Source organism: Petromyzon marinus, chromosome 18 (assembly GCF_048934315.1).
Source record: "Petromyzon marinus isolate PM22_M1 ecotype Great Lakes invasive population chromosome 18, UKy_Petmar_22M1.pri1.0, whole genome shotgun sequence".
Classification (NCBI taxonomy): domain Eukaryota; kingdom Metazoa; phylum Chordata; class Hyperoartia; order Petromyzontiformes; family Petromyzontidae; genus Petromyzon; species Petromyzon marinus.
The window spans coordinates 12,209,619-12,497,976 of NC_133684.1; the positions used below are offsets into that span (position 1 = coordinate 12,209,619).

The window sequence follows — 288,358 nt, forward strand, 5'->3', positions numbered from 1 at the left end:
TCACCCAAGATTTGATGGTACATGGCCACGTCCATCGTCCCTTTGATGCGGTGAAGTTGTCCTGTCCCCTTAGCAGAAAAACACCCCCAAAGCATAATGTTTACACCTCTATGTTTGACGGTGGAGATGGTGTTCTTGGGGTCATAGGCAGCATTCCAACTCCTCCAAACACGGCGAGTTGAGTTGATGCCAAAGAGCTCCATTTTGGTCTCATCTGACCACAACACTTTCACCCAGTTGTCCTCTGAATCATTCAGATGTTCATTGGCAAACTTCAGACGGGCATGTATATGTGCTTTCTTGAGCAGGGGGACCTTGCGGGCGTTGCAGGATTTCAGTCCTTCACGGCGTAGTGTGTTAACAATTGTTTTCTTGGTGACTATGGTCCCAGCTGCCTTGAGATCACTGACAAGATCCTCTCGTGTTGTTCTGGGCTAATTCCTCACAGTTCTCATGATCATTGCAACTCCACGAGGTGAGATCTTGCATGGAGCCCCAGGCCGAGGGAGATTGACAGTTCTTTTGTGTTTCTTCCATTTGCGAATAATCGCACCAACTGTTGTCACCTTCTCACCAAGCTGCTTGGCAATGGTCTTGTAGCTTATTCCAGCCTTGTGTAGGTCTACAATCTTGTCCCTGACATCCTTGGAGAGCTCTTTGGTCTTGGCCATGGTGGAGAGTTTGGAATCTGATTGATTGATTGCTTCTGTGGACAGATTTCTTTTATACAGGTAACAAGCTGAGATTAGGACCACTCCCTTTAAGAGTGTGCTCCTAATATCAGCTCGTTACCTGTATAAAAGACACCTGGGAGCCAGAAATATTTCTGATTGAGAGGGGGTCAAATACCCACTGTATTTACCTCATTAAAATGCAAATCAATTTATAACATTTTTGACATACGTTTTTCTCGATTTTCTTGTTGTTATTCTGTCTCTCACTTTTCAAATAACCCTACCATTAAAATAATACATTGATCATTTCTTTGTCAGTGGGCAAACGTACAAAATCAGCAGGGGATAAAATACTTTTTTCCCTCACTGTATTGCCTACCAGTTTCGATTTGTCATATTGATTTGGCTCTCAGACAACATATTTCAGAAAACATATATGTCACGCAACATTTGTCAGACAATATATATGCAAGTATGTGACAAAATAAATAATTGTTAAAAAGCAAATACTCAATCACGTGGATTGTTTTAATTGTTTGACGCATTTTGGTTGATATCTTTTGCTTGAGATTATATAATTATCAGCTGCCCACCTGTCCCCGTGCAGTTCTTCACAAGCTAAGATTGTTTCAGTCGAAACATTACCTCGTATAGCCCACAGTGTTGTTCTAGGTCATTGTCTTTCTACTGTGAATACAGAAATTGAAGTAAACGTTCGTACACCATTAGGTATTGTCTCACTGGTAATATTGCACTGGTTCCACATTGGTGGTTTGGTTGACATATATATGGAAGTGTAATGTATCGTTGTTACGTGTCGCAGTAACCAGGCGGTCAAATATACAGATCAATACTATCTCCCCAGGCAAAAGGTTTAGTGTGTCTACAATACACACTGTAGTGTGAAATATTCTTGTAAACGAAATCAAATATTGACAGTGTTTTATTTAATCGTGGCTTAAAATTGATCAATAGCCTTTTGCTTGATTTTTTCATCAGCAAATCCTTTTACAAATAATGAGTTGAGGGCTTCTTGGTTCGTAGATTACAGGTGTCAATATATACTGAGGATGTGGAGGTAATGGAGGACTTTGCGTCTTGCAGTGGGGTTGTAAAAACGAACAAGAGTCCATATTTAAATAGGAGGGTGGATATTATTATATAAAAAATCATCTTGAGGTGTTAAAAGACAGGAATTTGAGGTAGATGCTCATGGCTTTTAATATAGCTGTAAAAACAGTCATGGCAGGATAGAGTAAGCAATGGTGAGGCACCAACATATGGTCGAACCAAATATTTGGGTGCATATTGATTTATTTTAAGTATTTAATTCGGTTGGAGTGTATGTCCAAGTACTGAATACTGTAATTAATATAGATATACACAATCTGAAAAGTGAAATAGTCTAAAAACCAGGACTGGAAGACATGAGTGTCTAGGTCAACATTGGCATGTGATTGGAAACGTTGGCCCAACTTTCAATGTTTACTGGGAATGCACGTTCTGTAGTACAGTATATATGTGTGTGGTTATACTGGTAGGAACGAAGTTGTAAACTGAGTGTACCAGCCTGCAATAGATTAATGTGTCCGTCCGTCCGTCCCCTTTCAATACTTTAACGAAGTGAAATATCGTGCTGTTGGGGTGTAAAAATAAAATTGCGCAAAATTCCAATGTTCCTACCAGCCCACCCTGCAGGGACCTGTTGTTCAGTGGAGAGTGCTAATACCCCAGTTCCTCCGCCCTGCCGACACACCCGTGTATATGCTCACCGGCGTGTGTATTGCTCATCCAGCGCAGTTGCAATTGCTGGACAACAGTCGACTCTATTACACCCCACTATTATTAATGGCTGTTTCACAGCTAAGAGTGGTGGAAAATGCTCCTCTTATCTGATGTTTTTTTCCGTAGCGATTTCTAATGAGAGAATGGTGATTTTGTTTTATTTATGGTGATTATTTTCATTTAACTTGGACACATCTTCATCCCTGAGAATTGTATTGCCACCACACAGTAAATCATGTGTACAACTCGTATGACCCTTTGGGTGAGGCCAAAATATCGTTTGTTGTTATCGGATGATGAATGTTATTTACTAAAATGTTACTAGTGTAATTGCCCATAATATGACGGGTTCACAAAACATACATTTAATTGAAAAGACTAAAATGTAAAGATTGTATTGAATTTATTTCATTATATAAATATCTATATATCATATTTGGTGTAAATTGACGATCATTTCCTTGAGATGAATTTTGTGGAATCAGCACTTTGATGTTAGTTGGATTTTTGCATCTTGACAAAGCAATATATAAAAGTTGTCCATGGGAAAAACAGGTTCGTTGAGATGAAGTCCAAAATACTCGTAAGTTTGTCCTTGTGGCTTATTGACAGTGATAGCAAATGCAGGAATGATTGGAAACTGTCTTCACTTCAAAATAAATGGTAAATTCACATCAGGCGGCGTCATTTAAATTCTAGGAATCAAGACATGATTGGATTCTGAAATTAGTTCAGCCACAACAAAATGACGATGCATTTTACGAATCACCAGACGTGTGTCATTGCATAATCCTTTTTTGGGGTTGAGATTTCGAATCAGCATTACAATGGTTCCTTGATTTCAAAAACTATTTATGAGGTGGCATTCCAGATGGTGTTAGTGTGTGTATAAGTTTTACTTGACAATTTGTGACGCCACTCGGATCCACGTATGCTACCCAGCGTTACACACGGCATACAGTTTCAGGCGTTAGGTCGAGATCACCTGAACTATGTTTATAATTAACTATAAACGTGCAAATATGGTTAAGAGTGCAGGTACAGTTACAGAATACAAATATTATATTGAGTGAACTTTGTAACGCCTGTGAAATAAAAAAAATGTAAGAAGAAGAACATGCCCAGGGCATGTTGCTGAGTCATGAAACCAAATACTTGAACTGTTTGTTTTGTCGGCGTCTTGTTTTCAGGCATAAAAACGAGGATGTGAAAACATTTGTTTGAGAAAACATAGTTCCCAAATATTATTTGTTCACAAAACGCCATTAAGTATACATGTTCAGGAGATTGGGTAGCCTTGCAGCCAGCATGCTCACACTTGAGCTCGTTTCTACGAGTGTTAAGGTTTAATTTCTGCAGCCACCAGGAAATATTTGTTTCAATAGTTTCAATGAATCTCTGTAAGGTGCATTTTCTCTAAGGTAATGTTAACAACAGTGTGATAAGTTATTCTGCCAGTCATAACTATATTAAATAATTGTCATTGACAAAATGCTATATTACTATACATCCTACAGATCTCTCCTAAATAATCGCTACTCTACAAAAGAGATCATGAATATCTATCAGCTCTTGCTTGGATATATAAGGAGTAGAATTTACATATAGTATAGATTTCTCACAAGTCGGACTGAAAGGAATAGCTACAGTTTATGTGCTTTAATCATAATATGGTGGCTGGAGTCATTTCACTAAATACATTGTAATTATATCCAGATAATGGTGCATATTTTTCTTGAAATATTGATGAGCCAGTTAAAGTAAATTATATGCCTGTAATATTTTTTGTTGTTTCTACAGGCTTTTTGTTTGCCTACAGAGCTGAAACACTTTTTTGTTTAAACCTCAAAAATGACGACCATAGGCGTATTTGTTATTTTGGCACTTGCCAGTTTAATTCACAATTTTCAGCCGGCCGGTAAGTGTGCTTTTGTACTTGTATACACAACGATTGGTGAAAATTAAATACAGAACTACAACTCAATGTGTACATGATTATGATCAACTGCTTTGGAAGCAGGGTTCGTTAATCGCGAAGATGTAAGGGGTGCATGACATTCGTGACCTGTGGCGACATTGCAGCAGTTAACAAAAGATCTGTTCCTGTCGTATTTGTACGGATTTCGCAAAATGGAATGATAAAATAGTTCAAAAACTCCAGTGCAAAAAATGTGTTACAAAGTATTACAACTCAAAGCTGTTTTTGAACATTAAGGCTATTTGGGGTATATTGTGTATAAACTGATGACTTTATTTAGTATCAAAATGCATATATCTTTCACAAGTATTTGAATCACCCTCACCATTGCTTATTACGAATAACGATTACGCAGGAAACTGTAATCGCAACATCCATGAGCTTGGTGCTGAAAGCAATACTGTAGAGCAGTCAGTTCAAATGACAAAAGTCTAGTTAATTTCCACATGTACCTATTGACCCTGGCTCAGTAATTTGTGATTATGCAAATTATGTTTTCATTGCAGAGGGCGCTATTTTTACGCTGACAACGATGCAAGGAACAATTTTCAACCCAAACTATCCTAATGTCGCCCCAAGTCCCGATATTAACATATGGACCATTCAGGCACCACTTGGAAATATAATAACACTGACCGTGGATGTTACGAGGTAAGAGGCATGCTGGAAATGTTACTCTTATTTGCATATACATGTAGAGTAATTACTCGGTATGAGTTTTACATTTAATAACTTTGGATTTATGACTTTCAAGGACAACGTCCTGTCTTTTTTTGGATGTATTAAATAATCGTATGTACTTGTGAGGAATGTATCTTTGCTAACAATCACGACGTCCCCCAATGCCACGTGGAACATTTGCCGAGAAAGTACAGAAGTCATGAAACCAGCATGGCTGTTTACCTGAAGTGCTTGCACCGCATGACCAGAACAAACGCTTGTTGCTGCTCTCAGATTAATAATTTTATAAAGTGGCGTCATTCATGCTAACAGCATCCCACAACGCTGTTCATTGATCATATATAAGGACAAAATCCCACATATACGGCTGGCTACGCGTATATATGGGATTACACCGACAATTGTGAAGTTTTGATTTAAAGCTTTCGTGACTGCAGTAATTCATATTCTTAGTTTTTTCGGTAAAGTCACGTTGAAGAGAAACAACAAAATAACAAAATATATATAAAACAATAAAAAATTCTCACGACGTTTCGACCATAACTCAAACGGTCATCATCAGGTGTGTCGGTTTGCATAAATTTATTTTGAAAACGGCATATTTATTTATATATATAAAAATAACGTTTGCGTCACGCGCAACGATGGCAGTTTGCCAGGACTAGTCCATCTATTTTTTGAAAAGAGGAGGGGGGAGACGAAATTTGTTTTTATGTATGCTGTCTGAAAGGCACTGTAAGCGTGAACAATCAATCAAGAACTGAAATGATTTATCAAATCTTTCCAATGATTGCTAAGATAGAATCCATCTTCTCGGTTGAAATTGTCTCTGTGTTTGTATATGTGGATAGCCTCATGAACGAATCTCTCATGGAAGCCAGATGGCTTACAAAGAACCTCCGTCTTGGAAAAGTCAATGGCATGTGAGCCTACTGAATTAGAACAATGATCTGCTACGGCCGAGGTGTTGGTCCTACCGTGTTTAAGGTCTGCTTTATGTTCACGAATGCGGTCCGAGATATGGCGTTTGGTTTCTCCAATGTAACTACTACCACAGAGGCAACTTAGTTTGTAGACACCAGGGTATTGTATGTCCGGAATCACATCTTTTACAGACGGAACCAGATCACGGATTTTATGTAATGTGTTGAAACGGACCTGGATCTTGTGTTTATTCAAGATTTTGGAGATCTTTTTTGTGATCCCAGCAATGTAGGGTAAAGTGATGGTTTTGAAAGGCTCCTCAAGAGGGTTCTTCTTCATGGTTTGAGTGATAGCTTTGCGGATTGTATAGTCGGAGTAACCATTAGCCCTAAGAGCTTGGTGTACGTGCTTGAGTTCACTGCTTATGTGTTCCTGGTCGGATATGCATTGGGCTCTATGATACAGAGTCTTGATGAGAGAATTCTTCTGTGATGGATGGTGGTGGGAATCCGGTTTCAGATAAGCATCCGTATGGGTAGCTTTCCTGTAGACAGAGTGGCTCATTGAACCATCAGGTCTCTTTTTAATTAGGACATCCAAAAAAGGTATCATGCCATCTATTTCGACTTCCATGGTAAATCTGATGGCTGGGTGTATGGAATTGATGTGGTCGAAGAATTTGTCTAGAGCAGGCCGGCCATGTGGCCAGATGACAAAAGTGTCATCCACGTACCTCTTCCATAAGGTTGGGCGCAGAGTGGCAGTCTGGATGGCGTCAGTCTCAAATTTCTCCATGAAAATGTTAGCTATAACTGGAGAAAGGGGGGAGCCCATTGGGGTGCCCTCAGTTTGTTTGTAGAAAGTTCCATTCCAAGTGAAGTATGTATTGGTTAAACAGTGTCTCACCAGGGGGGGTACCTCAGTGTTTAGTCCTTGATGAACCAAGTCTTCAATGATTGCAATGGTGTCAGGTACAGGAACCTTGGTGAATAAGGAAACTACATCAAAACTGACAAGCAGGTCGTCTGGGGACAGGGAAATACCCTTGATTGTTGATACCAGGTGAGTAGAATTTTGTACCGCAGAGGTGGTCTTTCCAGTGAAAGGACGCAGGATTTCAGACAAAAAACGAGCTAGTTTGTAGGTGGGGGAGCTGATAGTAGAGACTATGGGACGAAGAGGTGTATCAACTTTATGTATTTTTGGTAAGCCGTATAATCTTGGTGGCCTGGCAGCAGAAGGTTTCAACGAAAACTGTTTAGATTGATCAATTAATGCGGTTGAATCAGAAATTATTTTGTTGGTTTGTGTGACGAGGCTGTTGGTGGGATCTCTTTTTATTTTTGTATAACTACCATCGTCGAGTAATTCTTTAATTTTGTTGTTGTATTCTATTTTATCCATGATAACAGTAGCATTGCCTTTGTCAGCTGAGAGAACTTCCATGAGAGATTCGTTCATGAGGCTATCCACATATACAAACACAGAGACAATTTCAACCGAGAAGATGGATTCTATCTTAGCAATCATTGGAAAGATTTGATAAATCATTTCAGTTCTTGATTGATTGTTCACGCTTACAGTGCCTTTCAGACAGCATACATAAAAACAAATTTCGTCTCCCCCCTCCTCTTTTCAAAAAATAGATGGACTAGTCCTGGCAAACTGCCATCGTTGCGCGTGACGCAAACGTTATTTTTATATATATAAATAAATATGCCGTTTTCAAAATAAATTTATGCAAACCGACACACCTGATGATGACCGTTTGAGTTATGGTCGAAACGTCGTGAGAATTTTTTATTGTTTTATATATATTTTGTTATTTTGTTGTTTCTCTTCAACGTGACTTTACCGAAAAAACTAAGAATAATAATTGTGAAGTTATGCATCTCCCACAAAGATTGGAAATGTATTTAGTGAAACAAAATATTGGTGACTGTCTTAACTACAATTGATCACCGACTTTGATTTAAGTGCAGTTTTATTATTGCAAGGTTACTTTCAAAATTTGTCATGTAACTTGTGCAGAATGGCCCAAATCTCCAACGGACTCTTATATGCTCTTTCGATCCCTCCTTCTGGAATCTTCCCTCAGCTAAACTCCCGCCTATTCGCGTTTGAATTTCCAAGCCAATCCAAAGCTCGCTGTTTCTAACAAACCATATATCATCAGTGGCTGTTCTGTCTGACCAATGGGTAACTTAAGCCCCCAATTCGAATGTCTATTTCCGCAATGTTTTGCCAGTGGTGCTAATGACAGAATTTAATATTCAGTAACGTATCGCCTTCGATGTCCATTATACCTGGATGGATCAGTCATTATGCTCTTGTATCGATAATGCTGTGATTGTTTGTGGGCAGTTCGTGCAATATGCCTACTCAGGGGATAGAGTGAGTCTTTTTTTTGCAGAAGTGGTTAAGTAGAATTCAAGTCATATTTGCAAGCTTCGATAAAGATTAACATAATGCAACACACAGTGGATGACTGCAATACAATGTTATAACGCATGCTACGTTGCTAAGTTGATAGAGTGCTCATGATCCTTTCCCTTGAATTTGGACAAGACAAAGTAAGAATTTTGTCACGAATACAGAAAGTGCCTCATATTTAAAGGATGCCTTTGCCTCTGTGGGGTGCAATACAGGAGAAACTCCTATCATCCGTTATCCTATAACCCTCAACTATATTATCCGCAAGAGCTGTGGGGTACATGCAAACTCATATTATCTGCGGCCCTATTCCTTCCCTATTTCTGCCGTCATTCACGATTTTACCGCGAAACAGCATACAATTACCCACGGTGTTTTTCACGTATAAGTGGTGCACATGAAATTCATCCAATTATCCATAATTGTATTCCCTGTGGATAAGTGTAGTACATTTTAATTAACCCCACGGATAATATGATTCACGATACGGTCCCCCATATCAAAATGTATAGAAGTTATTTAATAGTTACCAGGCCGCATTTGTAAACATGTTATAAAAAGTGTTGATTTTCCAATTCCCATATGGTTGTTATCCCATCTTGTGTTTCTAATTATCTAAAGCGAAATTCCTTCATGATTACGCTTACAGGTCCTGGTTACTGACTTCAGATACACAGTCTAAGTATGTGTGCATATAGTGTGCTGGGTATTGATTTCTTCCTTTAAACTTTAAGTTAAAAGTTACTGAATACACTTTGTACTTTGTAGGTTTAATGGATATTAAACCTACAAAAGATATTGAACTTTGTAGGTTTAATGGATATCATAAACTTAGATTATAAGATTGTGTAAAACCTCAACATAGCAAAACGGTATGTTTGATCACAATATGCTATTTACTTTTTATTCATAATCCACTAAACCACTGTTATATCGGATTGATTTTTTTTTATCTATTTGTGAATCATGTTTTTTTCCATACAGCTTGGCAACGGTTGATGCAATTTTTATTTATGAAGATGTTTCCTACAGTACAAGTATTAATACGCGTTATTTTACATTCATGTCTATGAGTAATGTATTGAATATGCAACTGCTGACTCCTGTTCCAATGATGAGTAATGCAATATTCATGGCAAACTATTCCATTACAATGTATCCTGATGGTGAGTATGCTGTTTAAAATCACAAGTATATAGACAGCATAAACAATTTGTACACATGTAAAGAAAATATGAAATTGAATAATACATATTATGTCACAATAATACTGAATTGGTCCTATTATAATGTAAATTGGTATAAATCTCTTTGGCGAACCAGCGAGAAATGGCGTACCCATTCTTGAAAGGAAATAAACGAGTGTTGATCGAATGTGTTTCTAGAGCTATTCGCAAGATTGTAAACTTTATTCAAATTCATGATTTCCATGATCACAGTGACATCTGTACCAAAATCATGGCCTTATTAATAAATATATATAATATCAAATACACTTAATATTACAAGAGTTATAAAATATTACAAGAAATGCAACTTTTGTAATGTTAATACGAATAATATTTAGAACGTGAGTTAATTCCATAAACCAAGATGCAGGCACCCTTAGGATTCCTATGGGTCTGAGTTTCAGAAACAAATTATGTCACACTTAAGTGTTCTTAGGGTACATTTCTGTTGCTTAAGGCTCAACGGGTGATACTAAAGAACAATCAGCATAAAATGCATTATTAAATATCTTAGACAACAAATAGGCTACATTTATGGACTGGCATGCGTATTTTTTTTCTCTCCAAATGACAGTAACATGAGCACAGTACAGAAGAAGGTCTCTTATCTGGCATCCACGGGGAATGGAGAGTTCCGGTTAAGGGCCCATCCATAAATTACGTCACGCACCTGGGGGGGGGGGGGGGGTCAGACATTTGTGTCGTCACATCAAATGCGCAACTTTTAATAAATATAGACAGCACGTTCTACTTAATTAAATATACTGTTTCATAAATGTTTTCTCCTACAACATCAGAGTGCAGCGCCACATTAAATACGCGCTACAATGACAATAGTTTAAAGCGATTTGAAGCATGTTTTATATATTTTTAGGGGGGGGGTGGGTAGCGCTTTGTGACGTCATATTTGAGGGGGGTTCTGACTTTTTGTGACGCCGTGTGACGAAGGGGGGGGGGGGGTCAAAATCGTCCAAAATCGTGTGACGTCATTTATGGACGGCCCCTAATCAAATATGCCGGTTATCTGAGAGTTATACTTATGGTGCACCACATTTTCCAAGTACATTCAACTTTTAAATAAATAAACTAAGCTTACATTTAATTTTGACTTAAAAGTTTCGTGACTGCTGGCATTAATATTCTATGGCTCTTTCGGTAAAGTCACGTAAATAGAAAAATAATAAAATATACAAATAAAGTTATAAAAAATATCACGACGTTTCGATTGCAAAACAAGCGGTCGTCATCAGGAACAGGGAGGTTAGCCTCTGAGTACCTCTGTAAAAGAGTACAGTATATTATTTCAAATACAGTATCATAGTTAAAATGTAAGCTGTTTTATTAAGGTTTAGAGATGGGCGGGGCAGCTAATGTTGATGTTGGAGAAAGCTTCGACACCGGCAGTGTTGCGATTGAAACGTGATATTTTCAATCACTTTATGTTTATTTTTTTATTATTGTTTTTTTCTATCTACGTGACTTTACCGAAAGAACCATAGGATAAGCTTAAATTTTAACTATGATATTTGAAATAATATACTATTTTACAGAGGTACTAACTGGTGAGTTGTGGAGCATTCCAAGTTGATTGTAGAGAAGAAGTACGGTACACAGTAGTATACAGTACTGTGTGTACTGACTCGCGTTAGCACCACCACTCGCCAGCGTCCTTGAAGCTCCCATAAACAACAGCGGATATATGAACGGTGCATGGAAAGATGTCAGAGAGCTGTCAGAATTTGTCCGCATACTTGAAGGAAGATTTGTGTTTCCCTCTATGACAAGTTGCTGGTTAATAGAGAGCTACTGCTGAGTAAATCAACACCTTACAAATCCCAAACGGCTTTAAACCCAGTTTGGTATGGGTATTTGTTATATTCCCTATACTAACTGGAACAGTGTTATTGAATTTCGCATTCTGAAAAAAAATATTCTGTTATCGCGTTATATTATAAGTTTTGTTGTGACATAATTCTAAGTGTTCTTTCATTCCTCACTCTGAGGCTTGAATTTAAATTGCTTTTATGATTTCCATATTCTATTCCCCATCTTTAAAGTGGACTTTAAATGCTTCATATTCTTGTTTCTTTCGGTAAAGTCACGTAGAAAGGAAACAATAAAATAATAAAAAAATATAAAACATTACGTTAAGAAAAAACCGCCACTTTTTCAAAATTTCTTGCTGTGGTTTTCATACCTGATTGCTTGTGTTGCAGTCGAAACGTCGTGAGGATTTTATTGTTTTATATATATTTTTATTTTATTGTTTCCCTTCTACGTGACTTTACTGAAAGAACCAAGAATATTAATCCCTGCAGTCACGAAAGCTTTAAATAAAAATTTAAATGCCTCCTTTATTAATGTGCACGTCAACCATTTGTATATATAATCGACCTTCCTTAAATACAAAGTGTGTTCAAATGTAATTGTAAATAAAACACTATGGTTACAAAAAACTCGCCTTATAATGAGAAATTATATATCAGTCAGTTGCAAATGAGTATGGTGAGGTAACGTCTGGTTTTGTTGCAATGGAATGTTGTAAAAGTTAACCAATGCATTTTTGAATCCTTAGAATACAAGCGTCCTATTGGATTGGAATCAGGCATCATACCAGACAACGCTTTATCAGCATCTTCTGCATATGGCACCCATAAAGCTTGGCATGCCAGATTGCACAACCCGGTGGATTACTGGTCTCCATTGTATTACACGAATTCTGAGTACATAATCATTGATTTCCAGACCATAATTAATGTCACAGGATTGATTTTTCAAGGATCTGTGCCAGCTCAGGACACGCTGAATGGAGCAATCCCTAGCTGGGTGAACGTGTGCAACATGTATATCAAGGACCCAGCCACATTGAATTGGAGTTTCAATTTCCTCTCAGTAAGTTTTTGCCCCTACTTGACCATTGTTTCTTTTTTTTATAAAACAAAATACAATACAGTCCAATATTATTTCTCACAGTATGCTTTTTTAAGTAGAGTATAATGTTTAATATTGTTTGGTTACTGTTTTTGTATTTACGTTTTGTGTAGGTTGTGCACATTTTGTTTGCGAATCTGTTATTTTCACTTAAAAAATGCGAAAAAAAGATAAATTACCACAGTAAACAGTATTCTCCACCACTCCCAAATTATTACGTCTGTGTGTACGTAGTTAAGCAAGCAAGTGTTTCTACGCTCCTAATTTTACATTCCTTATTATATTTGTGTAAGTGGATGAACAAAGGTTTAGTAGTATGCAAGTCAGTATCCAATGTCTGTGCTCATTTGGGGAATGTATGTGTGTGAAAGTGGATTTAAAGCTTTCGTGAATGCAAGGATTCATCTTCTTTGGTTCTTTCGGTAAAGTCACGTAGAATGAGAATAAAATAATAAAATAAAATAAGACAATAAAATTCTCACGACGTTTCGGCCACAACACAAGCGGCCTTCCTCAGGTGAAGAAACAGGTATATCCAGGAAACAAAGCCCGAGTGGACCCCGTCACGTCAGGACTGAGTCTTATTAAGGCCGTGTGGGCGGAGTTGGATTAGCATGTTACCAGCCCCCACCCGGGGCGGAGGAGGGGGGGGGGCTGGTGGAAACAAACACTAATTAATCCGAAACAAGTGCGCAGCCAAGGTGCGCCGCCGTGTACCGAGCTCCACCATGACATGCCATAAGGACCACTATGCAATACAATACCATACCTTCAAATCCAAACTGCATGTTATAACATAGACAAATTCACCTTTGAATTATACAATGCGTTACTTTATACTACCCTATACTTGAGACTATAAAAAATATTAGACATTGTAACATTATACTATGTCTTATTCTATAGTGAATATACTAATGTATATACTAATGTATATTCACTATGCAATCACGATGCTATATCTTGCCTTATGAGTAAAGTTACACATTACAATGTTATACTATTAATTGTTATGCTCCATGTTACAAACCATAGCATTAACCATGGTGTGAAAGGTTTTAAGAGGCACTTTAGTTTGTAAACAGACATACAGTACCCGGGTGTTTACAAACTAAAGTGCCTCTGTGGTAGCAACTACATTGGGGAAACCAAACGACATATCTCGGACCGCATCCGTGAACATAAAGCAGACTTGAAACACGGTAGGACGAACACCTCTGCCGTGGCAGATCACTGTTATAATTCAGTGGGCTCACATAACATTGACTTCTCCAAGACGGAGGTTCTTTGCAAGCCAAGCAGCTACCATGAGAGATTTGTTCATGAGGCCATCCACATATACAAGCACAGAGACAATTTCAATCGAGAAGATGGATTCTGGCTTAGTAACCATTGGAAAGATGTTTTAAACCATTTCGGTTCTTAATTAATTGTATTTCACGGTGACCTTCAGACCGCAGCCCCCCTTTTCCGCTGGCATTGCCTCTTAATACCTCTCACACCATGGTTAATGTTATGGTTTGTAACATGGAGCATGACAATTAATCGTATAACATTGTAATGTGTAACTTTACTCATAAGGCAAGCTATAGCATCGTAATTGCATAGTGAATATACGTTAGTGTGGTATATAGTTGGATTCATAGAATAAGACGTAGTATAATGTTACAATGTCTAATATTTTTATAGTCTAAAGTATAGGGTAGTATAAAGTAACGCATTGTATAATTCAAAGGTGAATTTGTCTATGTTATAACATGCAGTTTGGATTTGAAGGTATGGTATTGTATTGCATAGTGGTCCTTATGGCATGGCATGGTGCAGCTCGGTACACGGCGGCGCACCTTGGCTGCGGCACTTGATTTGTAATAATTAGTGTTTGTTTCCACCAGCCCCCCTCCCTCCTCCGCCCCGGGTGGGGGCTGGTAACATGCTAATCCAACTCCGCCCACACAGCCTTAATAAGACTCAGTCCTGACGTGACGGGGTCCACTCGGGCTTTGTTTCCTGGATAGACCTGTTTCTTCACCTGAGGAAGGCCGATTGTGTTGTGGCCGAAACGTCGTGAGAATTTTATTGTCTCATTTTATTATTTTATTCTCATTCTACGTGACTTTACCGAAAGAACCAAAGAAGATGTGTGAAAGTGCTTGTGTGTGCATGTGGGAAATGGGCATGCACCTAGCACGGCACAAGCGCCGTGGAGACGTCACCGCTACTTCGTGGTGAATGTCGGTTGTTGGAGCGGTAGTAGGGGGGGTTAGCGCACCGCGGATACGAAACAGAGACCCGGGATTGATTCCCGCTCAGGATCAACACCAGCTTTATTAGTATTTTTTTCATAATTCATATTTTAACTCATGAATGTCAGACAGTTGCATATATAAGCATACTGGTAGTTACTGTTATTTTACACAATTTGATCGCACTTTGGTGGGAGTTTTAACAAGCAAATTAACAACAGCTGATAAACAATTGTATGCCTGGTTCCTTGGCGCATTTGAAGATTGTATTGAGGTGATTTAGTTTCACGAGTTTATCCACCTGCTTCAATGCTGTATATAACATATGAACATTAGCTATCATATCCTACAGCGTTATATCAGGTCTTTCTCTCTCAGTTATGAAAACAAATACATAAGTAAACATTCCTTTGTGTACAAAAACCGTAAATAGGTATTGGTTTCACTGGTAACATTTCACTCTGTATACATTGGCAGGTGTTGTCTCACAATCATTCACAGTTGAATGTATTGTCTCATATGTGTATGCAGCCAGGTGGCAATTCAAATATTTGCACTTTTTTTTCTCCGAATACATTTTTCATAATTTCCACACTGCATAATTACAGTTTCACTGATATTTTTGCAAACGTATTCATCAATCGATTTAGTTCTCTCTTAGTGGCTTCTCTTGTTTGCACAATCACCTAAAAAAATAATTTAATGGCAGTGGTTCGTGTTTGGCGACTTTCAGTTCAATCATATGTCAATAAGGAATGACGGTTTAGGTTTTGAATATAGAAATTATTCGGGCAAGATGTAACGAAAATAACTAGAGCTTGGCATTGTGATGTCGATGGTCAAATTTGTAAAAATCTCGTGGGATAATTGTATTAATGTCGTTTTAGAGCATCCTTGTAAATAAACACACCTTGTGCTATATTTTGATTGCTTGCAGGTCATTACTGGCAACACAGACTCCGATACAGCAACTTCTACATTTTTCTCCCATTATTTTTTCAGTGCTGGTTTAAAGATCGTGCCCCAAAAATGGCATATGTACCCATCTCTCCGAATAGAAATCCTTTCAAGTTGTACAAAAGCGAACCGCAATGAATTATCTGTCAAGCAAGTGGGTGTCACTAGAAATGTAGAATTCACCTTGAAGAATGTATTTTTTTGCGTTGCTTGTTATCTCTGGGATGTAGGAGACGGTAATATATATATAATTGGCCCAAGTTATTGTACGAATTTGCTGAAAATGAATGTTCCAACATATGAATATTACACAGATCCTATAGTGTACACTTACACCTATCCTGCATATGGCACATACCCAGTTGTAGTTCATGAAATAAGTGAATATGGCAATAACACAAGCGCACAAGTTCTTACTATAAACCAATATGGATGTACTCCCTATAGTGTCACTTTCACAGATGATCTACTTAGCACCAATAAGCAACGGTTATTGTTAATATCTGAAGCAATAAACTTTCTAGCTACTGTGAATATGACTTGCTTGGTCCAATATGATTACATTAACTATATCTGGTCCATCAAAGACCTACAAACTGGAAACTTTCAAACCGTGCCTTGGTATGGTCCCAAAAGACAACACTTTGAACCTTTATATTTTACTGAAGGTACCTTCTTGATAGAGGTCACAGCAAATATTGCCCCATTAAATTTGATGAACATGACAGACAACTTCACTCTCATTGTTCAACCGACACCTTTAGAAGTGTACATCACAGGTGGAGACACCAGGACCATTAGCAATGGGGCCGATGTGGAAGTCGACGCATCTGAACTGTCGTATGATCCCGATGATGTAAGCCAGTCTAACACGGGCATGGTGTTTCAGTGGAAATGCACCAAAACATCTCAAAATAATGTAAAGGCAAACTGTAAGTTCAGTGAACTGGATAATGGAATAATATCAATCCCACAGTCTGAGCTGGAAATAAATGCCGTTATTTTGGCTGAGGTGACAGCAACTAAAGGCAAACGCATAGCAAACAGAACGCAAGCGCTCCAAATCAAGGGAGGAAGTTTTCTGGATATTGCCATAAGGTATGTCTAATAAACTTTAACATGAACAATTCACAGCGCAAGTCTCAATGCAGAACCATGAGAAACATGGAGGAGTAAAGGTAAGAGGTACAGTTGTGCAACTGCATACTAGTTTGTGGGTTCCTAATCCGGGTTCGTGGGTTCAAAGCCAAGGTTTGTGGGTTTGTAGTCCGAGTTTAAGGATTCATAGTACGGATTTTCTGGATCACATGTTTCTGCTTGTAGGACGTTCATGGTGTAGCGAACATGGCCATGATGTGTTGATGTGGAGTGCACCATTAACACCAGCTGATGTTGCGGTTTTTAAAATCAGGCTGAATAGGTATTTTATAACCTCTTTTCAATATATAGTGAACTAATGTGTACTTTTTTCTTCTTCTACGGTGGTGTGAGGTTAACCACCTCGCCTAATATAAAGGAGGTCGTCAGTTCAATATCGACCACGACACCTGTATATTTGGAGGTTGCACGTTCTCCCCGTGGTTGCGTGGATTTTTCTCCGGGTCCTTCGGTTTTTCCCCCCACATTTAGAAACATGCGTTTCGAGTATTTGGCCGCTATAAATTTCCATATGACAAGCCACTTTGCTGAGCAATGATTTGTGGTCAGGTCGCTTCTGAAAAAGAGCTATATAGCCCAAGCTTTGAATATAAAACCACTGAGAGTATATCATGTAAAACGAATTTACAGCAAAGGGTATAAACATTGTTATTCTGTACAGCATTCAAAAATAAAATAGAGAAGACCTCTTAAAAACAATACGATTGAGTTAACGACAGAATCGTTCGTAGCTAGTATGCTTTTTTATAGAAATGCATGTTACCAGCTTGGCTTTGCATGACAGCCGAATAATTTAGCGTTCATCATTTACAATATAAATGCATGACATAAGCAAAGCATGGGACTACAAATGTAGATGTATTCTGCAGATCCTACTTATAGGTGACACTACATAAAGATGCATTTAAAGAGCTCTGTCTTATAAAATTTCCACTTCCATATTGCATATCAACATTCTCTCAACACCTAATATGCATCAAGTATGTTTGTATGTGTGTATGCATAGTGACTGACTTAGAGACACTAAGAGCAGTTCACAGAAAGTACAGTTCACAGAAAGTACCTATAGCTCCCAGTTAGGACAGCTGGCAGACTGTCTGACTGACGACGCCGAAATGGTGATGGCGACGAAGACTCCAGCAGCACGACAGGATTCCACTCCAAACGACAGCCCCGAGCTTCTGCTCTGGGCACCCTTTTATCCTCCCAGCGTGGCCTCGCTCCGCCCTGGCCACGCCTCCTTTCTAGAACCTACTAGCGGGTTCCCGGGCTTCCTTCACGCGCCCCTTCTGTAACCTTTCCCCTACATCCCTCTCTCTGGTCTGTCACGTGACCTGCTGTCAGTCAGGGCTGCTGTAACTGCAGATCCCCTTCCCTACCAGCAACAAGCGCTATGCTGCTAAGTGACCGATTCTATGTCACTACAACACCCACTCCCCCCCCCACCCCCCCCGTAAAAAAAAAAATCAGCTGTCCCAGCTGACCTCCATCCTCCACATTGCGGAAACAACAAGAACAATAAAAACCCAACAGGGATAACTAACAATTACCGAAGAGAACCCATAGTAATAAACCCGGAGCCCAGGGATTGTACAATGTCCGACGACCGTCAGCGTGCTGCAGCCCACGAGCATCGGAAAGGACCCCAGATCAACCATCAGTCACAGCCCGGTTCATGTCTGCAGCCACCCACCAGACGGCATAGGAACTAATTTGGTCAAAACAAGAAGGGGCGGGCTATCGAAATCTAACAGTTTTGGAATGGGTCCTTATCACCGGGCCCCCAGGCGGGACAAGAATGAGCTTCCTGGGGACCCCCGGGAAGATATGTAAATGTACTAACGGGACCGGCCCCTCCCGAGAAGAAGACGAAGGAGAGGAAGCAGATTATGGCTGTTCCGTTGTCCTCGGTCAATCTGTGGACGGTACCATCGGTGGGCCCGCGGGTGTCAGGTGCTGGGATCCTGCAGGCGAAACAACTGAATCCTGCTGAGGCGCACCCTCCGCGACCATTCGCCCCGGCTTGCCGGACACATGAGACACCCAGCACTCAGGTTGTGTGGATGAAGCGACATCACAAGGTGGAAGATAGGGTTTCAGCCATGACGGATGTACAAACCAGCACCTGCGACCGACGTGGATACATACGCACTGCGGCCTCCTGACCTTGATTACCTCAACCGGGCGCTGCCATGGCCGGTGCAATTTAGGGGACGTGCCCAGGGGCACCTGGGGGCAATGCAACCATGCCTTGTCCCCAGGGGTCCATGGGTTTCAGGATTTATGGAGTCCCACAAGCTTCTCATTGGCGGCTTGCCGTTTGGCTGAATTTCCCCGAGATGCCTCCCACGCTTCCATCAGCCGCCTGATCGTAAGCTGCATAGGCATGGGCACAGCGACCTTTTTTGCCCAGGTCCATGCTTAACTCAGCCTCCATGGGGGGATCACATTCTCTCCCATACATGAGGAAAAAGGGGGAGAACCCCATTGAGGCGTGAGGGGCCATCCTATACGTGGCCAGAACACCCGGAACATGCAAATCCCAGTCAGACTGTGCCTCGTTAACCTGCTGGTACAGCATGGACGTAAGAGTCCTATGCAAGCACTCTACCATCCCATCAGTCTGGGGATGGTAGGGCGATGTCCGGATCTTTTTAGTACCCAGGAAGTCGTACACCATCCTTTAATAAATTCGAAGAAAAATTATGACCTTGGTCTGTAAGGAGACGTTCCAGGGCCCCTTTATCCCAAACGTACCCGTGTAGGAATGCGTCCTTGATGGACGCGGCTGACCGATCTGGCAAAGGCCATGCCACCGGCCACCGGGACAGGTACTCCACCCTGACAAAAAGAAATGTATTTCCCCTCTGAGTGGCGGGAAATGGGCCAAGGATGTCGAGAGCAATGAGCTCGTTAATACGGGACACTTCGATGGATTGCAACGGTGGCCGGGCCTGCCTCGGCTTTTGGCGAGCGCACTCAACACAACCTTTGACCATGTGGTACACATCCTCTGACATTCCGGGCCAAAAAAAGCCGCGCTTCAGGATTAACAAGGTTGTTCACACCCCAAGGTGCATTAACTTCATGTGGATAGCCCGTGTAACTCTACTCCGCAGAGCAGTTGGTACAACGATGCAGTAATGCTGCACTTGCTCATCCCACCTCATCAACAGCCCATCATGAAGGACTATGAGGGACATTCCGCTGGCACCTTTTTACCACCCCTCGTTCCGATTCAACGCCATAATTTCAACAAAGAGGCATCCACCTGGAGATGGCCCTATTCCTGTGTGTGAGACCAATCGTGTTGTCACAGGGAGCAGTTGCCGTGGGTTGTGAAACATCAACCGATGCTACAACAGGGCATGGCAATCCTGCAGCCACAGGTTTACTTCGGCCAGCACCCATCAAACATGCACAGTGGTGCCTCGACGGTAACCACGACAATGCATTACAGTGACGTGCACCTTTCCTGTAGGTGACCGTGAAGGAATAATCCTGCAAAATTTCTAACCAGTGGGAGAGCTGGCCGGACAGCTGATCAACTCGGAATGCATATTGAAGAGCTGCGTGGTCCGTGCACACAACAAATTGCCTACCGTAAAGGTATAGTCTGTACTGCTGTACAAAATGCACAATAGCCAACAATTCGTGGCGTGCCACACAATAACGCTGCTCTGCGGGAGACGGTACATGGCTCCCGTAAGCTATAATCCTTTCTACTTCATTCACTACCTCTGACAGTACAGCGCCAATTCCGGTGTCGCTGGCATCTGTATCCAAAACAAATGGCAGAGAGAAATCGGGGTACCCAAGGGGAGGTCGTTGGCGAGGCTGTCGTGCAGCACGACAAACGCAGCCTCCTACTCTTCACCCCATCAAAATCTCTGGCCCTTTGCGGTGAGGGCTTGGAGCGGTTTGGCGATCGTTGCAAACTTGGGTACAAAGCGGCGATAGTATGACATGAACCTGACAAAACTGTGGACTTCACCCACCGACGTGGGGGTCGGCGATCTGCGCACGCATGCAGTTTTGTCGGAATCCGTGGCTATCCCGGACTCGTTGACAATGTGACCCAAATAGCAAACTGATGTCTGCAAGAGAAGACACTTTTCTGGCTTGAATTTAAGATTGGCCGCCCGCACCTTGACAAACACTGACCGCAACCGCTGCAGGTGCTCCTAGAACGCGCGTCTGAACACGATTACGTCATCCAAATAAATTAGGCACGAGTCACATTGATGACCTGCCAAAACCAGCTCCATAAGTCGCTGGAACATGGCCGGCCAAGTCCCATCGGGAGAAAGTTAAATTGGAACAACCCCTGGGGTGTCCGAAATGCGGTTTTAGGTTTGGAACTCTCATCCAGAGGCAATTGCCAAAACCCATACAGCAAGTCGAGGGTGGAGAAAAACCGCGCACCCGACAGGGCATCCAAGGAGTCGTCCATCCGTGTGAGTGGGTATGCATCCACCACGGAGACATAATTCAATTTGCGGAAATCCACACAAAAACGCAAACTTCCATCCTGCTTTTTAATCAGGACAATGGGGAAATGTCAGCGGGCAACATCTCGTCGACCACCTGGTGAACATGGTCCTTTTCCTTGGGATTGAGCCTGTACGGTTTCTGGCATATAGGAGCAGCATTACCCGTATCGATGCGGTGCTGCAATAGTGACATGCAGCCAATATCATATTTCCCCTAACTAAAAACGTCAGAAAATTCCCAGAGCAATTCCTCGCAACATGCCCTGCTGCTCGCTGGACAATTAAAAATTGTATTTACCGAGCACATCCATCCAAGCCTCATCTGACTTGCCTCCCCGCTCCACTGTGACATCGACCTCTGTGGCCATATCGCTGTCCCCCTCACAACACGCGGCCATTGCGTGGGCCAAAACCGTACTTGCCTGGACAACCGCGGCACCCAGTCCAACATTTAACACTTGTAGAAAGGGGTCCTGCTTCCCCCTAACTATTGTCTGGGTACCCACGAACGTGAGACCTCGAACTGCTCTGTTTGAAGGGGTTAAAAGAACCCCTCGAGCGGTGTCTTTGTGATCAAGCTGCTTCCGCAGCCACAAGGGCACCAACATCTGAGCACCAGGAGGAACCGTGACAGTCTCCTTCACTAGGGCCTGAACTGTGGTGTTGGCCCTTCTCAATTGAGTCGGGGACCTAAAAAATGCCAACCTCCACTCTTAATCCACCAAGATCTTAAGGGGCATCCTTCCGAGAAAATCGGTGCCCACCAAACAGGGCACAGCGAACGTCTTAGAGACTAACACTGAGCCTGCGAATTCAATGTCCCTGATTCATACTTTCGCCGATATCTGGCCCATAATACCTAAACTCCCGCCATTAGCGGCGACACACGCATTATTCACAGGATTAAGACAACATGACCTCGATGGCAAAGACTTAATAATACTAGCAGATGCTCCCGTATCAATGAGCACCCTTAGCTCAACACCCTGCACGAACCCAATAACTGCGGATGATCCCGCTGCCGCCGCCACGACATGATGCACTAACGTGGTCCACTGCCCCGCGACACCCGCTGAAGTCCGGCGTTCGCATGCCGTGACATGATGATAGATGATGGTGTGAGAACCCGACATGCTCAGAGAGGGAGATGCATGAAGTGACTGTGGCGTCCGAGTGTCCGATGCATCACGACTTGCCTGTGGGCCTGGGAAGCGGAGGTCAACAGGGTGGGAGATGGCGAAGGCAACGAGAACGATCCAGGGTTGGCGCGGCATCCCTTGGAGATGTGGCCCCGCAGGCTGCACTTAAAGCAAGTGACCAGGGAACTTCACGTTGGAGGAGGGGTCCCGCTTCGTCGTTCTCGCTCCCGTCATCGTCCCACACCATATTTCCCGTGCGAGCTCCTGACGAATAAAGCGCAGGCTTGCACTGGCTCCTGACACTCCGGCTCGTCCTCGTCCTCCGAGGACCCCGTGCAGGCGGCAACCCCGGGCCACCGCTGTAAGTTGAAATGGGCTTGGATGCATCGGGCTACCTTCAACGATGTCAAGTCGTCTTCCTCCATGACAGGTAGAGAGACACCCATCTCCTGGGCCAGCGACAGCAAACTCTCCAGCACCAGAGATTCCAGCGCCGTCTGCTCCATCCGCAGATATGCAGCATGGCCCAGTCACAGCAGCGCACTGCGAAAGGTGAGGGGTCGTCTCGGTCTCCCCCCATCTTCACAGCACAAATTTACGACGCGCATTGGATGGTGGGTCAAAAATGGCAGCAGTCTAGGCACAAGCTTGAGGCAGCGTCGCACTGCCTGCTGTGGGCATGGCATAGAATGTCACCAGGGAGTCATCGTCCAAGGTGGTGGGGAGAGCCCGCAGCGCCTCCTCGTCGGACCATCCCGTGGGGGCGCAAGCAGCGGCGAAATGGCGCTGAAAAGCAGTCCAGTCTCCCCTAGCACCCACAAATTCCCTGACTTACGGCAGCCGCTTTTGAAGAGAAGGCACCTCCGGACAAGACGCCAATGGCAAGTCAAATATAGCGGGAAGCATCTTCCGCCCATTTGACAAAATGGTGGCCGAATTTGGCGCCCCGCTTACGGCGGGCAAAATGGCGGTCGCTTGCGCGGGCTGGAGCTCCGCCGATTCTCGCACTTGGCTGATGGCAACGGTCGAGCTGCCCGGGCGATGCCCCCATGCTGCAGCATCCTCGGCAGGCGCAGCAGCCCTGAGCTGGGCAACCAGCTCTGCTGCATCAGAGAGCAAGTTCACGAGTCGTACGTTGCGCTCGCGCCATCCTTCTCCAGTCGGCGGCAGCGAGGAGTCAACATCCATTTCACGTTGCTTCGCAGGGATCGCCGCGTCAGAACCAATCTCCGGGGTTCTCGATTCCGGAGCTGTCAGGATCACATCCCCATCGTCCTCTTAACCCGAGGACACAATAGTTGGAATCTTCATCTTGGCCAACTTGGACACAGTGAATAATTATTTAATACTTTTGACTCCAAATATAGTGGCTGACTCAGAGACACTAAGAGTAGGAGGCACTCTATTTATTGACAGCCTTAACAGCTTACATGAAGTAACTATAGCTGCCAGTCAGGACAGTTGGCAGACTGCCTGACTGATGACGCCAAGATGGTGAAGACGTAAACGGCGACGAAGACTCCAGCAGCACGACAGGATCCCACTCCAAATGACAGCCCTGAACGGGAGCTCGGGGCCCCCTTTTATCCTCCCAGCGTGGCTTCGCTCCGCCCTGGCCACGCCTCCTTTCTAGAACCTACTAGCGGATTCCTGGGCTTCCTTTACGCGCCCCTTCTGTTACCTTTCCCCTACATCCCTCTCTCTGGTCTGTCACGTGACCTGCTGTCAGTCAGGGCTGCTGTAACTGCAGATCCCCTTCCCTGCCAGCAACAAGCGCTATGCTGCTAAGTGACCGATTCTATGTCACTACAGATGTGTAGTGACTGTGATTGTCACTGTGTGGTGCCGGGATAATGTGTTGGCATTATGTGTAGCCCGCTTTCTGGGTGTAGTACCAGCCCTAGCGGGGCTTGGGTGAGTGCTGGTCAGCGCGGAGGCACCACATGCAGTGTGCGGTGCGTGCTCCCAGGGAGGGAGCGAGAGGGAGTGCCAGCCAGTGTTACATTGGGGCCTGCTACGCTGGTTGACCTGCTGACATGTGACCGGATGATATTGGAGGGGGGGCACCGGTGGACGGGGGCCACTGGGGGTTCACGTGGTATAAAATAGCTCTCGGGAATCTTCGGGAGATCTAGAAGGTGGGCGGGGCGAGGGGCGGAGCCAGCCCCAGCCCAGGCCGATATAACGGGGGCCCCGTGAGGGGCTTGAGGTTCTTCGGGTTGCTGGTGAAGAAGATCCACGTCGGGTTAAAGAAGCATCTAGCCATGCGGTCCGGGACCCAGCTTGTGGTCCGGACCGGGATTGCGAACCGTGTCTAATTCTGCCGTAGCGTGGCTAGATGGGCAGTCAACATCCAAGTGTAGGTTGTGTTATGTTATGTTGAGTTGGTGAAATAGTGTTGCTCCCAAGACAACTTCTGCGACTCAGTTGGACTCACTACATATGTATGTATGAACTAAAGTATCCCAACAATGCTAACATGGTTGTGGCGTAGAATGGGCTGGTTATTAAAAATGTAATATAATTTACATGTGCATTGTTCTTTTTAAAGATTTCCAGTGTTTTTTTTGCAGGTGTATTGATAATTGTGATCGTAAATTTACCTCTCCAATGCCACTGGTACTTTTAGTCAACTGCGTGAACTGTTTTGATGATGTGATTACCTACCACTGGAAAATGGTGAATTTATCAGATGTTTATTTTATAAAGATGACTTCTACAGGTAATTATCTCTGACATTTGTCATATATAAGTGTTCAAAAATATATACAATTTGATTACAAAACATAAATTATGGGAATTTTTTCCCGTAAATATATGCTTAATATCAGCAAATCGTTTTGATTACAGAATGGAAATTAGGTCATAATAAAATACATGAACACATAATACCCTAATTTAATACATTACAGAACAGTAATTTAAAATATGTTTGTTGACTACAAATTATATTATAAATTTAGCCAACCTATAATTACTATCAATATCCCGTGCATTAAAATCCATCCATAATTCTCTAAGCCATTAATTATATTTTACATGATCCCTTCCATGTTATCATTGCAACTAAGAGCAGCTTTAAGATATATTTTGTATATATAGTAAATGCTTATATACGTAACGATTTTGTGAAAGTAACACACACATAAAGCGATCAGTATTCATACTCTATTAGATGTGTGTAAAATTATTTTATTTTCCCTCTCAAGGTATATATAATGAAGGCATAGTGGTTAATGAACACGCTTTGAAAGAAGGAAACACATTCGAAATCAATGTTACGGGTACAGTCCCAAACAGAAATATGGCAGAAGTCATGTACAGGTTTACAACGAGCCTTTATCCCAGCAATGGCTCCTGTACAAGTGACCCACCAACAGGTATTTTTTTGTTTTATCAATGTGAATGTAAATCATTTTTCAGTATGGATTACACTTAAACAGTCCATGACCAGGAACAACACGAGTCTCCCACGACTGATTACAGTACCACTACAACATACAACAACATGCAACAGCCACATGTAGACTTCCATGCATTGAGCATGCTTATTGTAATGGAATTAATACATTTAAATCAAATAATTGGTGACTAACACATGATATTATTGTTTTCCAGAACAGTAATAAACTGTGCAATTGCTGAGGCATAATTACAACCAAAACTAAAACAGAGTTCATGGAACGTCATGTGAGTTTGTTTTCTGCAGGTTTGGCAGGAGTCACATTCTTCAAACTCACATGTGGAAACTGGTCTCAGAAAGGCATCGGAAGGAATAACTTGTCGTACTCATATACAGCGAAGTCGGGCAACGTTGATTACTACCTGCTCAACACCAAGTCGGATATGTCGCCCAAACTCCTGTTGCCCGCGGGAGACCTGGACTCTCAAGGGCTGCTGGACCTTCAAGTGATCGTGTGCAACCCTTACGGATCCTGTTCGTCGTTCCCAATACCTGTACATGTGAGTCATTCTCGACGTTTACTCGGCGCACAAAAGACAACGCTCGTCTCAAGAAGTTGCCTTCACATTGCAAGGATATGTGTAGTTTGTTTTGCAAGTATTCTTTGAAACGTCATGAAGAACGAAAAAAACAAGTTGTTGTATTGTATTTAGTTTTTGGCCATTAGCTATTGTTAAATAATGAATGTATCTTGATTTGAAGCTTTCGTGACTGCAGGAATCCATCCTCTTTGGTTCTTTCGGTAAAATCTCGTAGGTGTAAAATAAAATAAATCACGACGATTCGGGCGCAACACAAGCGTCCGTCATCAGGTGGGAAATAATTTCGTCATCAGGTGGGAAAGCATTTCCACAGCATTTCCTCCTGATGACGGACGCTTGTGTTGTACACGAAATGTCGTGATTTATTTTATTTTATACCTGCGTAATTAATGTATTTTGAACTTCTTTCGCAAGCTGGTAAATAAAACACGTTTGACTGCGGAACATCCCAGTCGTGCCCCTCAGTGCACTCACCACCTACACAAACATCCCCCCTCCCTAACCATCCCTTCCACGCACGACCACCGCTTCAAGTGCTGACTTCCAAAGCTTCCACATTATACCATGCCACCTGACAGCCCTCTGCATGGCCTATCACGTATCCATCGTCAATGCAGGCAGAATGGCACATCGCCCCCAGACACATGTAACGTAACACGTCCACACCACCTCACCGTCCTTCCTCCACCCCAAAACCCCCATCTGCGCTCACAATTATTCCACCAACAATGAATACACAGCATACATAGCATACATCACGCAACAATGATACAGCTTAAGAAACAGTGGTTGCCAACGTGACCCTAGGTTTTATCTTGAATGAAAACATGGGAAAATACTTCTTCAAAACACTTATAATTATATCTAATTAACATGTTAGAAGTCTAGTTGACACCTATTAACTTAATGGCTATAAATTTAATAATTACGATTTAAGAATGTATACTTCAATAACACTTTTATAAAGGTACTGCTGTGAAGTTGAGGCCTAATCACAAAATGAATAGCAGAAAGGCTCTCCGGATGTGGGACAATTCTGACATTCAATGTTTTATTTTGTTTACTTGCTCGAGAAAATTGTGATTTTTTTTATATGGTTGCTCGAAGTGGGATTTTGGTCTTCACAGCCACCCGACCCTCACAAATATCCAAACTAGTCCGATTCTTTGTCCAAGGGGGGAAGGGGGGGCTAAACAGAACGAGGCGTGGCCTAAAAGGGGCGGGGCTTATAAATGATAGCCGCGAAGCCAAAAGAGGAAAGACTAATGGGGGCCTAACCAGGAAGGAGCGGGGCCTAAGGAAAAATGGGCAGGGCTGATGGAGGTTAAACTTGTCTGTTGAGTGAAGGTAATAAAGCATAGGATCAAATACGTGCACAGGCAGCAGCATAGCTTGAGTACAGCAGATGAGGGTGTGAGCCAACTAGTCATCTACTTGTGTGTAAATGTCACGGACACTTTGTGCCCAAATAATAGAGAATAATAGAGTCCATGTGTTTCAAATGAAAGTCTTTTGTTTAAAACTGAATTCTCAGAATTTGGGGATATATTGAGATGGTGATGAATGCCAATTTTATTATTTCCAGGTGACATCTCCTCCACCGGACCAACTGAAAGACAACATCCACAAGATGCTAGCGCCAGGAGGTGCAATCCAGGAGATGGCAAATACGAGCAGTGGCACTTTGCTTGGGGTCATATTGACTGCAACAGAGACTCTAAAGAATGTAGTTAATGAAACAGAAAGAAAAGAGGTACATTTTTACATAACTTAAGCTGACCGTATATTGTGTTTTGATGCTGAAATTTTTTTCAAGAAATGTAACCTGTTGCATTCCACAATGTGTATTAAACTCGTGTTTGCGGCTTGTATTCCTTAGCTTATAGCAGAGCTTGCCAAGGCAATATTATCATCCAACTTCAGCATGCAGAATGAAAGTTCAGTTTTGCAATACGCTTTATCTTTGACTTCCATGGCTCAGAATTCTCAACCTGAAGACCAGGTCTGTACAAGTAGAACAGGTGCAGAAACAAGACATACAATTATTTTATCTGAAATGTCATGATTTTTGCTGATAATTACTTGTTCCCGTTTAGGCTGTCTTCTTAAATGCCGAAATATATTTTTTGAAAAAGATCAATTCCATGAAAAATATTGGGAAAATTGCTCTTCGGCAGACCATTGAAGGTGCTTTTCATGCATTCAACATGTTTAATGCCATTCCATTCAAATTGTTGACATAAACAATACGTAAAACCTGTAAGTTTTATATATTTATTCAAAGATGATTTTAATTGCAATCATATTAGATTGTGAAAATAATGTTTTTTTTACCTGACTTTTGTCATTTATATTTCACAGCGATGGTTAGAATCAGTGCAAATGCATTTCAGGCACATTTTAATTCCCAAGATGACGTTAATAGCACATTGTCATCTTTGGCTAAAAATGATTCATATTTGGTAAGTCTTTTCATAAGTCAAGTTCAATAGCACAATATCACCAGAAGCCCCAAACTACTGCTTGTATTTATTAAACTCTTTGTACCCTGTTACTGTAGAAATACAATGTGTTATCGCCATTATATTTTATTTTACAGTACTGCATTCTCATCCACACCGATTATACATTTGTGTTGATTATCACACTTTCATTTCATATGAAATGTCCGCAGCATATATTCATATCTCTGTCAGTCTTGTTTAATGTCCAAGTCTCGTCGGCATACAAAGCTGTACTGAATATGCAAGTTCTTAAGATGTTCATTTTAGTCTTGCAGCTGATATGTTATTGAATCCTGCCATTACTCCTTTTGCCTTTGCGATCCTCGCTCTCATGTCTTTTGTGCAGTCGTTGTCCTATCTTAGTAGACTTTCCAAGTATACAAATTCCTTTACATTCACAATCTTGCTACTTTCTATTACTCCTTTCTCAATGTCCTCCCTTCCGAACACCATCGTATTTGTCTTTTCCACGTTAATCCTCAGTCCTGCTTCCTTTCCTGACTTATTCAGCATATGACCAATTTTATGCAATACTACTCAGCTTTCTTTAATCGGATCTATGTCATCCGCGAATTTCAGGTTATTTGGCTATCTTAGGGTGCATCAATTGACACTTCTTTATTCTCCACAGATTTGTTCACAAAATTGTGCTATAAATTCGTCAACTTACTATAAAATAACAGTTCCCCACATTTCTAGGAATTACATGTAAAATCTATAATAATAACAATAACCAGCCTAGTGTAACGTTGACTTTCATTAAAATTAAAAATCGTTTGCCACACCGTTGACCATGAGGCAGTTCTCACCTCCTGCTTATCACCTTCCCATGGTGTGGGTGAATCTATGTTCAGGTTAACCACTGCTCACTTAGTTGAAAGAATGACTAATTTTATCCACCCCAGAGGGACAGAGGGCTCAGCTGAACCATTAATTAAATTTGCAACTTCCAATTGTGAAAGGTGACACCTGTTGTCTAAACATGCAGTGGGTATCATGTTTGACTGATATAATTGGGCATGGTTGGTAGTGTTGAGAATGCTGTAACTCAGCAGATTATCTTCTGGACAGCTGAAGTTGTGTAACATTACCAAACTAAAATCAGACAAAAATACAATGTCCGCCGAAATATGTTGCATGTGTTTCCTTACTATTACGACAGTATTATTATTGTTTCGTTTTAAAAAGATCTAAAATATGGTATGTATTTTTCAAACAGATTTGTATGCACTATTTAAATGTCCAAACACAGGTTTTTTTTGTTAGATCGTGTAAATATGTGTCGTTAAACCCACCACCACCCAACACAGCCAATTTAGTAAAGTTTGCCACGTAAACAGAGCATGCCAATTCTATACTGGAGAGCAAAGCCACAACATTTACAATCTGAGTATGATGTTTCGCCAGTAATTACAAATAACTTCATCAGGCGACAGCCAGATTCGTGGAGAAATCCTCCTGATTCGTTCCTTAAATAGAGGGGTAGATGTGATGGCATAACTTGTGAGTCCGTCTTGAGCGAGCGAAGTGGGGGGGTCAGATTAATGAATGAATATAAATGACAATAGGTATCCATTGCAGTATAGGTTATTTATATGGTAATCACCGTACATTATGCATGCGCATTATGCAAGCCCATTGTTCTTGTACCTCCTGTCGATTGTGTGCACTAAAAAATCCTGCCTGTTATTGTTCAACGGTGACCTGTATATACATGCATTTAAAATGTATTATTTGATTATTCGCTGCTAAGCAGCACTAAGTCCGTAGCTATCCGAACGGTTAAAATTATTTTTTATTTCTCTCAATTTTGATACATTATCTAATCATTCTTGGCCAGTATTTAAATGTCTATGCAATAATGTTGGATTGTTCATAATTCATTTATTTTCTTTTAGAAAAAGTCTTTTGATGATATCTACCAATCGCTATTGCTGATAGCACAAATACAAAGTAAGAAATCAGTGCCAATTGAAGAGCCTGTCGCACTGAGCTTCAAAAACGTGTCCATCGTAATGCAAACTGTTTCTGGCACCACGCTTCTCAACGCAAGCTGGCAAACAACGGATGGGAGCAGCGCTTCACTCATTGTGCATGATCCGTTAACTTTCATCAGGCAAAGGGGCAGAGTGAATGTCATGGTAAGAATTTATGGAAAAACAAAGTTATCATCACCACAATACTTACATGAAGCCTTAATGGATAGAAAATATTTGTATGTGTGTTGGTGTCAATGGAGCGAGAACCCAAGTGTGTGATGCACAATTTAGAGCGCGGTGTAAATTCCCTCAGAGCACATGTTTGGTACGACCTGCCATTTCACTTTCAGATTTTTTTATACAGATTTCTTCTCTTTTTAAGGTAACAGCCTTCGGTGAAAACCCATTTGTGTGGAATAAAGATTCTCCTGTAAACAGTTCAGTCGTCAGCTTCAAAATTAGCATGGCTAAACAAGTAATTAATACCACCTCTGCATTAATAAAGTTGAAAAATAAAATAACTGTAGGGCACAAGATTTCATTACCAATAAATACAAAAAATGGCACAATGGAAAGTAAAGCGTTTGCCACTGAAAGTAGTAGCATGCCCATTATGTTGGATATCACGTCAACCAGTGAAATTATGAATGAAGCAGAGATCGTTGTACGGTTTGGAAAACAGCCGGAGTCTGATCCACAGCTTTATGACTACCGCTTCACTGCCAGCTCACAATCATCAAACAGTGGCAAACTGAGAAAATTAAAGAAAAGGGCAATTGATGCCAAACAGAAAAATAATACGGAAACGACACTTCTCACTTGGCCTTCATTTTTTATCGCTCGTAATTCAACACAGCAAGGAGCGCTGTACATTGCTGTTTTGTATACAGGTAAGCTTTTCATTTAAACTCAATACAGCGCCAATTATTTACGGAACAAGTACAGAATTGCAATTGTCACACCGATCATATGCATGTTATTTTGTAGGTCGTAACTACACACTCATTAATCAAACTGTGGAAGTGACTATACGGCAAATTTCTTGCAAATGGAGGTACAGCACCAGTGACAATTGGAACTCCTCCTTTACAGAGGTATGTTAATAAACCTGTTTTCACATTTCTGCCTTATTTAATTGCTCACAAATACCACGAAGAGGTAGTAGACACTGCCTACCAACGTGCTTTTCCCAGTGGACCATGAAGAAACACGACAACCATCCACCAACAGCAATTAAAATACGTTTATTTTTATTTACATAGCACCACGTCTGCAATGTACACATGGTTATTTGTGGGAAACACATCAGGAGCATCAGCTGCCCCCCGTTTGCATATTCGCTCGGATTATTAAAATAAAAAAATGGGTTAATTGGGGGATGCCTATATTGGAATATATGTATGTGCAGTGATCTTGAAATATTTTTTCTGAACAGGTTGAGTCCAACTCCAGACGGGAGGTGACGAGCTGTGTAGTTGGCAGGAACCAGACAGATGGACATTTGGACTTCATCCAAGAAAACGTCTTCGTCGCAGCAGAGTTTCTGACGCCAAACATGATCGATTTTACAACGGTGTTCACAAAGTTCAACCTGGAGACAAACGGCGCCGTTTTTGCGACCGTCACCATCATGGTCTTGCTTTACATCATCGTGCTGCTGTGGGCGAGAAACCAAGACGCAAGAGATGCACGGAAGGTAAAGTTGTAATCCTGCTTTACACTCTGTTGCACACTTCCCATTGGGTATTAGCTACCCAGTGGCGGCTTATGCAGATACCTCTCGTCGTCCCCTAGATGGCGCTCTCTCATTACACATGTATTGTGGGTATAATTATTGGTGTGGTGTAAGTAATCGATTCACATGACCCATGCAAGTCATTAGCTTTTTTTCTACTCGCCACATTATTAGCAAATTTGCAATTCTTTAAACAAATCACAAACCCAAATGACAATTCGTTACATTACTTTTTAGGGACAGGGGACAATATTTAAGCCGCTAGTTTCCATCGACATGCATACTTATTAATATTATTAAACATAATTATGCCCTTTAACAAAGGCGTGTGAACTTAATGCCATGCAGAGTTAAAAGTAAATCAATACCGCAAACTATTTTGGATAACCACAAAAAATAGGCCATACGCATATTCTCAGCCAGTACATTATATAATGCGGATTATTTCAGCAACTCTGAGATGTGAGTCAATAATTTAATCTCTGTTACTGGTATGGTACTTGATTTCGATGGATATAAATGTCTGTTGAAGTTAATAAATTAATAATGTCATTCTCTATATTTGCACGATGCTGTGGTGCCACCCCCTCAGAGCAAAGTTATCTACATCGAAGACGTGAATGAAGACTACACGAGCCTGTTATTGTTACGAATGGCAACAGCAACGACAAATGATGCAAAAGTAGTATCGAGTGTCTACTTCAACCTCTACTTTGATGACATTGAATTAGGAGAAAGACAGCTCACTCATCCACAATTAGAGGTAATTTTCAATGCATAGTTTTAGTCTTTTTTGCAGAAGAAAACTCTCACTGCTACCAAGCAGCTCCCGCTCCACACGGGGTAATACTTGGCTTGAACTAGGGTTGTTAAAATATGATTTTTGCATTCCCGGTAACCACGTGAAAACACACATATAGCAATGCCTCGAGGGTTTATTAAACAACCGCAGATGTCAACGACTTCACCTGTTATCAAAGGAGGTCGTGGATTCGACCCCAACCCTGACTCCTGTATATTTGGAGTTTGCATGTACTTCCCGTAGTCCCGTGGATTTTTTTCCTCCTGGTTTACCCTCCAAATTTGGAAACAACATGCGTTTAGAGTATTTGGCTGGTATAAATTTCCACGTGATAAGCCACTTCGTTGAACTATCATTTGTGGCCAGGTCGCTTCTGAAAAAGAGCAATATTGCTCAGTGGGCCTTACCTTGTCAAATAAAATAAGTTAGTGAATTAGTTCAAACATAAAGTACTCGACTTGAGCAGTATAATTACGGACCGAGCCTTCCTCAGCCACCACACCAAGCTTCTCCCGCTCCGCAACTGTACAGATGATGCTACCCTCTCCCTAACCCTTGCCACCCGTGCACCCACGCCACTCCGAAGATGATCACCCCCAAAATCAAGCGCGCATTCACAATCCACGCACACACAGTCAAAACAATACAAACCTCTACAACACTATTATTACCTAACTAAGGAGGGATGGGAGCTGCCACCGTGGTGTAAATGTTAACATGCTGGGTTTGCAATTCAGAGGTAGCCTGCCCATGTCCAGGTCCCTGTGCGGCAGTTGAACGTTTCCTAAATAGTAACCGAGAGATGAGTGAAACCGGTGGTGCTTTCATTACGGCAGTTCCACCTGGAATCGTGTATCGGCTCCAGTAATCTATTGTGAAAGCGATTACCGGATTATTGCTTATCATTTAACAATCCTAGTTCAAACCTAAGTGCTCTACTTGCTCCATTGCGCTACAGGTGCATGTCAAACAAATTATGTCAATTCAACGAGAAAATGTTTCTAACCTACCCTTTTTAGGCATATGAAAGTGGAATCATATATAACTTCATATTCTCCAAACCTGAATGCTGTGGAAAGCCAACCCACATTAAACTTTGGCTGAACGGTGACAATGTCGGCGATTCCTGGAACATCAGAAAAATGTCATTGTTTGATCAAGAAAATCAAGAAGTGTGAGTACAATGCAATGAGCGTGTGCTCGCAACTGCAATAGAACAAATAATACTGCAGTGTCAGGTTCTCGGCCGTATTATTTCAGTGGTGTAGTTTGTATTAAAACTAAGGTCATTCAAATGTATACTCTTTGGTTATTTCGGTAAAGTCGCGTAGGTATATATATTTTTATATACTCTTTGGTTCTTTAGGTAAAGTCACGTAGGTATATATATATATTTTATATAACCAAAGAGTATGGATACCTGCAGTCACGAAAACTTCAAATCTAGATCATTCAAATGTAAATTCAGATTCCATTGTCAATTCATTTGTACTTGAACAAAGTGCAATGTCAGTGTACGATGATGTTGCATAAGAGAAGTAGCCCCTTCCAGTGATAGGAACCAGTAGGTTGAAGAAATACTGAAAATGTATAACATTTACACTCTAAGTAATCCTTTTTTTACAGATATTTTTTTGGTGACAATTCAATGCCTCTTTTACCTTTTGACATTAACTGTTCTTGCAAGACGTTCAATGTCCAGGAAGATATTGCTTTGTTTAGCAATACGTGGATGGCAAACAGAGCAATAAAGAGCAACTTTTCTGAAGATCACCTTTGGTAAGTCACGAATAATTTTAAAAAATAAAATTACGTAGAATATAAATAGCAAAAAAAATCCACATAAGTGTATACATGCTGTATATAATGACCAGTTTCTCAAGAAATGTTGTAATATTTGGGCCACCCATACAGCATAACATCAATTTTGCATAATAATGATATAATTTTGTCAAGATATATTCTCATTTATTCATGGGAGGAATGTGGAGATTTAAAGGTAATAAGATACTTTGAATGTGTTTCCAGACTAAATGTAGTGTTATCATTGAAAATGATTTCGTGCAATCACATTTGCAAATGCGATTTGTAAATGTGTGCCTTTCCACCAATGTATCAATTGTTACATTTTAATGTGCAATTTTATTGAGGGATTGTGTGTTGTCTTGGTGTGGTCTGAGACTGTTTTTTTCTTCTGCCTTGCCCAAGCTTGCGTTTAGTGTTGAAAAATCGGTAGGAATGTATGTCCTTATGAAATTTGTGCTTATATACCTTCTTATTGTATTTATTTATTTTGTATGACTTCTATCGTTCGTGTTTTTGTCTTTCTGTATTTTTGTTCTTGTATCTTGTCTACTGGACATCTGTGAAAAAGAGCTTCATAGCTCAACAGATTTCTCCAATCTAAACAGATTCTGGTTCTGTTTGTTTGCGAGTATCTCATAATTTTAAGATGATGTTTTGGGCTATTATAAATGGCGCAATGCATAATCATCACAGGGCTAATAACCACATTTTCGTTGTTATTATGTTAAAGGGTTTGTTTGTAATTTCAATGTCGTCCGCAAAAACTGAAAATAATCAGCTTGCTATTGACACTGCACTCAGTAAAACTGGTGGAGCCGTCTAGGTGTTCTCCAGACAAACATGCACATATTTTTTGCTCCACTGTTTTATAGTACACGTGAGTGTGAAATGTGTACCCTGTGTTGGTGCGATTGCTGCCGAGATTCAAATGATATTTGTACGAAATGATATAGTCGGGTTCATGTGCAGCAAGCCACAATTGATAGTTCACAAGCACAAGGTTAATATGTTTAGATACATAATACTCTCTCATCACTCGACTTCCCTCCGTAGGATGTCCGTTTTCATCCGCCCATTCAAGACCAACTTCTCCCGCGTGCATCGCATCTCCTGCTGCGTCACGCTCCTCTTCCTCATGATGATGGCCAATGCCATGTGGTTCGGCAAGAAGCAGGCGGCCAGCAAGGCGGGAGGTGGGGTTGCGGTGGGGCCGCTGTCTCTCACCGACGTCCTCATCAGCCTCCTCAGCAGCCTGGTGGAGGTGCCCGTCAGCCTCGTGGTCGTGCTCATATTCCGCAACAGCCGCTCGGAGAGTGAGCGGCCCCCGGGCCAGAAGAGCTCCTGGAGGGGCCCTTGGCCCGGTGGCTGCAGATGCATAGCCTGGTGTCTCGTGGTTCTCGCTGTCCTGAGCTCTGGCTTCTTCACGATTCTCTACAGCATGGAGTGGGGCCCAGAGAAGGCCAACCGGTGGCTCATTCGATTCCTCTTATCGTTCATTATGTCTATTGCCTTGATCCAACCCATAAAGGTAAAACTTAAAAACAAAAACACCTCCCTAGTCTCTTCTTTTAATCCTGTGGTAACATTTTGATGCTTTCTGCATCCAAATTGTATTGTATTGCCATTGAATAAATCAAGGCTAATGTTTACGACAAAAGCTGTTCTTCTAAGTAACTAGAGCAACCAAATAATTGTAACACTTTTTGGACAATGAATGTCAAATTGGACGTGATATATTAACTGTTTTTATTAATACTGTGGATACCATTGTAATCAAAGTTGTAACTGTTGTTTTCATCATAATTGTCATCATTATACATTATGATCATCTCCTTGTTCTCATCAGCGTTGTTATTGTTGATTGTTTTGTATACTAATGTATATCATAAAGACATTGGTTTGTGAGAGCTTCAATGCATGTTTTCACTACATTAAACGCCTTTTCAGATGTTTTTATGATTGTATTATGCTAAAAAATATATATTCTAAAATGCAAATTGCTTATATGGTTGGTTGGCCCCTAAAATAGAGATGATAGATGTATCCATGTTTTTTTGGTAGAATTGATATATACCGCTAACCAGTTTTTGGCTCCCAAGTTTTAATATAAAATATGATTGAGACATTGTGAGTCTTACTTGCAAGAACTTGGGTTTGTGGACTTCATTATTTGTACTTTATAATGAGATATCACTTTTGAAATCATAAAAGCAAGTCATGTCGTGTCACCTTAAATTGAGATACAAGTGTTTATAGGGACTTAATGTGGTATTGCATATCATGCTCTAAATGGTGCCTTAAATTGTGCTCTCAGAATGTCCTCAGTGCAGTTGTAAAGTACATACTGTGGAAGAAGGTAACACGATTTTTGAACACGGAGGTATTAAAATCATATGTAGAAGTTCTAGGTGCAGGGCAAACAAATACAACGAAAGGTACGTTGAGCACGATCTGTTACAAATCTGCGGTGTTTTTTTGTAAATAATGCGCATTGTTTAATCATAAAAATGCAATAACACATTTTAACACAACAACAGATACTGAAATCTGTTGTATATTTTAATTGGAATGTGCACCACCGAGTCCTACAACCATATTAATATTGCGTGTAAAGAATAATATTACCTTAAGAGTGCTGAATTTATATTAGACTAGCGGGAAGTACCCGGCGTTGCCCAGGTCTTAATTTTTTTTCAAAACTACTCTTAAAAATCTAACAGCAGTGTGTACTGACTCTGGTTGCACCAGCTATGATTACAACAATGAATACCGACTGTGGTGGTACCTGCTATCACTACAGTAGTATATGCTGACTCCATAGCAGTATTTATCGACTCTATAGCACAAAGTACTCACCTGACAGAGTGGCGTGGTGAGGCCTAGTCTCGTGCAGAGCCGAGATTGACGTAGGATGTACCGACTGTATAGTAGTAATAACTGCACGCATCGGGGTGGGGGGAACATGAGACAGTGAAGAATTTACCTGAGCATTTAGTATATTTTATGGGATTTTTTACGTGAAAAAAAATGTCCCCCTCACTCCTACCGAAGGCGTGTGACTTGGCATGGGCCGTCCTCCCCACCAAAGGCACGTGAGTTGGTATGGTCATGCACGCGTCATAAATAAATACATAATAAGTAAGTGCACAGAAATCGCACTAAATCGCTAATTAAACTAATTTAAAGTTAACGGATGTGACTTCTTTATTATTTATCATTGGCTTACAGCTACGACTTAATGACAGTTACAGGGTAACATAACACTTACTGACTATATAGCTGGTTGACTATACGGCGATGAAGGCAATGTCTAACTATATAGCTGGTTGACTATATAGTGGCGACGGTGACGAAGAGACGACAGCATTGACGATGACGACAGCGATGGCCACTAGGACCCCGAACCCCACGGCACCCAGAACCCCGTTCTCGAACTCTCCCGCGAGTTCTGGGAGCTTCCGGATAGATCCCCTCTTTGACCCTTGGCCTAGATATCCCCCCTTGTGGTCGCTCGTGTGCATACTCTCTTCTATTGTTTGCGTGCTGTTTTCCCACCCTTAATTAGCCCTTATGGCCGCCAGTCGGCGCACTGTCTCTACATAAATAACAAATAAATACATTGAAATGTTCCTCTTTACACAGGAACATCTATTCAAAGCCCAGCACGCATTATTTTTGGACAGACTTTCCAAAGGATTTTGAGCATCAAGCTCTTCTTGAATGTCCTCCAGCTAATTGCATTGTTCTTTGCCGCTTACACACACGTGAACGGTTTTCACATTCATTTAAAAACAAATGTGCAGAACATTTTCATCACGGGAAAATATGAAAATGTAAGTATAGTAAAACCTTATATTTATGTTTACAAACAAGATATTTGGATTCTAAATCGGTATATGAATGTTATATGTATGTATGTTGAACTTCTTTCGCACCATATGTAGCCAGCTGTGCTAATTAATTGATTGGTACCCATCACTTTGCTTTAGGGAGCAGGTGGGATATGATCTGGACTAAAACCATCAGTACACAGCTTATTAGAGCATTTATATAAAGTGTAAATATTGTATTTGTAATGCTGTGACCATTATTTATAAAATAGTACTAATATTAATAGCATTGCTTTCAGAACTTAACTTTGTGCAGATTTAGTCAGCATGTTGTGTTAATGAAGTAATTTTAGACCTGGTCATTTCTACACAGGTGTTTTTTATAGAAAATAATTTCTCAAATAATGAAGGCATCACAACTCCACTGTAATTATTTTACTGTCACTTACATATAGCGGTGACATATGTCGTTTTGTTCCTTAAGATCGATGATGCCCCCAGCTATTGGGACTGGATATTTGGCTCACTCTTACCAAATATGAAACAAAGCGTCAACAATGTAAAGACAGCCAACATCTTTCTGTCCAACATGCATTCCCCTGAGATGGTTTTGGTTGGCTCAGTGTGGCTAAGGCAGCTGAGATACACAAAAGGTAAAACATGTACTCCTGTTCAACTTTAAAGCAAAGTTTCCTGAAATATCGATGCATTCAATCATTCCTGCTTAACATTTTCTGTAATATTGCACGAGATTTGTTTTATTCGTCAAAGAATATAAATGGTTACGCATTCTTTGTTTTACTATTTCACGTAATATATTCACGACAAAATGTCAAAAAAAGTTGATTTTATAAAACGCAATAGACCCGCAGGTCCAATCTGTTTTTTTAATCCTAGTTGTCTAAAAATACATCTTAGTTTCATGCTAATTCCCTTTACCGGCAACCAATAGTTTATTTTAAAACTGTTGAAGTGCATACGCTTGCAATTGACGATTGCAACAGCGAGACACATTTATTTCAAAACCAAATTGTAAGTGCGTTGTTTGAATTTTTGAAATGACTAAATCATGCTGGTATATGAATGTGTGCATTATTGTGGCAGGACCAATTGAGATGAAGTATGTGAATATGTTGCAAGATGTTAAACACTCTCCGCCAGTAGTGGACATCAAAAACTATGCAGAGGCCTGGGTACCATCAAACACAACAGGAGGAGATTACAGAGACAAATACTGGATCTTCCAGAATATGCCAGACGAGGATGCCTCAAGTACATTTGGTAGGATTTTAGTTGCTACAAGGTTAATTGTGCAAGGGATTTGTCACCTAGTAATGTCTCATTCAACAATAAAAGGGCAGTAAAATAGAAAAAAAATACGTGACGCTGCATTGGCAGTGGTGCAAATCACACTCACCAAAAAAAGGTAATCGCAAATGTATTCTAGTACATGAGCCATTGCCTAAAATGTCAGCAATTTTAAAAATAATATATTAAGGCAGTGTTATTGACGAATGCGTTACATTAATCCTTTTTGTAAATGGACAGCGTGCAAGTCAAATTTATGCATTTTAGCACGAAGATTTTGTAAGCTTTGGAAAATGTAAGGTCCAGTAGGAATAGGGACTGGCCATTATTTTATTATGACTCAGTCTTGGACACAGCTTAAATCCCACAAACATTGATGCATACTGTGGTGGTACCACCTTTTGAATGGACAATGGTGCCTCTTTACCCCATTCGTGGCTATTATGCTTGGCGTTTCTTTGCAGAGTCACTCAGGAGTGATGGTTACTTGGTGGAGTTGGTAAATGATGCAGCAAAAGCAGCCGACACCCTCACGTACCTGAAGGAAAACTCCTGGCTAGATTCCCGCACGTCAGCACTCGTCACAGAGCTCACGGTGTTCAACGCAAACACAAATCTGCTCTGCCATATGAATCTGCTTCTGGTTTTCTCTCTGCCCGGTGAGTGTGTAACCCTGCTATCAAAGACAAAGATCCCCCTATAGCCTGAACAGACTGTTGGCGCAGCCGCTACGCTACCACTCCCCTACTATCGACCACACACACATTAAATCACATAAAATCAATAGAGTAAACATTTTAATGGCACAATGTCATATGTTTGAATGCATGCAGGCTGGCAGCAAATAAAAATAACATGCTCAGATGGGCACATAAACATCAGAAAGGCACGACTGTCATCATGCATATGCTTGGTTCTTTTGGTAAAGTCACGTAGATAGAAAAAGAAACTAAAAATAACAAAACAAAAAAATAATACATTGAAAATAATAAAACAAAAAACCCACAATAAAAATAGTAAAATAAAATTTAAAATTTAAATAAATTGCAAATAATAAAAGCAAAAAACTCACGACGTTTCTATTGCAATACAAGCGGTCTTCATCAGGCGGAGAGAAAAGAGGGGGCAAGCCTCCAAATGTAACTGCTGATAAGGGTTCCAGAGTGAGTGGGTGAGAGATCTCTTTAAAAATGTTTAGAGATCCCACCAACTGCCTCGTTACAAAAATGAACAGTATAATCACTGATTCAGTTTCATTAATTGAACAGACCAAACGGTTTTCCTTAAAACCTTCTGCTGCTAGACCACCCAAACTATATGGCTTACCAAAATCCATAAAGAAGGTACACCACTTCGTCCCATCGTCTCCACCATTGGCTCACCCACCGACAAACTGGCCTGATATCTGTCGGAGACCTTGCAGCCATTCACTGGTAAGACCACCTCTTCTGTTCTTAACTCAGCTCACCTGATTTAAAGCTTTAGTGACTGCAGGGATTCATATTCTTGGTTTTTTCGGTAAAGTCACATAGATGGGAAACAAAATAATAAAAATATGAAACAATAAAATTCTCCCGACGTTTCGACTGCAACACAAGCAATCATGATCAGGTGTGAAACCACAGCAAGAAAATTTGAAAAAGTGGCGGTTTTTTAACATTAGCACCATGGAGAGCGATTTGACAGTTCGCTCAAATGGATGAGTCCATCTATATTCGGAAAAAAGGAGGGGGGAGACGAAAAATAATAGATGCGGTCTGAAAGACACCTTAAGCGTGATCAATCAATTACGACGCAAAATGGTTTATCAAATCCTTCCAATGATTGCTCAGCCAGAATCCATCTTCTCGGCTGAAATTGTCTCTGTGTTTGTATATGTGGATAGCCTCATGGCTTGCAAAGAACCTCTGTCTTGGAGAAGTCAATGTCATGTGAGCCTACTGAATTATAACAGTGATCTGCCACGGTCAAGGTGTTGGTCCTACCGTGTTTCAGGTCTGCTTTGTGTTCACGAATGCGGTCCGAGACATGTCGTTTGGTTTCTCCAATGTAACTACTACCACAGAGGCAACGCAGTTTGTAGACGCCAGGGTACTGTATGTCCGGAATCACATCTTTTACAGACGGAACCAGATCACGTATTTTATGTAATGTGTTTAATCGGACCTGGATCTTGTGTTTATTCAAGATTTTGGAGATCTTTTTTGTGATCCCCGCAATGTAGGGTAAAGTGATGGTTTTGAAAGGCTCCTCAAGAGGGCCCTTCTTCATGGTTGGAGTGCTAGCTTTATGGATTGTGTAGTTGGAATAACCATTAGCCTTAAGAGCTTGGTGTACGTGCTTGAGTTCACTGGCTATGTGTTCCTGGTCGGATATGCATTGGGCTCTATGGTGCAGAGTCTTAATGAGGGAATTCAACTGGGATGGATGGTGGTGGGAACCCAGTTTCAGGTAAGCATCCGTATGGGTATCTTTCCTGTAGACAGAGTGGCTCATTGAACCATCAGGTCTCTTTTTTATTAGGACATCCAAAAAAGGTAGCTTGCCATCTTTTTCGACTTCCATGGTAAATCTGATGGCTGGGTGTATGGAATTGATGTGGTCGAAGAATTGGTCTAGAGTAGGCCGGCCATGTGGCCAGATGACAAAGTGTCATCCATGTACCTCTTCCATAAGGTTGGGCGCAAAGTGGCAGTCTGGATGGCGTCAGTCTCAAATTTCTCCATGAAAATGTTGGCTACAACCGGAGATAGGGGGGAGCCCATTGGGTGCCCTCAGTTTGTTTGTAGAAAGTTCCATTCCAAGTGAAGTATGTATTGGTTAAGCAGTGTCTCACAAGGCAGGGTATCTCAGTGTTTAGTCCTTGATGAACCAAGTCTTCAATGATTGCGATGGTGTCAGGTACAGGAACTTTGGGGAATAATGAAACTACATCAAAACTGACAAGCAGGTCATCTGGGGACAGGGAAATACCCTTTATTGTCGATACCAGGTGAGTAGAATTTTGTACCGCAGAGGTGGCTTTTCCAGTGAAAGACCGCAGGATTTCAGACAGAAAACGAGCCAGTTTGTAGATGGGGGAGTTGATAGTACAGATGATGGGACGAAGGGGTGTATCTACTTTATGTGGATGACACGTTTGTCATCTGGCCACATGGCCGACCGGCTCTGAAACAATTTCTCAGTCACATCAATTCCATACGCCCAGCAATCATATTCATCATGGAGGTAAAAAAAGGATGGCATGCTTCCCTTCTTGGATGTCTTAATAAAAAAGAGAACAGATGGCTCAATGAGCCACTCTGTCTATAGGAAAGTAACCCATACTGATGCCTACCTTAAACCTGATTCTCACCACCATCCGTCCCAGAAAAATTCCCTCATCAAAACGCTACACCATAGAGCTCAATGTATCTCCGACCATGAACACCTGACCAGTGAACTTAACCACGTACATCAGGCTCTCAAGGCGAATGGATATTCTGACTACACAATCCGCAAAGCCATCACCCCAACCGTGAAGAAGCAGCCATCTGAAGATCCAATCAAAACCATCACCTTGCATTACATAGCAGGGATAACCAAAAAGATTTCCAAAATCTTGAACAAACATAAGATCCAGGTCCAATTTAATACAGTGGATAAAATTCGTGACCTGATCCCATCTGTGAAGGACACGATTCCTGACATGCAATATCCCGGCGTCTACAAACTAAGCTGTATCTGCGGCAGCAGTTACATTGGGGAAACTAAACGACATGTCTCGGACCGTGTTCCTGAACATAAGGCAGATCTGAAATACGGCAGGACCAATACTTATTCTTGGTTCTTTCGGTAAAGTCATTTTGAAGGGAAACAATAAAATAATAAAATATATAAAAACAATAAAATTCTCACGACGTTTCGACTGCAACACAAGCAGTCATCATCAGGTGTGAAAACCAACGGCAAGAACATTTGAAAGAAGTGGCGGTTTGGATTTATTTATTTATTTACTTACTTTTTCGTTAGCACTACGGATAGCGATTTGACAGTTTGTTTAGATGGACGAGTCCATCTATGTTCGGAAAAGAGGAGGGGGGAGACGAAAAATTAATGTATGCTGTCTGAAAGCCACCGTAAGCGTGAACAATCAATTAAGACCCGAAATGGTTTATCAAATCCTTCCAATGATTGCTAAGCCAGAATCCATCTTCTCGGTTGAAATTGTCTCTGTGTTTGTATATGTGGATAGCCTCATGAACGAATCTCTCATGGTAGCCAGATGGCTTGCAAAGAATCTCTGTCTTGGAGAAGTCAATGTCTTGTGAGCCTACTGAATTATAACAGTGATCTGCCACGGCCGAGGTGTTGGTCCTACCATGTTTAAGGTCTGCTTTGTGTTCACAAATGCGGTCCGAGACATGTCGTTTGGTTTCTCCAATGTAACTACTACCACAGATGTCGATTTAAAGCTTTCGTGACTGCAAGGATTCATCTTCTTTGGTTCTTTCAGTTAAGTCATGTAGAATGAGAATAAAATAATAAATTGATAAAATCAAATAACACAATAAAAAACGTCGTGAGAATTTTATTGCGTTATTTTATTTTATCAATTTATTATTTTATTCTCATTCTACGTGACTTTACCGAAAGAACCAAAGAAGATACTACCACAGAGGCAACTTTGTTTGTAGACACCAGGGTACTGTATGTCTGGAATCACATCTTTTACAGACGGAACCAGATCACGGATTTTATGTAATGTGTTGAAACGGACCTGGATCTTGTGTTTATTCAAGATTTTGGAGATCTTTTTTTGTGATCCCCGCAATGTAGGGTAAAGTGATGGTTTTGAAAGGCTCCTCAAGAGGGTCCTTCTTCATGGTTTCAGTGATAGCTTTGCGGATTGTATAGTCGGAGTAATCATTAGCCTTAAGAGCTTGGTGTACGTGCTTGAGTTCACTGCCTATGTGTTCCTGGTCGGATATGCATTGGGCTCTATGTTGCAGAGTCTTAATGAGGGAATTCTTCTGGGATGGATGTTGGTGGGAATCCAGTTTCAGGAAAGCATCCGTATGGGTATCTTTCCTGTAGATAGAGTGGCTCATTGAACCATCAGGTCGCTTTTTTATTAGGACATCCAAAAAAGGTAGTTTGCCATCTTTTTCGACTTCTATGGTAAATCTGGTGGCTGGGTGTATGGAATTGATGTGGTCGAAGAATTGGTCTAGAGCAGGCCAGCCATGTGGCCAGATGACAAAAGTGTCATCTATGTACCTCTTCCATAAGGTTGGGTGCAGAGTGGCAGTCTGGATGGCGTCATTCTCATATTTCTCCATGAAAATGTTGGCTATAACCGGAGATAGGGGGGAGCCCACTGTGGTGCCCTCAGTTTGTTTGTAGAAAGTTCCATTCCAAGTGAAGTATGTATTGGTTAAGCAGTGTTTCACCAGGGGGGGTACCTCAGTGTTTAGTCCTTGATGAACCAAGTCTTCAATGATTGCGATGGTGTCAGGTACAGGAACTTTGGTGAATAAGGAAACTACATCAAAACTGACAAGCAGGTCGTCTGGGGACAGGGAAATACCCTTGATTTTCGAAACCAAGTGAGTAGAATTTTGTACCGCAGAGGTGGTTTTTCCAGTGAAAGGCCGCAGGATTGCAGACAGAAAACGAGCCAGTTTGTAGGTGGGGGAGTTGATAGTAGAGACGATGGGACGAAGGGGTTTATTTACTTTATGTATTTTTGGTAAGCCATATAATCTTGGTGGCCAGACCGCAGAAGGTTTCAACGAAAACTGTTTAGTTTTATCAATTAATGCGCTTGAATTAGAAATTATTTTGTTGGTTTGTGTGACGAGGCTGTTGGTGGGATCTCTTTTTTTTATAGCTGCCATCGTCGAGTAATTCTTTAATTTTGTTGTTATATTCTATTTTATCCATGATGACAGTAGCATTGCCCTTGTCGGCTGAGATGATTACAATGTCATCCCTCTTTTATAATTTATATAATTCAAATATCTCATCTTTGCTGAGGTTGCTAGCTGGCATCTTAGCGTTTTTGAGGGTTGCAGCGATTTCAGATCTTGCTACGTCTGCAGCGATGTGACTCAGGCCCTTGAGAGCCACGTATACTTGGGCAATGATATCATTAACTGGTATGTGTTTAGGTGTGACTGCAAAGTTTAGACCTTTAGCTAAAACGGATTTCAGACCATTGGAAATAGAACTGTTACTGCGATTAATTATGACTTTGTTAACGTCTAGCTCTTTGGTGTGTGGGTCCGGCCTTTTGTTGGAGAGGAGGTTAAATTTGGAAATCAGGTTGTCCGTACATTTTGTCGACATAGTAGCAGCTGAACCAAGAATATTAATCACTGCAGTCACGAAAGCTTTAAATCAAAATTTAGGACCAATACTTCTGCTGTGGCTGATCATTACTTTAATACAGCTGGCTCACATGAAATTGATTTCTCTAAGACGATGGTACTTTGCAAGCCGACTGGCTATCAACACAGATTCGTTGCACGAAGCCATCCATATATACATACAGACACAATTTCACCCGAGACGACGGTTTTAAACTCAGCAATCATTGGAAATATGTCATCAACCACTTTGGGTCATGACTTTTTTCTTGTCAACCTCTATCGTCCGCAGTGTGGATGTGTGTAGCGAGGTGCAATGCCCCCCCATCTCTCTCCCCCCTCTCCCCCCCCTATCTCTGCCCCCCTTTCACTCCCCATGCCTCTGCCCCCTTCCTCCTCCCCATTGTCTGCTCCGACTTCAGCGCTGGCTGACTGGCTGCCCCGCCCATTCTGTTTGCGCTGCACAAGCTCACCTCCTTCAAACTCCCCCTTTGTTTTGCTCCTGCATTAGCGTGTTGCTTGCGCAGCTCGTTTTGCTTGCGCTGCTCTCGTCCCCCACTCACTCACTTTGGAACCCTTATAAGCAGTTACATTTGGAGGCTTGCTCCCTCTTTTCTCTCCGCCTGATGAAGACCGCTTGCGTTGCGATCGAAACGTCGTGGGTTTTTTTCTTCAATTATTTTCAATGTATTTTTCATTTTTTTTATTTTGCAATTTTTAAGTAAAATTTTTATGGTGTTTTTTTGCTTTTATTATTTTCATTTATTATTATGTTATTATTTTCTATCTACGTGACTTTACCGAAAGAACAAAGGATATGAATTCCTGCAGTCACGAAAGTTAAGTAAAAAAAAAATGTCATTATGCATTGTGTGCATTTTGTTAGTAATGTAAAGGTGTTGAATTGTTTTCTAGGTATTGCACATCCACAATTCCATCTCAAGGTATCTCCTTTACAAGAAATCGGGAATGCTTGGTTTGTGGTGAACATGGCTGCTTACATCATAATTTTGGTCTTGGGCCTGCTTCTTATGGTCTGTGAAATTTTTAAAATGAAGGGAGAGAAAATGTCCTACTTCGGCAAAATTATGAATTACGTGGAACTACTTTGCTTCGTTCTGAGGATAACACTGGTCGTAATCTACTTCTTTTTGACAATGACTCTGAAAGAAAATCTTTACTTGCACACTCAAGGTAAGCACACCCAATGCAATTCATTACTTCAAAGTAATCCACACATGATCAAGGAAACTTTCAACGTTCATTTTTTATTTAAAATTAGTTACGAGTTCTATATGAAGCAGAGGCAGCTAGATCCATTATTGCATGGGAAGCTGTAAATGACAGAATTACAGTGAGACTAGAAACAAGATATACCAAATTATTGCTGGTCCAAGTATACGTGCAGACAAATGTGGATACTGATTAAGCGAAAGACACATTATATAGACAGCTGCACATTTGAGATGCACGCTGATGAGGGTGACTAATGGCTGACTTTTAATGCTCAGATTGGGCACAGATTTGGTTGGTTACAGGAGCAGAAGGTAAGTTACTTTTAAACACGTTGGTTTTCACGACCAATATTATTTATAATAAAGGTTTTTGGGTTAGATTACACAAGTATAAATGTGTCGTAACCCTCCACTGCCTGACTACGACGTTTCGCTGGTAATTACATCCAGCATTTTCGGGCGATTTGCCAGAATAGTGAAGCGATCCACCTGCTTCCGGTCTTAATTAGAGCAAGATGACGCTGTGAACATGATGACGTCATTTACTCTCCAACACACCGGTGGACTGAAGTTGTAAATCATTGGCACGCGTTGTTTATGTGACAAACCTTACTGGCTGTGTCGGGTAGTGGAGGGTTACGACGACACATTTATACTTACACGATCTAACCCAAAAACCTTTATTGAGGCAAGTTACTACAGTGCATTTGGAAGCCTGGGGAAACGTATGCTTTCACACAAAGCTATACACAAAGCAATATAATGTTAATTATCATAAACGTCTCGTAATTTATCATAATACTAAAAAAGTAAAAACAAAGCAACAAAAATTATGTGGAGTGCTGCTTGTGTTCAATCAGTTAGGCAACAAACTAAACAAGTGCAAGAGTCTAATTAGATTTTATAAATATATAAATGTAGTGACTTGGATTCACTCGGACGACAATCGCCTTTCTTCCACCGTCACTTTTATTTCCATCGTTCCGCACACACACACACACACTTTATATAGTTTCACACACACACACACACTATATAGTTTCACACACACACACACTATATATAATTTCACACACACTATATATAATTTCACACACACACTATATAATTTCTCCTCTCCGCGCTCCGCCAACTCGAACACTCGAATTCCCCTCAGCACCGTCTGCTCGTACTCCTTGTCTCCACACAGCCTCTTCTTCTCTCCTCGCACACAGTGGTTCTATCTCCATCTCCTCACACACAGTGACTCGTCTATCTCCTCACACACAGTGACCTGTCTATCTCCTCACACAGTGACCTGTCCATCTCCTCACACACAGTGACTTGCCTATCTCTTCGCACACAGTGACTTGTCTATCGCTAACTCTCCCTGTACCTACGTATACCGTAATCTCCACTCTGCTAACGCTAACTCTCGCTATCGCTATTTATTATCCTCTGGGTTCGGCTCTCAATATATTTCCCGCTAACACTTGCCGGCTTCCACTCCTCGCATCTCTCTACCCGCTGCTGTCTCCACTTCTCGCCAACTCCCCCGCCGTCCAAATCACCTAGGCGTTTTTATCCCCTTTCCAATCAGCCTTAATTAATTGGCACGTGCCTCGTTGGCATTTTCCCGCCAGCTCCGCACCTGTCCAACGGCCCAGACTCCGTGACGCCGCCACTTAACGCTAACAGCCTCTCGACCAATCACAGCCCTCGTCCCTTGACTCCCTTAATTACTTTGGCTTGTTTATGCCACCCGTGACTTCATCACCTGATCGAACTTACATGACCCACACTGTTTGTGTGTACTGTATATGGCCAACTTACCCATGTGTATTGTCTACTCCACTACATCACCCCCCCCCCCCCCCGCCCCCGTGATGAAAGAACCTAGCCGTCCCCGGCTACGCTATACTCGAATTGGAGTAGTGGAGTGAAGCGGACAGAACGATGATAACATATATACAGAACGCACTCGCAACACATAACCATTTTGTACAACCACCCCACACGCACCACACAACGACACACACAACACCTTTATACAGAATCCCCAAACCCCCGAACGTCAACGTAGTGTACTTCTCCTGGAACGGATTCCTGCTGCCGGCCCATCTCCCCTGCACGGGACACACCCTGCGGTAAGGGAGGGCCTCGCTCGTCTCGCCAACGAGGGGCGCTCCTGGGCTCCACCCTGCGCCCATCCCTGTCCCAGCGACACTCTGCTGGCGGGACTGTCCGTCGTTCTCAGTCGGGACGGACATTGGTCCGGATCTGTGGCCGTTCAGTCGGCATCCAGTCAGCAACTCTGCCCAAAAGGGGCGATCCTGCAGGCACACGGGGGGCAGATCTCTGGGACACGCGCACTTGTGACCTCCCCACAGGTTCGTTGGACACATCCAATACAGTTCGCTCTCAGATGCGGGATGACGCGTCGTATGGTAACACAAATTTCTTCAGGCGCGACGGGTGAATAAACCATGTCCGATGACCGAATTTTATTAGCACACTCTGATCCCGTAAAACCTCCACAATATCAACGGGCCCCTGCCAGGGGCGGTGAAACTTTGGGGACGTTCCAACTGGCAGTGCAACCAGGCTTTATCTCCAACACTCCACGGCTCTCGTGGCCACTGCCTGCCGTGCAATCTTTCGTTAGCGGCTTGTCGTCATGCCGTGTTTTTCAATGCAGCCTCCCGGGTTTCTCTCAGATGGTCTAAAGCCACCTGCATTGGAGCAGGCACCGTCGTAGATTTCTCTCGCTTCCGAATTCCCAATTTAACAATAGCCGGCGCTTCTGGTTCCCGTCCATACATTAGAAAAAAATGGCGAGTACCCCTTTGAGGCATGCGGGGCTAATCTATACGCGGCCAGCGTCGCTGCAACATGCAGGTCCCAATCATCTTGAGCGGTGTTTACTTGGTGACAAAGCATGAACGTCAGCGTCCTATGCAGCCGCTCGATCATCCCGTCAGTCTGCGGGTGGGACGGGGACGTCTTTTTGGTCCCCAGCGAATCACACACGTCTTTAATCAATTTCGATGAAAAATTTCTGCCTTGGTCAGTAAGCAATTGTTCCGGGGCCCCCTTATCTAAGATGTACCCTTTTAAGAAAGCCTCAGCGATTGACGTCGCTGACTGGTCTGCTAGCGGCCATGCCATCGGCCAACGAGTTAAGTATTCCACCCTGACGAGCAAATTATTTGTGCCCTCGGGGGGTGATGGGGAACGGACCCAAAATGTCTAGTTCCACAATTTCGTTCACTCTCGAAACTTGAATCGATTGCAATGGGAAACGATATGGCCGTGCCGGCGCTTTCCTCCGCGCACATTCCTGGCACGCTTTTACATGCTGTTTAACATCAGCATGAATGAAAGGATCGTAATATGTTGGTATTATGGTCAAAGCCCCTACCATGGTGGGCATTCTCGATACAGCATTTGAGGGTGTTAACAGCACTCCCTCCTGCAGCTCATCCCAAGGCAATTCCTTCTTTAACCGTAGCGGCACCAATATTTGCGATGCAGGTGGGACGCGCACAGTGCGGCTCACCACGGCCTGCACCACAGCGTTCGCCACCGCAAATTTTGAAGGCGTCCAAACATTTCATACATCTCCCCGACGGTAATTGCAAACAACCTTTTTCCACTAAAATCTTAATCGGCATCTTTTGCAAAAAATCCGTGCCCAACAAACACGGTACCACCAAGGCCGTTGAAACCAAAACACTTCCCGTAACAATCACCTCCCCAATTTGAATTGTCGCAACCACGCAGCCCATAATGCCCAAACTACCCCCATTTGCCGCTACGCATGGCCCTTCCACCGGCCCCAATGATCCAGGTGACGTCGGCAGCGACCAAAAAGTTTGCAACGAAATGAGAGTCGCCGACGCCCCGGTATCTACAATAACCCGTACCATAACACCTTGAATGCATGCCATCACATCCGACGATCCCGGCGCGGCCCCCAACACATGATGTACCAACGCGCCCCACGTATCCCGGCCATGCGTACTATCCGAACTCGATGAATACGGGCGAGATGACGCGGATGAGTGATGTGGATAGGGCGGCCCTGTATTGAATGCATCTTGACTCACCCGGGATCCTTGGTCTTGGGGGAACCGCCCGCTGTAGTTGTTCGGCGCCCTTGGAGGACCACCTCTCCGTCTCCAGCAGTCGCGGGCGAGATGACCCCTCCGCCCGCACTCGTAGCATGTCCGATGCACGCCGTCTCCATACACCCCGGGACGACGTCGTCGTTCTCCGGTCGACACCCCGGCCGCCGCTGCCATCGGCGGCGCCTCGTCCACCACCGCCGCCACCGTGCTCCCGGCCCCGGCAGGGGTCATCAGCGACGGCTGCGCCACTGCCGCCGCTGGTTCGTCTCGTATGTCAAGGTTGACTTGTATGTTCCTGGCGATCAGCAACGATGACACGTCGTCGTCATCGTCCTTGTCTGGGAGTGACAAGACGACTTTCAGCTCTTTCGCCAGCTGTAGCATCTTCTCCTGCAGCAGGGAGTCCCAGCCCTCCTCGTCCATCGCCGGGTACACAACCTAGGCGAGGGCCAGCAAGGTGCTGCGGAATGCCAGGGGGGACTCCGTGGCCTCCCGTTTCCTCTGTTGAAATCGACGTTTGGCGACCGACCGTGGCTCGTAGACTTTCCTCATTGCCGCAATTGCACCGTCCCATGTTTTTCTGACAGCGGCAGGGAGTCTGTTAAAAGTCGCCAAGGAGTCATCATCCAATGCCGTTGGCAATGCTCGTAACGCGGCACTCTCCGTCCATTTCAGGGACTCGTAAGCCGCACGGAATCTTCGTATGAACGCCGTCCAATCTCCCACTTTGGCCTCAAATCGTTGTACGTGTAGCCATCGTGGCGGTCCCGCCGACCGGTCGTCTTCGTCGTCAGAGTCCTCCACCCGCTCCGGCTGAGCAGCAACCTCCAGCGGTAGACCCGGTACTGGTTGTTGAATGCGGTTCTCCGTCAAAAAGTTCCGGAACTCCTCCGACAACTTCTCCATCCTGGCCTCCCACTGGTGTCATGAGGACTCGCCAATCCCCTGGCGATCCCGGGCCCTCAGCCTCACCCGAACCGCTGTCCCGGTCAGGAGTACTGCCAGCCATCTGGCCGGGCTGTACATCGTCGTTGTTGCTGTCGTCGCCCGAGTCCACTGGCACATTTGTTTTCTTTGCCGCTTTTTTTGACATCGTGGCGTGTTTCGTAATTTTTCTGACACCAAATGTAGTGACTTGGATTCACTCGGACGACCATCGCCTTTCTTCCACCGTCACTTTTATTTCCATCATTCCGCACACACACACCCACACACTATATAATTTCTCCTCTTCGCGCTCCGCCAACTCGAACACTCGAATTCCCCTCAGCACCATTCGCTCATACTCCTTGTCTCCACATACAGTCTCTTCTTCTCTCCTCGCACACAAAGTGGTTCTATCTCTATCTCCTCACACACAGTGACTCGTCTATCTCTTCACACACAGTGACTTGTCTATCACTAACTCTCCCTGTACCTACCTATACCGTAGTCTCCACTCTGCTAACGCTAACTCTCGCTATCGCTATTTATTGTCCTCTGGGTTCGGCTCTCAATCTATTTCCCACTAACACTTAACACTTGCCGGCTTCCACTCCTCGCATCTCTCTCTACCCGCTGCTGTCTCCACTTCTCGCCAACTCTCCCGCCGTCCAAATCACCTAGCGTTTTTATCCCCTTTCCAATCAGCCTTAATTAATTGCCACGTGCCTCGCTGGCATTTTCAGCTCCGCACCTGTCCAACGGCCCAGACTCCGTGACACCGCCACTTAACGCTAACAGCCTCTCGACCAATCACAGCCCTCGTCCCTTGACTCCCTTAATTACTTTGGCTTGTTTATGCCACCCGTGACTTCATCACCTGATCGAACTTACATGACCCACACTGTTTGTATGTTCTGTATATGGCCAACTTACCCATGTATATTGTCTACTCCACTACATATATAACTTGTGGTGTTTATTTAATATATCATTATTTTTACAGTACACAAATAACTCATTGCCCTGCAGAATGGAATGAGATTGAGCCGATGCATGAGTTACATATGTTAATCAACCTTTCTTCCAATTGAATTCAACTTCATTTTTTGCTTTTCATTTTGATACGATGTCATTTTGCGTTTTACTTCTCGTGTTGGAAGCTTTTTGAGCCCAGCATGTGGAGTAAAACATGGGACATCGTGACCAACAACTCGCGGTACAACCCGAAAACACATCACATAAATGTATGTTGAACTTCTCTCCCACGGTACGTAGTCAACCGTGCTAATCAGAGGAAATACAGCACAACCGTAAAATATGTACGCACACTGAAGTCGAAGTCATATTAAATTCGTCTTTATTTTTCAGGAGAAAATCCGACGTTTGGCAAGCTGGCCTCGCTGGACGAGCGTCTCAGGGTGGCGCTGGCGCTGCTGGTGTTCGTGGAGTCCCTCAAGGCTCTTCAGCTCCCCCTGCTTCACCGCGGAGGGAGGCGGTGCCTGGCGCTGCCAATGCTGCGCCGTGAGACGCGAGTCAAGAGCCGACTGCTGCTGTTGGTTGTGCTGTTGTGCGCCTACAGCCTCTCTCTGGACGGTCTGTACGGTGCCCGCTCCTGGGCCCACGCCTTCCAGTCCGTGACCTCTGCGCTCGTGCGCATGTCCCGTCTGGGAGAGGCGCTGGGCAGCGGAGGGGCATGCGCCACGCTTGCATACCTCTCCTTCAGGCTGTTTGCAATCATTCTCGTAATGTCTCTAGGTAAATGGGTTTGATTCATTCTTTGGTCGTGTGAAATCTCGATGGTGAAGCCTCGTTTGTTCAAAGATTGCAGGTTGTAGAGTTTACATTTTTAAATGATTGACAATTTAAAACCGAAAGTTTGTTTATATATTCACTTAATTGCATTTGTGAAATTCCATATCTAATTCATACGATCCCATATATGTTCGCATGTTAGCAACGGCAGTTGAACCGTTGAGCCTACAGGCAGTGCATTGAGCAGCGCACATATTTTATATATTTCTAAACATCTCACTTGGAAAATCCCTTGATATATCTCATTAGCCTGGGTGTGCAACATCGCCCAAACATCAGAGAGGCTGCTTTTTTGGCCATGAAACTGTCTACAAACCTTCGACTAAATCCAAAACTGTGCACATTCCGATGCTTGGCCTGGCATGTTAATAGGCTCTTTTAAGGGGTGAAGCATGTATCTGTCTCCGATATCTAATGTATCTTGGCTGAAAGACTAAAAGCTATTTTGAGTACTTTTGGGGCACTCCAAATAATTATAACACGTTAAAAATACCCAAAAGCTGCACTTTTTAATTGTATTTAACGTGACATTTCATACCAATGAACTTTTTTCAATGTTACTTTTCATTAAAATAAGTTTAAAACTTTGAATGAACACAAAATGGTCATAGATTGTAAAAAAGAATTACATTAACTTGGTATGATTTGCGTTTAGTCTGTTCTCTTGTTTTTTAAGCCTTTGTCACATGGTGTGTCTGTACACAGATTACTCGGATCTCCATCGAACAATGGTCTCAATATAAGTGCTTTAATTTGGATTCGGTTTGCACGATAATTTAAGGTGCAATTATAGGCCGTTTGTAAGGCAGCATCTTTGAGAGTTACAAAAACGCGTTAGATTTATACTATGGTCAGTTTAAGTAGCTATATCTTTATCTGCAGTCACTTTAAGATTGGTGATTTGATCATCCATCACAACGCCATATTGCATGTTTTTGGCAGTTCAGAACCACTTAGTAATTTCTGAATGGTACCGCATGTTCCATGTTGCAGGAAGCGTACATCATTATTCTTTGCAAGGATGAGCTGTTGTGTCGGTGTCAAAAGTGAAAATGCATTAAAAGAGAAATTGTACAAATTTGAAACACTGCCTGTGTAACGTGTACTTGTGTTTGAATTTGAAAAGGGAATACATTTTGGTGTCCTCATATTCTCCAATACATAGGGCCTCTGTTGATAAGTGAGGTCTCCTTTGCTGTAGGCACCTCTTCTGAACCTACAGGGTGTCGGAATGGCGAAATGTTATCTGCCTTACCTGACATGCAGGAGGTCGTGGGTTCGGTCCCGATCCTGACACCTGTATAATTTGGAGTGTGTATGTTTTTCCCGTGGTCGCGTGGATTTTTCTCCAGGTCCAGTTTTTCAACTCCACATTTATTAACATGCGATTTCCGCACGTCACTTTATTGAGCTATAATTTATGGCCAGGTCACTTCTAAAATGATAGATAATAACCTAGTGGGCTTTGCCTGGCAAAAATAAAACAAGTTTTAAATAGATACAAAGTTTAGTTTATATCTTGTTTGAAGCTGTCGTGACTGCAGGAATCCATACTCTTTGTTTTTTTCGGTAAAGTCACGTAGGTAGAAAAAGAATAAAATAAAGCAAAAAAATTATATATCACGACGTTTCGATCGCAACACAAGCGGTCGTCCTCACGCAGAAAAAAATATAATCCAACAGTGGAACCGCTGAACCAGCGGGTTAGTTTATAATTACCCTACTGAGACTTCTAGATGAGGTGTGGGTTTAATGTCACCTTGTGGCATGGTTCTCTTGGGAACCTGGTTCTATTCGTCTAGTACCAGGATCTGAGCATGTGTTGGCATGCTGTGTTCCCATAAGTCACAAGCCCTTGTTCTGGCTAATATTCTAAAACCAAACATCCATCAATCAAGCCCTCAACAATGAACTTCGCTACCAACTCAAGTACCGATCCCCCTTCTTGGATGGCACTGTCACCAGCCCAGAATATCACCCAGTAATGCTGACGCGAACAGAGTAAAACAAGGCAGATGTCTAGAATAAACACCTCATTGAGACCGAAACATCCACACCTCCTGGTGCTAAATTTACACGTTTCCATTAACTCTTCCAAGTACTTTTTTAAAGAGTGCAAAGACAAAGCCAATAATGTAGGCAATACTAGTTACTCTGAAGGTACTATTCATGCAACGTTTTACTCTGTAAAATACATATAATTCAGTGCACTTATTGTATTTTGATAAAACATAAACAATGTTAGAATAACGTGTTCCCCAACTGCAGTCTGTACACAGCACACATTCTATTTATAAATGAATGCAAAGTGGCATCTCATAGAGCGTGTACTAATCTCTTCAGACACACCAAACCAAGCATCCATGACTGGTGCCAAGAATGGCTTTCCATTATATTTTATAGATTACGTTTGTTTAAAAATATGTATCATTAGCATTTTCCTTTAATTGCTATCCGTCTTTGGAGCAACATTCCCAATTATCGTGAACAGATAGACATGCGAACGCGGGATGGATGTTGCTGTACGCTCTCTTAAAGTGACAGTGAACATTTGGTTGATCCGTTCCACAAAGAAAGCGCCCATTACGATGTGGAGAGCATGACAACCATGTGATGCGAGGGGCTTATAAGAGGCGCGCCACTCAACGAGACCGCTGCTGCTGCTACATCGCTCGCTGCAAAGGGACTTTTGCCAGGGAATAGTAAATACCGTTGAAACGGCAAATGTGAAGAGAATGCAACTCAAAGTTAAGGGAATTAAATTAGATAGCTGTTAACAGACCGTGCTGCACATTTTGTTATCGTTATTGTTGTTTTTTGTTGCACAGTCCATACGGTAACGGTTAATTATCCAAAAAGCGCCGTTTTGCTCCGGGGTGGAGGTGAAGTCGGTTGTGTACAAAGCAAAGGAGGGGGACACATGGCTTCCCCGAGGCTGGAAACTTTCTGCTGCCCCAACCGCGACCCGGCCACATCGGCGATGCTATCCTTCACGCCGCTTGGCTTCAACGCCGTGTGCCTGACGAGCGCCGCCGTCAGCCTCGTGGGCTCCCTCATGCAGCTGCTGCCCAGGGTCCACAAGGCGCGTGGTGGCAGGGGCGGCCGGGGTGGCCCCCCACTGCCGCGAGAGGAGCTCAGCCCCGGCGCGTACCGAGATGCCGGAGGTGCGGGTGGCCCCCACGCGTCGCCCCACGTGTCCACCGCCCGCACCGCGCGCCTCTCCGCCTCCACGCACATCGTGCGCATGCTGGTCCTGTGCGACACCATGGGCTGCCTCGGTATTTGTTGTCTCTGTGTTAAAGTCTTCAAACCCTTGTGTTAAATAGGGGGGCAGGGCGGGTGTTTGGGGAGGATGGGGGGGGGGGGGGCAGCCACTGCGGGTGATTTGGGTGTTCGAGCATGCCCAACGTTTGTAAACGTTCGAAGAAAAGTATTCTGAATCAGTGAAGCCCATTGAGCTAAGAGCCTCTTTTTTTCAAAGGGCGACTCGGCCGGCAGACCACTTATTTGGTGATACTGTACTGCTTTGGCAGTGGCACACAAATAAGAAAAACTAAATACAATCCGTAAGTAAGTGCTATAAAGGGAAAACACAAATGTAATCAGCAACGTTTATGGCACAGGCAAAAGTGTTCACGAATATGTTGTGGTATATTTTTGTTTAGTTTGATACAGCCCATGTAAGTATCACCAAATGATTTGTTTAAATGTGTGTGGTACATTTGTTTACGGATCGTCAAAATGGTGGTTTTTAAACCATGCGTGTGCACATTTATCACATCTTAGACACAAGCTGTGTTAATGTCATCAATGTTTCATTTCAAGAAGTGCCATTCCTGCAGGCATCATTGTCCGTTCATCCGTGTGGGTGTCCTCACCATCATTCGTCGCTGGGATGTCCACAGTGAATGCCACTTACGTGTGGCCCAGCGTCTTCTGTGCTTCCACCGCAGTGAGTTGACCAGGTTCTCACACAAAAAGGTTGAACAGGGTCACAGGGCATCTGGGAATTTTCCTGGTAAGCCAATGCTGAAGCTGGCTACCTTATATACTTGATAAGCCACTGGAGCTTTACACTTTTAAATCTAGATTGACAATGAATTCCTTTAGAACTGCTTTTTGTGTTAAGTTGTCTTGCCACACACCTCCGATTAGCATGGTTGGCTACTACAGTGTTAAAGAAGTTCAACATATATACATACAGTCCAAATTAAATTGGCCAGTGTGGATTGAATTCAAGGTTTAGGTGAAGTGTGATGGGTTTTTTTCAAGAGCTGCTAAGGTCAGAATTACAATGAGACACAGTTGAGAGGCAAAAGAATTCCAGGATCGAGGAGCGTCAACTTAAATTTATGCCAGATCAAATTTATTGCAGTGAAAGCGGGCAGCAACATCTTAGGTTGTGATGATTTGCATCTGGATCAGCAACATAGTTGTGCCTTCCACAAATTTTCATACGCATGGAAGACATTTGGGCCAATGTATCTCTCCTGTCTGAAAGGCCGCAACCAAAACTGAAAATAGCGATTACAATGGTGCATTGAGTAATTATTATCAAAAATGAAATGCAATGTGGAATTTTTATTTATTTAATGAAGTCAATGCTGAGTTTAAAACAGCTTTGCAAATAATAGCACAATCCATAATGGTCAGAAATGTAGAGGATATTATTCTTTAAAGGTAGACAAAGAAGAGTTGTGTACAAACAAGAATACCAGTTGTATTCCGAGTGGATTGGGGGTTGTGTGAGACGAATGGAACCAGGGTGAGTGTATCAAGTTCAGCATACACAGCCCCGACTGTTATCAGCACTCCAGCTATTGATTCCCTTTGGGTTTTTGTGACCACGCATTCGGGCCAAAAAGTGATACATCAAACGAGGAAGAATCGCGTTTGTGGGTAGTTTGTCTTCTAACAGAATTCCACAAAAGAGTAAAAACTAATTTTACTTGAATTGGGTCTCAAGTCTTTAAACATTGTGTTGTATAAGTGAACTAGCATTATGGTATAATGACTTAATTTTGCCCTAAGTGGCTTCAAATTTGGAAAAAAGATCAGTCTTCATTTCTGGAGATATTGTTGTAAAAAATACACCTGCTTATATATTCTTAATACAGTGTATTTTTTACCAAGATGTTGTGTATTTAAAAGATATCTCTTGTTCTAAATGTATTAATTGATCCCTGAATATTTAATTCAGAACTTCAATCTTGCAAATAGGATGTTTATCTGAGTATTTTTCTGCTTTGAGCAATCTCTATATAGTATTTAATGTGTAGTAAAACAGGTACTCTTTTTAAAAATGCACTTACAGACGAATACGTAATACACATAATTAACTAGAATCCCAATGATTATAAATATGAATAATAGTGTATGAGAAAACTCACTTTATAATGAAACAAGTAATTTGTCTATCATTTCTCAAATTACGTTTATCACCACTGGTATATGACAGTGGAAAATGATGGCAAGCTACCATTCCTGGATGTTTTGATCGACAAGAGACCTGATGGCTCGTTGGGACACTGTCTACAGGAAAGCCACCCACACAAATTCCTATCTAAAGCCTGACTCCCACCACAATCTAGCCAAGAATAATTTCCTCATCAAAACACTACACCATAGGGCCCGTTGCATCTCCGACCAGCACCACCTAGCCAATGAGCTTGAACACGTATGCCAGGCTCTCAGGAGGAATGGATATTCTGACCGCACAATCTGCAAAGCTGCATCCCCAACCATGGGTAGAGAACCATCTGAGGACCCAATAAAAACCATCACCTTACCATACATAGCAAGGGTCACCAAAAGGATTGCCAAAATCTTAAACAAACTCCAGATCCAAGTTCGGTTCAATACAGTACACAAGCTGAGTTGTGTCTGCGGCAGCAGCTACATTGGTGAAACGAAGCGACGTGTCTCAGACCGGGTTCACGAACACAAAGCGGATTTGAAACACGGCATAACCAACTCCTCGGTGGTGGCGGATCATTGTTTCAACGCTGTGGGCACACTTGACATTGTTTTCTCCGAGACCAAGGTGCTCTGCAAACCCTCGGGCCACCTTCAGAGATTTATTCATGAAGCCATCCAGATATACAAACACAGACACAACTTTAATCGAGAAGATGGATTCAGATTGAGCAATCATTGGACGGTTGTGATAAACCACGTCAAGTTTAACTGATATGATTTTCACTCACCCACCCGGATGTCCCCCTCCTCTCTCACCCACCCGGTTGTCGTCATCCTCACTCACCCACCCGGTTGTCGTCGTCCTCTCTCATCCACCCGGTTGTCGTCATCCGATTACGACTCGTACCACAAGTCCATTTACTTGCTAATTTATCCCGCCCCACCCGTCCCTGCATGCCACAAACCCTCCCCCTCTCCCCTGTGAACTCCCACAGCCAAACTCCTTCCCCCCCCCCCCCCCCTTCTCTCTCCCCTCCCGTGCCTATACAGTATAAAGCCACAACAGCAGATCATTTTTTTTACACCTGAAGACGGACGCTTGTGTTGCGACCGAAACGTCGTGTTTTATTTTATTATTTTTTCAATCTACGCAACTTTACCGAAAGAACCAGAGAGTATGGTTTATGACAGTTATTATAGCCCATATTCCAAAACGAATGCATTCTACGCAGTTGTTGGTTAATGGAAACCACTGGCATAAATAAAATATCTGCAATATATATTTTTGGAAATAGAACACGTGTATTCATTTCTGCAAAACTAAAAATCGTATTAACTAATATAAATGTATGGCAGTTAATTATATTCTTTGTATTCTTAACCAAACATCTTACAGTTTAATCTCCAGCACAGCTACTTAATTTTATGCATTATGGTTCAAATTACAACAAATGCCATTCTTTGTTCACACACTCAGCATGCTTGGCATTCCAAACTTCCCATGACCACAACATGACTTGTAACAGTAGCTGAGAAGAATGTGCCTCCCATTTTCTACAATGAGCTCCTACACCCATTTTGGAACAACGCTTCTATGCACTAGTGTTGGCCCTATGTTTGCCTACAAAAAGTAATGTGTTCCAGTCAACTAAATATTCATTAAATAATACGAATTCAATCCCGATGAAGCTTGGAGAGCTGAATGAAGTTAAAAATAACTCACAAAGAAACACCATGTGAAAGACCCAACGTAGAAGGTTCCCTGGATTTTAACTTCCACGAATGCTCATGGTCCACCCCAAACCGGTTACTGTATTTGGCTTGACCACCTGAATGCAAAATTATAGTTGTTGCTCTGCATTTACATCAGTTATACGAAAGAAGTGGAAAAAAATACGTAATCAGTTATGGAAAAAGTTTGTCAAATATTCAAATTATTGTTTAAAGGTATTCAATGGAGTGGGGCAGAGAGTAATTATGCACATAGCGAGGATTAAGTTAAAACATTAAAGCAATAGTTTGGCTTCCATGGTAGCCCAACACCTGTTCTGCTAGGCTACTAAAGCTGCACATGGAGCTTCTTCAGGTGAGACTTGACGAGTGTCTCAATGCAAATCCTTTTATCACTCTTTGTGGCTCCATGTTTCTCCGTATTTCCCTCCAGGTCTCCCTTGTCTCTAGCTCCATGTGTCTCTATATCTGATAGTTGTATAAATGTAAATAATGTACAGGCGTTTAAACAATTTTTTTTCACATAACGACTACAAGCCAATCAATGATTGGTCTTTCGGTTAGCACGGCGAGCTGCCAATCTCAACGCCACATGATTTGGGGGTTGACTCAACTGTCATCCTTCCACGATCGAAAAAAATTAGACTACTTCTTATTGAGCGACTACGTTTATATTTAAAGTTTTGTGTTGATGACAAATGCCAATTGTATTCAAATTAACATATGATAAATGTAGACATTTGTTGTTTCTGTGTTAACAGATTTGGATACAGCTATTTTATTCAGCCAACTTTCTCTGGGCTTTTTGCTTTGCTGCCGATGCCTATTTGGTAGCAAAGAGAGCTGCAGGTTCCAGGTGGGTCTATTTGTTTTTTCCAATGTGTAAAAAAAAAACTATTAAATTTGCAAACTGTTTTATACATAGTCATAACTTGCAACCACTGATGAAATATAGAAGAACTAAGGGCAGGCATGTATTTAATTACCGTAATGTACGTTTATGAACATTTTGCATGCATATAACTTATGGCTTCTTTAGTTTTACTAAGGAACTGCAGTGCAATAAGGAAAGAGTGCAACTTAATGGAGGTATCATTGATGGTTCTCACTTGAGCTCTACAAATCCCATTACATCGGTCCGTTCACTCCTGCAGCCACTTGTTAACCGCTAGGGCAAGAGTTACACTTTCACACAAACATTTTCATTCTCATTTTCTCTGCAAAGAATAACAGTTCAACGCACGCACAGTTAAAATAACGTACTACGAGGCCTATCCTCAACAAATGCAGATCGTTGAAAGCACGCCAATCCAGAGCCTCCCAACATATTTGTTGCTGAGTCATAATACTGGGCTCTGATTGGGCTCGAGATGACATCTGGTCTGCGAATTTAAATAGATAGTAATTCCATTGGTTAAGACGCCAATCTGCTCACGTTTTAATTAAGACAGCTCCAGCCAGTTTTTGGCTGGAGATATTGGCTGCAACAAGAGAATGTAGTATACAATCATTTCAAGATCATCGTTTAAGCTAATGCATCATGCATTTTTAATGCCAATACGTTTTTCTGTGCAATAATTACATTGCTTAATATCTCAGGGAACACATTCCTGCGGAGGGAGCTGGTAGGAACGTTGGGTTGCTCGGTCAATGCCCAGGGTCAACGGCGGCGTGGTGTATTCCCCAAATATGCCCGACTGTGAGGGCGGGCACAAGCCGGCGTGAGTAGGTTAAACGTTGAGTTTTATAAAGGCACCACGGGGTGACCAGCCCCACCACCACCCAGCCCCACCCCTCCCACCCCCCACCCAGCCCCACCCTCCCCACCCAGCCCCTCCCCACCCAGCCCCTCCCCACCCTCCCCACCCTCCCCACCCTCCCCTCTCCACTCAGCCCCACCCCTCCCATTTTTGGATGCAAGACGGACGGACACAATAATCCCCTGTGGACTGGTGGAACCAGGAGGTTCCTACCAGTATAAGCTAGCATGTTTTATATTCAAGTGAATCTTGCACAACAATGTGTGCTTTTGTCAAGTGGCATGAAGTCAAGAAGGTAACTGATATTTGTATCAACCTCATGATGAATGCAGATGCAAATTTGAGCCTGCTGCAATCTTACTAAGCAGCACTAAATGTTTAGCGAATGGATGCTAGTTACTTGGAGAAAACTATTTGAATTGGAAGGGACCGTGTTCTTTTTATAACTGTTTAAATAAAACTACAATTTACGGTAACATCACAAGTACAGGAAAACACAAAGTATGAACCATACAATTGTAATGTCCAGCCCTGTGTCAATCAAATGCTGGATAAAACCATTCCCTTGCCGTAGAGGTAGTTTGACCATACGTTGTCACCCTGGTCAATGTGGCTTTATGGAGGGTCACACAATCACTGATGTTAGCCATAGCAGGAATCGAACTGAAGTTGCTGAGTTCATAATGCAGTGCGTTAACCATTTCCACCGCTATCAGCGGATTAGGTAACATCTTGTACGTATATGGCCACTCGACATTGCATTATAAAACCGACATGCTCATACGGTATGTCTAATAATCAAAACATGACATATTATTAACTAATAATCATTTTCGAACACTTATTAAATACAATCACAATTTCAAGAGTTTATTTGAAAAAATGCGTGAGGTGTTTTTCCTGAAAAATTTCACTCTAAAACTTTAAAACACCTTCTGGTGAGCCCTGACCTAATGGACTGGTCATTGTGACAATAAAAAAACGCCGTCTCAACATTATTTTAGAAACAGACGTGCGTTTGACTGTTTTACACAGGGTGTTAATATCGACTTCAAGCTACATTACATCTCATTGGATGCCGAAAACATTTAAATATAACATTTTAAAACATTTAATTTAAATATTTGTACAATTTTGAACAATGGAACGTGTATGTTCTTTTCTTTGTACAAATGACGTGGGCAGCACTATGACCCTGTACCATATTATTGCCTGGGGTCTCGCCTGCCTGCTGTGTGTGGAAGGGGTGGTCACTCTCTACTACCCGAGCATCTTCATGTGAGTCCTGTGTTCTTCTGCTCATCGTTAGTGCACGTCAGCACGCACACGCCAGCACTGGGATAACATAAACACAATATTTTTTAAATCATATTTATACCGGATAAATCCGATGAGCTATAAAGCTCTTCTTTACAGATGTCCGGTATAAAACATCTCAAATTTTTATATGAACACTTTACATTGTGGTTGTATTTAAATGTGTTGAAAATTTTATGCACGGCACTGAATTTATGTTGTAATAAGCGGTTATCAATACTCATGAGAGTGTAATAAAAACAAGTTTAAGAATTGCATATCAGAAAATTTCCCGTGTATCCTCACAAACGGTTGGGTTAAGCGCCATACGTGTATATTCGGGTTGTCACGTTTTTCCACAGACAACCCAGACCTACGAGTATTCTCGGCCTAGATTAAATAAAACGTCGGAGTACACGGTCATGAAGTTGGGCGGTTGCGCAGCCCCATCAGTGGGGCTGTAACAGGACAAAATGTATCCGCAACAAAATTAATATAAATTATGTGAATGCAGAAGGAAGGCAATCAGCATCAAGGGGCGACCTAATATTGGCTTTTTCGATTGGGACTACATAGCAATCATCAATCATCACCCCCAACTGGCAGAGTATCGCCCAAGGTTACCCTTGCGAATGACTGGTTTCTTGAGTTTTCACTTTGCTAAACAATATAAGGTTGAGCTTTAAACTTAAACAATACAAATAAATTCCTACAACCCGGACACAGATGTTAAATCCTGGACAGTTGTAACCCTCGTGTACATTTTCATTATTACTGTAGATACCAATGCATATGCAGGAGCATACATGTAGTGTGGAAGTACATTATCGACTTACAGAAGTAGAGTGTGTTATCCTTCAGCCCAGGAAGCACACGTGTGAGCACACACATCTTTTAATCCTCTTTTCAATTGCAGGTGCGAACAGAGCATAGAGCATGCCATACCACACTACATCTGCACCTACATCCCAATGTTCATGGGTTTTTTTGTCAACCCAATCCTCTTCTCCCGGACAGTGACTACAGGTGAGCGAGCATTGGTTTACATTGTGCTGCTATTAAAAATGACATGTGACGGCTAGAAACAATGGGCCTTCAGAAATGTTTTGAGCTATGAGAATTAAAAATACTTCACCATCGGGATAACAATAATTTGTCTGTGGCAGCCCCCTCCATCTGCAAGGCCATCCCACTGCACGTTCAGCGTTCATTCTGCAATGACTTTGAAGAGATACTTACAGACCCCATCTCCCTTGCCCTACTTATGAGTGACACTGAGTTTGGCTCAGCACCTCACAATAACAGTTATATATGTCAGTTAAATATTGTGCACGTTATAAATTGCATTGTTCAAACAACTCGAGGGAAGGGACAAATAACGCAATAACTCCATCATGACACGGCGGGTAAAAGTAAAGCTTTGAGGATTTTGCAGTCGTTTCCTCCCCTGAGCTATTAGAGCTGCATGTGGAGTAACTGTAGATTTGAGACTATGGGGTCGGTTACAGGGGATGGTGAAAAGAGGAGCTGGGATCATAAGTAGATTAATTAGATTTTCAACGAAAAATTGTGATTGACTTATTTTTTTTAATTGATCATCTGGGTCCCTTAAAAAGGTTCGCCGTCCCCCACACCTTGCCTCCCGAAGGCGGGAAACCTCCGATGAGCCATGCCCAGCGAAGATGCCACCAAGCCACATCCATCGCCTCCCATTCAGTGACACACATCGGAATAGCGGTGAAACTTTTTTCCAACCGTCTTTGTGCAATTCGACTAGTCTGGTAATCGAATCCATAGTTTGAAATCAATTAATTTCATACTGTTATTAATCAGACAGCCCAGCTATGGTGAGTAATCCGGATAAGTCCATATATTTAAGACTTCAACAAGTGACGTGGACAATTTTGCTTTAGCTTACAATTGTATCAATTGGCACAAAATAAGAATTGACCACACACTCCAAAGCAAGATCATCCTGAAATGCAAGATCATGCTGAAATGTAGTCTTGAGGTTAATTAATAATGTGTCACTTAATTGCTACTTTGCATTGTATTTTCCCCAGTCTCATCATTACTGAAAGGAAGACATGGCATTTACACTGAAAATGAGCGGAGGCTGGAGTGTCAACTGCGAACTCACTTCTTTAAAATAATGCTGGTCTTTTTCATCTGGTACAAAAAGCACCACACCTCCCCTTTAATATTACATGATAGGTGTTTGGTCCCTTATCAAATACAATCAATGATGCACGTGGAGCTTGTGCAATTGCATGCATTTCAGTTGTAAGTTGGGACATTCCTTTTTTCCATCACCATATTCCAAGTCACCCACATCCATGATCATCACGTTTACACACGTATCCAGTGATATTGTATGACTCTTCTCATGCGGCATTCGGCTAGTTCCACGTTGTGACCATTCTCTTATACGTGCGTAATTGCGCAATTTAGTGGCCAGCTTTTATTTAACTCGGAATTCTTCACAAGTGGGATTCACGTTCTGTGGCCCCATCGCACAATGGAGAAAGTTGCAGCTTTCCGCAAGGGCTGCACTTTGTCCATGGCACTGTCAGCAGCCACGGAAGGGCCGCATGTTGTCCGTGGAACTTTCCACAGCCTCCCCATTGCTTGGCTCGAACGAAGCAAAAGCCTTAAGAGAGCTCCGATTAAATAAAGATATTCAAATCCTGGTAGCTGATAAAGGCCGCACTACTGTAGTGATATCACGAGCCGATTATGAAAATAAAATTAAAGATTTACTAGAGGAAAGTACCTACATTAAAATTAAACGAGATCCAACTAATACTTTAGAACATAAGACTACTGCAATCATTGCAAATTAATTAATTCCTAAGAATGAGCAATACCAAATTAAGCCAAGGGCCTCAAAACCACCTAGACTGGATGGGCTACCAAAGATTCATAAAATTGGTATCCCATTAGGACCCATAGTCAGTACAATTGGCTCTGCCACATATAAATTAGCTAAATATATAACTAAACAGATACAGCCCTACATCGGTAGGACATCTTCGTCAATAATAAATTCAGAGCATCTTGTTAATGTGATTAAATATATCAAACTTAACCCTAATGACATTCTGATGAGTTTTGATGTGATTTTTCTATTCACAAAGGCTCCAGTGAGCGAGTCGCAATGGGCTCTCCTTTATCTCCTGCTATAGCAAATCTGTACATGGAAATTTTTGAAACAAGAGCACTTGCGTCGAGTACATTAAAACCATATTTTTGGTTTAGATATGTTGATGACACTTTAGTTGTCTGGCCACATGGTAAAGATACACTTAATGATTTTCTAAATCACCTCAATGCACAATACCCAGCCATCCAGTTCACCATGGAAATGGAGGTGAATAACACACTCCCGTTCCTGGATATTTTGCTTGGTCATGGTCTAAATGGCAAAAAAAACACACAGCGTTAACCGAAAGTGAACGCACAGGGATGCCTATCTGAATGCAGATTTACATCATCACCCAGCTCAGAAGTCCTCTCTTATCAAGACACTGATACATCGGGCAAAAAACAGTGTCAGATGGTGAAAGTCTAGTGAGAGAGATTAAACATGTAAAAGCACTACGACAGAATGGCTACAATAATGCTCACATTAACAGAGCACTGAATGCCAAATCACGATCGCAAAGCAACACTGCTGAAAGCGATCAGATTGTTAAAACAATTAAAATTCCATATATCTCAGGAGTAACTCAGGAGTAACTGCAAAAGCAAAACATTACAGTAAGATTTGGTACAGTACACAAAATAAAAAAAAAACTATCTTGCACTAAAGACGAATTACCTAAATTATCAACAGAAGGTGTATATCGGATTGTTTATGTGGCAGATGCTATATTGGACAGACGGGACGTAACATCAGCGTAAGACTAAAAGAACACCAAAGAAATATTAAATTATCTCAAACACAACTGTCGGCAGTGGCAGAACATGCTTGGCAACAAGAACACTCAATTGATTTTGATAACGTTGAAGTGTTGTGTAAAACTAATTATTAATGGCAAAGACTAATTAGAGAATCCATTGAAATTGAGAGAAATAGAAATAACTTGAATCGCTCTGACAGCTACAGGCTTAGTGCGGCCTGGAAGCGTATTATTAAATAATACATATTACAATTCCTTATAGGGGAAACACATACTAACTGATTACTAACGTAGCATATAATTACAATAACCATCTCCCCCCCCTCCGCCACCCCCTTCTGATTTATGCACCTGCTTGGGTATAATAATTGGGTTAAGCTAATGAATAATACGCATTACAACTAATTACTAATCTGTAACTGATTACTAATCATAACAATTGACTGATTACGAATCTATTATATAATTGCAATACCCCCCTCTGCCTCAAATCACTCACCTGAATGGGTTAAATGATGACGTCACCCTGCTGCTGCTCTATTTAGGACCGGGAGCAAGTGGAGCACTTCACCATTCTGGCAAATTGCCCGATGATGCTGGATGTAATTACCAGCGAAACGGCGTATTCAAAAATTGTAAATGATGTTAAATCACTCTTCAATACACCGGTGGGCTAAAGTAGTGAACTATTTGTCTTTCGTAAACGTGACACATTTTTTACTGTTTGGTAATTTCGGGTGGTGGAGGGTTACGACACATGTATAAATAACGCGATCTAACCCAAAAACGTTTATTATGAATAATTATATTCTCAATGTTATAAAATAAATGTACTTGCCAACCTGTCCATATTGACCATGATAACGCTTATCGAAGTAATTATATTTGTATTTTTTTCAGTTGGATTCCAAACATTATAAATGAAGCACTGCTGTTTGTGCAGGAACTCTCGCTTGGTCTCAGTGAGAAAGCCAATAGAGACATCAAGAACACTGTCTTCATCACATGGTACATGATGGTATGGAACAACATTGCTCTTCCTCTACACAGCAGTGCTCTTATTATGAACCCGACACACTTTGTGGTGGTGTGCTTTATATCAAGAGCGGATTGAGATCCTACAGCTCGTACAGTGCACATAATGAAGGGAGTGAACTCGTTGGGAATGCTTTTTATTTGTTAATATGATTTTCGGGTATCATGAATTGAAATTTTCAGGTTGGCTACAACAATACACACACATATGTCTCTTATTTTGAAATAAAAGAAAAAGCTGCAATTATCCGATCATGCTGTTTGAATCTAATGATGCAGAATTTGTTTTAAACCTTTAACATCAATAAGATTGTGTTTAATATATTCTCCGAAATCAGAGACGAGGGTAACATTTCTGTACAAGAACAGTCACTATTGATATACAAATGTCGTCTGGGCTTTCCCTTTGTCCAAATGAATCCCGAATAACCCAATACTTAGTACATGGCATATAAACAACAGCACTGGGTAGATAGGTGTGCTGGATGTACACTCCACACAACCTCGTGTGCAAAAGCCACTGTTGGTAGGTGCTGGCTAACATTGTATACATTACTTGGAATCTCTGGATGATATTTTCTATGACACAGAAATATGGCATGTAAAATTATATTACATATATATCTTGAGTGAAGCGGTGGCACAGTGGTTAAAGTACAACTTGAGTTTGAATCCCAGCCATGGTTAACATGAGCGGCGATTTATATCTGATCCAATCCTGGGCACCCCTCACTCTCCCACTTCACAAAACAGCACTTACCAGTTTGGTGATGTATGGTCAAACAATCCCCATGAACAACACGGCATGGAGAAAAGGCCTTTTTTTTCCAGCAGTGGATTGAAAATGACAATTATTGCGTACGTTGTCATGTTACATAAGATAGTATTTGACTGAACTTTCAATTAAAGCCACCTATTCAATTTCGAATTGGTAACGTTTTCTCCAAAATAACGTTTTTTTGGGTTAAATCGTGTAAATATAAATGTGTCAATCTAGATTTGAAGTTTTCATAACTGCAGGGATCCATACTCTTTGGTTCTTTCGGTAAAGTCACGTAGGAATAAAATAAATGCCGCGATAACAAGGTAATACCTAAATTTTGATTTAAAGCTTTCGTGACTGCAGTAATTCATATTCTTAGTTTTTTCGGTAAAGTCACGTAAAGTCACGTTTTGTTATTTTGTTGTTTCTCTTCAACGTGACTTTACCGAAAAAACTAAGAATAAGGTAATACCTATCGCATTTACACTATCCGATATAAACTCTTGTTGCAGCAGCTCTTTCTCCTGTCAGCAGTTCTCCTGCTGTATCTGTTCCACCTGATGACGGTTGCTTGTGTTGCGATCGAAACGTCGTGGTTAAATTTATTTTATACCTACGTGACTTTACCGAAATAAACAAAGAGTATAAATATGTCGTTATAATCGCTACCACCCGACAGAGCCAATTGGTAAGGTTTGTCACGTAAACAAAACGTGCCAATTAGTTCCTACTTCAGCACACCGGTGTGTCGGAGTGTAAATGTCGGGGAGACTGCCTCCCGTCTCAGCCCCCGTCGTGACCATGTAATTACAACCTAGGTCACGGCGCCGCGGTGCACGTTAGCCTTGGGGGAGGTCGCTCAATTCCCTGGTCCCAGGAAACCGTGAAGTTCCGTCCCATGAGAGGGCTTCTGGGTGAAAACCTGTCGGCCAGGTGACCTCCCCTCGGGGCTCTATGTGGGTGTGTGTGTGTGTGTTCATGTGGGGGGTGGTGCGGAAAGCGCTGTGACGGAAGCCGGGTGGCTTCGTTGCTGCAGCACCCCCACCGCAGGCACGGCTCCCATGGAGCGGCTTCGCTGTTGTGGCACCACATAAACCCACACAACATTTACGATTCCAATACCATGACGTTTTGCCGGTAGCGTTTTCTCAGTCACAACAGATCTAAACAAATGTAAATGTACAGAATATGCAACAAGTTACTTACATACAAAAAAAACCGCTGTCTCCAGGGCATCTTAAATCCTTTGCAAGGCTTCCTCAACTCGCTGGCGTACCAGGGCTGGAAGGGCTGTAGCGTCCGCGGGCCACGGGCCGCCTTGCGCACCCCGTCGTGGGGCTCGGTGACGGGTGACATGGGCACTGATGACAATTGGATCGGCAGCCCCGCATCCTCGCCCAACGGCTATGGGCAGATGATCCGGGAGTCGAGCAGCGAGGATGGCATCGGCAAGGAGGAGACGCTGAGCGGCTCCCAAACAATAAACACCCTGGGCAGCCTCAGCTGCAAAGGTAACCCCTCCGTGCAGGTGTAGAAGGGCCCCGTGTACAATGGGCTTTAACCTGCTCCACTTACTTTCCCTGTGGCTCAGATGATAATGCTGCAGTATTAAGGTTACACAACCACTACTTTTCCCATCCTCATTTCTGGTTTAAGTTCTCTTATTCTTAACCCGCGGATTTTACGGGTCTGACGATGATCACAAGTAGAATTATATTATCATTTCGGTGAGACATTTTCCTTTCTCACTCCCTACAATAACAGCCCATAAACTGTGAAAGCTATAAACTATTGTTTTTATTATGTTTTCGCAACATGAACGTTGTGGATATATACTTATCAAAATCATTACAATTCATAATTATCAGAATAATAAATACATACAATATTAGAGTAGCACATCGCAGTGTTATCTCAATATTGAATATCATTATTGATTTTATGTTGCCCATTAAGCTCTTAGCCAATTTACTAATAATAGATTACAGGTTTAATATTTGATTGAATTTAGTCTAAATATAAATTTAATATTTTATAACAGATCTTATTTCATTTGTAACTTATACAATTCTAATATAAAAATCATTGTAATATTGTTCTGTAATTTTCAACTTAGATTTGTTTCCAAACATTACAAATGAACAAATGTGATATTGGTTGATTTGTTTTAGCTTAATGGGGAAAATTCTGCCAATGATTCAGAGGATGTCATTGGGGAGATATAAAATATACATTTATGGATATGAGGATAAAAAATTCCTCTTGTCAACGATTTTCCTTTTCCATGAACAATGTCCCCAAGTCTCACTGTGGATGGTAACAACAATTACAAGATAATGCTAGTCGGACATTCCACAACTTGCCATTTTGAAAATATTACTTTTGTGCAATGTATACCATGCCTAAGCATTTTCTATAAGCTGTCTTCTTTAGGAAGATTTCATACAAGCTGCGTGCCATCAGCCTGTCAAATATTGGTGTGCCACGGTGGCGAGATGTTCACTACCTCGCCTGGTATGCAGGAGTGCGTGGATTTGATCCCGATCTTGATGCCTGTATATTTGAAGTTTGCATGTTCTCGCCGTGGTCACGTGGGATTTTCTCTGGGTGCTCCGGTTTTTCCCCTGCACATTTAAAAATAACATGCATTTAGAGTATTTGTTAGCAATCAAATTCCAACATAAGCCACTTCGTTGAGCTATCATGTGTGGCCAGGTCACTTCTGAAAAAAAGATATACAGGTATAGTTCAGTGGAGCCTTACCTGGTAAAATAAAAAAAATATTGTTGAAGAGTATTGAATTTCTTACATCCCATGGTTTAAGGAGAATGCTGCCACACTCTACACCTGCTTGTCCAGTATGTTCCTGTTTGTAACAGGAGAGCGCTTGTATGTCCCCAGGCTCGGAGGACAGCCTCGTAGAGCTGGATGCCGAAACTGTGCACTTCGAGGGCACTGCAGACCCGCAAGATGGTTACGACAATGGTGTCTCAGAGGCCAGCGGGACACCTACATGGAGAGCATCCATTTCTAGCTCGCATTAAAACGTTGAGGGGTGCGGGAGGAGGACGCATTCGTTTTGTCACACTAGTATGCGAATAACGAATTGGTGCCTATATGTTCTTTGTTTCCTTTTAATGTTGGAATGCCAGTGAATAATAACTCGTATAAGCTTCAATTATTTTTCATCAGCTGGGTGTTCGGTGAAGCACAACTGTAATGTAACCCAGCACTGTGAAGGTGAGGCTTGGTCGATCGCACAAATGTTGTGAAACTCGCTTCCCGTAGGTGTGGAGGTGCCATACTCTGGCTCGCTAGGAGACGGTATTACAGCAAGTGGACTAATCACTATCTATGAAAGATAATATTTTACCCTTTCTGGAAATAAAACATGTGTTAAGATGTCCTAACATCACATAGATACCTTTTTTCAAGGAATAAAGTCTGCATTAACCACACGTACTTGTGGTGAGCATGCAAACAACATGTCTTTGAAACTGATTGGCCTACACCAGAGACAGCTTTCTTTATGGCCAAGTTTCACCAGTGTCAGACCAGAGAACGCCAAAAGTGCGAACAGTACAAGGACAATGTACGTATCAGAGCATTTATAGCTCGGGTTGAGCAATTATATCTATGGGACCTTTTTACGAATGTTTGTGCACTGCGAGGAATCCAGAGCAGTTTCAAAGACAATACATATAATTATCAGAGTGTTTGTTTGCATGTTCACCACAAGTACATTTGGTTAATGCAGTACTTGATTCCTTTAAAAAAGGTTTATTTTTGGTGTTTGCACATATTAACACCTGTTTTATTGCTAGAAAGGGTAAAACTTATTCTTAATTTTCATACTTTGACACTGGCAAAAAAGGCCCCATGATAATCACTATCTGTTTCCCACTACGGAGATAGAGTGTTTCCCCAATCATGTTGCTAGGGGTGCTCTGGATTCGTTCCACCTGAACAAACATTAATAAATTAGATGGAAAAATCGTAAAATAAAAACTATGCAGAAGCCTCCTCAAAAAGAGTCCTACGACTCAACGTGGCTCTCCTGGATAAATTCTAAAAAATCAGCACCTTCGATTAGCACGGTTGGCTACGTACGGTGTATACTTAAAGGGTGCTATCAATTGCTCTGGCACACTACATTTTTTAAGTAGTAAAAATCAGGTGGTGGGTTCTCATAATCGAGGCCATGTAGGCTGTCTCCAGTAACTTTATATCTTACGGGGGGTCGGGGGAGGTGGTCTCACACATTTTAAGTTTTTGTTGAACTAACTTGTCAAAACATGAAACATTACGTGTCATTTTATGCAGTGTTGATACAATATGCATGTATTTTTATGCAGTCTTGATACATGTACAAATATAGTTCCTATTTCGATTTTGTTGTTATATTAAGCTATACACTTCTATGAGGAATTCATTTTTAAACGTAACATTTCGAAATACAGAATTTCCCTTGATCTGTGATCCTATTATTACATCCGTGGGTTATCCTCAACAATGTGATCCTATTATCCACGACAGCAGAAGGGTGCGCAAAATGTGAGGACTCAACCTATAATTCACGATTATTCACGAATTTTTCATGGATAAGAGGATACCGTGCAGCATATTACATCCGTGGGTTATCCTCAACATTTTATGCTGTCCTTTCATGCACCTCCGATTAGCACGGTTGGCTATGTACAGTTTGAAAGAAGTTCAACATGCGAAAAAAGGCACTGAAAAAGCTGCCGTGCACTTGCTTTGATCACGAGAACGCAGACATACACGGAGACACAAGGAGATACAGGACTTCCTCTACTTACGAACATTTGACTTACGAACTTGCACAGATATGAACAAACCTGTCCGTATATCTAGTTGCCTGTTCGGACTGAGAGTCGCAAGTTCAACCGCCACGCAATAGATGGCGGTGGTGGCATCTACATCTGCAGAGCATGAAGAATCAGTGGCATCTACATCTACAGTAGAATATTCAACTTTTAAAGCCATCCCCCGTGTTTAGTGCACATGTCATACATCACGTTTGGAATCGACAGGAGTAAAGTTGGATTTAAGAACAAATCGACTTACGAACATACCTCTGGAACCTAATTCGTACATAAGTAGAGGAGTCCTTGTACACTCAAAACGTGTTTACACTTGTGTGCAAATACGTTGTGCTTCAAAGAGCCCCTTGCTATGCTTTAGAGTCGCAAGGCAAATCGCGATATTGGTCCCCCGCCATATCACCGCGAATAAGAGGTGTTCCACCACGTGCACGATCTGTATTTTTATATTTTAGTAAATTGGGAACAAACTATTCGTGTTCAAACATGCAAAACGCAGATTCATCAAACAACATTCGTACACAAGCTATTAGATAAACAGCTGGACGTTTAAACTGTGCAAAGGAATAAGCATATGAAAATATCCACAGATGTTTTAATTGTTTTGTTAGAATTGCAAGCATGTGTTTTTTTGTCGTGTTTCTTTTGGAACCCATGCTTTTCGTTTTCTTCAGCTATCGTCCTTAGTCATTCATGCTCTCTGTTGACAGCTCAGTAAAGACTGCTTTAAAATGCAATTGTTTGTGTTTGCTACCTCCATTCGGTCTTTACAACAATCGTATAAGCATGTTTGTGACGATAAAAGCTGAACTTCACATAACGTGTTTGTTCACTCATTTTTATTTTAAGTAGCTTTTTATGTTTACGAGCATCTGAATGAGCTAATGTTTGGTCCACCATGATTTTTTTCACAACCTTCACAAATGTAGTTAAAAGAGGCCATACAATTTTTCTTCGTTTCCTCGTGCTACTCATCTGGCACCACCGACTCACCTGGCACAAGATGCTCACCTGGCACCGCCCCCTCACCACCTGGCACCGCCCCCTCACGACCTGGCACCGCCCCCTCACGACCTGGCACCGCCCGCTCACCACCTGGCACCGCCCGCTCACCACCTGGCACCGCCCGCTCACCACCTGGCACCGCCCGCTCACCACCTGGCACCGCCCGCTCTCTACCTGGCACCGCCCGCTCTCTACCTGGCACCGCCCGCTCTCTACCTGGCACCGCCCGCTCACCACCTGGCACCGCCCGCTCTCGACCTGGCACCGCCCGCTCTCTACCTGGCACCGCCCGCTCTCTACCTGGCACCGCCCGCTCACCACCTGGCACCGCCCGCTCTCTACCTGGCACCGCCCGCTCACCACCTGGCACCGCCCGCTCTCGACCTGGCACCGCCCGCTCTCTACCTGGCACCGCCCGCTCTCTACCTGGCACCGCCCGCTCACCACCTGGCACCGCCCGCTCACCACCTGGCACCGCCCGCTCTCGACCTGGCACCGCCCCCTCACCACCTGGCACCGCCCGCTGTGTTGTTGAACGCTGCACGCAGGGGACCCGAGGCTCGCCGGGCGCCACCGCGCGGGGCTTCTACCGCCACCTCGCGGTAGCCAGGGGCTGCAGCAGTCAAGACAAAGACAAAAACAAACGTACAGCCTTCACATACGCTTGGGGCAATTAGCGAGCAACTATGAAGGCCGGCACGGCACGATGGGGTAGGTGGCCAACACCACACCCGGCCGCCGTTGCCTCCCCAGCGACGATGTTTACTACACATCACGCCAAGTACAGTACTCATTTGAGGCCGAATAGACCTAAGGGAGCTCAGGACAGCTTCAAATATTCGAGCGGGAATTGAACTCGGGTCGCCGGGTTTGTCACGCAGCGCGCTAACCACTGCACCACCTCTCGCATGCGCAGCAGCCGAATTAACAGCTACAACTACGCGACTACACCGATTAAAACAATTACAACTTCGGTCACGACTACAACGGAACACTAAAACACGACTAAAACAACGACACTATTCACAAAAAACTGCACTAATCACACCTTGAACAACTACAAAACAGCCACTGCAACTCGCCACGGTAACTACCAACTTCTACAACAACTGCTACACAGGCTTACGACTACGCCGTACATACCGGAATTCCACTGCGAACGACCAGTGTAGCCAGTTGCTGACTATCGGAACGGGTGATCGATTGCAAAAACGGTGTTGTATGTACGTATGCATGTTGAACTTCTTTCGCACCGCACGTAGCCAACCGTGCTCATCGGAGTAGCGGTGTTCTCACAAATTCACCGTGGCATGCAGTTGATTGACGGAGGGCTGTGAAAACAATATATATATGTTTTAATACTGTTTAAATATACAAATAATATTCGTTTGGAAACCACGTACATCATCAAGGAATGGATACAATTAGCCACGAAGCTTCTCTTTGAAAGAGCACGAGGTGGCCGAGCGGGAGCTTAATCCGTCAACATCATTTCCGATAAGCAAGGTGGCGCTGCCACCTTGCGTGTGGGGCATCGTGCGCTGGATGCCTCGGTGTGATTCTGCCCAGGAGGCTAAGAGCTACCCAGCAGATGAAACAAAGTGTGTAATCTACGTGTGTTGAACTTCTTTCGCAAACGTACGTTGCCAACCGTGCAAATCGGAGGTGCTGGAGGGGACGAACTAAACACACAAAGTGGAGGGGGATGCGGGATGCCAAGCACGGCGTGTGTTTTCCAGTGATGTCACAGGGGGCTAAGTTTAGGCTGTTTCGGGGGGGTCGGTATGCGGTGAAGGGGACAGCTGCTCTGGCCCTGAAATAGCCCGGCTTTGCCAAGGCAGCGGGAACCCCACCGATCATTCCAATCGGCTCGACTCCTTCGTATGCACAACACCCACCACTCATGTGAAGCACGCACGAACAGAGGGGATTTAGATGGCTCGTGACAAGTTTAAAACATTCATGTGAGTACTGCACGAATTCTCTCTTAAAATCCTATCGTGAGTAGCAGACACTGTACTTGCCGTTTGATTATTTAATTGTCTTTAGACCAAAGTGGTGTGTTAAATATTTAATGCCGACAGAGTGGTGTCTTCTGTGCTTCCAGAGAACTTGTGCATACGCCTGTAACTTTAGTTTTACAACTACTGCATGTCTTCGATAATATAGGTTTTTTTTGGGTTAGATCGCTTAAATATATAAATGTGTCGTTAAAACCCGCCACCACCCGACACAGCCAACTAGTAAGGGTTGTCACGTAAACTGAACATGGCAATTCGTCACAAGTACAGCACACCGGTGTGTTGGAGAGCCAAGCCACAACATTTACAATCTGAGTACGACGTTTCGCCAGTAACTACAACTAGCTTCAGGCGACAGCCAGATTTGTGGAGAAGTCCTCCTGTTTCGTTCCTTATGTAGAGGCGTAGACGTGGTGACCACATCTACGCCTCTATATAAGGAATGTAAGTGCTGTTTAACGTGTTTTTTGCATATTGACAAATTAATAATGTTTAATTGACCCATTATTTTGAAAGTACAACGTTGAGGTTTAAATCCATGTGAATATCAGTCACGATTTATTTACTATTTAATTTACTATTCAAACAACGCCCTCATGGGCTAATTAAAGAGGTGGACAAAATCAGGGGTGAACTTGATCATGTGAAGTAAGAGAGCAATGTGCTTACATACTGTAACCGCTGTGGACTACCTACTGTGAGACGTGATCAATAAGCACCGTTGTAAAAATATAACCGAGTCACCTATTTTATATTTTCTTCAACACATTTGTCGTTAATAAAACATGGAATGGTATACACCTCGGGTAGTTGTTTTTCATGCCCGCATACAATGCGTGCTCATAATTTAACCCCTTAAATGTCAAACCTCGCATAGGATGTGAACGTGTTAGTATATGCCCCGATGGTGAAGTGATGGATGACCAAGAAGAGCAAGGGGACTCTGTAAAACGGCGTCACCTGGTGTCGTCACTGGGTATCTTCTTCACCTGCCTCACATGCATGTTGCTACTGCTCTTCGCAACCACAGGCAAGTGTTGTGTTAATTATTACGGTTGTTGTTGTTATTATGTTATGCAGTAGTGCCAGGGTTGCCACCTGTCTGGATTTCACCTGCATAGTTCGGGAGTTGGCAAGATGTTTGGGTGGCTGGAATTGATTTGTACCGAGAACTGGTACCGGTGTTGTGTTCAACTGTTTTAACAGTAAACTGCACGGTATTGGTTAAGCCGGGGCTGACTAAGAAATGTGCCTGAGTTTGGTCTACAGTGAGAAAAATGGTCACCCTACAGAGTGCAGTCATAATTTCATTGTGTCCTGGGGAAAGCTTAAATGTGTTCCAAGTCCCCTTTTCATTCAAATGCTGGTACAGGATCAGATCCTAATTGGGTGGAACGAGAGAAAAACCCGCATGTGCAACGAAGAAAACTCAAACTACTCGCACTGGGTTTCCAGAGATATGATAAATAAGTCAAGAAATGACAAAAAATGTTTTTTTTTTCAACTTAGTTAAGTAACTTATAATTTTAGAAGCACAGCATAAAAGCAATAAGGGAACACCCCACATGTTGGAGTAGCTACATCTGCATATTTTATCTTCAAGGCTGCAGGAAATGTACGTTGATGATGGCTTCGGGTCAGAGTCAGAGAAAGTGTCATCGGAGAATACAAATTGCCATCATTCATATTATTAGAGTCACGATCTAAAATGTATATATATATAAAACATTTCTCCCATCTTGTGTTTGTGTATTTATAAGGTATTCCAGTCAGCCTCAGCTTGCGAGCAGAAGACTGGAACAGTTTATATATGTACAAAAAACGTAGTGCTTGTGATATCATACTCTATGCTCTGATTACACGTTAAATGACAATTAAGAAGGGAAACAGTGGTGGATTGATATGCCATGAATGTTGTGTAGCGTGTCAATTATAGCATTGCTCTTTGGCTAATTAACGCAATTGGCCTTGTAACTAGTCAATACTGCAGGAGCTTTGCCCCCATCACTTTCTTTGGAAAACATGTTTGTTGACAGGGGCTGTGGAAATACATACACGAGTACGTATGTTTCACTCATGTCTTGTGTCAGATATATTTTGCTGACCAGCACCCCTTTGCCCACTGGTGATTAGTACAGAGAAGGGATCTATACAGGTCACGTGTCTTTTAATAGACCCATTTCAAAATAAATTTGGTATTCAGAGGTATAATTTTTTCTGTAATTAAGTTTAATTTTGGCAAAAATAAACTCCTGGGATCTGACTGTTGTAAATTAGTGATTGTAATGGAGGCATTAGGTGTGCTATGCAATGTAGCTACAACTACGTGGAACAACAGATTGTCCAAGTGTGTAGCAAAAATTCGAACCAGATTATCAGTTATATAACAGCGCATTGGCTAAAACAGTGTGTTTGAAAATTGAATTTGCATAACTCGTATTTCTCCACCCAGGTCTGCTGGATGAAGATTTTCTTAAATATGGTTTCAGTATCACAAGCGCAAACGGTGATACGGAGCAAGGACAGGACTCTTGGATCGCCCCTCCACTTAACGGTGGTTTGGAAACTCAGGACAATGAGTCGGATTGGAGTGGTGAAGGAGAGTCAGGACTGGAAGATGGCAGAGCAGACGATGGTGTTGACTTTCATTCTGGAGACGGTCTCAATCTTCCCATTGTCCCTAACAGGACCTCCGACACATTTTTAATGTCGAGAGAAACTGCAATAGCAACATTACATTCCACAGGAGATTCAGAACTCTTGTTAGCTCAAAACGCCGATGTAGATGGTTCAGGTTCTTCGCAGGAGACTTATTCTGGAGAAATGAGCGATGTTTTATTCGAAGGTTCAAATGAAATTCATGCTCCATACAGCGATGAACTCTTTGGATATAGTGGGGAAATAGATCTTAGTGACTACGTTTTAAGTGAGACACAATTCGGTGAAGACGACTCTTATCATATGCGCCAAAATTTAGGAGACGCTCACGATGAGACTGAAGACATTCCTGATGGTGAGACCCAAGAAATAAGAGACTTTGACAGCATAACGAGACAAAACGTGGCGGTGCCTTTTGTGCCTGACTTTATGAATCTTAAAAAATCTCACGTCGTGGAAACTGAAGGATCAAGTCACGTAAACGATGTTTCAGGTCTTAATGAAATATTTGACAGCTCAACATCAATGCCTGTCAAGCATTTCCCACCTTTGCTGGATGCTCGGAACCGAGAGAGCACCCCTGCCATGAACCCTTGGCCCCAGACTTTAGAGGCTCTAGATGAAGACGTGGATCATGTGAGGCCAAGTGTGGCCCCAACATCGACAAATGCATGGACCACCGCATTTCCTTCTATTCCAGAGATAATTGCATCTCTGCTAACGGAAAAGCCCTTTTTCATAAAGAGTTATCAAGGTGAATGTTATTGTCATGGTGCATTTGTTTTAGTACAATTTTACAAACCACATACTGTAATACAAAAAAACTAGTGAATGCTACGTAACACATACTCAGGTGTAATTCCACAAAGCATCGTTGAATTTAAACCACAATACCCCAGCAAAGTTGAAAAAAAATAATTTGCACAGCAGCCTGATTTAGCCCCCAATCTTAAGAAGCCAGGGTGAAGACTTTTCAATGTTGCACCTTTCCCACCCTCCTCAATCCATTCGCTTAGTGCTTATGGCATTGTGTCACGAGGTGACGCATTCAGAAATGTCACAGGGCCGTGCACTCCGGTGTGTTTGGGAATGGCTGTGGAAGACATTTCTTTTTTTGCAGCACTTCTCCCAGAAATGTCTTAATGTAGAGGGATTTTATCGCTTTACAAAAATCGGGATTGCACTTTCCCATACACTATGCGATGAGCGTGTTGCACGACAGTCAAACCTGTGTTTTAACATCTTTCTCAGAGATGGAAATTCGGAAAATTAAGTAAAAAAAAACTAATTTATATATTTAAAAAAATGTACGTGCAGTAATTTTTGTGACCGGGCTTAAACCATCGACTCACTACACGAGAAAACCCGGTTTAAACACGTTCCATAAGTGATACTGGCTCTGTGATCTGAGCCACCTGGTTCACTTTTAGATGTTGTATCTGAAAAGAAACATGGTACTCGATTGTGTATCAGCTTAAACACCTGCAGACTTGTTAACTAAATTTCTGTTTTTGAGGATTCATGTAATCCTCTAATGTTGCATCACAAAAATGAGATGCTAATTTGGCATTTTGTGAGGCAGAACAATTAAAATACTGTATATAAAAAATCTAAGTATTTTTTTCAATGTCAATTTGAACACATTGAGATAATCTTTCAGATATGTCTCTTGCAAATGCACAACAGAATAAGAGTGCGATGCATTATTTTAAATTCACCCACTCTCCCAACCCTGTACATCCAGTTGTGTGCACTCCAATCACATCAAGCGAGTGTGGGATGCTTCCCTACGCGGAAACCATCATGGCAGCCCTGCCTCCCGTCGACCTCAGGCTCCTCATCACCTTCTTCCAGGATCTGCAGCAGCTGGGATGCTACCGCCACATGCTGTCTTTCGGCTGCGCAGTGGTGCATCCACAGTGTTTGCCTCAAAGGTAGAGTTCGCATTGCAAAGCACGTCGACAAAGCCGCTGATACTGGTCAGCACCCCCCCCCCCTCCACCCCAATCAATAAACCACGTTTTTCAAGGGTAATGGGTTGATTATCTTTTTAAGTTTGCTTTTCCATATTCTGAGCTCTTTCAGTAAAGTCACGTTGAAGGGAAACAATAAAATAATAACATATATAAAACAATACAAATTATCACGACGTTTCGACCATAACACAAACGGTCGTCAACAGGTGTGAAAAAAACAACGGAAAGAAACGTTTGAAAGAAGTGTCGGTTTGCATTAATTTATTTTTAAACAGTGTATTTATTTATAAAAAAAACCGCAGCGATTTGGCAGTTTATTTAGAAGGACGAGTCCATCTATGTTCTGAAAAGAGGAGGGGGGAGACGAAAAGTATGCTGTCTGAAAGCCACCGTAAGCGTGAACAATCAATTAAGACCTGAAATGGTTTATAAAATCCTTACAATGATTGCTAAGCCAGAATCCATCTTCTCGGTTGAAATTGTCTCTGTGCTTGTATATGTGGATAGCCTCATGAACGAATCTCTCATGGTAGCCAGATGGCTTACAAAGAGCCTCTGTCTTGGAAAAGTCAATGTCATGTGAGCCTACTGAATTATAACAATAATCTGCCATGGCCGAGGTGTTGGTGCTACCGTGTTTAAGGTCAGCTTTGTGTTCACGAATGCGGTCCGAGACATGGCGTTTGGTTTCTCCAATGTAACTACTACCACATAGGCAACTTAGTTTGTAGACACCGGGGTACTGTATGTCCGGAATCACATCTTTTACAGATGGAACCATATCACGGATTTTATGTAATGTGTTGAAACGGACCTGGATCTTGTGTTTATTCAAGATTTTGGAGATCTTTATTGTGATCCCCGCAATGTAGGGTAAAGTGATGGTTTTGAAAGGCTCCTCAAGAGGGTCCTTCATGGTTTGAGTGATAGCTTTGCGGATTGTATAGTCGGAGTAACCATTAGCCTTAAGAGCTTGGTGTATGTGCTTGAGTTCACTGCCTATGTGCTCCTGGTCGGATATGCATTGGGCTCTATGGTACAGAGTCTTGATGAGATAATTCTTCTGTGATGGATGGTGGTGGGAATCCGGTTTCAGATAAGCATCCGTATGGGTAGCTTTCCTGTAGACAGAGTGGCTCATTGAACCATCAGGTCTCTTTTTTATTAGGACATCCAAAAAAGGTAGCTTGCCATCTTTTTCGACTTCCATGGTAAATCTGATGGCTGGGTGTATGGAATTGATGTGGTCGAAGAATATATACCAACGGCTAGAAACATTTGGCTTTCAGACAGCATACATTAATTTTTCGTCTCCCCCCTCCTCTTTTCCGAACATAGATGGACTCGTCCTTCTAAACAAACTGTCAAATCGCTATCCGTGGTGCTAACGTTTAAAAATATATAAATAAATACTAACCGCCACTTCTTTCAAATGTTTCTTGCCGTTGGTTTTCACACCTGATGATGACTGTTTGTGTTACAGTCGAAACGTCGTGAGAATTTTATTGTTTTATATATATTTTGTTATTTTATTGTTTCCCTTCAACGTGACTTTACCGAAAGAACCAATAATATGAATCACTGCAGTCACGAAAGCTTTAAATCAAAATTTGATCAAGACACGTTTTGTTTTGGACTGATCCATGATGTTCACATCCATGCTTTTCACGCCAAAAGTGGTGAAGGCAATCTTCTACAAACATGGCCATCTTTCCTCCAACAAGAGGGTGGGATGTTGACCAAAATTGCGATTTGAATGATGGCAAAAAGTTGTTTTTAAAAGGCATGTTCACGTAATATTCGGTCTGCGTTTGGGCACAGTCGGCGTGAGATGTCCTCCAACTCTCAACAGACACGGACATGAGAAGTCTCAGTGTGAAGAACTGCATTCAGCCTTGTGTGCTGCAGTGGCATGCGTAGGGACTGGCTGATACATTTCATTAGCATACGCGGGGAAGGGGCTTGTTGTGGGAATTGCTTAATTGAGTTGCACGCTTTTGGATTGGGCTGAAGGATACCGCTGGTCATGGCTTCCCCATGGTGCATGGGGTGCCAACAGTCATTTCCCCATGGACAAAGCCTTGCTTGTCATTATTAATAGAATATTGTGCCACGGTTAACCTTGGTTAAATTGAAATAGAAATGTAGAAAGCCAAGGCCTGCGATGAATTAAAGGTTATTGGGATAAATGTACAACTTTGTAGATGCAGGTTATAACATTTGCATTGCGAGTTATTTGAACTGAGACTTAATAAATCGGCGATAGTAAATATTAAACCATGCTTGGAGTCTTACCATTTATCTTTATGGTGCCAAGCAGAGTTTGAAATCTGAACCATAAGGGGATCACGTTGAATTAATTTCATATACATTCTTCATGAACGAAATGATTATTTGCAGTCCGAGATAAATATTAATCATCTTGATTAGAAGCTTTCGTGACTGCAGGATTTCATACTCTTAGGTTATATCGGTAAAGTCATGTAGATAGAAATAAATAAATAAATATATCAATAGAAGCTCACAACGTTTCGATCGCAACAACAAGCGATCGTCCTCAGGTGAAAGAGAGAAACATGCCTCAGTGACGAGGCATTATATAGAGGGGGGGAGAGGGGGGGGAGGCCTCTGTGACAAGGCATTATATAGAGGGGAGGGAGAGGGGGGGGAGGCCTCTGTGACAAGGCATTATATAGAGGGGGGGAGGGGAGGCCGCAAAGGGGCATGTTTCTCTCTTTCACCTGAGGACGATTGCTTGTTGTTGCGATCGAAACGTCGTGGGTATTATTTATTTATTTAATCTACGTGACTTACCGAAATAACCTAAGAGTATGAAATCCTGCAGTCACGAGAGCTTCTAATCAAGATTAAACCGCCTCTACGGGGAGGTTTTCCACACAACTCAGACATTACTTCAACCGAGAAGCTGGATGCAAAATTTAATAATCTTTGTAAGGACGTTGATCAACCAGGTAAAGTGTTAACTGCTGTGTTAGCCGACTCTCTGAGTTGCATTACATTTCTACATTTTGTTAAGTTTGATATCTAAGCTTCCTTGTCACATTTCTTTTCTCTCTTTAACCCAAGCCCTCTTTGAATTGTATCCCCACCCTCTTGCCCCTTTGCAGCCTCCCCTCCCCCCTCCCCCCTCTATATAATGCCTCGTCACTGAGGCATGTTTCTCTCTTTCACCTGAGGACGATCGCTTGTTGTTGCGATCGAAACGTCGTGATCTATTATTTATTTTCCTATCTACGTGACTTTACCGACATAACCTAAGAGTGTAAATATTAGTAATGTCTTGTTTTAGTATCAAGGAACACGGCACTAAAAGTTGTAACTTTTACAGCGGCCAGTATAGTGCAATTCAGGGAGGGAGACAATAGAAGCCAATATCAGAAGATAATTCTTTACAGCAGCTGTCATAAATTAAATGGCGATAAAACTGACTAAGTGTGATATGTTTAATAGCTAAATGCAACATAGAACATTGTAACTCAATGGATTCAAACTTGATGCCCTAAAAGTGACATATTTGAAGTTGAACGTATTAAAATGTTTACGTGATTTAAATGTTGGCTAACACATCTATATATACAAAAAATAATATGGCACGGAATGGGTAAAACAGTACTTATGCTTTATATACACATAAATGTAACTGTTATCGAAATACATGAATAACAACACAGGAATACCATATTCGGTTTTTTTTTCAAAAAAATTCTAATCAACAGTTTTTTTTGTCAATCACTCCTAAGATTTTCCCTGCACAATGGGTAAGATTTACATTTGATCATTTTACTTCTTACGAATTTATCACCAATTCTATTGCGTTTTCTTCCACTGCTGGCTGAGTGCTTGCCAACTGAGATGGGCGTCGCTGCAATGCACGTTTTTACCCCCTCCACATTTAGAATCAGCATCACGCGTTTAGAGCATTTGGCTGCTATACATTTCCACCCGATAAGCCACTTCGTGGAACTATCACGTGTGGCCAGGTCGCTTCTGAAAAAGAGTTATATATCGCTCAGTGGGCCTTACCTGGTAAAATAAAATAAAAATTTAAGTTGAAAAAGTGTAAAGAGCTGGGAGACACTTTGACTCGGCCTTGCTTTGTGCTACTCTCCACCCGCGCCACCCCAAGCCTGCCGGTTCTGCCCTGCATGTCCTACTGTGACGCCGCCCGCTCCAGCTGCGAGAGGGCCTTCACTCAAGTTGGGCTCGGGTGGCCAGAGTTCCTCAGCTGCTACCACTTTCACAATGACAGCTCCGTTGCTGGCGCAGCTGATGGCGCAGCTGATGAGCACAACGCCTGCTTGGCTGCCCCTCAAGAAGCCAGCGAGGAAGGTATACGGGCATTGTTGCTGATGCTGTCCTCGCAGAAACTCGTTTGCCTGGACTTTGCTCATGCTTTATTAAAAACAAAAACTATTTTGTTAGTTGATAGGTCCAGAAATTATCGTGTGAGAATGAAAGCTAATTTTGATATTAAATCAGTCACATGCGCATCTATTGCTACCCAACTCGCGCTGGCCAGCAAAGTGAAGTATGTATGTTGAACTTCTTTTGCACAGTAAGCAACTAACTCTGCTAATCTGAGGTGCGGGGAAGGACTACAAACTAAAAAAAAATCAGTTCAAATTTTGTTTGGTTTTCAATGTACATTTAAAAGTGCATAGCTCCAGTGGCTTCCGAATAAGTATGACCAAGAAAGAAGCATGGCCAAATACTCCACCATGACTTACACGGCATGGGCAGCCCCTCATCCACCAATGGAATGACAAAGGTCTGTAAATTATAAATCTTAATTTTATGTTAAGATAACTTGCAGAAAAAAAAGAGACAATGAGCATAACTTGGGTACGACCCTCACCAGCAACAGAATGCCTTTGAAAGGTTTGTTTGACACCACAGATGTTTCATATGACTGGTGTGGCCACATTCGATATGTCATACAGAGCACCCTAGCCTGCAATCAGTGTCGTGGGAATAACACACTAATGAAAACATGTTGACATTCGCACCCCTCCCCCGGTTTTGGAAAAAATATCTTTTCTAATACTGTGATGTGTGGAAATTTTGCTCATTTGTTTACAGCCCTGGGTTAATGTATAGTTTCCCCTGGGAGAAGCGTGTGAATTGAAGTGTACGTCATTACAAGGATGTCTGTGGACAGAGTAGACAGGTGCTAGTCCCTAATTGCGGCTGACGTCAGCAGACCTCCAAATATAGCTCCTTATAGTAGCTGATGCACTGGCAAAGTGGAGCAGTTTTTTTGTAATTTTCCTCACGGAAAAAATGCCATAAGGGTGTTAAGCAATGCTTTGTCAGCTGTTCTATTAATTTCCCGACTCCCTTGTAGAGTCAGGAATTTATTTTCTAAAATGTGCTGCATTGACTGGCATGAATTGCAGCTTAATTTGAAGAGATCTTATAAAATACCTTCCATACTGGGCCACATGGTACTAGCAGAATACTCTCACAGCTGTAATTGTAAGGATGATAATTTTAATTGACCTATTAAATACTGCAGCATCGACTTTACCCTCTAGTTACAAATAAAATGGCGTGTAAAAAAATCAAAGTAAATGAGGCAAAACGTGGCTATTATCATCATGGCATTCGTTCAAAGACAAGGTGTTGAATGGCAGATAACAGTGAGATCCAGTCGTATTCAAGTTACCACTTGAGTGCGAGGGGTATTCAAGCCAAAGCATTTCACTGTGAAATTTGCCAAGCCACACGCATGCCACCTTGGCGCTGCCAGGCACCGGCTCATGCCTGCCTTAATCCGTCGATCGCTAATCCGTCGATCGGCGAGAATCAGGACGAGGGTAATGTTGCGAGGAAACGTAGGTTCAAAGTGGCGAGGCAAATCAGCGAAAGAGTATTTTGGGTTTTGGAAAAGTGTGTTTGCACAGTGGTTAACGCTTCGCTAGATTTAACCGAAGTGCACATAGCACACTGAGTTGACGACCAAAGGATTTTTCCACTGTCAAACACACATGGTTTGCCTCCAGCCGGGATTAAATGCCCCGTCGCCATCTGAAATTCGATGCTTACTATGGAAATAGAAAGTGCTCATATTACTGCTATGATCTAGTGGATTGCTCACTCTGAGGGGATGCAAGTGATGAATTTAGTCATTTAATTCACAGCATTTGCTATTGATCCAGAAAGATCATAACCAGATGTGACTGTCACATCCAGGCCTCTGTGAAACAAGATATTACTAACATAAAAAATAAGCAAATGCCTATATTTTAACTCTGCTATATATCAGATTCATGAAGCTTGGTTCAATGTCACCACAATAACAGCCTCATCCGTTCACTTACAGGAAAAACACGAATTACACGCACATTTTGTATACATTCAGCTGCAGCATTGTAACATATATTCAACAACTTATTTCCAGTTCATGAACATGTTCATGTAATTACAGTTAAATAAATATTTCCATTTAAGACAGTGTATCACAAAGTAATTTTGATATCGCAATGGTAGAAAAATAGCTTGTTTATTTATATTCTTGGTTCTTTCGGTAAAGTCACGTAGAAGGGAAATAATAAAATAATACAAATAAAACAATTAAATAAAATTCGATTGCTTGTGTTGCAATCGAAACGTAGTGAGAATTTAAATTTTTATTTGTATTATTTTATTATTTCCCTTCTACATGACTTTACCGAAAGAACCAAGAATATGAATCCCTGCAGTCACGAAAGCTTTAAATCGATTTTTTTTTAGTTATAGATTTGCTACCTGTTTATCTCCTTTGGTCAGTCTGCTCATGGCAATGTTAACCGATTGCCAAATATTTTACAGAGCATCTTCATTCCAAAACAACTGTCCTCTACTTTTTAATTCTTATATGCAACACCGTATAAAGCTGTCATATTAACTAACCCATTCTTCCTTCTAGTCCAGGAAATGCAGGCAACCATCACAAGGGATTCTTAGTTTCAATCATCATATTCTCAAGTTTCTCAAGTACAGATTGCAGACTTTTCCCCAATGGCAAACTGGTGTTAAGTAAGCTAGACTAATTCAGCATCACTCATACCTCACATTGCACAAATGGGAATACTCAGATTTAAGTTGTGAGTATGCAATGAATTCACAACTGCAGGCCTTCACCAATTCAGTTTGTGGCAAATCTTGAAAAAATTATCTCAAGAAACTGGACTGCAAGATCAATTAAGTGTGCTAATGTTTAAAACCACCTGTGTGTATGTTGAACTTCTTTCGCACTGTACGAGCTAATCGGGGGTGCGGAGGAAGGACAACAAACTAAACAAGCGCCTCAATTTCTGGTGTGTCTTGAATCATTGTTGGGCACAAATAACTAAACGTAAAACAAGAAATTGACTTTAAATTGATGTCTTGAAGAGCTCAAAGTGTTACCAGACCGCAAAGAAAACACAGGGACACTGTGACCCACCACCAAAGTGGTGCTTCCCTGCGGGATGTGCAAATTGCGTACAGCTATCTATAGTACCAGTGTCTTTGCTGATGACGCTACTATTATTTGAAGCCCGTGATTGTAAATACCGTATTTTTGTTCCCATAAAATTGATACACTCTGCAGTGACAGCTCCGTACCTGAAAGATTTGCCACATTCTTTATCTTCGACTGCTGAATTGCGTGTTGCAGTGATGGGTCACACAGACTTACAGGGAGAATGACAATCCCACAGATATATTTTACTCTAAAACATTTTTTTTCATATTTAAATGAAGGTATGTTTTATTTAAAGGTTAACAAAGAACAACAAATATACATTACAATTGAAATTTATTTTAGAAAAAATGTTTGCGGATTATGTTCTGAACACAAATCGATCATATTTGTGGTGCAGTATTAGTGATGTTACGTTAATGTAAGACTCATCTTCCACTCTCCAAATAGTTAACATTTACCCGGTGCCATTGTGGTGTTGTGTATGGGGCAGTGGGTCCGTGCCTTGCACAGGGGGGCTTCTGGTGCAGTTCAAGGCTCTGCATCTCCAAGAAGCTGGTCTGCAACGGCTACAACGACTGTGGTGACTGGAGTGATGAGAAGCTCTGTTGTGAGCAACACAGTGGAGACACACATGCCTAATATTTGTGGAACAATGCATTATGATAAAAAGTGGAAATATAACAAAATATATGTAAAATTTCAGGTCGTCATGTTCATCACCAGCCACGAATCAACCAATACTGGATTAAGATCCCCCCCACCATATCTTAGTTATCTCTGTGGACCTGTGGTGCCACACATTATCTCACTCCTCCACATGATTTTATCCTTCTTTGGTGCATTTCCTGTTTTTGTTGCCATCCCATTACCAGCCTTGTCCCATAAAAGTATGTGCCCTTAGGCAATACCTACTTTGCTTAGGCGTCAATGGGATGTACATAATTTTCATTGGTTCCTTCGGTTTATCTGTTCCTCTTTCTGTCTCGGCAGAATTTTTCAGCTCTTGCTCAAATTTTCGTCGTCTTAAAGATGATATTTCTCAGACATTTCAGCATGGTCTTTCGGTAAAGTCACAAAGATAGGTTAAAAGGAAATCACAAAAATAACAAAAAACTACGATGTTTCGATCGCAACGCGACCGCTTGTGTTGCGATCGAAACGTCGTAGTTTTTTTTGTTATTTTCTTTGAACCTATCTACGTGACTTTACCGAAAGACTCAAATAATATGAATTCCTGCAGTCACGAAAGCTTTAAGTCAAGATTTCAGCATGTTACCTTCCTGACATAAACACCACTACAAGTTTGGCGTATACATATGTTATTTGTAAACACTTATTGCATTTGTCCTCAAGGCCCACGTTACAAACGTGACCTTTGTTTCAATGGCCTTTCATCTGGTTGCGAATGAATGTAATCGACGGACGGATGCATTGCTAACCGCTGTTTGCATGCGGTGTGCATGTCCGTGGCTCGCGCTGTGCGCCGGTGGTGAACCGGGGGCTGCAGCATGCGGAGCCGGAGAATTCCGCTGTGGCACGGGACGATGCGTCGCACTCTCCCAGCGCTGCGATGGCTTCAACGATTGTGGGGACCTCAGCGACGAGGCTGCCTGCCGTGAGCACAATAGCCGATAGCTGATGCGGGAGGCAGTGGGGGGAGGGCGGGATGTTTTCAGGCCAACACCCAAGGGTCAGTAATGCACGATATTTGCTGGACGTGCACCACCGTGCATTCCAAGAAGCCATTTGGGACCCATGACCTCAGTTCTACCTCTTAAGTCGACCGCCTCTTGAGGGACATTCGCTTTAAGAGGTCTTGCCCCTGTTGCAGGGCTACACTTTTGTTATCACCAAGTGTGTACGTGTTCAGCATAAGAAGCCACTTTCATAACGCCCTCACATTATTTTCTTCACCACGTTGTTTGCAACGATCCCGTTGTTTGCAACGATCACTGTGAATGTTGTGGTCTCCTCACAGTGAATCAAGCATCCTGTTGGGCCTGTAATACTGCATACGCCAGCCCTTGATCTTGGGGTGTCAGATCATAATGACTTCTTTTGTCTTCACTAGTCTTTGCAATTCGGGGAAATGTGTGTAAATGTTTCTTCAAAATTACACATTTAAATGCTCTGTTGACTGTTTTACAACCTGTGGAAATAGTCGTGACACTGTGGTATATATTATGTCATATGGGACATATGTAGCCCAATGTATTTATCTTACAATGTATCGAATCCTTGGGCAAAAATCCCACCCTTTAAGAAATAATGTCGTTGTTTGGTATGCGATGCGGACAAGGACAACGTTTATGTTGGCTACAGTTCCCTCACGAAAGCCTTACATGGGCCCGAGACCGACGTTGCTGCTGTGCGCTTCCCTCACCTCCGTGCACATCCTTAGATTGCGACAACGCGGTGTGGTTCCGCTGCGGAGACGGAGTGTGCGTGAGCCGTGCCTGGGTGTGCGATGGTGACGCCGACTGCTCCGACAGATCCGATGAGCTGAACTGCAGTGGGTTTCTCTCTCGTTACCATGCACCACTGTCTCGGATCAAACGATTCCTCAAATTTAGCCCATGTTTTATTGAGCTGTGGAGAATTCTGTTATTGAGCTTTCAACATGACTATAATGTGTGTGGGCTGAGCTATTGTACGATTTCTAATGGCTAATGGAGGGCTGCCAAAACACCAGTCCTCATTTACCGCCACAGTGCAAGTTCATAAGTTACCACTCATCAGAGTTCATTTGAATGGACGTTGATAAGCATTCGGTGGACTGTGGTGCGGTGATGCAATGGTATTTGTTAAACTGGAGGAAGGTAAAATACCTGTCATACACTGAACAAGCTTACATCTGAAATTAAATTAAAAAAATGTTACTATCTTTTTCATATAAACATTGAATTCTACCAGTTATACTAAACCAATGAGAGACATTTCTAACCAAAGATGATGATGACACCTGTGCAGCGTGCAAGAGCCATGGCATGCAGGAGTGTGATGGCGGGTTGTGCATCCCTCCCTCGTACCTGTGTGATGGAGAGAGGGACTGTGAGGATGGGCGCGATGAGGAAGGTTGTGGTCCAGGTGAGCCTCCGGTTCTTTTGCTTACCTACACAAATGTGTCCTCAGTCGTGCAAATATAGGGGTAGGTGCTGCACTTCCGATTAGCACGGTTGGCTACGTATGGTGTGAAATAATTTCAACAAACATACATATATCAGTTCCCTTGGTTAAAGACTTTGATTTGAGTTCATCCAGTTGGGGATGTATGTTGAACTTTCTTCGCACCATACGTAGCCAACCATGACACTGTGGCAGAGCAATTGGCGCTGAATTGGCAGGATGCGGGTTTAAATCCTGTTCAGGGGTTGCCTCGTGCCACGATTTCTCCAGAGACGAAATAATAACCCCACCCATGTGGGAAATGAAGATGAGATGGGTATCTTCCCATTGCCCGTTTGAAAGCAGAGGTAAGTTTGCTTGAATGTAGCTACAGCAGCGGTGGTTCTGTGGAGATGGTGGTCTCTGCTTCACGGGAATGTGAAATGTCCACCACAGGCTTAGGACCACCTATGCAGATGAGGATCACCTGATGCTCATTTGCATATGCATAAAACTTTGTCTTTTAAATAGATGTGCACTCAATATACACTCACGGTTGAGGATTCAAAATAAACCTGACATTAGGTCGGTGGGAATTTTCGACATGTTATACGATATTATTCTGAAAGGAATGGTCGAGACTGGAAAAAAAGTGTATGCCAGTTTTATGGTAATTCATCCTGAATCTTGTAAACATGGTTCAATTAAACAACACCTCCCTACATTTTGATTTAAGGCTTTCGTGACTGCAGTGATTCATATTATTGGTTCTTTCGGTAAAGTCACGTTGAAGGGAAACAATAAAATATATATAAAACAATAAAATTCTCACGACGTTTTGACTGTAACACAAGCAGCCATCATCAGGTGTGAAAACCAACGGCAAGAAACATCTGAAAGAAGTGGCGGTTTCGCATCTATTTATTTATTTATTTTTTTTCGTTAGCGCCACGGATAGCAATTTGACAGTTTGTTTAGATGGACGAGTCCATCTATGTTCGGAAAAGAGGAGGGGGGAGACGAAAAATTAATGTATGCTGTCTGAAAGCCACCGTAAGCGTGAACAATCAATTAAGACCTGAAATTGTTTATCAAATCCTTCCAAATGATTGATAAGCCAGAATCCATATTCTCAGTTGAAATTGTCTCTGTGTTTGTATATGTGGATAGCCTCATGAACGAATCTCTCATGGTAGCCAGATGGCTTGCAAAGAACCTCTGTCTTGGAGAAGTCAATGTCATGTGAGCCTACTGAATTATAACAGAGATCTGCCACGGCCGAGGTGTTGGTCCTACCGTGTTTAAGGTCTGCTTTGTGTTCACGAATGCGGTCCGAGACATGTCGTTTGGTTTCTCCAATGTAACTACTACCATAGAGGTAACTTACATCAAATCCGTGATCTGGTTCCGTCTGTAAAAGATGTGATTCCGGACATACAGTACCCTGGTGTCTACAAACTAAGTTGCCTCTGTGGTAGTAGTTACATTGGAGAAACCAAACGACATGTCTCGGACCGCATTCGTGAACACAAAGCAGACCTTAAACACGGTAGGACCAACACCTCGGCCGTGGCAGATCACTGTTATAATTCAGTAGGCTCACATGACATTGACTTCTCCAAGACAGAGGTTCTTTGCAAGCCATCTGGCTACCATGAGAGATTCGTTCATGAGACTATCCACATATACAAACACAGAGACAATTTCAACCGAGAAGATGGATTCTGGCTTAGCAATCATTGGAAGTATTTGATAAACCATTTCGGGTCTTAATTGATTGTTCACGCTTACGGTGGCTTTCAGACAGCATACATTAATTTTTCGTCTCCCCCCCTCCTCTTTTCCGAACATAGATGGACTCGTCCATCTAAACAAACTGTCAAATCGCTATCCGTGGTGCTAACGTTCAAAAATAAATAAATACAAACCGCCACTTCTTTCAAATGTTCTTGCCGTTGGTTTTCACACCTGATGATGACTGCTTGTGTTGCAGTCGAAACGTCGTGATAATTTTATTGTTTTATATATATTTTATTATTGTATTGTTTCCCTTCAACGTAACTTTACCGAAAGAACCAAGAATATGAACACCTCCCTACTGCCTTCTCAATACCAGGAGAGAAGAAACATGTTAAGAATGTTTATTGTATGGTAAAACAGCCACCATTATTGACATGGCATGGTGAGGCTATCATTCAACAATGGATTGTACTTATGTATGTTGAACTTCTTTGGCGTTGTACGTCGCGCAACCATGCTAATTGGAGGTCCACAAAGGGTCCTCAAGTTGCTCGGATTAATATTCTATTGACAGGAGGAATGCTGCAGTAGTTCACTTGCTCTAATATGAACAGGCAACACTGACTCCCCAGCCATTGCCAAAGTCAGTGATATCTGGACTGCACATTGATCAGTGTGGTGCAGTACGGGTCATGGCATAGTAAGGCCTCTAATCAGCAGTATCTCGACAAAATGGATCCACGTGATTGTGAACGTATTCTTGCTTTGCAGAGTCACCTTGCACGCACGAGAGCCGGTTGTGCGACGGGATTCCAGACTGCCCAGACATGCGGGATGAGCTCGACTGCAGTAAGAGACCTCATGCGGTGCACGCGTAAACGGCAATCTGTGACAGATGAGTAGCATTGTGGGAATTGCATAGGTGGGAATTGTTACACCTATAGATTAACTTCTAATTACCAATAAGCCGCCCTGCTTGTGACAGAATTTCATTCAGCAGTTCAGTTATTTCACTAAGCTATTACATAACTGGGCTTTAATCTGGATCATTGAATGGTCATGCTCCTGCGTATGTACATAAGCATATACAGTAATGGGATGACTTTACTACTTATTCCGTAATGTCCTCGGTACAAATTCCTTTTTTATGTTCATACGAACAAACACTCATGTAAATGAATTATATATCACAGGCTAGTGTTTTGGTAAATGGCCCTTCAGGGCAGAAAAACAGGGACGTAAACAGATTGGGGTCCATATTTATAGCCACAACATTTACAATATGCGGCCTTCAATATACTGTGGACATTGAAACACAAAACGTTGCCCCATAGGTAGTTGGTTTTGTAAAGAGATATTTGGTAAAAAAAAAAAACCTAAAGAATAATATTAAAATGTAAACAAAAATGTAAACATGTTTTAAGTTCAAGGATAACCCATAACAAAAAATGTTAATCTTCTAAAAATTTGCTGCTCCAGTGTATAGGGTGGTACTCCTGAAAGCTATGTGCCTGGCATCAATGTGCAATTAGTGCATACCCCTGTGGAACGCAGATTAGCCACTGATTTCAAATGGAGGCATGCCCATTTCGATCCTATGTGAGCCATAACAGCTTTTTTCGGTGGCTAAGAAAAACATTATTGATTCATGTCGACAATAATTCTATGATACATGCTATTAAAAAGTTAAGGTGCAGCCCTGCAATTACTCTTAGAGCAGTGAGGGGGGCACTTTCCCCAATAAGACATCAGTGTGAGGGTCACCACACATTTGAAACCATTGGTGTTTGACAGCACGATGACGATGGGGGCTGTTTTCACATGTTGTGAATTGTCGGCGGTTGCACGTCAGGGCAGAACTAAAGGCCACCAGGGGCCGCAGTGGCCCGTGGGCCTTGCAATGAAGAACACTGCTTTAGAGGTTATTCTTGGTGTACTCTTCCACACTGGCCAGACGTCGTGGAAGAGGTGGGAGTACCCACACTTCACCCCACCGCACGTATTTATATCACAAGTCCGGTGTGCTCAGCAATTCACCATGGCAAGCGTCTCCCCTACATGCCACGCTCATTTTTCCGTTTCATTTTATTTTTCAGACCTGTGCGAACCAATCACCCTGGAGTGGTGCCTGAACCAGCCGTATAACGCCACGGGTTTCCCTAACGCCCTGGGCCACGGCACGCAGGCCTCCGCTGCTGCCAGCTGGGAGGCCGAGCTTTTGCAGGCCCTAACCCACACCGCCTGCCATCCGCACATGACCTTCCTCAGCTGCGCCCTGCTCCTGCCAAAATGCAAGCCCAACTCCAGCCACAAAATACTTCCCTGCCGGTCCGTGACTCCCCTCCTCCACCCCCCACCCCCCACCCCGCTCCCCCGCATCAGAGACGGGAGTTCCTCGGCCAAAATTAGAATCAAACCTACGTAGCATCCCTTGGAACTGTTGACCTTCAACGTGTTTCTTAAATGCCTCTCTGTCACTTGTGAGTAATGCGCTAAAAGTTTATTAGAATTTGTAGCGACGATGCACTGTCTCTTGAGGACATGTACTGTACGTCACGTTCTGATAAAAAAAACAAGGAAGAAAAGTCACCCACGCGCATGGGTCCTTTAACGCTTTGCAATGTCAATTTGTCCTTGGGGGTATATGATTGTTTAATGAATGCGTACAATCTGCATTGATATGGATCGTAAATATGGGCATTAGAGTAAAAAAATGGAACAAAAACTGAAAAATGCTGAGAGATGCATGCGTGCGAATGGTTATGCTTGCAGTTACACTCATAGACCGATAGATGGACACTTGGATTCGAGAATATATGCGAGCTACAGACGTAAAATTGACGGTTCTGAGCTCGTGTACTTTTCACACTAATAGCATAGCTTTTGTCCAAAATGGAAAATGCTATTAAGCAACATATTTGTGATGTCCTTATGAAAAGTCTGCAAGGATGTGTCAGGAGCTCACTGGCTGTACTGTTATTTCCTGGCAAACTTGCAGACCAGGAGATTTGAGAGTTTTACCGATGTACATGATCCACCAATCCTTTCCCTCACCAAGCCTTGTTTATTCAGGTGCTCCATCGATTTAATGTTTGACTCTAAAATATAAGTAAGAAAAAGGTTGCACATAGAAGAATACCTGATGCAGGCAATGATGACAAGGAAACTGGAACTACTTGGACATACATTTAGGATGGACAACAGGGGAATTAAAAGTGTGTTGTTGGGAAAAATGTAAGGAACTGGAAAGAGAGAAAGACTCAATAGAGAATGGTTTGACGACTACATAAGAAGATATTGGTGCCAGAAAGATGTGGCACTACTTGAGCATATTGGCACAAGACAGAGGAAAGCGGAAATAAATTATAAAATGTGCAGTGGACACCGATGGGATATCTGCCCATGGATGATGATGTAAGATATTCAGATTATAAATGTGTTTATCTAGCTGGCATTTAAGCAGAGCACCTGACTTACAATCGGAAGATCCTGACTTTAAAATCCCATTTTGGGGTTGACTCAACCTCTGCCTGGGAGGTTTATTTTATTTAGTTTCACCCAGCGTGAGACCTCAAGAGACCACGATAGTCTCATAGTCTCATTTGCAAGAGTGACCTGAGGCATTAGTCTGCCAGTAAGGGGTGTGGGGTGGGGGTATGATAGCTGCTACGTGTAATCCCAATTGAGTAATTTGCGGGTAATGTTCGATTTTGGCAACGTTTGACAATGACGCCAACACCAAATATGAACCGTTTTCTTACAAATTATGTCAGGGGATCATTATCGCGTTCACCGCGAAGCAGACGGAACGTTTGGTTATGGCTCCTGCAGGAACGATCTGGAAGCAGCAGCGGCGCTCATGCTAAGCTGTTTCAGGCACCATGGGAATGAGCAACGCGAGTGTACACTTTGATGAGAAACAGAATCGAGCACCCTCAGTCAAAAATACCTGACACGCGGCCAATAAAAAAAACCTTCACAATAACACAGCATCCAGGAACATTGGTGCACCAGAAATCTGGTCTTTGAGCTGATACTCATCTTTATTGGTGACCCTCAGCCTGTGGTGGAAATATCACATTACTATGGTAGGAAATAGTCAATAGGACAGCCGCTGTTGATTTAGACCCATGTTAATTATCACTGAAGAGATAATGGTCTGAGTCTATCACGGCCAAGTTTCAAAAAGACAACCTCCCGATTGTGAGTTAAGTGCTTTGCCACGTGTCACCTGTGACGAGGTCATAATAATAATAGTAGTTGCTGTATAATTAACGATTATCATCATCACGATCCATGGGCAGATAGCCCGTAGGTGTCCACTACACATTTCGTAATTGTTTCCACTTTCGTCTTTCTAGTGCCAATATGCTCAAGTAGTGCACATCTTTCTGACACCAATCTCTTCTGTCGTCAATTAACAATATTGGTGTGTAAAGCACCGAACCTTTTTCTTCCGATATCAGGAAGCCACTGGAGCGATGCACTTTTAAATCTAGATTGAAAACTAATTTCATTAGAACTTATTTTTGTCTTTTAATGTGTTGTCCCCCCCCCCCCCTGCACGGTTGGCTACGTACGGTGCGAAAGAAGTTCAACATACAGTAACACACATGCAACTTGTGTCCACAAACTAATGTGGGCGCCGGTCTCACGACGGAGGCCTCTCTGTGCGTAGGTCCCTGTGCGAGGAGGTGCGAGGCAGCTGCGAGAGGCACCTCTTGAACGTCGGCTTGAGCTGGCCCCCTGAGGCCGAATGCGGGCGTCTGTCTCAGTGGGGGCCGCCGGACGCGTGCCTCCTGCCGGACGCCAGCAACGCGGACGGTGAGAGGGGGTGGGGCGCCGTGCGTGCTGCTGGACGTCTGTGAGAAAAAAAGCTTCGTAAAGCTTTTAAGATCAGAATAGGTTGTACCCTTTCTGGCGATAAAACAGGAGGTGTTAAGACGTTCACACACCGAATATGAACCGTTTGCAAGGAATCGAGTTCGCATTAACCACACGTACTTCTGATGAACATGCAAACCAAATAGAAACCTTCTGATTCCTTGTAAAATGTTTTTATTTGGTGTTTGAACATCTTAACAACTGTTTTATTGCCAGAAAGGGTAAAACTTATTCTTATTTTTTCATACTTTAATACTGACAAGAAAGGTCCCATTTTGGAGCTGCTCACCCCGAGCTATACAGTGAGGGGAAAAAAAGTATTTGATCCCCTGCTGATTTTGTACGTTTGCCCACTGACAAAGAAATGATCAGTCTATAATTTTAATGGTTTGGTTTATTTGAACAGTGAGAGACATAATAACAACAACAAAATCTGGAAAAACGCATGTCAAAAATGTTATAAATTGATTTGCCTTTTAATGAGGGAAAAAAAGTATTTGACCCCCTCTCAATCAGAAAGATTTCTGGCTCCCAGGTGTCTTTTATACAGGTAACGAGCTGAGTTTAGGAGCACACTCTTATAGGGAGTGCTCCTCATCTCAGCTTGTTACCTGTATAAAAGACACCTGTCCACAGAAGCAATCAATCAATCAGATTCCAAACTCTCCACCATGGCCAAGACCAAAGAGCTCTCCAAGGATGTCAGGGACAAGATTGTAGACCTACATAAGGCTGGAATGGGCTACAAGACCATTGCCAAGCAGCTTGGTGAGAAGGTGACAGCAGTTGGTGCGATTATTCGCAAATGGAAGAAACACAAAAGAACTGTCAATCTCCCTCGGCCTGGGGCTCCATGCAAGATCTCACATCGTGGAGTTGCAATGATCATGAGAACGGTGAGGAATCAACCCAGAACTACACGGGAGGATCTTGTCAATGATCTCAAGGCAGCTGGGACCATAGTCACCAAGAAAACAATTGGTAACACACTACGCCGTGAAGGACTGAAATTCTGCAGCGCCCGCAAGGTCCCCCTGCTCAAGAAAGCACATATACATGCCCGTCTGAAGTTTGCCAATGAACATCTGAATGATTCAGAGGACAACTGGGTGAAAGTGTTGTGGTCAGATGAGACCAAAATGGAGCTCTTTGGCATCAACTCAACTCGCAGTGTTTGGAGGAGGAGGAATGCTGCCTATGACCCCAAGAACACCATCCCCACCGTCAAACATGGAGGTGGATACATTATTCTTTGGGGGTGTTTTTCTGCTAAGGGGACAGGACAACTTCACCGCATCAAAGGGACGATGGACGGGGCCATGTACCATCAAATATTGGGTGATAACCTCCTTCCCTTAGCCAGGGCATTGAAAATGGGTCGTGGATGGGTATTCCAGCATGACAATGACCCAAAACACACGGCCAAGGCAACAAAGGAGTGGCTCAAGAAGAAGCACATTAAGGTCCTGGAGTGGCCTAGCCAGTCTCCAGACCTTAATCCCATAGAAAATATGTGGAGGGAGCTGAAGGTTCGAGTTGCCAAACGTCAGCCACGAAACCTTAATGACGTGGAGAAGATCTGCAAAGAGGAGTGGGACAAAATCCCTCCTGAGATGTGTGCAAACCTGGTGGCCAACTACAAAAAAAACGTCTGACCTCTGTGATTGCCAACAAGGGTTTTGCCACCAAGTACTAAGTCATGTTTTGCAGAGGGGTCAAATACTTATTTCCCTCATTAAAATGCAGATCAATTCATAACATTTTCGACATGCGTTTTTCTGGATTTTTTTTGTTATTCTGTCTCTCACTGTTCAAATAAACCTACCATTAAAATTATAGACTGATCATTTCTTTGTCAGTGGGCAAACGTACAAAATCAGCAGGGGATCAAATACTTTTTTCCCTCGCTGTAAATGCCCTGAAAGTGGCATTGTCTTTGTACTGTTCGCCTTTTGGCGTTCTCTGGTCTGACACTGGTGAAACTAAGACAATGCCATATTTTATCAGAGCATGTTTGTATGCATGCTCACCACAAGTACTGTGTGGTTCATGCAGACTTTATTCCTTGCAAAAAGGTATCTATTTGGTGTTTGAACATCTTAACACCTGTTTTATTGCCAGAATGGGTATAACGTATTCTTATTCTTTCATATCTGTACTGTCCTGTGATATCTTAACACCTGTTTTATTGCATGAAAGGGTAAAATGTATTATGTTTTTCATACTTGATCCTGGCAAAAAAGTTCCCTATGACAGAGCTTCGTCGATCATCGGATTGATTCCTCCTCCAGCTTAAATAAAGATTCTGATTCTGATTGTGATGGGAGCCGAGGGTGGACGCGAGTGAATTAGCTTCGCTGTGGTTTCCTCTCGCTGTAGTAACGGCACCCCCAACTAAATACTACACTACGCGTGCGGTGATTCAACTGTCTCCTCCATTCAACAATTGATTATTCTGTCTTGTTTCACAGTTTTCCTCCGTCTCACCGGTACCGTCTCATTTTTAACGCCTTTCATATCTGTACTGTTTTCATGGTCTAATTGAGTGTCTTGTCTTTATTCTGTCTAATTTTTATTGTGTCTTTCATTCGTACTGCATGTACTCTATGAACAATATTTACTATACTCTTTGGTTCTTTCGGTAAAGTCACGTAGGTATAAAATAAAATAAAAATAAATCACGACGTTTCGGGCGCAACACAAGCGTCCGTCATCAGGTGGGAAAACATGGTCTGCTGCTGAGGCAGACTGTTTTTAAGAGGTGTGGAATGGGTGTAGCCCAAGGGTCATAAAGAAGTGGCCGGGGCGAGTGATGTTAATGTGAGAAATTAGCATGTACCTGTAGAAAAGGAGGGTGAGCATGAGAGATCTAAGAGAGAGGCATAGATAGAGAGACACAGAGAGTCAGAAATAACAGCTGACATAGGCAGGTAGGATGGAAACATCAGTCAGTTAAGACTTTACCTAGTTAATAACGTCCTTCCAACGATTGCTCAGTTTGTACCCATCCTCTCGGTTGAAGTTGTGTCTGTGTTTATATATCTGGATGGCTTGGAAAAATCAATTTCGTGTGAGCCCACAGCATTAAAACAATGATCGGCAACAGCAGAGGTATTGGTCCTACTGTGTTTCAGATCTGCCTTGTGTTCACGAACGCGGTCCGAGACATGTCGTTTTGTTTCCCCAATGTAACTGCTGCCGCAACCACAACTCAGTTTGTAGACACCAGGGTATTTGCATGTCAGGAATCACATCCTGTACAGATGGGATTAAATCACGGATTTTGTGTACTGTGTTGAAACGAACCTGGATCTTGTGTTTGTTTAAGATTTTTTGAAATATTTTTGGTAACCCCTGCTATGTACGGTAAAGTGATGGTTTTGGTTGGATCCTCAGAAGGTTGTCTCCGCATCGCTGGGGAGACAGCTTTGCGGGTTGTACGGTCCGAGTATCTGTTCATCCTGAGGGCTTGGTGTACTGGCCTGGTGGTGCTGGTCGGAAATGTAACGGGCCCTATGATGTAGTGTTTTGATGAGGGAACTCTTCTGGGCTGGATGGTGGTGGGAGTCAGGCTTTAAATAGGCATCTGTGTGGGTGGCTTTCCTGTAGACCGAATGTCCCAACGAGCCATCAGGTCTCTTCTCGATCAAAACGTCCAGGAATGGTAGCTTGCCATCCTTTTCCACTTCCATGGTGAATTTGATAGACGGGTGTATGGAATTGACGTGGTTGAGAAATTGGTTCAGTGCTGGCAGGCCATGTGGCCAGATGACGAACATGTCATCTATGTATCTCTTCTACAAGGAAGGACGTAGATGCAAACCTACCGGCTACCTTCAGAGATTTGTTCATGAAGCCATCCAGATGTATAAACACAGACACAACTTCAACCGAGAGGATGGGTACAAACTTAGAAATCATTGGAAGGACGTTATTAACCAGGTAAAGTCTTAACTGACTGATGTTTCCATCCTACCTGCCTATGTCAGCTGTTATTTCCGACTCTCTGTGTGTCTCTCCCTATGCCTCTCTCTTAGATATCTCATCCTCACCCTCCTTTTCTACAGGTACATGCGAATTTCTCACATTAACATCATGCTAATCTCTCACATTAACAAAGCCACTTCCGTGCCCTCGAATTTCTCACATTAACAGCATGCTAATCTCTCATTAACATAGCCACTTCCGTATCCTCGTCTCGGAGGCCGCTTTCCTATCTTACAGTTATATGCTAATCTCTCACATTAACATCACTAGCCCCGCCCACTTCTTTATGACCCTTGGGCTACACCCATTTCAAACCTTTTAAAACAATCTGCCTCAGCAGCAGACCATGCTTTCCCACCTGATAACGGACGCTTGTGTTGCGCCCGAAACGTCGTGATTTATTTTTATTTTATACCTACGTGACTTTACCGAAAGAACCAAAGAGTATGGATTCCTGTAGTCACGAAAGCTTCAAATCTAGACTTTACTATCTTGCTCAAGTCCCTGTACTGGCTGTATTGTATATGCTGTGTCTTATCTCTCCTTTCCCATTGTATACTTTTTTAGTCTGCAGTCCTTTTTTGTCCTGTCTAGTTCATTTTGATCATTACCCTAAATGAGAAATCTGCATAATGTGTATGATATATAAATAATCGAATAGATGAATCTGTCGTGAGCACAGGAGTTGGGTTAAGCTCTTGCATTCATACCAGATACACCCTAGGGAAATGTTTTACAAACTAAGCCAAAGTGATCTTACAAAGCATAAATATAGTTGTATGTATCATACACGGTGTTGAAATCTTAATTACCTCGCCTGTTGTGCAGGAGGTCGTGGGTTCGATCTCAACCCTGACGATGCCTGTATTTTTCAAGTTCGCAGTATTTGGCTGCTGGAAATGTCCACGTGATAATCCACTTCGTTGAGCTATCATTTGTGGCCAGGTGGCTTCTGAAAAATAGCTATATATCTCAGTGGGTCTCACCTGGCAAAATAAATGTCGTCTATAGTTTGACATATTTGTTTGCATTGATTTGTAAGGTCAGGCAAAGGTGCCACAAGCTGTTGTCTCTTGATTCTGTCAGTGTGCTCTTTGACCTTGATAATCACTTTACAATGAAGAATTCATTGAACTTCTGTATCACTTATCTCAGCTGCCTTTCTGCTACCACACAGCCAGAAATATCCACAGCGTAATCCTTGCCGGATCGTACCGTGCTCAAATAGAGCAGCCTCTGCATTATTCGGGGCACTGACATTCACAACACAATACAGATTTGCTCAAAATCAAAATGGATCTCATCATTTGCTTTTATTTGTATGCTCTGCACCTGCTATGAACTGTGACGTTGATCGATAGAAGTAGTCGTGTATTAGCTCAAAACTCAAAACAGGACTGACATTTAGGTTACATGTAAATGCCATATACCTCTGTGATTTTGAACTATGGAACGCTTGAGAAAAACAATTCATTGAGATTTGTATTTGGGAAAAAACAATGTATTTTGGAATCGTTACATGAATCACATTGTTTGTTGTAGTTCTGTGGATTTTAGAATAGCCTGGCCTATGTACTCATATGGGTTCATGCATAACTAGTTATACATAACAGCAAAACACGGTATAATTTGAGTAAGTTCGTTATACTTCTAAAGAATAACGTTCACATGGATGTGCAATGTTGGCAAAACGGCGAATTATAGCAGCGCTGAATATTTAGTGCATATTAGTTTTATTGTATTTATGTTTTAACATCGCATTTCTGCTGCTGTATGCAGTCTGTTCACACTGGGGAGGTCAAGGGGTGCCAGAGGGAGCCTTTCTGCTGACGACACGTTTTCAGATCCTCCGGCAATAAAGCCAAAGTTTACTGACTTCCTGGGTAATACTTCTTCATAAATCCTGCACAGGCCTTCTTTGACAAGCGAATCTTTGAGCATAGCGCAGTTCCGAAACGTAAAAATGTGAACGAATGGCCGCCTGGTGTACGATTCGAGCAACCAACTCCATTGGGTCAGAACACGTCTGCTAATGGAGGCTGCGACGTTTTCGGTTCAAACGGCCCAGCTACCAAGGGGTCCCGATGCATTAACAGACATGGTCAAGAGATGGCAGTAAAGTCGTTCAGGAAACGTGGATTCTTGAGTTGCGAGCAGGTGTTACACACACGGCATACTTATTTGACGTGGTGGCACATTTTTTTGTGCACATCGTCTTGTTTTTATTGAAAAGTGTTTCTCAATATACATACCTTCTCTGTTGTCATTCGAATGCCTCTGTAGTAATATCTGCTAACAATGTAGGGGAAACATTTTTATTCTAATTATTTCGGTGTCTAGAATTAAATGTCTTCGTCTTTAAAAAGGCAGTATAATAGATGCACCCAGTGATATGCTCGCAACATTAATACTCGAATGTGCTGTTGTAGGTAAATATATAGTACATATATAAAGAGTGTTATCAAGGAATGTTGGCTTTATGGACATTACAGTTATGCAAGGGTATGGATGAGGGATGGGGATTTGGTTATCTGTGAAAGGCAGCGTTGGCCCAGTTTCATTTTTTTCTCTGCTCTTTGTCTGCGGCATCACAGCCTGCGGAAATGTCCACGGTGTTCCACTTCTCCCCTGGGATTTCGCACCCAGCTGTGGGTCTGTCAGCCCACTCCTCTCTATGTGACTGCAGATAACTGGAGCGGTCAATTCACCGTAAGGGAAATAATTGTGGAGCGGTTCAGCCTCGCAGATAATAATAGTTGTGGATAAGGGAGTGAACAGATAAGAGTAGTATCGTATTTCATGCTTTAAAAATACTATTTGACCGGTTATAAAATTAAAGATACAACGTTTAAGCTTGTGATATATGTAAGCTGTTAGAATATTGATATTATTATTTGAATTTATAGCATTTTCATTACATTTTTTATGTGATTAATATTTTTCACATTTTGGCATTGAACATTTGTATTCCTTCCATGGCCCTGCACAATGTGTTTGCACGTTGTCTTGGCAAGCTCTGACCAGGTTTTAATAATGAGCTTAACGTTTCAACGCCCATATGCAAGGCAAGAAATATGTCAGTTATTAGGCGGTGTGGCTTCCCAGAAAATCCATGCTGCTACACAGAGGAGCATAAAAGATACTCACGCTTGCTTGCGGGCTCCATTGTAACTCATACCATAGCATTGCAGGAGGGACAGCTTCTGGATTTCATAAAATTGAAGGCACAACCCGCACCTTGAATGAGCACGGTTGGCTACGTACTGTGCGAAAGAAGTTAAACATACGTATGTTTGAATATTAAAGGGTGGTCCAGTCTAACCTTGTGGTAAATAGCCTATTGTACTCATGAATAATAACGCAGTTGTTATGAGGGAATGTTGGATTTTTGGACATTATGGCGAGGTGCCCCCTGCAAATGCCTGCTAATGCCTCTGCTGCTAGAAGGGCCTCCAGGAGAGGGCTATATGTAAAAACCCCTTTGTAGGGTATTCTGCCCTATTCTTCCACACTGGTCAGATGTCTTGGGAGAGGTGGGAGCACCTACACTTGACCTCACCACACGTGACCTGCCCATCAACGAACTGGCGTACACGTTTCGGGCGGCACTGTGGCAAGATGTTACCTCCCTCGCCTGCTATGCAGGAGGTCGTGGGTTTGATCCCGACCCTGATGCCTATATATTTGGAGTTTGCATGTTCTCCCCTTGGTCGTGTGCATTTTTATCCAGGTCCTCCGGTTTTTCCCCCCACATTAAGAAACATGCGTTTCGAGTATTTGGCTGCTATAGCTCCCAACATAAGCCACTTCATTGAGGTATCAATTGTGGCCAGGTGGCTTCTGAAAAGTTTGAAAATGTTTTCATCGTTTATTCCGCTGTGTGAACAGAGGCAGGAAGGGGATTTAAGATACTTAATTATACGAGAGGAGTGTCACTTTTATCATATAGAACGCAGTAATAGCGTGGATTCTCCGAATCACCCTGAACTTGATGATTCCGAAATCATCCTCGTGTGTGCTTATGGGGTCTTGCGTTCTGCCTTCATAGGTGCCCGCTAACAGCACTTGCCCCTCCAGTTTATACGGGGAATCTTTTTCTTTGTGTTCATATAATCTTGCCACCATTTCCCATCCCCAATCACTCGGCATGTCACATTGTAATTCTCTCGCGAGGAAGCCATTCTGTAACTGTGACTGATGATAACGACGATGACAGGGACACGCACAGTGGCACAATTCCCCTGTGACATACACACACACAGAGACCGATGTGCTGCCAGCAGCACCCCCCCTTCGTCCCCGACGAGCGAGCCGTGCCTGGCGCCTGCGTGTCTTTCAGCCCGGTGCTCTCCGCTGCTGCACTTTCGCTGCGCCTCGGGCCGCTGCGTGTCCGCCGCGCGGCGCTGCGACTCGCGCAGCGACTGCGACGATGCGAGCGACGAGCAGGACTGCGGTACGTGCCACGCCCGCAATGCAGCAACGCTCACTGTTGCTACATCGGAGTCGCTGGGAAGGGGGGCACACTCTACTACAAGCAAACTCTTGATTTGAAAGTCTCTCTCCTGTAGTGGGGACACCACCACCATCAGCAACAGCTTCACTCAGCGCATCCTCCATCGATGATATACAACGGTGGCGAGATGTTAACTACTTCGCCTGGTATACACGAGGTCGTGGGTTCTATCCCAACCCTGACGCCTGTATATTTGTAGTTTGCACGTTTTTTTCCGTGGTCGTATGGATTTTTCTCTGGGTCGTCCGGATTTTCCCTCCATATTTAGAAACATGCGTCGAGAGTATTTAGCTGCTATACATTTCCACATTAAAAAATCCTATAAATTATTTTTATTTTACCAGGTAAGGCCCACTGAGCTGTGTAGTTTTTTTTACAAAAGCGATCTGGCTACAAATGATAGCTCAACGAAGTGGCTTATCATGTGGACATTTATAGCAGTCAAATATTGATAAACCACTTCGTTTAGCTATTATTTGTGGCCAGGTTAGTTTATATACCATAAGTGGTGCTTTGTGAAAAGTAATCGGTGTTTGTCAAGTTCCTGCTACAGGAATGTGGAATTTATACAACTGGTTCAATGCTATAACAATAGCCACGGCCTTTATTGAGTCACATCAATCATATTCACAAGTTCAAAATAAAGTGATATAATAATGAGAAATCAATTCCTAAACCTGCCACTTTTACGACAGTACGTGCCAACACAAATTCTGCAGAAAATTCATTTGAAAAATCAAATGAAATGGATCAAAGGCATTGATTGCTAGAAGCTCAAATGCATTTTGGGTGTCAATATCAACTGTCAATATTTTAGTTTGTTTAGGGTCCCTTGCGTGCAGCTGAAATAAATCTGTACATGAATTCTGTGCCAGATTTTTAGGAATATAAACTCACCGAGGTAAATTCTCATGCTCCGAGGAGGGAACTGTGGTAAGGATTGATATAAAGCATCCATCTTTATTACCTTTGAACCATCAAAAGCAGTGACAATGCTCCACAGTGCTCTATATTGATTTTAACAATAAATATATCCACAAAGTAGTGCAAGAATCCCACGTGAATAAAAAAATATGACCGTTTTAATTACAGTACTGTAATTGTATTTGCAAATGTGTAAATAATGTTTCAATGCCTTATTCGACTCAGAATAATATACTCCTGAATGCTGCGAATAAATCTAGAGTGAAAACTTTGTGTTTTAAAGATATTAGCTCCTTCATGCCTTCATGTCTTGTGCAATTATGAAACGTGTAGAGCCATCTCTGCGTTGCCGTAAATAATAAAGTTTGTCTTGTGCGGATTTATACGAGTTTGAAGTTCTCATAAATGAAGCTGCAGGCTTCACTTCAAGCGTAATAGATTGAGCGGTTAGCTCAGAATATCCTTGATGGATAAAGCAGTGTTTCGGAATACCCACTCTCCGCGTCGCTGCGTATGCTCCAGCTGCGTTCATCCAAATGAAAGGAAGTCCTCAACGTGGCGGCCCATGTTTCACAAGCCGAGGATTGTCCGGGACGGCAAGCATATAAATGAGGACAAAGCAATACACTTCACTTTAGAATTTTGCCACGGAACTCCCAGGGGACATTGTACACTAACGGAGGCAACCGTTATTGTGTTTCTACTATAGAGTGCGCTCAGAGAGGGATGTGGGAATGCCTCTCCGACAAGAGCTGCATCAATCTCGACATGCACTGCGACGGCTTCCCGGACTGCCGGGATGAGGAAGATGAGAAATTTTGCTGTAGGTTTGTGTTGTTGATGTATTACACTAAAGTATTACTGTCACGTTTCTGAAGGCGATTCCAAATACTCGTGTGTTGAGCTGTATATTGATACTGTATGTGCATATTCACAATATTAATAACCCCCCACATGCATCATTGCTCTGGCATTCGATTGTCGGCCACAATTTGCAAAGAGTTGTTTCACATTGTAAAAATAATAATCAAAACGCCTAAAAAAAATTGTTCAGCATAATTAAATATTATCTCTGAATATTATATTTCACATGAGGTCAATACGTTAAAGAAGCTGCAATTAATTGGTGCACTTCATTCAACGCAACCACAGTGCATTAAAGCTAGTCTTGTTGCATAATTGAGTGTCATTGACTGCATCGCCATTAACCCCTTTTGAACGTGGTTGATTGTAGACATTGGGAGACATTGCATTTTATGTAATAACTTAAAAAAGACGAATATTAAATTTATTCATACATGATTTTTCGGTTAGGCCACGTAATGATCTGACAACATTTGTGTTGTTAAGACTTTCACCACCCAATGTAGCCAACAATATTTACTGCAAGGGTTTAACTACGAGACTCTTATTATTACTGCAGCTCACTGACAAGTTGAATAACATGCCTAAAAAAACTAATACAGCGATTTTCTTGCAGTTAATATTGTTGTTAATATTTGTATGTAACATTGCAATGTATGTATGCATTTTTTACTTAATTCACACCATACATGCTAATTGGAGGTGTACGAAATGAAACAGATATGTGGATTTTTTTTTATTAAGATGTTGTTAGAAGTCAATCGTGACAGTTGTACCAGTTACACAAGCGGCCATCTTTACGTGACTTTACCGAAAGAACCAGAGAGTATGGATTCCTGCAGTCACGAAAGCTTCAAATCAAGATTTGTACCAGATATTGGATCTCTAGGTCTCCCCATAAATGTGAATAAAAAAAAAATCTCTGGATTTTTTTCTACACTGCTTTTGTCAGTAGCTGGCTATTAAACGACTAAACGATGTTGCCCACTCGTAAGAAATTTCAACAATTCTGTTATATTACTCCGATGAGCACGGTTGGCTACGTATGGTGCGAAAGAAGTTCAACAAACATACATATACGTAATAATCCGCATGTGGTTTTCTGGAATGGAAAAATCGCACAAACTGGAAAACGATGCTTAGATTACAAGTGGATGTATAAATACGTGATAAACAAGGAGTTGTTGATATTGAAAAAGAAACCAAACACAAAAGTGCAGCGTGCTTGGCCAGCTTTGGACTCCTCCCGCTCTCATAATTCATAATGCATGGCTTAGTTCGCCTCTCTGAATCTTAGGCATTCCCAGTGAATCGTGTGATTCCGAACCATGGCCGATCTTGGCTTAACAACTCGTGGACATATCAATGCCTTTCAAACCCTCGCCAATGGTGGAAACATTCTTTTTAACTGTCACTTAATGTCTTTGGAATTGCTTTTTTGTGTTTAGTTTGTTATCCTTCCCCCCACACCTCCGATTGTCAAGGTTGGCTACGTATAGTGCGAAACAAGTTCAACATACATACTATAAGAATAACAGAAGGGATCTGGAGTGAACACAGCAAAACACCCAATGATTGACTGCATGTTTGTGACACATCCAAGGTCCACGCTTGGCCACCATGCGGTGCTTCGCTGTTGTACCAACGCCGGTCTTTTGTGTGTTGCAGCCCAATGTGAGGTGGAGGAGATGGCCTGCCTGAACCACCAGTGTGTCCCACAGAGGGCCTGGTGTGACGGCGAGAGACACTGTGCAGACGGATCTGACGAATGGGACTGTGGTGGGTATCAACTTTGTGTCCTAAGGAGCTGTGGCATGGGCAACATGGTTGCGTGGGTCACATGGACCACATTAATCCCATTTGTTAAGCCAATTACTTTTACTGTAATGGTGGTGTTTCGGGGCCAATGAACGTATCATGTGAACGTGTATCATGTATCATCTGAGCTACCATGTCTTTTTAGGTGTGCACAGTAAGACAGTGGTTTCTGTTTTTGAAACTATCCAAACGCAACTCCCCTGTGAGGTTTTTAACTTTAGAAAAAAATCTGGCATGGCTTCTGTCGTTATTCCTAATCTTGAAGTCTCTCCTTGGATGCCTTGGTCTATTCCAGGCAGTAATCTTAAAGGAGCCCCACTGACAGAAATGTGCAGGAGCTTTTGTAGTCTGAGGCGATGTTGCTTTAAATTGCATGGTTTGCACACCGGGGCTTGATACATTTGTTATAGAGTGCAATTGTCTGCCAACTTTTGGAAAAAAATGGCCAAATAGGTAGAAAATATCAATTTAGCCATTTCATTCAGTCAAACGACAGTCGAAAAATTCCCTTTTGGCAACATGCGAGGGGACACCCTTAGTAAGTGCTATTAACATGACACCGCTGATGATTAAGAAAATTAATACCCATAAAAAAGCATTATTTTCTCATAAAGGCTTTGTGGGGAAACCTCAGGCATTTTTACATAAATAAGGTAAGCGGTAACACATTCTTATGACACCAGACTTTATGTAATACATTAGATATTTTGACCGCAGCAGGCTATGCGAGTAGTGTTTACATAACTCCACCTTGCGCTCAGCCTCCCCTTGATGGGCGCCTCTACTCAAGGCTTTCTTCACGTGGTGGGAAAATTCCAAACCAATGATAAATATAATCTCCTTGTTGGAGTCAGAATGATCTCTAGTCACAAGTTGGTTCCCCAACGCCCGGGCCCCCAACTTGTTTACATGAGTATTAATATTCCCTGCTGCCCTGTACATATACATTGATATTCATTGACGAGCTCGCAGTGAGATATAGTTTATTTAAAATGCACCAAGTCCTGAATTGGTATAATATACAGGCAGTCCTCGGATTACGAACCTAATTCGTTCCTGAGACCCGTACGTAAGTCGAACGGTTCGTAAGTCTGGACACAATACTGTAATGCACTATTTAAATGCCCATACGGTCAGTGTAACAATATAAAACAAATACTGTATAGTAAAAACTTATATTTTCACTTACCCTGGGTCCTGATGCTAGCTTGTACTGTCGTCGGAAGGGGGCAATGAGTCACCACCATTGCACATACACGGGGCATGCGCACACACAGACACACACACATCCCAATGACAACGATCCTCCGTGTAGCCTTAACCAGGCTGTTGGGGCAAGTTCTGTTTGCGAGTAGCGCCTATGAAGGCTGGCACGGTACACCAGGAGGTCAGTGACCAGCGCCACGCCCGGCCGCCTTTTCACGCCCCAGTGGTGATGTTTACACTCCACACCAGGTACTGGTGTTGGCCATGTGCAAGAATCGAACTCGGGTCGGTGCTTTCGTAGCGAACCGCGACACGACCGTTCCCCACACACACAGACATTGACTCATCGCGCGAGGCCGACTCATTACATCTCGCGGAGGATCGCTCCTCTGAACAAAATAGTTCCGCGGTTCAGTTTGCAATTGCAAGTTCGCGTTTTAAGTCATTTTTAAAAAATATTTCATGGAAGCTGGTTCGTAATTACGGTCGTTTGTAAGTTGGGCGTTCGTAAGTCGAGGACTGCCTGCAATTGCATTGTCCAAATTATAATTCTGATGTCCAATGTATCGGCAACTCATACAATGTTCAATGGTTAGTAAAATTATTTTCGCTCAATGTGAATCGCAAGTGGGCTAATACAAACCTGGTGGCTGCTTGTCCTCCCAGCGCTTGTAAACATGGTACGAGTTGCTCACTTCAGACTAATTTAAGCTGTTAGACAGGGCCGCACTGCCTACAGAGACCAATTAACATTCGCAAAAACTGACGTCCTCGTAGGCTCTACGGTATTTTAAACATGTGCAAGATGACATAAACTAGATGCCACGCCACCCCGTCCATCAACACGACGATCACGTGGGACAATCGGATGTCGTCTATTTCTCATTCGCGTGACCAATTTTGGGTAAAGTTTTTTCCACCGACATTCTGTTGTCAGCGCCTTCTACGAATATAGCAATGCCACAAATACGGTGCAATGCCACAAATACGGGCCATTGCTGTGTTTTTTTTACGATTGGTACATCACATTTTACCGTGGTTGGCTCTGGTACAACGATCTGGGGAGCGAGCGCTCAAATCCATAGCTGCTGCGCAAGCGGCGTACATCACTGCGCAATAATTTTTCATGCGGAAAGCGATGAAAATTATTTCTGCCTTGGCCAGCGTGCACATTAGCTGCTACGCCAATTAATAACCACATTAGCGTGCCTGAGCCCCCTTGTGGCACGGTACTGATGGATTGCGTATGCATTGTTTGTCACCATTCCATTACTGCAGCAACAGTAAACACTTGCCAGTGCCAATACACTGATTGAACAATATCACGTTTGTTTAACGGCAGAAACGATTACCAAGCGCTGCATTAATCGTTGATGAACGTGTTGTTTGTAAACGCCTAATTGGCAATGGTTCAGGCATGTGGTGGAGAGATTCGGGCATATGGCTTGCAATGGGAAGATTGATAATTTAAATCCCACTGGAGGTCAATTAATTATTTTGGGGTCAACACAACGATATTTATTTTGTGGGACGTTCACGCTGGCTGCCCTGTCGACAATCTCGCCCCCATCCTAGGAATCTTTCCAACACCAGCATCGCTCATTGGGCCATTAACAGAAGATAATTACAACCCCGTGCTTATTGTGTAATACACAATAATAAAACTCCGTTTAACACGGACGTTTATGCGAACGTATCTCAAGACGCCGTAGATACTGTGGGCATGTGTACATGACATGCATTGAGGGACACCTTTGCCAGTGCCGAGGTTTGTGAGAGGAAGACTGTGCTCGTATGGGATCACGGAAGCTGCCACTTGAGAGGTAAGAGTGGAACCAGAAGAGACGGGTGCCGGAATACCCATACAAGTTGTCTGTGGATGTGAAAACCAACAGTGGAACAAAAAAAAGTATAACTTATCAGGAAAATAAAAACGTTTTAACTCGTGCAATCTGTGATGTTTCGACCAGTGGGGATGTCGGACCACAACGCAGAGGTGACGCCTGGTCCCCGTAGCGAGCTGCTCGTCCACAGACACGCACAGTCGCGCCTGGTCTGCTCGGACGGGTGGGGTGCGGCGCTCAGCCACTTGGCCTGCGCTCAGATGGGTTTCTGGTGAGAGTGGAACACTTGGTGACTCGGCAACACCGATTCACACGCACACACACCCACCCATACACACATAAAGAGAAATATCCTCCTTGTAGTCTTTAACAGAATATTGGAGCAAGCGCTGTTTGCAAGTACTGTAGTACCCATGAAGGTTGAAACGGCACACGAGGGGGTGGGTGGCCAGCACCACGCCCGGCCGCCTTTGTCTCCCTAAGTGGCGATGTTTATACATCGCACCAGTCACTCATTTGAGGCTGAGTTGACCTAGGGGAGGAAGGCCTAGGACCGGTTCAGATAATCGTCACCATGGTTGGTGGCCGTGAGCGGGAATCGAACTCGGGTCGCCGGGTTCGTAGCGCAGCGCACTAACCACTACACTACCGCTCCCCACACACACAAAGACAAATATCCCCCATGTTGGTGCAAGTGCTGTTAGCGAGTAGCAACTCCACACACATACACATCCAGACGTTAAAAAAAAATCGCTAAACACAAATGACACGCAGCTCGGTCTTTCAGCGTAGGCTGACTGGCGAGCGGGAAGATCCAAGCAACGTGAAAACGGGACGGGGCAGAACCACACGTGGCCCGGCAGTCTGTTGTACACAGCGACAACACAGAGACTTTACATAGACTGGTAAATAGCTGATTGTATAGGCATCTAAGCCGTTGGCATTCAGTAGGTGGACTGTATAGGTCTTAAAGAGTATATTTCAGTAGCAATTATTGTCGAGTCATATCTTGCTTTGACATGTTTTCATGCTTGTTTTCAGCTCAAATTTCTTAATTTGTTTGAGAACACACAATGCGATTACGTCAACATTGTTTATTAAGTTACAGAATGAATCTCCCTGAGATTTGGTGATCATTAAAATAAATGCTCTCTTTACTCAGAATTCACCCTTTGTTCGAGAACCCCTCGATCACCCCTCTTCCATAGAAACATATAACCAGGTCAAATATAACTGTGCACAAGCAGATACAATTATTTAAACATTTTCGTAAAAGCTCTTGGGCGTAAATATAGTCCAATGTTAAATTCAACATTAACATGTGATTCACACTCTGCTATCATTTAAAACATGTGTACGGTGTATTTTTGTAAATCCTGCTGCAGTGAACTGCATACAGCAGGTTCTGCCTGGCAAGTCTGAGCGTGGGGCTAAAGAGTGACATTGTTGTCAGTGTAGTACAATATTACAATTGACAAAGCCTCTTTTCCTGTCCCTCTGAAACTGATGCAGTGTGTACTGTCTACCAAATATGTTACGGGCTCTATAAAATCACGTTTGATCCATAGCTGCCAGTTCTAAATATAATTCTGTAGACACATCATCACTGTGACTGTGCTGGTCAACTAGATTATATTGTGCAAAATCTAAAGTTGAAAGCTCTAAGCACGTAACACTAAGTATAGTTGACGTAGCGTATAAAGTGCAGCTGTCTTGTGGAAATAACCATGTGGGAAAAATGTGACGTTCTTGTTCAGCTATTTTTTCCTACACAATATTCTACACTTTGCTGGACCACAGCCAACACTCGTGTCTGAAATGTGCAAAGTGCAAGCCTGTTAATGCTGGCACAGCTGAACAGCATGGAGAGTTGTAACTTACATTACAAGAGGAAACTGCTAAAGTAAGCCATGCACTGTAGCCATTAAGACCCTTAACCATTATTTATGAGGGCAGACCAATGTGTGTGGATCGCATAGCCCAAATACCAAGTAATAATAATTAAAATCTACATTCAAATTCCCTCAAAATTACCAAAAAATATTAATATTATGATTGTCAAGCTGTGGACATATATCTTGTGAATCCGATAACACGATAAGTTGTTATGTTTGATATCTCAAATAGCATTGATTGGTATTTTGTTGTTGTTGTTCTGTTGACGTTGTTGTTTTCCAGGGGCGAGGCAGACACCCGCTTCCTTCAAAGGGCAGTGAGGAAGAAATTCTTGCCTCCTCTGCACCTGACACCTGGATGGCATCAGACAAACACCAGCACCGTTCAGGCCGCCCTGGCAGAGGGGTGAGTATTTGCTGATGCAGCCCCTCCCCACGCACGGGCGTGAAGGCAAGGTGACCCCGCATTCGTTTCCAAACCACCCGTGCCATATTGCTTTAAACGTATCACCATGCCTCTGGTTGCCTAACTTGCTCACACACCTGGTTGCAGGCAGACCAAAAAGTGGCTTATCATGTGAAAATGAATAGCAGCCAAATACTCTGAACGCATGTTTTTGAATGTGGAGGTAAAAACCGGAGGACCCAGAGACAAATTCACGCGACCACGGCGATGACATGCAAACTCCAAATATACAGGCGTCGGGGTCGGTTTCGATCCCACGACATAATGTATACCAGGCGAGGTAGTTAACATCTCGCAGGCAGTCAAAGTGTCACCATCCCCAAATGAGCAATTGGTCATTCCTATCTGCACTCCCGACCCTGAACCATTGGTGAAAATTGCATATGCAATGGAGAGGAACAAATCTTTCTACAGCGTACACTCCCACAGATAAATAGCAAATGACAAACGGCACGTACTACAGATGTGTTCATATTGCAGAGGTACAATTTTCCGGTGGTTGCTCTGGGCATAAAATGCAGGTGCTCCACTCACCTGCTGCGTAAGCTTCCATCACTCGATGCAGAAACTCGCAGATTCACACATCTCGGCCTGTGTATACAGCTGTATATTTAGAAATAAGAATAAGAATAAAACATTGTTGCTGTGAAGAATTTTATATTTGTGAGAAAGATCATTCCCAAAACTTGAAATCAGGCAATCGGAATCGGTAGATATATTCAAGCCTGCTTTGAAAACCCATCTCTTCACTGTGGCCTTCCCTCTTTAGTTTGGAGGATTGCCCCTGGTTCTGTTTTTGTTCCCTGCTTTTCATGCATTGCGCATTGGAATCCTAGGATTTATTTCAGAATCAGAACTCTGTCTGTTGTTGTATCATCCTCAAATCTTGTAAGTCAATTTTAACCCACTTCCCAATGTCGTATCGACTGCAAACTTGGTATACGTATGTCATACTGATGACAATACTATTTTCTATCATAAAAAATAAAAGATATATATTTTAAGCAATCTTTTTTATATCTTATGTTTCGGCTTGGGTCTAATTGTCCACGCTCAACTCACATTGGCTGTAAATCACCACGGCCCCCTTACGTTGTGGCAAGCTTCGGGGCCACTTCCTGGAGTCGTGGAGTTCTGCCATTACTCGTACGGTACATTTCATTAAAGCATGTTGAAAAAAAAGTATTTTTAAATATTATTGATTTATTTCAATTGCCACCTTTATCTCCCTAGGGTTCCATGTGACAGCGAGAGCGTAGTGTCTGTTATCTGCCACAGAAATGGTGAGTTTAAAAATGTAACCATGTACATGTAGGCACTGTTTTACTCTTAATATTTCATGTGCAATAGAAATGCTCAACTCGTGGTGCTTGTGGAGGGCTCATACAGTACATGCCTAGAGGTTGTTTTGAATATTAACACACTTATTCAATTCAGCTTGCAGTTCAGTTTCTTGAAAAAAAATGTCAAGATCTGCCTAAAAACGTAATTGTTAAAAAGGCCTGCAGTTGTGAGTTTACTACATACTCAACATAAATCTGAGTACACTATTACCATTTGTGCAATGTGAGGTATGAGTGATGCTGAATTAGTGAAGCTCACTTCACACTTGTTTGCTATTTGCCACACGCATACATCTTGTCCTCACAGGGGTTCTTAACCAGTTACAAAATGCTTTCTGCCCACATCTATCCATCCCCAGACGCAGGGGAGCAACAACATATTTCAACGGGACTATGCAAGATACGACTGTGGCCCCCCCCTCCTTTCTCCCAACTCACTTTTAATGAAATAACCACGGTTGTTTTTCATCCATATACATTAACATGTAGACTATAACGAAACACAGTATTATTGTTCTCATGTATTTTTTTATTTTCTTCACGTTTCTTTTACTTGTTTACCTGTTGATTCGGGGGCCCCGTTGTGTCCGACTGGAGTTCCCGCTATGCGTCGCATAAACGCTGCCACACATACCCCATTCGTTGCGCCCCTGCCCGGGATGTGCGCGCAGACTGTGGCCGGCGCTCATCGTCCCCGCCGCCGCGACGCATCAGCAAGAGAATCCTGGGCGGCCGAGTGAGCCGCGAGGGGCGCTGGCCGTGGCAAGGCTCGCTGCGCACCGCGCTGAGGCCCCACTCCTGCGGCTGCACGCTCATCCACCGCAGATGGGCGCTCACGGGGGCACACTGCTTCACGCGGTGAGGGGGTTCGCGGACACACATTCGCCCGTGGGGTTACACTGGTGATGAAAGATCTGTGACGCTGAGCGTGCCCCCGGTAGATGGACGTCAAAGCGATGGCTTGTTCGCCGCTTCTTATCGCGCATTGATGAGTCACGCGACGAGAGGATGACTGGGTGACGCGTAGCGGGGGTGCCATGCGGAGGTTCCTGTCTTGCCCACAGTATATCTGCGAAGCTGATGATCAAACAAGCAGATACTGATGGGGTTTTAGTCCCAAAGTGAGCTCACGCACTGCTCATACTATAGCTCTGCGGTACGGCTTCGTATGGCAATTCGTGAGTCCATGTGCAGGTCTGAGAGCTGAAGCACAACCTCAGGGGAAGCCAAATTAAGTGCCTTCACTGACTGTCTGAGGATCTAATGGTTCACAACGCAACGTCACGAGGGCTCTGCATGTAAGAGTTTGGTGTGATGCCCATTTCACTGAATAATCATAATGTAGACATCTAAAGTGCGTTACACCCAGAGGTCACGGTATGCTGATAGTGGCCAGTCTCTCTATGAGGACGATTTTTTTTACATTTTATTTACATCTGTGTTAGAGCACTGTATCTGCAAATGAGAAGAGAAGTTCGAGTTAGTATTTCACTCGGGCCATCATCCCTGAATAATACGAGTACCACTTTGTTGGAGGTGAACATCGATTGTCCTCTGCTATAGGAATGTGGAATTTCCACCTCGAGTCCAGGGGCCATCGATAGAGATGAGTACCCCTCCATGCTCATTTGAGCATCGAGATACTTACAGTATATTCGCATGACACACACACTCGGTTCAGCAGATTGTCATCTTAGTCCTCTTATTTTGTTATGATGGGGAGTTTTTCAGTGTAGCTGGTCTGCCCTGTCCCTCTCCTCCCGTCGTGAATCCTTGCGAGCGGGACAGCTTGGCGAAACAGACGACAATAGCAACAATAAAAATTAGAAAGTTCAGAGACGTAGAGACCTTGCGTTGTGTTCTGTCCTCCGGAGAAGTGGGCGACTCCACAACAGCTGAGCACCATGGGTTTGTGAAATGGCGAAACTTTATTTCAATGTGTTCCTCAGTAGGGAAAATTGCATATCTGCAATATTGATCAGAAACACCATCCACGTCACAACACCGCTCCTAAATTCCTCAGCACCAAGTCCACCCAAATATAAATTGGGGGCGTGACTCATACTCTACTCGTGTATTGTCACACCTGGGGTCCAATCCTTGATCACCATCACCTTTTCTTATAATAACCAGCAGAGTGCTCAATCATACGTGCGATTCATCATAGGCGAGCTCACACCGACTACATCAGCAGAGTTCATGTTTTTTTATGTTGAGGTTGGTGGGCCTGTCAACGGATGGCTTTCGCAGTAGACTGCTCAATAACAGAAATTTTGCCAGCAAGTGATTGAAGCAGGGTAGTGGCATAACTATGAAGCCCATGGTTTGAGATTAATATCTAACTATTCAAACTATTTGTATTTTACCAGGTAAGACCTATTGAGCTATACAGATGTTTTTTCAGAAGCGACCAGGCCCCAAATGATCGGACAAATAAGTGATGACATCATGTGGACATTTTTAGTAGCCGAATACTCTAAACCAGTGGTTCTTAACCTGGGTTCGATCGAACCCCAGGGGTTCGGTGAGTCGATCTCAGGGGTTCGGCAGAGCCCCCGCCACGGAGGTCCAGACACACTTGAATTATTGTGTAAATTTGTGATGACACACACGGCCCGCTTGGCCATCACTGGCTGCAGATGATCATGCTACACTGCTTGGCCAATCAGCCCTGCGGGGAATTTAGTGCGTACTCAGTAGTCAACGTGTGACTGTTGTTGTCGTACGTCGTGTGATTTCTTTAATATTTTATCCATACTAACTATGTCGGGCAAAAGAAGAAAGTGGTCGGACGAATATGTACAACATGGATTCTCATGTATCACGGAACGTGATGGGAGTGAGCGTCCTATCTGCATGATTTGTAACGCCAAGTTGAGCAACTCTAGTCTTGCACCGGCAAAACTAAAGGAACACTTCTTGAAGCTGCATGGAGACGGGGAATACAACAACACAACACTTGCTGAATTCAGGGTGAAGAGAGCCAGATTCGATGAAAGGGCCACTCTGCCTGCTCTTGGATTTGTACCTGTTAACAAACCGATCCTGACAGCATCGTACGAAGTTGCTTACCTGATCGCAAAGCAGGGCAAGCCACACACCATTGGTGAAACACTTGTGAAACCAGCTGCATTAAAGATGGCGAATCTGATACTCGGAACAGCGGCCGAAGGTAAATTATCCCAAATTCCCCTTTCAAATGACACCGTCAGTGACAGAATAGAAGACATGAGTAAAGACATCTTGGCTCAAGTAGTCGCGGATCTGATTTCAAGCCCGGCAAAATTCAGCCTTCAACTCGACGAAACCACAGACGTTTCTGATCTAAGCCAGCTTGCTGTTTTTGTACGCTATGTGAAAGACGACATGATAAAAGAAGAGTTTTTATTTTGTAAGCCTCTTACAACAACAACGAAGGCAGCCGATGTGAAGAAGCTTGTGGATGACTTCTTCAGAGACAACAATCTTTCATGGGATATGGTTTCTGCAGTTTGTACGGACGGAGCTCCAGTCATGCTGGGAAGAAAGTCTGGTTTTGGTGCGCTAGTAAAGGCCGATGCACCACACATCATTGTGACGCATTGTATTCTGCACAGGCATGCGTTGGCAACAAAAACCTTACCTCCAAAAATGGCAGAAGTATTAAAAACTGTGGTGGAATGTGTGAACTATGTGCAAAAAAAGTGCTCTGAGGCACCGCATCTTCAGTGAGCTGTGTAAAGAAATGGGCTCTGAATTTGAGGTACTTCTGCTCCATTCTAATATTCGGTGGTTATCCCGGGGACAGGTGCTGAATCGTGTTTTTGCCATGCGTGTGGAATTAGCCCTGTTTTTGCAAGAGCACCAACACTGCCATGCAGATTGCTTCAAAAATCCTGAGTTCATTCTCATTTTAGCGTACATGGCTGATATATTCGCAGCTCTCAATCATCTCAATCAGCAGATGCAGGGTGGTGGAGTCAATATCATGGAAGCGGAAGAACACCTGAAGGCTTTTCAAAAAAAGCTACCGTTATGGAAATGACGAACAGAGAACAATAACTTCGCAAACTTCCCGCTTCTGGACGACTGTGCAAGTAAGATCGAAGATGTGTCTGGAATCGGAGATATTTCTGTATCCACAGAACTGAAGCAAACAATTGCCACGCACTTAGATGAGCTTGCAAAGTCTCTCGACGGATATTTCCCTACAAGAGAGTCATATCCAGCATGGGTGAGACAGCCGTTCACGTTTGCTGTTGAAACAGCAGATGTCAATGATGAATTCCTCGACAAAATCATTGAAATTCAGCAGAGCCAGGTTCAACAGCAACTCTTCAGAACAACAACGCTCTCAACGTTTTGGTGTCGACAAATGAACAAGTATCCAGTTATTGCTAAGAAAGCCCTGGATTTTTTTTATACCATTTGTTACAACATATCTTTGTGAGCAATCCTTTTCGAGGATGCTGGACATAAAAACGAAGAAAAGGAACAGACTTTGCTGTGAAAATGACATGAGAGTGGCACTTGCCAAGGTGAAGCCACGCATATCTGAACTGATCTCTCAAAGGCAACAGCAGAAGTCACATTGATTTCCAGGTATGTAATTTGTTGTGAGTTTATGCATTGTGTTGGTTTTATTCTTTGAACAAGGTAATGTTCATGCACGGCTCATTTTGTGTACCAGTAAAAAACATATCTATGTCTTGAATTTGAAAAAAATCACATTTTATTTTTCACTAAAGAGGGGTTCGGTGAATGCGCATATGAAACTGGTGGGGTTCGGTACCTCCAACAAGGTTAAGAACCACTGCTCTAAACGCATGTTTTTAAACGTGGAGTTAAAAACCAGAGGACCCGGATAAAAATCCACGCAACCACGGGGAGAACATCCAAACTCCAAATATACAGGCGTTAGAGTCGGGATTGAACCCACGCCCTCCTGTATACTTGGCGAGGTAGTTAACATAAGATTGGTGACTGCAGTCACACTAAGAGATAATCTTAACTGTCCATTGGTGGAGGAGCAGATAGCTGCATCTGCCACACAATGTTCTGATGTAGCTCAATACAGAGCATTGTTTGCTGGGTAAGTTTAAACCAGAAGGACGCTGGCATTCACTGAGCCTCAGGATTGAACACGAGCCCTTAGAGAGCATGCGCAAAATCTCAAGGTGGATCACGGTACTTTCGTGTGGCCCACCTTCAGCTTCTGAAGCAGTTCTCCGCCCTTGTTAGGCAAGACGACCCGGAGGCCTGGACGGCCGTGTTTGGGGTGAACAACCTGGGGCACCTGTCGGCATTCCGGCAGGAGAGGAAAGTGCGGCGCATCATCCGCCACGAGCGCTTCAGCGCACGCACCCTGGACTATGACGTGGCGCTCGTGGAGCTGCGGGAGGAGGTGTGGGAGAGCCCCCACGTGCAGCCCGCCTGCCTCCCGCACAGGGGTGTCGGCGTGCCAGATGACACCTACTGCGTCATCACGGGCTGGGGAGTCACCAGCGCCAAGGGTGAGCACGGGGGATGCAGCTCAGCGTTTCTCGCGGGCAGCCCGTCCGCAAAGTTGCACTGAGAAGGTGCTGGTGTTGGTGGTGCCAGGAATTCTCCTTGAACCACTGTAGTCGTCCGGGGTGAGGGTACACATATAATAAATTTATTCATCATCATCATCATCATCCATAATCCATCAATGGTTAGGTGAGGGCATTCCTTAGCTATCCACCAGCTCTCTTCTTTAACCAAGGACTTCAACAATTCTGGTTCAATAACCTTGCACAGACTAACTTTACCACTCATTTAATTCAATCACATAATGGTCTGATATTAGGAAACCACTGGAGCTAAGCACTTATCAATCTCGATTTAAAAGTCATTCCTTGAGAAATGCTTGTTGTGTCTAGTTTGTTGTCCTTCCCCCACACCTCTGATGAGCACGGTGGGCTATGTGTGGTGCGAAATAAGTTCAACACATACATACACACATACGTGCTGTTCTCCAGAGAGTTACACGATTCTGACCCTGGATGAGCACGTACACGTGTGCACCACATGGCATTGCGCAAGATGGCATCGCGTTCTTCAGGAGCTGATATGCCAATGTCGAGGTCCGCTCGCCACGGCAAGGCTTCAGGCGATTGTTCGTGTAGCTTTGCTACTCGCACCTCTGTTGAACGAGCGCAGACCTGTAATGTGCTACCACTACAGTATTGCTACCACATTGGACTTGCAATGCACAGGTCGTCTGTTTGCTTTGACCTCACAAAATGGCAGTCGAAACGACGGGCAAGTTTATTAAATCTCCCACCCCTTGCGTCGTGCATATTAAGAGGTATTTTTTACTTCTTTCTTTCAATAAACAGATATGCTTACAAGAGGAAATTAGTCAAACAACTTGAGCAGGATACTCCTACAAAATAATCTTGAGACCCGGCGACTATTTTCTACATAAACATTTCAAATAATTGTACAAAAAAATGCAACGTTATAGATACCAATCTGCAGCCAGTGACTACATTCTGAAGAGTTGTATCCCAACGGGCTCCTAGCTGGTTAAGTAAAGGGGGCATTTAATTGAATGCCTCATCGGCTGCCCACAAATGCTACTTTGCTGTAGAATAATGCGAAGGATCTCTCGTGACTGTGAAATCCTGCCGTGGTGCACGCGCCTGCTTCTGCTCCAGTTGTCCCATCTAAGCTGCAGGAGGGCGAGGTGAGGATCATCTCACCCAGCACCTGCCAGGGCTTCTTCCCCCTGCGCCCGCTCACGCCGCGCATGCTGTGCGCCGGCTACGAGGCGGGCTCCGTCGACTCCTGCATGGTGAGACGGCGGCGCTTCCGGACAACCGCTTTGCGTGCACCGGCAAGACGGGCGCGGGCAGCTCTGTGGCTGAGGAATTCTACTGAGCGATGCACAGCTCACAGTCGGGCAAGTCATGAGACAAGTATTGTATTACTCATTGGTTTTTTCGGTAAAGTCACGTATGTAGAAATACAATAAAATTATGTTAAAACAAAAAAACAATCACGACGCTTCGATCACAACGCAAGCGATCTTCATCAGGTGTCAAGAACAATTCACGGAGGTAAATACAACAAAAATATGAGAGACGAGAATTCAACAAACCTGAAAAAACATTATGTGAAGCACATCCAGTCAGGCCAACAACACAGTTAGACATTTCCTGGCGGACCACGAATTTCAGAAGTGTTAAATTTCGTGTTCAACCTTTGGATTGCACATACCAGCATAGATAGAATGAAAAATACGAGGTACACGGTCGGTAGAAATACATATACAAGTCCACCAAGAGGTAAGGAGGGAGGAAAGACGGACAGGGAGGCAGAGAGAGGGGGCCGGAGGGATGAACAGAAGCTTAAATAGGAAATACGGTTGGAGGGGGGGAGGGGCCAGAGCGAGAGCGGCAGCTCAAACACGCACATCTTACACATACAAAACAGCAGCTCAAAAAAGGACCACCTCTTGTAAATACAAAACGGCAGCTCAAAAAAGGGCACATCTTACACATAATTACAACGGTAACTTCCCCGTAGAAGTGTGATAATAAAGTATAAAAGCTTTCGTGACTGCATAAAATTACTCATTGTTTTTTTCGGTAAAGTCACGTATGTAGAAATACAATAAAATTATATTAAAACAAAAAACAATCACGACGTTTCGATCACAATGCAAGCAATCTTCATCAGGTGTCAAGAACAAATCACGTAAGTAAATACAACAAAAATATGAGAGACGAGAATTCAACAAACCTGAAAAAACATTATGTGAAGCACATCCAGTCAGGCCAACAACACAGACACTTTCTGGCGGACCACGAATTTCAGAAGAGTGTTAAATTTTGTGTTCAACCTTTGGATTGCACATACCAGCATAGATAGAATGAAAAATACGAGGTACACGGTCGGTAGAAATACATATACAAGTCCACCAAGAGGTAAGGAAGGAGGAAAGACAGACAGGGAGGCAGAGAGAGGGGGGGGGGGGCGGAGGGATGAACAGAAGCTTAAATAGGAAATACGGTTGGAGGGGGGGAGGGGCCAGAGCGAGAGCGGCAGCTCAAACACGCACATCTTACACATACAAAACGGCAGCTCAAAAAAGGACCACACCTTGTACATACAAAACGGCAGCTCAAAAAATGACCACCTCTTGTAAATACAAAACGGCAGCTCAAAAAAGGGCACATCTTACACGTAATTACAACGGTAACTTCCCCGTAGAAGTGTGATAATAAAGTTTAAAAGCTTTCGTGACTGCATAAAATTACTCATTGGTTTTTTCGGTAAAGTCACGTATGTAGAAATACAATAAAATTATATTTAAAAAAAAACAATCACGACGTTTCGATCACAACGCAAGCGATCTTCATCAGGTGTCAATAACAAATCACGGAGGTAAATACAACAAAATATTAGAGACGAGAATTCAACAAACCTGAAACAACATTATGTGAAGCACATCCAGTCAGGCCAACAACACAGGTAGACACTTCCTGGCGGACCACGAATTTCAGAAGAGTGTTAAATTTCGTGTTCAATCTTTGGATTGCACATACCAGCATAGATAGAATGAAAAATACGAGGTACACGGTCGGTAGAAATATACATACAAGTCTCTCTCTCTCTGCCTCCCTGTCCATCTTTCCTCCCTCCTTCTTGGTGGACTTGTATATGTATTTCTACCGACCGTGTACCTCGTATTTTTCATTCTATCTATGCTGGTATGTGCAATACAAAGGTTGAACACGAAATTTAACACTCTTCTGAAATTCGTGGTCCGCCAGGAAGTGTTTAACTGTGTTGTTGGCCTGACTGGATGTGCTTCACATAATGTTTTTTCAGGTTTGTTGAATTCTCGTCTCTCATCTTTTTGTTGTATTTACCTCCGTGATTTGTTCTTGACACCTGATGAAGATCGCTTGCGTTGTGATCGAAACGTCGTGATTGTTTTTTGTTTCAATATAATTTTATTGTATTTCTACATACGTGACTTTACCGAAAAAACCAATGAGTAATTTTAGGCAGTCACGAAAGCTTTTATACTTTATTATCACACTTCTACGGGGAAGTTACCGTTGTAATTATGTGTAAGATGTGACCTTTTTTGAGCTGCTGTTTTGTATTTACAAGAGGTGGTCATTTTTTGAGCTGCCGTTTTGTATTTACAAGGTGCGGTCCTTTTTTGAGCTGTCGTTTTGTATGTGTAAGATGTGCGTGTTTGAGCTGCCGCTCTCGCTCTGGCCCCTCCCCCCCTCCAACCGTATTTCCTATTTAAGCTTCTGTTCATCCCCCCCCCTCTCTCTGCCTCCCTGTCCGTCTTTCCTCCCTCCTTACCTCTTGGTGGACTTGTATATGTATTTCTACCGACCGTGTACCTCATATTTTTCATTCTATCTATGCTGGTATGTGCAATCCAAAGGTTGAACACGAAATTTAACACTCTTCTGAAATCTGTGGTCTGCCAGGAAGTGTCTAACTGTGTTGTTGGCCTGACTGGTTGTGCTTCACATAATGTTTTTTCAGGTTTGTTGAATTCTCTTCTCTCATCTTTTTGTTGTATTTACCTCCGTGATTTGTTCTTGACACCTGATGAAGATCGCTTGCGTTGTGATCGAAACGTCGTGATTGTTTTTGGTTTTAATATAATTTTATTGTATTTCTACATACGTGACTTTACCGAAAAAACCAATGAGTAATTTTATGCAGTCACGAATGCTTTTATACTTTATTACAAGTATTGTATGTTGAACTTCTTTCGCACCGTACGTAGGCAACCATGGTGATCGGAGGTGCGGGGGAAGGACACAAAACTAAACAAAAAAAGCAGTTCGAAAGAAATGAGTTTGCAATCTGGGTTTAAAGGGTGTACAGCTGCAGTGGTTTCTTAAAACCGGAAGGAAGAGCATTCCAGAGGGCCGCAGAAGTGCATCTGAAAGTGCGCAATATAGTAACCATCTTTGTTCGATGGCCAACCAAAAGCCGCTGCGAAGATGACTGGAGTTCGTGTGATGGTTTATGGTCCTTGACGCGATCAGCAAGGTATTGTAGTTAATTTGTGGTGAGCACTTTGCGTTATTCCATCGACCCAAGGTTACTCTTGCAAATGGGACTCATCCTCATCTCTCGAGTTCTCACCTGGATAAACAAAGTAAACTTGAGCTTGAAACCATTCATCATTGAGGCGGTTTAGGCAGATGCATGATTCAGGAGCAGCAGAGTGGTGCATCGCCGTAATGATCCGTCCGCCTTCGTATTTGTGAGTCGGGCATTGCTTCGTCGTTATATGTTCCACGGTCTTTTCTGGGTAAACAGTCGCACGCTGACGACGGGGGAGATTTCACTTTCCGCTTCAAGTATCCGCATCTGCTCCCGCCGCCGGTGTAACTTTGTGCGGCTGTTGCTGTGGCAGGGTGACAGCGGGGGCCCACTGGTGTGCGAGGAGACCGACCGGCGCTGGACACTGTACGGCCTGACCTCGTGGGGCTCCGTGTGCTCCTCCAAGTCGGTGGGACCGGGCGTCTACACCAACGTGACGCAGCTCCTGGGCTGGATCGAGAGGCACATCTTCCTGCACACTTTCTTTTAAAAAAAAATGACGGCTGCTGTGGGCCTCAAGTTTTTTGTTTTTATTTCGCTCGTTATCTTCGTCATATCCCCCCTCCCCACACCTTTGTTAGAGAAGGAACCCGGTTGGTACACCGCAATTAGCCCCCGTTTAGGGAGGAAGGACTATCCAGAGGGCGCAATTCCTGGACACACAGCAAGCCATACTCTGAAATGTTCGTGTGCCCTCTGTTATGGCTGTTGATTCGGGTCCGTATGTGTATATATGTACGTTGAATTTTGCATCGTACGCAGCGAAACGTGATTAATCGGAGGTGCGGGGGAAGGACAACAAACTAAAACACAAAAAAACTGTTTGAAGGATATGGCTTTTCAATTTAAAAATAATAATATAAAAAGCAGGTGACGCAGTGTGCCGCTGCGGTTAGCTGGACGCGCAGCCGAGTATCTAACGATATTTGATCATTGATAGCCATTTTCGATCTACTGCTGGATGAAAGATTCCCCACGTCACCTGATGACGTATGAATCAACGATGGCACCGAGCCAGACATGGAATGAGATGGTTTATTGTAAGGAATGCGCCTAGAGAAGCTTATATTAAGGTACATACATACAAACATTGATCACATAATTGTTGTCATGGCAGCTACTAAATATTGTACGATGATATGTAATCTTTTTTTTATAAATAAAGTAATAGTGTGTTTCCAACCACATTTCAAGATACTGTATATATATCATTAACAAAATTCCCAGCGAAATAAAAGTGAGATATTGGAAATAATAATTCATGGTGTATTAGTTTTAGCAAAAAATTTGAGCATTTTAAGTCACCGATTTTTGTTGCTTGCTTGCTAGATATGGATCGTTGCCGAATCTCCAATGAACTCTTGTAAAGTCTCCTAATTGTTGGAATGTGGACATAACACAGGCCCTTTCCATGCGATTAGAATGTACACGCTTAAACGGAGAGATAGCATCCGTCCTTTCACGTGTATACATATGCGTAGTGTGCTGTTGCCCGCACCAAATAAGTTACATATATGCTTTCATATAATAGTAGTAATGCCCTTTATTTATCCAGGAACACCTCAACATTTCTCAAGGCTTTTTTCAGGAGGGCCCCGCTTTGGGTGTTCGCTTCACTTGAGGAAACTGGGGTACGCTCACGCCCAGGCACACGCAGGCAACACGCTAGAATCCGTACCGCTTGCTCCACGAATTTCTTGCTGTGCTGCCGTAAAGAGGCCAGCGCAGGAGCTCGGCGGGTTGTGTTGTCCTCTTCACTGGTGGTTTTTATTTTTTACAGGAAATGCTCACGTTTATTTTATGTTCGTCCACACTAAGCACGTGCTTCTGAAGCTCCACAATTTCATGGCGTCACAAATAGCCACGGATAAAATTACAAGCGCGTGTAAACATTCAAACAACTTTATTCTACAAAATATATTATTTTTTATTACACATGCAGATTTGGATGCGTAAACCAGTTTTGAATCAACAGTTAACATTCCATAAAATTACTTTAACGCAACAGTGACTGTAAAACCATTTTCCTTGTAAACTTGGTGTTTATAAAGGTCAACAAATCTTCAGTACAGACAACCCAACATATTGCCAATTTCATTTTCATATGAAACCCTTAATATTGTTTAAAAAACTTTGTTTCATTTAAGCACAATATTACACAAACAGTAATTCTTAATTGTAAACATTATTCATAAGCATCCTGAAGCTTAAAATGCACCAGAACACTTGTTTTTACATTTTACCACCATTGGCGGTTTCATGAATCACAGTGACAAATATACAAAGAAGTCCTCCACATAAAATTAATATTTGATCCCATGTTGAAATATTGCATAATTTTCTTTAAAACCAACAAAACATCGACAACTACCACTCTCGGTACTGCTATCAAACACGTATGCTTATCATTTTGTTTAGGCATTTAAAGCATTCATATTGTAATGCACATTTTGTTTTGTATAAAGAACTCTAATTCTAACAGAGCAGATTATTATAAATAGCATGGCTTCAATCGTCCCACAACACGGATGGACATTTTGCATAGGTGTCCTCTTTATAACCCTTAGAAAACATTACAATTCGGAAAACGCTAAGGCACATCCGTACTATATATTATAAACTAGTGTCATATAATCTATGTTACCTGGGCCCTATCCTGACTGGGGATCATCATCCCAAGGAGTCCATAGATGTCCCGCTATAACTGGTAATGTTATGACCAAACACTGGTGTTCAACGCTATCATTTCAATGCTGTCAATTTTAAACCTTTTTAAGGGGAACTGCCCATTGATTAAACGTCTGCCAATGGTAAACAAAACTAAAAATATTGTATGTATAAAAGCAATGAACTTACCTCATATTGTTGCGTACAGAATGTGCAGTAAAACCTCTTGAAGCCGGACTGAGCCATTATTCGAGTTCAGTCGGAAAGGCAGCCCCGAAATAAATCGATAAGATAGCTCGGAAACCAAATCTCCTCCAGAGTTGCACTCTCTTTTTTGTTCCTTATCCTTTAATAAAAAAAGTATTTAATTTAAAAGGAATATTTTTCACAGATATAAAAAATTACTTCATCTGTTTGGGAATTTAATATGAAATACCAAGAGTGCGATGTTATCCCAAATAGACCACGTGGTAGACTCGTGCAACCTGTGCCTCCAGTCATCCACACGCCCTGACAGAGCTCTCTCTGGCTTTTAAACATCTGTATTTATTTACTTTGCAAATAAACTCAAAACATTCTTGAAGCTCATATTCTCAGCCTTCCCCCATCCAGCGAACCTCAGTCTTCACCATCATCCTCTGCTCGATGGTGGAGGGAAGTGACTGAGACTAACCTGTACATTAGTAACTTTTTAGGTGTTATTTAACTGCGAATATTCAACTGGATACATTCAGTTGATGCTTATCTAGTTATTGAGCGCAATTAAATGTGTGAGGTGTTATGTGTGAATGTAATGTGCAATATACTGTACACATTTTCAATATTGTAGCACGTTCCTGACATCCCCATAGCTTGAAGTTCCCTCCGCCCAGTCAGACTTGTCGAGGTTTTAGCGTCTCCGTAAACAGCTGCTCTAGCTATGACGAGTGACAACATAGACCTAGCTTCATAAAAAATATACCAATGGACATTCAATTGGTGGGTTTTCAAAAATGCAGACAATGTAATGTTGCTGATCAATTTAAAAAAATACGCGCAAATGTTAACATATGCTGAGTAATTGTTAGGAAATATTGTCTCCCTCGTGGCGGGAGAAGCTGTGTCCAAGCCCCATCTATGAGTGGAACCGGGCTAATGGGACAGCCAGTACTTGGCCCTTTGTACAAAATAGAATACACTGCAAGTTAATCCACATCAGTGATTGTTCGTCTTTCAAATCACATCTTATCAGTTGGAGTGCGACGAGTAAATGTATTCAAGCTCAATACAGATTGGGCGCTAAACGGTACGTAACTGCAAGTTGGATTGTGCTGAAATACACGGGGGGTTACGGATAAATGAGCCCCATCTCGTCAGGTCTCGGAAGCAAAAAGCACGAGTGAGCCTGCCTGGCACAAAACAGGTGCTGTGGACTGCAGTGGGGGCCACATTGTCATCAGATGGCAGTGCAACAAAATATTTTGTTGTACCATATTCTACTCCAACACCGAGGCTCTCCGTAATTTTCCAATTCAAACCGACAAACATGGTGAAGTGTTGTCTGATGACCCCTAATGGCCTGCGCAACAAGGAGAGGCCCACATCCAGCAGGTGAATGACAAAACAGCTGGACATGCACATTGGGTGAATGATTGTGGCCGCAATGATATTTGTGTTACTTAATTTGTGAATTTAATATTAAATGCCAAGAGCGCAAGGTTATCCCAAGTATACCACGTGGTCGACTCGTGCAACCTGTGCACTGGCAGGAGCACATTCTGAATGTATGTTACCCCACAACACCTTAGGATGCTGTTTTTGCAGGGAAAGGATGAGGTAATTAATCAGATTTCTTTTCAAGATGAAACATTCTTATCCACGCACGTGGAAATCGTATGAGTTAAATAAGTACAGTCACATATAAAACATTTAAAATTCACAAGAACATTTGTATTAGATTGGTTTTGTGGCTTCCAATGAAAATATTCTTGATTGCATATTGCTTTACCCATGAAAAAAATAAAAAAATTGTTTTTAAAAATTTGCCTTGCATGAAGGCACAACGTAGCAAAGAGTTCCATTCTCTTTGCTAAATGTCGACCACTTTGGCCAAACGACATCTGCTTGTAAATTAAGGCCAACGTGTACATTGCTTACTCAAAGCAGGCATTGCATTTACAATATAAATATTCCTAGCATCAGGTACGAAACATTCCTGTAAGACAAACTCGTGGTACAGTGATGGGCACCGCAGTGCTGTGTTTAACACGACAGAGCTCAGCTTTGATGCAAATTACCGTTTTGCAATTTCACGAAATGTTTCTGCAATTTTGCTTTAGTTAGAATCATTTGCTTTGTTACTGGCCCCATCCAGTCGCCACTTTCGCATTCCACTTCAACTGATAAACTGTGACCCATAGCTGTGTGATGTTATTATTAAAAAGGTGCAGTGATATGGGAAATACAGAGGCACTTATTTTTCTGATTTCAGCATTTCTGTTAAGTTTGGTCAGACAACATTAATTTGATGAATAAATGCTGTAAATCTGGAAAGATTATGCTTTGGCCCCGCTGTGCTAGGAAATGACGGAAATCCTCATTCTTTACCACTGCACGTATGTAAAGCAGTCAGTTTGCCTTTCTATAACGAAAACAACTTTGCCTTATTTGGATGTGTCACGCTAATAAAATGGCTTTGTTTATAAAATCAGCAAGCTTTGTCCAGGTGTTTTGTTCGTGTAAACACATTTAAAGCCTCACCGATACTACAGCTTTGAAGTGGACACATTTTCATAAATACTCTCATCCAAATAAACAACAGTCTCTTGCATTTCGGGCAGGCCTAGTGGATCGAGAATGACCTCCTTACGCTTTGGGCTCCCCGTGTTTAGCTTCACAAAGTTAGACATGGCGATAGTGTCTCCTGGCTCAGTCACTCTGCCATTGCTGGCAACGTGGCACAGCTGCTCCTTCGTTCTGCCTCTGTGCCCGCGCAGTGAAGCCCTCGCCGAATCGGTTGTTTGCGTCGTGACAGTGTCTGTGTCCGACAGAGGGGTTCCTGGCAATGTGTTTGTGTCCTCGCTCATTGGCGGGCTCTGAAATCCCGAGTCGGCTTCAGAGGTGCTGACGGAGTGCAAGTAGCTGTGGTGGTGGTGAGAGGACTGCACGTCCCACACCGTTTGCAGCGCTTGTGGCCGCTTTGCCGTGCCGGTCTCAGGAAGCGTTGCGCAGTCGTTGCTTGGCGACCGTAGGAAGTCTTTCGCGGCGGTGGCGGCCTCGCACCGGCTGTTTCTGACGGACAAGTCATCGAGCGCAATGCCCGAGTCGGCGGCAGTCGGGGAGAGCATGGGAGATGCGCACTGGGCACGGCCCATCAGGGCCCCGAGGGGCACGGGGGCGGGTCCGGGGTCTGGGTCAAGACCGGCCCGCAACACACCCTGCCGGATGTCATCGGGCAGCTTGTCCAGCTGCCGCCCGCGCAGATTCTCGGATGGAAAGCAGGAGCCTTCCAGTGTCCGGTAGACAAGCCTGAGGAATGGGAAGTCGGTGAGATACACGGTCGTGCCTTAAATATTAAGGGTGTAACATTGAGTTCGTAATTTTTCTTCATTTTAATCTCTCTCTGTGATGTCCGTGTTCTGGGGTTCATAATTTTTTTTTAGGTGTGCAACAATGCAACACCACCAAGCGATTCCAGGGCCACAATCAGATTTAGTGAATTCATTAATACTGTATATGTATATTGTGGTGCAATGTAATGTCTGTAGTGGCTGCAGGGATCGCTTTAATCAATTACAAGCTATACGGTTTAAAGATTATTGATTCTCACGCACACAGGCCATTCTATCTGTATTTCATACAATTTCTGTGTAAAAATGTTTTTAACAAAAAAAAACGAGGGCTTATTTATCGGTGCGAGGCCAAGCTGCAGGGTGCGGCGAGTAAAGGGCGATTACCTGGGCAGCAGTGCGACCAACGGTGTGACGACGCAGACCAAGTAGAAGAGAGGCTGCGTCATGAGTATCTCCATGATCATGTAGGGGTTTGAGGGAGCGGCGCAGTTGATGCAGATGGCGTTGTAGGCGAGCACAAACAGGAAGTAGAGTAGCAAGCTCAGGGCTATGCTCCCCCAGTGAATCCACGTCTGCAGGCACACGGGGCACAACATACATGAGCCTCATTTCACTCTTTCCAGTGTGTGCATGTATGTATGTTGAACTTCTTTCACACCGTACGTCGCCAATTGTGCTGATCGGAGGTGCGGAAACACTCGTCACTTATCATCATGAAGCCCCTTGTGCGCGCCACGGTGGCAAGATGTTAACTACCTCGCCTGGCATACAGGAGGTCGTGGGTTCAATCCCGACTCTGACATCTGTATATGTGGATTTATCATATTCTCTCCATGGTCGCGTGGATTTTTCTCCGGGTCCTCTGGTTTTTCCCTTCACATTTATAAACATGCATTTAGCGTATTTGTCTGTAAGAAATATCCACGTAATAAGGTCGCTTCTGAAAAGAGCTATACAGGTCAGTGGGCCTTACCTGGTAAAATAAAAAAAATTGTTTAGTTTTCGAGTTTTTCGGGGAATTAAACTCCTGAGCATCCGCCATCAAATAACACGAACTATGAACAATCGTGGGCCGTACCCAGGTCTTGGTTTCGATCGCCAAGTGCAGGAGAATGGAGAAGAGCGAGACGGTGGTGATTGGTGTTCCCCACGTGAAAATGTCAACGTCGGATCCACGGTAGGCCTTGAGAACAGCGCACACACACAAAGAGATGCTCGAAAGTTAGGGCAGTCGTTTGTGTGACCCACACCTATTAACTCTCTTTCCCTTACCGAACAAATCTTCTACCTAGCCATCCTGGGGTAGATCACTCAAATGACAAATCCATGGTTGGTAGGCAATCAGTCTTAACACTTCCAAGACTATTGAATTAGTACCACTTTGTGAGAAAATTATAAGTGGTTTGAGAAAATACTGGTCCTGGTCATAGGAATGTGGAGTTGTTTCAACCACTGGTTTAGGGCCACCAACAGAGATGAGCACGTGCCCATGCTCATTTTGAGCAAGAAGCTACTTTATGAATGTGGCGAAAAGTTTACTGAATGTTTTGTGGAGTGGACTGTTTTAGTAGGTAGTATAAGCATGTATCCGAATGTTTTAGGAATGTAATGATTTGGCTAAACATATCTAAACTTGACCATTTGTCACGACAGTGCATTATAATTAAGATTGAATAATTTAAAAACATTTGCCAAATTCCCATTAAAAGAAAGTCAAACTTTGCACGTAAAGTCGTTATTAATATCAGAAAGTATCAAATACATTTTAATAATGTATATTTACATTATCCTATTATTTTCACTGTGTAAGCAAAACTGATGGTCATCATCATACGAAACACACAAGAAAAAAATACACGTGATTTTTCACGTAACGTCGAATTCTGTTGAAGCACACTTTTGAACAATGCTGTCGCGCTGAGCAGTGGGTGTAATTGAGATGTGTTGAAGAAACTTGTGGTGGTGGTGGTGCTGGTGGTTTAGCAGGCGAATGGAACGCTTACCAAGTAGGGGAGGAAGAAGCAGACCATGCTCTGGTACAGCGCATCCATCATGGTCACCCAGAACAGAATTGGTCGGTACGCCTACAGGGAGCCCGGCAAACACAAACCCGCGTGTCGTCAGTGCCTCACGAGGGTCGGAGAGGGCTGCCCTTCTCTTGCCTCTCCGGCACATCTCCGTGGTTTTGTTTGTACATTTTATTTTGCTCAATCAGCGTAAGTGTAACATTAGCATATCAATTACACATCCACCATTGCACTATTTTATTAACGCACACAAATTCGAGCCGTATATCATGAGCATGAGACTCGATCACCTCATGTGTCATTACACACGTCTACAGACAACGCCGCGTGGTACTGCGGAGGTTTTGGTGGTCGTGCCATTTACTGTAGCTCTCGGGTGCATTTTTGCGTCGTTGCTGCGCGTCGTTCGGCACGATGTCCGCCGTTCCGCTCCACGCCCTGGGGAGCCTCTTTAGGGACCAAACACGCACCCAGCGTGCGGAGCCAAATGCCAGTTCGGTTCCAGAGGAAGTTCTCGGCAACGTACAGCGAAGTGTCGGACACCGTGCCAAAGGATGTACGGCGTGAGACCCGCGAACGCACCGGAGAGCCGTGGCACAGTGTTTGCCGTACGCACCAGCGAGTTCTGGCCGTTCTGGTACAGGTGGGGTCTGGCCAGCAGCGTCTCGGCAGAGACGTCCTTGTCGAGCACGCCCGTCACCAGGGGCGGCAGCGAGCAGAAGAGCAGATTGAACAGCATGAGATACCACTGGTCGATCTGAGATGAGCCTGAGAAGCCACAGAAGAACTGGTACCAGAAGAGCAGCGTCACGAACGCCTGCGAAGGGGGAACGCACGCGCACACGCACACGTTAAACCCACGCCAATTCCATACATACACGGTTGCTACTGAGAAAGCGTAGCACTCACTACAATGACATGCTGGCACGATTATGTATGCATGTATGTTTAACTTCTTTCACACTCTATGTAGCCAACCGTGGTGATCGGAGGTGCGGGGGAAGGACAACAAACTAGACAAAAAAAGTAGTTCAAATTAGAAAGTTAGTTAGGAAATTAGTTTTCAATTTATTATGAATATCACTGGTCATATTTATCTTTTTTTTGCAATTTGAAGTAATATCCAGTTCATTGTCCTAGTGAAATCAGCCTGTTTCTACCTCTTGTGGAGCGGGGAATAAGTCAGAACTTGGGCCCTCAATCAGTTTGTGTGCAAATTAGGGTTGCCACCTGAGGTACAAAACAAATCAGGATGTATTGTGGGATATACTGTATGATGTCTTAATACCAGAAGACGGGAAACATGCATGTAAATGCATTGTCTTTTGAGTGGTGTATTGGCACGCAACTGATTTGGGTTCGAACCGACAACCTCCTATATACACGGCGAGGCAGTTATCATCTCGCTATTGTGGCACCCAGAAGCTGCCTTGGTGAGAGGACGATCCTGCAGAGTACCAGGAGAGTGCGTGTGTGTGCACGTGCAGAGGGGGCAAGCTCGTACCGCATTCTTGTAAAAAAAGTAGAGCACCATGTTGGCCAGACGGTCATAGCACCAGTGTCCATGCACCAGCAGCAGCTTGTGAAGGTGTCGGAAACGTGGCATGGCATAGTCGCTTGACATCACCGCCTGTTGGGAAAGTAATCATAAGGTGGCTCATTTTAGCCAAGGAGTTTGAAATAACAGAGATTTCTGCAGCAATCACACGTTCATGTGTACCCACAAATACACAACAGTGGTTGGTAAGCCTAGGTTTATAGTTGTCAACATTAAAAAAAAAAATCCTATTTAAATCTATTACAAACATCATTCAGTTTATCTCAGAAGCTAAGCAGCTTTGAGCTTGGATAGTGCTTGGATGGGTGACCACCATGCAGAGAGATTTTTTCAGCAGACAGCAGTGCAGAAATATCCACTGTAGTATTGCACGATGATCCCTGCCTTCATGAACCTACAATGGCCAGCATAGTGAAGTATGGCCAATTAACCCTGATGACTTGTATAGTGTGGGGAGGCCCTCATCCAGCAGTGAAAGGGCAAAAGGACTGTGCATGTACACATCCTATTTCTCAAATGAACCAATTTGAATCCAGAAAACAAATGTCAGTCCATTGCAGATGCAATAGACCACCATAAGATGATAAAATTCGATTTAAATTAGATTATGAGCGGCTACGCTTTGCTCATTTGTGTTTGGCTTGGAAGCATATCATGCAGCATTTCCTTGAACATTCACAGCTCATCTTCTTCGCAAACTTCACACCAACCTGCATTCCTTCTTGACCAGAGATTCCCACTCCCACATCGGCCACCTGGATCATGCTGACATCATTGGCTCCATCCCCTGCGGGGCAGTGGAAGGAGTTGATGTAGCAATGGTCAAGATGGTGTTAAACAGGGTACAATAAATGCGTACGTTATTCACCCTCATAGCAAAATTAAATGCTGTGGAAGTAGCGCTTAATAAAGTTCGACATTCATTGCCCCGTTTGTCAAAGTCAGTTTACATTGCTACACCTATCATCGAGCTGAATGCCATAACTACAACCTGGGAGAATTGGAAACTTTGGAGATTGGTAGGTTGGAGACGCAATAATTGGAAACATTTCAGCTCAATCCTAAAAAGTTAAAACGTATATATTATCTGAGATTTAGAATCATTTTAATTTTTGGAGGTAATACATTCATAAATTTGTAAAAAAACGATTCTGATTGAATAGCCCATAGCCTAACTCATGTGTAGTTTGAGTGGCAATTCCAATCAGTATATTTGTAAAACAGGCAAATTACTGCTGGAATATTTTCTACAGATGTATTGTCATTTCCTTCTTCTTATATTTATAGACGGCCTTCGATCAAGGCGCATCTGCTGCCAACAAGTGAAATCCGGCCCTGAAACTTTTGTTAAAAATAAGCAAGAACCAAGTGTTTCCTGATATTGACCCGTTCACCGTCATTATGTTCAACATCGCAGCGGCGTGGGAGTGCGCACGCGCGCTTACCGATAGCTAGCGTCATGACCTTGAGCTTCTCCCGCACCAGCTTCACCACCATGCTCTTCTGCAGCGGGGTCGAGCGGCAGCAGAGCACCGAGCGGCAGTGGCGCGTCAGCTTCAGGAAGTTCTCCTCCAGGTCCTTGTTGAGTGCGAACGACAACGTCTTGCCGTCGATGACCAGCCCGCGGCGTGTGGTCACCACGGTACCGGCCATCGCAGATGACAGCGCCACGTCCCCCACGCTCAAGCTCTTGTTCTCTATCATCTGGAGCAACTGCTTCAGCAGCATGTCGCACGCCACCTGTAGACGCGAGCGAGCACAACGTTCGATGTCGGTGCTGCCCTCTGCTTCTCCGGTCATCCTCTCCGGTCATCCTCATCGGACAAGGACGTTCACTGCATCGCGCGCTTCTGCGGCCGTCTGGAATGCTTTTCCTTCTGACATTAAGAAGCCTCTGGAGATATGCAATTTTAAATCTAGATTGAAAACTAATTTCTTTAGAACTGCCATGGAAGTCGTGGCACCTCTGGCTGGTGAGTTGGTGAGGGTACCCACCAGGCTCTCTGTATTGAGAGTGATGATTTCGTCGCTGGCATCCAGAAGTTTGCAGGAGAACGCGATGTTGATGGCAGTCTCCTGTTTGTCTCCTGTGAGCACCCAAATCTATCGTAGATTCATGATAGCAACAGAAAGAGGCATACGGTTGATATGTGCATTGATCGTACAATGCCAAACACACAAATGTTTTTCTCTTTGAAGAAACTTTGTTGTGTAATCAGAAATGTGAATGCCAGCAATTCAAGAATGTATGCAGAGTGTTATATTGTCCATCTTTTCACCTACATATGGATTACAGTAAATACAGGTGATTCTTACAATAGCTGAGTAACAGCACACGTAGAAGTCGCATAGAATGCCTTGGGTACGTTGTTTAAAAAATGTAACCAAAATATTTTTTGCAGTTCGGATATTTATTTGACGATACTCCTGCTAATCCATAATCACTAATTAGTGTATACTTAGGGTCGTCAACTCCAAACCAGAGTGTGACCTGCAGTGTTGTGCTGTGGTAGTGTCCCTTTCACACTGTGAACGATATGAGTTCAAATCATCATCAAGGGGATCTATAAAACTTTTTTTTATTTTACCAGGTAAGGCCCACTGAGCTATATAGCTCTTTTTAAGAAGCGACCTAGCCACAAATGATCGCTCAACGAAGTGGCTTATAATGTGGAAATGTATAGCAGTCAAATACTCTAAATGCATTTTTTTTAATGTAGAGGGGAAAAAAGCAGAGGACCTGGAAAAAAAATCCATGTTACCACAGGAAAAACATGCAAACTCCAAATATACAGGCGTCAGGGTCGGGACCAAACCCATGACCTCCTGTATACCACGCAAATAAGTTAACATCTCGCCACCATGGCGCCCTACTCAGCACATCATTCCTCTCAGGCCAATATAATAGGTACCACATTGTCGAATGAATACCCTGGTCCCCTACATGAATGTGAAATTTACACCATTGCTTCCGGACTGCGATTGAAAATTGCTTAATATAGTGGCATTGACCTATTGACTAACAATCATTTGTGTAAATAGCGCTGAAGTGAATATTATTTGCAATGCCTCGAACCACAGGTATCCCTTGTAAAAGAGATTCCTGGCCTCATTTTGCTCTTATCTCGCGATAAATGAAGGTCATCATTCTCATATAAACTCTGCTGAAGATTCCCAGAAGGTGATTGTTTACCTAAACCAATGCTGCTGGTTAATATAAGTCTAGGAAGTTATGAGGCAGACGTAATATTTTTCTTACGACATCGATTTAATTAATTACCCACAATGCTACACTTGTCATACTTTATTATTATTATTATTTTTACATTAACTGTCATAGGAACATATTAACTTGGTGAGATAAAAATAAATATATTTTTACATAACTTCCTATGCTTTTCAGACTAAGAGCTTTGGGATTGGCGATTGGCTGATGAGCGGCGATTGGCCGATGAGCGGCGATTGGCCGATGAGCTGCGATTGGCCCGACGAGTGGTGATTGGCCTGATATGAGCGGTGACTGCATGTGAAGAGGCCTATGCAGAGAGGGCGCGTGCAAGCGAGTGCAAGGCGGACATGAACCTGCAGGCCGGCGTCGCGCAGGGCGGCGATGGTCTCCGGCACCCCATCTTGCAGCCGGTCCTCGATACCCGTGGCACCTGCAGCGCCGCACCGCACCATCGCTCGTCAGCACGCCGGTTGCACATCGCCGCATCGATGCTCACCGTTTGACATCATAATTCTCGTGTTTTCCCTGGCTCTTAACTCGTAATTTGTCATTTTGCCCAAGGTGTCTATGAACCTAAGACAGAATTGCAACCTGATTGTTGCATGTTGCAAAACCTACGTTTGTGAGTATTCACCGTAGACAAGCAGGTAGAGTAATGGTTTCATCACCATCATAAACTAACATTGAGATCATCCACCACTGGGTCTTCCAGACCAATATTTTTTCGTTGTTTAAAAACAAATGCTGGATCCGTTTCTACATTGCAGTCTCATCAGGAGGGTGCAGCCTATTAAATTAATGCCACGTACAGTATTTGCAATGCCGTTGCTACAGGTCAAGCATCTTCAGCCTAGTGGTATTTATTTAAAAGGCCATGGCTTCCTGAAAAGACTCAGAGGGCTCAAACCTGGCCCAGAGTTTGCACAGTTGACACAAATACTACCGACAAACATTGGTGTTCAAGGCCCATACTTCCATGAATCGGTCCATTAATTTTAATATGATTCCACATCGACACATCACAGCAATCGGTCGACTTAATCGGCACCATGCCTGCACAATTTTGCATCCCCGGTGCAGTTGTTTACAAATTAACATTTTATGACTGACATGGCCTGGCTTTAAACCCACATCAGGTGAGTAGTGATCAGCAATGTGCTAATCACTGCTCATCTCAAAGCACTAACCTATAAAGACAAACATCCCCCTTATAAAATTAACAGACTGTTGGGGCAAGTGCTGTTAGCGAGCACATTATAAAGGCCAGCATGGCACACGAGGGGTTGGGTGACCAGCACCACGCCTGGCCGCCTTTGTCTCCCCAGTGGCGAAGTTATTTACACACCGCAACAGGTACTCATATGAGGCTGACTCTACCTAGGGGATGCCCATGACCGGTTCAGATAATCGTCACTGGTGTTGGCCGTAAGCAAGAATCGAACTCGGGTCGCAGGGTTCGTAGTGCAGCATGCCAAGACACACACACACACACACCTCCAATTAACATGGTTGACTATGTTCGGTGTGAAATAAGTTCAACATACAGACATACAAACACCCACAAGTGTTTACCAATACCCTGTCCCTAGCACAGCTGATGTCTGAGATGAGAAAAAAACCCCAACCTCTCAACTCGTCGGTGGCTTCCCCCTTTAACGGGTGGCACTCATCCAACTGCTTCGGACAAAAACCCCGCGGGGAGCGTGGAGTGGCGCGGGCACAGTGGGGGGGCACCCACCGAGCAGCTGCATGTCCCTCTCGAGGCGCAGGGCCGACTCGAACAGCATCTCCTCCCTGCAGTCGATGGCCGCCTCGGCCTCCAGATGGCTCTTGGCCCACGTTGCGTACTCATCGTCCGTCAGCTCCTGCGCATTGACACACAGCGCAGCCGCACGCTCCATGCTCACCCGCGCTGCCATGCGTGCGCGCGCTACGCCATGCGCTACATACGTGCCCGTGTACAGACGTGTGCGCGTGCTTGTATCAAAGATTCCCCCGTGTAGCCTGAACAGATTGTTGGGGAAAGTGCTGTTTGTGAGCACCTATGAAGGCTGGCATGGTACACAAGGGGGGTGGGTGGCCAGCACCACGCCAGACCGCCTATGTCTCCCCAGTGGCAATATTTACACACCACACCAGGTACTCATTTTGGGCTGAGTCGATCTAGAGGAGGCCCAGGACCGGCTCAGACAATCGTCACTAGTGTTGGCCGTGAGCAGAATCGAACTCAGGTCGCCGGATTCGTAGTGCAGCACGCTAACTGCTATACTAACGCTCCCCACAAATAGTGACGCACACACACATGCATTACATACGCTGATGTATAGTTTGGTCCAAGAGCACCGCTACCAACGTGAACCTTGTGTTTTTTAAGTGTGGGTACTCCCACACCTTCCAAGATGTTTTGCCAGCGTGGAAGGGTAGGCCAAGTACCCTCGAGAGGGCTCTATTAAAGGTGGACCAAAATCAAAATTACGAAATAAAGATGGAGAGCTGAACTTAAAAATGAAGATGAAAGTATCGGTGTGATTATTACTCAGAAGCTGTGACATGCATCATAAGCACGATCAATCACGACACAATTGAAGAAAAAGTGAAGAGTGTGGAAAGAAGCATGGAGAGATGCGTGCTTGTGCATTGAGAGATGGAGCGAGGCACATGTGGATTAGAGAACATCCGCAGGTGACATCCGCAGGTGGTCAATGACTTCATTCAAAATGTGAAGAAAAGTGAGGGGGTTTGGGCAGTACCCCTTGCAAGATGGGGCGATGGCTGATGGCCAAGATAATCGTTGGAGTGGCAGCCAAGGAATGGAATGTGTGCGAATGTGAGCATACTGAAGAGATGGAGCAATGAAATTAGTTCACGTGCAGGTGCGAGGTGGATTAGTACTGGACATCACAGGATTGTGAGAGGTAGCGGCAGCTTGAGGAGGCTTTAATCCAGCCGTGGATTGATCATGGCTGATGATGTGATTACTTACATTACACTTACAAACATACAAGTAGCCATGCGTACCTAACTACGTGTGTGTGTGTGCGTGCGCACGTGTACAAACATTGTGAGGAGCGGTAATGCAGCAGTTAGCACGTTGTGTGACGCACCCGACGACCTGGGTTCCATTCCCGCTCATGGTCAACACCAGGGACGATTATATTATCTGAACCGGTCTAGGGCCTCCCCTAGTTCGACTCAGACTCAACTGAGCACCTGGTGCGGTGTGTAAACATCGCCACTCGGGAGACGTAGGTGGTTGGGCGTCTTACTGGCCACCCAACCCCTCGTGTGCTGTGCAGGCCTTCATAGGTGCTCGCTAACAGCGCTTGCCTCAACAGTCTGTTAAGGGCTACACGGGGATCTTTATCTTTGTTTGTATGTACGGGAACATACAACTTCCTTTTTTCGTTTAAATTTTAAGCAAAATTGTGAGCCAGTGCATAAATATATATTTACGTCATGGGTGAAGCATCCACTGTAGAAAGGGCTTAGAGATGAGTGGTGTGTTTGTGTGGGGCCTCAATCGATAGTGTACAATGTAAGAGGGACAGATAAGAGCAAGTTGTCATGGAAACATCTGCCGCTTTGATATTCGAGTTGTAATGGGCAGGGGTCAAAGGTGTCACTGGTGCTAGACCTGCCTATTAACAGAGGACAGAAGGTGCCCAGCAAGACAATAAGCTATTGCCAGATGATCACAATTCAATTGTCCAAATCGAATTAAAGCTTCTCCGACCTCTGCACATGTTTGTTAAACGAAGCTGAGGCAATAACTGGAGGCAAGACAAATATAATAAAGGCAGAGAGAAAGGACCGGGGAAGGTGGGCGGATGTTATAACCTTACGACAGTAACACCTGGATATACGAAGTAAATGTGTTTTTGGAGCTTCGTATAATTTAAACTTCGTACACTCAATAACTTATAACATTAGGATTATGATGACGTGCTCCCAGCCTTCGTAACTTACCATTTCATACTATAAACATTTAATAACTTCCCAATTTCAGAAACATAATGAAAACATATAATTTTATTCTAATTTCTACAGAATCGTAGATCGATTTATTGATCAATTTCAGTGTATATTTGTTGAGCTTACTGCATAAAATAATGGTACAAAAATCTAAATATCGTGATACCGAAACTTCGTTAATTGAATACTGTACATGCATATTGAGGTGTTACTCTAAGTGCATTGTTCCACCGACAGTTAAACCTGCCCATTGTACGTCTTTGCCACCGATTTTCATTGTATTATAATATAAAATAATTGAAAGTCTTACCCGCTTGGCGATGCACAATGTCCGCAGTCCATCCATGGCGTACTGGTTCAGGTCGGCCTGTGTCCGTGCGTGCATTTTTGCTTTAGCTTTGTCTTTGTCAGAGTTTCCTGTTATGAGAAGAAAACATATATAACACTCCCTCTCAAGGAACTGCCATTCCTTTAAAAAAAATCACATGATTCACTCAGCTACAATTGAGACACTTTGTCAGTGACTGGTGAAATGTCTTGATTAAAATTCATCTTATATGCTTCACAATTATTTAAGCCACATTTATTCACAAACAAAAACAGTGTGTGTGTGTGTATTTTACATGCATCACTGTATGTCAACATATATGACCTCGTGCCAGCTACCCTTCTACATGACACGTGACCTCAAATTGCACCTAGCCTGGCGCAACCGCCATAGTCATGTCACCGCCACTTAGAGGTGAAATGTCGGTATGATCTAATGATTAACCAAAAGCGGTAAACCTAAGCTTCAATTATTATGTAGAAATTGCCAATGAAACATGGCAGATTAATTATAACAATTACTTATTACATAGTATGCAGTCAAACACAATTGTATTAGTTTAATGTTTTATGGTTGTTTACCCAGGACTGCCTAACAGACTCAGGAGGGTCAGGCCAAGTTTTTATTTTGTAGTAGGGGCGATGTTGTGTAAACCCAAATGAGTATTTTTTTTAACACAGGGATGTTTGGCCAACACCAGTTGCAGTTTTTAGCTATGGGAGGAATCCATAGCTCTGGGTGAAACCCTTACGGAGCATTTTGAGAGAACACACAAACTTCACGCAGAAAGGCGTCCGAGTCCGGAATCGAACCCCGGGGCCCTTTTTTTGCTTAATTACTGCCGCGCCGCCCACCCTCTCTTGTCAAGGACCACAGGCTGCGGCCCTGAATAGGTGTGATGCTCGTAAGTGCCACCCACCATGCTCACCGGTGCAAGGCTTCAGGATGTCCATGATGACGTTGTCGGCCCCCTTGGTGTACACCACCATCTCGTCCGTCAGGGGGTGCCGCACCACCACCGACATGCGCTTGCGCGTCGAGTCGAAGGCCATTACGTGCAGGAGGTCGAAGGTCAACCTCCCCACGTGCGGCACGTCGATGATGACCTGGTCGGGCGATTTTGAGACGAGAGTGAAGTTGTAGGCCCTCGCTGCGTACACTAGCGCGGCCTCGTCTGGGCTCTCCGCTTCGTAGCGGAGCTCTGCCGTGGGCAATACCCCGTTACTCATCCGGAAAGGACACTCGTCTTCCTGCGTAGGGGAAGGAGTGTTCCACCCAAGCCACGGGATTTCCAGGCTCGTAGGCGTGCCAGCCGCCAGTGATTTGGCAGCCAGCGGAGAGCAAGGGGTTGGTGGGTGAGACACAGGCCTCCCCGTCTCTGCTTTGGCCTGCAGGTTGTCACGGTAGGCAGCTGGGGAGTACAGGGCATTGCTCTTGTCCGCTGCCTTTGAATGCAAACTGAAGCTTGAGCTGGGAGTCACAGAGCTGAGTCGCAGCGGTGTTAGCTTCTTCATCATTTCCTCAAGTTTCTTCATCGGTGATGTTACTCCTGACGCTTTCTTCTTCTGTACGCAACACAATAGAGGCAAAATTACTAACGTAACAAGCGAGGAGTACAGCATACTACAAGAGCGGATTTCAAAAAGCACTGAAACTCAAGTGACAATGAGTGTTAAAATAATTATAATGACATTATTTGTATTTTACAGGGCCTCCATTATACCAAGGCATCTCAGAGTGCTTTACACGTGATGACTGATAATTTGGCAATTCGTTAAAATGGAATTACATTTAAAAACAACCCCACAAAAGAAGTTAAGCTGAGCAATTAATGCACTACATCTATTAAACATTGATATGCAATTGGTACATACATTCCACAATATGTATTTTATTTACGTTGCACCAAGCTTTTTCTAATTTGCAGGTTTGCAACAGAGAACTCCTTTTATTCACAATCCTAATACATGTGACTCCTATTATCCATGGTCGCTGTAGGGTCTGCAAAACTCCTATTAGCCTCGGCCATATTTTTTCCTGTTATCCATGATTATTTGTGATTTTACCCATGATGCATAGCTCCCTATACTCACAATGTTTCTGTGGCTTAGAGAATTTGCACAGGAAATGTGTCCTATTCGTGATGTGTTTACCCCACAGATAAGACGAGTAATATCATGGATAACGAGGGGGATAATCAGATACATGACATTGATACATCTTAGCGCCATGGATAAGAGGAGCTTTCCTTTATTCAATATTTGTTTTTATAGAAATTACATTCTTTGGATGCGGTTTGTGGTGCAGACCAGTAATCCATTCCCTTGGAGCGAGGTTTCTAATTCAAGCAGAAATTGAACTAACATGTTTGCGAGACTCCAATGTAACTAAAATAGGAAGTACATCAAGTCGGGTCCTAACATGCCATTTGTGCAGTGTTTGAGTGCTCTTCCATTGTAAATTTGAGTATTTTCTAGATTCTTTCTACATGAAAAAATACTAAACATTGCACTGGCTCTAATTATAAAATGAGAAAGAACCCTCCTGAAATATTTACCAGGTAAAGCCCATTGAGCTATTAGCTCGTTTTCAGAAGTGACCTGGGCACAAATGATAGCTCAACGAAGACTTATCATATATAGGAATTGATAGAAGCAGCCAAATGAAATAAATGCATGTTTCTAAATGTGGAGGGGAAAAGGAGAGGATCTGGAGAAAATTACACTCGACCACGGGGAAAACATGTAACCTCCGGATATACAGGTGTCAGGGTCGGATCTAACGCACAACCTCCTGCATACCAGGTGAGGGAGATAACATCTCGCCACCCCCGCACCCCAACAGACAAAACCATGCCTCAAATGAGCATTGCCATATCGCAACGACGGTCCTCAGCTATTGATCGAAATTTCCATCGCAAAATCCATTCGATCCATAAGATGACCACTACAGACTTCCCATGAAGTAGCGCTCATTTTAATGAAGTTGGTGAAATGACCAGTCGAGTCTATCTCTGACCGGTATTGTGAGTCGATCACTCTGACCGCTTCTCATGTGGCAGGACTGACTAAACGGATAAAGGAGCATCGTTTTCTTCCGTGCTACATTCGGGCCGAGTCTCTGACCTTGATGCGTGGTTGGTTTGGAGACGACACCACGACGGTGTTGCAGATGGCAAGCGTGATGAAGAAGTCTACCACGTTCGCGACGTCCTCGGGAATCACAATGGTGCCGTTTTTGCTGGGGAGAGACTTGAGATTCTTGAGGTACATTCTGACCCGTGACTCCAGCTGGGGATCTGGCGTCACATCTTTCTCCTACGGAAAAAAAACACATTTTAAGAGCAAATCAATCCCCTGTAAAAACCAAAGTGAATCTATGTAATGACAATGATATGTGTTGGACACAGTGAGCAAAGCCACAGCAATCATGTACCTCTGAATGAGTATTATTATAGCAGTGGATGGCAACATGATGCATTCCAGATTTGCTGTTGGCACAACTGTTCTGCATGGTCTTGGAGCATATGTGACTATATCAGGTGTTGTCCATACAATTGTTAGACATTGATGTGACCATGCTTCAATCAACCATAAATGTACTTCAGGTGTGAATAATTTTGTGTGACTAAGACTGAATGTCAGAAAACATAATTCCACCATCCAATTGCATGTCATCCACACTCCCCCCCCCAAATCCCCTAAATTATCGATCTGATTTATGAACAACAAAAAGGCAACCACAGCCAATGCCAAAGTAGCCCTATATTGGGATGTTTGGCTAGCTCCACTAATGTGGTTATACAGGTGGGAGGAAACCGGCGCACCCAGGGAAAACTCATGCGTGTGAGGGGGTGGGTAACACTCAACCTTCGTAAAATGGAACACGGATAAAAATGTATCTTCTTGCTGTACCGCCCGTACCCTGGAAAGCCAGGAGGTGGCGACCTCACGGCCCCAAGCGGGTAGGGAGGGACTTTCACGAATTCGTGCGCGAACCACCAACCCTCGCTGCCTCCGCACGGCGCCGGACGCCCTCGCGCAACTCACCATGGGGCTGCTGAACGCGGCCTCCTTGGAGAGTACGCTGGGCTGCCGGCGGTGGCCCATCAGGCAGGGTGTGGAGCGGGCGCCGGGGGCGGAGCGCGTAGAGTGGGCACTGGGCGTCCTGCGGAGGCTGCGCCGGTGCCGCTGGGTGCGGTTGCCCGCGTGCCGCCCTCCCACGGCGCGTGAGGGTAGGGTGCATGCGCGCTCCGATGCGGTCAGCACGGGGGGCGGCGGCTCACCCCGCCAGAGCGAGTCGCCCCTTGCCCACTCGTCCCCGTCGGACTCCGAGTCCTGGTAGGCGGCCAGGCGCTGCGCTGAGAGGGTCGACAAGAAAAAGGAGTGGAGGGTGGGGGTCCAACAGTAAGGGCATGGAGGGAATTGTGCGGCCATCACTGCGTGGCAGCTGCCGCAGGGCATTAGCGGGGTGCTGGGCTTGCAGGTCGGACGTCGTGAGGATGGATTCGGCCCGTCATTCATTAAAATTAGCACTACTTCATGGGAAGTGTGCAGTGGTCATCTTATGGATAGAATTCATTTGCGATGGAAGTGGAATATCGGACAATAGCGAAGGACCATCATTGGGAGATGGCAATAGTCATTTGAGGCAGGGTTTTTTCTGTTGGGGTGCCGCGGTGGAGAAATGTTATCTCCCTCGCCTGGTATACAGGAGGTCATGGGTTCGATCCCAGCCCTGACGCATGCTGTATATTTGGAGTTTATATGTTTCCTTCGTGGTCCGGGTCCTCCAGTTTTTCTCTCCACATTTAGAAACATGCATTTAGAGTATTTGGCTGCTGGACATTTCCATGTGATTAGCCACATCATTGAGCAAACATATGTGAGCAGGTTGCTTATGAAAAAGAGCTATATAGCTCAGTGGGCCTTACCTGGTAAAATAATAATAGTTTAAATAGATTGTATTTATTCCATCTCCTGGGCAACAGCAGTTAAAACAATGGTGCAAGTTTATTCAATTGACCCCATCTCCTCAGTCTATCCGGCAATATAAATGGGTAGAACCACAGTTAGCCGGTCAGGAGGTCGTGTGCGGTGGGGTTAAGTGTGGGTACCCCACCTCTTCCCAAGACATCTGGCCAGGTGTGGAAGAGTTTGCCAAGCATGTACACATTACTGTATCAAAAATAAATGATTGTGACTGCATATGAAAGTTAATTAACAGTGCGTGCACAATTTTTTATCTTGATTTAAAAAGCACAAATATTATTTAAATAAAACGACAACTTACTTGTATGTTCTGTAACGTTTTACTGCTCACAGTAACACAAACATGCATTGCATTAAGCGATGTCCAAGCCACAGTTTGAGTTTTTGGAGATGGACAGGCGTCACATGGGGTTAATGTCCACATTAAACCACTGTCCTTTGTCCTGTTGAGACCATGGATTTGCATCTGGATGATGAGATATCGTAAAGGTGGCTCCCCGGTCTCCAGAGTTTGTTCACCTAAGCCTGATCACCAGTGAATGCAAAATAAATATTGCACGATGACTGGTTTTCACTGCAGTTGGCCTGGCTTAGTTTCCAGGATGTATATTTGCATATAAAAACCCAACCACATGATTCTTCGAAGATCACTGAGGAGCACAGCCTATTGTGTCTTTGTGTGTGTGTATAAGAGAAGAATAGTAGTTTAGCGCTTAGCGCATTGCGCTACAAACCCGGTGACCCGAGTACCATATTCGCTCACGGCCAAGACCAGTGACAATTATCTGAACCGGTCCTGGGCCTCCGCTAGGTCGAGTACCTATTACGGTGTGTAAAATCATCGCCACTGGGGAGACAAAGGCGGTTGGGTGTGGTGCTGGCCACCCACCCCCTCGTGTACCATGCCAGTCGTAATAGGTGCTCGCTGACAGCACTTCACAATCTGTGAAGGCTACACCAGAGATCTTTGTCTGTATCTGCGTGTGTGTGTATAAGAGGCAAGCTGAAATGACACAAGAGTATGATGTGTCATCTTCTTGGGCCGTTTCCTGTCACGTCATCTGTCAGAGCCATTCAATGACATGACGTTACCGTCTGCTGACTCGGGGACTTTATCCAAGAGGATGTTGATAAAACCTTGCACTATGACTCTGATCGTGCAATAATGATGCGATTGTTGATATACAAATGGTTGGGCAAACTGTTTGACTTACCATTGTTACTGTGCGAGTACTCTTTTCCGGCAACAGTGCAGCGGCGGAAGACCATCTTGTTCTCGGTGAGGGTGCCCGTCTTGTCGGAGAAGATGTATTTGATCTGGCCGAGGTCCTCGGTGATGTTGAGGGCACGGCACTGGAGGGGTGTGTTGCTCTCTGGGTCGTACAGCTCCTCGTCCTGGTGGATGAGGTAGATCTGCCCAATCTTGACGATCTCGATGGAGACGTAGAGCGAGATGGGGATCAGCACCTGTGGAGGTGGGGCAGAGTGAGTGGAACGTATGTAGGTATATATGTTGAACTTATTTCGCACCACATATAGCCAACCATGCTAATTGGAGGTGCGGGGGAAGGACAACAAACTAAACACAAAAAAACTGTTATCAAGAAATTAGTTTTAAATCTAGATTTAAAAGTGCATAGCTTTAATAGCTTCATAAAATGGGAAGGAAGAGGATTATAATTCAGTGGGGTCACATGACATTGACTTCTCCAAGACAGAGGTTCTTTGCAAGCCAACCAGCTACCATGAGAGATTCGTTCATGAGGCCATCCACATATCCAAGCACAGAAACAATTTCCACCGAGAAGATGGATTCTGGCTTAGTAACCATTGGAAAGATGTTTTAAACCATTTCGGTTCTTAATTAATTGCATTTTACGGTGACCTTCAGACCGCAGCTCTTTCGCTGGCATTGCCTCTTAATACCTCTCACACCACGGTTAATGGTATGGTTGATAACATGGAGTATAACAGCGCATCGTGGCTGTTTCTCTCCCCCCTCCTCAGTTCCGAGCATGGATGGACTCGTCCGTCTGAACGGGGCTCGTCGCTGTCCGTGGTGCTGGCGTTGAGGGGAAGAAACCGTCACCCATTTTTTCGCCATATGGCATTGTGATATATAACGACTTATTGTTAGTGGCTCAGCTGGTTGGAGAGTATATAGAGTTTATTGATAACATTGAGGTAGTTTATATTTTAGTTTTTTATTGGTTTACTATATGGTATTCATTATATAGTGTAGTGTATACCCAGTTGCTTTGTGTTAATAGCTCAGCTTATTTAAAAATATATTGAGTACATTTATTATATTGATGTAATTTAGACTTAGTTTTTTCACGGTTTACTGTATGATAGTTGGGTAGTTGTAGCCCTTTAGCATCCATATACTAAATGCCTCTGTTAATATGTAAACTTTGACTTTAACATAGCTATTTCTGTGACCAGTCACAAGCTAATCCCTCAGCTATTTCAATGCTAAATTCTCCTGTTTGATATGTAAACTCCTTTGTCAAGGCGCTTCACTTCTCTCACCTAGCTTAAAAGACGCTACGAATCTTAGCAGCGTTCATTGAAGCGCTGTCGTCCCGACAGTTCTGTTCCTTCACCTGAAGAAGGCTACTTGTCTTCTTTGGTTCTTTCGGTAAAGTCACGTAGAATGAGAATAAAATAATAAATTGATAAAATGAAATAACACAATAATATTCTCACGACGTTTCGGCCACAACACAAGCGGCCTTCATCAGGTGAAGGGACGAGACTGTCTGGTAGGACAGCGCTGTCTGGTAGGACAGCGCTGTCTGGTAGGACAGCGCTGTCCTACCAGACAGTCTCGTCCCTTCACCTGATGAAGGCCGCTTGTGTTGTGGCCGAAACGTCGTGAGAATATTATTGTGTTATTTTATTTTATCAATTTATTATTTTATTCTCATTCTACGTGACTTTACTGAAAGAACCAAAGAAGATGAATCCTTGCAGTCACGAAAGCTTTAAATCGAAGGCTACTTGTGTTGTGGCCGAAACGTCGTGAGAATTTTATTTTATTATGTTTTATTTTTATTACTTTGTTTCCATTCTACATGACTTTACCTAAAGAACCAAGAAGAAGAGGATTCCAGAGAGTCGCAGAAGCTTATCTGAAAGCGCATGATGCAGTCACCGTCTTTGTTCAACGGTTAGCCAAATGCAGCTGCGAAGATGCCGGGTTTGCGTGATAGTTTAAGCTCCTTGATGAGATCAGCAAGGTTTTGTGGTTAATTTATGGCAAGCGTTTCTGTGTAATCTTTCATTAAGGATCATCTCTTTCATTAAGGATCATCTCATTTACCAGCTTCACATTCCCTATTGCCGTACAAAAACCGGAGGAAGGGCCTTTGCTATTGATGCCCCCAGGGTCTGGAATGCTATTGCCAATAAATTGCAACTTGAATCACTACCTATGAGATCTTCACTCAAAACTGCTCTAGAGGAGTTGTACACCCCTATCTGCCACTGCTATTCAGTGGCCTAAAATATGGCTCTAGGGTTTGGTGTTACATGTTATTTATGTAGTTTATTGTTAAAAATTCGGTCACAGTCCCTATGATCACTGTTACATTGCATTTATGGCTTTTATTTTGGTGATTTCGAAAACTTTTTGGGGTTTTGGCCATGTTTTTCTTTATTGTAGTACGGAGTTGGACTGATGGCCTTAATCTTAGTTGTCTTGTGGTTGTTGTTGTTGTTGTTTGACTTGCATCCCACTGGGATTTTTGCACACAGTGTTGGTGTACGGTGCTATTTCAGGAATATTTTGATGTTTTTTTCCTGGATTTTCTGTTTGCACAGTGACATAATCACTTTAAGATGTTTTCTTGTTCATGTTTTTGTTTTTTGTTTGTTGCGGTTGCACCCGATTCAAGAGCCGAATGGCTCACAGGGCTATACCAAATAAATGGAACTATGGAACTAAACTAATTTCATTGTATCAGGTAAGACCCACTGAGCGACCTGGCCACAAATGATAGCTCAAAGAAGTGACTTATCACGTGGAAATTTTTAGCAGCGCATGTTCCTAAATGTGGAGGAAAAAATCGGAGGACCCGGAGAAAAATCCAAGCAACCACGGGAAGAACATGCAAACTCCAAATATACAGGTGTCAGGGTCAGATCGAACCCATGACCTCCTGCTTACCAGGCGAGGGAGATAACATCTCGTCGATTTCATCTTTGTTTCTTCGGAGTGTCATACTTGGGATTTTTGAACTATTCACAAATGAGCAGCAGCATTCTATCTTGGGGAGGAAATGAGTCCTCGGACAAAACCCAGCACATACTCAAATCCCAAGAAGGGATACCTGCTACCTACACAATGTAACCAGCTGAAATAGGTACTCTGCAAGGTCGGACCACATACACTTATTTATTTATATATCAGTGAAACGGTGCGCAAATTATTCCAGAGTATTATAAAAAAGCAAGAACATCCACCACCTAATGTAGCCAATCAAATCAAAGTGTTTGGGTAGAGGATGTGAACAATACATTAACTTGGTCAGAGAGTTTTTTTTTATCAGCTGCAGTCGAAACGGGCTTGTTTTCTTGCACGGCTTTGAGCTTCCAGGTTGACACGCATTCACTCTGCATAGTTTTGAAATGCGAACGTGGCAAAAAGACGCTCCACGCTACCTACCTGGAGAATGATGATCATGGTCCAGAACATGTAGAAGCCCGAGAGCACCGGCGAGATGTGGCTGCCGTCCTTGCTCGCGACGTCGAACGGCGGATTTTCCTCGTACCCAGCCATCCAGAGGCCATGAGCTGCGGCAGCAAAGGGGGCCGCAAGATGAAAAACTCGCTTCAACCGATGCTGGTGGCACTGCCAGATGTTTATAGGCAAGGTCACCCAGAGCGAGACGAAGACTTACCAATGGCAATGAAGAGGCACATCACGATCAGGATGATCACACACCAGATGATGTCCATGTTCATGTTGCGCTCCAGTTTGCTGCGTTTGTAGCGAGGCCCGTTGTTGTTCAGCATGGCCTTCGTCTCGTGACCTGTGCAGATTAACAATGGGTGATATTAACAACGATAACAATGCACAGCCCTTTGTTGGTTCACTGTTGAGCGAAGGCCTGCACATGCCGTCGCGGTCAGTGGCCCCTGGTGGCCTTGCAACGAAGAACACTGTGTTAGAGCTTGCAGTGGCTCTGATCTTACCGCCATAAACCACGATCCCCACCACGTACTCCGTGTTGCGCACCGTGCATCCTCGCAGCAGCAGATTGTCCTTGCTGAGTCCGACCTTGCGCTCGTTGCTGTGCAGCCTGTGGAGAGATGGCCAATCCTCAACCCCTCCACTCGGCACAGTCTCACAACAGACACTTTCCGCGCACTAGATCCGAATAAGGCGATGACGCGCCTCCAAGACCACAAGGAATACTCACATGAAACCTTTAAATTTATTGAGGTCGTTGTTTGGCCTCTCACACTCTACGATGCTTGTGTACTTCATAGGGTCGAAATCGCAATCCTGCGCACACACGCAATGATACAGGTTGCAAAATAAAAAGATAATATAACATATTTGTTTAATATATAGGCCCTTCCTGAGGCATGATGCATGGCCTCTTGCAAGGGCAACCTGGGTTATATCAAAAGGCACTTTTAATACAAGAAAGAGGCATCACAGTAACGATGATACACTGCTCTTGACGCAATCATCTGGCTCATTGTGAAATGCAGAATATTCTAATTATTTAACACAAATCTTACTAAGAGTGAGGTGAATTGCACTTAAATATTTAAATATACAATAAAAAGTTACGAGATTCGCCACATGAACTCGACAACGTACACTTTGTCCTTGTTGTATCCATGTGCACTAACAGGCGCCTGTAATATTGGTATCCTGCACGAACTTTGCTGGAATCAGTCACCCTCTGCAGAGTGAACCCCTTTTTTATTTTCCTCGCTCCCCTCGTCGGTTTCAAGTAATCACGAAGCTAGCGTTATAATGAAGCGCTTTTCAAGTCAAGGAAGGGTGCACATCTGGAGCCCCGCAAATTCTAACTTGAGAACTTCGCAAGCAAATGTGAAGATTATAAAAATATGACCTGCACAGCAGGGAAGTCAATGCAAGAATTTCTGTTTTCAATCGTTCAGCCTGCTGTTGTTTGGATTGTCGCCATAGAATGCAGTGATGGGAGGTGTTAGGTAGCCAAACTCAACAGACAAAACCAGGAAGTAAGGGCTCCACATGAAAGAAGTTATGCCAATAAATACCATGCAAACAGGTTGTTCAGAACTTCTTTAGAAAGCCCACATTCTTTCGTCTGAGACACTTTATCCAGTGCCAATTGTCCTTGACAGTTCACATAACTTCAAAAAGCCGTGAAGCTTATAATTTACTTCGTAAAATGCCTCGTATCCAAATATATTGGTGGACAGATGCAGTTTCATCGATGCGTAGCTCAATCAAAAATTAAATCTGAAATGTATAAAATGTTACAAACTATTTTCTTTTAGGTATACTCGATGGCTCCCACCTTTTCCACTCTAGAAAAAAAAACAAAGACAAGTTTCTTAGCCAGCCCAGATCTATGAAAACTCTGCAGTAAAACACATTACAGCTTAACACAGCAACGCCGGTACCGGATCAATATGGGTACGAATCAATACCGTGCACCACAGCACAGATGCTGATTCCCAGACTGTCTGGACAGGTGGCGACTCAGCACACTCTGGAATCCAATCTTTATCTGCATTATCAATCATGTAATGCAATATTTACATTGACGTAGGCCATACAATCGCAGGTGTTTTTAAACGATGAGGGAAGTATAGTTCTAGTTACAATGACATGTTAGTTAGTACTTGTATTTATTATTATCGATGCTTATTTATGTTACATTTTAAATAATTATCTATAGCCACAAAAATAGAGTTCATGTGCAGGATTTATCTCAGTCGACTAGCAGGCCCCATAATTACAAAATCCGAGATGTCAACTCCGAGCCAGGGTCAGTGAAATGAGTAGCTCTCCAATGGCCTGGCACTGCTTGGGTTGGATTTCAATCGCTGTCATCCTGTGGATATAACAATGTTGCCATAGGAAGGTAGAACTTCCACCAATGGCACTGGGTACATCAATTAAGATACGCGCTTGCCTGGACTCACTTGAGAAGGGGCATAGATTTAAAATCTGCTGTCGTTGCTGTTTTAGATACTGTGCGTTGCTTGTGTGGCTGACCTCAGATGACCGCCGTGACACCTGCAGCTGTACTCGCTAGAATTTACAGGGTTCGTGCATGCAGTGTGTGAAATAAAGGAGTGTACAGCATATTTGCATGTGCAAGCATGTTGAATATGGTGCATGAAAACATTCCAGAGATATGAAATGTAGAAGGCTATGACGTGCCTGCAAATCAGCAGCCATTCAGAAAACAATGATGCATCGAAGGGTCGTTGAATATTTACATTTTTGTAGAGCAGATACAAAAATTTACATATGCATGTTGAACTTTTTTTGCACCGTACATAGCAACTGTGCTGGATGTGCGGGGAAAGGACAAGACAATAAACGCAAAAGAAAGTTCCAGATGCTTTAAAAGATGTAGGCTACAGTGATAAAGAACCCACTACATCTCTGTGTTTAGTCTATCTTAACCCTCACAATCCACACTCCCTGCAACACGCAAGAGGATTTCTGAATTTGTTTCTGCTTGAGAATGTGAGCCACTTGGTTAACTATTACGTTTCCTGTAAAAAAGGATCAGGATTTGATTGAGATTAATCTTACACACTATTTCCATGTGATATATTGGCATTGTTACATAAGAAAAACTTGTAGTATATTTGTGTCACTCCATTGCTGGATCAAGGCCTCCCCCATGCCGTGTTGGTCATGGGAGTTGTTTGACCATACTTCATCGCACTGGCTAGTGTGGATTTTACTGAATGGGGTTGCTGCCGTTTATCTTGTCAAAAAACGTCTCCTTGGGCAGAAATCGCGTGATCCCACTATTACATTCCTGTGCTGTAAATTGCTACCAAAGTGATACATTTTAACAATGCATTCATTCAAAACTTTAAAACATTGCGAGTTGAAAATCAACGGTGCTGCTATTCTGTCCATGAAACTAACCTACATTTTCCAGATAACATTTTATCACAGATAAAAAAAAACATTTTTTAGCAGATGAGCAGTGGAGCAGTGGTTCACACACTGGGCTCTGAACTTGGTGACCCGAGTTTGAGTCTCAACCAAGATTAACATCAGTGGCGAGTGACGTATCTGCTAGCAAACAAACATGTGACCAGATGCTAATTATATCAACTAGCATTTTTATTGAAACAGTATTTTTAAACTGTACATATTGTCAGAGTGTGGTATTTCCATCACTAGCTTTGGGCCACCGCCTAAGAAGGAAAGCAGCAGCAAGCAATGCTCATAAATGGGTGGGAGACATTTACTGTACTTTTGCCTCGTCTCAAATTTAAGAAGCTAAATCGTGAAAACAATAAGAGGTCACTTAGTGAGCCATGCACGACCACTGACGTAAGGCAGCGATTGGATAGGAAAGAGCGAGGGAGATGGCATGGGTGGAGAAAGGCCTCATAAGCAATCCTCGCTGCATGTGGGCCACAACTATTTATAACTTGCCGAGGAAGGTTATGACAGATGCGTATTTCATGATGCAGGTGATGTGCCTGTGTGCACATTCAAGGATATCCATTCTGAAACATCCTGCTGAGTGGGATACATTTTTACGATGACTCGTGAAACTCCACATATTAATCTTCACAGTTGTATGGAAGGCACAGTGCAAAAGGGCCCTTCATGGCTGAACCTCGTGAGTTTCAAGGAAAGCGTTCTTGAATGGGGTGGCGAGAAGAGTCCTCAATAATGCGTTGGCATGAATGTATTCCAAGTCAGAGCACAACGGATACCACCAGTGTTTATGGTTTTCTCAGCACAATGTGCTTTTTCCCTTTGACCTCCGAGCGTGGCAACATTATTATAAGCATGTGTTCACCTGCACTAAAAAAAATGGCACCCGACACCAGCAACGAAGGGACGCGCACAGTAGACAACAGCGCACTGCTCGACTTGGCTCAAAGGATTTGCATTTATAGGGCATTAAAATCCTAAGCGATTCATATTCCTTCCATCAATTCCATTGCCCTGCTGTAGTCTAGCGAAGGGGACCCCCAGTGGTAGGTGTCCCTGTGCGGTACAAGGTGTATGGAGGACCGGCCTACACACGGGCATGAGCATGTCCATCGGGGCAAAAGCTCTGGGCAGTGAGCGTCACTCACCAGGTCGGCAAAGCCTTTGACGAGCTGCCGCAATTTGAGGTTCGTTTCACCGTCCAGATTGGCCGTCTCCAGGTGGCAGAGCCCGTCGGGGTCGCTGGAGGCCATCAGTAGCACGTCGGCCGGGATGATCTCATTGCAGCGCAGCTTCAGGAAGTCCCCGACGCGCACGTCCTTCCAGCAACGCTCGATGAACCCCTGCTGCGCCCTGCCAGGACCACGTCACACACCCACCCCGGTCCACATCAGTTAAGAGTCCTGTGCATGGCACTGTGAATAAGTCGAGTAAAAAAAATATTACAGAAGTTCCAACGCTCAAACATCTCTGTTGAAACCAGGCGGCAACGTTGGCAAGCCTCTTCACAAGACAACTGCTGCTTGCTTTACGTGAAGCGGCGCTCGCTATACGGACTCGCAATGATGATGAGCTACGACAAACCCTCAACATCAAGCAGCATGGTTCCCTTGTGCACTGCGACGCAGTGGCAACTTACTGCAGAGATTCACTGTTCGAACCCTTTAAGGCTGCAAATAACAATGCCAACTGTTGATAATCCTGTGCACGTGGTGTTTGAGCTCAGTTTTTTGTGTTACATAGTATTTTATATGTAAAACTTAAATACATGCAGACCTCGCCTTACGAACGTCTGACGTACAAACATCCGCACTTACGAACGAGCTTCTGTAAGATAATAATTTTTTCACCATCCGCCTTACAAATGTGAACTCGCACCTACAAACTGAACCATGGAACTATTTCGTTCGGTAAATGTACAAATGTGCACTATTTATTTTTATTTATGAGTTTAACAATGCTTTTCTTATTTTTTTGTTGAAACGTAACACATTTTATAACAATGATCGCAAAAAATATATTTAAATACAGTACATACATTATTGTGTTCCGACTTACAAACCGTTCGACTTACGAACAGTTCTCAGGAACGTAACTCGTTCGTAAGTCTGCCGTATATAGATTGTTGGTCTACGAGAATAGAATTTATTAAAATATAATAAGAATTCACAGCTCATTATGAATCGACTCCTGGATGAAGGCTTTGCCAATTTTAAAGTCATATTGCAAAAGGCAGTTGGAACATTAGCACACTGCAATGGTGAACCTAACTAATAATATGCATATAACGGTCCAAATTAATCGAACTTGCTTAGTCAATAGAGGATCTTGCCACAGATAATCAGCTAACCCGCAGGAGACGCTCAGTGTTAATACAAAATCCAAGTTAGTGCATGTAAGATTAGCCTCCTTGACAACCATGACAAAAAAATAATTTCAACTATAAACATTCACATCGTCATGCAGGGGGAATATTCTTAAATAAGGCACTCGCTACACAACCAGAACAGCATCAGTGCCAGTTTATCCAAGGTGAGACGAGGCATGATTTAATATTCTTACCAGCTGAACACCTCAAACCAGTATCTCAGGCATCTCTGCCTGAAATCAACAAAAGTAATACGTGCTTTATTCTGAGCACAGTGGCACTTGAACAATGTGCCTTAAACCAGCCGGGAGTTGTATAACTTTGCACGAAAGGGATGGGGGGGGGGGCCTGCCCAAAGCGGGTGATTTACTTGTACGTGCCTTCTTTGGCGGTATCTTATAATTTAACGGTCACCAGTTGAGTCGGGAATGGCGCGTTCTGCACACACCTTTGACGGGAATCTTAAAACACAGAGAGTACAGCGGGCACCACTACAAGGGAATTGCCTCTACAGAAATGGTATTGCTTCAAGAGTAGTGATCATTAGCACACAATCACCTGTGCATCCAGTATTTTTTCTTTATATATTTGTTTGTCGAGATTTTTTTTATTGCTTGCTGCGTAACAGGTACACCTAGGGACATATGCATCAACTGTCAACTCTAGGACAAACTGACCCGAGCCGGCTCTGACCTCTACAACTGACCACACCTACTAGGTAATTCAGCCACCCCAGTGCAGTGTAATTTACAATGTGCCACATGCTTGCCAGTGCTCGCTTGACGGATAGCACTCTGTTGCTTTAGCATATCAAAGCACCACAGTTTTCACTGAGTTTTAGTTCCACGTCTTTGTCTTTCTTCGGTGCTGTACTTGGAAATTGGTTTAATATTTATGAACATTTTCAGTGCATAAGAATTGTTATATTGAGTCATAAATTGCACCAATAATATGAAACAAAATTATCCATCAAAAGGAACAGTGTTGAGTATGATATCACATGAAAAAGCAAATGTTCTCTGGTGATTGCTTTTCATGCATGTCTTTGCCAGAGACCTGAATATTGATGAATAGAGTATTCAGCACATTCGCCGAGAAAACATCGTAAACACTTAAAGGTCGCACATTCACGGTCGGCTTTTATTCTGTGGTGGGTCACAGCAGTCTGCCCACGGACACACGTCAGAAGATCACTCGTAAACAACCCAAATCCCTTTCAGTCGTTTTGGGGATGTCAAACGATCATGGGTGGGCAAAGGTGACCACTCCAAACACTGTAATCAATGAAGAGAAACCAATCACGTGTTTTTTAAGCTTGCTGGATTGTAAAAAACAAATTTGGTAGGGTTGCTTCAAGCCAAGGAAATGGCAGTTAACAATCGCTAGATTCATTATCTGGCGCGTTATAAATGTCATTATTGACTATTTTTAAATGTCATTATTATGAATGGTAGTTATTACATTGTCGTGTAAATAGTAGATATATATGTATCTGTGTTTAAATTTGCATGTAATTTAAATTTCCTTCAAATGTTCGTGTAACGTAAAATTTGATTGGCTATAATTGTTCAGATATACTATATGCTTCAAATATTACAGAAGAATCATGAATTTTGTATGGATATGCATTTACTTGTGTGATTGCATGGAATACAAAGGAGACATCACAGTGCTTGTCTGGCTTGACCACCTGAATGTGAAATTGTAGTTGTTACTCTGCATCTTCATCAGCCATATGAAAAAAGATTGGTGGGAATATTCTTCCATGTGTATGTGATGCTATCAAATTATAGTTTAAAAGAAATGCATCACAATAATGTGCGGCCCTTTGTCAATCTTATAATGGTTGAAGGCTCCCTATGCCGCATCAGTCATAGTGGTTGTGTTGACCAAACTCCATCATGGCAGTCAGTGAAGGTTGGTGAAGGGCGGGCCCCAGGACTGCTCAGATATCACTCGGCACTGATGTTAGCCATGGCTGGCAATCGAACTCAGGTTTGTATGTGTACGAATCAGTGCCAACAGTTTACATAGGCGACGCTGCCACAATACACCCTAATCTTAAACATGATGCTATGAAAAAATGAACCTTATGGCGGGACCCCGGGGTCCCGAATAAACGGAAGTCACAATCGCAATTAATTAATTAATTAGTTTTTGACGACTCCGTCCCACCGCGCACATAAACGCCGCGACCCACCTGGCGCGGATCGTTCTGTTGCCGTGTCGTCCAACGCGCAGCGACAAGGAATGCGCCCAAGAGCTGAACAAGCGAATGCACTCCATGCTCGGGTACGGGCAGGATCATAAGTGTTATCCAAAGCTTCTCAAACTACCCACACGACTTAAGTCCTTTATTTGTCATAACGGTATGCATAATACAAGGAAACTGCTCTCTTATCTTTATTATTATTTGTGACCTACCAATGTCTGCAGCCAGGATCAATCGATGACAATCCTATTACCTACAGATATTTAACAGATGAGATGTGTGACACCGTTAATTAATCCTGTTTGATAATACTTCTCTTTTCCGTTGGCATCTGTGCAGATAGGTTTTTTTTGCGGTTAAGCCATAGTCCCCACATACCGCTCGTATCAATGCGGATAAGAGGAGCGGCGACCCACTACTCTGTTACAATATGAACAATGCATTGAAAACGAGTACTATTTTTTTACAAAGTGTGTTCACAAATCCACACTGAGAAACACGATGATTGACAGAGGAGTGTACATTTTTTTTCGATAGTGTATTTAAATACAGGTACTGCAGGTAAGTAGTTTTCAGTTTGAAAGGCATAGTTTAACAAGACAACACTTGCCACCATCCTTCAAACCCATTGGTGAAAAAGAGCAAAATTTGTGTTTACATTATAATATAATGTTTATGCAAGAGCCGGGGGCTTATGGGACTCCGGGGTCCCGCCATAATGTTGAAATGTATAAAAAAGTGAAATCTATTCATAGAAACGAAATTCAACATTTGTAAAAGAATTCAAGACATATACCACATTCCTGTGCAGTAAATTGCGCGTGTGTTCGGCACGCCATGCCGACACGGAATAAGATTTACACCGGTCGAGCCAAACCTGCTAGGCAGCATCGCTGCAAGGCGGAAGGAGTTCACGAGGCCACAGGTAATTTGCATTGCGAGACTGCGTCACAAGGACGTCACACCACCCTTCCCAGAAGTTGAGCAATTACCTGGCACTTTCACGCATGCACACCTATGTACTTAAAAAAATGTGAACTGAAAAAAATGTTATTAGGAATGTTACTGAATTACTTAATCATAAATAAATGACTTCGTGAATAGTATTGCAATCTTCTCCCCATAACATTGTATTGTTTGGTTTAAACTTTTCAGTGTACAGGTATTTGAGCATACGATCACGCACCTGTGATTTCGGTGCTTGACAAGTGCAAAACCGATCAAAATCCGTATTGTTAATAATTATGATTTAGAAGATTATTGCAATCTCTCTCTTCAAACAATTTCACTGATTTCCTATCTTCCACCATATGCATAACACGTGAACGTCTGTATACATAATATATGGCAGACTGGTAACATTAAGTTAAATCATTTTAGAAATCTCACAATTGGTAAAATATTGTTATGGATGTATTTTTATATTCATCAGAGATTAATGGCAACCAATGCTTCTTTCAGTTGGGAGACATCATTACACTCACTGCTGGCGCATGTGCGGTAAGCAGTGTTTCTCTTACGAGCAACGCAGGTGGTGTCACCTTTTGAGCTATTCTAATACAATGAGGAAATTTGAATCCAGACACCATTCACATATGGTAATTCGGTATTATCATACATGCCTCATTAACAGCTCTGAGCAACGCCAAACTTGTGAAACCTGGTTTAGCCATGCAAATTAGGAGACGGTGGAATTGTATAGCACAAGCACAATGGTGAATCGAGATGCTGGGCAGATAACACGAGAACAGAATGTCTCACACTATAATGCCAAAAAGTAGGTTAATATGCCAAATGTAATAGTTGCTAAATACATACACATGACAATTATGCCTGTCCATTGTATGAATATGAAATGGGTTTTGCTTTGCAGGGGCTCATGTAAATGTAGGAGTGGATACGCAGCGTCAGGGCTGATATTTTATTGAATAAAAGTTTTCTTATTTTCCTTGACACTTTCGCCGAGTTCATATATAAACATGAGATGTAACAATCTGTCAAACGACAGCTCATTCAATGCAATTGATGTGGTGGTCTCGAAGGAGTTCTTCGGACAAACATGCGTGCTTATTCTCCTTTCGTATGGTTGGTGTAGATGCAGAGCAACATTCACCCTTACTTTCGCACAGGAGAGGCGCTTATCACAGAGAGTGCCCGTGTTCCGACATGTCCTTATAAAAAACGTGGTGTTTTAGCATTTAGAAGTGTAATGCTTGCTGGTGTTTGAGCAAACATAACATTTCATAACTAGATCTATTATGCGCACAAAGAATACACTTGTTGGAGTGCGAGTTGGTTTGTAAATTATGAGAAAGGAGAAGTCACCGCCAATGCGAAAAAAAACATTAAGCAAATTAATTGTGAGCTGCTGCCTCAAGTCAATGGGCATTATTGTGCATGTTCAACCGGTGAAATACGTGCCATCTAGGATGTGTATTTACCATAGACAAGGTGCAGTTTCTTTGACGATGCTAATTTATACAAATATAGGGTGTACGCATGATACACTTCCACAACATAACTACAACAGTACTGTACTAGCTTCCCGTTGCAATGACGATGGCTGTCTTGGAAACTTCGAGTTAGTTTACGTTACCCATTGTATAATTGTTATTATGATTATTCAACAACGTTCATGGCTAAAATGAGTGTCAGCAAGTTAAGACTCACAACTTAACCGTGCACAACCCTTCAGTGTCACTTCATATGAAGTTTGTTTGAACCATATCGAGAGCGAAGCAGAAATCTAGTACAGTACCATGTACAAATTATTTCACGATTTTTTATACTTCTGTAATCTCAGTAAGTTTCTTCGGGAACTGTTCCACATCCACCTATTATATCGGTGACTTTCATGTGAATGTGCAGTCGGATTGTAAGTCATCACCGCTTTATCAGTGTAATCGGATGGGGGCTAATTGTGCGTCCTGTATTGCACGAAAAACATTTGCCACAAGGCCACCACTGTGTAATGGGAGATGTCAAACCACTACCTGGACAGATCTGCTTACAGCTAAAGCGTCTGTGAATGGATTCTTTATAAGGACCTTATAACAGAACAAAGTTCTAGAGTGGACGGCAAGTCTCTCTTTTTATAAAATCAGCATTCTTGCTTCACAGTTGTTTGCTTAACTTCACAATCAAGTTATTTTAGTTAAATCATAAATTACTTTGTAAATAATGCAAGATACAGTAATTTCAGTTCCTAAGTTTATGCACATTAAGTTACCTTTTTACGGCACTTTATGCCTTTTATTTTAGTTGAAATGTATATTTTTATGTAATATGCAACCATTGAAACTGATTTTCTTAAGTATAATTTAGTATACACTATTACCAATATATAAATAATGATACCGTACTTTTGTTTTAAGTAAACGAATGGCCATTCGTCACTGTCAACACCTTGTGGCTTGCCTGCAGTAATAACAGCACAATCATTCACAGCCGTTTCCTGGTCCACTGCCTCTTGAAGTGTCCCCCACACAGCATTGGTGATTGGGGTTTGATCATACTTCACTAGGCTAGTCAGTTTAGGTTGGTGAAGAGAGGGCCCAGGGATACTTTAGATGTTTGCTATGGCTGGGAAATGAACTCACGTCACCGGATTCACAGTGCAGTGCGTGAACAGCCGTGATACCCGTTCCACCAGACATTTATTTTATCTCTCCGTCTTCCAATTGTGGCGTTGGTCACACGGTAATCCCATGTGACCATGTGACCATGGGATTACTGCTTCTACAGTAACCATGGGATTACCGTAGAAGCAGTGGTAGCAAGTTGCGGTAGTCTGGTGGTCTTGGCCCAGTCACCAAGGGATACTTTACAACAGGCTTGGACAAACAACGTGTGTGTTCCATTAATGGAATCGTACTCCATCCTGAAAGTACAAACAGCGTTCGAAAAATGGCCGTAAATCTTCTACCATAAGGATTGCGGAAATGAGGAAACCTGGCACGTTGATGGCTCTAAATGATATGTGTGGGTGGGAAATTACAGGAATGCAAGAATTGTTTCATTTATCAGACATTACACGTACAAACGTGTCACTGGCTTAGATCATTTTTAAATATTTGAACACTTAAAGTGTGTGCATTTAGTTGGAAGAATGGGGAGTGATAGTGTTGCAATTAGCCCGCTGCGCTATACACCTGGCGACCCAGATTTGATTCCCGCTCATGCCCAACACCAGTGAAGAACATCTGATCCGGTCCTGGGCGTCCCTTCGGTCGACTCAGCCTCAAATGAGTACCTGGTGTAGTGTGTAAACATCGGCACTAGGGAGACAAAGGTGGTCGGGCGTGGTGCTGGCCAACCACCCCCCTGTGTACTCTGCCGGCCTTCATAGTTGTTACTCGTTAATGGCAGTTGCTCCTGCAGTTTGTGAAGGCTATAGGGGGGATCTTTGTATCAGTTGGAAGGGCTGCAGGGCACCAGACCGTTGACCAGCTTTTTGTTTTTCATACCAGGACATTTGTTTTAGCCTGGGTAGATTCTCACCAGCGACACTTGACCTGGCAGTCTGTAATTTCGGATGAGAGTGATTTGCTACTATGTGTAGGGAATAAATCAGATGCAATCTTAAATCGCTCAGCATTTTTGGGACCCAACATTAACAGCACCAACGGTCGCACATTCTATTCAATGATTTCACCCATATTCGCTGGACCCTGCTAAAGCAGTGTGGAGTTTACACCAGTGTTCTTCATTACAAGGCCTGCGGGCCACTTGCGGCCCCTGGTGGCCTTTAGTGTGGCCCCTGACATGCGGCCCACCGACAATCACAACATGTGAAAACAGCCCCCATTGTCATGCTGCTGCTGCTGTCGAGCCCAAATTCCTTCAAATGGGTGGTGGCCCTCACACTGATGTCTTATCGACGAGAGTGGCCCCCCTCTGAAAATGAGTGAAGAACACTGGTGTGCACATGTGGTGTTTGTAAAGAATAGGGTCGTTTGGTGAGGCCTTGAAGCAGACTATACGAATTCAATACATCACAGGAAACTGTTGAGACCATTGACTTTGGTGTGGGGAGTCAAACATCTGAGATGAACAGATGACGACTCTGTCTTGTTAAATGTGGCAGGAAATTATTGCGCTGCTACAGGAAGTTAAAAAGGTTGTTGGGTGATATATTGATCTGATAGTGTTCTTACAGCCACAATTGCAAACTCAGAATCAACATACATTTGTGATAAGATACGAGTAGTACAGGACTGTATTTGCTCAAAAGTGTCCTTCATAAACTGTAATTAAACAAATGTGTACAGTACATATATGTAATTCCCTTTATAGATTATAAATATATAACTAATCTTTACCATGTGAATACCAATAATGCTTTCACTCATGAAAATTTAATATAGCATAAAGAAGGAGAACCAGTACGCTACAAAGTCAAATATGTAAAGATTTGGCGGAATGAATGAAGTGCCTCAGTTGTGAACATTTCCTTTATTTTCACTGTGCACAAAACTGTTTCACCTGCACCGTCACCCATATTCACATCCGACCACAATGTCCGGTCATTTCCATCTGCCCAGAAACTGCTGTCTGATTGACTGTTCCGGCTTCTTAGCACTTGAGGAGAGAACCTCAGATTTTGATTGCAAACAATGTCAGTATGTGGAATATAGTCAGATAACCACCCATTTTGGTTCTTCATCTTTTAAGTCGCAAAATAGCAGATGCCTTCCTTATTAAAAAGGACCCACTAACCTGCTTATCGGCATTCAAATTCCTGTGAAAGTGGATTCCTGCTCAGTGTGGAGATGGACATTCCAATTTCCCATGGTGGATGCCAGTCTCCTCCGAAGGTTGAACACTCTCGAATTATAAGTAAAAATGTAAATTTACACGTTTAAATATTTAAAATGCAGAGCCACCGGGAGCGCTACCTGGTGTTGGGTGGCCATAAAAAAACACACTTTCTACAGTGATCGAGCTGAACATTAAATACCCCATGTTCACCTCTCGGCAAATGTGGGCATTCAAACGATCGCCGGTATGCATATTGGCATGCTTTCACACTGCAAGTAGCCAACCGCGCTAATCGGAGGTGTTAATCAGAGTAAACCCAACCGGTATGAAAAGCAATGTAGATGAAGCCTCAATGCGAGTAGATAACACATTTCGCACCTCCGATTTTCAATTCCTCACGTTCACCTCTCGGCAATGTGTGCATTCATACGATCGCAAGTATGCATGTTGAACTTCTTTCACACCGAAAGTAGCCAACCGTGCTAATCGGGGGTGCAATCGGAGTAAAACAAAATGGTACAAAAAATAATGTAGGTGAGGCCTCGATGCGTGTAGATAACATTGAAAGCTTCAGCGTCATCTGAGAAATACCACAGTGGGCAGCGTTTCACTTCTGTGTCCCCACAGATATGCCCGTCATCAAGATGATAACCACCTTGCCTGGTATACAGGAGGTCGTGGATTCTATCCCAACCCTGACGTCTGTTTATTTGGAGTTTGCATGTTCAACCCGTGGTCGTGTGGATTTTTCTCCGGGTACTCCGGTTTTTCAATCCACATTTATAATCATGTGTTTAAAGTATTTGACTGCTTTATATTTCCACCTGATAAGCCACTTTGTTGAGCTATCATTTCTGAAAAAGAGCTACAGTATATAGCTCAGTGGCCCTTACCTGGTAAAATAAAAAATAGTTTAAAGTGAGTTTAGCACTGACCAGCGCAGTAAAGCGGTGTCAAACAGCCATAACGACCTGCACGGTCTTGCCTGTCCGCAAGCGAACTTGCCGGAACCAAACATAACGACCGTCTAAGAAGATGCCGAAAAAAAAACGACGGCAGATGCAAGAGAGGTCATCATGCTTGGGGACGACCTGATTGATGATGAAGACCTCCACGGTGTTCCCTCATCCAGCAGTGGAATTATAAAGGGGTGCACCAGTGCGACGTGCACAGTAAATGTAACCACATTTAATGTAAGTACAGTTTCAAAACTGACAGTGGGTTCCTGCTGCAATCGCCCGTGATGTGTGTTTTGTACACGGTGGATTTTTTTAAAGACGTCTCGGGTGCGGTGGAGGGCTTCAGTGACGCTGCGGGCTGGTGGATGTTGCAGAAGTAAAACCAACGAGTGCATGAGACACCCAGCTGCAGGGCAACCCGGTGGCTGTAACACGCACTGCGAGAGGCAGGTGTCTGCTATGTTTGAGCAGAATGTGAGCAACTGCGTAGCTCTCGCCGTGTATCTGGGAATGTTCCGGGTTGTTGTTTGGGCACAGTGTCCAGCATTTCGCCTCACGTGCTTGCCGGGAGCATCTTTTCTATTCAGATCTTAAAGAAGTTCCCAGCACAGCGAATGAAAACGTCGGACTGACGTTAGTTCTGGAGCAACACGCGGTACGAGAGCTGTTGAGGAAGACCACGAAGACCTGCGGAGTCAACATTGAGTATCCTTCCACCGTTCACATGGGTTCTCTCTAGGCACTCTGCTTGAAAAGGTTTTGAGAAGCAAATTTAAGATTTTAAAAAGTAAAATAAAGTATAGGAATAGGTTTTACCCTTTTAACTGGCACAAAAACTGACACCTTTATTCAAGGCATCATGTTTGCAATGACCACAACACAAGCAGTCAAAATGCAAACAAAAAAGACAACTCTGATAATAATATGCACTGTCCTTGAATTTGATTGGTCCACACCCGAGACAGCTTTTCTTAGAGCCTAGTCCACATTGGTGTTGGACCAGAAGACGCCAAAAGACGTCACAATAAAGTAGTTGTGTATGGTATATCGGGATATATTCCCTGTGTTAACCTCTCGGAAATATGCGCATTCATACGATCGCAAACTTGCACGTTGAACTCTTTTTTGCACCGTGCGTAGTCAACCGCCATAACCGGAGGTATGAATAGGAGTAAACACAAACAGTACAAAAGGAATGTCGGTCAAGCCTCGATTGTGCGTAGATAACATCGCAGCTTCAGCATCACCTGAGATATAATGTATGGCATATGCAGTATATCTGCACCTCCGATTAGCAAGATTGGCTATGTACGGTGTGAAAGAAGTTCAATACACATACATATTGTACACACAATGTAAGTTATATTACAGTTATTAATTAGAGATCCAAAATCATTATATATTTATATAAAAAAAATAACTGTCGTCAATGTGCGGACACATTCCTTGCTAGATGGCAGGCACAATTACACAATCTAGGATTCACAATGCAGCCATAGCCATGAGGACATCAGCATAGCCACCGTGTTACTGAACTATGAACTCAATATTGACATTAGACACGTACTACGCATGGGGCAGCACCACGTTAATGCAGCTTCAACGAGTGTGCAAACATAACAGAAAGCCCACACCCAGTGACAATTTAAAATCCGTTACTTAATACTATTTCCAAAATAAAGACGTGGCACACAGAGAGAGAGATCTCCAAAAAATAGATGCGTGATAGTTATTAACTTAAAATAAACTTAAATATGTGGCCTTTGAGAAACATGTCAAAATTAAAACTTGAAGTACGTGTGTTTTTCATGGTTATGCTACCTCTAGTTTAGCTATTATGTAACTGACAATTTCAGAAGGACCGATATTTGCTCATGGTGCATGTGAAGCAAGTGGTATAATAGAAATGCAAACACATGTACTCGTTCTCGCATTTGCTGAAATGTTGGGAATGTGGACATTTATTCATAGAGTGTTGAATGGACACGAGCCACCTTCTGTATTCACCGAACAGGCCTGGTCTTTGTGTGCCGGCCTGTGACGACAGAAGGGAAGGCTGTGTCTGGTGGGGTACTTTGCGTGCTGGAGGCTGTAACTTGCTGCTGCGTGTTTGTTTGTCGAGGAGCGTATGCGGTCAACGCCATCTCAGTGCGCAACTCTGGTTTTGGTACAACTTTCTGACACTGAGTTTGTCTGTGCTTCCTGCCCTTCATAAGTCGCTCGCTCCAATAACAGGGTTTCCTCACGAAACGGTTTCAATGGGACATCACGCTATATACCGACATCTTTGTCTTTTGGTTCTGTGCACAAATACGTACGTGGGGTACGAGTCCGTGCGTGGGTTGGTTCTTTAAAAGTGAACACAGTGAGTGGAATGCAATATTAAAAGCTGAGTCAGATGTTTAACTCCATAACGATACACACTACACTGGTTACCTGTATGCATTTACCTAATAACAGCTAAATCATATATAAGACAGGTTCAGATACAACTTGCCACTTGTACTGGATGGGAATAGAACCCAGATTGCAGAGATCATAGAGCTGTGCACAAACCACCTTCAGCTGCCCACTCACACACCTCAGATTAGCACAGTTGGCTACTAACAGTGCGAAATAAGTTTAACATACATTCGTACGCATTCCCTAACATACACACACAAGGTAGCAAGGTAGCTCCAAAGGACGATTAACCAATATTTTTTTATGATGCAGCTGAACCCATACCTCGCTGCATCTTGAAAAATCCCACATAACAGCTATGAGCAGCAGAGTTACAAGACTATTAACCACAGTGATCGTAAACAATTTTCATTCCATATTTCTAAACTGCTACGATTAGTCTCTGAAAAAGTATTCACAGTTCAGCCCAAGCCAGACCCAGCTTGAAAACACAAGGGTGTACGGAGACCTTGACATCCACCCAACAATTTCATCAGCAATAGTTTTGCCCATGCAGTAAACACCTCAGCCGTGGCTGATCATTGTTTTAATGCGGTGGGCTCACACGAAATTGATTTCTCCAAGACGAAGGTACTCTGCAAACCCACTGGCTATCAACAAAGATTCGTTCATCAAGCCATCCAGATATATAGACACAGACACAATTTCAACCGAGATGGGTACAAACTGATCAATCATTGGAAGGACAGTATTAACCAATTTAATTCATAACTGGCTGTGATGTTTCCATCCTACCTTCCGATGTTAGCAGTTATTTTCGACTGATTTTACATTATCAGGTTCACACTAATACAGCCGCCGTTTACATTGACATGCTAATCTTTCTCACTTTAACATCACTAGCCCCGCCCACTTCGTTGATCAGCCTTGCGCTACACCCATTTAAAACCTTTAAAACAGCCTGCCTCAGCAGTTTCCCCCAACCCCCCTTTTTTATCCTGATGAAGATTGCTTGTGTTGCGATCGACACGTCGTGATATTTTTATTATGTTTTATTAACTTTATCATATTATTTATTATTATTTTATTGTTTTATTTTATTTGTATTCATTTTATTTTCATTTTAATTTATTTTTATGATTTTTTTGTTCTATCTAAATGACTTTACCGAAAGATCCAAAGAATATGAATTCCTGCAGTCACGAAAGCTTTAAGTCACTTTTTGTATTTACAGTACATTAGATATAACCACACATTAAATACAATATTTACAATGGAAACAGTCTACAAGATGTTCTGCTCCAACATGGAAGTATTTTGTCATTTTTAAACTCCATGACTGGGCAATTTGATATTTAAATAAAATTTGGCCTCACCTAAATGGCCCCTTTCCTGCAATTCCGATTAGTATAGTTGGCTATGTTCAGTGCGAAATAAGTTCAACATGCATACGTGCATTCCTGAAAATAGCGTCAAACAGGGCATTCAGCATTCACTTTACAATATATGCCATGCATATATTGTAAATAATTACTTAGTAATTCCCTGCATTTTTACACCATGCCTGTCAAACTCACATCATTAAATCATACAAACTGGCTCAAGAAAACAGCTTCTTAACTACTGGCGAAGGATCTCCATATAGACCAGAGTTCTTCATTACAAGGCCTGCAGGCCAGTAGTGGCCTTTAGCTCGGCCCCTGACGTGCGGTCCTCGGCAATACACAAATGTGAAACCGCTCTGTGCAGGCAGTGTGGCGGCCCTCACACTGGTGTCTTATCGGTGAAAGTGAACCCCCTCTGAAAATTATTGAAGAAAACTGTCACAGATAGTCGTAACATTGTAAAATGTTTCAGTGTGGTGTTGTAATATCTTGACACCTGTTTTGTTGCCAGATAAAATGGGAAAACCCTATTATCATATTTTGGTACTGGCAAAGGAGGTCCCATGATGTAGATGCTCACCCCGAGCTCTCATTACTCTGATAGTGCATTGTCTTTGGGCTATATGCCTTTTGGCGTCCTCTGGTCTAACACCGTTTAAGACGAGGCTCAAAAGAAATCTGTTTCTGGTGTGGACCAATCAGTTTCAAGGACAATGCATATATTTAGAGTATGTTTTTTCTTGGCATTCTGACCACAAGCGTTGTGGTTAATGTAAATATAATTCTTTGTAAAAGGTTTCAGTTTGGTGTTTTAACATCTTACTACCTGTTTTGTTGCCAGAAAAAAGGGGAAAACCCCATTATCTTAAAATAAACTATTTTAAAACTTGAACTTAAAAAACCACGGGGTCTTTTTTTTTCTTCAATGCAATATCCGTTTTCCACTTATCACACCGAGCCTGAAACTAAAGACAACATTGAGGCCTTTCATGCGTTTTGTTTTCTTAGCAAACAGCCCAGATGCTTCGACTATGTACGGGAGGGCATTGGTAGGCTACTGTATAATAATGCCATGTGCTTGCTTTAAACGTGGAATGTTTTCGTCCAGCTGGCTCCAGAAATTTTATATTTGTGCACTAAATTATATTCTCGCAATGTCGTTATGAGCACTCAACCACAAAATGTTATTTTCTTTTTTTCTAGTTTCTGTGACCTCTGTGTTTTAGACTTTCATGACTACAAATATTACTTAATAGAGCAGGTAATAAAATAATTAAGTGGAATGCTCAAACACGGTTTTTCACCAGAGCTTGTGTGGCATGTTACACCTGTTGCACTTTGTAGCCAAACCTGATCCGTGAGAATTCTAGAGTTTACTTGAACAGATTCACACAAACCTTACAATTTCATCACATAGCTCAAAACAAGATATATATTTAAAGTTAAATCAGAGTATTTATACAATTGAAACGAATAGTAAAGACGGAATGTTCCATTGTGACAGTGCATTTACGCTGCACGATGGCCTGGGATGGAGTGAAGTTTTCATGGCAGCAGGAGCTGTACCATCGTAAATTCAGTCCGGGTCATGGCCAGCTTAGCTCTGTATCTATCCAGAGGCAGGAACAGGAGGCTGCTACTTATGATAGAAAGTCAACAGGAGTTGGCATAAGGTAAGATGGATCTCTGGCATAATAATGTTAAATGTCTGCTATCGGTTCTGGACCATCAACTGAGATGCACACCACTCATTTAAGTAAGGCAAGTGTCTTTCTGTAAGTTGTATACATGCTGTATATTCTAAATAATACGAATTTACATAGTTTTGTCAACCCACTGCTGGATAGAGGCCTCACTATGCTCTGTCAGCAACGGGGGTTTCGTCATAATGTATATGACGGAACTATTCAGTGTGGGTTCATAGCAGATTCAGATTTCACTCGCAATTGAGATACATCAAACTCATGGGGCCTGGTTCAGTCCAGGGCACTAAGCATTGTTCCACCGCTCGCCCTTGTATCCCACAGAACAGTTTGTAATTTAAAATTAATTATTGAAGGTGTTTTACAAATCGGATGTTTCAACACTTTTTATTGCAGGATGTCTCAACTTCTCCAATTAGACCCTAAATACAAAGGCCAGTCATCGGGTAATTATTATTTTGCTTACGAACTCGTATAATTAATATAAATACACCGTGGTGGTGAGATGTTATTTCCCTCGCCTGGTATGCAAGAGGTTGTGGGTTCGATCCTGACCTTGCCTGTATATATGGAGATTGCATGTTCTCTCTCCCAGTAGTCATATACATTTTTCTCCGGGTTCTCCAATTTTCCCTCCACATTTAGAAACGTGCGTTTAGATTATTTGGCTGCTATAAATGTCCACGCGATAAGCCACTTCGTTGAGCTATTATCGGTTGTGGTCAGATCGCTTCTGAAAAAGAGCTGTATAGCTCAGTGGGCTTTACCTGGTAAAATGCATTTTTTTCAATAAATAATTAGAATCCATTTTGCCAAAGGTGTAACGAATACATTGTGTTCTGCACGATGGATGTTTGCTTCTTTGACCTGAATAACTTCAAGTGTATCTACAAAGTGCCTACGGAATGGACTGCCCCACCGGGCACTCGCCTTACGGAATGGATTTCCCCACCGGGCATTCGCCCTACGGCGGCGGCGTGTGTAGCACCGTGTGAGTTGTTTTTGTGAGTTGTTTTGCATGAGTGTAAACTGTGCGTGAGTGTGTGAAAATGTGAGTGAGAATGAGCTGTGTGTGAGCTGCGTGTGTGTGAGGGTGAGCCGTGTGAGGGTGGCCGTGACGAGAGGGACTTCTGCGTTCGTGTGTGTGCGATGGTGTGGCGATGTGCACTCTGTGTGTGATAGTGTGGTGGTGTGCGTGCACTCTGTATGTGTGTGATAGTGTGATGGTGTACACTCGTGTGTGTGTGATGGTGTAATGATGTGCATTCGTGTGTGTGTGTGAGATGGTGTACACTCGTGTGTGTGTGTGTGATGGTGTGATGATGTGCGCTCGTGTGTGTACCTGGCGCAGCATGAGTGAGGCCTGGTTGGGCGCGCACGTGGCGCAGCCTGAGTGAGGCCTGGTTGAGCGTGCACCTGGCGCAGCCTGAGTGAGGCCTAGTTAATAGTGCGACAGACCCCAAGCTGTGTTCCTGCCAAGGCAAAATTGCCGTGGACCCCAACCTGTGTTCCTGCCAAGGCAACATTGCGACGGACCCCAAGCTGTGTTCCTGCCAAGGCAACATTGCCACGGACTCCAAGCTGTGTTCCTGCCAAGGCAACATTGCGACGGACCCCAAGCTGTGTTCCTGGAAAACTTCACGGAGATTGTCAAGACGGCCAAGGGTCGTGAATGAAGCGTCCCCTGTGTGGGTTTCAGTGGGGCCGTCTGGTCGGGCAGCAGAGACACGAGAGGCCAAGAAACGACATTCTAGTCGTGGGCTGAGCTCAAGGAGGGCTAGCTCGAGCACCATCCTGCGGCGGGGAAAGGAGGTGGTGCAAGTGGTTCAGCCGAGCCCACAACAGCCAAAAATCTGCTGTCTCTGTCTGGGGGGGGCTGTTCAACCCTAGCACATGGGCGAGAAGCCGTGCATGTATGACGAGTGCGGCAAGACGTTTTCTCGCGCTCGGCCTACAAGTATATGTATTTTTTTTCTTTTCCGCTTCCGTGTTAATCTGTGTTTACCCCGGATATTTTAGAGATGGAAATTCTCCTGCTGTGTATCCTACTGCTGTCCCTCCCGGCCATATCTAGTGCCACACTCAACTCTACAAACAGCTGCTCGATTTGCCACTACACCTGCTAATGAAACAGCTCATAGACACTTATACACTCCATCATTGTATCATTTTAAACCCTATCTTTGTCCCATTACTTCACCAGCACTCCTTCCAAACTTTATTCTGCTCTTAAAAATAACACCATCTGCGAGCTACTGCTATTCGTCCAAGGTTCGCCGCTCTTCATCCTTTCACAGAAAATACTTGTGCAAACTATTCATTCTACTTTTCTTATTTCTGGGTGGTATTGAGCTTCATCCTGGCCCAAATGAAAAGAACTCGTGTAATTCTGTAGATTTTTCTGGCAGGAAAGGTGTTAGTGTTCTACATGTCAACATCAGAGGGCTTGTGATTAAATTAAGTCAACTAAAACTAGAAGTGGCAAATCTTGACCCGGACATTTTTTGCCTAACAGAAACATTTATCCTAAAAAAACAATAAATGTCCCCACAAGACCCAACCTAAAAAATCCGGGACAGTCATCTCTGCTTGACGTCCTATTGACAAATGCCCCTCACAGTTTCACACTGACTGGTGTTCTGGGTAATAACCTTAGTGATCACTCCTTCATTTTTGGTGTGAGATCATCAGTCAGACCCAAAGCCCCCCTAAATTGGTTGAGAAGCACTCTATGAGACACTTCAGCACTCAGGCATTTACTAATGATGTGCTTCACTCGGATATTGACAAGGTCTGTGATATCCCCAACCTGACTACGGCTTGGGAGACCTTCAGGTACACGTTTCTCCAAATTCTTAACAAACATGCTCCGTTGGTTAGATTTAAAACTAAAGGCAACCGCCCACCATGGTTTGATCCTTTGATTACAAAGCTCATGAAAACTAGGGACAAGGCTTGGGCATGTGCTCAGAAAAGTAATTTGGTCAATGACTGGCTAGAATACAGGATTTTAAGGAATAGATGCATCAAAAAAATACGGCATGTAAAAAATGCCTACTTTTCCTCCACTCTCCTGGAATCACATGGAAATGCCAGGATTTTCTGGAAAACAATCAAATGTATCGAAAAGGCATCCAAAACAGACAATCTGCCCATTGAGCTTAACCGAAACGGGGAATATTTTTCAGATCCCAAAAAAATAGTTAGCAATTTTAACCTTCACTTTTCTGAAGCTGGTAATCTTTTTGATAATGTATTTGGAGTCACCCCTACTCATGCAAACTGGAGGAAGGGCCTGGAATACTATTGCCAATAAACTACAACTTGAATCGCTACCAATGAGATCTTCTCTCAAAACTGCTCTAGAGGAGTTGTACACCCCTAGCTGCCACTGCTATCCATTGGCGTAAAATAAAATGTTTTCACTCCGGATGACGCTGCAAAGTATTATCTGTATTTTGATTTAGCGTGCTGATCTTAAAGGTGCATTGAACATTTTGATACTCCGACTGATGCTTCTGTTGTTGTGGAGTAACTCATGCAGCCAGCTATGGCTCTAGGATTTGGTGTTACATGTTATTTATGTAGTTTATTGTAAAAAATCGGTCACAGTCCCTGTGATCACTGTTACGTTGCAATTATGGCTTTATTTTTTTGGTGATTTCGAAAAGTTTTTTGGAATGGACATGTTTGTTTTGTTGTAGTACGGCGTTAGACTGATGGCCTTAATCTAAGTTTTCTTGTGGTTGTTGTTGTTTGACTTGCATCCCACTGGGATTTTTTCACACAGCGTTGGTGTACGGTGCTTTTTTCAGGAATATTTTGCTGTTTTTTTTTCATGGATTTTCTGTTTGCACAGTCACATAGTCACTTTAAGATGTTTTTCTTGTTCGTGTTTTTGTTTTTTTGTTTGTTGTGGTTGCACCCGATTCAAGAGCCGAATGGCTCACAGGGCTATACCAAAATAAAAAAATAAAAATAAACTGAAACTGAAAAACTGGTTTGGAATCTTTTCTTTCACCTGTGCACAAAAGAACACTTTCAATGAATGCCAATTAAGAGTGGTTTCAAGGCTACTTCAAGAATCCTTTTTGGAAGTAATGTTTCTTTTGCATTACTGGTATCCAGGGTATCACGCTGTTTGTTTAGCGTGACGACAGCCACTGAATAATAAATGTCTGTTATACATTTACTTAAAGACCCATGTGAAATATGGCAATCATAGCAAATCAATATTTTGCACAATAAACGTTCACGTTACAACATTGCGACATTTCGAAAGGAACGCCGCAGTTTTAACTGCACACTGTAGTACTTCGTTTAACACCATCGATTTCCATCCTTTTTTTCCCTCGTTCACGACCCATCTAATTTCATGAGTGAACAGCAACACCACACGACGATCGCCCATTCCCGCACCCTCCCCTCCCATTTCCTTCAAGACAAAGATCCCCCGTATAGCCTTAACAGAATGTTGGGCAAGTACTGTTAGCGAGCACCTATGAAAGCTGGCACGGCACACGAGGAGGTGAGTGGCCAGTACCACACCCGGCCGCCTTTGTCTCCCCAGTGGTGATGTTTACACACCTCACTAGGTACTCATTTGAGGCTGAGTCGACCTAGGGGAAGCCCTGGACCGGTTCAGATAATCGTCACTGGTATTAACCGCGAGTGTAGCCGCTCCCATTCCCTTCACACACACACAGAGAGACAATGGACTTATTGTCGGGTAATACATTACATTCATATCATAAATATAGCACTGTACTGTAGCTATATATTTTTTTAAGCGGCAAAGCTGTGGTGTTTGTAAAAAGATTCGCGAGGGGCCATTTGCATCTTTCGGGGGAGGGGGGAACAAGATATATATTAAATGTTGATTTGTTTAGGTTGGGTTCATGCAGCTCATTTCTATATCTGAACCAGTTTGCACAAGAGATGAACTCTCATGCCATTATACTGGGAATTATTTAAAGTCACTTCTGGCAGATTACGCATTAAGCTGTTGTGAACACACTTAAACAACGACCGTTTTGAGCTCCTCTTGCAACGTATTCCTGCTTTCCCTCTAAAGATACCGATGGGAGGTGAGGATTAGGTGTGGTCTCCTACAATACCACCATTGTATTGGGGCTTAGTGACCTTAGATTTTTTTTATCAGTTTAAACTTAGTTACCCTTTAACTGGTGTTTATAATAGGGTAGTTCCAGGAACATCAGAGCAGCCTACTAACGTCCATTCATGTGGTATATTACTTTTGAAAAACTACGTGTAATATTGTTAAATTATTAAAAATAACTTATCACACACAGAGAGACAAATATCCCCCACATAGCCAATAACAGACTGTTGTGGCAATCGTTGTTTGTGGAAACTAATAAATAAGGCCGGTACAGCGCACAAGTGAGTGGGATGCCAACACCACACCCGGCCACCATTGTGTCTCCAGTGCTGATATTTACACATCACACATATTTTGGGCTAAGTCGACCTATGGGAGGTCCAGGCCCGGTTCAATTATTCACCGCTTGAGCGGGAAAAGAACTTGGGTTTCCGGGCTTGTAGCACGGTACGCTAACCACTGCGCCACCGGTCCCCACAAGCACACATGCACAAGACAAATACAAAGATCCCCAATATATTCTTAACAGACTGTTGGGACAAGTACCGTTCATGAGAACGTGCACACACGTGTACACACAAACCAAAATAAGCGAAGGTTTCATACTTGGCTGCTGGTGAAGAGAATAACTGCTGAAACTAAGCAATGTGAAAAAAAAACCCAAACACACTCTCACCTTTATACTGACCATTTTGTTCCAACTTTGCAATGCAACTGAAGTGCAGACATTTATCAGTACAGTCGTTTGACAGAGTCCAGGCCAGCCACGTGAGGCAGGGGAGCGGGAAACGTTTTAAACAAAAGCCAATGTGAAGGCAAATGTGCCATATATATAATAACGGCAGCAGTGCACCGTAATCCAAAAATGTGCTCAATTTTAACTTAAGTCAAGCCAGCCACATAGCACAGAGTCAAGGCAGCTGCGCTTTCAAGGTTTGCTGTGAGGATTAACCGAGTGTAGCTTTTCAGCCAGTGTAAAGTATTCAGGTCTATGTAGCATATGGCAATGGCGTGAACACACAAACCAAGGAGGGTGTATGAATAGCACGTGTACGAATGTGTGTCCGTATAGAGTGTTGTAATATTTCATATGTATAGTTTTCATGATTAATACTTTGTTGCAAAAAAAGTGTTTATTTTAGAAACCAGTAACAATACCTATTTATATTTAAACTATAAACTAAAACTAAACTACTTTTATTTTTACAGGTAAGGCCCACTGAGCTATGTAGCTCTTTGTCAGAAGTAACCTGGCCACAAATGACAGCTCAATGAAGTGGTTTATCACGTGGGAATCTATAGTAACCAATTCCTCTAAACGAATGTTTATAACTGTGGAAGGAAAACCCGGAGGACCCAGAGAAAAATCCACACAACCACGGGGAGAACATGCAAACTCCAAATATACAACAGGCGTCAGGCTTGGGATCGATCCCACGGCCTGTATACCACGCGAGGTAGTTAACATCTCGCCACAACGATAATTATTAATGACTGGAGGCTCTTGATTCTATTATAATTGAGATGACAATTGTTAACATTTGTGCTCTGGGCCACCAGAGCCACATTATGAGCTCTATGGCAATGCATGGCGCAATGTAACAAATACATTCTCATTCGAGCTGGGTAATTCCTACAGGAATTGTGTGATTCCTCTGTGGGTGATTTTCATACTAATTTTTTTTTAATTGAAATGGTATCCTAACAGGGGTTCTGCCATGGCAGGTGTGTGCAATAGAATGATATTCTATTGGGACTCGATTGTGAATCTAGCTTGGCTAAGAGTCAACTATGCCTTAAATCATGCTTAACATTGTTGACTTCAGCCAGAAAGAATGGTGATTCAGCCATAATGGTGATTCAGCCATAATGGTGTTTCTGACTGATTATGTGTGTCCTGGGACCATAGGCCTTCCCGTCTTGCCTGAACGACAGATGCCAAGGCCCAGTTAGGAATCGTATTGGAATGGAAGTGCGATTGCAGGCTATGAATCGAGGGAATCTCGCAGCTCTAATGATGATGTACTCCGTTGCAATAAACTGATTTCTAGCAACCTCTGAGATTGCTGACCACAGCAGAGGCATCTTTAGCAACCTCTTCCTTCCATCTTCATGATCCGTTTATGGACGTGGGAAGGATGTGGAGTGCTCTAAACATTTTCTCATAACAATCCATTTAAATTAATTTGTTTAGAGCTCCTCTGTCTATGGGCATAATCTCAAACAATCACCATAATAAATTCCTCATTGTCGAACAGGTGACATAACACATCAGGTAAATGTATGCCCACATATATTTGTGCTGTGCCATTGGATGCAACCAACTAAATATCTCATTGAAAAAAATATATTGAGCAGAGTTATTGAAGATAAAGTTCAAATGCACTATTAGTAGTGGTGTACCGGTCAGGCTTTGCACAACGCAACTTGTAATGGACATATCACCTGCTCTGCAAATCATTACCTGTCCATTGCTGAGAGCAAACACCGTGTTCTATGTCACACGAAGCAGTAATGGCAATGACTCTGGTTTATCAATCAACGTGTAATCGTTGTATTTCTCAAAATGAAACAACAATAGTACTCCGAGTCGATATTTTACGATGACAATTTTCACATATGACTGGTGCCAAGCTGCATTTTTAAGTAAAACCTCTCAACATTGATATTCCGAGTGAGAAAAAGCAGTATTACACGTAGCCGGAAGAACGATTACTGTTACACCCATGTAACCACGACTGTAAATAAACACGCGTGCATTGAAGTGCTCATGGCAAAAGAAATGTCTAAAGATCAGTGTACGGTGACTTTTAGTTCTACCCAGAACACGGCACAATGAATACAAAGACATTCTCCATTTGCGTTATTCGCAGGCGTTGTCAATGTATCTGAAAGGGTGGCTGGGTAAGTGGGTGGCTGGGTAGCTTGGTGTGTGTATATAAGAGTTGCAAAAAAGGGCTCTTGTCGGGTTCTTTTTTTTGTTGGCAAAAAAATAAAAGTCACGAAAGCTACGCAGAAAAAAGTTTCACTATTCCCTCTTTCAACAAATGTTGGCATAGGCAGCCCCATGTCAAAGGTAGGGGATGCCACATTCTAATCATGGGCAGCGTGACTAGTACAGCCCATTACGGACTTATTGCAGGCACAATATAGCTTAGTGCATCAACTGCAGCAGAAATGTGGGCCGAGTCAACAGTGGCAGGGATTTTGTTTCATTCTGTAACCTCACCACCAAGAACTATGTGCATGATGAAATGTCCGGATTATAAGTTAATCACCATCATCATCAGCCATTGCTGGAGGAAAGCTTCCTCACACGATGACCAACCTTCAGTCCTGCGATGCCACAATCCATCTCAATCCTGCACGAGGTGATCTGATTAGAACAATAGCTCCGCGTGAGACTGTCTCATTCGGGCCATGTACAGGAAGATTCATGCCACAGCATTCCTGCTTGTGAGCACAAGGCTTTCTCTTACATCGATATATCCTTGTGTGTAGAGGACCAAGTGACATTACCATCGTACCGAGAGCTTTATGCAGGAAGGGATGCCCATTGTGTCTCCTCTGGGGCACGCTAAACTATAAATATTGATTATATCTCAGATGACAGTGGGGAAATCCTCTTTTCACACTTCTCCATGTGTGTGCGCACTCGTGTGTTGGCGAGCACCTTTGAAGGCGGAAACTGTACACGAGGGGGTGGGTGGTCAGCACCAAGCCCGACCGCCTTTGTCTCTCTTGCGGCGATGTTTTTACACACCTCACCAGGTACTCATTTGAGGCTGAGTCGACCCCGGGGAGGCCCAGAACCGGTTCAGATAATCGTCGCTAGCAGCACTTGCCCACCAACAGGCTATTACAGGGGATCTTTGTCGTATTCTCTCCTGTGTGGGATGTGCGTGTATGTGTACACACACGCACACATCACGCAAGCACCACGTAACGTGGCGGCGCTGTGGCGAGACGCAACGAGTCCCGGTCACTCGGCAACGCGCCAGACAGCCGCACCGAGCGTGCGGTCGGGCGCACGAGGTGACGGCGCGGAGATGCAGTCGTGAGCCTCCAGAAATACACGACGTAACTTTAAAGAATACGGTGGGTTCAGATTGAATACTTTTTTGTGTTCAAATTAAATGTCACTAAACGTGAGTGACACAGGTCGTTCTTATAAAGAGAGATGTAATTATGTTTCCGCGTCCGGACGGGTCCATTGCATGTCCTGGATATAACATTGCTCCGATGCGCAGGATATTTAATGGCTCACACTGCATATTCGAGGTTGGAGGAGGAGACATGCGTGTAACGAGTGGGGTAGGAAGGGGTGCCTTGCCCCCCCCCCCTCTTCCCCCTTGGTGGACAAAGCTACGAGAAGGGGCCCCCTTGACAACCACCATAATGTTTTCAACCACAGTGTAAAACAACACTTATTTAAAACGCGGTTTTGTTTTCTCATAAAAATGCTTTAATTCAAAGGTTCCACATTTGAATATAATTAAGAGCAGTTAACTTTTGTCGACCGTGCGAGACAAATCAAATATTGCCCCCCCCCCAGCCCCCCGCGTGACCGATTGCCGGCACCCCCTGAGCTGATGATGTCGCTGCTACGCCGCTTGTGTGGAGAGAATTGCACATTAATTTTACAGCGGGCCTCGGTGTCGGGGTCACGTGGGGTCACGCGGAGGAGCCGCTTACCTGCAGTAGACGAGGCAGGGCGCGTTGTTGATCTCCCGGTCCGAGTGGTAGCGCCTGTAGTCCTCCCACAGGTCCTTGACGGCCGTCACGGCCAGGATGAAGGCCACGGGCAGCACTGCCAGGCCGGGCTGGAAGGCGTTCACCACAGGCACGAAGTTGAGCAGCACGATGAAGACGAAGTAGACATTGGCGAAGCGGTGGAACTGCTCGAATAGGTTCTTTGGCAGGAAGGACCACACGGTGTACTTGGTGGTCTTGATGGCGTTGCTGGCGAACGCGCGGTTGGGGTTCTCCTTGCCGCTGTCGATCGCCTCCTCTTGCAAGATGTTGGAAAGGATTCTGCGGGTCTTGCCCTCGGTCGTTTTCCTCTTCCGCTTGGGCTTGAAGCGGTCTGCCCGACTGGGACGCTGCGCATCCTCCTCGCAGTCCTCACCGTGCGCCCTGCTGCTGCTGCTGGCGCTGGTGGCCGCTTCTTGCTGGCTATCCATGAGTGCTCACTCGCCGAGTCGTGCTGTGTACCCTCGCGGACGAGGCAGTCGCATAGCGTGTCCCCCCACCGTCCCTTAGTTGTTACCGCTCGCCGCTTTGCTACCCTTGCATCACGCGTCCGTCACGAGCTTTGACATCGTCGAGAGCACAGGCTGGGCTTGCGACCGAAGACGGATCTGTAAAATTAAATGCCGAGTGAGAGGCGAGTGTCTTCCAAATTCAATGGACGCGCGCTGCCGTGCTCCTGACACGTGCCATCATGGCCCGAGTGCGGTGGAGGTGATCGCGGAGCCAGCGCTGGCCCGCAGCGCAATAGCGGGCATATAAACTTTGGCGTCACTCTGCCACGTTGCGCGCTCACGCGCGACCCCCCGCCCTCTCGACATCAAGAGCTACGCCCTCTGTGAGCAAGCCCCGCTCGCTCGCTCGCTCACCCCACCCACCCACTCACCCACCCCGCCTCCCTCCCTCCCTCTCTCAGTAACCCCCCCCCCCATTCATACCATTGCCCCCCCCATTCATACCACAGCACTTCATTCACCTCGCCTCTCTCAAAACATCGCAATGTATATATGTTGAACTTTCTTCGCACCGTTTTTACCCAACCGTGTTCATCTGAGGTGCGGGGGAAGGACGACAAACTTAAACACAACAAGCAGTTCTAAATAAAGAAGTTTTCAATCTCGATTGAAAAGTGTACAGCTCCAGTGGATTCCTCATATTGGAAGAGCGTTCCAGACGGCCGCAGAAGCGCGCAGCTGGAAGGGCGCGATGCGGTGTCCATAGCTTCGCTGCACACAATCTCTCTCACCATGAGCAACCGCTGGTCACGCATTCGTCAGCTGTGTCCAGGAAAGCCTCACTTTCCAACCCGAAAGGAGCTTGCTGCGTGCGGTCTAATGGTTAGCACTCTGGACTTGCAAATCCAGCTTAAAACAAGCGATTTAGTTCGTGGTGCGTTGGCCAGCGGTGCACTAGCAAACATACCGAAAAGATAGCAACACATTCGTAAGTAACACTGCCTTAAAATAAATACGAATTTACACTTGTTAAGCACCTTTCACCTGGATGTCACCAGGTGCAGAGCTAAAAACAGAATAAAAAATAAAACTTGAAAAACCCATCGACAACCTAATCAGAGCACGCAGGCTCGTGGTAGCAAAACCCACCAGTAAACATCCAGAGCAATACAAATAATATATATTAAGTACGTGAAAATGCCTATACATATGAAGCCCGAAACGTCGTTTGTTTTATATATATATCCCTTTAAGGCAGTGCTATTGACAAATGTGTTTAATTTTGTGTTATTTCCAATCCAGAGGTCCGTCGCTGGTTCGATTCCATCTCTCGGAGCAGCAGTCGAAACAACAAAGAAAGTGTCTTAAACCCCGCCTCACCTTCCACTGGGCAGTATAAATGGGTACAGCCACCAACGATCGGGGGGTCGCCATATGTGGTGCGGTAAAGAACGGGCACTCCAAGACGTATGGTCAGTGTAGAAGAGTAGCCCAAATACCCTCTGAAAAGCTTTCTGGAGCTGCGTGGACTCCCCTTCCGACATACATTGTGGAGATGTTAGGACGGTAGTACGTGTGTAATGATGTAACTTCCAGGTGTGTCTATTATTTTGTGTTTTTTTTATCCGTTCGACCGGCACAAAATGGTCACATATTCCGAATTATGTTCACGATTGTTTGTCTATCGTGCCCATTAGTGTTAGCAGGCACAGCAACTCATCGTACAACCCCTTTAAACATTAAACCGTGCATTCAGCCCCTCTGCGGATGCTGTACCAGAGGTCTGTACCAGAGGTCACCAGCTTGTATAGTCTATTCTGGACAACTACACTGATAACGCGCGCACGTCGCCCTGTGCGTTAGACTTTAGAGCGCAGCCCTTCCCACCAGCCATGGAATAGCTATACGACAGGAGGTTATCGATGAAAAAAAACAATAGGAATACATTTGTCACATCCTAATCACCCTCGAGACGCAACATGTTCGGCGGTCCCACTACGTCTGTACCCGATTGATCACGGGACGTACATGATGACTCAGTGCCCAATCCACAAAGATGACGGAGGCATCATCACGGCGATACACTCCGCCGCAATTATCTGGCTGAACCACCTCAATGCTATGCATCAACATCAGCTCTTGGGAGCTTCCATTGATGGGGGAACTTTGCTCCGCCCGTCGGTTAATCGGCCACGCGCACCGGTTAATTGGATCCGCGCATCGCCCCCTCCACGCGTCTCGCATTGTGCTCACATAGCCCGTTTTCAATTCACGGGGAATGTAAACAGCGGTAAATCCAGGTTGATAATTCACGTGTACAAGTTGCACGATCGGTCCACAGAGTATTCTGGGTCGTGGGCGTTCGGGTGGTTTATGCCGTATGTTCGTGTATGTGTGCACAGCTGCGCATCCTAGAATGGGACTCTCTCTCTGGTCCTGTGGATATCTCCCAGCCTGACTCCTGCTGCGGTGAAAAGCGTGGATTTGCGTATTCTGCCCTGCCCAATGTAATATGGAAGATATCTATTGAGGACCGAGCCTTGGTCCTAAAAACGTAAAATCAGCAATCAAAATAAATCCCCAGAGAGAGCCCGATGGTGAGCTACTGTAAGCGCAGACATTGGGTACCGAGCAGAACGAAAAACGCACCAGCGAGGTGCAGTGACATCAACATCGTGAGCTGTGACATGTTGACCGTGCTTTCCAAATTAGATGTTTACAGCTGGCTTATAAGGAATCCCTGTCTACTCTCTGGTACTTCTATGTAATTGCAGTAATTCGATGGGCTGTCTTAGGCCAATTAACAATGGTTGTAACTGCCATATTGTCTTTATTTTAAACAAGTGGTGTTTTTGGAACCACACACATACACTAGTTTGTGAGCAGCTTATGCCTTTATAACCAAAGAGTGTTTGACAAGGTTCCCATGACACGTTATCATTGCTGTTGACATGACGGCTTTATGACCTGGTCACAGATCAGTAAACCTTGAACATGAAGTGAAGTTTGATAGATCACTGGCTTTTAAAAAAAAAATCACAGTTGCTGACCACAGGCCCGCATCGTGAAGCAGCCAGCAACAAGTAAAGATCACAGGGTAACGGACACATTCAACTTGTCTTGCTACAGTATTAAATTCAGCACGTTATAAATTGCAATGGGAACAGCTTGCCACAGTTACAACAGAGTTCAATCAACATTGCTCCCTTATCCTAGTCGGTGCCTGTGCAAATTTTCCACACAGGAAATAGTTGCTTGCAAAAACGTCTTATCCTCCCCAGGTCATGCATGTGTGCAAACTACACATTAAGTCCTCAAATCTGCAGGCCATTCTACAGCTCGTTATGGTAAAGACAAAAACCTGGTCTCGACCAGATGGCATTAATTATGCCACATTTTACCATGGGGCAACTATGATTGTGCCGAAATAAGTCCGTGATATACAGTTGTGTATTTAAAATGGGTCTCGCTAGACTCTACCTACTGGCTGCGTTTTACATGGCACTATAGTGTACAATGTTTTTTTCATACATTTTATGGGAAACGGCCAGACTTTACAAAGAACGTATATTTATTCCAGATGTTGCATGAGTCACACACGAAACAAGGATTAATTGTACTCGCTCCCTCTGTTTAAAATAACTGCTCGATGCAAAAGTGACTTGGTTTGTGAATAATTTGAAACAATTATCTGTTGTTTAAGTCATATCCAAACCAACTAGCATTCTGTGCAAGGATGGACATCTTAGTAAAGTAAACGCATCGGACACGCCACTGGAAAAAAAACAAGCACAAATTTAAAAAAATGACCACATCCATCTCACCAACCATCACCATTAATACTGCATTGCGATAGAAAATACGGTGCAGAGAAGACCAATATTTCGGTGAGTGCACTTTTTGAGTCTGCAAGAGCCCATGGTCCCGTATGTTGGGTTACCTGTACATGTTCTAAAACACTATTAATCACGTGCCAGCCTTATTAATAAGAACTCGCAAACAACGCTTTCCCTCACAACCGTAAGACTTAGCAGGCTGTTTTTATCGCCGTGTTCACGCATACACATACCTGTAAGCACAATGGAAAGTAGAATTGCAATAATAAACTCACAGTGCGTATTCTCAGTATGTATCTGGCATGAGTACATAAGTACGCAACATCTATTGTGTTAGGCTACAGGATACACTGGATAAACAATATGTTCTTTGTTTAACAAAGAGAAACCTCAAAGTTATTCATATTCGACAAAAGAACTGGCGACTACTTTCGGTCAGCTCTCTGAACTTTATGATGATCATGATGATCAGGGATGGCCCAAGACTAGCTGCCAGCAACGGGCACCCGAGGCGAACCATGCAATCGGCGCCCCCACCCCCAAACCCCAAGGGCAGATCTAGGCTGAGGTTTTTGGTAAATTGGGAAACATTTTGGCCATATTTTCCGTTTAATGCTTTTTAAACATGTTTTTTAAACAGAGGCATAATTATTCGGTTTGTCCGTCCGTCTGTCCAACCAATGCATTCTCAAAAACGTTGAGAAATAAATTATAATTCATATTCTCTCTGTACGCGCACGGGAATTGAAATAATGAAATCTTCATATTCTTAGTTTTTTCGGTAAAGTCACGTTGAAGAGAAACAACAAAATAACAAAATATATATAAAACAATAAAAAATTCTCACGACGTTTCGACCATAACTCAAACGGTCATCATCAGGTGTGTCGGTTTGCACCTGATGATGACCGTTTGAGTTATGGTCGAAACGTCGTGAGAATTTTTTATTGTTTTATATATATTTTGTTATTTTGTTGTTTCTCTTCAACGTGACTTTACCGAAAAAACTAAGAATATGAATTACTGCAGTCACGAAAGCTTTAAATCAAATGAAATCTTCGTTATTTTATTTGTATTTTTAATTTGTATTTTTTTTACTCAAATTTGGCGCCCCACTTAACTTGGCGACCTAATCGACCGCTTATAGTTCGACAATATGGACGGCCCGCCCCTGATGATCATTTGCCCGAGTGAATGTCATCATGAGATCTTTAACATCTACCGTGCAGCAGATGGCACGTCTCAAGCGAACTGGTCGGGTGGCGAGCTCGCTCCTGCAGTCCCCTATTCAGACGAGTTTATAAACAACCTATAAACAAGGTGTCACGGGGCTTCCTTTATTTACTTTTGTGTGTTCATCACACGTGCACGAAAAATATTTCACTTTGATTTGGTTCCCATATGTGTACAACACCTAAACAATTATTCTACTTGAGGGCTATGCTCAATGTATTAAGCCCCTCCTCTCGCCTTGCCCCTCTCCCCCTACTGTGTAGATATACGCGGACGAAGCTCCCATGTACGGAACGGGTGAGCAACTGAAGAGAAATGAGACCTTACACGCGTATGTTTGGTTTGTTTATTTCTGCTGTGATGTAGTTTTAAAAATGATAATTGAATTGAACAAAATTCAGTGTATTAATGTCGTCAAAACGTCCATATCGTACTGATGCACAGGGAGGCATTAATTAGTAGTATAACTGATGTGCTGTATCCTTAATTCTGAATACAAAACCTATAATATCCATTCTCTCAGCATTAGAGCAAATGTCCCTTTCGACATCACGCTGACGAACACGAATGACGGACTCGGTTACCTGGCATCTTGTGTCTTTTCTTAGAATTGAGCCACAATTATACGTGTGTGGGTGTTTCGTGCACTACACTCTGAACCTGGCAGGCTGGCTCCTCATTCTAGCCCATCGCTAACATCAATGGCGAGTCGTATCTGAACAGATCCTGGGCACTCCAGTTACTAAAATACAGCAATGACCAGCCTGGTGAAGTATGGTCTAACAACTTCCATTGCCAACACAAGGCCTTCATCCAGAAATCCATTCACAGTGGGCTGTAAAAAATTCTTCAACATTTTTTCGTCAGTAAATTCAGGCTGTAGTAGGACAATACTTTTTTCCAGGCCCGGCGTAATCAAATATTGATTTGAGCAAACTCATGGCCAGAACCAACTACATTCATTTAATCAGGAAACAGACTGGTTTAATCCCAATTGATAATTTATCCAACAAATACACAGATGGCAGATCTGATTATTGGAGAGGTTGAGAATAAACATAATTAATCACAGAAGTGATCTGATGTCCTTTTTATAGCAGCAGGTCTTGCACTGCTGTAGCTGGGTGAGAAATTTAGTTTGCGTTATTAGTTTATTGGCTGCATTCTGAGGCTGCGTATAAGTTGGGGAACAATGCCAGCGAAGGACTGGTGGTCATGTGAGTTTTGTTGACTTCAATGTGCTCATGATAAGCCAATTTGTATAATGAAGCCGTGTGTGTCTCGTAGTCTGGTGTGGGCAGTATTTAACCCCACTTCTTCTTTCGTATGGCTGATGTACATGGTGATCCGGATGTCTTGTGACCCCCACATAATAGACCCCTAACATTTTTTCCTTTGCTTATTCATTTCTGCTCTCACACCCATTAGTATACAATAATGCAAAGTTTTAAATACTTAAATGGGGGTCACAATACATCTGGACCACACTGTAGCTGCAGGGCAACAACTTTAATTTCACGTTTAGGTGGTCAACCCACAACCACATCAGGAGCAGCGGAGTCTATCGCTGCAATGTCTCCGTATTTGGGCGTTGCATCGTTCTACGTTGTTCTACGTTGTACCACGGTCTGTTCTGGATGACCACAGTCGCAAACTGCCGGGAGAGTTTTGAATTAGCCATTTGTTTATTTGTATCTGCAATGGTTTGTGCAGGGGATGAGGTTTAGGATGGACCATGAGCTTCGCGGAAGATCAACAGCAGGGATTTTCTGCGTTGGGTATTTAACCCGACAAAGGCACAGACTTCATCAACTGAAAAACAGAACAAGTCCATAGCTACACAGTGTTTGCACTTTGGTTTCCCAGGTGGACCCGAGCAGTTTGTTCGTGATGCATTTTATGCTGATGATCACTTGAGCTACTTTAATCAGTTGGTATTTGTGAGTGTGCGATATAAGGTACACTTGCGTGGGATAATATTCAAGCCGCTGACCACTCTGAACGACGTTGTGCTGACGTTGCCTCTGAGCGTGCTGTGAGTGGAAGCCACGTTGACCGCGTTGATGTGGGGCTCGCTATCTTGTGATTCGCAAATCTGCCACGATTACAATTCAAGGTGTGCAGCTAAACACTCCACTCCTCCGTGAGTTTCCGTCATTTTTTTGCAGAGATTAATTATTTAACGCGAGGCCGTAATTATAATATATATTAAAATATGCTCAAAATGTCCCCCCCAATATATTGCTATAAAAAATTGCTATGCTATGTAAATAAAAACAACAATTTGCTAAACATTGGCCACAATATCTGGACTTGTCTTCATATAAATAAATGCATGTTTATATGATTGTGGTTATACTTTATTAATCCCTAATCTCTGCCATTACATACAATGAAACAAGAAATGGTAAAAAAGTAAAAACAGAGCAATGTAATACAATACACTATTATACATTATTGTAAAAAAAAAAATCCATCCCATGTGTTAGTGAATTTTTTAATATTTTAGGCAGGAAATGAGTTTTCAAATTTAGATATTTTTATGGGTTGGGACCCACAGACACGCTGGAAGATTTGGTCCTCCCCAATGTTGACTCCATGGCTACGGCCTTGATTTCACGCAATTTAGTTTTCACGAACCGCGACAACGCCATGAATTTTTGGATTTATGGATATACGGAGCATGGATTAGAGGAGTTATATTTCCCTGGCCTCAGTCTCAGTTTCATTGTGGATGAAAAACCATAAAGCCGGCATGACCTGAAATTACTTCAATAATAATATTACTTACCACGAGTAACCAATGTCGAAAATAGCATCACCGCATCTTTTTGTCTCCTGCCATTTCGCCCGAGGTTTTGTTTCTGCCACGCTTTGAGTTGCGTGCTATTTTCCGAACAGCGTCACGAATGACGCGAAAGAAATGTCGCGGCCTTTCGGGCAAATTGTTGGAACGCCTTGAGAGCGCTGCTGCGTCAAGATGTTTAGGATTGGCGTGGTTGCGTCGCAGGCACGCGGCAGGGCTGAGGAACCTGCCCCGTGTCTCGAGGCAACTGGAGGGGCACCGTACATAACTTTTATTGCCTTCCGCTTAACCTTATCAGAGAGAGAAAACAAAATATTAATATAATCTGGCCTGTCATTGTTTAACCATAAATCATAGAGCAATGACGTGCTTCTACGTATCAGTATTATAGGCTCTTTGTAGCCAGTTGCTGTGACGGCATGCAAATATCAGTTGCTTGACTGACGGGTTGGTGAAACTATATGCCCGAGGTAATTAGTTGCTGCCGTATATTTGTGACATTGTGGGTTGTGCAAGAAAATATTTTTAGTTTTAATGTGAAGAGGCAGATATATGGATAAATAAAGTCTGCATACCTATTTTAGACTTCATATTCTCCAGAAATAACGCTAATGATTATTTTGCATCACCAAGTAATTAATTGAATGTTGTATTATTATATCATTTGTGACAAACTAATATCCATATCTTACTGAGAGGGTACTTTTCCGTAACAAGTGGCAGCTCACCAGCATTTCTTCAGACAAGCATGACTGCTGATGAGACACTGTATGTCGAAACCGTTCAAGAGTTTGCTTGGACTGAATCAATGCTGCTCAAATTAAGCCCTGCCAGAAGACGATGGGGCCGATGGGATGTGTATGAAATCCTTTTATATACTATGTGGAGACAGAGATATATGAAAGAGATATATTCTGCGTATCTATGTTGTGAGCCTTGAGTATTTTGCCCTCTTGAGCAAAGGCGTTCTACACAAACCCAGGTTTCCTCCTGCACACAAAATGCAATGCCTTTCGTGAGCCTTGAGGTATCTATGGGGAGATAACTATTATGATTATTTGCAATTGGCACATTGATATTTGGTGACTGCCGTTTATAGTCATATATTACATCAACCAATTTATAACTCTTTTTTATCCAAACATATATTTTCTGTTACACAGTATTTATAGCCGTTCTTGTTGTATTTTGCATCACCTTAACAAATTAATGCTAGTTTAATGGCTAACACCGATAATAACTATTTAATATTGTGAATTAAACTTTTCTAAGTAAACACTATGAATTCAACAAATATATACTGCACGTTACAAGTTACATATGCACTATAGGCATCCGAAGGAGACATTAGAGAGGACGACCACCGTGAATTTCCAGCAATACGACCAGCTCGTGAGCAGAAGCGAGATGGTTTATTGCATGACTAGGTGGTGAGGAATGGGGTCGTGTTCATCCAGCAGTGGATATGATTGGTATTAAAGCTGCTGCTGTTGATGATGATATACAGTAATACCCCGGTTGACATCAAAAATACGTTCCTGAAAGGTGCGACTACCTAAACGACGTAAATCAAGGCGATTTTTACACATCGCCAAAAAACTGCACGTTAATAATATATTGTACTCCTCAGTAAGGTACATTTGTTTATGCGCGACGCAAAGTAGTTCACGTACAGGGTAGGTGGAGGCGAAGGCTGAGGCCACGGATACGAGAGGGCGGACGATGCTGTCAGCGACGTAAGTGCTGGGTTGAGGCGACGCAAATCGGGCGCGGCATTCATAACGTATTTGCGAAACGCCTCTTATCTGCCCTCCTGTGATCCTCTGTGTCTCGTATTCCTTCCCACAGAAAAGCATATTTTCTGCACATTGAAAGTATCGATTGTCCATGGCTATCCATGGATATCAGTGTGGATAACACGATAAACTTTTGCATACTAATAGCATCTGCCAATAGTGCACCCTCCACATCGCTACAGGAGTGTTTCACTTTATCAACACTTGTTTTGGGTGTCAGGCCGGCAATCTACGGAAAAAAAATCGTTACTGTGCGAAATGAATTGCAACTGTCACGCAAAACGGTGTTCTGGTGGAGTAAAATGTATCTTTACATTTTCACCCAGCCAATTTGCATATGCGTTTTGTTGTCATCAGCAGTTTTTTTTGTTTGTTATCACACCTGCATAATGACGCGCGCAAACCATCCTCCCTTTGCGGCCGTGAATTCAAGGTCTCCATCACAGGCTTGCTTCGTGTATCGCAGCGTCAGGAGTCGAAGCACAAGTGGTTGGTTGCTTTGTTATCGATCGGCAATGGCAGGGAGATGCCCAATTTCGCGTAGGTGTGCGGAAAAAAAACCCCGTTTTTGTTCTGTAACATTATCGAAATGTCACAGGGCAAAGATACAACCGCACGTGACGTGTGGTTCACGTAAGAAACTGAGTGGTAACGTTCCCTGACAAAGTAAAAAAAAAACATATCTATGTGCGGATAATACTAAGAACATTCGGCAGAGCAATTCGGGGGAAGGGGTGACAGAAATAGAGAGCTGATAATTAATAGGGCAGATAGGCGTTTCACTGCAATCCTACTCTACGTAATAGTGTATTGACAAAAGCGAGTGTTATTGATGAATGTGTTGAGTCATTTCGTTTGTGATTTGTGTTTGTGCACCTCTGCCAACGCGCCAGTGGCATAATAAAATTAGTTTGCTTCATTTTGAATCCGTGCGCGTGGGCGATCGTCTTCAGCAGCCGTGGTTTGAGGCAGAGAAATGCGTTCTTCAAAGGTGTCAAATGGCGCCTTTTATGTGCCTTACCATTCGTTTAAATACCGTGACTTCATCATTGAAATGTATAGTTTACAGTAGAGTAGTATACATACATAATTATAAAAACCCAGTGAATTTATATATCATAAAATAATCTTATTACGTATGGCCGATGTAGATGGAGAACAGCCACATTCTGGTGAGCAAGCCAGATAACCGTGTCAGGAGCAGCAGAGTAGTGTATTGCTGTGATGTCTCCTTCGTATTTGTCAATCATAAAGTAACGTAGTAAAATGCAATGGCACAGCATTAATGTAGTTTTAAAAACTACAGTGCAGTTATGGTTCTGCTAATAGATTTGGTGTCTGTGAGAACATACAACCTAATGCAATATCCGATGTGAAAAGAATAGCAATGCTTTATAACATTTTGCGGATAATCCACAAATGTTCTTCTGATTATCAACGCTAACCTGCGGATAACTGAATGGATTTTCCACGCATCTTCACTTAATCTGAACAATGTTAATGGTAGTTGTAATATTGTTCATCTCATGGTGTTGTGGTGAGATGGGGGTCCCCCGTGGATGTGTGGAAATGCCACGAACAGAAATGCAGATTGAGCGTAGGGATACTTTGATATATGTGCCTAGATTTGCTCATATATGCAGAATAAAAACGCAGGAAACAATGGGTTTTAATTTTTATTGAAGGACAATCGGTTATACTGATTTGATTCGCATGTTCTTATCAATTAACAATCAGACTGATTTGTTTAGCATATCAATTGGCCTGCACCCAGCCCTGACTGACATTCGTTATCTGGATCTCAACAAAGCTGGTGAGATAAACAGTTCACAGGTAAATTATTCCTTTGTACAAAGACCACGTCATTATAAACACAATGGAATTCATCACTTATTGTTAAATCAAGTTTTTTTTACTACTGTACATTAAAATCGAGTTAATGATTGTGTTACACAAAAATTTACCTTGATTGCTAGAGAAGACGCCTTCTACAAAATGTGTCGCCGAGTTGAGTGTGCTCTCCGACTTCACTTAAGATACTTAACACCTTGCAACATATGTAATTCACTTTCAGCTCACACTATAATCTCAGATGTAGCAATTTAAGATTTTACTGTGGTGAATTCAAAGTTTAGATTATATGTGCGTTTATGTTTGGGCATTTTCTTAACTAGGTTGTATTCCTTATGTGCACTTAGATTGTAAAGAGGTGAACTTATAAACGATAACATTTAAGCCAAATAACATAAAAAAACAACTCAACGCATTTGTCAATAACATCGACAGGGCAGAGGGGTCAAATACCTCTGAGTGTGTGCTCTGAAAAAGGGTTATTACCTGGAACGTCGTCTATCATTACTTTTAAGGCCACTGTGTTATTGACAAATGTCTTGAGTTGTTTTTATGTCTTTGCGCACCACTGCCAATGCAGCATCACCAAATACTTAGTTTATTTTTAAGCCAGATGTGCACAAATGTAAACATTTAATGTACCGAGAATACCGTAAACAATTATACAGAATGTTAACTCATGAACCGATATATCATCGCCACTTTTAAATATGACAGCAAGTCGGAGCACACTAACCTTTTAATTATCAAGTTAAACATTGTGTATCAAGAGACGACCACGATTAGCATCAGCAGTCTGAAACAGTGGGGTTATACAAAGTTACAATCCATGGAGACCGCGAAACCTTTCAGAGGTGGAGGGCGCTGTGTATTCCGTTGTCTAATTGTCTAGGACTCCTCTTTCTGGGTCTGCATATACCATACAGATCTTTCTTCATGGTGCAGAATGTCAGACTGCGAAGCTCGTTTGTTAAATAAAAGGATGGCCTGGATGCCAGTTGCACTTTGATGAGTTTAGTAAATTTAATTTAAGTAACATAATTTAATGCGTGTGTCTCTGGAGTTTTAACTGGGTAGTTAAGCTGTTTAAAAAAAGGGCTACCTTATAAAAGGCATTGTAGTATATATGCTTTATATTCGTTCCTCTTCGTTTTACTTGAAAACAAAATACGTGAATATTGTCACGTGGAAATGCTAACTTGTGTTAAATGTTATTTGGGGAACGTGTGAATCGATACAATACATCAATACATGGTCTGGTGTTGAGTTTTAGCCACTTAGTTTTTAATGATCCATGGATACAGACACATGAGAACTGTTTATGCCATATCTTATGACAAGGTATCCTTCTTACATTGTAAGCACACTTTCATAATTTATGTGCAAGGTTTCTTATATGCACCACGTGTCTGTCATTGTGCATGCCACCCCGTGCCGTGTAGGTCATGAAAGGTTGTTTGACCATACGTCACCAGTGCAGGTTAGTGAAGGGAGGCTTAGGACCGATTTAAATATCACTGGCCACTGAGGTTAGCCACAACCAGAACTGGGTTCATATAGCGCAGCAGAGTGAGTAGAGTCAGCACAGTGAGTAGAATATTCAACTATTAAACTATTTACACTTTACCAGGTGAGACCCACTGAGCTAGACAGCCAACTGTGAGAGGCAAGCGCGACCACTGTTGCGGTGGTTCTCTTGCATTGGCACGCTTGCCTCTCACAGCGCAGTTGCCAGCGCCGCAGCTTGTGTTACACATAGACATGCCATTAACTTGCTAATCCCCTTAATCTCTCTGCCTAATCTCTCCCATCAACATAGTGCTAATCTCCCATTAACACTGCTGTTGTGCGCATATGCGCAGATGATACTCTTATGCGGCGACGGAAGCTAATTTCATGATATCTCTCTCCCTAATCTCACCCATTAACACAACTGACGTGCTTGTGTGCGGGGATGTAATTGCTTTCCGTGCTCAGACCTCGCCTGCTTGCTCTTCACTACATAACCTCTTGTTGTAACAGCTTTCTCGCTGTTCTTCCTGGTTCAGCAGTTCCACTGCTGGATTATTTTTTTCCGCCTGAGGACGACTGCTTGTGTTGCGATCGAAACGTCGTGATATATTATTTTAAATTGTGTTAGATTTTTCTACCTACGCGACTTTACTGAAAGAACCAAAGAGTATAAATAAACATTGTACAGTTTTTGAATGTAATTTCAGTGCATCCATTGTAGCATCGGCATACATACACACATTATCTTTGTTTGTTCGTGTTGATTGTAGAGAAATAACTTTGTTACTGAACGTACTACAGTTGTGTGTTTAAAGCCAGTCTGTTGGACTTCATCGATAAGGATGAGTATACTAGTACTGTCTGTATCTAGCTCAGTGCTGGGCAACAGGCATACTATGTTATAATTAAAACATTAATAATTATGATTCCTTTAATTTCCCAGAGCAGCCTCGCAGAGGCTCCACGACTCGCCTTTGTTCTGTCATACCAATGTAGTATTTCACGTGTGAAATCGTGGTAGAGTAAAGTGTGTAGGTGCTCCTACTTTCTTCCTAGACATCTGACCAGCATGCAGGTGTAACTCGCGACCAGCATTGGTTAGATCGCATAAATCACGAACTAACCAAAAATCTATATCATAGATAATATTGGTCGAGAAAGCCTACGTATTAAAATGTAAACACCATGCTCTCACTAGAGTGGCTCTCTAGAGCCCCCTCGAGTGGAGGCCCTTCTGCCAGTGATGGTATGAGCAAGACATTGCAGGGCTGCTGCTCCTTTACCTATTGATTGGCTAGAATGTCGGTTAGTTCGGTTGCCCATGCATGTAATAATAAATAGACTTCAGTATTCAAATAAATAAATAGACTTCAGTATTCATAGTATTTTTCATTCCAGATAATGACCCATGCGTGGGGATGTTTTACAATGGTGAACTCGCTTGAAAATGCCATGCGGGCTAAACCCGCGGGAAGTTTGTGTGTGTGCGTGTATTATCTTCACGAGGCGAATCCCAGAACAAACCTTCGCCTGCCAGCCCTGTGCAATCGTAGAATACTTGACAAATGCTTTACAAAACATTCCAGCCGTGTAGTTTAAAAAAAGTATTCGGCATGTGCTCCGGTTTCCCGCATTACCGTTATACAGGTAATTTTAAAAAATTGAACATCTTTTTGGGAATACTATGATGTGACTTTGACTCAAGTAAATAAAGGCTTTGGTGTGTTTTCGTGAATGCTGACTGTGCGAATTTGTTTCAACATCTGGTTCCACTTCATAGACGATGCCCACCGTTACAGAGTTTGGGCGAGAAGCTTTTTCTCTTTTTCATGCTGCGAAGGGGCGCACAGTGTGGTATGAGCAACTTGCTCTTTATTCCTGGGATATATTACTTTTCTGACCACACTATTGTAATAACTATATTAACTGGCCGACAGGGTGGTACAATGGTAACACTTGTTTCACAACGACCAGGTCCCCGGGTTTGATTCCTGACCCGGGCACTGTTCTATAGTGCAGCAGTTTCCACGGTTGGCTACGTACAGTGTGAATGAAGTTCAATGTACATACGTTCTCCCTCTGTTCTGTGTAAGGCTTTACTCAAAATTATCAAGGTTATCCCCATGGCTAAATAAACAATATAACTGGCATTGCTCAAACAACCCAATGCTGAAATGTATCTGAAAAGTACATAATACAGATAACATACAGAAACAGCATCGTCCCTGACTGAATATTTGGTAGGAGCCTCTGAAAAATCAGTCTCGGTAAAGTTTTTCTGGGTAAACAAGCAAACTAATAATACACAATAACTATTTTGTACTTTTAAATATAATTTACAGAGCATTAATAAGCAGATCAATATAAAAAATGTTTAATAATATTTAAGACATGTTCATATCCGGGATTTTAGTATACCAATTGTACATCGCCACGAAGGAAATTCTACAGGCACGGTTGCAGTCTGTCGTGAAACATTGAGTGTAACCTTTATCCAACATACTGCGGTTACAATCGGGGCAATTAACACTGTGGTGGGACATTTACTAGGTTCGTATGTTATCAGTGTTAGCAATTGTAATCGCGTAGTATTTCTGGCTGTACTGAATTACAATAGTTGTATAACAGTAACATAATTGAACACTGCACATTATACACACCTACAAATACACAGCCAAATGGTGAAATATGACTTTTAAACAACTTAACTAAAGCTTTAACGGCTTTTCCTTCTAACTGAAAATGTGTTTTCCTTTGGCAATGGGCAAAGAAAGGTGCCTGTAGCTGTGAGTCATTCTAAGGTGCGTCAACGAATATGCAAATTAGAGACAATAAATATTGTGAACCCCTCTGTCGCCTGAGAACAAGACTGCGCCATCGTGGTGTGGCGAGCGCCAGCTATTGCACGATTCTGAAGTTCTGAGTGTGGTCCTTGAAGTGATGTTGAGTGGTGCTGCTCCTATGAGTAAAGAGGTTCTTTGACTTTTTCACGATTGCCGGTTGCCTATGCAGTATCTACACCCTCACCCGGTGTAGGCAGCAAGATATATAAACCACTGCGAAGAGTTTAATCGACTTCTGTTACGTGGCTGTGTGGCAAAGCACGTCTCTCGCAATGAAGAGGGTAGTAGCAACGTCAAATCTTGGTTTGAGGCAGACACAGCCCATCACACATTAGGAGATAGTTAAAACGAGTGATACGTTGTAGGGAGTTTACTATTCTTGTTATTTGGATACATTGGACCTGGCCATAGAAATGTGGAATTACTGCAATTTGCTCAGGGTCGCCAAATGGAGACGTGCTCCGACTGGGTAGGGAGACAAACTAGGAATATTTATTTGTGACTCTACCACATTGCACAAAATTTCGAAGATAATTATTTAGTTTTAGTCAAATCGTGTCCATCGTTAACAGGTGCAACATTCACCGCGTGTTCTTCATGATGCTGTGCGTCCCGGCAGGGGCCATGAACTCTTAACACTTGTAAACGTACGCAACTTCATTTGCTCTAACGTCGGTGGAGACCTGCGCTGTACAGCATCGCCTGGTGCTGTATTTACCGTTTGTGTTGTGCCACGGTGGTGGACCTTAGCCATGTTACTGCAGGTGTGACCGTGACACACACAAACCTTTACAATTTGATCATCCTATGGCAGGCTGTGTTTTACCTGTTAATGATTTACAGCTAAGACCGTTTGACTTGTACAGTGTACAAGTGCTGCAATGTACACTCTCTCTACGCCTCACTTTTCACACGTTCAGAAAAGGACAATTTCCTGCATTTTAAAGCTCTCGTCTCAAATTAAGTTAATCGTTTATAAGGTGATGTCAGTGTGGATATATTCAGTTTCATGACAACAGGAATAGAGTTACAATACACATACAATACGCGTCTTTTCAGCCGGGGACATCTGCTTCATGGGCTCGCATCTGGCTAAAATAAATGTAGTTTCCAATGCAGACAATTATTTACAAACATGAGACATGTATACTATTGTATGAAGAAAGTAGGAAAATAAATATTAAGAATATTAATAGGTGAGTCGGAATGAGTGACGCACGCTTTTACCAAAGTAATTCTCAGCGACAGAAGAGATTTGCAAAACATTATGAGAGAGACAATGGCATAAATATGCATAAACATTAAGCATTTGCGGATGACAAAGACAAAGATCCACCGTTTAGCTTTGACAGACTGTTGGGGCAAGTGCTGTTAGCAAGCAGCTATGAAGGGCGGAACAGCACACTAGGGGTGGGTGGTCAGGACCACGTCCGGCCGGCGCCTGTCTCCCTAGTGGCGATGTTTACACACCACACCACGTACTCATTTTGAGACCGAGTCGTCCAAGGAGAGGACCACGACCAGTTCAGATAATATAATCATCGCCGATGTTGGCCGTGAGCGGGAATCGAGCTCGTGTAACCGCTTTCGTAGTGCAGTGAATTTGCTGATGGTGAGGTCACAGCTAGTGTGCAGGGGTGGAAATGTATATTTGTATGTTGAACTTATTTCGCACCGCCCGTAAACGGAGGTGCAGAGGAAGGACAACAAACTAGCACAGAAAAAAAGCAGTTTTAAAGAAATTAGTTTTCAATCTAAATTTCTAAGTGCATGGCTCCGATGGGCTTCCTCCTATCGGAAGAGCGTTCGAGAGGGCCGCAGAAGGCACTAAAACTGGACCCGACTCCCTTGAGTGTTCCTGCAGGTTCTGGCACTCACTGTGCCTCCCCCTGCTCCTGCCCCAATGAGGGGCAGTGTTGACACAGATGGTGCACAAGCTGCACTGCAGGTCGAGATGGAGCCGTTCTGTAAGGGGGCGGGTGCATGGTCCCCCCGGGTGGGCTGCAGTGTGTGAAAAATTGCTTCGTGGTCATTTAGCCACTTATTTTGGAGGTTACGAATAGAACTCGTTTGTGCAATTAGTCAGAGCGAAATGAACCAGTTTGAGCGTGATTGAAGAAAATAATGGGGAACATGTTTGGTTTGGTACGGACCTCAAATGAGTCCTGTGATAGATATCCATTGTAATTGATAAACCTTACTTTGAGAAACCTTACTAATTGGCTGTCGGGTGGTGGCGGTGAGTTTAACGACGCATTTATATTTACGCGATCTAACCCAAACATTTATAATGTTCATAATCGGTGGCAAAAGCCAACGAGACGTTAAATCGAGTCCTGCTCTTTGTTGCCGTAATACTCTACGCACTCTTATCATATAAACTTTGATTGAAACTATTTTTCTTTGTACGTCACAAAGACGTGAGTGCTCATCCCTCATCAACGTTTCGTGATTCCTCCTTTCCACATTCACGTCGTCTGATAATTATTGTGGAGTCATCGTTGTCAATTTCGAAGAGTGACATTCACGCGCATCGACACTCCTTTAGCCCAGGGGTCGGTAGACCTTAGGGACTGCTTCGTGACGTCATTTATTTAGGACCACCGCCATCTCGTATTCGCCACAAGCATGATGGCACTTGAAATATTGAGGGTTGTTTGTTACCGAATTAGAAAAAAAGATGACTCTTGTTATTTTGGCTGCCGACGCGTGCTCTAACACGTCCTCCCATTATATGCTATTTTTATTATCTCTACCCCTGAACTGATCTGTGGAAAAACATATTATCACCACCATTATAGCCATGAGCTTGGCTTATGTATGGGTCAGAGGATCCACTCGGAAGTGGTGGCAAAATTATTCCTGTTGTCCACACTTACTCGCAAATGAGTCATCCGAAAGCAGTCTTCCAGAAGTTCCAGGGGAGAGTAGCATTTGACTGAGGGATATTAACAGGTAAATTAGCAGCCCTGTAATTTCTCACTCACGCCGCCACTGCCAGAAGGGCCGGCACTAGAGGGGGCTCTGACAGCAGTGGTCTTAAATTTTTCTTTGACTGAAAACACAATAGGTTTTACCCTTTCTGGAAATAAAATAGGTGTTAAGATTTTACCGAAAGAGCTAAGAATAGGTGTTAAGATGTTCTAACACCAAATAGATACCTTTTGCAAGGAATCAAGTACTGCATTAACCACACGTACTTGTGAACATGCAAAAAAAAACATTCTTATAATACATGGCATTATCTTTGAAACTGATTGGCCTACACCAAAAACAGCCTTCTTAATGGCCTAGTATAACCAGTGTCAGACCAGAGAACGCCAAAAGGCGAACAGTACAAAGATAATCCACGTGTCAAAGCATTTATAGCTCGGGGTGAGCAGCTATATCATGGGACCTTTGAGATCAGTGGTTCTCAACATGTTTGGCTACTTGTAACCCCCTTGTTTTTTTGTTTCAATCGAGTACCCCTCTGCCTGACCCAACATGGTTCTGGAAAATAAATGTACGAATAATGAATATCAATATTTTTTACCAGTTGTCCATTTCGTCAGGTATCCTAACTGGCTTGTAACTGCAAGCAAATAAAAAAATCACCGGAGGCTCTGCTCGCATGAGGTAAATTGTTCGCGCTCGCTGGTTACTCTTGGAAACCATATTGTTTATGATAACTGAGTTTAGAAAGGGTCTTTAATATCGTTCTAAGTTACCAAATGAATTTAAATGTTTTCGTAGTTATTTTATATTGGCAAATTCATACGTGATTATTCACCAATGACTATCATGTATGACATCGTTTCACACATTTACAAATCGCCTCACGTACCTCCTGGGACATTGATACGTACCCCGGTTGAGAACCACTGCTCTAGAGGGCCAATCGAGAGGACAAATCGGGATCGGTCCACACTTCCACGCCAGACATACTTGAGGAGGTGGCCGTGCCCCCACACTTTACCTCACCACACGCAACCTGGTGATCTGCAAACTGTGCTCAACCTGTTCATCCTGCTGGGTGGACAGAGGCTGTTGGGGGGGGGATTCAAGGAATTTGCTCCATTGTTTCAACTGCCGCGTCTGGAGATCAAACTGGTGACAACTAGCTTGCAAGTCCAGTGTGCTGCACACCATGGCAGCTTGCCTATTCCTATTATTCACGATAATAGGTGGGTAAGAAGCCACGGGATGTAGTCTAGTAAATGCGAAATTCATCAAACTACACAGATTATATTCGCTCAGTGGCAACTTTAGGTGAATTTAGCCATTTAGCTGTAGATGACACACATGGCTTCTTGGAAGGACGGCTTGTCTAGGTAAACATACCAGCATCGTGATATGTTGTATGGCAATGACAGGCGGTATACTCTATACCCTGCAGTGGCGTTAGTGAACTGATGGCTACAGGGTTGAGCAGGGGGTTAGAGAACAGCGGATTGCTGCTGTGTTTGCGGACCGTTCTCTAGCACACCGTGATGGTCTGCGGGAGTTCCTCATGGATTCTTGCATGAGCCCGGGATAAAATTTGGGGGAAAAGAGTAAAGATGAAGAACGCTGATAATTTCCTGATTGTGTGGGGTTACTACGCCTATTTACCAACGAATGTCACTGAGTCTCATGACTCTTTTTCAGGAGGGCCCTGCCAAGTTTTTTTTCCAGTCAAGGATGTTACTGTTAAGTGTAATCCCAATTGAGTAATGTGCATGTAATCGTTTAGCATTGGGATGTTTGGACAATACCTGTTATAATGTGCGTGCGTTTTTTGCTATGGCATGGAAACCGGACAAGCCGGAGGAAACCCATGTAGAATAGGGGGAAGACAGACACTTCACAAAGGCACCCATGTCAGGAATCAGACCTAGGTACCACTAGGTACCACTAGCTAGTGGTACCTAGAAGCATGATATACCACTAGCTAGTGGTACCTAGGTCTGATTCCTGACGTGGGGGGGGGGGTATATTGAAGGATAGTGGCAGAAACGAGGCCAGAGATTGCGGAAGGCAGCTCGGCTCGGTTTGGCTCCAGTTGTATTCGAGATTCAACGTGGCTTTGCACGGATCACAACTGGTCGAGGTTAACAGAGAAGTACGAGGAAGCAGAGTACTGCCTGAAAGCACTGGTTCAAGGTAGATGAGTCGTGTCCAATTAATTCAGGAGTTTCTGGCCAAGAGCGGTAGGGTGCTGGCTGCTAAGGGCAGCAGGTGAATATAGAGGGCATATTGCAAGTCAACCGTGACATTTATCCTTACAGTGGCTGTTAACAAAATTATGAGCTGCATTTTACGAGGACTGTTCAACACTACAGTGAACCCTCGTGGAAGCAAGTGGGTGGAGACGATTGCTCTTGACACTGTGAACATGTTTGTTTTTCCCAAAGAACATTCGTCTCTTCGTTATTTTATGAAAGTCAGTAGAAGCATGATATACTTTTACTGTGGTGGAAACCTCTCATGACATTGCTAAAATTCATCCAACATTAACATCAGAATAGACCTACCAGCAGTAAACCATGCTCATTTTATTATGCATGCCCGTTTTATCGCTTTATGTTACAGTACCAAAATGCTGTTTTCATAATATATATTGACGGACAAATAATGAGTATTGATTGTTCCATATATATTTAAGGTAAAAGTGGTTCCATGCTCAAACACTGAGGTGATGATAATTTTAATTTATGACCCTGAGCCAGTGGTAAAAAATCCACACTTCCATAACACGGGCCAGTATAATGCACAGAACAATCCCTGTTGATATTCCATAGGCTGGGACTTATTGAAAAGTATTTGCTGAGTCAACCCCGCTGGGATTTGAGCTCAAACTTTCCATGTAATTCAAGGATTATGCCAAAGCACCACTCGGTGAGATAGAATGTTATATATGATACAATTTTTTTAAAAGAATGAGACGGCCAAAAATTACGCTTTTAAGGACTATCTCTTACATAAGAGGTATGTGATCTAAACGGATTATATAACCGGGTTCAGATAAAAAGGTGTCATTCATTAGGCATAGCTGCTTATGTAGTGACTGTGAATGTCACTGTGTGGTGCCGGGCCTGCGAGGCAATGGTGGATAATCATTACGTGCAACTCGGTTACTGGGCGTAGTACCAGCCCTAGCGGGGCTTGGCTGAGCGCTGGTTAGCGCAGAAGCACCACGTACAGTGTGTGGTGCGGGCTCCCGGTGAGAGAGCGAGAGTGTCAGCCAGCCAGGGTTACGTTGGCGCATGATACGCTGGTTGATCTGCCGACACGTGACTGGATGATATTGGAGGGGGGCCACCGGTGGACAGGGGCCGCTGCGTGGTCACGTGGTATAGAAGAGCTCTCGGGAGCCTTCGGGAAAGGGCCAGAGAGATCGAGGTGGGCGGGGCGAGAGGCGGAGCCAGCCCCAGTTGAGGCCGATATCACGGGGGCCCCGTGTGGTGCTCGGGATTCTTCTGGTTCTTGGTGAAGAAGTTCCACGTCGGGTTGAAGTAGCCTCTAGCTCTAGCCACGCGGTCGGGGACCCAGCTTTTTTTTTTAAAGAACTTTTTTTTTTAAAGTACACTCAAAAGTAAAAAATAACTTTTTTTCAGCCGTCACCAGCTGATCAGAAGATTATTTTACATTTGTAACTAAAACATAAAACCGTGGGACGCTCCTTGAATATTTTTATGCATGAGTTGCTTTAGAATTTTAGAGTTTCATAAACGTGTATTTGCATGATAGAATGTATGTACAGTGAGGGAAAAAAGTATTAGATCCCCTGCTAATTTTGTACGTTTGCCCACTGACGAAGAAATGATCAGTCTATAATTTTAATGGTAGGTTTATTTGAATAGTGAGAGAGAATAAAAACAAAAAAAATCCAGAAAAACACACGTCAAAAATGTTATAAATTGATTTGCATTTTAATGAGGGAAATAAGTATTTGACCCTTCTGCAAAACATGACTTAGTACTTAGTGGCAAAACCCTTGTTGGCAATCACAGAGGTCAGATGTTTCTTGTAGTTGGCCACCAGGTTTTCACACATCTCAGGAGGGATTTTGTCCCACTCCTCTTTGCAGATCTTCTCCAAGTCATTAAGGTTTCGAAGCTGACGTTTGGCAACTCGAACCTTCAGCTCCCTCCACAGATTTTCTATGGGATTAAGGTCTGGAGACTGGCTAGGCCACTCCAGGACCTTAATGTGCTTCTTCTTGAGCCACTCCTTTGTTGCCTTGGCCGTGTGTTTTGGGTCATTGTCATGCTGGGATACCCATCCACGACCCATTTTCAATGCCCTGGCTGAGGGAAGGAGGTTCTCACCCAAGATTTGACGGTACATGGCCCCGTCCATCGTCCCTTTGATGCGGTGAAGTTGTCCTGTCCCCTTAGCAGAAAAACACCCCCAAAGCATAATGTTTCCACCTCCATGTTTGACGGTGGGGATGGTGTTCTTGGGGTCATAGGCAGCATTCCTCCTCCTCCAAACACGGCGAGTTGAGTTGATGCCAAAGAGCTCCATTTTGGTCTCATCTGACCACAACACTTTCACCCAGTTGTCCTCTGAATCATTCAGATGCTCATTCGCAAACTTCAGACAGGCATGTATATGTGCTTTCTTGAGCAGGGGGACCTTGCGGGCACTGCAGGATTTCAGTCCTTCACGTCGTAGTGTGTTACAAATTGTTTTCTTGGTGACTATGGTCCCAGCTGCCTTGAGATCACTGACAAGATCCTCCCGTGTAGTTCTGGGCTGATTCCTCACAGTTCTCATGATCATTGCAACTCCACGAGGTGAGATCTTGCATGGAGCCCCAGGCCGAGGGAGATTAACAGATCTTTTGTGTTTCTTCCATTTGCAAATAATCGCACCAACTGTTGTCACCTTCTCACCAAGCTGCTTGGCAATGGTCTTGTAACCTATTCCAGCCTTGTGTAGGTTTACAATCTTGTCCCTGACATCCTTGGAGAGCTATTTGGTCTTGGCCATGGTGGAGAGTTTGGATTCTGATTGATTGCTTCTGTGGACAGGTGTCTTTTATACAGTTAACAAGCTGAGATTATGAGCACTCCCTTTAAGAGTGTGCTCCTATTCTCAGATCGTTACCTGTATAAAAGACAGATGGGAGCCAGAAATCTTTCTGATTGAGAAGGGGTCAAATACTTATTTCCCTCGTTAAAATGCAAATCAATTTATAACATTTTTGACTTGCGTTTTTCTGGATTTTCTTGTTGTTATTCTGTCTCTCACTGTTCAAATAAACCTACCATTAAAATTATAGACTGATCATTTCTATGTCAGTGGGCAAACGTACAAAATCAGCAGGGGATCAAATACTTTTTTCCCTCACTGTAAAAATGATTTCCAATCCTTTTTAGTAGAATAGAAAATGCTGATAATGATGTCATTTAACTTTGCGATGAAGTGTAGAACATTCACAAGTGTTTGGAGTATAATTATTAATTCCGTATTAGTAGCTTTTTCTACACGTATCCGTGTTGAACTGCTTTTTCAAGAACAGTTGACTGCAAAGTGATCCAAAGTATACCTAAACCCATTTGTTTTCTCAACTTCCTATGGCAACTTCTATTATTGGTCAGAATATATTTGTCGAAGGGAAGGTAAGTACATAAATGACATGTACATGTAATTACTATATAAATGCAATCGATGTTTGCTTTATCCGATAGTATAATAAAAGCGTAGAAGATTTCGTTCAAATTATGTTGAAGGTATTTGTCAAGTATTTGTAATTGCAATTATTTTAGCTATTGTTTATGCATTTGTTAATGTTCCTATCATAATCAAGTCGACATTTGCCTTTCAATTGCTTCAAATACTTATTACTTGGTTTGAGAAGTTCTAACTTTTGACAAGTAAAATTTGCTCGTCGAGATTTGCAGATGAATGGTGAATTTTGTATTAGAATTTAAGACGAGGCTTTTTATCATTTATACGTGAAATTCCATATCACGCATATTCTACATTTCCTAGGACCTTACACCTTAGCTTTTTCTAATGATATTAGATACCACTCCCTTCATATTGTGAGCCTTTAGTTTACAAAAGAACGCTACAAGACATTTCATACTATACCTAGTTCCAACTCCTCAAAAGCTAAATATTATAATTTTAGCATGGAATCGTTTTGATGATTCAAAACGTGCTACTAACACATAAAGGCATCTAGACCAACAAAGTACCATCATGAGATTGGTAAGAGCAAATAGAGATAGCCCTGCTATATAATTGGAAATCTGAGAGCATTTTGTCATGCTATTGACTACCATGCGTTGATAATTATATTTAGCTATTCTTGGTCATCGATTAGGATAATAGTGATATTAAAGGAGCACTCCACGGTTTTATTTTATAGTTACAAATGTAAAATAATATTCTGATCAGCTGGTGATGGCTGAAAAAAACGTATTTTTAACTTTTGAGCACACTTTAAAAGAAAACCGTTGTTTAAAAAAATGTTTTTTAAGGAGTTAATTTTTCAATTTTTAGTCTTAATTTTAACAATTATTTTTTCACGAGGAATATTGTTTGATACTTTTTAGAAATACTTGCGAAAAATAGACTAAGTCTAAGACTAAGTCTACTTCTTTTGTGGACCTTAACTTTTATAGTACGATCTGAGAGCACTGTTCTTAACTGGATACATTGCCTTGATGTTGTTTGCAATGTACTCAACCTTATTTGTGTGTTTAAGATGTTGAGAAACAAATCGAGTTTCTTAAATTTGGTTGATGATTTTTAATGTTATCAATTTTTGGTGACGCTTCATTATAGCAGGGTGTCTTTCCAGTTAGTTTTAGGTCGTCCAAATCCTCAATTGGAAGTCCATCTAGCGAGCGAACACAACTTAAGGCAACATATGCGTGACCTGCTTCGAAGAGCTTTGATCCCAAGTACACGACTGCATGATCCACTGTACATCCTTGCATTTTGTGTAGTGTCGATGGCCATGATAGAATTAGTGGCATCATTCTTCGTTCAGCTGTACCATAGCCATGAGTAGCAGGGAACTGAACTGATTTTGGCTTAATTTGGTGTGTCGTCTTTGCCAAAGTCTATTGCAACTATTTCAGGTATTTGTCTTCCGTGCAATTGTGCACGACTGGGTATAGGGCAAGTGATTTTTCGGATATATCCAACAGCACCATTTACAAGTCCTTTCGAGACATCAATATTGGATCTTAACATGACTTTGGCTCCTATAAATACTAGCAATTCAAAGGGGCAAGCCTTCAGTCTTATTGATGTCCTTTGGAATGATTGTGTTTATTTCGATATTTTCAACATTTATTGCAGCATCCACTAATTGATATTTTCCTGTTGTTATGTGAATAGGGGTCTTAATAGCTCTTATGTAAATTTTGATTTAAAGCTTTCGTGACTGCAGTAATTCATATTCTTAGCTCTTTCGGTAAAGTGACGTTGAAGGGAAACAATAAAATAATAAAATATATATAAAACAATAAAAAATATCACGACGTTTCGACCATAACACAAGCGGTCGTCATCAGGTGTGTCGGTTTGCATTAATTTATTTATTGTTAAACGGTGTATTTATTTATAAAAAACGTCAGCGCCACACGCAGCGATTTGGCAGTTTATTTAGAAGGACTAGTCCATCTATGTTCTGAAAAGAGGAGGGGGGAGACGAAAAATGAATGTATGCTGTCTGAAAGCCACTGTAAGCGTGAACAATCAATTAAGACCTGAAATGGTTTATCAAATCTTTCCAATGATTGCTAAGCCAGAATCCATCTTCTCGGTTGAAATTGTCTCTGTGCTTGTATATGTGGATAGCCTCATGAACGAATCTCTCATGGTAGCCAGATGGCTTACAAAGAACCTCTGTCTTGGAAAAGTCAATGTCATGTGAGCCTACTGAATTATAACAATGATCTGCCATGGCCGAGGTGTTGGTCCTACCGTGTTTAAGGTCTGCTTTGTGGTCACGAATGCGGTCCGAGACATGGCGTTTGGTTTCTCCAATGTAACTACTACCACAGAGGCAACTTAGTTTGTAGACACCAGGGTACTGTATGTCCGGAATCACATCTTTTATAGACGGAACCAGATCAGGGATTTTATGCAATGTGTTGAAACGGACCTGGATCTTGTGTTTATTCAAGATTTTGGAGATCTTTTTTGTGATCCCCGCAATGTAGGTTAAAGTGATGGTTTTGAAAGGCTCCTCAAGAGGGTCCTTCTTCATGGTTTGAGTGATAGCTTTGCGGATTGTATAGTCGGAGTAACCATTAGCCTTAAGAGCTTGGTGTACGTGCTTGAGTTCACTGCCTATGTGTTCCTGGTCGGATATGCATTGGGCTCTATGATACAGAGTCTTGATGAGATAATTCTTCTGTGATGGATGGTGGTGGGAATCCGGTTTCAGATAAGCATCGTATGGGTAGCTTTCCTGTAGACAGAGTGGCTCATTGAACCATCAGGTCTCTTTTTAATTAGGAAGGACATCCAAAAAAGGTAGCTTGCCATCTTTTTCGACTTCCATGGTAAATCTGATGGCTGGGTGTATGGAATTGATGTGGTCGAAGAATTGACGAACGTATTATCACCTTGCTGTCTCATATTTGCTTTAAGCTCGCACAGTGTGAATAATCTCCATAGATGAGTGGCTGGTTGTAGATGTTCTGGCTGACCATATACAGTGAGGGAAAAAAGTATTTGATCCCCTGCTGATTTTGTATGTTTGCCCACTGACAAAGAAATTATCAGTCTATAATTTTAATGGTAGGTTTATTTGAAGTGAGAGACAGAATAACAACAAAAAAATCCAGAAAAAGGCATGTCAAAAATGTTATAAATTGATTTGCATTTTAATGAGGGAAATCAGTATTTGACCCCTCTGCAAAACATGACTTAGTACTTGGTGGCAAAACCCTTGTTGGCAATCACAGAGGTCAGACGTTTCTTGTAGTTGGCCACCAGGTTTGCACACATCTCAGGAGGGATTTTGTCCCACTCCTCTTTGCAGATCTTCTCCAAGTCATTAAGGTTTCGAGGCTGATGCTTGGCAACTCGAACCTTCAGCTCCCTCCACAGATTTTCTATGGGATTAAGGTCTGGAGACTGGCTAGGCCACTCCATGACCTTAGTGTGCTTCTTCTTGAGCCACTCCTTTGTTGCCTTGGCCATGTGTTTTGGGTCATTGTCATGCTGGAATACCCATCCACGACCCATTTTCAATGCCCTGGCTGAGGGAAGGAGGTTCTCACCCAAGATTTGACGGTACATGGCCCCGTCCATCGTCCCTTTGGTGAAGTTGTCCTGTCCCCTTAGCAGAAAAATACCCCCAAAGCATAATGTTTCCACCTCCATGTTTGACGGTGGGGATGGTGTTCTTGGGGTCATAGGCCGCATTCCTCCTCCTCCAAACACGGCGAGTTGAGTTGATGCCAAAGAGCTCCATTTTGGTCTCATCTAACCACAACACTTTCACCCAGTTGTCCTCTGAATCGTTCAGATGTTCATTGGCAAACTTCAGACAGGCATGTATACGTGCTTTCTTGAGCAGGGGGACCTTGCGGGCGCTGCAGGATTTCAGTCCTTCACGTCGTAGTGTGTTACAAATTGTTTTCTTGGTGACTATGGTCCCAGCTGCCTTGAGATCACTGACAAGATCCTCCCGTGTAGTTCTGTGCTGATTCCTCACCGTTCTCATGATCATTGCAACTCCACGAGGTGAGATCTTGCATGGAGCCCCAGGCCGAGGGAGATTAACAGTTCTTTTGTGTTTCTTTCATTTGCGAATAATTGCACCAACTGTTGTCACCTTATATTCTTGGTTCTTTCGGTAAAATCAATGGTCTTGTAGCCCAATGGTCTTGTAGCCCATTCCAGCCTTGTGTAGGTCTACAATCTTGTCCCTGACATCCTTGGAGAGCTCTTTGGTCTTGGCCATGGTAGAGAGTTTGGAATCTGAATGATTGATTGCTTCTGTGGACAGGTGTCTTTTATATAGGTAACAAGCTGAGATTAGGAGCACTCCCTTTAAGAGTGTGCTCCTAATCTCAGCTCGTTACCTGTATAAAAGACACCTGGGAGCCAGAAATTTTTCTAATTGAGAGGGGGTCAAGTACTTATTTCCCTCATTAAAATGCAAATCAATTTATAGCATTTTTGACATGCGTTTTTCTGGATTTTTGTTGTTGTTATTCTGTCTCTCACTGTTCAAATAAACCTACCATTAAAATTATAGTCTGATAATTTCTTTGTCAGTGGGTAAACGTAGAAAATCAGCAGGGGATCAAATACGTTTTTCCCTCACTTTATAGGAGTGACAGTTGTGTTTTTTGGTCCAACTGGAGGAAGCTGCATCGAATCACCAAAGAACAGAACATTGATAACACCGAAAAATGTATCATACTTATTCTTTAGCTGTCGAAGACGATATCAATCATGCATAGAATCTGATATGAGACCATTGGTATGTCATCGATGATGATGCATTCAACTTCCTTCCATTGTAGTTGCATGGTTCTTAAGTAATGTCAGGCAATTTGAATGTTAAATGAAGTTGATCCACCGATAAGGCGCGAGCGACTTCAGTTAACGCACAGACTGACAGCTTTCTTTGCAAAGCAACGAATGATTTGATATTTCAACAATTTCTGTAGGAATGTTTTGGCCACTCCAGCTCTACCAGTGATGAAGACTCATAAGTGTTCACGAGAGTCTTCACTCTCAGGGTCTTCATGCAAATGTATGTTAATGCTTTTTGCGACCATTCGAAAAATTTCCTGTGGTCCTACATTAATTGCTGTATGTGCCGATTGGAATTGTTTTTCATCCATTGGCACATCTGCCACCTCTTCTTCTTCGTCTTCCATTTGAACTGGTACAGCTTCTTCGAGATTGTTGAGTGCATGAACTTGATTTAATGCGTTCTCCAGTTGACCGTCGCGTTCACGATGCACTTGCATATGGTCACAAATCTATTTGAGCTGTTGTTCATTTGCCTTAAATGCTTCCTTTGCAGTAGCAAATCCTTGCAATAGCTCTTGTTAACTTACGTATGGCTTGTATCGAACCAGAAGGCTAGAATAGTAGTTTTCATGATCTGTTGCAACCCCAAGTTATGGCACTCTAGCAACTGCTGGAACAGTTCTTTTCAGCATTTGTGTTCTATCAGTGAGCGTGATGATCTTTCTTCCTCTTGCAGAGTTTTCTACCTCTTCATATGCATCTTAATCGATATTAACTTGAATATCATCTTGTGCTTTTGCGTAATGTGGTTCTAACAACATTGCAAACTCTACCAAGGACATATCTTTATATTGCAAAGGACGCTTTTCGTATCGTTCAAAGATGTTGGCGCAATATCTCCTACACCCAGCTCTGCTCATTCCCACCATTCAGAAATTTGCCGTGCATGTCAGTCTTGCAGCGCAGGTTCATTTACTGCCCCCTGCTCATGTTATTTGCCCTCAATGTCATATTTGCTCCCTCCCCCCCTCACCCTCTCTATAAACATAGACATAACCTCAAGCGAGAAGGTGGATACAAATTGAGCAATCATTGGAAGGATGTTATAACCTGGTAAAACCTTAACTGGTTTATAGTTTGCTTTCTTATCCGCATCTCCAGTCTCCGACACCCAGCCCTGCTCATTCCCATCATTCAGAAATTTGCCGTGCAGGTCAGTCTTGCAGTGTAGGTTCATTTCCCGCCCCTCAGGTTATTTGCCCTCAATGTCATATTTGCTCCCTCCCCTCCCCACCATCTCTATCCTTGGCTCCGCCCCCCCTCCCTCATCTATATAACCCCCTGTCACTAGCAGCTGTTTTGCCTACTTCAGCAAATGTTTTTTGCTGTGATTGTCCCACCTGATGACGAACACTTGTGTTGTGTCCGAAACGTCGCGATTTAATTTATTTTTTTATTTTATTTACCTACGTGACTTTACCGAAAGAACCAAAGAGTATGGATTTCTATCCTGTTATTAGTACGCCAGCCTGATGATTTGTGAACAAATCATTAAATGCATCGGCCAAAGTGATTCCTTGTGAATCGCCTTCATTGACTGAGTCTTGTAGACTTCCAACGAGTAGTGTTTCCTCATCATAGGCTATTGAGAATGAGTTGTTGAACATAATGAAGTCATTTCTTATGACATCAAAATGTTTGACTTCCAGATATCCGTTAGCTGTCATTGGATATCCTAGGTTTGCAAGTTTGGACAATCGAATGGTTTCATACATTTCATCACCTGCAATCAAGTTCACGTTCAATGTGTTTGTGGTCCATATGCTTGGTGGCAGTATAGCAGCTCTTAAAATATTTGCCAACACCATTGCACAACATTGAACACCTGCATTGGCCAAAGTAAACACATCTTCATTGATGCCACGCAGCGCAAACAAATCTAGATCTTTCATTGATTGGCATGTAAGCTGTTGCAGGTTCTTGCGGCTGATTTTGCTCCACTGGTTGTTGCGCAGGAATAGCAACTGAATGTACATCAGCGATGTTTGCTTCTTCATTGAATGTTACATCCCGATAAAGTGGATTGTTTCGAATTAGCCAGTTGCGTGCATTGTAAACCTGTTCACGATGTATAGAGAATGCATGTGTGATGTTGAGATTTTGAAGATGTTCTGTGATGACAACCATTCCAGTATTAGCCATTGCTCGTGGAAGTGTGTCACTAACTTAAAAGATGTCCATAGCAAAGAGCACTTCCTGTCCACGGAAGCCATATTGACCGAATACTCCAGTGAATTTGATAATAGACGTTATTCTGGCTGTGGTAAGACTCGAATCACATTTGGAATTTTACCAGGATCCAAATTATTCCAGTGAGCTTTTGGCGATGCAGCTCTATTGTTACTGCTGATGTGTGGCTTGCAAGGTGAACACATTTGCAATGTTTGCTTTGATTACAATTCGGTTGGTAGATAGTGTAATACATTTTCATTACCTCGTACTCTGTAAATATTTGGATAGCAGCGTTTGGTGCAGACTTCACAGATTTGATTGCAGAATGTATTGAAAAGGGCAACACTCAACTGATTTGTCCACCATAACCAGCTTAATTTTGAAATGAAAAAGAAACATCAATATAAATGGAAAAAGTTCGCTTTAAATAGGGGTTCGTGCAAAAATGACGTCCCGGACCCTCTCCATGCGTTGTCCCATTGGATGCACTACACCATAATAAACTTTTATAAAGACACCAAAGCATTGAATGTAACTGTTGACCTTAAATAAGGAAAAATACAACAGTACCAAAACATAATGTTCCAGGCGAGTTTCGAATTCCCGACTCCTACGTTGGTATTAATTTTTTTTTTCACAAAACGTGTTCGCAAAGCACTCGTCGATTTAAGGCTTCCATACAAAATATTGATTTAAACGAGCCAAGCAATTGATTACGATTTTGATGCAGGCATGCATTGCCTCTGGATCTGGGTGTGTCGAATAAGGCTTGCATACAAAATATAATTTGCTTTAAAGGAGGCAAGTAATTGATTCATTGATGCCGATTTTGATTCAGGCATGCACTGTGTCTGGATCTGAGTATGTGTGCGAAAGTTGGGATGGATTGGACAACGGGAACTGGACGACATTTTGATTACAAGATTTGACGACGACATTCAAACAGAGGAATGAAGTTTAATACAAAAAAATCACAATATCGTTTAACTCACCGTCGAGAAGTACGTCAATGATGCGGCATCTATTGCCGCATCAACACTTGCCTGATTTTATTTATTACTTTAGAAATGAATCTGCCTGAGACACGTGGGGCCTGCTTCTTGGGCGAGACGATTTGAGAGTCTGGGGACCGCGGCGTTTTTGACCTACACAAATAAATATAAATAATAAGGCGTCCATACAAAATGTGAATTGCTTTAAAGGAGCCAATTAATTGATTAATTGATGGCGATTTTGATACAGGCATGCATTGCGAACTGAGTCCGTGTGTAAAATTAGAGATTGATTGGACAACGGGAAGTAGGCTAAGTTTTGATTACAAGATTTGACCACGACAAACATAGGAGCCAAGTTAACTAAAACTGTTGAAAAAGTGTTGCTCCCAAGATAACGTCTGCGACTCAGTTGGACTCACTACACTTATGTGCATTCCATGGGCGTGATTCCTGTGATTTGGCAGATCTTAGAAAAAAACCGCTTGGCTCCTGCCAGCACTGCCTTATTCCATTCATAACTGCAGCGAAGAGCAAGCGGAGAAGATCTGCATCGCCTTGCCCAGGGGACGCTGATTTTTGTGTATTGATGCTATATTTATATATTTTTAAAGATCTGCCAGCCTAAACTTGGGTGGTGTGAAATGGACCTAGCAAATAACGTGTCCCCTACAGCTTCCCATGTCCCCCCCCCACCCGCTCTTTCCCGCGGCTGGCCGATCATGAATGTTGCCCAGTTGTCAGCCTCTGCTGGTGGATCGGGACCCCGTACATTGGCAGCCTCGAGCCAATGGTGGGAATATTCACATCCCTATGGCAGGGATCGCTCTTTCTGTTGCAGATGAACATTCGTTTTGAAGACTTATTCAGTGATGCACCACATTGCTTAATTATATAATAGGAAGAACAAAAGAGATGTATGCAAAGGGAACGGGATTGCTGTAAATTGCCCTCTCTTCTTCGCCATTGCCAAACACATCGTCTCTTACTCATTGTTTCCTGGTGAGGCAGCGCTATTGACGAATGTGTTGTCTGTTTCTTGTGTTTGTGCGCCACTTCCAATGCGACATCACCCAACGCTCTGTTTAATCACCCGGTGTATGCAGCGTTCGGTAAGTAGCTTTCGGGAACCCACATACGCAAATGGTAATCCGCGGTTAGCTACTGAGGCCGCCTAGTGGCTATGATGAGCACTTCATACATGTTTTTGAGTTGGATCGCGTGAATAAAAATGTGTTGTTAAACCCGCCACCATCCGACACAGCCGATTAGTAAGGTTTCTCACGTAAACGAAACATGCCAAGTAGGTACATTATTTGTCCACATTACCCAAAAAATGGTAATGTACATACATTACCCAAAAATGTGTAATATACATAATGTAGATACATAACATGTGTGTAGCTTATCTGTGAATAACCCAAATAATATATATCAATTGTAATGTTTATGACTACATTAACCCCCTCTGGGCTTTGTACCTGATTTCTCACAAGTGACGACATCACATTTACCCCCTCTATTTAAGACCGAAAAAAAATAAAGATTTCTCCACAATTCTGGCTGCCACCTGATGAGGCTGGTTGTAATTATCGGCCAAACGTCGAATTGTAAATGTTGTGGGTTTAATATCCAACACACGGGTGTACTGAACTAGTAATGAATTGGCATGTTTGTTTACGTGATAAACCTTACGAATTGGCTGTGTCGAGTGGTGGCGGGTTTAACAACACATTTATATTTACACAATCTCACCTAAAAAACCTCTTATGGATAATATTGGTCACGATAGCCTATGTGTTAAACATAATGAGCACTTAGCTAAGATAAGACATTTACTTAAAAACATGGGTATGTATGTTTAACTTTTTTCGCACCATACGCAGCCAACCGTGCTAATCGAGGTGCAGAAGGACAACAAGCTAAACACCAAACGCAGTTCTAAAGATATTCGTTTTCAATCTGGCCATTGTAAATGAAAATCTACAGTTATTAATCTAGACACATAAAGCAGCATAGAGCCAATATGAGCAACGATTATCCTTTAACAAACTAGGCTCTCAAGCTGCATTGCTATGAATGCAGTGTGCAGGGGCTCTGCAAGCACGGGTAAAGCTACTATGCATTATGGACTTATTAAATGACATTTTTTCTTTTTTTGGAAGTGATGACAATGACTGTAATTCTCTACTTGTTTACTTTCGTAAAAACGACAACGATGGAGAGAGCTGGACACATTTTACCCATTAACTTGTGACTGTAATCATAATTACATCCCTTAAAGATCGTTTAACAATTTGTTTAAACTCATTAAGATGTGGTGTTTGTATAGTGACGTAGACTTATCGCAGGGGTCACCAAAAATATTTCCAAAATCATGAGCAGACACAAAATCCAGGTTCGATTTAACACTACATAAAATTCATGATCTGATCCCATCTGTGAAGGATGTGATCCCTGACATGCAGTACCATGGCATCTACAAACTAAGCTGTGCCTGCAGCAGTAGTTACATTGGGGAAACTAAGCGACATGTCTCGGACCGTGTTTGTGAACATAAGGCAGATCTGAAACACGGTAGGACCAATACCTCAGCCGTGGCTGATTGTTTTAATGCGGTGGGCTCACACGACATTGATTTTTCCAAGATGAAGGTACTCTGCAAACCCACTGGCTATCAACAAATATTCTTTCATGAAGCCATCCAGATATATAGACACAGACACAATTTCAACCGATAATATGGGTACAAACTGAGCAATCATTGGAAGGACGTTATTGATCAGTTTAAGTCATAACTGGCTGTGATGTTTGCATCCTAACTGCCGATGTTAGCAGTTATTTTCGACTCTCTGATTTTACATTAATAGGTTCGCACTAACAAGCCGCCGTTGACATGCTAATTTCTCTCACTTTTACACCACTAGCCTCGCCCACTTCGTGTATGACCCTTGGGCTACACCCATTTCAAACCTTTAAAACAGCCTGCCTCAGCAGCTTTCCCCTCTTTCTTCTCCTGATGACGATTGCTTGTGTTGCTATCGAAACGTGATATTTTTTTGTATGATTTTTCTATTCACTATTATTTATTATTAACTATTTTTATTATTTTATTGTTCTATCTACATGACTTTAACGAAAGACCCAAAGAATGTGAATTCCTGCAGTCACGAAAGCTTTAAATAATGTTATTCCCACGATAAATTAGCATTTGATACGTTCTCGGGAGTCAAATGGAATTAACAAATTGAATGATATTTTGGCTTCATCTTGCAGAGATTGTAAAATGTTCACTGAAGAATGTTTATCGTTGCTTTTTGTCGTTGCAAAATAAAGTATTGTGGAAAATACAACAGCTTGGATCTAAAGGACTCGTTTTTATTTGTTTGTATTCACGTGTGTGTGTGCACATGTGTGGGGAGTGGTAGTGTCGCAGTTAGAACGCTTTGTCCAACACCAGTGACGATTATCTGAACCGGTCCTGAGCCTCCCCTAGGTTAACGCAGCCTAAGAAGTACCTGGGTCATCTGTTATCATTAATGTAGCAGAGTTAAAGGTGGCTAAGCATGGATGTGGCCACACCATCACCCATATGTGCTAATCCATGTTTATTAATTCAAAGCACTTGCCCCTATGTTCTGTAGGACACTGGGGTATCTTTGTCTGTACTTGTTTATATATGTGTACATGCATGTTTTGGTCAGTCAGTGTGTTACAGAAAATATACAAATGGCTAAAAATAATTGCTCATGAACTAATAACGTAAATATACATTTAAATCAGTGATATTTTAAATTATCGTACTCGCAGGATAATGTGTACATACAAATAAATACACATCGAGTATGCTCTCACATTACATTAATGCAGAGAAAAATTAATAAAGCACAGCAGGATATATCAATGCAGCATGAAAGGAGAATCTTAAAGATCAATGAGTTCATTATATGTGTCATTGCAGCTTGAAGTTAACAAATTACTTTAATATGAGCCTTGCGGCTCGGTATTGAAGCCAGTGGCTCACAATCGGACGTTTGTGAATTCAAATTGTAGTTAATCAAATTGTTACCACTTTGTGGGGAGGTCAACAGTGGTTGCCCTATGGATAGGCTTGTCCCAGCCATATGAATGTGGAATTTCCACCACTGGCCCAGGGCTGGAAACAGCATTTTAAATTAAGCATTCCAATACTATGTTTTGAGTGGCTACATGCAATTCTGGGTTTATACAACACACGATGAAGTGTGATCTCGTTTTTGTAACCTTGTGAACACAATATCATGTTCCTGAATGCCTTCTTTAATTCTTCTTTTGGGTTTGTTACATGGGGTCCCGCACACCCGATTAGCACAGTTGGCGACGTATGGTGGAAAAGAAGCACATACAGTGAGGGAAAAAAGTATTTGATCCCCTGCTGATTTTGTACGTTTGCCCATTGACAAAGAAATGATCAGTCTATAATTTTAATAGTAGGTTTATTTGAACAGTGAGAGACAGAATAACAACAACAAAATCCAGAAAAACGCATGTAAAAAATGTTATAAATTGATTTGCATTTTAATGAGGGAAATAAGTATTTGACCCCTCTGCAAAACGTGACTTAGTACTTGTTGGCAAAACCCTTGTTGGCAATCACAGAGGTCAGACGTGTCTTGTAGTTGGCCACCAGGTTTGCACACATCTCAGGCGGGATTTTGTCCCACTCCTCTTTGCAGATCTTCTCCAAGTCATTAAGGTTTCGAGGCTGACGTTTGGCAACTCGAACCTTCAGCTCCCTCCACAGATGTTCTATGGGATTAAGGTCTGGAGACTGGCTAGGCCACTCCAGGACTTTAATGTGCTTCTTCTTGGGCCACTCCTTTGTTGCCTTGGCCGTGTGTTTTGGGTCATTATCATGCTGGAATACCCATCCACGACCCATTTTCAATGCCCTGGCTGAGGGAAGGAGGTTCTCACCCAAGATTTGACGGTACATGGCCCCGTCCATCGTCCCCTTTGATGCGGTGAAGTTGTCCTGTCCCCTTAGCAGAAAAAACACCCCCAAAACATAATGTTTCCACCTCCATGTTTGACGTTGGGGATGGTGTTCTTGGGGTCATAGGCAGCATTCCTCCTTCTCCAAACACGGCGAGTTGAGTTGATGCCAAAGAGCTCCATTTTGGTCTCATCTGACCACAACACTTTCACCCAGTTGTCCTCTGAATCATTCAAATGTTCATTGGCAAACTTCAGACGGGCATGTGTATGTGCTTTCTTGAGCAGGGGGACCTGGCCGGCGCTGCAGGATTTCAGTCCTTCACGGCGTAGTGTTAACAATTGTTTTTTTTTTGGTGACTATGGTCCCAGCTGCCTTGAGATCATTGACAAGATCCTCCCGTGTAGTTTTGGGCTGATTCCTCACCGTTCTCATGATCATTGCAACTCCACGAGGTGAGATCTTGCATGGAGCCCCAGGCCGAGGGAGATTGACAGATCTTTTGTGTTTCTTCCATTTGCAAATAATCGCACCAACTGTTGTCACTTTCTCCCCAAGCTGCTTGGCAATGGTCTTGTAGCCCATTCCAGCCTTGTGTAGGTCTACAATCTTGTCCCTGACATCCTTGGAGAGCTCTTTGGTCTTGGCCATGGTGGAGAGTTTGGATTCTGATTGATTGCTTCTGTGGACAGGTGTCTTTTATACAAGTAACAAGCTGAGATTAGGAGCACTCCCTTTAAGAGTGTGCTCCTATTCTCAGCACGTTACCTGTATAAGAAACACATGGGAGCCAGAAATCTTTCTGATTGAGAGGGGGTCAAATACTTATTTCCCTCACTGTACATTAAGGGTGCTTATACAGTACCTCACATATTATATATATCGCATGCAGTATTTGGCTTTACTTTTGCAATCCCCAGCACAAATGATCAATATTGATTAATTAAATTGTAATAATTTGGTACATTTCATATTCGCACAATTCTTTTAGCACAGGGCTATCAGGAAGGCGTTTTGTTTCATAGATGGAAATAGTCTACCAATAGTATGGAGTGATGTTCCTATCTGTAAACTGGGAAGGGATGATGGCCAGAGTGGTCAAGGATAATAACGGAACTGCAGCCAAGGAGCAGAACGCGTCGAAGAGCACGCCAACCGAGGAGATGAAGCAAAGAATCAGTTCACATGCAGCTGCTCAGTGTGGGTGTGTGTAAACAGAGTAATTTGTGGGTGATTTAAAAACTGAAGAAATGGTCAATTTTGGCCATGGTGAGGGCACACAGTGGCTTCTTTGTTTCGAACAAAGTGGGGGGGATGACCTTTGAAGTTCACCGTGAGGTGGATGACGCGTATTTGTACGGTTTAACGTGAATAAAATGCCCAAGTGGAGTGCAAAATCACAACGTACATTCCATTACGGAAATTGGAAAACCCAATTTGTGTTGCTGGTAAGAGGTCCCGGTGGCTGCACACATTCCCTCTACAGCAAGCAGGGGTTGTAACCTGAAACAACCAAAAAAACCGAGGATTTAATTTCATATGCAATTCAGTCTTCTTAAATATGCTCCATACAACACTTCATTTTCACAGATTATTCTTGACAATTATATATTTCATCAGTTTTTTTAATGGAAAACGCATGCTCTTTTTGTATAAATGGTCAATATATTATTTGTTTCCCAAGGCTATTAGAATTAACTTTGTGCATCTATTACAATAAAAAAATGTTGTAACTTGTTTGACTCAAATCTTGACTTAAAGCTTTCGTGACTGCAGGAATTAATATTCTTTGGAAATAATTTGTTTGACTCAGTTTTTATACGTTCACTGGTCTCATGAATAACATGAACCTGGTAACTGCCTTGGTACAGAGCCTCCTGAAAATAATCCATATTTTGTTAATCATGAACGTGGGCTAGACCGCCCATGTTCGTGCTAAGTCAATTTCTGAACTATCGGCTCCTCTGGGGGTTTCCCTCCACATATAGAAACGTACGTTTAAGATGATTTTGATTATTTGGCTGCTATAAATTTTCACATGATAACCCACTTCGTTGAACGATCATTTGTGTGCCTGGTCACTCCTGATTTGCTTACCTTTCCTTTACACTCCTAATGTATTTTTGTTTTGTAGTGTTGCGGCGCAATCCACGACTCCGTCGCAGGTTGCGGTTAGGGGCTCACGCCACGTTTATTAAGGGCTTACGCCAAAGTGTGTTAGGGGCTTACGCCAAAGTGTGTTAGGGGCTTACGCCAAAGTGTGTTAGGGGCTTACGCCAAAGTGTGTTAGGGGCTTACGCCAACCCACCCCCCTAGCTGATAACTCTCCAGGGGACAGGGGTACCAGGATCCCTACAACCCCAACCTTGGCCGGTCGGGCGGAGGAGCCTCCCCTAGCCTCGGGTGAAGATCCGCTCCCCTGAGTCCCCACTCCTACCCCCGACGATCCCTGTTACATCCCGGGTCCCCTTTAAATACCCCCCTGAGGCATGACGTAACCGTCCCCCCAGGGTCCGCCTGACGTCACGTTCTGCGACGCCACTCTCCGAGGGCGAGCGTGACGTAACATAACCCACTACTTCCCTACATCACCCCCCCCCCCCCATGAAAAAAACAGCCGACCCGCCTGCAATCATCATGAGAGCGGGGACACACTAGAACCCCACAACATTAGGCAGCACGGCACACGATAAAGTCAGGACAGGGCCCCCCTCCGGACCATGGAAAGAGGCTACGAGGGTTGGGAACGGAGAAGCTGGCCCGCCCCCGGCCGTCAGTGGATACGCCGGCCCCTCAAGCGTGTGTGAGCCGCTGGCCTGTCCGCTGGTGTAGGCGACGCATCCGCGGGCAGGCCGCTACTCCGTGCGGCCTTGGCCGTCAGAACAGGCGGATCGCCCGCCAGACCCAGGTCCGTAGCAAGCACCCCCCCCCCATATGGTCCGACACCGCCGGCTTCACCTGCGGGGGCTCTGCGGGCGTACACACGGGCAGGGCAATGCCCTCGTCCTCAGAACCCACCCGCCCCGGCTTGTCGTACGCATCAATCGGCGGCCACTCCAGAAGTGGGGATGAACCCGGGAGGCCCGGTGGTACAACCTGCTTGAGCCTAGATGGGTGAACGATCCACCGGCAGCGACCCAATCTAATACGAACACAATGTGGCCGATGAACTTCCACCACCTCGACGGGACCCTGCCAAGGGCGATGCAACTTTGGGGACATGCCAACAGGCACTTGGGGGCAGTGCAGCCATGCCAACTGGCCCCTTTCCCATGGAAGGCCAGCAGCATGGTGTTTGGGCAGGCGCTCGGTAGCGGCCTGCCGGCTGGTCGAATTCTCCATCGCCGCTTGCCGCGCCTCGCGCAGCCGATCGAGCGCGACCCTCATGGGTGCAGGGACAGGCGAGCCCTTCCTGGAAAGCCCCAGGTCCAACTGGACATGCATCGGGGGCAAAGTGTGTTAGGGGCTTATGCTAAAGTGTGTTAGGGGCTTATGCCAAAGTGTGTTAGGGGCTTGCGCCAAAGTGTGTTAGGGGCTTACGCCAACCCACCCCCCCTAGCCGATAACTCCCCAGGGGACAGGGGTACCAGGATTCCTACAGTCCCAACCTCGGCCGGTCATGCGGAGTAGCCTCCCCTAGCCTCGGGTGAGGATCCGCTCCCCTGACTCCCCACTCCTACCCCCGATGACCCCTGTTACATCCCGGGTCCCCCTTTAAATACCCCCCTGGGGCATGACGTCACCGGCCCCCCAGGGTCCTCCTGACGTCATGTTCTGCGACGCCACTCTCCGAGGGCGAGCGTGACGTGACGTCACCCACCACTCCCCTACAGTTGTAACGTTCTGGCTCGCCCCTACTGGACATCTTTGAAAATAGCTTTATAGCTCATCAGATTCATTCAGTATAAATAAATATTATGACTATGATTCTGTAATCAGTCTCTTATTATTTTTCTATCTACGTGGCTTCACCGAAAGATCCAAAGAATATGAATTCCTGCAGTCACGAAAGCATTAAGTCAAGATTAATACAGTATTTATTAATCCAGGTAAGGCCGACTGATAGCTCAATTAAGTGGTTTATCACGTAAAAAATGTATAGCAGTCAAATACTCTAAACCAGTGGTTCTTAACCTTGTTGGAGGTACCGAACCCCACCAGTTTCATATGCGCATTCACCGAACCCCTCTTTAGTGAAAAATAAAATGTGATTTTTTTCAAATTCAAGACGTAGATATGTTTTTTACTGGTACACAAAATGAGCCGTGCATGAACATTACCTTGTTCAAAGAATAAAACCAACACAATGCATAAACTCACAACAAAATACATACCTGGAAATCAATGTGACTTCTGCTGTTGCCTTTGAGAGATCAGTTCAGATATGCGTGGCTTCACCTTGGCAAGTGCCACTCTCATGTCATTTTCACAGCAAAGTCTGTTCCTTTTCTTCGTTTTTATGTCCAGCATCCTCGAAAAGGATTGCTCACAAAGATATGTTGTAACAAATGGTATAAAAAAAATCCAGGGCTTTCTTAGCAATAACTGGATACTTGTTCATTTGTCGACACCAAAACGTTGAGAGCGTTGTTGTTCTGAAGAGTTGCTGTTGAACCTGGCTCTGCTGAATTTCAATGATTTCGTCGAGGAATTCATCATTGACATCTGCTGTTTCAACAGCAAACGTGAACGGCTGTCTCACCCATGCTGGATATGACTCTCTTGTAGGGAAATATCCGTCGAGAGACTTTGCAAGCTCATCTAAGTGCGTGGCAATTGTTTGCTTCAGTTCCGTGGATACAGAAATATCTCCGATTCCAGACACATCTTCGATCTTACTTGCACAGTCGTCCAGAAGCGGGAAGTTTGCGAAGTTATTGTTCTCTGTTCGTCGTTTCCATAACGGTAGCTTTTTTTGAAAAGCCTTCAAGTGTTTTTCCGCTTCCATGATATTGACTCCACCACCCTGCATCTGCTGATTGAGATGATTGAGAGCTGCGAATATATCAGCCATGTACGCTAAAATGAGAATGGACACAGGATTTTTGAAGCAATCTGCATGGCAGTGTTGGTGCTCTTGCAAAAACAGGGCTAATTCCACACGCATGGCAAAAACACGATTCAGCACCTGTCCCCGGGATAACCACCGAATATTAGAATGGAGCAGAAGTACCTCAAATTCAGAGCCCATTTCTTTACACAGCTCACTGAAGATGCGGTGCCTCAGAGCACTTTTTCGCACATAGTTCACACATTCCACCACAGTTTTTAATACTTCTGCCATTTTTGGAGGTAAGGTTTTTGTTGCCAACGCATGCCTGTGCAGAATACAATGCGTCACAATGATGTGTGGTGCATCGGCCTTTACTAGCGCACCAAAACCAGACTTTCTTCCCAGCATGACTGGAGCTCCGTCCGTACAAACTGCAGAAATCATATCCCATGAAAGATTGTTGTCTCTGAAGAAGTCATCCACAAGCTTCTTCACATCGGCTGCCTTCGTTGTTGTTGTAAGAGGCTTACAAAATAAAAACTCTTCTTTTATCATGTCGTCTTTCACATAGCGTACAAAAACAGCAAGCTGGCTTAGATCAGAAACGTCTGTGGTTTCGTCGAGTTGAAGGCTGAATTTTGCCGGGCTTGAAATCAGATCCGCGACTACTTGAGCCAAGATGTCTTTACTCATGTCTTCTATTCTGTCACTGACGGTGTCATTTGAAAGGGGAATTTGGGATAATTTACCTTCGGCCGCTGTTCCGAGTATCAGATTTGCCATCTTTAATGCAGCTGGTTTCACAAGTGTTTCACCAATGGTGTGTGGCTTGCCCTGCTTTGCGATCAGGTAAGCAACTTCGTACGATGCTGTCAGGATCGGTTTGTTAACAGGTACAAATCCAAGAGCAGGCAGAGTGGCCCTTTCATCGAATCTGGCTCTCTTCACCCTGAATTCAGCAAGTGTTGTGTTCTTGTATTCCCCGTCTCCATGCAGCTTCAAGAAGTGTTCCTTTAGTTTTGCCGGTGCAAGACTAGAGTTGCTCAACTTGGCGTTGCAAATCATGCAGATAGGACGCTCACTCCCATCACGTTCCGTGATACATGAGAATCCATGTTGTACATATTCGTCCGACCACTTTCTTCTTTTGCCCGACATAGTTAGTATGGATAAAATATTAAAGAAATCACACGACGTATGACAACAACAGTCACACGTTGACTACTGAGTATGCACTAAATTCCCCGCAGCGCTGATTGGCCAAGCAGTGTAGCATGATCATCTGCAGCCAGTGATGGCCAAGCGGGCCGTGTGTGATCACAAATTTACACAATAATTCAAGTGTGTCCGGACCTCCGTGGCGGGGGTTCTGCCGAACCCCTGAGATCGACTCACCGAACCCCTGGGGTTCGATCGAACCCAGGTTAAGAACCACTGCTCTAAACGCATGTTTATTCTTGTAGGGAAAAATCAGAGGAACCAGAGAAAAATCCACGTGACCACGGGAAGAACATGCAAACTCCAAATATACAGGTGTCAGGGTCAGGATCGAACCCACGACCTTCTGCATACCAAATGAGGGAATTAACATCTCGCCAATGCGGCACCCCAACTATCATTTCTTCAGATCACCTATGTATTCAGCTCACCTGTATATTCACCTCACCTGTGACGGTGTAATAAAATAAATCGTCGTAACAGATCACTTTGGTTGTGAGAATTGTACTTCACCTTACCCATGGTGAGCTGAAACCAAAATAGATGTCACGTGAGATGCTTGTACACCACTTGACTTATTATTATCAAATTCGCTCAACAATTGGGGATTTACGTCGGAGGGACACAACTGGAAAACACAGCGGAACGTGTGATTCCGGGACAGCTTTTGAAGGCAGACCAAAATCAAAATGATGAAATAAAGGGGCGGACGATAGGAGGAGGTTGGAAGATGGCCTTTGGAATGTTGCACTCGATAAGGACAGGTAACGCACCAATGTGCCGAAAGGACGTCTTTAATAAGTGCACACCACCTGCTACGTCTATGGCTGAAAAATATGGGCATGATAGAAAAATATAGAACAAAAACTGAAAAATGTGTAAAGAAGTGTGGTGAGATGCATCCTCAACGACATCATTCAAACGAGTGAACAACATAGGCGTGCTTGGGTAGCAGACGTAACTCGACGGGTTGATGGCCAGATGGTCAAGAATTGTAATGGAACTTTAGCTGAGGAATGGGACGCGTCCGAGAGTACGTCCACCATGTAGATGGAGCGATGAATCGGTCCATATGCAGGTGCTAGGTGTGGATGTGTTTGACTTGGTTCTATTTAAATGCATGGGCTGCCACTGAACCTATTAGCATTCCATTGAGAAAACATCTGGTGGCTGTTGCAGAGTCCAGCGTTTCAATTAATTATTTTTTACAAGGAGCATATGCAACGATAAAGAGCCTTGACTGCGAATTTCATTACGTGGCACCTTCCGCGCACAGAATTTATCTTTTTTTAAAATCTCCGCTGTGCATCTTGACCAACTTTTGTAAGCTGATGAACCAAACGCATGCATGCAAATACCAATTCAATTTCAACTATACATCCGTGATTAACATGAAAGTGCTCCAAGCAATTTGATTAAAGTAAACGTATATGCACGCGCGTATGCAGGCGCGTATACATAAGTATATATATTCGTGTAATATTTAAATGTAAAGTTTAAAGGGACTCAGTACAACCGAGCACGATTCTCTTGCGGATTGAGTTTCCGACTCTTGATAACTACGTTCAGTGAAAAATAATTGAATCGCACGCATTGCAATGAAAGTGTCTGCGGAGTTGAGTGGGCAAAAGGACATTGTGTCTTCATGCATTGATTGCCATTAGCGTGTGAACTCAATGATCGATATACTAATTAGCCGATTGCTCTTGCGTGTTCGTACAGAGCCTGCGCTAACAGTTGTCCCATTTATTCAAATAGCTGCGCACGACTCTGGATGAAAATAGAGCAAAAACACATTTTGGATTTGTGCTTCATGGCCAAGACGCAGCCTAATTAAGCAATGAGTGAGACTCTTCTAACGGGCTAATTATGCATTAACGGTTTCATGTATTAATTTATTTACTCATTCGATTTCCAGGCACACGCACATGGCATTTCCATGACGTAAATAACTATAAAATGGATCATGCAGTGTGAATCTTTGCCACAGCTGAGAGGCAGTGGAGACAGCCATTGGGAACGATGGCTCCTGCTTGCTCTGCGATATTATGACCAGCATGAATGCGCCTTAATTGTACAATTACTGTATATTATTTCAAACATGGCATTCTTAACTTTAAACGGGTCCATTGTTATGCATGGTGCCGTTTGGTTATCACAGCTAAGAGTGCTGCTCATTGTTATCATTTGATAGACTGAAACATGTGCACAAGCTACGAGGGCAGGAAGGGTGCTGCTATTATAATTGTATAGACTGGAATTAAGAAAAATGCTGCAAAGGCTAAACGCAGAAGGCATATGCGGGATACAGTTGTTAAAAAGGGGGGGAAAATCAGCTTTTCTGAAATGGTTGCTGAATTATGTGAGTGGAATATTTCCCAGCACTATGCCTATCACCAATTAAATACGTGCATGCTATTCTCTATGAACAAAGAATACTGATCCATATTTATTTTCAGGATATGCCACGTGGTAGTTTTATGCCATTTTATCTCATTAACCCTTCATCAACCGACAATATTGTCACGTTTACAAACATTATTTATACGTTACAGATGTACTGATCAAATTCTAACCAATACAGATGGTGGCTTAAGACGTTTATGACTGAATTCAATATATTATGTACGACGTTCATGCTAAGAATAATTAATTGGCATAAAACTACCACATGGCCTAAACCAAAAATAAATAAGGATCATTGTATTTGCGAAAAAAATGTTTTAAATACATAATCGTATTTATATTGCACAGGATACACAATGCACTAAACAAAAAAAATCCTTTCATACGGTCAGCAGCATCAACCTACTGTGCACTTGTAGATGCATCTTGTGTGGCGCTGTGACCCATTAGTGTGCACGTTTATAATAATGAGTGAATGTACGGGAAGGGTCCTGTCATCCATATTTCCTCGTACGTCCAAAGCAACATGTACAGTGTGTATGCCTGGGATGTTGGGTTTAACCTCGCAATGGTCCCGCTACTGCCTACCTAATACAATCTCCACACAGCTCAAACATACGCGATCTACAATCTACGTAATAAATTACCAGGAAGCACAATAATCTTGCATATTACGCAACCTCAGCGCGGTGTGCTAACATGCACGCAACACTCACCCATTTGGTCTCAGAGCTCTGCTCGGCCAATTATAATTTAGCGATTATGCCCAGAGATGTTGTCTCCCCTTTAATTGATGCCGACCACGTATTGCGCACGCATTTATGGCTGAGATGACCTAGAACTTAGGCGTGCTGATACCACATTCACCCACCCCCTGTTGTTGCGCACAGCCAGGAATGTAAAAGTTTGCATTTTTTATATGAAATGTAATATGACCCCTCCCCTCCCCCACTCAAGGGGGGTATCCAAACAGTGTACAAATGAATTCAAAGATAACATCAGATTAAAAAGTAATATTTCAAACACACATGAATGGCATACTGTACGTTACGCGTGTGCCATGTAATTTATACATAAAGCAAACACGTTGCTTCTATACACGTGTTGATATGATACACACGAGAGGTGATGTAATTGTACACAAGAACACTGTATTGTGTGCGCGCATATATAGATGCATACCCATAAACAATACGAATATAGTTTGTATAAACACTTTACACAAAATCAATTCATGCATGTGCATGCATATCGGCAACATATTATTCAGAACGGCAGTAGTTCGGCTGTACATGGTGGTCCAGATGTATTATGACCCCTATTACATCCTCTAAAACGTAATATTTAAAAGTAAGGTTTATTTAAAACAGAAATGAATATGCAAAGAAAATAATTCAGGGGCAATTCATTGGGGGGGGGGGGTCACAACACTGGACCACCCTGTACAAAGCCGCATAGAGCCAGTGATTTTTGTGTAAAATAAAGAGCGCAATACGCGTACCGATCCAGGAGGTGGCAGCAGAGACCTCTTGAAACACCAACCCTGCTGCTGCTGAACAGAGAGGGGTGGCTTCTGCGTTCATTCACGCTTCCGGGGGATGGCGGGGGGCAAAAAAGTAATCAAAATAGATACAAGAGTGGGAGTCGTAGTCTGCTCACGTTCATCCCCAAACCCATCAGCAGATTTGCACTGATTGAGGCCGTAAGACTGTTCGCATGTCATAAGTCCTACGACCCACCGGCACCCACCATGCCATAATGTCCCATGAAATTGAATCTGTTTTCAGTCAGCTGCCGTTAACCTCACCTATTTCAGGGATTATAAACAGCCTGATATTTTATTGCAGGCCACACAGCAACCTTATGTGGAGATTTGCGCCCAGGATTAACGCCGGTAATGAGTACGGAAAGATGAAAGTCAAACAAAGAGTGTGACGGTGAAATTTCGATTTAAAGCTTTCGTGACTGCAATGATTCGTCTTCTTTGGTTCTTTCGGTAAAGTCACGTAGAATGAGAATAAAATAATAAATTGATAAAATAAAATAACACAATAATATTCTCACGACGTTTCCTGATGAAGGTCGCTTGTGTTGTGGCCGAAACGTCGTGAGAATATTATTGTGTTATTTTATCAATTTATTATTTTATTCTCATTCTACGTGACTTTACCGAAAGAACCAAAGAAGAGTGTGACGGTGCTTCAGGAAACATCATTGTCCCGGGTGGTTAACCCAATGGGTGCAGGCCAGGAGCTGGCACCTGCTGTGGGCCACGCAGCCTCTCGGCGTCAATGATGGCGATGGTGCAGTCAGTTTCGCGTCGTTAGTGATAAGGGTGCAACAACCGTAATATTTTGTTTCAGCATATTTTAAATCATGCACGTCTGTGATGCCTAAAGGTACTTTATTTTACATTTCTATATTCCATATATGTGTATTTTTCAACGGTTTTACTTAACTTGACTTCCTGTGTTTGTCGTGGTCAAATCTTGTAACAAAAATGCAGTCTTCTTCCTGTTGTCCAATCAATTCCCAATTTTGCACACGCTCTCAGATCCGGTGACAATGCATGCCTGTATCAAAATCGATTTAATTCGCTACTTTAAAGCAATTTCCATTTTGTACGGACGCCTTATTATTTATATATATTTGTGTGTAGGTCAAAAACGCCGCGGTCCCTAAACTCTCGAATCGCCTCGCCCAAGAAGCAGGCGCCACGCGCCTCGGGCGCGCCTGCTCCGTGTGAACGAGTTGCGGGCACCCCTCACTCCGCACATAACAAAAGTTGTACATTGAAGATTCATTTATAAAGTAATCAATTCGTTTAAGTAAGCGTTGATGTGGGAGCAGGCGCCGCATCATTGACGTACTTCTCGACCGTGAGTTAAACGAAGTTGTGAATAAAACCGTTAAAACACTTTTTTTAAGGAGTTTATTTTTTTTGTCAACAATGCACATGATTGCGCCACATTTCAAGAATATTGGTGCAGTTGGTTTAGCAGAATGAAATTAGATTTTGGTTTATTTGATAATGCATGCCCTCATTACCTTTTACATGGCGCGTGCCTCAGAAACATGGACATTGACAAAGTAAATGAAACACAAAGCTGACAAGAGTGAAAATACGCGTGAAGACCTTGGATTTACAATACGCGTGTTTGGATTTCCACCAAGAGAAAGAGTAAGGCATGGATGGGAGAGCGTAGAGAGGTTAGAGACATGATGTGAACTGTGACTATACGAGTGAGTGGGCTAGTGGCATCCAAAGGAGGAATAAGCACCACCCCTGATTGTTATATAGATGTTATCTAAAGATGAATAACTTAGACAATGAAGTCCGTTTATTTTAAACGTGACTTCTATTCATAACATCCCTAGCAGTCATTAAAATCTCTAAACGTTGGTTATAGTTATGGAAACATGTACATTGTTATTATCTTATTAAAATCTGCTTTCATAAAGTAGCAGGATATATACGGAGAAATGAAACTGGTATTTATTTTTCATACGAGTGGCACCGTTAAAGGGTGATGCTGTTTTATTTCATCATACGAAGTAGATAATGATGCAGGCTCAGCAAGGCAGGCCCCTGGCTAGGCCTGAACAGAGACAGTGTTGCACGCCAGCACAATCGCATTCAGACCCAACTCTCATCAGTTAAAGTCAATCATGATCAGGACCTCAATAACGCCCCCCCCCCTCCCCTTATCGCTTGAAGCCACGCAGGCCAATTTGGACCCATACGCTTAACCTTCAACAATGCGACCTCAACCCCCGATGAAGCTTGGAGCGCTGAATGGCGTTCAAAATGACTCAGAAACACTTTGTGAAGGAGACATCGTAAAAGATCCCTAAGTTTTATATTCTACAAACCTCTTATGGTCCACCCTATACCGCGCATCACCTGCACAAACCATGGCAGATGCGGATACCTGATGCACAAATTGAAAATGAATAACTCTCCAATGGTCAAATGTGGTCACCATGAACAGACCGTACAACATATAACGACTCAACGCCCGATCCACACATACGAAGGAGACACCACAGCGATACACTCCATTGCTCCTGATGTGGTTATCTGACTTGACCACCTGAATGTGAAATTGTAGTTGTTGCTCTGCACCTACATCAGCCGTACGAAAGAAGAAGATGGCAATAGTAGAGTCATTGTATTCAGATTGATTCTAAATCCGATCTTGGCAACAACGATCGACTATCAGATGTGTTTTTTTCATTGGCCAGGACTGACAGAGATAACCTGAAATCCATGAAACGGATCACACCATGGGTTCTAGGTGAAATTGTTGCCACAATGTCGTCTTGTTTGTACAACATAAATCTCTTTCAATCTGTTACGTGGTCACTCGTTACCTTGTGGCCGCCGTATCTGTACACACGAAGCCATCTGGGGCAATTCGTTTCACTGTAAAAAAAACATCCTTCACAATTTAGCTCGGCACGGTTTTTAGCTACACAAAACGTATTTGGGTCGTGCCCAAATGAATTACTCCCAACCCTCTGGCAACAGAATGCAACAACAACAAACATCTGTTAAATGTACCATGCAATTGATGCAACGAATATAACATTACATACTTAAGTTTGGCTCGGGATGGAAAAACTCTAATGGTAATTTACATAAATAATGTAAGTAGCATGACACATTTAACTGATATATTGCGAGACTTATGGCACAGATAGTTGTATTTGTTTATGCAGCGCTTCCTGATTGCAAAATACCTCAACCAAATGCAATCATGCATAAGGAGACATCCCAAGGAGGAGCCTCCTCCGACAGCGCTGAGACTTACTTGATGCTCTCCTGGTCAAACGAATAGATTGTAATGATAGCTAAATGGTTACTTTTTAAATATATTAGCACGTAAAAAAAAAAAACGGTACTGTCTACAGATAATTTAAGAGACAACTTTTGAGTGTAATACATCTCTACTTATGCTTTTCGATATTTATTGTGTCATTACATCACCAGTCACATGTGTATTTGATGAAGTAAGGTTTTAAAATCCTAGAGCTCGTCCATGCACTGCAATAAATTACGGCTTGTCTTGTTTTTATGTGTAACGTAGTTTGGTTTATCATGTGCTATTATCTTCAACTCTGAAATAATTGTGTACACTCTTTAAAAGCTGGGGATATGGTCTTTAATATACGTACATCATTACAAAATGGTGCAGGAAACGCGACATCACATGCTTTAGTGGCTATTAAAATCGTACATTTGTTTCTCTGACAGTTCTGGAATTATTATATGTACAGTAACACGTGTTTTTTTATCCATGTGTAGTGTAATAGCGCCGGCTGGTGGACAGCATGGGCAACTGTGGTGGACAGACAGCACACATGCCGGTGAGGGTGTGCACGGTGTGTTGGCAGAGTGGAGAAACTAGGGCAAGGGTCACGGAGGACCCCATCTGGAGGCCCCTGGAAACCTGCCGGCGGGTTCGAGAAGGGAGCCGCGGTCAGGGCGGAGCCAGGCCACGCTGGGAGCATAAAAGGAGCCGAAAGCTGGGGCTTGAGGCTGCCGGTTCTGTGAGTGGACTCGTCTCGTCATTGCTGTTGTTTCGTCGCCGTCGTCTCTAAACGTCTCCACTAGATATTGCGCTATGAAGGATAGTAATCAGCTATCTCAGTCAACGCCATCAGTGTTAGATGGCTAGTGTTGTGTACAGGCTCGGCTAAGCTACTGTGGAGAGTGTGTAGATGAGACCGTGGAAGTTAATAAAGAAGGTGCCTCCTATAATCTCTGAATCGTTGACACTACACATGTAATTGTACAAACGTGACAATTGCAGAATTGAACATTACATTAATGAACATGTGATAAACGCATCAAATTGTCAAGGCAGGAAAGCCGGTCCGATGTTTCTTCTGTCTCAAAAATACAAGTTAACAGCTGGGAAAACACCGTGATCTGCTCGATTTTGTGTTCAAATTTAGTACCTGATCAGAGACATGAGTTTAAGGTCGAAAGGGCATGTGCGGTCAACATGGCTCCAAACCGGGTCTTTAAACATGCATTGCAAACATGCTGGAGCCTATTTGGATTCATGTGCCCTGTTGCATATGTAGTGTTCGACTTTACGTGGACAACTTCTGTCTTTCTTCGAACACCGCTTTATTTACAACATTCAACATGTCCTCCACACTCCACAGTATCCTGGTCACCACGGCTCGCTCGCCGTGCTCCGCTCGTGTCGCTCACCACCTTTGTCTCCCCACTATCACTTCACTTGCTTCGCACTCAGCGACTCCCCGTTCAGCAACTCCGCACACAGCGTCTTCCCACACAGCGACTTCGCACACTCCGCACACAGCGTCTTCAGCTACGCTCTCTCCACTGCTGGCTATTCTCCTCAGCTCCTCCGCACACAGCGTCTTCGCACACAGCGTCTTCGCACACAGCGACTTTGCACACAGCGTCTTCAACTCCGCTATCGCTACGCTCTCTCCACTGCTGGCTATTCTCTTCAGCTCCTCCGCACACAACGTCTTCGCACACAGCGACTTCGCACACTCCGCACTCAGCGTCTTCAGCTCCGCTATCGCTACGCTCACTCCACTGCTAACTACTTCGTCTTGCTTCACACTCCACTGCTAACTACTTTGTCTTGCTTCACACTCCACTGCTAACTACTTCGTCCGTCTCCAAACTCTGTCTCCAAACTCTGTCTCCAAACTCCGTCTCCCCCTCTCTGTGTGTCTCCCCCCAATTTATCCCCATTCTCATTATCGCTAATTAATTGGCCCGCGTGCCTCCGCACGCTTTGCGTCCTCAAATACCTGCCTATCTCCAGACATCTAGACGCCTCCTCGCCCTTGACAACAGCCACAGCCAATCACCACCGTTGCTGATCCTCTGGCTTAATTGGCCCAACCATTACCTCATCATCCCAGCCTTTGCACCTGGCTGTCCTAACACGACCCACACTGTTTTCGCCTTCTCCACAGGCTGACCCAAGATAACCCACACTGTCCGTGTGCTCATGCAATCGCGCAGTTTCCACAACACACCTTCATACTCCACTACACATATATTACAAAGACAAAGATCCCCCGTTTCACCTGGAACAGATCGTTGGGTCAAGTGCTGTTAACGGGAACCTATAAAGGCCTGCACGGCGCACGAGGGGGTGGATGGCCAACACCACGCACAGTCGCTCTTGTCTCCCTAGTGACGATGTTTCCATATCACACCAGGTACTCATTTGAGGCTGAGTTGACGTAGGGGAGGCCCAGGACCGGTTCAGATGATCGTCGCTGGTGTTGGCCGTGAGCGGGGGTTGAATTCGGGTGGCCGGGTTTGTAGCGCAGCGTTTGCGCAGCGTGGCACTAACCGCTGCACTACCGCTCCCCTTATGTGTATAAACACACAGAAACACACACAGCAAGTTAGGGCGTGGTGTTGGTCACCCACCCCCTCTTGTGCTGTGCTGGCCTTGATACTGTAGGTGCTACTCGATAACAGCACTTGCTCCAACAGTCTGTTAACGCGATACGGGGGATCCTTTTTTTGATTCTTGTATATACAGTGAGGGAAAAAAGTATTTGATCCCCTGCTGATTTTGTACGTTTGCCCACTGACGAAGAAATGATCAGTCTATAATTTTAATGGTAGGTTTATTTGAACAGTGAGAGACAGAATAACAACAACAAAATCCAGAAAAACGCATGTCAAAAATGTTTTAAATTGATTTGCATTTTAATGAGGGAAATAAGTATTTGACCCCTCTGCAAAACATGACTTTAGTACTTGGTGGCAAAACCCTTGTTGGCAATCACAGAGGTAAGACGTTTATTGTAGTTGGCCACCAAGTTTGCACACATCTCAGGAGGGATTTTGTCCCACTCCTCTTTGCAGATCTTCTCTAAGTCATTAATGTTTCGAGGTTGACGTTTGGCAACTCGAACCTTCAGCTCCCTCCACAGATTTTCTATGGGATTAAGGTCTGGAGACTGGCTAGGCCACTCCAGGACCTTAATGTGCTTCTTCTTGAGCCACTCCTTTGTTGCCTTGGCCGTGTGTTTTGGGTCATTGTCATGCTGGAATACCCATCCACGACCCATTTTCAATGCCCTGGCTGAGGGAAGGAGGTTCTCACCCAAGATTTGACGGTACATGGCCCCGTCCATCGTCCCTTTGATGCGGTGAAGTTGTCCTGTCCCCTTAGCAGAAAAACACCCCCAAATTATAATGTTTCCACCTCCATGTTTGACGGTGGGGATGGTGTTCTTGGGGTCATAGGCAGCATTCCTCCTCCTCCAAACACTGCGAGTTGAGTTGATGCCAAAGAGCTCCATTTTGGTCTCATCTTACCACAACACTTTCACCCAATTGTCCTCTGAATCATTCAGATGTTCATTGGCAAACTTCAGACGGGCATGTATGTGTGCTTTCTTGAGCAGGGGACCTTGCGGGCGCTGCAGGCTTTCAGTCCTTCACGGTGTAGTGTGTTACCAATTGTTTTCATGGTGACTATGGCCCCAGCTGCCTTTAAATCAATGACAAGATCCTCCCGTGTAGTTCTGGGCTGATTCCTCACTGTTCTCATGATCATTGCAACTCCACGAGGTGAGATCTTGCATGGTGCCCCAGGCCGAGGGAGATTGACAGTTCTTTTGTGTTTCTTCCATTTGCGAATAATCACACCAACTGTTGTCACCTTCTCATCAAGCTGCTTGGCAATGATCTTGTAGCCCATTCCAGCCTTGTGTAGGTCTACAATCATGTCCCTGACATCCTTAGAGAGCTCTTTGGTCTTGGCCATGGTGTGGCGTTTGAATCTGATTGATTGATTGCTTCTGTGGACAGGTGTCTTTTATACAGGTAACGAGCTGAGATTAGGAGCACACTCTTAAAGGGAGTGCTCCTATTCTCAGCTTGTTACCTGTATAAAAGACACCTGGGAGCCAGGAATCTTTCTGATTGAGAGGGGGTCAAATACGTATTTCCCTCATTAAAATGCAAATCAATTTATAACATTTTTGACATGCCTTTTTTCTGGATTTTTTTGTTGCTATTCTGTCTCTCACTGTTCAAATAAACCTACCATTAAAATTATAGACTGATCATTTCTTTGTCAGTGGGCAAACGTACAAAATCAGCAGGGGATCAAATACTTTTTTCCCTCACTGTATATAACCAATTAAAATCGTATTTGTAGAATATTGCACGTAAATGTTTTAAACCCAATGCTTGCGTGAATCATGAATGTAGAGGAGGCACTCGTGGCTCAGGGGATTGATTGCCTGCGTCAATGGACGGAGCTGGCGCTGAGGTTCGGTGCCAGCTCAGCTCTTCTTCATTAAGCCGGGTTTGCGGGGAGCGGCGAGTCGTTACTTTGAGCTTCGTCACAAAATAACAGTTTTATTTGAAAAAAAAGACAACTTGTCAAATTCCACCTGTGATGACTAAATATGTTGGTTTACAACCCAAACAATGAACACTCCTTCCAGTCATTATACATTCATAGCAGTGATCTGCACATGTTTGAATTTATTAGAATGCTGCATTAAATATTAATTATGAAGATTTCAAAGGCATGCATCACTTGGAATATTTGACCAGTGCTTTCACAATTTTCCGCAATTGCAATCATTTGTGCATCATCACCCCATGTCACAGTATCGAACATTCTGCACATTATGTCACAGGACTGTTTATGATATCTCTTAAAGTGACCTCTTCTAGCAGTGAATTTGCAACGGTCAATTAATAGTTTTTATCACAGTAAACGTCGCAATCATGTTATACAGCAATAACGCCTAACGTGCAGTGGGAAGACAATTAAATTAAGCCAGAGGGACAGATATGAGGAATTCTGAACAGTTTTATTTTGTGAGTCTGGGATTTCCTCTCTTCCCGTGAGCTCTGAAAATCCAATTACACTGGATAAGCGAAGAATAATGAGAGTGGGAGGGCTTGCCCATTGGGGAAATCCATCAGTTTTGGGAAGCTTGATGATAACACTGGGAGAAGCGCAGTATTAAATCTAAAGCTCCCACCGTGCAAACTGTATCCGGTGAATGTGCAATGCTTGCATATGCATTTTTTGTGCATTCACAGGCAAAATGCAGTTTTAAGAACGGTTCCATGAAATAACTGTTCTTCTGGAAGGGCATCACGAAGCGACGTTTATCGATTCGCCTCTCTTTGGGATACGATGATGATTACTGTCACGATTTGGCAGCACAATTATATTTAAGTACAGGTTCGTGTTTATTTTACATCGCGGTGCATGCAGCCACACATGCGTTAGAGAACATAGCCAAGTTAGAGGCATCATATTGATTGTTAAGAAAAGTGGCATTTGGCCAGGACACGTCGCGAGAAGGGATGATGTCCAGTGGTAAAGACTGACAAAGGAGTTGCTGCCAAAGGAGAGAGCACACCCGAGATGTACACATTACAGGGAGGAAGCAATTCAATCGAATTCAAATTATTAATCTGTCACAGGTGACAGATTAATAATTTGGACGGGAGGCCTCTCGCTGTCCAGCAGCGGACGCAACACAAATACGAAGTGTGTTCAGCACTGTCATAGAAGCTCCCAAGCATGGTTTGCTTCATGCATTGTGAGGATAAAAACATTATTTTTTACTGATGTTTTATTTATGTATGCTAACATGCCTAGTCACCGCTGTGTCCATATTTAGACTCCAGGAGTATGCATTGTGAACAGCTTTTGCTGGCTCACGAGAGGGCCTCTTAAGAGCTCCGCTAAAGGGCTTCTCTGGAGGCTTCATCTAGTTGGGAGGCTCTACCACCAGCAGTGGCGTGAGACAGCCATTGCAGGGCTGCATCTTTACGGTATATATACTGTACATACATTGGCACACTGCTACTCATTCCAACCACGTGCAGACCAAATTTCGTCCCAGGCGATCAGCTTGGTTGAGAAGCAACGGCCAAGCCACAGCTGGGGGTGTGAACATGCTCGCGCGTTCGTTGCTGTTCCTGAGCACACTTCTTGCCACACCACCACACCATGTGGCAAAAATTACGCCACAGTGCATACAGCGGCCTAACCCTTATGGAAAGGGGTGGCCACGGCATGTTAAGAAAATCCCACCACAGATGTCAGGGATGGGATTTTACACCCACGCACAAACACAGGATTTGGCCCATGGCAGATTTTGTCTCTTATTGCAAAGACAAAGATCTCCTGTATAACCTTAACATACTGTTGGGGAAAATGCTGTTAGCGAGCACCTATGAAGGCTGGCACAGCACACGAGAGGGTGGGTGGCCAACAGCATGCCCTGCCTCCTTTGTCTCCACAGTGGCGATGTTTTTACACACTGCACCGGGAACTCAATAAGAGGCTGAGTCGACCCAGGACCAGTTCAGATATTCGCCACTGGTGTTGGCCATGAGCGGGAATCGAACTCTGGTTGCCGTGTTCGTAGCACAGCGTGCTAACCTCTACACTACCGCTACGCCCTGCCACAAAGATCAAAGATCCCCCGTATAGCCTTAACAGACTGTAGGGGCAAGTGCTGCTAGCGAGCACCTATGAAGGCCGGAATGGTACACGAGGGGGTGGGTGGCCAGCACCACGCCCGACCGCCTTTGTCTCCCTAGTGGCAATGTTTACACACCGCACCAGGTACTCATTTGAGGCTGAGTCGACCTAGGGGAGGCCCGGGACCGGTTCAGATAATCGTCACTGGTGTTGGCCGTGAGCGGGAATCGAACCCGGGTCGCCAGGTTCATAGCGCAGCGCGCTAACCACTACACTACCGCTCCCCCCCCTGCCACACACACACACGTAAACATACCCTAACATATGCACGCAAATATGCATTTCACAATTATTAACTATGTTACACGATTTTTGTTCCTGGGTAGTGAGTGTTATTTCTAAATGCTTATGCCTCAAAAGTATAGAAAATGGCTATTATTCCTCACAAACTTTGCTTTTGTGACCAGGACTTTACGTGAAGGAATAACACAAATGAACACAATTTTCTAGTTTAAAATAGGTACATCTCATAATATAATTGTCCCGGTCACAAAAACAAAGTTTGTGGGAAATAATATCCATTTTCTGTACTTTTGAGGCATAAGCAATTAGAAAATAACACTTACTACCAGGAAAAAAATGTTAGCAACCTCCCTTTTCCAGATGACGACCGCAAGTGTTGCGATCGAAACCTAGTTTTTTGTAATTTTGTTATTTTCTTTGAATCTACGTGACTTTACCGAAAGACCCAAAGAATATTATGAAATTATCAACTTTTTGTATTAAATGTGTCAGGTTTTAATTGCACTGTGTTCATTATGTATGATTTAATCATTTGCAGTTTGTCAGTTATCCAGCTATAATGAGCATGGCTCTCCCACCAAATGAGTCTGGCACTGAGAGTTTTTTTTATTTATTGCGATAACGCTGAATTTACGAACGTACCCATATGCATTTGACTGCACGCATTGCACAAAAGATATTATTATTGATTGAGCAACTTCACAGTGACGCTGAGACGTATCTGCAGCCGGTCTGGTGGAATGTAAACACGTAGCTGGGAATTCCTCAGTTGACAGCCGATATAGAGCAACGTGCAGCGAGCCAACCGTTCCCCTCTCCTGAGGCACTGCGAGAGGGCATAATGTGAGGCAAAGCTTGCGTTAAGATTGATTATTTTAGAAGCTAAATAAATTCATGAACACATCACCGGCGATTTATATCATCTCATGAGGGTTTGTTGTCCAGTGCTAAAATATTAGCGGGGTTGTGCCAGCAAAGTTGCATATGCTGCGCAAGGTGTGAGATCACTGGGCTTGTGATGCAGAGGCCGCCGGTTCCATCATCTGGCGCGTCGGTTGACGCAACGGTGCAAGACCCCTCGTCTCTGTCTTCCGAGAAGTATAGACGGGTACAACCAGAGTTAGCCAATCAGGCAGCTCGCGTGTGGTGTAGATAAACATTGTGGGTACTCCAACCTCTGTAAAGATGCCTGGTCAGTGTGGAAGAGGAGGACAAAATATGACCCCATAGATGTGGCTCCCGAGAGTGGTCCCTCTAGAGTGTGCAGGTAATTGCAGCGCTGTACTCTTACATCGACCATTTGCTGCACTTTACATGGAGGGGACACGTGGCTTAGAAAGCCACCTGAGGTTGTCATGAAAGTGGCATGCTTTGGCCAGATGCTGGTGCCTGCCCAGGGGGTCGGGAAGATCAACCGCATTCCTCGTGACAAATTTGTTTGCTGAGTCGATATTTATCCCCTTACGGCTCTAGCGATACTTAGGGGCCGTCCATAAATAATGTCACGCGATTTTGGACTATTTTTGACACCCCCCCCTCGTCACACGGCGTCACAAAAAGTCAGACCCCCCCTCAAATATGACGTCACAAAGCTCTGCCCCCCCCAAAAAAAAATGCTTCAAATCGCTTTAAACTATTTTCATTGTAGTGCGTATTTAATGTGCCGCTGCACTCTGATGTTGTGGGAGAAAACTTTTATCAAAAAGTCTATTTAATTAAATAGAACGTGTTGTCTATATTTACTTAAAGTTGCACATTTTTATGTGACGTCACATTTCTCAAACCCCCCCCCAGGTGCGTGACGTCATTTATGGATGGCCCCTTATCCCCTTACGGCTCTTATTTTCGTCCACCTTCCAAGAAACATCTCGCGTGGCTTTTGTGTGTGTATAGAAATTTCGCCTGTAATTTTTACGCTCACGAGTGATATCCAGATGGTTTCTGCTAAGGTGCTATATAGTGTATTTCCATATAAACAAGTCCCTACAACATTGCATGATGGGAATTGAGTAGGTCAAGTTATTATTTCAGTTCTGTGTATCTTCATCCATCCAGGTTGCTGTGATTGCTACTATACAGCAAGATAACCTCGGCGATTCAGTTCAGAATCAGTCTGTATTTAGGCTGCAGGAGGAGGAATCCAATGAGCTATGAAGCTCTTTTTCACAGATTTCCAGTAGGGGCTTTGGGTTACCTGCAAAATAAAGAAGGTAAGAAAGTCACTAAAATAACTAAATAATTTTAAGTATATCAGTACAAACTGCATGAGCACAGAAATTCCTGCCGATTTTTCGACACTACATGGCAGGAAAAAACAACAAAAGCAGTCCCATACCACAATACGGCAATACACAGTCCCTTAATAGAATTGAGATACACGGGTAAGGATTAAACTTACAAATCACATTTTCAAATGTGGTTGTAGGAAGATGTATGCTTTTAAGGGAGGAAATACGGTTGTTCCAAAACGTTGGTGCTGCAAAGGCTTTGTTACCTATTCCAATTGTTCTTGGGATAATTAAAAGGCAATAACAATAGCCGTCATAAGGTCTCTTCGGTTTGACAATGGTGCTAATGAATTAGCTAAGTATAGCACAGATTTGCCAAGAAGGATTGTATGGATGAACAGGGCCCAATGTAGATTTCTTCTTGGATCAAGTGATGTGATATTGGATTTTAAGTAGAGGTCACAATAATGGGTCCTGTATGGTACATCCAGTGCAAATCGAATAGCAGAATGATGGTGTAATGTGTTTAGTGTTTCATAAGTAGCTGATCTGTAAGCAGTGTTACAGTAGTTAACAAGTGGTAGAATAATGGCTTAAATAATTTTAGGGTGCAATCGAAAACACCCTTTTTTTTCTTTGAGATGTGATCAATATGGGGTTGGAATGTTAGTTTTGAAGTAATCAGTAAACCCAAGTATTTGAGGCACTCCGTTTGTTCAATGATGTTGCTTCTTCTATCCGTAATAGATAAAGGGAATGAAACTGGATTTTTGCTTGAAGAAAAGAGCATGATCTTCGGTTTTTTGGGGGATTTAGGATGACAATATTGAATTCAGTCAAAATCATGTTGGAGATTCTGTTCGTCTTCATTTGGAGATTTACTCAATAGAAGCATAACAGTATCATGAGCAAAGATAATTTATTCTGAGTAATGTAAGTTTAGTCCAACATTGTTTAAATATCAGGAAAGCAGAATTGGACCCAGCATGGGAACTTGTGGAACACCATTTGATATTTTATGTGTAGACGAGATGTTATCACCATTTATCCGTTGAAAACGATCTCAAATGTAGCAGTTAATCAATTGTATTGTACTGTCTGATTTTTGTGTTTGTTTATCTAGTCTTGTGAATTTAATATCATGGTCAACAGTATCAAAGGCTTTGGACATTTGAAGAATAGTGCACAGCATCAGAGAGGCCTTTTTCAACGTTACTGAAGAGAGAAAAAATATATCATTGCTGTGGCGGTGCAGTAATCCTCTCGACAACCAGACTGTTTACTGTGCAGGAGATTGTGACGTTTCAGATTGCAGGTTATGTGATTTAATTATTATTAGACTGTTTTAGTAACTGGTGAAAGAATATATTGGTATATAATTAATAGAATCTTCTTTTAAGCCATTTTATATACTGGACGAATAAGAGCAGATTTCCACTCTCGTGGAATTGTACCTTCGTTAAGTGAGAGGTTGAAAATGTCTGTAAGGGGTTTATAGATGAGATCTGCCACAGCCACAAGTGCAAATGCATGGAACTTGTCTTCTCCCGTAGATAATATCTTAATTGATATATGCTGTATGTCCAATTCAGATTTGTGACTAAACGAGAAGTAGGGACGATGACTTTCACTTCATTTTTGGGTTGATGTGTGAAGGGGGAGATGGTGTACTTGGAGACATTTTAATCTGGTGTATTTTGTAGAAGATAAGTCCTGCTGAACTAAAATGAGAATTAAATCCATTAACAATGTTTTGTTATCATCCACTCTGGGTTTTTTTTGGTCGAAAATTAAAATTGCCTTTGTTTTCAAGTGAATTGAATGTTTGCCTGAGTTTATAATAGTTTTATGATAGTATTTTATTTTATTTCTACCGACGTGACTTTACCGAAAGAACCAAAGAGTATGGGTTCCTGCAGTCACGAAAGCTTCAAATCAAGATTGATAGTATGAAATTGTGTACATCTATTTCTTAGTGTTCGATAGGTAATGCAAATAGGGAGGTTATTTTATGTTTTAGCATTGTTCCAGGCTCTATCTCTAGTTTTCATTTATTCAGGTTGGATCAAACCATGGTAGACGATCACCCTTTATTCTAAGCTTTTCATGGGGTACGTTTGTAAATACATTTTAGGAATTGGTTCTTAAAATATGTTCAAGAACTTTCAGAAACTGGAATTTTTCTCACCGTATCCCAGTGAACATTGAGAGTGTCATGTAAAATGCTTGACGGTCAACATTTTCAAATGATCATTTTTTATGGTATTTTAGTTATTTCTGTATGATTAATGCCAAAGATAATGGCTACTTAAGACTCCTACTTTTGAACATTTACTGGGTGAATTTGATCGGAGGATATCAAGTATGGACAAACAGTCGTGAGTTTTTTTTATTGGCTCTCGTGGTTGAAGTAAACAGTTGATTTAGATTTTACTTATTTGTAAAGTAAAATGTGTTATGTGATAGGGTTAGCCAATTTAATTTAGGTCCTCCATGATCAGTAGTTTAGAAATTGGTGACATAATTTGATCCAGAAATTAATTTGTCGTTGCTGTTTGGTGGGCTATAGCAAGATTTTAGAGTAAAAATTTGTTTTCCTGAAGAATAAATTATTTGTGCGATACATTCAAAATAACCTGGGTCAGATACAGTAGTAAGTTGTATGCAAGGTAGGTCATTTTTCTCATACTGCCACACCTCTTGATTATCCGTCCTTAAATTTCTATTCGGCTAGGATTTATATGCGAGGTAAGTCATGTTTTATACAGGGCAAAGATTATTATTGAATTAAAATTTGAATTGTTAAAATGTGTCCATCTGCCAGCAGTGGCATGAGCCAGCAATTTAACCTCGGATTTGTGTGGTTCACTATGTACGATGTGAAAGAAGTCCAGCATACATACATACATACAGGGCCGCACCTTTACCTTGCCAACATTGTTTCTGCTCATGAGAGTATTTTTGATGTTACATTGCACTGCACTACTCGGGAGGCCATATCCAGCGCATAAGTGACATTTGTTTAAACCAAGGGTTAACCCGGTGTGAATCATATTTGGCACACAAACCATGGCACTGGACATTATCTTCTCTTACAAATCGCGCCACACGACTCCTATTAATGTTGTCACGATATCTATTATGTGCACAATACTTCAAACGGCGAATTGATTTTACCTTCAGGTGTAAGAATCTGAAGGCGTGTGCTCGCACAATGGCAATGTGTGGAAGATGCTTAGAGACCAAAGTAGGGAGAGGTCATGAATGATCTGGCTCAAACCTCCCCGGTGTGATGTTTCATTTCTGAAAAATCATAAAGCTTGTTTTAAGCTTGTATTTGTATTTTAATTATATAAAATGCCATTATCTATGCTTCAGTGCTGTTAAATCCAAAGAATGAAATGACATTATGTTGTACTTTGAACCGTTGCCCAGCGTTTGCAAATTAAATGCTGAGGTTTATGCGTGAATGTGGATGCTCGATTTGTGTATCCCTGCAGGGATTTGTCAAGCAGTACACTTAAAAGAACCTTGTGTGCAAATTATGGATCCAATATCGGTGAAGGGGAACAATACTAAGCACCCCTTCAGAAAATGAATGTTTATTACACATATGATATACAATGTGTGTCCTCGTGCGTTTTTGTGCATGTCTAAGTGTGAAAGTGGCTTTCTGGTAATTAGCGCACTGTGCCACAGTTTGATTCCGACTGATGTCCAACACCAGTGATGACATATCTTAACCGGTCCTGCGCCTCCCTTAATGTCAACTAAGCCTTAAATGAGTACCTGGTTCAGTGGGTAAACGTCAGCACTGGGCAGACAAAGGTGACCAGGTGTGGTGCTAGCCGCGCCATCCCCTCGTGCACCATACCAGCCCACAGGCGCTCGCTAACAGCTCTTGAGCAATGATGCCGCTGTTTGTTGATGGCTGTTTGACATTTTGGGCCTCTTGGACCTATGCTCAGCAATTGTGCGAGCTAAAAAACCACGTCAGACATTTGTATAGCACAGTAGTTAGGCATCACCTGCGTGATTCATCAACCCGAGCTCTGTGGTGGAGGATTGCAAACGTGCTCTCGACCGCAGCAGAAGTAAAATTGCTCAACTCATTTAGATTTGGTTCCTCAATGGAATTATGAGGTCGCACTCATCACACACAGAGTGCTTGCCACAAATGAACCACACTATCTTGCTGATTTCATCATGGAGTATACACCATCACGTGAACTCCGGTCATCCTCGTAGCGGCTTTTGGCCAGCCATCAAACAAAGACGTTTATTGCATTGCACGCTTTCATATGCGCTTCTGTGGCCGTCTGGAACGCTCTTCCAATATTAGGAAGGCACTGGAGCTATGCACTTTTAAATCTAGATTGCAAACTCATTTATTTAGAACCGCTTTTTTCTGTTTAGCTGCACATCTGATTAGCATGGTTGGCTATGTATGGTGCGAAAGAGGCTTAACATACGTGTGTCACACTTGGCCCCTGTTTGGTATGTCTCGTGAATGCCAGGAGAGATGTGATCCACAGACACAAGCAAGAGTGGAGCTTTATGAGAAGTTATTTTGCGAGGTGGCTTGCAGGTGCTGCGTCAGGGATATTGGAACGAAGCTGCAAAGCTGTTTGTGGTCCTGCAGGGCCCAATTAGAGGGCTCGCATTATTCCCATCGAAAACCTGCAACACTGCCTGTGGGAGCTGTTACTGCACTATGTAATTTTGCTCACAATAGCCTTCCAGTTTTGGAACATGGAATACGTAAAAATGTTATTAGAAATTATGACAAAAAATGTATGTATATATTTAAATGTTTCTATGTACTATATAGTTACGCAGCTGTTAATTTTATGCATACTGTTGTGAAGAGTACTATGTAATGCCACCGCAGCGGAGCAATTCGGCCGGCGCTACCCTCTCCTCGCACCCCCCCCCCCCACGAACGCACGCACGCCCCCCTAAACACTCACATGCACCCCCATAGGGTCTCGAGGAGGGATCACCTGGTACGATGGGTTTTCACCCGAGGACCCCACTCGCAGGGACGTTCCACGGTTTCCCCGGACCAGGAAATTGGCTGAGCCCCCAAGACCGGATTACATGGCAGCCCCCCCAAAAAGGGGGCATAGAGCTTTACAGGCTGGCCGCGATGAAGCATACACAACAAAGGGGGGGGGGGTGGGACCTTCAGCCAGTACCCAGCGGCAGAGTAAACAGTGGGGTGGGAGGGAAAAGCCCCTAGGCCAAGAAGAGTTTACTTAAGTGGGAGGGGGCGAGGGGATTATCGATGAGTCAACGGCGAGAGACGCAGGTACAGAGACAATGGGAAGCCGGGGGGGGGGATGACGCGACCCCTTCCCCCCCCCACGGCCAGAGCGCTCAAAACGGCTGCAAAGAGGATTCGATTGGATGAGCAGGATGACGTCATATGACCCAGGGGGGAAGGGGTTTTGGGAACATAAGGGGGGCAGGAGAAAAAATTGGATCAGAGTCCTTCGGGAGTGGGAGAGAACACCAGCCGCCCTCAGCGTCCGTGGGACGCCTGCAGGGTGCAGCTGAAAATGATCGGTCAGCAAAAGTCCCCAAGGCGAGCATCTTCCCCAGCCCCATCGGGCAACTGAAGAGGTGAGTGGGCACAGAAAAGGGAGGCCAATTTAGTCAGCTCGAGCTTAGGGGATAGACACACTCTGCGATGGGCAGGTGATAGGAGGAAGGGTGCCGGCTGGAGGGGGCCATACACGGGGGTCCCTATTCGCTCTGGTAAATAAATCTAAGCACAGACTGACATTGTGACGCGTGGTGTATGTGTGCGTGTGAAGAGCAGTGTGTGGATGACTATAAATCAGTGTGGGTGTGACGCGCGCATATTAAAATACCAACGCTTGACAGCGCCCCGTCGGGGCGTAGCGCATAGATTAATTAATTGATTCCCAGTGCCGTTGGCATGTTGACACAACGGCTTAATAGAAATAATTAATTAACTCTAAACAGCCGCGAGTGGGGGTGGAGGGTGCAGACGTCGCACCCCACCCGCTCGCGGGGAGTGGGGAGGGGGAGATCAGCCCCCACCTAATGGGGAGTGGGAAGGGGGAGATCAGCCCCCACGTAATGGGGAGTGGGGAGGGGGGCATTAGCCCCCACATAATGGTGTCAGAGGTGGTACAAACCCCCACATCCCCACGGCAGAGAAGCGTAGTACCCCATGCAAAAATAAGGTATGTTTTCACCGGCCAGGGGACCCCTTCATGGAAAGCATTTGCCCGCAACATCATAGGGGCTAAAGATATTAATGGCTGGACGGACGCGCAGGTGTTACGCCAACTTACTATGAATCTGGATGGGCGGGCAGTTGGCTTTGTGGAGGCCCTACCCGCACGCGCGCAAACCCAGTTAGAGGAGTTGATGCACCGACTTGACCTGCGTTTCGGTGCGCGTGATGAGGCAAAGACAGCCTTAGAGGCGCGCCGCCGCCAACCCGGCGAGGACTTTCGTAACTATACCGAGGATGTGCGTGCGCTAACAAAGGTCGCACACCCGGGGTACACGACTGAGGTAATTGAGGACCTCGCCACCGAGAAGATCCAGCGGTACTTTCCTCGCACCTCGTTGTGGCAGCCCGATGTAAGCTGTACACGTCTTCCCTTTAACGCCCTTGTTGAGCACGCGTGTAAATGTGAGAGACTTTCTAGTGAGCGCGCACAGCTTTGGGGGCTGGGACAAGAGCGCGGCATCGCGAGCCTGCTCCCAGAGGAGGAAGAGGAGGATGAGGGGCTCGCCAGGATGGTAAAGGGGCGGGTAAGGGAGCCCCTGGGACCCTGCGAGACAACCCCGGGCTGGGTAGCGGGGATACAGACGGGCATCGGGGGGATAGACAACAAGGTGACCGAAGTAGGTGAAAGGGTGACCCGGATAGGCAACAAGGTGACCCGAGTAGGTGAAAGGGTGACCCAAGTAGACGACAAGGTAACCCAAGTATGGGCACATATGACTACGCTGCAGACTACGGTGGAGACGGTCCAGGCCGAGGTAGGAGGGCTAACTAGGAGGGTGGCCCGACTAGAGGCAGAGTCTGGGCAGCGGCGTACTGGAGGGGAAATAGGGAGCGGGCGGGGAGGCTCCTACGGGGCCGCCGCCCTTCCCCGAGCGTGTTACCTGTGCGACCGTCAAGGGAATCTCATGAGAGACTGTCCTCAGATCGCCCGCACTAGACACGCGCCAGGGTTAAAACTCCAGCGCGCCCTAGGGAGTGGACCAACTAGGGGTGCAATCAACACGGTCCCAACACAAAATGTCAATAATAATGGCGAGCGAGTGATCTCCATACAGATTCCGGCAACAACACCCAAGGACGCGGTGAGGACGGGCGACTGGCTGCGGGAGCTGGTGGCGGGAATCACGGGGGCCACGTCGCTGGTAGAAGTGCAGGTAAATGGGCGGCACACCCGGCTACTGCTGGACACGTCGGCGGTGGCCTCACTCGTGAGCGCCACACACTGCAGCGTGCTCGGGATTGACGTGGGCCGCCTGCAGGCTCCGGATCGCGTGCTGCACACGGCGAGTAGAGCCAGGATGGAACTTCTGGGGAGGGTCACCCTGGAAGTCCGCCTCGGACGCCAGGTGTGCACCCAGGAATGATATGTCTCGAGTGTGTTGTGCCATGAGTGTATCGCACGTATGGACCCAACGTGCAGCCCCGCCAGCGATGCGTCACCGTGGAGGGCAGCGGGGAGCGGATTCCGTTCCTGGGACCCGAGCCGAATCGCCCCCGCTTTGCACCCGTGGCTGCTACCCTGGTGTCGGCCGTCACCATCGGGCCGCTCGCTGAGATGCTGGTGTCAGTGGCAGCACCCTCCACCGACCCCGCACATCGACCATTGGGTGAGGTAATGCTAATTCCTCACCCGGAGTTTGCGGCGCGGTACGGAGTGGTGGGATCAGCCACGCTGGTCAACGCAGACGGGGGCCGACTGTTTATGCAGGTATTTAACCCACACGGTACCCCGGCAATGCTACGACGACGCACCACGGTAGCCACCATACACCCCCTGCACGTGCGCCACTCTAACGACTCGGTGTTTGCACTCTGGGCTGAGGACCCCGGTCGACCCGAGGACAACCAGGACCTGGCCTGGCGAGTCAGCCTGACTCCCCGAGCCGAGGTCGTCCCCTTGCGTGATGCATTACATGTGCCTTGGGCAAATTTACCTAAGGGAGAGGCCGATCAGCTGCGCGGGTTATTGCGGGAGTACGCCGACGTGTTCAGTGAGAATGATTCGGATGTGGGCCGGACCCATCAAACTCCCCGCATACCGAGTGGGCACCCCTGAATGGGCCCAGATCGAAGAGGCAGTCGTGGATATGCTCCGTGATAACAATCCAGCCATCGGCGAGCCCCTGGTCTGCACTTGTTGTACTAGTGATGAAAAAGGATGGATCGACCCGGTTTTGCATCGATTATCGAAAGTTAAATGCAGTTACCCTCGGCGACGCTTCCCTATCCCCCGCATCGATGACACCTTTGACAGCCTCGATCTAGCGTCCGGGTACTGGCAGGTGGAGATGGCAGAGGAGGATCGGCCAAAGACCGCGTTTACCACCCCGATGGGACTGTTCGAGTTCCGAGTACTCCCGTTCGAACTCACTAATGCGCCTGCGACATTCCAGCGGTTGATGGAGTTGGTGATGCGGGCTTGCAGTGGGAACAGTGCCTAACTTACCTGGATGACGTGATAGTGTTCAGTAGAACTGTATGCCGTAATTTTCGCGTGTAAGCAGTTCCGGCCATATTTATACGGCAGGAAATGTCGCGTGCGCACTGACCATTATGCTCTGCAGTTCCTCCTCACATTCAAGAAACCGCAAGGGCAGATGGCCCGATGGCTGGCGCAGCTGCAGGAATACAACCTGCAGATCGAGTACCGGACCGGGCGGATGCACGCAAACGCGGACGCCTTGTCAAGGTGGCCCGCGGTGTGCGCTGAGATGAGGACGGAGGAGGCCTGCCTGCGCTTCACGGGGGGACGCTGCCAACAGGCAATGGCCCCCCAGGAGCGCGCTGAGACTAACCCTCCTCCGGTGAGAGAAGTGCAGTATGTGCCACAGAGACCCCTGCAGAAGGAGCCAGGGACCCAGTGGACCACGCGGCGGTCATGGAGCCCACACCCCGGGGCCCGACGGGCCGCTCAACCCCGCCCGGTCGGATCCAAGAGGATGTCGGCTGTGCATTCCCAGGCCTCGATGACGAGCAGCTGAGACAGACCCAGCAGTGGGATCCGGACCTGGCGGCGGTGGAGGCGGCCCTGCGGGAGAAAAAGGTCGCCCTACCGGGACCCTGGAGTGGTTTGTATGCCCGGTTGTGTGTAGAGAACGGAGTGCTGCGGGAACTAACCGAAGCTGGGCAGCCGGGGTGCAGCTGTGTTCCCGCCCAGGTGCGGCCCCAGCTGCTACGGCTGGTGCACGACCACCCGCTCGGGGGCCATGATGAAGAACGGCGCACTCGGGAGACTCTGCGTCACCAGTATATCTGGCCCAAATTGGCGCAAGATGTGGCTGCCTGGGTACAGGGCTGCCGGGCCTGTCAGCAGTGTGGGCAGAAACCGGCGCAGTACCAGGTACCCCTGAGACTGTTCCTCGTCAGTCGGACGAACCAGCTAGTTGGGATCGGCCTACAGGGACCATTCCCACGATCCCACCAAGGCAACCGGTACATCCCCGTGGCGGTGGAGTATTTCATACGCTACCCCGTGGCGGTGGCCATCCCAGATAAAACGGCCCTTGTAGTCGCCCGGGCATTTGTGGAACACTACGTGCTTAAATATGGGATCCCCGAACGAGTCATTACTGACCAGAGTAGTGAGTTCGAGGCGGAGCTATTTCAGGCGCTGTGCCGGGAGTTCGGAATCCAGAAGGACCGAACTTCGGCGTATCACCCCCAGTCAAATGGGATGGTGGAGCGTATGAACCAGACCCTAGCTGGGAAGCTCAAACGTATGGCAGCCGCCAATCAACAGGATTGGGACGAACACCTCCCCTATGCCCTGTTCGCCTACGCCACCACGGTACACACATCTACGGGACAGACCACGTTCAAAATGATGTTTGGTCGTGAGTCTCGCCTCCCAGTAGATCTGTTGTTCGGCGTTCCCCCGCCGCAAGCGGAGGAAGGGAGCCAGCCCGTAGAGCACCTGATGGGAACCCTGCGTGGGGCCCGCGGCCGGGCCTACCAACAGGGGGAGGCCTCACATCAGCGGCAAAAGCAGGGCACCCGGCCCCGCATGGAACCCCCCCCCTCTACTCAGCGGGCTCTAAGGTGTGGCTGCAAACCCCGCGCGTAGGGGCTGGACAGGTGGGGAAACTGACCACCTACTGGCGTGGACCCTGGAACGTGGTGCAGCAGATCTCCCCCTGGACGGTTCTGATCCAAAGCGGGGAGAGGGGCCGAGAGATGGTGGTTAACGTCCGCCGATTAAAACCATGGAGGGCAGCCCCGGCGGGAGAGACCCCCGCCAGTTGAGTACCCCGAAATCCCGGGATCCCCGCGCCCCCCATACTCGGGGGTTTCGCACCGTACATGGGCCCCAAGGGACCCCAAACCCCGGGAGGCCCCGGCTCGGCCAGGAGGCGGCGAGAACGGCGGCCCCTAAACCACTCTGCCCCTGAGTTTGTTCCCCAGCCCACAGATGCCGAAGGATGGGAGGAGCCTCTGGAGTGGAGAAGGAGACTGCCGCGGGAGCCCCAAAGAACGGAGCTGCCACCCTCGAGACCGGCAACAAGGGCCGGGTGAGTCTCGCGGACTCCGCAACGCTACCTCGTGGGGGCGGCCCAAGCGAAGTGCTCCAGTCAACCCAGGACGGGGACGGACAACTCGGGGGGCTATGTGGTGCCACCACAGTAGAGCAACTCGACCGGCGCTACCCTCTCCTCGCACCCCTTCCCCCACGAACGCACGCATGCCCCCCTAAACGGTCACGTAGGGTCTCGAGGAGGGATCACCTGGTACGATGGGTTTTCACCCGAGGACCCCACTCGCAGGGACATTCCACGGATTCCCCGGAGCCCCCCAGACCGGATTACATGGCAGCCCCCCCAAAAAGGGGGCATAGAGCTTTACAGGCTGGCCACGATGAAGCATACATAACACGGGGGGGGGGGGGGGGGGGTGGGACCTTTAGCCAGTACCCAGCGGCAGAGTAAACAGTGGGGTGGGAGGGAAAAACCCCTAGGCCGAGAAGAGTTGACTTAAGTGGGAGGGGACGAGGGGATTATTGATGAGTCAATGGCGAGGGACGCAGGTACAGAGACAGTGGGAAGGGGGGGATGACGCGACCCCCCCCCCCCTTCCCCCCCCCAATGGCCAGAGCGCTCAAAACGGCAGCAAAGAGGATTCGATTGGATGAGCAGGATGACGTCATATGACCCGGTGGGGAAGGGGTTTTGGGAACATAAGGGGGGCAGGAGAAAAAATTGGATCAGAGTCCTTCTGGCGTGGGAGAGAACACCAGCCGCCCTCAGCGTCCGTGGGACGCCTGCAGGGTGCAGCTGAAAACGATCGGTCAGCAAAAGTCCCCAAGGCGAGCATCTTCCCCAGCCCCATCGGGCAACTGAAGAGGTGAGTGGGCACGGAAAAGGGAGGCCAATTTAGTCAACTCGAGCTTAGGGGATAGACGCACTCTGCAACGGGCAGGTGATAGGAGGAAGGGTGCTGGCTGGAGGGGGCCATACACGGAGGTCCCTATTCGCTCTGGTAAATAAATCTAAGCACAGACTGACATTGTGACGCGTGGTGCATGTGTGCGTGTGAAGAGCAGTGTGTGGATGACTATAAATCAGTGTGGGTGTGACGCGCGCATATTAAAATACTAACGCTTGACCGTGCCGCAAGCGTAGCGCGCAGAGATTAATTAATTGATTCCGAGCGCCGTTGGCTTGTTGACACAACGGCTTCGTAGAAATAATTAATTAACTCTAAACAGTTGCGAGCAGCGAGTGGGGGTGGAGGGGGCAGACGTCGCGCCCCACCCGCTGGCGGGGAGTGGGGAGGCGGAGATCAGCCCCCACCTAATGGGGAGTGGGGAGGGGGGCATTAGCCCCCACAACATCACTGAATTCCGGTTGCAAATATGCATTTGGCAATTTTTGCAAATACATATATTTAATGTGGTGTATTATGATTAATGTGGTGTATAACCTTCAGTTAATAACTAAAGGTAAGCATTTTTTTCTAATGGTTCAGTCTCAGCATGCTGCATATATAAAGACAAAGACAGACAGAACATTGTTTTAATATTGCCCAAAACACACCTTGCAGGGTGGTCATGAAGGCAATGTCAAATTTAGAACATCAAAAAAAGGTCTACAAAGGACGATGGGATTCCAAAGACATGCTTCGCTAACCTTGTGGAATGGGCAGGCCCGTATAATATCTGGTTCGCTGGGCAGAAGCGGCCTTCATCCATACCTTCTGTATTCAAATCTCCCTTACGATCCGCTGTGCCAATGAGCCATAAAGGGGGTGAAGCGGTTGAAATAGCTCTGCTAGCTACAATTTTGCTATTTAGTCAAGATTTATGGCGTAAAAGCTTATTTGTACTAAGCATTTACTGATAGTGTGGAGGATTGGCCTTGGAATCGCGTTATCCTCCGTTAGCCTAATACCTCATGTATAATACCGTAATGTGTTATATTCTGAGTAAATTGAGACTTTTATGGTGCCCTTTATGTAAATCAAGGTAGAATATATATAAATGTCTATAATTTCATCTCTACATGAATGGATTTTTATTTTCAAAAGTTTTCGATCTAAAAGTGTAATAAATAAATACTTTATATACTGTATTTCAATCCTGCACACTTATCTAACCAATGTATAGGGTTGCCACGTGTCTGGGTTAAGACCTGGGAAGTTTGGGAATTGACGTCTGTGTTCTGGTGCCAGGAATTGGATACTGTACTGAGATCTGGTAATATTGTGTTGAACTTTACTCCAATTTACTGCGCAGTTTTGTAGGTCGAGGCTGGCTCGAAATATGCATGTGTTTGGTCTAAAGTGGAAAATGTGGCCAACCTATACTGATGCTACTCAGCAAGAACTGCAATCATACACACTCCGCGCTCATCTATTAATTATAATATCAATCAGACCAGCCCCGCACACTCCCACATACAATACGGCGAGCTACTGACAGTGAAGGAATAGGGGATGTGGGCAGTCAGTACAGGCCTGTGGATTGAGAACCCGTGATCTAAGAAAGTGCAAAACCATCTCATTTCAATGCTGTACAGCAGGGAATCTATTACAAAAATCTATTAAAACATGTTTAATTTGACCATATAAGGCCCACTGAGCTATATATACAACTTGGCCACAACTGATAGCTCAACGAAGTGGCTTATGTGCAAATGTATTGCAGCCAAATACTCGAAATGCATGTTTCTAAATGTGGAATGAAAAACTGGAGGTCCCGGAGAAAAATCCACACAAACCACGAGGAGAACATTCAAGCTCCAAATATGCATGTGTCAGGGTCGGGATCAAACCCACGACCTCATGCATAGCAGGCGAGGTAGTTAATCGAGTGGGCCCACAGGGTTCCACGAGTCCAGCGAGTCAAGTGAGTCGAGTGCCATCATGATACGGTACAACGTGGCCAGTTGAGGGCCATTGCAACGTCTGTCTTAAAGACGTTCTTTTAATGAGAACCACAGCAACAAGGCTGTTGGAAATATAAGAATGCTCTTGGGCTCTCGGTGTAGGTTAAAATCAGCACAATATCTATGCAGTTGGGTTTTAGATTGAATTTAAATATAACAATCTCAATATTCTGTGATACGCTTCAGCTCTTCAAGTTATATTTATATTGAAAAAAAAGCAATACAATTTTAACACATTTCTTTTTAAATATTCTTACTAACCATATTCCCTTGGCTATTTATTTTATGCACACCAATTTGTGTTTCCATCTGATTAAAGCATTACATTATGTTTCAGGAAATAAATGCTACCATGCCTCTTTCTCGAGATAATACTAAGACCGATGTATTACACAGTGGATACCAATATCAGTTCTGTTCATTTTCAATTTAAGATGTATGTACATTTTGATTCGCGTCACATCTGGTTACTCAATGTAATGCTTAGCTTAAAATTTTGCTGCACTATTTACTTCACATTTGCTGTTTTTTAGGAATCACGATTATTTTATTTTGACCATTTTCTCTAGGCCCTCTCTATCCCTTAAATCCCTTCCTGAATTCCACTGAGACCTCATTTTCTTTCACCACATTGCCTCACTTTTCCATTTCCCTGGAGAGCCTCACTCACTACCCCATTACCATTCTGTACTCTCCCTCCTATGCCAACAAGAAGCAATATATTTCAAATAATATTAACATATATTGGCACAATCCACACCTGTTGGCGGAACTTTGCGGAACTGATAGGGTCGCACTCGTTACACACAAAGTGTTTGCCACAAGTTGAACCAAAATACATTGCTAATTTCGTCAAGGAGCATAAACCATCACGCAAACTCCGCTCACCCTTGCAGCAGTTTTTGGCTAAATATCAAACAAAGACGGTCACTGCATCACGCGCTTTCAGATGCACTTTCGTGGCCGTCTGGAACACTCTTCCTTCCAATAATACGAAGCCACTGGAGCTATGCACTTATAAACCTAAAATTATTTACTTTATAACTGATTGTTGTGTTCAGCTTGTTGTCCTTCCCTGGCACCTCCGATTATCACGGTTGTCTACGTACGGTGCTAAAGAAGTTAAACATACACAAGGAAAGCATACATAGACTGAGTTATGCAAATCTGCAGTGTCCTGGACTATAGTACTATACTGCTTTCAACTTTTATGAACGACTGGGTGTTTAAGGTTAGGGAATTGTTGTATTATCTGGCTGTATAGCAAATTTAAAAACACAATTACTTTACTATGCAAGTAAAAAAAATAGTTTTAATCTTTATGTGTTTTATTTTTTTTAGGGCCGCTTTAGAACATATGCGACAGGCCCCGCACTAGCTTAACCCGGCACTGAACCACAATCATAGAAAATCATGCAGAGCTTCAATACTCTTTGAGTGTTGCGTGTACTCACGTTATGAGCACACATCAGTGCCAACATTAAGGGCACACATTATTGTGATCACCTCTGCGTTGCCCTTACTCAGTGTCTGTATTTATCTCCCCATCTTCTCTCTTTGGTTCGAATGCCCTTCCCTGCTATCCCTGTCATCTGTGCGTGCTCTCTGATCGCTTTATGCTCCGGTATTCTGCTCGCTCAGTTCTCGCCTCTCACACATATGTCGGATCGCGCGTAGCACTTGAATCGCTCAAACCTGGATATATAAGCGATTTTAATCCTCCATCCCGACATCTTCGAACAACACGAAATCCAACCCCTTACGCACATGACACAACACCTGCGCGCGCGTGTGTGTGGTGTGCGCGCAAAGTGCATCGCGCTCACAGCAACGCGGAATTGTCTTGCGTTATGCAGTGAGCAGTCTGCACCTGCCATACGCCAGGCGTCTATCGTTAGTCAATTTCGGCCGTGAAAATCCACATTTTTATCTCTCACTGATAAATGCAGTGAAATCTCAGACAACCCCGCAAGATGACAACATCTATCAAATTCTCCCACCACAATGTCAAGGGCAAGCGAAGTATTTATTCATGTACTTATTCTAAACAAATGTAAATATCCCACGTACTGTCTTTCACGAACTACTGGGGCAACTGCTCTGAGCGAGCACCTATTAAGGCTGGCACAGTACACGAGGTGGTGAGTGGCCAACACCACGCACGACTGCTTTTGTCTCCTCAGTGTACACGCACATATGTGTAGAGGTGTTACGGCAGGGTGGTGGCCACAAACACGTCTGCTACGGCCACCACCCTGGGGGGCTATGGGGGATGCTGTGATCCCTCCCAACCCCACCCCTCAGTGAGGGACTGTATAAAAGGTGGGACCCGGAGAGCTGAGGGGGAGTTCGACTCAAGCAAGATGTAGAGCCAGTGAAGAAAGAATATCGACTAGCTAGACCCTGGAACTCCTTTGGCCCGCTGTCCTTTTGAGGGCCGGGCAAAGCAAGCCAGGGTGCGACACCAGAGCCGCGAGGCCTGATATCCTTTTGAGGGCTGGACTCGTGTGGCTGGTGATCGGGACCTGTGCCGAAGCTGGGCCAGGTCAGATAGCCTCCTGAGAGAGGACCAGGATAGAAGGAACCAGGGAGCTAGCGTGGGCTAAAGCTCGGGGAACGTTCCCTCTATAGAGTACGGGTGAAGAGGCCGTTACCTCTTCAAGTATCAGATTCGCCACTGTAATTTATGTGTCTGTAATAAATACGTGTTGCCTCCAAAGAACAGTCTCCGACGTCAATAAGGCCACTACATATGCACACAGTCCACCATCTCGATGTGATTCATTTCTTTAACAAATGAAAACAAGTTTACATTTTTTTATCTTCATATATATAAAAGGGAAATTTGTGATTATGTGTGTCTGTTCAAAATGTTTAGCATACTTCCCGACATGCAACAAACTTAAAATTTGTCATGTGGGTACTTTCCAGACTGTACACCATGCAAAAGTTATAAAAATAGACTTTTGTACGTATTTTTTTTTGGAGGGGGGGAGAGGGCGCAATAATGCATATATTTTGCACGGCAAGTGAGCTGTGACGTCACATTTCTGTTATGTGACCCGTGTGCGGAAGTGGCACGCAGTGTGCCTGCTCATGTCACGCAGGTCTAAGGCGTTCTTCGCGCAGCCCTTGTTTTATTATTTCTGTCGTTTACTGCCGTACACACCCTTAAAGTTGTGTGTCTTCAGCAAGCGCGTGTATGTGTACCTATGGACGCGCGCACGCGTGTTTGTGTGGGGGGGGAGCGATAGTGTAGTGGTTAGCTCGCTGCACTATGAACCCAGCGACCTAAGTTCGATTCCCGCTTACGGCCACCACTGGTGACGATTATTTGAACCGGTCCTGGGCCTCCCCTGGGTCGATTCAGCCTCAATCGAGTAACTGGTGTGGTGTGTGACCATCGCCACTGGGAAGACAAAGTTGGCCGGGTGTCATGAATCCAAGTCCCGGGTAGTAAAGCTAGTGCACTCATACGTGAATGGGAGGGTTCGTTATTTTCGATTCACGGCTATTGTGCGTGAATATTTATTCTCACTCTAGAGTTTGGAGGGTTTGATTTTTTTCTCTCTCTCTTTATGAGTGTGTGTGCTGTGTGGGAGATGACACTGTGGAGGGAGGCGTCATGCTGGCCTACGGCTCCTGGCTCGGCTCCCAGGGCTTGCTCTGGGGAGGCAGGCACGTGGTTGATCGCTCTCCCATCGCCCACCGCAGCCACGAAGCGCCGCTCACGGTCAAAATAAGTTTCGTCATTCCTACGCGTGATATGAAACAATATACGGTAACGGCGTAATTTGTTTCGAAACATAATTTAAAATAATGTAAAGGTGATATTCACGTAAAAATAAAAAGACGTATTACTTTCTGTGTCTGTGTTTGATAATTAATTATTACAGTGCAATGATTAGAGTGTATAAAACGGAGGAGGGTCAGGCAAAAGGGTGCTGATACTTCGGCCGTGAAGAAAAAAAGGCCAAAGTAATCCAATGTACATGACGACCAGATAAGAGACACGTGACGAAATGTGCAGTGGACACCTAAGGGCTATCCCATGGATCGTGATGACGATGATGATGAACTATTACACTACACAACTGTACTGTCAACGGCGCACACATTTATTGTGTACTCTTGTTTTCCAAACGTTTGTAAAATTATTGACAAATTGCATGAGCAAATCATCATCCCCTATTGGCAGACTAATGCACAGGGACAGCTGCCACTGGGGGTGCCCTGGGCTAGACCACACATCAGCAATCATAATCCCATGCTGGCAGACTGATGCCCATTGCCGAGACAGGCATTGAGCCACACTGTGCGGCACAAGGGCGCTCTGAGACGTTTATTGGCATGATAAGAGCACAGTATCGTTCCGGTTACAGCTGTCATCATAGCTAATGATCTTATTGCACTTTAATGGGAGTTCCTTGACTGTGTATGCGGGCAATTACCTCACTGTGTTTGTGGCTTGACTGACTTAAGGTGGGGGGGAGGACATAACCAAATTCCTGTGTCACGCACGCATGAAGGTGCCACTGCCTACACAACATGTTTGTGATGTATGTAGAACTTCTTTTGCAGCGGACGTAGCCAACCGTGCTAATTGGAGGTGCGGGACATGTCTCTACTGTTGCAGGAGGTCTTTGTAATGAAAATGACTTGTTGTACAATGTGAATGGATACAGATCACAAGCACGTGGCAATAGAGTAAATTTTGTATATATACTCTTTGGTTCTTTCGGTAAAGTCACGTAGGTATACAATAAAATATATATAATTTGTTTACAGACCTGTCATTTCCAGAGCGTATGAAGGTTGTGAGTTCAAACTCGAGGAGAGGATAATCTCAACCCATTATTTGGGGTCAGCACGGGGAACCCTTCTCTGCGTAGAGACTGGCTCCAGCAGGTGGCACAGTGTTTACACTTATGTAGTGTCGTTGGTCTCTTCTTCCTTCTGCTCGAGGCTTGTGTGTGCGGGTGGCGGGTGGGTGGCGTGCGTCGCACACACTCAGTCGGAGACGAGGTAGTGGCAGGAGGCACCGTCCTCCCCTTTTATTTTTGTGTTCATGCCACCAACTCCAGTCCCTTCTCTCTTACGCTGCCGCACGACCCGGCCCAAACACGACCCTGTCTGTGTTGTACCGACGGCGTCGACCGAGACAGCCAACTACTGTCCGGCCGCGCAATGATGGGCGAAGGCGGTAGCGACGACGACAGCGACGACGAGACGAGTCCACTCCCAGAACCGGCAGCCTGGAGTTCTCGCGCTCTGCTGCTTATATTCCCCTCGGCGCGGCTTGGCTCCGCCCTAGCCGCGCCTCCCTTCTCGAACCCATCAGAGGGTTCCAGGGGCTTCCCCACGAGGTCTACCGTGACCCTTGCCCCAGTTCCTCCGCCCTGCCGGCACACCTGTGTATACACTCAGCGGCGTGTGCACTCAGTGCCCACCTGCAGTTGAAGCTGCTGTACAACAGTCAGCGCTATGTCACTACACTTGTATCTATAATAGAGGGGTTTTTTGGGGTAAGATCACGTAAATATAAATGTGTTGTTAAACCTGCCATCACTCGACAGCCAATTAGTATGGTTTGTCACGTAAACAAAAAAAATGGCAATTAGTTATTAGTTCAGCAGACTGGTGTGTTGGAGAGTAAACCCACAGCATTTACAATGCGAGTACGACGTTTCACCGGTAATTACAAGCAGCCTCATCAGGCGATTAGCCAAAATTACACTTGTACCTCACAACAAGAAGAAGGCCCTGGGTTAGTTTCAGACTCGGGCACCTTTCTGTGTGCAGTGTGTATGTTCTGCCCCTGTTCTGCATGGGTTTCCTCTGGGTTCTCAGCCCCCCCCCCCCACTCATAGGTAAAACAAACACACACATTGTAACCGGTATTGGCTAATACTGAAATATTTACTGCAAATTACTCAATTGGGATAATACATCGCAGCAACATCGACACCCTGCTGCAAAAAAACTTGGCAGGACCCTTTATGAAAAATAGTATTGTCTCGTGCTTTCCTGAGTAAATATTGATAGTAATAATCGCAATAGGAAAGTGGAATTCCACTGCTGGCTGCGGACTCCAGTGGAAGTGAGCACAGCCCAAGGCTGGTTTGGGCATGGAGACACTGGCATGTTTTGATCCAATTATAGAGAATAGTGTGAAATTGGATTGTTTTACTTTAGTGTGGTGGAAGTAAGTGTTGCAGAAATAAGAGTATGGATTTGAAGTTTCCTCGGTCACAGACTAATGGTACGTGCCTAGCCTTGATATAATCCCTCCTCACAGATTCATCACCCACTCCCTTGTCCTGGTGCTCCTATTCATTCAGGGGACGTGATCCATATCAGCTAATTAGTGTTTTTTTTATCTTGTTCAGGTTGGCTGGCCATATGTGCAATTAACACAGCATTTAACCTTTGTGCGTCCCAGGCTTCCAGAAAAAGCAATAGCCATCTATGAATGTCGGCTTTGAATAAATTGTCTTGGTGCTGCAAAGGTGAGTATGATAGTGAGGTCGGCACATGGCATAACACAATGTCATGGTACCTCCCATGGTATTATGTGTTACAGTGTTATTTTACAGTCATCTGCGATTAATTTAGTTATATAGTTTGTGTGGAGGAATGCAATGGGTTATGCACTGTACTGGCATGATATGTATATGTTGAACTTCTTTCGCACTGTACATAGCCAACCGTGCTAATCCGAGGTGCGGGGGAAGGACAACAAACTAAACACAAAAGCAGTTCTAAATGAGTTTTCAATATAGAATTAAAAGTGCATAGCTGCAGTGGCTTTCTCATATTGGAAGGAAGAGCATTCCAGATGACTGCGGAAGCGCATCTGAAAGCGTGCGATGCAGTGACCATCTTTGTTCGATGGCTTTCCTAAATGTTCGATGGTGAGCCAAAAGATTGCATACCACCGCTATTATAATAGGCATTCACAACCAACTTGTGACTCAGAGAGGTGAATGCAGCCCAAGATGAGTACCTGATATGGGATGTACCAGCACCCAACTCCAACAGTTTATACATCTCAACGAGGATGTCTTTTCATCAGCTGTGCGTAATGGTGACAAGTGTGACAGGTGACCAAATTATGAGCACATTGCGGTACAATGTAAGCTCTTTCAATTCCTAACCGTGCGTGACGACAGCACTTGGTGTCTAACCCTAATCACTGGGCTTTGTGGACCGGGATGATCTCAACTTTGGCCCAGTAGCCACCCGAGGCACAGGTCTGCGTCCCCCGCAATTCACGAGCTGTACGGCTCCCCTGGGGCTTTAGTCTCTGGTGCCCCAATCTCCCAATCCCTTCCACTTTATAATCTCAACCCCGTAAACACGGGGTTGTGGTGCCGCTGCAACGGAGCCGCTCCATCGGGGCCGTACACACCGCCGTGACGCCGCCACCAAGGGGCGACGGCACCGACGCTGCTCGCCCCTCATCGCCCCCCACATGAACGCACGCATACCCCACATAGAGCCCGAGGGGAAGTCACCTGGCCGGCAGGTTTTCGTCCAGAAGCCCCTAATGGGATCAAGCTTCATGGTTTCCTACGGCCAGGGAATTGGACGACCTACCCCCGAGGCTGACGTACACCGCGGCGCCGTGACCTGGGATTGTAATCGCATGGTCACGGCAGGGGCTGTTGAGCCACCGCGGATCGAAACACGCACGCGCGAAACAGATCAGTAGGCTGGTAGCGGGAGGAGCAGAAAGCGGACGTCGAGGGGACCACTGCGGTGACGTCACCAGAGCTAGGATCCGACTATCAAAAGAGCGGGAAAATCCAGGCCCCTGAGTAGATGGGAGGCCAAGGGGGCGAAACAGCGGAACACATTTGTTATGGGTAGGATAAAAGGAGGGGGATTGAGGCAATAGGGGCAATGTTCTTCAAGGCATCGAGATCAGTGGGGTATTGGAGCCAGCCATTCGAGTCGTCCGTGTGACGAGGTTCAACGCAGCCAGGCCCAATTCTCCACGGAGACGACATACAGCATCGCCCTTCCACAGCTTCCGGCGCATCAGAGTGGGAGTAAGCGTAAGTAAGGGAGAGGTGAGTTTGGGCTAATTAACCAGAGGGTAGAAAGTGGAGCGACAGGCAGGATAAATTGAGCCCCAGATCACCGAGGGGTAGGTTAGTGTCTGCTGACCCACACAAACATGCGTAGTTTAGCGGCTTATTCGCGGGGAATAAATCGTCAATAGAGGATAAACTGTGTCGTGTGGTCTTTGTGATTGTGAAGAGGAGGGTGGAGTGCCTTGTGTGCGCGTGCATGCGCGGTTGTTCACACGGCCTTTAAATCGGCTCAGAGGTGTCCCCTCCAATCGGCGGCGAGCGCGCTGTGGACGCCCCTGCCCTCTAACCCCTGACCCCGAGTCCCTCGTGTGTGATTGGTGTACGGAGCCGGGCAGGTAGCAACGTCGGGTTTGTAAGTGCCTGGGCACGTAGGGCGTGTGTGCGAACGGATCCCGGGGGGCTAAGCGCCAGCCGTGGACCATGCCTCGCACAGCAGCGGCGAAGGTAGGAGAGGCGGAGGGTAGCAACCCTCCCCAGAGTGTAGAAGAGGAGAGCCTTGGATCACAAGGGAGTGGGGATTCGGGGAGCAGCGGTCCCCACAATATGGTGTTGGAAGCGGCACGAACCCGCAGCGCGTTACCCCACGCAAAATTAAGACATTCACCGGCCAGGGGACTCCGTCATGGAAGGCATTGGCCTGCAACGTTTTGGTTGGACAGACGCTCAGGTGTTAGAGCAACTGACCATGCACTTAGATGGACGGGTGGCTGACTTCACAGAAGCCCTACCCGCGAGCACACAAACCCAGCTAGCAGAGCTAATGCGCCAACTTGACCTGTGGTTCGGCGTGAGTAATGAGGAGGAGGCGAGGACCGCCTTCGAGGCACGCTGCCGCCAACCCGGCGAGGATTTGCATGACTATGCCAAGGACGTGCGCACGCTAATGCAGCTCGAAAGCCCAAGGTACATGGCGGAGGCAGTTGAGGACCTCGCCTCTGAGAAAATCCTATGGTACTTGACTCACACCTCGTGGTGGCACCCCAATATAAGCTGCACCCACCTTTCCTTTAACGCCCTTGTCGAGAGCGCGCGTAAATGTGAAAGAATTTCCAGCGAACGCACGCAGCTCCAGGGGCTGGGACGAGAGCGCACCATCGCAAGCCTGTCCCCAGAGGAGGAAGAGGAGGAACAGGAGCTCGCCAGGACGGTAAGGGGTCGGGAAAGGGAGCCTCCAGTATCCCGCGAGACAACCCCGGGATGGGTAGCGGGGATACAGACGGGCATAAGGGATATAACCGGCCAGGTGACCCATGTACATGAGGAAGCGAGCTGGAACGTGACCAAACTACAGTCCACAGTGGAGACCATTCAGTCCGAAATGGGAGGACTGCGCTCCACGGTAGGGGGGCTAACTGGACGAGTGTCCCGACTAGAGGCAGAGTCTGGGCAGCGGCGTGCTGGGGGGGGGGGGAATAGGGAATGGGCGGGGGGGCTCCTACGGGGCCGCCCCCCGGGCGTGTTACCTGTGCGACCGCCGAGGGCACCTTGTGAGAGACTGTCCTTAGATCGCCCACGCTAGACATGCGCCAGGCTTAAACGCCAACGCCCCCTAGAGAGTGGACCACCTAGGGGTGCAATCGACGAGGTCCCGAAACAAAACGACGATATTAATAATGGTGAGCGAGTGACCCCCACACAGATTCTGACCACAACACCCAAGGACGCGGTGAGGACGGGCGACTGGCTACGGGAGCTGGTGGCGGGAATCAAGGGGGCCACGTCACTGGTAGAAGGACAGGTGAACGGGCAGCGTAACCGGATTATACTGGACACGGGGGCAGTGGCCAGACTCGTGAGCGCCACACACTGCAGCATGCTCGGGGTTGATGTGAGCCGCCTGCAGGCCCGGGATCGCGCGCTGCACACGGCGAGCGGAGCCGGGATGGAGTTGCTGGGAAGGATCTCCCTCGAGGTCCGTCTCGGACACCAGGTGTGCACACAGGAATTCTACATCTCGAGTGTGTTGTGCCATGAGTGTATTGCAGGTACGGACCTCCTGGAGAAACTGGGGCTCAACGCACAGCCCCGCCCGCGATGCGCCACGGTGGAAGGCAGTGGGGAGTGGATTCCGTTCCTAGGACAGGCACTGGGAACAGTGCCTGAATCGCCCTCGCTTCACACCCGTGGCCGCCACCCTGGTGTCGGCCGTCATCATCGGCCCGCTCGCCGAGATGCTGGTGCCTGTGGCAACACCCTCCACCGACCCCACACGCCGACCATCGGGCGAGGTAATGCTAACTCCTCACTCGGAGTTGGCGGCGCGATACAGGGTTGTGGGATCAGCCACGCAGATGGGGGCCGACTGTTTATGTGAGTATTTAACCCACACAGTACCAATGCTATGACGACGCACCCCGGTAGCCACCATACACCCCCTGCACGCGCGCCATTCTAACGACTCAGTATTTGCACTCTGGGCTGAGGACCCCGGTCGCCCCGAGGACAACCAGGACCTGGCCTGGTTGTCCTCGGGGCGACTCCCCGAGCCGAGGCCGTCCCCCTGCTTGATGCGTTACACATACCCTGGGCAGATCTACCTAAGCGGGAAGCCGATCAGCTGCGCGGGTTACTGTGGGAGTACGCCGACGTGTTCAGTGCACACGACTCGGACGTGGGTCGGACAAACCTCGTGAAGCACCAAATTGACACCGGTGCCGCCCGACCCATTAACATCCCCGCATACCGAGTGGGCGCACCTGAACGGGGCCAGATTAAAGAAGCAGTCGTGGATATGCTCCGCGATAACATAATCCAACCCTCAGCAAGCCCCTGATCTGCCCCGGTGGTACTAGTGACGAAAAAAGATGGGTCGACCCGATTCTGTGTTGATTACCAAAAGTTGAACGCAGTCACCCTCGGCGACGCCTTCCCCATACCACGCATTGATGACACCTTTGACAGCCTCGGAGGAGCACGGTATTTTTCCACCCTCGATCTGGCGTCCGGGTACTGGCAGGTGGAGATGGCGGAGGAGGATCGGCCAAAAACCGCATTTACCACCCCGATGGGACTGTTCGAGTTTCGACTGCTTCCATTCGGACTCACTAACGTGCCCGCGACATTCCATCGGTTGATGGAGTTGGTGATGCGGGGCTTGCAGTGGGAACAGTGCCTGATTTACCTGGACGACGTGATAGTGTTCATTAGATCTCTGTCTGAGCACTGGTCCAGGCTGCGAGAGGTGTTCCAGCGATTGCGAGCAGCCCATCTCAAACTCAAGCCGCGTAAGTGTTAACTTGCGCAGCGCGAGGTGGGGTACCTCGGACACCGAGTCGGCGAGGCGGGGGTGCGCACCGATCCGGAGAAGGTGCGCACCGTAGTGGAATGGCCACGGCCAAAGAACCTGAAGGAGATCAGATCATCCTTGGGGCTCGCCACCTATTATTGCCGATTCGTAAAGGGATTCAGTGAGGTTGCACGCCCCCTCGCCCAACTCACATCCCCTAAGAACCCCTATCAGTGGACGGAGGCCTGCCAAACGGCCTTCACCACCCTCAAAGGCCACCTCACCCACACCCCCACCCTGGCTTTCCCCGATTTCACCACTGATTTTATTTTGGACACCGACGCCTGCGGCAGTGGGCTGGGCGCAGTGCTGTTGCAGGTGCATACGCCAGGCGGACCCTGAGCGGGGCCGAGCTGAACTATTGTGTGACCCGTCAAGAACTGTATGCCGTGATCTTCGTATGTAAACAGTTCCGGCCGCACTTGTATGGCAGAAAATGTCGGGTACGCACTGACCATTATGTCCTGCAGTTCCTCCTTACATTCAAGGAACCGCGGGGGCAGATGGCCCGATGGCTGGTGCAGCTGCAGGAGTACAACCTGCAAATCGAGTACCGAGCTGGGCGTACGCACGCAAACACGGACGCTTTGTCGAGGCGGCCCGCGGTGTGCGCCGAGACAAGTACGGAGGAAGCCTGCCTGTGTTTCACGGGGGGACACTGCCGGCAAGCAGCGGGCCCCCGAGGGCACGCCGAGACTAAAACCCCCCTCGCGGGAGAGAGTGCAGTATGTGCCACAGAGACCCCGGCAGGAGGAACAAGGGACCCGGAGGATCACCTGGCGGGCACGGAGCCGACACCCCGGGGCCCGACGGGTCACTCAACCCCACCCAATTGGATCCAGGAGGACGTCGGCTGCGCCTCCACGGGCCTGGACGACGAGCAGCTGAGACGGACCCAGCTGCGGGATCCAGATCTGGCGGCGGTGGAAGCGGCCCTACGGGAGAAGAAGGACACCCTACCAGGACCCTGGAGTGGTTTGTATGCCCGGTTGTGCGTGCAGAACGGGGTGGTATGGGAGCTAACCGAAGCAGGCCAGCCAGGGTGCATCTGTGTTCCCGCCCAGGTGCGACCCCAGCTGCTAAGACTGGTGTACGACCACCCGCTCGGGGGCCATGACGGGGGACGGCGCACTCGGGAGACCCTGCGTCGCCAGTATCTCTGGCCCAAGTTAGCACAAGACGTGGCCGCCTGGGTACAGGGCTGCCGCGCGTGTCAGCAATGTGGGTCGAAACCAGCCCGATATCAGGCACCCCTGAGACCGTTGCAATTCTATCCTAAATGTGCACCCCAAGCCTGTTCCCACCCCTCCCCCTTCTGTTGATGTGTAGGTGGTGCTTATTTGGTGCTTATTTCAGCTGCCACACTCTCTTTCAAGCCTGCTTATACCCCCCCCCCCCCCCTCTGCTTCTGTATATGTGCAAGATGTGCTTGTTTCAGCTGCCACGCTCTCTCTGGCCCCTCCCCCCAACCTTATTTCCTATTTAAGGCTTCTGTTCATCCCTCCAGCCCCTCTCTCTCCTTGCTTCCCTGTCCATCTTTCCTCCCTCCTTGCCTCTTGTGAGCTTGTATATGTATTTCTACCGACTGTGTACCTCGTATTTTTTCATTCTATGCTGGTATGTGCAATCCAGAGGTTGAACACGAAATTTAACACTCTTCTGAAATTCGTGGTCCGCCAGGAAGTGTCTAACTGTGTTCTTGGCCTGACTGGTTGTGCTTCACATAATGTTTCTTAGGTTTGTTGAATTCTCTCATCTTCTTGTTGTATTTACCTCCATGATTTGTTCTTGACACCTGATGAAGATCGCTTGTGTTGTGATCGAAACGTCATGATTGTTTTGTTTCAATATAATATTATTGTATTTCTACATACGTGACTTTACCGAAAAAACCAATGAGTACCCCTGAGACCGTTCCGTGTCAGTCGCACGAATCAGCTGGTTGGGATCGACCTGCAAGGGCCATTCCCGCGATCCCACCGGGGCAACTAATATATTGTCGTAGCGGTAGAGTACTTCACACGCTATCCCGTAGCGGTGGCCATCCCCGATAATACAGCCCTCGTGGTGGCCCAAGCATTCGTGCAGCACTATGTACTTAAGCACGGGATCCCCGAACGAGTCATTACTGACCAGGGTAGTGAGTTCGAGGCAGAGCTATTCCAGGCGCTGTGCCGGGAGTTTGGGATCCAGAAGGACCGAACTACAGCGTGTCACCCCCAAGCAAATGGGATGGTGGAGAGGATGAACCAGACTCTAGCCGGGAAGCTTAAACGCATGGCAGCCGCAAATCAACGGGACTGGGACGAACATGTCCCCTATGCTCTGTTTGCCTACGCCACCACGGTACACACATCTATGGGACAGACCCCGTTCCTAATGATGTTTGGTCGTGAGTCTCGCCTGCCCACAGATCTGCTGTTCGGTGTCCCCCCGCCGCAACGGGAGGAAGGGAGCCGCCCCGTGGAGCACCTGATGGAGACCCTGCGAGGAGATCGGGGCCGGGCCTAGCCGCAAGGCGAGGCCGCACACCAGCGGCAGGAGCAGGGTGCCCGACCCCGATTGGAGCCCCCCTTCTACTCGGCGGGCTCTAAGGTATGGCTGCACACCCTTCACGTCGGGGCCGGACAGGTGGGGAAGCTAAGCACCTACTAGTGGGGACCCTGGACCGTGGGATGACAGACCTCCCCCTGGACGGTACTGATTCAGGGGGGAGAGAGAGGCCGGGAGATGGTGGTCAACGTCCGGCAGCTAAAACCATGGAGGGCGGCCCCAGCAAAGGAGAACCCCGCCATGCGAGTACCCCGAAACCCCAGGGTCCCCACACCCCCCATACCCGGGGGCCTCACACGGTATATGGGCCCCACGGAGCCCCGAGCCCCGGGGGGTCCCGACCCGGGCCAGGGGGGATGGGGACGACGGCCCCTGAACCCTACCGCCCCTGAGTTTGTCTCCCAGCCCGCAGGTACCAAGGACCGAGGAGGACCGCTGGAGTGGAGGAGGAGATCGCCGCCGGAACGCCGAGAGACGGAGCCGCCACCACCGAGACCAGCCACGAGAGCCGGACGAGTCCCGCGGACCCCACAGCGCTATCTCGTGGGGGAAACCCAGGCGAGGTGTTCCAGTCAACCCGGGACGGGGACTGGCACCACAGGGGGCTGTGTGGTGCCGCCACAACGGAGCCGCTCCGTCAGGGCCGTACCCACCGCCGTGACGCCGCCACCAAGGAGCGACGGCACCGACGCTGCTCGCCCCTCATCGCCCCCCACATGAACGCACGCATACCCCAAATAGAGCCCGAGGGGAAGTCACCTGGCCGGCAGGTTTTTGTCCAGAAGCCCCTAATGGGATCAAGCTTCATGGTTTCCTACGGCCAGGGAATTGGACGACCTACCCCCAAGGCTGACGTACACCGAGGCGCCGTGACCTGGGATTGTAATCGCATAGTCACGGCAGTGGCTGTTGAGCCACCGCGGATGGAAACACGCACATGCAACATGGGTCAGTAGGCTGGTAGCGGGAGGAGCAGAAAGCGGACGTCGAGGGGACCACTGCGGTGACGTCACCAGAGCTAGGATCCAACTATCAAAAGAGCGGGGAAATCCGGGCCCCTGATTGGACGGGAGGCCAAGGGGGCGAAACAGCGGAACGCATTTGTTATGGGTAGGATAAAAGGAGGGGGATTGAGGCAGTAGGGGCAGTGTTCTTCAAGGCATCGAGATCAGCAGGGTGTTGGAGCCAGTTGTTCGAGTCGTCCATGTGACGAGGTTCAACACAGCCAGGTCCAATTCTCCACGGAGACGACGTACAGCATCACCTTTCCACAGCTTCCGGCGCATCACAGTGGGAGTTAGCGCATGTAAGGGAGAGGTGAGTTTGGGCTAATTAACCAGAGGGTAGAAAGTGGAGCGACAGGCAGGAAAAATTGAGCCCCAAATCATGGAGGGGTAGGTTAGTGTCTGCTGACCCACACAAACACGCGTAGTTTGGCGGGTTATTCGCGGGGAATAAATCGTCAGTAGAGGATAAACTGTGTCGTGTGGTCTTTGTGAGTGTGAAGAGGAGGGTGGACTGCCTTGTGTTCGCGTGCATGCGCGGCTGTTTACAGCGAAGAGGAGGGTTGAGTCTCTTGTGTGCGCGTGCACGCGCGGTTGTTCACACGGCCTTTAAATCGGCTCAGAGGTGTCCCCTCCATTCGACGGCGAGCGCGCGGTGGACGCCCCAGCCCTCTAACCCCTGACCCCGAGTCCCTCGCGTGCGATTGGTGTACTGAGCCGGGCAGGTAGCGACGTCGGGTTTGTTAGTGCCTGGGCACGTAGGGCGTGTGTGCGAACGGATACCGGGGGGCTAAGCGCCAGCCGCGGACCATGCCTCGCACAGCAGTGGCGAAGGTAGGAGAGGCGGAGGGTAGCAACCCTCCCCTGAGTGTAGAAGAGGAGAGCCTTGGATCACAAGGGAGTGGGGATTCGGGGAGCAGCGGTCCCCACAGGGTGATCACTGCCCCAAAGCTCATTTGTATGTATGTATGTTGAACTTTTTACGTAGCCAACCATGATAATCAGAGGTGTCGCTGGAAGTTACTTTGGCTTTGGTTTTCTTGATTTGCTTTACTTAAAAAGACATGGCCGGGAAGTTGCACCGGGGGTTGGTGATGTGTCCACCTGGGCGGGAAGGCCTTTGTCGTAGTGTGAGCAAACTAAGTCTATTTGTAACGGTGTGTACGTTCCCAATGGATACTGCCAGCAGGAGCGGTTGAAACGACGTCACAAGCTTCTTAAACCCCCTCCCGCAACACCCCCGCCTTTTTTTCCACCCAGCAGTATAGAGTAAATGGGTAGACCACAGTTAGCTGAACGTGTGGTGGAGAAAGGCGTGGGGACCCCTACCTCTTGCAGAGACGCTTGAAAGAGAAGGCCAAGTTCTCTCGAGTGCCCTACGTGCTCACAGCCACAGCGCCGTGGGCAAAGCAGGGCTGCACTTTTACCTATGCTTGATTTTCCCTAAGTTTGTGTGTTGAATGTATATTTACATCTCACTGCCAACTTTAGGATTTTAATGAATTTAACCCAGTCTAAGTTTGCATGTCCACATCTCAACAACCCACGCACTTTCTTTATCATGCAGTACAATCGTCAAATGCAGAAAAAACAAATTATAAGTTTTTGAGGCATTTGTGTTGCTCAAAACACCTTTGCTGTTTGTTTTGCTATATTAATGTGCCAGCCCACATTTCCATATTGATGGAATTCTCCGAGTGCTTGTGAGGACCCCATTTGTAAGCAGCCCACTTCGGCAAAACAAGGAAGTGATAAAGTGGATCGTACATGTTTATTAAAAGTTATTCTGTTGAACTCAACAATCATGTGAAATATCCCTTCATACGGGCTTAAATGACATGGCCAAAATAATAAATTTGTGCATTCTCTGTATAAGCCAGAGCATACTTTAGTAAAACATGTATTTAGGCTACATGGCAATGTGGGTAACCCACCATACCAGAGTAACTGGTCATATGTATGTTTTAGTGTCTTTGCACACGTTTTGGTGGGAAAATTGTTAGGAGTGTTTAAATTCCAGATGTTTGCGATAATTCTTATTTACTGTTGCATTTTTACATTAAATGTGTTTTGTTCAAGTCACGACATTTGCCACGGAACAATTGTTGGGCCTGCTGCCATTGCAGGAGATCAAACCAGTTGCCTGGATTGCAAGCCGAGTGTGCTGACCATTAACATCTAGGCAGTTTCTCCATCTGTATGTCATGTGAAGTAATTTATTTTGCTTGTTTCTTTCTCGATATGTGCTCAAGAAGTGTATTGGTGCATCCATGTACACAGACAAGTAAATCTGGAGTGCGCTGCATTTACGTGTGTCTATGTTTGCAGGCCAACCCTTATCATTTTAGATACAGATGTAGGGCAGCTATACAAACTGCAAATGTATGAGGGAAAAAAATGTTTGATCCCCTGATGATTTTGTACGTTTGCCCACTGACAAAGAAATGATCAGTCTATAATTTTAATGGTAGGTTTATTTGAAAAGTGAGAGACAGAATAACAACAAGAAAATACAGAAAAACGCATGTAAAAAATGTTATAAATTGATTTGCATTTTAATGAGGGAAATAAGTATTTGACCCCCTCTCAATCAGAAACATTTCTGGCTCCCAGGTGTCTTTTATACTTGTTACCTGTATAAAAGACACCTGTCCACAGAAGCAATCAATCCGATTCCAAACTCTCCACCATGGCCAAGACCAAAGAGCTCTCCAAGGATGTCAGGGACAAGATTGTAGACTTACACAAGGCTGGAATGGGCTACAAGACCATTGCCAAGCAGCTTGGTGAGAAGGTGACAACATTTCGATTTAAAGCTTTCATGACTGCAGGGATTCATCTTCTGGGTTCTTTCGGTAAAGTTTGACTTTACCGAAAGAACCCAGAAGAAGGTGACAACAGTTAGTGCGCTTATTCGCAAATGGAAGAAACACAAAAGGACTGTTAATCTCCCTCGGCCTGGGGCTCCATGCAAGATCTCACCTCGTGGAGTTGCAATGATCATGAGAACGGTGAGGAATCAGCCCAGAACTACACAGAAGGATCTTGTCAATGATCTCAAGGCAGCTGGGACCATAGTCACCAAGAAAACAATTGGTAACACACTACGCCGTGAAGGACTGAAATCCTGCAGCGCCCGCAAGGTCCCCCTGCAAGAAAGCACATATACATGCCCGTCTGAAGTTTGCCAATGAACATCTGAATTATTCAGAGGACAACTGGGTGAAAGTGTTGTGGTCAGATGAGACCAAAATGGAGCTCTTTGGCATCAACTCAACTCGCCGTGTTTGGAGGAGGAGGAATGCTGCCTATGACCCCAAGAACACCATCCCCACCGTCAAACATGGAGGTGGAAACATTATGCTTTGGGGATGTTTTTCTGCTAAGGGGACAGGACAACTTCACCGCATCAAAGGGACCATGGACGGGGCCATGTACTGTCAAATCTTGGGTGAGAACCTTCTTCCCTCTGCCAGGGCATTGAAAATGGGTCGTGGATGGGTATTCCAGAATGACAATGACCCAAAACACACGGCCAAGGCAACAAATGAGTGGCTCAAGAAGAAGCACATTAAGGTCCTGGAGTGGCCTAGCCAGTCTCCAGATCTTAATCCCATAGAAAATCTGTGGAGGGAGCTGAAGGTTCGCGTTGCCAAACGTCAGCCTCGAAACCTTAATGACTTGGAGAAGATCTGCAAAGAGGAGTGGGACAAATCTCTCCTGAAATGTGTGCAAACCTGGTGGCCAACTACAAGAAACGTCTGACCTCTGTGATTACCAACAAGGGTATTGCCACCAAGTACTAAGTCATGTTTTGCAGAGGGGTCAAATACTTATTTCCCTCATTAAAATGCAAATCAATTTATAACATTTTTGACATGCGTTTTTTCCGGATTTTTGTTGTTATTCTGTCTCTCACTGTTCAAATAAACCTACCATTTAAATGATAGTCTGATCATTTCTTTGTCAGTGGGCAAACGTACAAAATCATCAGGGGATCAAATACTCTTTTCCCTCACTGTAATTGCGTCATGAAATTGTAGATGATAATCATGATTTAATTTTGGAAAAATGTGTGCCTGGAAGATGATCATATCACAATAAAGTTCAACAAAATCTTAACCTAAAGCACTGGATGCCCCACTTTCGTGACCCTTTCTTCAGAATTCTGCATTCGTATTACACAAAATGAAGCACATTTGGTACCACTCTTACCATTTTGTATTCAGCTGCTAAAATATTGTAATGATTTCCAGAGATTTGTACAATATGAATTGTTCTCAACAACAAAATTGGGTTTTGGAACAAAAAGATCAACAAAACACAGGGAACATTGCATTTCATTATCATTGTTCTCTCTGCCAACAAGATAATATTTTTACAGAAATAACATGAACTTTAAAAAAATGGATATATGTATACATTGTGTGAGTAATGTTTCGTACATAATTGTGTGTGGTGTCTCCTATTAAAAACAAATGTATATTTTCGAGAAATTGCAATAAGGTGAACACACAGGCCTACCCCAGACATATGTCTCAGTCAGCCTAGGTCTATAAAGCACTGTTGCAGTCTATTCTAATAATGTTCAACACAATACCGAATCAATTCCTGACACCTGAATACAGATGACAATTCCCGGACGTCCAGGTCAAACGTGGACGAATTGTACTCCCAGATTACAAGGAGAGGTAATATTGACCAGTGGGGGGTCATCATCGACCATTCACCTCGTTCCAGGGTTTGTTGGGTTTGTTTGGCCGACCTTGAACACAGGTCGGGACAATAAGCCCTGTAGAAGATGCTACTCGGTGCAGTTTCCTTCTGGTTACGAAGCCAGAAGTGCACTCTATGATGTTTTTGTTGTTGTGCAACATGGGCAACCACAAAGGCTTTTCAGGCAGTCCTTGAATAAATTGAAGTGGGAGGTAGCTATGCAAATTCCGAACCTCGTTGCTTTTTCTGAAATGTAAGCGTGACTTAGTAGTCGAGGCACACGTGCCATTTCATTTTTTTGTTTGTACTGCAGTTCCTTTGGAGCAAATGGAAGCTGATGGATAGTATCATCTTTGAGATTCACGTGTTTTTTAAACTTACTGTGTCACATAAGCCACCTGAGGTCGTCAAAACATTCACCGCTAATTAACAAACATGAATTCTGCTCATGTGGCACAAGTAGCTAGGGTGCTAAACTCACAGTCAGAAGCGTGCATATTTGAATCCCAGTCGGGGGTCGACTCATCATCACTTCTGATTCAGTAAATTATGTACCAATTTGTGGGAAGGAAATATTGGTAATCTTGTTGACATAATTACCACCGCCATTGGAATGTGGAATTGTTACTATCGGCTCAAGGCTATTCATGAAAATTACCATTAATCTGCGATAAATTTGCAAATAAGAGCAATAATTTTCAAGGATTAAAGGATTTGAATTATCATCTGAAAATTCCTTATCTATTCAACTCAGGAGTTCCACTGTATGTTATATGTAACATTAACATGCTATGTTACACGTAATTATGTTGATAAATCAGTTTCGGATAGCTTTGTATTTAAGGAATGAAGCTCAAAAACACATTAATAATTAGTTTCTGTTTAATAAATATATTGAAATTCCCATCTTGCTTGTCAATAAGAAGGATCGAAGAAGAGCCATGCCATGCCAGAGGCCAACTTCTGGGCCTCCATACGCCAGATTTTGGCGTTCATTTTTGGGGATATTCCCAGTTTTTGGCAGAATTGATCCGCCTAAAATTATGAATGCAAAATCCATCCTCTCGTAGGGAATTCTGACAAATGCAGCCACTGTGCCCAGCACGCTAAACAGAAGGCTCCACGGAAGGCAGCGCAGTGAGCAAAACCCTCAGGGAGCAATTGAGGATGTTCCGCGAGGCCGCGGGGATGAGTGGCGCGTGCTCCTCACGTTCACCACGCGGGGGGCCGCGGTCGCGCGCGAGTGCACGCGGTCGTCCCGGTGCTGCTCATGTGACCCGAGCAGGGCACGTCAGCGCTACACAGCGCTCACGGAAATGCCATTCCAGCTGTTAGCGAGTAGCACCTATGAAGGCCGGCACGGCACACTTGGGGGTGGGTGGCCAGGATCACGCCCGGCCGCCTTTGTCTCCCTAGTGGCGATGTTTTTACACACCACACCAGGTACGAATTTGCGGCTGAGTCTACCTAGGGGAGGACCATAATTGGTTCAGATAATCGCCACTGGTATTGGCCGCGAGCGGGAATGGAACTCGGGTCGCCGGGTTCGTAAGCAGAGCGCTTAATGCTGCACCACCGCTCCTTCTATTCCAGCACGTACACCCACACACATATCTTGCACTCTTTAATGTTGTTATTTTGTTTTGCATATACGTTCAGGAGCTAAATGCCAATGCTGCTATCATGATTTACCTGCATGTACGCATTGTTTGTACAGGCATTACGCATTATGCAGCTGAGAATACTTCAGTTTTTTATAGTTAATTTCGAATGATATTCTTAAAATAACAAATTGCATAATGGTGACATTTTCAGTTTTAATTCTATTGAATTGTGTCGATGCATGTGTTGTGCAGTAGAACCACGTGGAGACGAGGAACACAATAAGGGGCCGTCCATAAATGACGTCACGCACCTGGGGGGGGGGGGGGTCAGACATTTGTTACGATGTGTGACGAGGGGGGGGGGGGGTTGAGAAATGTGACGTCACATCAAAATGCGCAACCTTGAATAAATATAGACAACACGTTCTGCTCAATTAAATAGACTTTTTAATAAATGTTTTCTCCTACAACATCACAGTGCAGCCCCACATTAAATACGCACTACAATTCTAGATTTGAAGCTTTCGTGACTGCAAGGATTCATACTCTTTGTTTTTTTTTCGGTAAAGTCACGTAGGTAAAATAAAACAGCCAACACCGCCCCGCGACGAGGAGAGAGAGATCCTCTTCCAGCCGACCCTCTACTCCACACTACAAGACCTTAGCTTCGGCTATCCCCTTGCCTCTCTCCAGCCGATCCTTACCCTGACTCCCCACAATGACCCCGCCTTCGTCACTGGGTTCCCCTTAAGAACCCATTGAGAGGCTCCTCCCCCCCCGGCTCGGATCCGCCTTTGTTCCCGAAGGTGCTCTCCGAGCCCCTGACGCAACCCGCCACGTGACGTCATCCTTGACTGCCAACCCGCTCGCACCTCCTTCTGTTCACTCCCTCATTGGTTACTCACAATACTCCTCTACACATGTTTATACCTTGGTATTTAAATGCACGATAGGAACTTGTTTAATTTATTTCGTGCTCGCCTTAATTGTTAAAGCATATTTAATAATAGAACAGTATGTTCTATTTTTAAAGATAACGCCTCCCCATCGACTTTTTTACTCAGCTCATATAACCTTCTTCAATTCCGGAAACATGTTTACTCGGTTATTACAACTCTGACGGTGCTGTTTGTTGCCGGTCGCTGGACGTTGTGGACCATCTGGGCCCTGTGCGCTCAACAGCTGTGTTTAGAAAAAGAAGGGCTGCCAATGGAGATGAGAGTGGCTTATTGACACCTTTGTTTAGACCTTTTCAGGCAATAAATCAATGTATTTAACAATATTACATTTGGAATAAAAAAATAAACGATTAAACAATGTTTATGTCATCAGGTAAGGCCTACTGAGCTACAGTATACAGGTCGTTTTCAGAAGTGATCTGGCCACAAATGATAGTTCAACGAAGTGGCTTATCATGTGGAAATGTCTTCTTTGGTTCTTTCGGTAAAGTCACGTAGAATGACAATAAAATGAAAAATTGATAAAATAAAATAACACAATAAACTTCTCACGACGTTTCGGCCACAACACAAGCGGCCTTCATCAGGTGAAGGGACGAGACTGGAGGACAGCGCTGGAGCGAACACAGCCAAGCTCAGACCGCGACCTTTAAGCTGTGTGAGAAGAAACAGAGTGCCTTGACAAAGGAATTAGCATATAATTTAGCATTGAAATAGCTGAGTGATTAGCTTGTGACTGGTCACAGAAATGGCTATGTTAAAGTCAAAGCATACACATTCACAGAGGCACCTAGTACAAATCAAACAGGATAATTTAGCATTGAAATAACTGAGGGATTAGCTTGTGACTGGTCACAGAAATGGCTATGTTAAAGTCAAAGCATACACATTCACAGAGGCACCTAGTACAAATCAAACAGGAGAATTTAGCATTGAAATACCTGAGTGATTAGCTTGTGACTGGTCACAGAAATGGCTATGTTAAAGTCAAAGCCTACACATCCACAGAGGCACCTAGTATAAATCAAACAGGAGAATTTGGCATTGAAATAACTGAAGGATTAGCTTGTGACTGGTCATAGAAATAGCTATGTTAAAGTCAAAGCCTATACATCTACAGAGGCACCTAGTACATGGACGCCAAAGGGGCTGCAACAACTCGAATATCATATAGTAAACCGATGTGAAAAAAACCTAAGTCTAAATTACATCAATATAATAAATGTACTCAATATATTATTCAATAAGCTGAGCTATTAACAGTAACTGGGTATACACTATATAATGAATACTACATAGTAAACTAATAAAAAAACTAAAATATAAATTACCTCAATGTTATCAATAAACTCTATATATTCTCCAATCAGCTAAGCTACCAACAATAAGTCGTTATATATCACAATGCTATATGGCGAAAAAATGGGTGGATTCTTACCCTCAACTTTTAGCACCACGGATAGCTACGAGCCCCGTTCAGACGGACGAGTTCATCCATGGTTGGAACGGAGGAGGGGGAGAGAGACAGCTGCGAGGCGCTGTTATACTCCATGTTGTAAACCATACCATTAACCGTGGTGTGAGAGGTATTAAGAGTCAATGCCAGCGAAAGAGCTGCGGTCTGAAGGTCATCGTAAAATACAATTAATTAAGAACGTAAATGGTTTAAAACATCTTTCCAATGGTTACTAAGCCAGAATCCATCTTTTCGGTTGAAATTGTCTCTGTGCTTGTATATGTGAATGGCCTCATGAACGAATCTCTCATGGTAGCCGGTTGGTTTGCAAAGAACCTCCGTCTTGGAGAAGTCAATGTCATGTGAGCCCACTGAATTATAACACTGATCTGCCACGGCAGAGGAGTTCGTTCTACCGTGTTTCAAGTCTGCTTTATGTTCGCGGATGCGGTCCGAGATATGTCGTTTGGTTTCTCCAATGTAGCTACTACCACAGAGGCACTTTATTTTGTAAACGCCCGGGTAATGTATGTCTGGAACAGCATCTTTTACAGATGGAACCAGATCACGGATTTTATGTACTGTATTGAATCGGACCTGGATCTTGTGTTTATTTAGGATTTTGGAGATCTTTTTAGTGACCCCTGCAATGTAGGGTAAGGATGATGGTTTTGAGTGGCTCCACAAGAGGATCCTTCTTCATGACTGGAGTGATGGCTTTGCGGATTGTGTAGTCAGAGTAACCATTAGCCCTGAGAGCCTGGTGTACGTGCTTGAGTTCACTGGTAATGTGTTCCTGGTCGGAAATGCATTGGGCTCTATGGTATAGAGTCTTGATGAGGGAGTTCTTCTGGGATGGATGGTGGTGGGAATCCGGTTTCAAGTAAGCATCTGTATGGGTAGCTTTCCTGTAGACAGAGTGGCTCATTGAACCATCATGTCTCCTTTTAATTAAGACATCCAAAAAGGGTAGTTTGCCCTCTTTTTCGACCTCCATGGTAAATCTCATGGCTGGGTGTATGGAATTGATGTGGTCGCGGAATTGGTCTAGAGCAGGCTGGCCATGTGGCCAGATGACAAAAGTGTCATCCACGTACCTCTTCCATAAGGTCGGGCGTAGAGTGGCAGTCTGGATGGCGTCAGTTTCAAAATTTTCCATGAATACGTTGGCTACAACCAGAGATAGGGGGGAGCCCTTTGGGGTGCCCTTCAGTTTGTTTGTAGAAAGTTCCATTCCAGGTGAAGTATGTGTTGGTTAAGCAATGTCTCACCAGGAGGGGGTACATCAAGTATGCAGTCCTTGATGAACCAGGTCTTCAATGATAGCGATGGTGTAAGGTACCGGGACTTTGGTGAACAAGGACACCACGTAAAAATTGACAAGCAGGTCGTCGAGTTGTTGCAGCCCCTTTGGCGTCCATGTACTAGGTGCCTCTGTATATGTGTAGGCTTTGACTTTAACATAGCCATTTCTGTGACCATTCACAAGCTAATCACTCAGATATTTCAATGCTAAATTCTCCTGTTTGATTTGTACTAGGTGCCTCTGTAGATGCGTAGGCTTTGACTTTAACATAACTATTTCTATGACCAGGCACAAGCAATCCCTCAGTTATTTCAATGCTAAATTCTCCTGTTTGATTTGTACTAGGTGCCTCTGTGAATGTGTATGCTTTGACTTTAACATAGCCATTTCTGTGACCAGTCACAAGCTAATCACTCAGCTATTTCAATGCTAAATTATATGCTAATTCCTTTGTCAAGGCGCTCTGTTTCTTCTCACACAGCTTAAAGGTCGCGGTCTGAGCTTGGCTGTTTGCTCCAGCGCTGTCCTCCAGACAGTCTCGTCCCTTCGCCTGATGAAGGCCGCTTGTGTTATGGCCGAAACGTCGTGAGAATTTTATTGTGTTATTTGATTTTATCAATTTATTATTTTATTCTCATTCTACGTGACTTTACTGAAAGAACCAAAGAAGATGAATCCTTGCAGTCACGAAAGCTTTAAATCGAAATGTGGAAATGCATAGAAACCGGATACTCTAAACGCATGTTTCTATATGTGGAGGGAAAAACCGGAGAACCCAGATAAAAATCCACGTCACCACGGGGAGACAGAGATATGCAAACCCCGAATTAGCAGGAGTCAGGGTCTGGATCTAACCAACGACCTCCTGTATACTAGGCGAGGTAGTTAACATCTCGCCACCGTGGCACCCTACGCGGGTAAACACACATACAATGCATAAATGCATTGTATAAATTAGTTTGCATTTGCTTGCCATTGCTGTTTTTCCAATTATAAATGTCGAATTTCCAAATCCTAGGCCTGGAAAAGCAATTTGTTTCAGATTTCTTGCTTCACTAAATTTGATTATACTGGACACATCTAAATGCTTGAATGTGGTCGTGGCTGTTTTATAAAGATCATTCCCATGATAGATGGAACTGTGTTGTGCATGTGTAATAGTTTTTTTTATATATATTTGTTTGCTTTCTTTGGGAATATATCGCTGTATTCCCCATTAAATATTTACCTAGCTTTCAAAATTCAATTCGGAATGGATTTTCCAATTCAGTCAAATGTGAGGATATTCTGAACACAATGTAAATTTGTTAGAACACCGTAGAAATGAATTAGCTTCAACATAGCTACAAATAGAAACTTGGGTTTGTACCGCAAGAGATGATGATTTGAAGGAAAGTGCTCGTGGGCATAGAATCTGAAGAGACATGACTTGTTTGCACTGAGTGAACAAGATTCATGAGGTTGCATCGAATCACATCAAGTCCAATGGTGAGTGGCGACGTCACGTGATCACAACTCCACGGTGTTCCAGGCTTCCTGAACCCTGGTGGAGCGCTTGTACCCTCAAACACCGTGTGTGCAAGCAGTCAGTTATAACTTCAGCCCATCGTTCAACTGGGGTAAAATAAAGCAGTGTCTTATCAGGGAAACTCGGAGGGGGAGAGGTGGTGGGGGGTGGTTCTCGCTCTACGCTATTAACTCAGTGACCTGAGTCCGATTACCAGCCACAAGCTGACATCAATGGCAAGTTTCCTGGTCGCTGACTCGGCTGAAATTAAGCCCTTGTTCACATGCGCCACGGTGTGTGCGTGTGCCTGCATGCTATTTGAATACACAAGGCAGTCAAAACTTTGACAGAGGTTATTTTAAGTTATTTATACAGTAATATAAATTGCATTTCTTGGATAAAAAAAAAAAACTTCTCGTTTTGCTGTGTGGAATGTTAATGGAAAAAAAGTTTGTTGTGAAGCTGACAAATCCATTTGTTCTGAGTATCGTGGGTGTAAAACGTTTTTAAAGAAATCAAAATTGACGGCATATACTTGTACTCACTCAAAGCTATGGGGCTCTCTCAAATTGATTTTCTGCTTAAATGAGCATTGTGGCAGAGTGCTCACCTTCCGCTTAAAGCCAGTGGGTGGAATGTCCACTCCCCTATGGTAGGTACAGGTCTATCTATAGGGCACCCACTGTTGAGCTCCCCAAAAAGTGACATTCACATGAGAAGCCTGTGCTAGTGATTAATTAAGCTAGAGACAAAATGCAGTTTTCGCAGGCAATGATTACCCATGATGCAGCTTTTGTGCATGTTTACACAAACTAAAGTTTATCTGCAGGCCAAAGAACATCTGCAACGGCGAACCCAGCTGTGCATTTTAATAACCATCATACCTTACAAAACAAAACAG

General features: G+C 44.0%; 4 protein-coding genes and 1 long non-coding RNA gene across 10 annotated transcripts; 4 read left to right on the plus strand and 1 right to left on the minus strand.

Moving 5' to 3' along the window:
- Positions 1–3,681: 3,681 nt before the first annotated feature.
- On the plus strand, positions 3,682–49,664 carry LOC116943678 (polycystin family receptor for egg jelly-like). Of its 2 annotated transcripts, none has more exons than XM_032956738.2 (27): positions 3,682–3,880; positions 4,260–4,377; positions 4,944–5,088; positions 9,460–9,641; positions 12,280–12,596; positions 15,816–16,933; positions 25,199–25,347; positions 25,835–26,005; positions 26,335–26,588; positions 28,216–28,383; positions 28,510–28,632; positions 28,727–28,817; positions 28,992–29,092; positions 31,033–31,275; positions 31,496–32,003; positions 32,101–32,207; positions 32,549–32,809; positions 33,441–33,611; positions 34,670–34,824; positions 35,277–35,429; positions 36,510–36,984; positions 37,771–37,891; positions 39,099–39,289; positions 39,771–39,939; positions 40,391–40,567; positions 41,059–41,253; positions 47,860–49,664. In XM_032956738.2, exons 2-27 carry the CDS (start codon positions 4,311–4,313, stop codon positions 48,282–48,284), a joined length of 6,237 nt encoding a protein of 2,078 aa, XP_032812629.2. In that variant the 5' UTR covers positions 3,682–3,880; positions 4,260–4,310; the 3' UTR covers positions 48,285–49,664. The 2 variants fall into 2 exon arrangements, with proteins under 2 accessions (XP_032812629.2, XP_075924006.1); XM_076067891.1 differs by lacking the exon at positions 47,860–49,664 and adding an exon at positions 41,863–42,682 and having other exon boundaries at positions 3,683–3,880.
- An 8,280-nt stretch (positions 49,665–57,944) lies between these two features.
- GPR143 (G protein-coupled receptor 143) lies at positions 57,945–76,510 on the plus strand. Of its 2 annotated transcripts, none has more exons than XM_032956742.2 (9): positions 57,945–58,302; positions 58,867–58,976; positions 62,935–63,029; positions 65,119–65,211; positions 66,146–66,255; positions 67,293–67,401; positions 70,032–70,149; positions 72,161–72,440; positions 73,831–76,510. In XM_032956742.2, the coding sequence occupies exons 1-9, from the start codon at positions 57,945–57,947 to the stop codon at positions 73,971–73,973; spliced, it is 1,416 nt and encodes a 471-aa protein (XP_032812633.2). In that variant the 3' UTR covers positions 73,974–76,510. The 2 variants fall into 2 exon arrangements, with proteins under 2 accessions (XP_032812633.2, XP_032812634.1); XM_032956743.2 differs by having other exon boundaries at positions 57,945–58,188.
- An 884-nt stretch (positions 76,511–77,394) lies between these two features.
- CORIN (corin, serine peptidase) lies at positions 77,395–134,941 on the plus strand. 3 transcript variants are annotated; one of them, XM_032956747.2, is made up of 22 exons: positions 77,399–78,742; positions 79,677–79,829; positions 81,252–82,211; positions 83,202–83,391; positions 87,581–87,783; positions 91,392–91,508; positions 92,409–92,516; positions 93,303–93,413; positions 93,872–93,988; positions 96,518–96,595; positions 97,843–98,074; positions 100,425–100,570; positions 108,957–109,070; positions 110,764–110,877; positions 112,587–112,697; positions 115,913–116,057; positions 117,965–118,087; positions 119,381–119,430; positions 120,162–120,348; positions 124,711–124,982; positions 126,153–126,289; positions 129,899–134,941. In XM_032956747.2, exons 2-22 carry the CDS (start codon positions 79,715–79,717, stop codon positions 130,073–130,075), a joined length of 3,807 nt encoding a protein of 1,268 aa, XP_032812638.2. In that variant the 5' UTR covers positions 77,399–78,742; positions 79,677–79,714; the 3' UTR covers positions 130,076–134,941. The 3 variants fall into 3 exon arrangements, with proteins under 3 accessions (XP_075924007.1, XP_032812638.2, XP_075924008.1); XM_076067892.1 differs by lacking the exon at positions 129,899–134,941 and having other exon boundaries at positions 77,395–78,742; positions 126,153–127,435; XM_076067893.1 differs by lacking the exons at positions 120,162–120,348; positions 124,711–124,982; positions 126,153–126,289; positions 129,899–134,941 and adding an exon at positions 119,850–120,144 and having other exon boundaries at positions 77,402–78,742.
- LOC116943680 (phospholipid-transporting ATPase VA-like) lies at positions 131,472–187,559 on the minus strand. Of its 2 annotated transcripts, none has more exons than XM_032956746.2 (22): positions 186,668–187,559; positions 161,209–161,413; positions 157,335–157,420; positions 157,108–157,214; positions 156,813–156,944; positions 156,578–156,705; positions 153,123–153,375; positions 150,967–151,277; positions 150,043–150,234; positions 147,846–148,482; positions 146,900–147,006; positions 144,356–144,482; positions 142,971–143,047; positions 141,384–141,491; positions 140,834–141,128; positions 140,099–140,175; positions 139,335–139,460; positions 138,447–138,647; positions 137,807–137,887; positions 136,882–136,986; positions 136,188–136,375; positions 131,472–135,759 (listed from the first exon to the last, which is right to left on the minus strand). In XM_032956746.2, the coding sequence occupies exons 1-22, from the start codon at positions 187,153–187,155 to the stop codon at positions 134,997–134,999; spliced, it is 4,794 nt and encodes a 1,597-aa protein (XP_032812637.2). In that variant the 5' UTR covers positions 187,156–187,559; the 3' UTR covers positions 131,472–134,996. The 2 variants fall into 2 exon arrangements, with proteins under 2 accessions (XP_032812637.2, XP_032812636.2); XM_032956745.2 differs by having other exon boundaries at positions 147,837–148,482.
- Positions 187,560–235,981: 48,422 nt separating this feature from the next.
- On the plus strand, positions 235,982–249,134 carry LOC142925092 (uncharacterized). The gene is made up of 3 exons (XR_012942196.1): positions 235,982–236,179; positions 236,372–236,481; positions 238,609–249,134. It is a non-coding gene; the product is annotated as an uncharacterized LOC142925092 (long non-coding RNA).
- Positions 249,135–288,358: the final 39,224 nt, after the last annotated feature.

Bases quoted from the DNA above. Each gene is read 5' to 3' on its own strand.
- LOC116943680 (XM_032956745.2), bottom strand. From the start codon at position 187,155: ATGGATAGCCAGCAAGAAGCGGCCACCAGCGCCAGCAGCAGCAGCAGG. The intron at 141,129-141,383 runs GTGGGTACCCTC...TCGCGTCTACAG, and splicing joins CTCTCAATACAGAGAGCCTG to GTGGCGTGCGACATGCTGCT. The intron at 139,461-140,098 runs GTTGGTGTGAAG...CTTTCCCAACAG, and splicing joins CTGGTCAAGAAGGAATGCAG to GCGGTGATGTCAAGCGACTA.
- LOC116943678 (XM_032956738.2), top strand. From the start codon at position 4,311: ATGACGACCATAGGCGTATTTGTTATTTTGGCACTTGCCAGTTTAATT. The intron at 26,006-26,334 runs GTATTTTTTTGT...TGTTTTCTGCAG, and splicing joins TACAAGTGACCCACCAACAG to GTTTGGCAGGAGTCACATTC. The intron at 32,810-33,440 runs GTAAAGTTGTAA...CCACCCCCTCAG, and splicing joins ACGCAAGAGATGCACGGAAG to AGCAAAGTTATCTACATCGA.
- GPR143 (XM_032956742.2), top strand. From the start codon at position 57,945: ATGGCTTCCCCGAGGCTGGAAACTTTCTGCTGCCCCAACCGCGACCCG. The intron at 58,303-58,866 runs GTATTTGTTGTC...CCATTCCTGCAG, and splicing joins CGACACCATGGGCTGCCTCG to GCATCATTGTCCGTTCATCC. The intron at 70,150-72,160 runs GTATGGAACAAC...CGCTGTCTCCAG, and splicing joins TCATCACATGGTACATGATG to GGCATCTTAAATCCTTTGCA.
- CORIN (XM_076067892.1), top strand. From the start codon at position 79,715: ATGGATGACCAAGAAGAGCAAGGGGACTCTGTAAAACGGCGTCACCTG. The intron at 112,698-115,912 runs GTGGGTATCAAC...TGTTTCGACCAG, and splicing joins ATCTGACGAATGGGACTGTG to TGGGGATGTCGGACCACAAC. The intron at 120,349-124,710 runs GTGAGGGGGTTC...CGCCCTTGTTAG, and splicing joins GGGGCACACTGCTTCACGCG to GCAAGACGACCCGGAGGCCT.